Genomic DNA, 265,187 nt, shown 5'->3' with positions numbered 1-265,187 from the left:
CTGGAAAAATCCGCTATTCCACATTGCAGAATTTTCAGAAAACTTACTACTTTTCCTTCCTCTTTTGTGAACAAAATTAAAAAAAAAACACTAAACTATTTAGAATTAAAATATTTCTATGGCATTTCATATTTCTTTTTTCTTTTTTCTTTTTTTAGTGTTTATTTGTTTATTTTGAGAGACAGAGAGAGAGAGTGCAAGCAGAGGAGAGGCAGAGAGAGAGAGAAAGAGAGAGAGAGAGAGAGAGATGCGGGGCTCAAACGCACAAACCATGAGACCAGGACCTGAGTGGAAATCAAGAATTGGAAGCTTAAACAACTGAGCCAGGTGGCCCAAGGTATTTCCTATTTCTTATACCAAATATATTTTATTCTTTTCTTGATGACTCCAGGTATTATTAATTCAGATGATTCTAATTTCCTATAGCATATTGACACCCTTGGAGCCTAGCTAAGAGGTCTAGGACAATTTATTTCAATAGGTATGGCTAGAATGCTATGCTTTAAAACTATTTACATGAAAACCCATTATAGAGTTTATTGATTTTTTGTTTGTTTTCTGGTTTGTTTTGTTTTGTTTTTTGGTGTCTCCTTCACTTTTAGGAGACACCAAATTTTCAGATGTTCCTTCTCCCAGGTAAAATGTGTCTGTCTTTAGCAACCACAAAACTAAAAATTTATTATTTTTTATTTATTCTGAGCATAGTTATTAGGATAAACTTGGATGCGTTTAACATTTAGAACAAAACTAACAGTGGCTAAAACAAGATAGGTTCTCACGCATAAGAATTCCAGAGATGGGCCATCCAAGATGAGCATAGCACATCTTGAATTTCTTAGGGATTCAGTCTCCTTCTAGCTCTCCACTGCAACATCCTCAGGGCATAGCTCTCACTGTCACAGCTCCAGATGGCCCCTACAGCCATCATATCAGGGTTCCAGCCAGCAGACTGCAGGCAGGAAGTCAGAGAGCTGGGTCTCACCTTTATGGGATACTTCCTGGATGTCTTACAAAACATTTCCGCTTGTATTTCATTGGTCAAAGACTTGGCACACTTATAGTTGTAAGAAGACTGGGCAATATCGTCTTTATCTGGGTGCATGGCTTCCCTGAACAAACCTGAGGTTCAACTAAGTTGAAATGGAAGAAAGGATGTTGGGGCCAACCACTGGCAATCTTTGCCATGTTCCAATACCAAATATCCACACCTATTAGAAAATTGTGTAGAGACTTTGAGTAATGTGGGTTTCTCCTAGGAAGTAAAATGAATGGCATTTAATACATGGACCTATCTTAATCATTACAGGCCTTTGATCATTTTCCAGATTCTCAGCTGGGTTCTGAATACTGCATGTGCTACATAAATGGCATTTGCACAACTGAGGAGCCATTGTGGCTGAAGTGATACTTACATATAAAATCCAATTGTAGAATTCAAAAAGTTCTAGTTTGCCCTACCATATAGATGCATTCTAAATATAGGAGTTTCTTCTCAAAGTATGTGCTTCAAGTACATGGGAGAATTGTATGCTGCCTGAACAATTTGGATTGGAACCTTTTACATTCTGTTACATCTACTTCCCTTATCACTGTTTCTCAACTTACACAATTTATGCCAGGATTTACTAGAAATAATTTTTTCACATTACATAATTTCTAAAGTATAAACAAAGTCTTATATTTGGCTTATTCCTGCATTTTATCTCTCTAAATATGTTCCTTGTGATATTTGAAACGTTGGGTGAAGTACATGTGCAAATAGGATGCCAGTTGGTTTGTATAATATATTCGTGTTTGGCACAATACCTGTGGATATTATTTCTTTGGTTTCCTAACATTTGGTTTAAAGCAAAAACAACACTTGGGGCACCTGGATGGCTCAGTCAGTTAAGCGTCTGACTTCAGCTCAGGTCATGATCTCATGGTTCATGGGTTCAAGCCCTGCATCGGGCCCTGTGCTGACAGCTCAGATCCTGGATTCTGCTTCGGATTCCCTCTCTCTCTGCCCCTCCCCCACCTCTCTCAAAAAGAAATAAAAACATTAAAAAACTAAAGAATAAAATAAAAGCAACACTTGCATGAACTGGACACGTATCTGATTCAGACCTGGCTTCGCATCCCCAAGCCCCTGAGTGACTAAGTTCTCTGAGTAGCTCTTACGGCAGCACACATACTCTTCTGATGAATTGTACAGGCTGCTGTGATTTAGCTGTGACCACAAATGTGACTTTTGCCTGTGAAGCAAGTGTGGACAGTGGAATCAGCAGTTAGCTCACTCCAGGGCTGATGAGTAACGGCTCTGCTCTAATACAGTGGCTCTGGTTGTCTACAACTGATCTACCTGGTGTTAGATATTTTGAGTATCTCCCCTATTAAGGGTTAGATAGATCTTCCCAGTCCTATACCAAGGACTCACCAATGCAAGATTTCTAGCCGACCTAGGAGGAAGTTTACCCCCCACACCATCTTCTGTATCTCAGGCTGTCCATCGGGCAGGAGTCTGGCAAGTGCCAGCCAAGCCTGAGGAGACAGGTGCCTGAGCTGGGGCAATGATGCAGAATTCTTGTCTTCCACATTTGACATGGCCATTGTTCACTGTGTTTTCACTCCGGCAGCTCAGCCATCCCTGGCCTCAACACGTTCACATGAAGTTTTAGCAGTGGGAGTAAATGCCTTCTTGATCTACCATTAAAAGTAAAAGGTAAAATAACAAGATGGCATAGGCATTTGCCTTCTGCACCCTCTGCAGGCATCTGCCTCCACTGTGTGTTCTGCCTGGCCCTTCACACATTACTGCAGGAGAAGAATCTGCTAAATGCTAAACGCAGACAGCTGCCTTCTTGCTTCTCTTCACATGGCATTTGCTCGGTCTGTGCACCGGGGGGAACAGCCTGGCAAGCTGTCTGGTGTCTCTTACAGGAATACGAATCCTATCAGACCCTAATGAATTGATTTAACCTTCATTACGTTCTTACGCCAAATACAATCACACTTGGGGTTAGGGCTTCAACATAGAAATTTGGGGGAAGACACATTCAGTCTATAACACCCGGAGTTCATCAACCCGGAGGGGCAATGGTTCTGTCTCCCCAATTTCATTCTTGTTGTCTGGAAGATTTACTTGAAAACCAATGACTTCTTCCCTTGAATTGTTCCCATTTGCATGACCCCCTACCTCCTAGTTTAGACCCTTAGCCTTAGAAGCTACTTCCATTTGGGTGGATGATGGTAGAAGTCCCAGAAGAGACCCAACTAAATGCCTGAGTGGAGTGGAAGTGGTGATATCTTGATGATCCTCTGGGTGGAAGTTAAGAATGACCACATTTCTAGCACTAAAAGCAGGGCAGAGGTCCAGATTCATACAAAAATATTTAAAGTTGGAATTTCTCCAGATAATACAGAGTTTATGGTTGCTCTTGGGTGGGTGCAGGAGACAGCGGAGGAAATACAAGACTATGTAAAGGTAAAGAAGTGAAAGAGAAAGGAACTTAGCTGAGGAGCAAGGTCTAGCTTTTATCCATAGCTCTAAAAAGGACCTGAGGTTTACGTGTACATTCTTAGTCCCCGTATGTTCAAGATCTATATCTCACCCAGGATACTTCTTTCTGTGCCTTCCTGGCTTTTAAGACTGCTCTCAGGGTTCCCTCAACTAGATTTCCCATGTCTCAGTCTATGTATGTGAACAAATACTGTGGGAATTTTTTGTTCTTCTCCTCATCCTTTCCCTAGTTTGTTACTAGAAAGCAGGTGTGGTCAGGGAAAACCAGTGGACTGAACTTGGATCTCTGGGATGTGCATTGCAAAGCTTTCTAGGTCCCCGTTCCTGGGGATATTGCTCAGGTTTCTGTAACTCTAGAAAAGGTATAGACCTCTTCTAGTTTTGTGGTGTAGCACAACCCCAGAGGGTACAATTTGCACCAAAGTCTACATGAAAGGTGGCCTAGGGTTGTGCCGTGCCTAGGCTGCAAGTTCATCTGAAGTGACCCTGCCTCTACACAGTGATTCCCTAGTCCCGAAGAAATCAGTTTTTGTACCATCATCTCTGACAATAGCAGGAATGCAAACAGGACCAATAATGACCAGGCCAAAGTTTATTTGTGTGCTTGTGCAAAAAGTTTGATTTTCCCTACCATTTTTTCCCTAGTACATACCTTGCTGTTGGAAGTGACCTGTACTTTCCTGGATCTCCACTCATCAGATCTCTTCTAGCTTTGCAAGGGGCAATTTGCCTAAGAAACCTATTTATTTATTCTGGCTAAATGCTGCTTTCATTCCCTCATATATCTAAATCTCCTGTGGGGAAAAATAGGTTAATAGTTGTATTTACAAGCCTGACTTTGTGGTGGACCTAACGTATGCAAAATTATTTAAATTAGGACAGGAAAGTGCACGGTGTTTCTGAAGCTTTCAAAGCAGCCAAAAAGAGTTTTCCTTAATTATTTAAAATCTAGCAGTGATGCATGCTAATATCCAAGAAACTCTAAACCAGTGGTTCTCAAAACGTGGTCCCTGGAACAGCATCACGAGGGAACTTGTTAGACATGCAAAGTATCAGGTCTTACTCCAGACCTACTTAATCAGAAAAACTCAGTGTGTGGGGGGAGGAGCAGGCAGTAATCCGTGTTTTAACAAGCCCTCCACGTGAGTGTGATGCATGCTCATCTTTGAGACGCCGTGCTCCAGGTCTAGGAACATGGTCCTCAGTCTTGGGTAGATATCAGAATTCCCTGGGGAGCTCTTAAAAAATCTGATGGCCAGGCCCCACCCCAGATGAATCAGACTCTCCAGAGGGGGAACGGAGGCTTACGTTTTCCAGGCGATTACAATGTCTCTTTGAGGTTAAGAACCACCGCTCTAGGAGCAGCCCTTCTCAAACCTCAGCATGTATAAAAAACGACCTGGGGGACTCATTAAATACGCAGATTCACCCCCAGCGATTTTGAATTAGTGGACCAATGGTGAGGCCCAGGAAGTTATCATTTTAGCCAATAGCCCAGGTGACGTGGTTGCAGAAGGTCCATCAACCACTCCTTAAGGAACGCTACCTTAGGGCCGGGATTGCTTACAGAATCGTGAGGAAGGGCTGCGCTTGTGGGCGGGAGTGAAGAAGCCAGAGCTCTGAACACTTAAAGTGCAGGCTAAAAGAATTCAACAGATGACTGCATGGAGGAGATGGGAAATGAAACTGCAGAAAGGTGGTGAGGCTGCTTCATTACGATGTCCCGGTCAACCACTGCTTTTGCTGACCTGGGGCGCTAATGAGCTCTCATTGTGAGCAAAATAATGATACTGGGAGACTGACCCAAATAACCCATTAAGCCGCACAGACCTGTGCCTGGGTGGCTGCTGCATCCTAACAGAGTGAACACCCAAACCAGGAGCTGGGCAGCAGCATGGAAACAACAGGCTGCAGACCTGGATTTGAACGTGGAGGTCACCACTTGCTAGCTCTGTGACCTTGGCAAGTTCCTCATCTCTCTGACTCTGTGTTCTGACCTGTCGAATGAGGATGTGGCTATCTCCTTCACAGGGTCATTATGAAGATTAATACGAAAAGCACTTGGCACCCACCAGCCTCACAACAAAGGGTAGCTATTGTTACTCCGCTGACCGTTTATCTACCAGAGTCTGTTTTCTAATGTATTTGTACCAGATGCCGTCCAGTGGCTTTGACATCTCGAGAAGTTCCTCCAGGACCTCTGCGTAGACTCGTAGAATCCACAACGAGCAGAGACACGAAAAACTGCCATGGTCTTTAAAACCAAATAAAAGCAAGCAAGACTAGATAGTCTGGGGAATATTTTTTTCCAAGACTTGCACTTGCTCAAGTCCTCCAGACGATTCGCCTCCAGTCTGTTGAGCAAAGTATACCTTTAGCAATTTAACCGGTAAAAAAAACAAACTTGGGGAAAGAATCTTAAATACTTTCCCAGCTGTGTCCTAATTGTACGTTTAGGAAGAGTATATACAGTACATGCGTTTTTTGTTTTTTTTTTTAACTGTGGTAACATCAAGGCTAGCTGCTGCTACAGAGAATTTTACAGTGATTCATTCAGACTGTGTTTCCTTATTCAAGAAAGCTCTTTCGAACTTTCTTCTCATAAGCCCAAAGGAAATGAAAGAGAATATGGTAGAGAAAAGCAAGAAGAATTAAAGTTGGGATAGAATTCAAGGAGTCACCCAGCTTATTTCTTTGTTTCACACAGAAAAGTGTAGCCTGGCCCGCAGCAGACAGAGGCTTCTGTCAGCCTGAAGTAAAAAGTCAAAAGCTCCCTGTTGCTGGGCCGCATTCTTGCTGCCAGTGTAAACGAGGCGGGTGGGGAGGGTAGGGTGCGGTGGCTTTGGGAGGGAGAGCAGCTGGGTATGGTTCCCATCGTAATTACCGCTCAGATCCTTGAAGATGACAATTGAGTCATCCCCTTGTCCTTTCTTTTTCCAGGGAAAAAATCCAGTTCCTTAAAATTTGCCTCATAGGCTCTGTCTTCCAACCCTTTAATCACGCTGGCCTCTGCGAGCCCTGGCCACGCTCCCCGCTTGTCTTCTCCGCCTTGGCTGTCCCAACTGGCCCTGGTCCATGGACCAGCCGCGCTGGCAGGAACAGGAAAGCCCCTCTGTTTCCACAGGCGCTTGGAAGCCAAAAAAGATGCTACCAGGGGTCGCCCGGCACCTCCCAGGCGTTGCTCTGGGTGTAGAAAACTGTCGTCCACGCGGCCGAGCAGAGACGTAATGGGACGGGAGACGACGGTGCCAGGTGCGAGCGGGCGCATTCTGCCAGCCCACGGCGAGCAGCCCAGATGGCTCCGTAGCCTCTGGCCTTGAGGCCCGTTGTTGCCAGGTCTCCCTCTTATTAAAGATGTACCGCATTGTCACTCTTTTCCATTTGAGCTGTAATCGACGTAGAACATCATAGGAGCTTCAGGTGTAGAACATAAATGATTCATTATTTGGTTTTTTTTTAAACATTTATTTATTTTTGAGACAGAGAGGGACAGAACATGAGCAGGGGAGGGGCAGAGAGAGAGAGGGAGACACAGAATGTGAAACAGGTTCCAGGCTCTGAGCTGTCAGCACAGAGCCCAACGTGGGGCTTGAACTCACGGACCGCAAGATCATGACCTGAACCAAAGTCAGACGCCCAACCGACTGAGCCACCCAGGTGCCCCTAAATGATTCATTATTTGTATACCCCGCAAAATGATCGCGATAAGCCTACCGAACATCCCTCACCGTGGGGTTCCTTTTTTTTTCTTGTAATGAGAACTTTTATGATTTACTTTCTTAGCGACTTTCGAATATACACTACAGTAGTATTAAGTATAGTCATCAAGCTGAACAGTACATCCCTGTGACTTATTTCTTTTATAAGTGGAAGTTTGTACCTTTTGACCCCTTCACCCACTGCCACCCCCTGCCTCTGGCAACCACCAATCTGTTCTCTGCATCTATGAGCTTGGTTTTGTTTTTGTTTTTCATTCCACACAGGAGTGAAATCGAATGGTGTTTGTCTTTCTCTGTCTGACTTATTTCACTTAGCATAATGCCCTCAAGGTCCATCCACGCTGTTGCAAATGGCAAGATTTCATTCTTTTTATGGCTGAATAATATTCCGTGATATATTTTATGTATTTGTGTTTGTATGTGTGTGGGTTCTCCCCACTACTATCTTTTTCCATGAATGGTAGTATTTTATATTGCTGTTTATTCCTTGTTTTTCTTTTTAACTTAGGAATGTAATTTGTTCTTTTATAAATTTTTTAAATGTCTTTTAAGTTTATTTTTGAGAGACAGAGAGATAGAGCATGAGTAGGGGAGGGGCAGAGAGATAGGGAGTCCCAGAGTCCACAGCAGGCTCTAGGCTCTGAGCTGTCAGCACAGAGCCCAATGTGGGGCTCAAACTCGGGAACAGCGAGATCATGATCTAGGCCGAAGTTGGACGCATAACCGACTGAGACACCCAGGAGCCCCTTAAGAATGTATTTTGAATAACTGTAACATTCTTTTTAACCAGATCCCTACTGATGAATACATAGGTTGTTTCCAGTCTTTTATAAGTAACACTTCAGTGAAAACCCCGTGCATCATTTCACACATGCAGAAGGAAATCTATTGAATAAATATAAGTGGAATTGCTAAATCCAAGGGTGCGCACGTTTTTAATTTTTAAAGCTTGCCCAATTGCCCCCTGATAACACCCAATTTATACCCTCACAAACAATGTACAGAATGCTGTCATCCTATTTTGTAAAAATCTACTTTCTAGTTTATTCAACTACCTGCATGGTCACACTCCAGACAATCCAAAACCATTTCATTTCTGAAAGGCAACATTCGAACATGCATCACATCTCCGTTACCCCATAATGGCCATGTTTTAGAGTACAAAAAGTAACAATAGATTTCAGAGTACAAAAAAGTGCCTCAGAAATTCCATTACAAAACATTTATCATTATTAAAATCAGAGATGTACACAAAGATGTATTTACATATATATATATATATATATATATATATGTCCAACAATCTGTTGTTCTTAATGGCAAAACATTGAAAATAACCTACAACAGCAGGGTGGATCAGTTAAATAAATTATAGTATAGTAATATACTACAATACTATGCAGCCAATAAAATTTATGTTTTTGAAAATATTTAACAATTTGGAAAAATATCTACACTAGACCATTAAGTGAAGAAGCATGTGACAAAAGTTACACGTAAGCATGCTCCCTGTTTTAAAAATATGTATGCACAAAAAGGGGCGCCTGGGTGGCTCAGTCGGTTAAGTGGCCGACTTCGGCTCATGTCATGATCTCGAGGTCCGTGAGTTCAAGCTCCACATCGGGCTCTGTGCTGACAGCTCAGAGCCTGGAGCCTGTTTCAAATTCTGTGTCTCCCTCTCTCTCTGACCCTCCCCTGTTCATGCTGTCTCTCCCTGTCTCAAAAATAAATAAACGTTAAAAAAATTGTTTAAAAATATGTATGTACAAAGAAAAAGACTAAAAAGCACCCACTAATATTTTAATAGTTGTTATCTGGTTAGATCGTGTGTGATTTTCTTTTTTTAATGTTTTAATAAATTCTCAACAACAAATATGCACTTTAACAAGCTGTTAAAATGAATACTTAGAAAAAAGAAAAGAGAGTGGAAGGGAAGCAGGAAGAAACAGGAGAGAGAAGAGAGGAGAAAGAGAGTAAGAACAGGGCTTCGGGGTCAGGACAGCTGAGTTTGGATTCCAGCTCTATTAAGAGGCCGACCGTTTTAGGCCAACTCATTTCATCTTTGTGTCTCAGCTTCTCTCTCATCAAATGGGAATAACAGGACTTACCTTGCATCATAGAATTGTAAATATAAAGCAGTAGCGAAGGCGCTTGGGGAAGGTACCTGTATTTTGTAACAGAAGGTGGCATTATTGTTATTCATATGGAATATTGTTTAATCACAACTACCTTTTCTGTAACTTGCGTTTTTGGACAGATTTTTTTTTTTTATCTAAAATGGTTAAATCGAATGTACTATTTCCTGTGGGGCTTTCCAGGCATTTGAGAGACAGACTAAAAGGTTCAGTTGGTCAATAAAGGTATCTGTTTTATTGAAACAAAACATAAAAATTTGTTCCACTTTCCAAACTATCTGAAATCCCCATCTTCTTCATACCTTTGGGATGACGTACTAAAAGCTGCATGCCAAAGTCAAAAGTTATTTGAAAAGGAGAATATTCTGCGGAAAAAAACACGTGGTCAGTGGCTTGTGAAGAGAACAGGGAAGATGCGTCAAAGAGCTGAATCACGGATAACCGCTCTGGGGAAAGGTATTCCTCACTCCATCGAGAGGGTCTGAGTAGCCAGCAGATCCCCTACAGCCTCAGATACCTGCAATTAAACTACTTAGACTAGCATTTAATACTCTCCATGGGTTAGTTTCTAAGTGCCTTTGTAAGATTATTTGTAGTCCACACTCTACCCTTCAGCCAAACTAGGATATATTGGAGTCTTATTGTTTGAAATTTTAACCTTTTTTTTTTGGTATTTTTGCCAATCAAATAAGTATAAAATGGTATGTGATTTAGGTCTTTATCTGTACTTCTCTAATCACTAATAATATTGAACATTTCTTCCTATGTTTATTGGATTTCTGTGTTTCTGCTGTACTAATTTCTTTTGTTCTTTTTTCTAATTTTAGGTATTTTTCTTTTGTCTTTTTTTTTTAACGTTTATTTATTTTTGAGACAGAGAGAGAGACAGAGCATGAACGGGGGAGGAGCAGAGAGAGAGGGAGACACAGAATCGGAAGCAGGCTCCAGGCTCTGAGCCGTCAGCCCAGAGCCCGACGCGGGGCTCGAACTCACGGACCGCGAGATCGCGAGATCGCTACCTGAGCTGAAGTCGGACACTTAACCAACTGAGCCACCCAGGCGCCCCATTTTAGGTATTTTTCTTACCTGATGCAGGGCTCAAACTTGCAAACTGTGAGATCATGACCTGAGCCAAAATCAAGTCAGATGCTTAACTGACTGAGCCACCCAGGTGCCCCAAAATCTTAAGATTCTTAAGAAATCTCATGAAATTGCAAGGTCTTTTTTTCTTTTTTAGTGAGGTATTATTAACATGTAGTGTTGTATTTATTAGTTTCTGGTGTTCAATATAGTGATTCAATAATTCTATATGTCACTCACTCAGTGCTCATCAAGTCCTTATTACTTCATAATGGCCATGCCCTTCATTTTACAAAGATATTTTTGCTAGGTATAGAATTCCATGTTGGGGCTCTCTGTGGGGAGAAGGAGAGGATGGTCTCTCAGATCTGAGGATTCTATATTGGCAGCATTTTTGTTTTCAGCATGCTAAAGCATATTCTGCTTTACAGTGTGCTAGAAATGTTACTACCTGCTAGCTCATGTTAATTTTGACAAGAAATTGACTATTATTTTGTTCCCAATTACTTACTTTTCTCCTGGTTAAAAGTCACATTTCCCTGCCTCTTCTGTTTTTAGTATTGTATTATCTGTTATTATCTATATTATCCAAAATAATATTATCTGACTTTTTAATATTTTTTATTAGATGCTGGACATTACCCTTTTAACATTGTTGGGTGTCTAGATTTTGTCATTCTTCTGATTTCTGTCTCCCCACCTCAGTGAGTCCTCTGAACTCTGCTTGGGTTCCCCTGCTTGCTGCACAGTCTATAAAGTGCCTCCATGAGGAAAGCCAAAGTGGTCATAGATCAACTTTATTTGAGCCAATTTCCTCAGGGATCACTTCCCTGAACAACTCGTTTTCCAATATCTGAAATCTTAGTCTTTTCCTACACTTCATCCACTTTTCTAGTTGTTTACAGAGAAAGCATAAGTCCAGTACCAGTTACCCTGTCATTTTTTTTCCAAAAGCAGAAATTTTGTTACATTGTAAAAATAACTATCCAACTAATAAGCAAATAAAGGTATCCATGCATTAACCAAGGAAGAGTGTTATCATGAACCATGAACTATGACTAGTTCAGTCCCACGACCTTGAGGCCCTTTGCAAAATAAACTGAAAACACCAACTCCACATCTGTATTGTCTGTTAATTGCCTTCAATCCTGAAAACCCACTTCTTTTTGCAATATACAACTCTTGCTACAATGCATTACTGTGGTGCTGGCATAGGACTTTTATTTTTCTCTGTTGTAAGCCTAACTCTCCTAAGTATCATAAAGAAGTATGAAATGCTATAGGAGTATTTATTATTTGGGATAGACTCATAGGTTTCTGGATGAATTCTTCCAGAATAAAAAGCATGTACTATGCCCTAGATTTTCTGAATTCACTCCATGCTCACGTTATTCCTTCTCTCTTGCATATCTCATTGCATATGTCTGTAGCTATTAAATTCTGCACCTTCCTCAATACTCAGATGATATATTACCCCCTTTATTTATTCTTTCCTTGTCAATAGATTTAAAAGACTTTTTTTTATGTTTATTTATTTTTGATAGACAGAGAGACAGAGCACAAGTGGGGGAGGGGTGGAGAGAGAAGGAGACACAGAATCTGAAGCAGGCTCCAGGCTCCGAGCTGTCAGCACAGAACCCGACGTGGGGCTTGAACTCACAGACCGTGAGACCATGACCTGAGCCGAAGTCGGACTCTTAACCGATTGAGCCACCCAGGCGCCCCCCCCTTTTTTTTAAAGATTTTTTTTCCTTGTAATATATTTAAATTGAGACTTTGTTTTCTCCCCTCTATGTTTCCACTTCTTTTGATTTATACTTCACGAAGGATAATTATCAATTCTAACCTGTATCATCTTCGTACAGCTGTCACATTTGCCCACCCACGCCAGTTCATTAAAGGAAGGACCCGGGTGTAATAACCTTTGTGATTTCCTAGCACCTTGGCCCAGGCCTGTCAAATAGTAGTGCCCAGTAAATCATTGTTGAATGCACGATGTGAGTAAATGGAAGGGCCTCTAAGATGAGCTGCCCTTGATCCACTTTTTTTTTTTACCAGAATCCAGCTCTGTTCATTGTAGTCTCTGAATGCAGGCACCACTGATCTCTGGACGTGTGCTTCAAAGGTCAATGATCCTGTTGTGGTTATAGCTCATGCCAACTTCTCCTTACCCTGGGTTGCCATGGAGATAGCATGTTCAATGGAACTGGTGGTAAGACTTCATGTTTCTTCTCCTTTTCATCTGTTGTATTCCTCTGCCGATCCCCTGCCCCATTGTCAGTCTCCCTCAATCACTGAAGCTCTGGAAGCTTCTGTGAGCTAAGGATAACAGCGGTTTCTGTATGCGTACTTCCTCATGGAGAGGAGGTAGAGATGTGCTTAAATGATAGTTTCTCAGTCCCTCTCTGATGCAGTTTCCAACACTAAGGACACTCTTTGCTCAGGGCCCTTTTGCCTCTGTAACTTCTCCTCTCTTTAGTGTGTTGGCTTATTTGTCCCTGCCCACCGTGTGATTGCAGAATCAGTCTTCAAATTGCTGTATTCTTTGGGAGTCTAAGTGAGCTGGAGGTCACAGTGCTACTCAAACAGAGGAAGGTTTATTCATGTACTTTTGGATATTTGTTGTGAGCAGTCCGTCAGAGATTTCTTCATGCCATGCAATGCCCTCGGTACTGGAGGTGCAAAATTGAGTAAGTTTTGGTCTCACTAAATTTATCACTCAGATAGAAACGTTGACAAACAAAAAGTAACCATGCAATGCATGACTGCACTGGCAGAGGATGGGTAACAGGGTGTTCTGGAAACGTAAAGAGGAAATAACTCTGCCTAAGGAAAGTAGCATGGTATCTCAGTGTCCTTGGGAAGGGAACATCGAAGCTGGGTTTTCCAGAATGAATAAGAGTTCATTAAGTGGAGACAGTAGGGGACATATTTCAACAGGAGGAAATGACATGTGCAAGGGCACAGAAACATAAAAGATTATGATGTATAGTATGTTTGGGAGGGAGGCAGTGAGAGGAAATTGGTGGGAAAGTAAACACGACTAAGACTGTACTTCATGTTTCCTATATATTAGCCATTTTTTTACCACCTTCACATTATCACCATGTATACTGTAAAAAACCTGTACCAATGTTTACTTTTTTTTTTTTTAACAGGAAAATTGCTTTATTGATGACTATGGCTTACTATACCTGCTGAGATACAAGCAAAAAGTTCTAACTTTAATTTGGGTTGTAATCAATAATTCTCCTAATGTTTACTTAATACTTTCCTTTGAAGCAAACTTCACTCACCTTATTTAAAATCGTGTGTTCTGTAGCATTTGATTACCTTAAAAAGAATATCTATTGCATACATAAATTCTGAATCAGAATAGTAGAATGGATACTGGTGAACTCATTACTCAGTATAAGAAGTAAATATTGCTATCCAACTTAAGAACTAAAACATTTCCGGTTCCACTGCTCTAATTATATGCCTCTTCCCTGTGTCATCTCCTTGCCTCCCCTAAGAGATTACCACTCTTCTGTATTTTGTGTTCACTTTCTCTTGCTTTTTGAAGAATCTTATCTCCCACGAATAGATTCATAAACAGTATATTGTGGATGGAGCCGGAGAGTAGTATGCCAAGTGAAATAGAGAACGACAAATACCATATGATTTCACTCATACGTGGAACTTAAGAAACAAAACAGATGAACATATGGGAAGTGGGGGGGAAGGAGAAGAGAGGGAAGAGACTTTTAACAATAGAGAACAAACTGTGTGGGTTGTCAGAGGGAGGTAGGTGGGAGATGGGCTAGATGGTTGATGGATACTCAGGAGGGCACTTGTTGCGATGAGCACTGGGTATCGCATGTAAGTGATGAATCACTGAATTTTACTCCTGAAACTAATATTTCACTGTATGTTAACTAAAATTTAAATTAAAACAATTAAAAAGAGGGGCGCCTGGGTGACTCGGTCGGTTGGGCGTCCGACTTCGGCTCAGGTCATGATCTCACGGTCTGTGAGTTCGAGCCCCGTGGCGGGCTCTGTGCTGACAGCTCAGAGCCTGGAGCCCGTTTCGGATTCTGTGTCTCCCTCTCTCTCTGACCTTCCCCCATTCATGCTCTGTCTCTCTCTATCTCAAAAATGAATAAATGTTAAAAAAAATTTAAAAAAAATTAAAAAGAAAATAAACCTAAAGACTTAGTATGGAAAAAAGAATGTAAAATATCTCACCAATATATATTTTTTATTTATAAAAAAAAAACCCAACCAGGATGTTGTTTCTCTTTGTTTGGTTTTGAGCTTTAAGTTTTTGCCCTGTGACAGCCTTGTGGAAGAAAGATCAGCACAGGAGCAAGCTTGGAGGTGGATAGCCCATTTAGAAGTGATTGTCGTCATCTGGAAAAGAGGGGGAAAGGAGGGGAAAGGGTCAATATGAACCATGTCAAAGACAAGATTGCTGAAACCAAGGAATCATATAAAAAATATCTAGTATTGGCTTCTTTTTTAAAAGTTTATTTATTTATTTTTTGAGAGAGGGAGAGAGAGAATCCCAGGCAGGCTCCACACTGTCAGCACAGAGCCTGATGTGGGGCTCAAACTCACGAACCGGGATATCATGACCTGGGCAGAAATCAAGAGTTGGACGCTTAACCGACTGAGCCACCCTGGTGCCCCCTACAGTATTAGCTCTGTTAGATATCTGCCCTTTGTAATATTTCTGATACTAAAAATACAAAATTCTTTGTTTAACTTATTGATAAAAAGAATTTGTATTTAGACCCTTGATGTGCTAGTGGAACAGGCAAAAGCAAACCCATATGCCTCCTTCCTAGAAGGTCTGCTGTGTGACCTTTAAAGACAATTAAAGAAAAGCCATGTCCCTTTGAGTGGTGTTTAAGGTGTGGTACCTTACGATACTATAAGGTAGCTGAACCCCTACTCAGATTATTTTTTAACTCCACAGCAAGTCCTTCTCTCTAGGTCATAATTTCTTCAATTTGCTTCGTAATTCACCACACCCAGACTTTCCCATATCTGTTTCTAAACAAAAATCTCACCATCTTTTTGTAATTTGTCGATACAGCATTGCTATTGTTTTCAGAGTAACTTTGGAAAGACCCAACAGTTTGGGCAATAATTGCAAACTGTGGTAAATTTAAGGCTGTCTACACCACGGGAGATTTTTAACTTTAAAATGATAAGTTGAATTAGCCAGTCTTATTGAGACTAGAGCAATTAACTTGTAATTTGTGGTTGGCTCGAAACGACCACACACTGGAAGGGGAGTCTAGGTACTCCCCCAAGTCCTCACCGTGACCTGAATTGGGCGATTTGAGCAAAGCAGAGTGGCCTGGAAGAAGCTCTCTCTGGCCAGGAGGACATTCATGCTATACCAATTAGACTTGGAAACTGGTTCAACTCACTGGAACAACCACACAGCAGGAGTGTAAAAAATACAAAGTGATTACTTGTGAAAATACAGGCAGAATACAGTAATTGTCAGGTTAATTTAAGTCATCTTTGCAGAGTCAGTATCCCCTCCCATATCCACCATCATTTGATCAAGCAGTTTTCTTAGTTTGTGCCAGAATGGTTTTCAGCAAACTATTTGACGGACTAGGAAAGCCAGTTAATGGGAGAAAAACATCTTGGATAAATTAGCCATGTTCATCAGTGGTGGAATTCGGACAGTCTCTAGTGGTTCCTCATGCCTCCACATGGCTATGCCCTCTTAGACAACTCAATTCAATTACTCTAACATTTATTTAATGCCTATTATGTAGAAGTTCTGGTGCCCTGCTAATGCCATATTACTTTCCTAACGAACTGGGCAACTTGGGAAGATCTCCAACAGGTTATATAATAGGATCCTCTTTCTCATTCTGAGGAAGTGATATTATTTGTCTCAAAAAACAAAATAATTGGGCAGATTAGGGAAAGGAGGGAGGGTGTGGGCCACTGCGAATGGAGAAGTTGAGGAGAGCAGGTCTGTTGTTTCATCCTGCCCAGTGGAAATTCTGGCAACTTGAAGCATGAAGCCTAGTGCAGAAAGGAATTTGGTGGTTCGGGGCCTTAGGAGGTATGATCTACTGATGCTAGATAAAAAACCTGGGACTTAATTCTACCAGAATATGATACATTCAAGATTTTGTGGCCACCTTGATGGGTTGGCACACATCCCTTTTGAATCCCTGTTCACTCAGCCATTAATTTTATTTAATTATATACCTCTATTCTGGACTTTTCCTCTCTGAATGAGAGTTTAGCTTTGTTTTTATTTTTTATATCCTGGTGATTGATGGTGGGGAGGGGAAAGATGAGACAGGAAGCAGATAGATACGCTGACAAAAAATGACAAAATATGATTTTAATGTTTAAGTCAGAAGAACAAAAAGCTCTTTATGTGTTGTGATATTATTTGGTACTAAAGAGGAACACAAATATAATTAAGTCTTTCAACTCAATGTTTTATCCAGAGAGATCTTTTCAGAGAGTCAGGTAGTATTTATGTCATAAAAGCAGGCCTGTTTTATGGAGCTCATTTATGTGACAGCTGTTATAACCAGCATGTCTGGGCCTAGGAGCCAGAAATATGGTCCCAAATTGAACCTCTCAATATCCATGGCATAAGGGAGTAAGTTATACATACACAGGGGGAACAATATCTCACATCTGCACAGTGCTTTTTGCTTCTTTCAAAGCGCTTTCACATCCATTAGAACATGAAATTATGTTGTTTGCTAAAGTTCATTGTTAATTGTTTTTTTCTGATGGTCATTTGGCCACCATTTTCTAGACTGTGTGGTTTAACTGAGTTTAAGTAAGAATCATAAGGTTGGAAAAGACGTTTGGTGACATTTTGGTCTGGGTCTTGGACTGTGAGTAAATCTTCTATAGTTCTTCCCTGAGGAGCGTCTGGGTGGCTCAGGTTGAGCATCTGACTTTGGCTCAGGTCATGATCTCGCGGGCTTGGGAGTTTGAGCCCCACATTGGGCTCTCTGCTGTCAGTGCAGAGCCCGCTTCGGATTCTCTTTCCCCCTCTCTTTGCCCCTCCCCTGCTTGCACTCTCCCCAAAATAAGTAAATATAAAAAATTTTTTTCAAGTTCTTCCTTGGAATGCAAATGCCCCTTGGAAGGCTATGTGACTAGGCAACAGCTGAAGATGTGATTGTTCACATCTTAGCTTGGATTACTTGACAATGACCTGAAAAAGAAGAGAGAGAGAGGGAGTTGCAAGGTGGTAAAGAAAGTTGGCTAGAGGAAGAGGATACCTCTGGGAGGGGACGGAACACTCAGCAGGACTACCAGAGACAAAGTCTGTCTCTCCAGGGGCAAACTGCGGCAGGTGCTTCTCTGAACAGAGCGACGTCACACTCGAGTAGGTCGGCCTACTCATTCTGTCCCAAGACTCTAAGTTCTTTGCAGGCAGGGACGCTTGTCCCTCATCATTGCTTTTCTTCTCTCCTCAGCATATGGTGGAAACTCAGGAAATATCTACAGCATGAATGAAAACTTTAGCCCATAACTGCATGCCTAGTTGTAATAGTTAAGCTTCTCTCTTATGCCATCCTTGTTTTCAAAAGGAATGACTCCCAGGGTGCCCAGGTGGTCTTGAGCATCTGGATCTTGATTTTGGCTCAGGTCATGATCTGGGGGTCGTGAGATCTAGCCCTACGTCAGACTGTGCACTGAGCGTGGAGCCTGCTTGGGATTCTCTCTGTCCCTTTGCCCCTCCTCCCCGCTCATGTGCTCTCTCTAAATTGGAAAAAAAAAAAAGACTCTGGAGCATGCCAGACTTTGAAATGTTTCTTTGTCGTAATCCTCTGGAAAAAAAAGTATCCAATTTCCCTGTGGGATGATACAAGTAATGGACAGACGACATTTACTGAATGTTGATCAAGAGTCTGGCAAGACCCTCTCACTTCATACAGATTAATTTATTTCATTCTCGCCACAGCCCTGGGAGGTAAGTGCTACTATGATCACCATTAAAAAAAAAAAAAAAAAAAAAAAAGACACAAAATTTAAATCTAATTGCAAACAAATGTTGCCTTTCTTATGAAAAAAGAAAAAAGTGCTGAATGATAATGACAAAGGACTTTCTTCTGTTTGTTTTGTCAAACTTTAGTGGAGACTCAACAAAAATTAAATGTGATAAAAAAAAAAAAGACAAAAAGAGGTATTCATCCCTGAAGAGCCTAGCATAATGCCCAAGTATATCATTGCATAACAATCTATTAACAAGTTCCTAAAATCCACCTGAATGTGGAATTGCATTGGAGATAACAGTTAAGAAGTGGAGGAGCCTGGGGCAGCTGGGTAGCACAGTGGGTTAAACATCTGACTCTTGATTTTCGTTCAGGTCATGACTTTGTGGTTCGTGAGTTCGAGCCCCACGTCCGGCTCTGTGCTGACCATGTGGAGCCTGTTTGGGATTCTCTCTCTCTCTCTCTCTCTCTCTCTCTTTCTTTCTCTCCCCCCCCTGCCCTCCCCTCCCTCAAAATAAATAAATAAACAAACTTCAACAAAAAAAGTGGAGGATCCAAGCAAGATAGCACAACTATATCCACCAGGTGGCGCTAATGTCTCTATATGTGGGGCTTGTGAGAGCACACTTCCGTTGTTCTGTCAACGCCCTGGGCAAAAAGATTCAGGTTTCCCAGACCCTTGGCTTTGTATCCAGGGCTAATCTAGGAGATGCCAGACATCAGCGCACTCTGCCTACTGTGCTGTCAGAGGAGGAAAGTTCTCAGGTGCATAATCACCGTGGTGTAGTGGATAAAGGCAGGTCTGTTTCAAATGCAAATTCAAATGCAGGCTTTTTTCAAATCCAAGCCCTGCTAGTTGCTATTGTATGACCTTGGGCAAGTTACTTAACCTTTCTGTGACCCAAGATCCTCATCTGTGAAATGAGGACAATCGTGGTACCACCCTCATCCCACATCACCTGTTATAGGAGTGCTCTGCTCACAGAAGACCCAAATGCGTGTTCTATGAAATGGAATTGATAATATGACCTTTAGTAGCTGGACACTTAAATGTAATCAACATTCACTGGGCTCAGAATATACCATCAAGAAGAGGAGTTTTAGTCTGAAGTGCTAATGTAAAGCTGTGGCTATTTACCGGATGTAAGATGGTCACTAGAAGCAGAAATAGGGATTTAGCATTTGCAACGAGCTGGCCATTTCTCTGTGTCCTGCTGCAAAGATAAGCAAGGCAGGTATTACCCTCCCCCTCATGAAGCTTCCAACCTAGTACGGAAGATGCGTGTTAAACAAATACCGACACAAAAGCAAACAATTACAAATGTGCAAAGTACCAGGTCTTACAGGAACGTAAGACAGATGAACCTAACCTGGTCTTCAGCTCAGGAAAAGTGTCCAAGAGGAAATGATAGTACAAGGCGCTCAGGATAATTAGCCAAAAGGAGGGATATGCATTCCAGGCGAAAGAAATGATATTTGCTTAGGCCCGTAAGCAGGAAGTAGCGTGCTCAAGGCAAACAACTGAGAAGGTTCCAGGATATATAGCTCAAGGGGAGAAAAAGTGGGACAGAGAGGCCAGAAGTTGAAGAGGTTGCCTGCTGGGCAGTCAGTATTAAAGCATTTTAAATAGAAAAAAGACACGATCGTGCGCATTGTTTTTAAAGGATGTTATGACTGAAATGGGGAGGCTGGGTTGAATAGGTAAGACGGGTTGGGAAGGAACCAGTGCAAAAGCTTTTGTTTTACTTTAGCCAAATATTGATGATGGCAGCCTGAACCAGCATGGCAGGGTGAGAAGAAGGGAGGTGATTCATTCTCAGAAATCCCAAATAAAAGCTGTGCTAACTAACAATAGGTTTACAACCTATTGTTATGTACAAAATATGTACGAGCCCATCCCCCCCAGTGGAGTCCCAAACCCTTAGACACTTCACTTCCTGATTCTTCTTTCCCTCTCCGTTTCACGGGCTTCTTTTCACAGGCTTTGCATTGAGTATGAACCTCAGAACAAAGGGAGGAGAGACTGAAAATCTCCGTGTCACCTCAGGGAATGTACATTTGTTCCAGTTAGACTACTCTTTACCTTGTATGGGCATGGGCGACCTCCCAGTAAGGCTGTAGCTTCTGTAGTACTCAGCCAATGAGAAACTGGCGTGGGGGGCGGTGGGGGGGACTTGCATGCTAGGAGATAAATTGTCTGCTGTGACTGTCCAGGGTGTGCCTGTCTTTTGGACACCTGCTCTTGCAAGAACATTGATTAAAGCCTCACTTCACTGTGCTCTGGGTCGCCACGTCTCTCCTTTGATCGGGTTGATGGGCTTATTTCTAACAGCAGGAAGCGAGGGGCTCTGAGAGACACTGACAGCGTGGATTCATTGATGGGATGTGTAAGAGGGAGGAGTCAAGGTTTCCGGCTTGAACAAGAAGATTGATGACATTACCATTGCCAAGGTAGAAAATATTGGAGAGGTAGCAATTTTGGAGGAAAATTCTTGTGTTTATTTCAGGATATTTTGAGTCTGGGGCACTTAACACTCAAGAGGAGTTGTTAAGAAAGCACATATATATGTGTCCAGCTCAAAAGAAAGATTGTAACTGTTCATCCAGATTTAAGTCTTATCAATATACAGATATAATGGAAACTCTAAGGAGACCTTCTAAGGAGCAAGTCAAGTGGGACAAGGGAAGTTGTCCTGGGACAGTTCTTGAGGGAACGTCACCATTTTCCAAATTGGTAGCGATTATGAATCAATAATCAGTAATGAAAACAGAGGCTGAGCTCAGAGGTATAGAAGGAAAACTGGGAGGTCCAGTTCCCCTCCCACCGAAAAATGATTATCAAAGAGGAAAAAGTCAATGGTATTGACAGCTATGGAGAAGTCAGGGGAGCTAAGAACTAAAATGTGTTCTTCGGATTTGGGGACAAGGAGGTCACCGGTGAGCTCGGTGGGATCAGTTTCTATGGCACATTGAAGGCTGGGGCCAGAGTGCAGTGAGCTGAGAAGTTAAACGTGAGGTAAAGAAATGGTGATAATACATGCTAAAAACATTTTCTAGAACTTTGGCTAGGAAGGTGACGTAGAGGAGGGAGTATTTTTTTTCCCATGAGAGAAACACGAGCAATTTTAATGCTGATACAGCAAAGCTAGTAGTTTGAGAGAGAAAGAGAGAGAGAGAGAGAGAGAGAGACATTGAAAATGCAGGCAAGAGAAAGATTCATCAGAAGGCAGCAGGGGATTGGACCCAGGACCCAGGAAGAAGGACAACTTCCTCCTGAGAAGCACGAGAATGAGGTAAGCTCAAGAACGCCTAGAGCATCGGTAGCCGGAAGTTGGTGTGGTTGTCTATGTGGTCCTGGCGACTGGCTCTTAAACACAAAGGGTGTCATCAGCTGACAGTCAGCGAGGGTGGGGTGGGAGCAGAGGGAAGATCTGAAGCAGTCGACGTGCTAACTAAGCAAGATGAGCACCCAGGTGAAATTGCAGACCCCTGACGTGCAGCCACACGGATAGAAGGTGAGCGACGTCTGTGGCCCAGAGGTTACCCAGAGATGGTGAACTGTTGGGCGTGTTCACTCTCACATGTGCATCTGCTCCGCGCCAGCCCCTCTGCCGTGTGCCAGGTGCTGCCGGGCAGATGTCAACAGCACAGACGATGGCAAGGTAATGCTGGGTGTTAACAAAAGAGTGACTTCAGTCGGGAACCACAGAATCTGAGCCGTGTGGGGGAAGAAAGACTTTTCCTTTGGCCTCGAAGGTTCTGAGCCTGGGCCTGGGAATTAAAGTGACAAAAGACGAGCATTCGGGTCTTACTTGGTGTGCCTGCTTTCCCGTGGCACAGGAGCCTTCAGAGAAAAGACAGCCAGACCCGAAGGAGCTGAGAGTTCAGAGAGCTCACAAACCACTTCAACAATGAACCATATGTTGCAGAGATGTGACAAGACCAAGAAAAAAGGGTTTGGGGCAAGGGGCAGTACATTGTAAGACAGTGACAAGTACATATATGGGGGAGACTAATGAAAGATAAGGGTTTTTTTTTAGTGGTCTATTTATACAGATTCATCTCGTTTCCAGTGATAAGAATGTTCTCCTTTTCCTAGTACAGACGGCATCTCTCTCATGGGATATTTATGTCCTGCTTTTAGGTAGAAAGGGGGAGGGCAGAGAGCCCTTTCGGCACATGCTGTTTCTTCTGCTCAAAATAATCAGTATGCCAAAGTGGCGTATTTGGGGGTGGCAGGTTCTGATCCCCTTCTGCTAAACATGGGGAAAGTGAAGGAAAGAGAGAACCAATGAAAATGTAGACAGCAGAGTGAGAAGGCCACTGGAGGTCTCCATGAAATGAAAGAGAGGGTATCCTGGGGTATTTGTTATCACCACAGAAGAACAGCATTTTGTGGCCAGTGACTGAGGTTTCTGAGTGACTGACGTGAACTGTTAATATGGCTGTAGGAACTGGTGGCTGAGGTGAAGGAGGGATGACGTCCCAGCAAACAGAGTGATCATTAAAAAAAAATTTTTTTTAACATTTATGCATTTTTTGAGAGATAGAGAGAGAGCACAAGCAGGGGAGGGGCAGAGAGAGAGGGAGACACAGAACCGGAAGAAGCAGGCTCCAGGCTCTGAGCTGTCAGCACAGAGCCTGACGCGGGGCCCAAACTCACAAAACGCGAGATCGTGACCTGAGCCGAAGTCGGACGCTTAACCGACTGCGCCACCCAGGCGCCCCAGAGTGATCATTTTAACATACAAATGTGAACATGTCACACATAAAACTCTGGGTTGTTCTTAGGAAAACCAAACGGCAAACAAACAAAATTCTTAACACTTTCTGTAAAGTTATGCTTTCTGCTTCCAGCTTCACCTCGTGACACCTCTTCCCAACCATTCTGGTCTCTAACCTTTGAAAAATGCTGTTTCTTTGACGTGGGCTCCCACTCTCTCCTACCCCTCAAGTCCTGTCAAGTTAACCCCTACTCAACCTTCAATATTTAGGTAACCGCGTAATGTCCCAAAAAGAGCCTCCTTTGCCTTCAGGCTAGTTCCACGAACTTTTCCCTCATAGCAATGATGTATGTTATCACGTATTTGTGGGATCCTTAAAAAGTTATTTTTGAGGGGCGCCTGGGTGGCTCGGTAGGTTAAGTGTCAGATTCTTGATATCGGCTCAGGTCATGATCTCATAGTCATGAGACTGAGCCCCGTATCGAGCCCCATATCGGGCTCCATGTGCACTGTGGAGCCTGCTTGGGATTCTCTCTCCCTCTCTCTCTCCCTTTTTTTTAAAAGATTATTTTTGTGTCTCCCCCACCAAATCACAAGCCCCGTGAGAACAGCAAATATACATGCTTTACTTCTAATTGTATCCCAGTCATGAGTCCTGTGCCTAGTACATACTATGACCTCAATAACTATTTGTTATTTAGTAAGATTTAATTGGATAAAAGGTGAAGTTACCCAAAGCCATTGATTGGACTTGCTAAGAATAACAACATTAATGTTTATAAAATGTGCTCATTAAATTTTATACCCTTGTGACGTTTGCATGTATGTCACAACGGATGAATGACACCAACAGGCATGACCGATGGCAAAGAATACGAAAACTAAAGCAAACAAAAAGAATACAAAAACTCAGAGATAGTGATGTAACACGAGAGGTAACACAGCATGGAGGTTTGACACCCAGGAATCTTCCCCAGGATTTTGCCTGTAGAATGAGGGTTGCAACAGAGCAAAATGACCCCTTTTCCATAATCACAGGAGGCTGTATTCTATTCTGATCTTTCTTCCTGCCTGACCGTTGTGGAAATTCTAGCCACCAAATGCCTACCCACCAGGAGCAAGTAGCATGTGTGAGACAGCCAGTGCACATCCTTGAGACTCGACTGCCAGGCTGAGTGAGGAGGTCAGGTTCTCAGGGGTATCCCCCAGCAGGCTCCAGGCCTGTCTGAGGTCTAAACCTGCCCCCCTCCTCCCTTATTGTCTTAAGCATTCATTTAAACAATTGATAGCACGATAACTTTGACCCATTACTCAAGAATTGTGTTCATGTGTTTTCTTGCAACCCTATGGCACTTCTCCCATTTTGCAGCTAGAGCACAGGCCATCCACTGACTCAGAGAAAAAAAGAAATATTTTCCTGACTTGAGTTCAAATGTATAAACCCTACAGAGAACAAGGTGTTCTCAGGTGACGTTAATGGATTTGAGAGCATACACAATGATGCAGGAACAAGATTTTGTGCCCCAAAGGATTGTTTAATGAGTTAAGAGTGAGAAGTTTCCCTGAATATTGGAGGGGAAACAAAGAACATGAGCTACCAGCTTATTCCTAGAAAAAAGGCATCTCCCCCACCCTCGGTGTTGGGTGAGAGATAACAGAAATCCCAAGTAAATACAGGTAACTGCTGCTAGCTACAGACAGGGTTTGAAGAAGCTTCGAGATGTCAGAATAGAAATGGCTATGCAGTTTGTCAATGAAATGTGTCTCAATTCATCGGCCTGACACTGTCTCACAGAGGGCCTCCCAGCCCAGACTTGATGTGGCTTTGGGGAATGATTCCAGTTTGCTCATAAAGAGCACAGAACTTCTGGAGGACCTTGGACAGTCTTTCAGGCCACACCACCTGACATTCAGGCTTCAGGAAGGGCTCTGATAGCAAGGACAGTCCCCAACCACGAGGGGCCCTTTGGATAGGAGCGAGGTCCAGCCAAGCAGCCATCTGGCTGGCCAATCCCCAATGACCAGATGAGACAACAGACCTCAGTGGATGCCAGCTTGGGCACCTACCTATGCCCCCCTTCTTCCCCCATCATGTCAGCTTCCTCCAACTTACAGGGGTACCATGGACAAGGAAAAAGAAGGTCTTTGCATTGTCTAGGATTACATTTCTGCTCTTGGAAGAATCTGAACCTGATATCAACTGAAGAAATGTACCTTTTTTCTATTATTAAGGAATAAAACTTCTGTTTCTTGCACAAGTGAGTTTGTGAAAAGAGATGGCTTTTCTACACACATATTGCCGGTTATCTTTTCTTGCATTGATGTCTAGTCTCTACAGCTGGACTGCAAGACATCCAAGGCTGGAAAGTAGCCCTTTCCTGCCTTCTTTTTTTTCCTATTCAGCACCCTGTGCATGACAGGCCCTGTTTTTGAGAGAACCCCTACGCAATAGGATGTGCATAGCTGTTTCATTTACGCATTATTGGCCAGACCATCAGTTTAAGAGTCTCTTGGCTCTGACTTCATTTATAAGTTACCGCAGATATTCATTTGTCACATTAAGAGATAGCAAATATTTGTCAAGCCCTTACAACATACATACAAGGCCTTACTTCTACCTCTTCCTGGGGTGCAGTCCTTGTTGCTAAGTAGCTCATTATTGGAGGTGCAGACAAGATGTAGTTGCATAAATTGAACATGCATTGACTTTAGGAAAACACCTAGGAGGTTCGTTGCTCATTATTTTAAATCCATGTATAATTTGATTACAAAACTAACAAATGTTTATCTGAGAAAATTTGCAAAATTGAGAAGTAAACAAATTGCACCCAACGGCGCAGAACCTATAAAATTAGAAGTAGTCAATGTTAACATTTTGGTGTATATCACTAGGTATACATTGTAAAAATGTATCATTATCTATTGGAGTGTGTTTAAGAAATCCCCGATACACTAGGGTGTGTGTGTGTGTGCATGTGCGTGTGCGTGCGTGTGTGTGTGTGTGTGTGTGTGTGAGTGATTTTTGCTTCCTCCTCTTAAGAGAATGGTATTTAGGGGATGATGGTATTTGAGAGTTTCAGTGACTAAATGTATTCAGTGACCAAATACAGTAAATCAACAAAAGAAATTTGAAAATGTATTGCTGATTAGAAAAAGTTAAGGGGCACCTGGGTGGCTCAGTCGGTTAAGCATTTGACTCTTGATTTCAGCTCAGGTCATGATTTCATGGTTTGTGAGATCAAGCCCCACATTGGGTTCCTCACTGACAGTGAGGAGTCTGCTTGGGATTGTCTCACTCCCCCTCTCTCTGTCCCTCCCCTGATCGCTCTCTCTCTCCCTCTCTCTCTCTCTCTCTCTCTCAAAATAGATAAATAAACTTTAAAAAATCTTTACAACAAAAAAAGAAAAAGTTAAAAATTAGATTTCTGGTGACTGGGTGGTGGAAAACCAGATAAGGCATATATTTGAGTCTAATCTGTGATGTATCCATAAAAATAGCTCTGTGGGTTAACTGAAATGTCACCCCCTCCCTGAGGCTCTCCCATTTTTCCTCTAGCTGGGTTAGCCAACTGACCCCTCTATGCTCCCAAACATTTTCACTCTCTATGTTTTACCATATATTCATTATTTTAACACAAATAATAGATACTGCTATTTCTGTATTATATTTTAGGGAGGATGCATAGTGTTGTGATTAAGAACATAGATTTTGGATTTAAACAGCCCAAGTTCAAAGTCTAGCCTTATCATTTGTTAGCTATTTGGCCTTGAACAAGCTACTTAGCCTCTCTGAACCTGTGTCCCCATCTGTAAAATGGGAATAATAGCACTTACTTCATAGAACTGTTGTGAGAGACAACTAGGACAATATTTGCAACATGCTGACCCGCCCCCAAACACAGCCAATAAATAATAGGTATAATTATTTTTATTACAGAACTTGCCATGTTGCATTGCAATAACTGGCTTAGGAATGCTTTTGTCCCTTGACTGTGAGCATCCAGAGACCAGGCCCTGCATCCTGACCTCTCTCCTTCCCTGCAGAGTAGCTCATAAACAGCAAGCAAAAAGTAAGTAAATCTATATGTGTTTGCTGGAAGATAAGATAGTCATGGAAAGTGCCAGACCAAATGCTTTATCCTCCAGGGTACTGTACCCATACTGAGATTTTTAGAACAAGTTCTAACTACAAACCCTTGACTCTTAAAATCAATATTATACAGGGCCATTTCCACACTTAACATAAGCTAACACTTAATGAGTGCTTCCTGTGTGGCAGTTTTTATCCCAATGGTTTACACTGTATTTAAGCCATTCTGTGAGGTAGATATTGTTTCTTCTTTAACAAATGAGGAAATTGAGGCCGAGAAAGGGTGATGTGAGCTCTGCAATTTCTGAGATTTTGTTAGGGTCCTCAGGAAAGTCCTGGCTCTCTATCTTTCCACTTGAGCTCCTAGGAAGGCAGTGAGGAAAAGAAGCGCCCAGATGTTTTTCTTTCTCTTTAGTAAAACATTTTATTTATTTTGCATTCCCTTGTCTCTTCTGGAAAAACAAACAAAAGAAATTCTTGCTTCATTCATGATTTTACCCCTGCTGAGGTCCAGGGCAGAATTTCTTCCCTGCAGAGCCCCATTAGGGCACTAATGAAGGTGACAATACTCCGCTGAGTACCCCAAGCAGTAATTATTTTTTTAAGACCGGTTTGAAATAGACTTTCAATACATTAAAATAATAATAACAATAATTCATATCCCACCTATGTGTATAAAAACAAATCACCTGTGAAATCGTAAAACTACCAATAAGCTAAATGAAATTGAGGGTGGAGGGTATTAAGAATTTTTCAGAAAGCAACTTACTCTCACAGAGAATTTTTTTCCCCGCGTGGTGGTGCGGTTCCATTAATGAAATTTATCAGTCACTTGTTCGTGTTGCCTACACGAGTGAAAGATGTTTTAGAAATAAGAAAAACCTTGAATTTATTTTACTTCAAGGAAGCTGATTGGAACCTGTCCAGATTCCACATTTGTTCCTATTGACCAGAAGTCTTCTGACTTGGGAAAATATTTTTACTCCTCTCCCCCTTTTCCAAATGTCCGACAAAGACCTGCATTAGGATGGGAAACATTTTCTGAGTCCCTAAGGAGTCTTCCATTGCCTGAAAGAGACAGTGGAGCTGCGTGCTGTGAGGGGGCCCCTCAAGGACGAAGATGTCTCAGAATAACCTTTTCAAACATTCTATGCATATTTTCTTCATTCATACTAACATCTGCCGTACGACAGACAAAACGTGATTCTGGACAGCATTTACGGTTTCCTTCCACATACATATTAAAAGATGCCCCCCCCCCCCCCCACCGTTGTCACTTTTAAGACAATTGCATGGGGCCTGGCATATTTATTACTTAAAAAGTTGGTTTCAAGTTTACTTCTGGAATCAGAGAAATAGCAGAGGCCACTACATTAGAGAGAGCTCAACTTTTGTTCCTCTCTCAGGAAATAAATAAATTAAGAGGAATGAGGGAAAAGACCAACCAGTTCCCTGAAGTGGGAATTTTGCCTTAGTTTTACTAACATTCCCATAATAGTAATAAGCTAGAACACATTAAGTAGGAAACTGAATTCCATGTACTGAAACCATCTTTTGATGTACTAACAAGAATTCACACGTGAAATATGTAGTGAATTTTTAAATCAGTTGAATCATAACGGTAGCTGGTGTCATAAAGGTAGCAGTGTTTTCTGTAGTGAAACAGGTAGCCCTTCTTTGGAAAAATACTTCGAGAAATACTATCACTGTAGAATTTTGTCCTGAATTTGAGGATGGGGTTGCTTCTGGCTTTAACTCTTGGAGGGAGATGATGTTCTGAATGGATGAAATAAGAAGCGTTGTGTACTGAGTGGCAGATAATGTCTTCACTGAAGGTACTCATTAAATGTTTGGTAAATGAATGATGGAGAACGCTATTGGTTGTTTGGAGCATAAGGGTTGCCATTTGGGATACTCCAGAAGCAATGTGTCTCATTTACTTCCTTTAGGAATGGGTTTATTCTTCCTTTTTTCCTTCATTCATCTGTTGATGCCTGCTGTATGTCAGGATCTGTCCTTGGAACTGAAAATACAACTATCACTCTTAGAGACATTGCTCTTAGAAAGCTGACATCCTAAAAGGTGGAGAGCAAAACAAACAAACAAAACTTTAGTCAATAACCTCAGGTCGAACAAGCGTTCACGGCTCTGATCCTGTCTGTGTCAAAGTTAGGACGTGCCTGGTATGAGAAGCAGCAAAGATGGCCGGCCTCTCTTGGGAGCTCCTGTCTCTGGACCTTTCCTAGGGGGCTGATTGGCTCAAGCTTTATCATCTGAAGCTTGCAATTAAAACAATGGAATCAGAAGAGGGCACTGCACTGAGAAAAACCCAAAATTGTCAGGATAATAAATGAATCTCTTATGCCTCCTTTTTTGAAAAATGCTCATTTAGGAGTGTTAGGCTTTAGTTTACTTGGTTGTATCCACCATCAGAAAAATCAGTCATTTTAAAGTGAATGCATTTCCTTGAGGAGAATGGATATTTGACTGGGTCTATAGAACAGTGGTTATCATACAAGTTTCCTGTCTTCCCTGACTGCCCCTTCTCCCTACCCTTATCATCACCATCCTTCCTTGTTTTGCTTTATATACTATCATCAAGTAAAAAGGAGGGTTTGGAGTCTGCATTTACAATGAGGCTAGCCCACATCATCTTCTGAGACCAGACCATTTTCACTTCATTTGTGGCTCTGTAAAAAGGGTGCTATGTCCCTCTAGCTTTCCATGTTAAAGTAGTCATAATTTGCCTTTTTTAAAAAATAAATGTTTTATTTATTTTTGAGAGAGAGGAGAGAGAGTGGGTGTAAGCCAGGGAGGGGCAGAGAGAGAGGGGGACAGAAGATCCAAAGTGGGCTTTATGCTGACAGCAGCAAGCCTGATGTGGGGCTGGAACTCAGGAACCATAAGATCATGACCTGAGCCAAAGTCAGACACTTAACCAACTGAGCTACCCAGGTGCCCCACAATTTGCCTTTTATGACCAATATTTTTCTACTATGCAGAGAAGGAGGGAGTCAAAGTCTGGTTTCATTTGTTGCCAGTGGTTCTCGTTCAGGCAAGCCCTTCAAGTAGCTAGCTACAGATGGGGGAGGTCCCTAACCAAGAGATTGACTCTCAGTCTCAGATTTTAAATGTCTGGGCTGCTGAATTAGAATTCCTATGTATGACTCTAGTGCTTGGATGTTATTGCACAGCGAGTGTTTATTTTCCAAGTGGGTCCACGGTTGTCATGTGTGAGCCATTGTTACCTTTCCTATGAACCGGCGTGACTGGATCCTGAAGAACAAGGGCACGGAATGGAGCCAGTCCAGCAGCACCTGGGGACTGCTTATCCTCTTCTTAGTGCTCTGGGCAGGACCATACAGAGTCAGGGTTGCAGCAGGAAATCCAGGCTGCTGTAGGGGAGCAAGCGCTGGTGGCCCAATTTCAGGCCAAGCAGATGGAAGAAATGCCATCAGTCACCTGACGTACAATTCCGGGCCGTGTGGCATAGGTGTGGGAGGACTGGCAACACCAAGATCAGGACACTTCTTAATCAGAAGGGAGGTGGCCTTGGGGCAGTTGGGTGGCTTAGTCGGTTAAGTGTCCAACTTGGGCTCAGGTCATGATCTCGCAGTTTGTGGGTTCGAGCCCACGTCGGGCTGGGCTCTGTGCTGACAGCTCAGAGCCTGGAGCCTGCTTCAGATTCTGTGTCTCCCTCTCTCTCTTCCCCTCCCCCACCTCGTGCTCTATCTCTCTCTGTCCCTCAGAAATAAATAAACGTTAAAAAAATTTTTTTTAAAGAAAAAAATAAGTAAAATCAAGAGTTTGAATCCCAGCCCTCCAACTTAATAATTGTGTAACTCTTGGGAAAATTACTTAATATCTGTGAACTTGAACCTCCATTTTTTTAAAAATGGGCATGATTAATTTACATTCCACTTAGGGTTTCTGTGAGGAGCGGATGATGTAATTACAGTGCCTGGCTTGTAGGAGGTACTTGAAAACTTGTGGATATAATGATTACCTTTGTAAGGAGCTCTCCGGGGTGCAGAAGAGAAAAGAACCACTGACTGATAACTCAGGTTGGTCATTTAGCTGATCCTCATAAACTCGGAATAGTATCTCATGCTCTCTGCTCTATCAACATCTCTTATCCCTAGCATGGACCCATACGTTCATGAGTTTGAAAACTGTGTCCCGCAAATTACAACAGGAATGGCCAAGGTGATGTGTTTCAGAAATGGCATGTCTTTAACATTCGAAACGGTAGAACCAAAGCTACTATTTTAAGAAAACCCGTGGAAGAAGATCATTGGCCGTTTTAATGCTAGGAACTTATTAGTACCTTAGAAATGGTTGCCATGAACTACTTTCTATTAATAACTCGGTTGATTAGGCTGAATATTGAATGGGAACTTTCCCATAGCAATAGTCTCTTTGAGCGGCTCAAATCACAAAAAGCAAAAACTAACACTATTCCTGGATGAGGTCTCGATCCTGGCAAAATTATTTTATAAGACACTTTAGAGCTGCAGGCAGGCTTTCTGCTTCCTTTCTCATGCAGTTGAGCGTAGCCGGGTGAAGCGAACAGGGAGACGATGGAGTTTGTACAAACTCCACGCCCACAGTTCCGATGTGCCCTGCCTGACGCTCCTCCTACCCTGCTTTACAGGTTCTATTTCACACCAGCCAACTGGCCTCCTTCAAAAAACCTGTCACATGTTTCCACATGGCCATCTACTAGGCTCTTAACCAAAGTACATGGTTGGGCCCAGACGTCTTTGCGCATCTGACGGAACTCACATACATCATCCCACATAGTAGGGTCCATGGAGCCCAGGAATCCAGTACTGGGCTTTGAAGTCCTACTCAATGGTGCCCAAAGGAACAGACACAGGTTCCAGGGATGCCTTTCTTGCTTCTCCTAAAGATATAGTCTCATCAAAGGCCCGAGTAAGGAAAGACAAAGATAGCAGTTATTTATCTGCATGAGCAGATTAACAGGAGACGTTGAGAAAAATAATGCGGGCAGAATTCTTTGCACAGACACATTAGCATCACAAAATAAACAGGCCAGGTGTAAGTGTGAATAGACCTTTTTTCCCCACTTAAGCACGGGCAGTGCTGTGCTCTTAGCAAGAGTCTTCTCTTTCTCAAGGAACTTCTTTATTTATTCTCCATTCCAAAATTAGTTCCCTAATTTGAAACAGCAATAAACAAACATTACTGAAGAAATCCCTTGGGCTGCCTTCTCCCACACCCTCTCCCCCCACACACATTTTTTTTCTGCCGCTTTGTTTGTTCTCAGTTCTCTTTGCCTTTGTGCCCAACACAAGGGCCTGCAGTGGTTTGACTTTCCGAAATCTCTTTAGAAGAATCTCAAAAGATACTTAAATTCCATTTTGACGGGAGGGAATTAAATTCACATTAATTTCAATCAATTACGTATTAAATCCAAACAAATCTCGGTTCCATCAAAGTAAGGATTTTAGTACTCTACTGGTTTTTAGGGCTCTGTAATTCTTCTGTTGGTCCATTCTAGATACCGCTGTACAGGGATACAAATGGAGCCTCTGATCTAAGCAGTTGCTGGAGCAGACTTGGAGAGAGATCCTTCCCCTCCCTCCTATCTCTTCTCGACTTGCAATCTTTGCTCCCTCCTCTTTCTTTCCTACCTTTCTTCCTTTGACCTCCCCTCCTTCTATTCTCCCGACCAGCAAAGAATTCCATAGCCGTGTGGCTTTTCTCTTCAGGCTCGTCTGAGCACCGTCGTCATTAAAAGAACGCGCTGGTCACTTGCCTGGTTGCTCTGGCATTTCCCCTGCTCTGCTGTGTCACAGGGGACTACATTTTCTGGTTTCTTTGCCTTCTGTCTCCCACATAGGCTGAGCCAAAGGGAGGGATAGGTAGAAGATGGGGGGGTGGAAGGAGGGGAGAGCCAGGGAGTTTCTCCTCTTCTCTTTCTGTTTGGAGCCGTTTCTCTGGCAGTGGCTCCTTCTCCTCCATGCTTCCAACTGCTGTCGGACAGCCCCTCCCTTCGTGGTCTCAGCATCTGCCAGGAATCCTCCTCTGCGCTTCCGACTTCTCTCTGATGGTTCCATCTTCCAGTCTCTGATAGCACCACCTTCTCCCTCGGCTCCTCCAGCCCTAGGGGGTTAGCGCTTTCTGATTTTTGTTAAACTTTGGGTTACCCTCACCATCTCTGCTTAACTCTTTGGTTCTGGTTCTTCCATCACGTGTTTAACAAGTTCCCGTAATAAAATCCCTTTGCTTGAAACACCCACAGTAGTTTCCATCTTCTCACCTTGCTCCTGACTGAACAGAGGGCTAACGATGGTAACAGCAGCTAACGGCAGAACCTTCTAGATTGGTGCACACGTGGAAGTGCTTGGGAGAGGGGTGTGCTTGAAGAGAGTGTGAAGTTCTGCGCCCTTTTCCACATACTTGATCCTTTGTGTCTTTTCCACCTGGCTGTTCCTGAGTTATATCCTTTTATAATAAACCAGTAATTGGGGGGCACCTGGGTGGCTCAATCGGTTAAGCATCTGACTCTCGACTTCGGCTCAGGTCATGATCTCACAGTTCGTGGGGTCCAGCCCCGCATCAGGCTCTGTACTGGCAGTGTGGAGCCTGCTTGAGATCCTCTCTCTCCCTCTCTCTCTGCCTGTCCCCTCACCTCTCTAAATAAATAAATAAATAAATAAACGTGAAAAAAAATACAAACCAGTAATCTAAAATCAATTTAAGAGATTATGACCTTCTCTGAACCTCTCAGTTCTCAAGTCTTTTTTTTTTTAATTTTTTAACGTTTATTTATTTTTGAGACAGAGAGAGACAGAGCATGAACGGGGGAGGGGCAGAGAGAGAGGGAGACACAGAATCGGAAACAGGCTCCAGGCTCTGAGCCATCAGCCCAGAGCCTGACGCGGGGCTCGAACTCACGGACCGCGAGATCATGACCTGAGCCGAAGTCGGACGCTTAACCGACTGTGCCACCCAGGCGCCCCTCAGTTCTCAAGTCTTACAAAGTCTTCATGAACTGAATCCAGATGACAAGAAGTCAGAGAACGGCAGAGCCTTAAGATGGAATGAACCCTAAGTGACCACATGGAGGAGGGCAGCCTACCGAACTCACTCACCACCTCAAACTGGCCCGTGCACAAGAAAGAAGCTATTACTGCCTTTGTGCAGTTGTGTATTTGGATAGTTATTTGTTATAACTGCTTATTCAGCTCCACTAGAGGAGAAAGTGAGCTGTCTGTGGAGAAAAGATCATTCTGATAATTCTCAGACAACAGCTTAAATCTTGAGAGTATAATTTATAGGCGTGCCTGGGTGGCTCAGCGGGTTAAGCGTCTGACTTTGGCTCAAGTCATGATGTCGTGGTTGGTGAGTTCGAGCCCCATGTCAGGCTCTGTGCTGACAGCTCGGAGCCTGGACCCTACTTGGGATTCTGTGTCTCCCTCTCTCTGCCCCTCCCCTGCTCATGCTCTGTTTTTCTCTTTGTCTCTCAAAGATAAATAACATTTAAAAAGAGTAGTTTATATAAATAATCATAAAATACATATTCAACTGTTTACTGACTTTTGGACTAATGAGCTCATCAAATTTACATGTAGTAATGAAATTTTCCTTGTGTATAACTCAATCAGCTCGGCAAATGTGTTTGGACTAATGTGTTAGTAGGTCTGTCAATGTTGAAAAAGGAATACAAAATTCCCAGACACAAGGGGTTAATCATAATTTTGATGTAGTAAAACAACAAATGTGAAAAGAACAAATAGGGGTGCCTAGGTGGCTCAGTCGGTTGAGCATCCGACTTTGACTCAGGTCATGATCTCATGGTTCATGGGTTCAAGTCCCGCATCGAGCTCTGTGCTGACAGTTGAGAGCCTGGAGCCTGCTTTGGATTCTGTGCCTCCCTCTCTCTCTGCCCCTCTCCTGCTCACACTCTGTCTCTCTCTCTAAAAAACAAATGAACATCAAAAATAAAAATAAAAATGAATTAAAAAAAAAAAAAAGAATGGAACAACAGCAACAACAACAAAATAGCGACATCTCAGATCAATGGTTCTCCAGGATGGAATGCTGCTATGGAGGACCTTATTCCATGTCCCTTTGGGGGTTTTATACATGCAACAAACCTTATAAATTTTTTTTGATGTTTATCTATCTTTGAGAGAGAGAGGGAGAGAGAGCACGAGTGGTGGCGGGGCAGACAGCGAGGGATTCACAGAATCTGAAGCAGGCTCCAGGCTCTGAGCTGTCAGCACAGAGCCTGACGCACGGCTTGAACCCACAGACCCTGAGATCCTGACTTGAGCTGAAGTCAGACACTTAGCTGACTGAGCCACCCAGACGCCCCAGGCAGGAGACCTTATAAAACTAACAGCTGTCAAAGGTAGGTTGGGGTGCCTCTGAGGGGTGCCCTAGGGAAACAGGTGAAGCGTCTTTTCCTCTGTGTGCCTGGGGCACGTTGTTGCTTGCACTCTTCTAAACATGGAGAGGAAGATTTTCTGGCCTTACCTCGCTAATATTTGAGTTTCCAGCAAAATGTTATGTGGAGTTCGTGAGTGATTTTCTTTCTCATTCCCATCTGAGTGGGCAATCCCAGCTGCTCGGCACCACTGTCTCAAGACCCCAGTGATGTGGTTTTGTTCACCGCTGTGTTCCATAATCTTGAATCTCAGCTGACAGTAGCATATCTTTGTTTATGAACCTGGGAAATATTTGCCAAAGAACAGTGGTTGGTAACTCTTTGTGAGTCGAAAGTGTTTTGGGAGAATCTGAAGACTGGTCAGAATCCTCCCCCAGAGAAATATGCATATGTGCCATAATTATAAGCAAGCATGTGCACACACAGGGGCATGCACATGTGCACACATGCACACACACACACACACACACACACACACACACACACACTTTGACATAAATCCCAGTAGGCTATTGATTCCAGATTAAGAATCTCTCACTCCCCTACCCTGCCACATAGTCTTTGGTCATATATTGTTCTTCTATCTATAATCAAGATGCCCTGGGTATGGCCTATGTATGTAGCTGCAGTTTTATAAATTATTTTCTTCCCATTCATCCCCCTTTTTAAAAAAAAAATATAAAACCTGTTAGACACTATTTGGAGAGAGTCTTCCTTATTTTGGACTTATCCTAAGGCAGATAGTTCCATGTCTTACTTATGTTAAAAGATTTCTCTACAGCGATATTAAATGTTTCTGCACATGAAACAGTAATTTCTTCCTGCTGTTTTAAGATATCTGTCTTTCTTATTGGCACCACATGAGATAAAGTTCTGTAACTGGGACAGAGATTTATGGAGTGTTATTGTTGAATGTATGTTTATGTTGCTTTCCTGTGGTGAAAGACCCATAACACAAGACTTCCGTTTGGGGATTGATTTGGGGCCTAGTGTAACATGTAGGCTGTAATAAGTCACAGCAGATGCTGCTTATTCAGTCCCTGCTATCCCATGTGGTTTCCAGGGTGGATAATTTTGCTCATTCTTTTGGCCTTTGCTATGGCTTGTCAGGGACCGGACTCACGTTCATAACTCTGAGAAGTGCTCGGCTGTGAAATAAGTACTGAAAAGATGAAATGCAATTGATCCCGAGCCATTGTGATCTTTCAATCCCATGTAAGCAAGAAATAAGTATTTAAAGCGACCCAATGCATCTTTTTGAGTTTAAAAGTTCATAGATTAAAAATATTTATGAATTGACTTGGGCAAGAAGGCTGGGGAAAGCATACGTATTGGTCCTGCAAATAGATGGGAAGAAGGCAGTATGGAACATCGGTGATAAGCTGAATGAGGTCAGCCTACTGTATCTGTTTCTATCGAAATAAGACTGCTTTAGCATTAAAGTATTCTTTAATGTACATCAGAAGTATAGGAGATGGCAGTTCCAAGATGGATTAAAAATGAAAAATTGGCTTTACAAAAACATTTAGAGCTATTCGTTGTATTTGAGCTTATTAGAAGAGGATATGACACCAAACATCTTACTATAAGAGGAAAGTGGCAATCTTTCAAATTGAGCAATCAAAGCTGTGCAGGAGCCACAAAAGAAGATCCTGGAAAAACTTTGTATTCATTCGCTCATGTCACATCATCCTTTCTCAGAGGAGGTGATGTTTTCCAGAATGAGAAGGCGTTGGCCAGGAGAAGAGGGAGGGGGAGGCATCTCAGGCAGCAGAGACAGCATGTGCAAAAGGTAAGTGGTACTGAGAGGTCCGGAGCTGGGAGGACTTGGTGGGAGAAGCCTGGGCTGGGGGACTGGTGTAGCAGTCACAGGTATGCCAGTGGAATATCCTGAAGTCAAAGGCTTTAGGAGAAGAAGGCAGAGCAATGAGTATGGAGAAAAGAGCATGGATACTTGAGTCAACTGGGAGGTAGAAAAACAACAGAACTCCCAGAGAGGCAGAGTCAGACGGTAACTGAGAGAGCAATTTCGGATGACGTTTACTTCTGGCTTGGGTTACTGGATTGATGGAGGTGCCATTCACCATGACTGGGGATAAAGGACGAGGACTGGGGTTGGGATGGGTGGAGATGATGATTTCTCTTTTCATGTAGTTTCTCTTCTGAATATATTGAGCTTGAGGTAGGTGCTCAGTAGATACGCGAATATTTGGAACTTGAGCTGAAGAGATAACAGATTCAGGAGTCATCAGTAGTTGAAGCCTTGGGTGTGGGTGAAATTAGGGAGAAGGAGGGTTGACAATAGAATCTAAGATAACATCATATTCAAAGGAAAAAGGCAGGGAGAAAGGAAAGATAAATAATATTGAGAAAAAGCAGTGAGACATTAAGAGGACAAGAAAGGGAGGTAGCAAACAGAAGCCGATGAAAAGAGGGTCCAAGAAGGCGGTAGGGAGTCATGTGATACAAGGACCTAAAACTGCCTTTAAGATGTGACAACTGAAAGACTGCTGAGGACGTTGGTGAGATCAGTTTTACTGCAGTCATAGGAGCAAAGGATTGAGGAATGAAAGGGAGGTGAGTAAGCAGATGAAAACCTACTACACTTCTGTAAAACTTGACTGGTGGGAGAGAGAGCTTTTAAAACCCAGGCTCCTTTTTCAACAAACATAAGAATGCAACCTTATTACCTCAAAATTCTGATCAGGTAGAACTCCCTTCTTGCAGGGGATCATGGCTCAATCTTCTGGATATTTCAGTCAACGAAGCAGATTGTTTCTAACTTTACTTATAATAATTTATACTATAAAATAATATTTTTCCAATAAGATACTTACAGTATAGAACAAAATATCATCCACTCCCCAAGACTTTGATATGCCCTGCTACCCATCGAGGTTGCTAATGGAGACCTCACTTGGACAGCTCAGCACCGTGATAGGGGCTTGGGGGGTTGCTTACACTCTAAGTTTCAAGGTCAGTTACAAAAGCAAAGAGTCATGGATAAACTATTATTAAATGGAAACCACGTAGAACTACGGTGTCTTCAATCGCAACTAGCCTAGGAAACAGCTAATTGGGAATTTGAAGATTCCATATGTAAGTTCTCCCATGTCTGTAGTGAGCCAGCCACTTTTGAGGTTTCTAAGAGACACATGCCCTGATGCCCCATCTCTATCAGCTCTAGCTAAGATCTTGATTCCATTTTTTTTCCTTTGCATTAAGGCAAGGCCATCACACTGGCCCAGGGATTTTGGATGCATTGCCCTTGGCAGATGTGTCTCCACAGCCATCATTCTCCTTTGAGGTGACCATCATAGCCAACCACCAAGACCTTGATGGAGAGACTTCCCCGAGTGCTCCTTCTCACCTCTTATCCCTCCCACACGCTGCCCACTATCTGTGGGCACAAGACAGAGAGTGAAGCAGAAAGGACCTCTTCCACTGAAGAGTGTCCAATAAAGAAATCCAAGGACCTTGCATTTAGAGCAAATGCTGTGTGTCCTTAACACAAACCTTCACTCGGCAGGGGTTGGTTATCAGATTTGCCAGTTTCTGACATATCCTGATGGAAGAGATCACCAAGTACGGAAATACTGATGGGAAGGTATTTTTAGAAAGTGTGTGTGCAATATTTATTTGTTTGTTTACCTACTAAGGTCAATTCAGAAAACACCACCACCCCCCAAATTTATAGGCTACATATTTTGCCCAAGATAAAAATAGCTTTATTATATTTTTCTGATTATAAATTAATACATGCTTAATTACTACAAAAACTTGGACATCATTTGTATGAAGAAGTAAATGTAGTTTGAAATTCCAAAGCCCATAGGAAACCATAGTTTAAAAGACAATTCAAGTGATTTCTTAAATATTTTACTTTATGACTAGAAAAATGTCAATGAGTGCCTTTTAGCCCCTAAATTTTTGAATATTTGAAAATTTATATTTAAATGTATGAAATGGAGGAATGTAAAGGCAGCTTTCTAATCTTCCATTGAGAATGGAAATCCTGGACTGCACTGTAGCCATCGATCAGTTGCCTATCACTGATCAAAAAAATGCTTGGGGCAGCATATGAAGGGCTAGGTGGATGGTGAGGCCTGAGGATATGCAGGGGCAGTATCAGGACTCCCATTGCCTATAGGACTTGGAGGGCATTACAAAGGAAAAGGGAGTTATATCCATGGGATGAAGGTGCCAAAAACCTGGAAAGCTAGACCGTTCATTCCTGGAAGTTTCCAGACCCTGACCATCATGTTCACCATCCCATCCTAGTTATGGGCCAGCACAGGACTGAGCAGGCACTCAAATACTTCTTGATGTCGGTCAAGTTCCATCTTCTTCACTATTTGGCCCTGGGGTAATGATGGGAGTCCCCAATGATGGGGCAAGAATGGGAGTCCCCAAGGTTGAGCTTCTTCCATGGCTGATAATCTAGAGCAATTATGTAGCAATCAAAATCACTCAGTGGGACCAGACCATTTAGGCATGGAGAGCCCATGTGCCAAGAAGTAATGAGATTCTTTTTCCTATGCCCAAGCTAAATCTGGATGGTGACAACTGCTTTAGGCTGATAAAGACTCACAAAAAAAATTAAAAAGTTTTAAGCATGCTTTTGGATTCAGTGGAACTGTGGAAGCATGCTGGACCCTGCAGGACCCCTCCCGGAGTAGATGCTAGGGTTTTAATTTTTATTTTTAGCTTTTTAAAAAAAGTTTATTTATCTATTTTGAGAGACAGAGAGAGCACGCGTGCAGGGGAGGGGCAGAGAGAGAGAAAACTTCAAGCAGGCTCTGTACTGTCAGCACGGGTCATGGCCGGAACCCACAAACCACGAGATCACGACCTGAGCTGAATTCAAGAGTACTACGCTTGACCAACTGAGCCACCCAGGGGCCCCGATGCTAGTTTTGATACGAGTTGTAAGACGACTTCAGGAGGTTAGGAACTCTTGAAGCAATTTATAGGCCTAATGCACCAGAGAGGAAAAGGCATTTGAGACCCCTGAGCTGTGTCAGGGTCATTTTAGGTGCAGACTCAAGATTTGGGGAGAACTTGTCAAGCACCCACTTGCTGAAATGGGGGCTGGTGCAGGTGAGGCTGAGGCATGGCAAAAAGGCCCCAAGGGGGTGAAAGACATAGGCCTGTGCTCCCTTCCTTTAATCATATTGACACGTATGGATTTGGGGAGAAACAACCGCATTTTGGAATGTCTGATGGGAGAGGAGGGTATGCATCTTTTCAATAGAAGTTACACTTGTTTTAGAAGTTGAGTTACTTTCTAGTGTCCTGGCCCATGTGGTCTCCTTCTTCCTCTGTATAGGGTGGACTATGCCTTGGTGGTATTCTCTTTAAACTTTTTCCAGCTTTATTCAGAATTGAGGTAGATCATCACTGTGAAGCCATCATAGGACTTGTTTTGTTCTACCTTGCTGTGAAAGTCCTCGAAATTGCTCTGAGATCCATCTGGAAATAATTACTGAGATTATAGACCAGTTCAATTTACTTAAAATAAGAGTACACGAAATTCGTTTATCAGTTCAACAATATTTATTGAATATCTTGTATGTTCCCAGGCTCTGGGGCATACAACAGTGAACCAAAGAGACAAAAATTCTGCCTTCGTGGAGCCTCTCACACAGATGTCAAGATTGAGAACACTGCGGAAGCAATGAGTGAACGTGCTATGAAGCCTTGGTTTATATTTCCAAGTTACATTTCAGTTGATTAGTCAATAGTACTTCTGCCTGGATTATATCCCCTTGGTTGTTAATAAATTATTTTTTTTTTTGTTAAGCATTTTCATATGCTAACACTAGTGAGGAGTGTCTACACTGGACTCAAATAAATGGGCATCTAGTTTTGGGGACCTACAGCAGAAACAGAATATTTTTTCACGTTTGCTAAATTGCTCTTCATTTGGGATAGACAGCTAGTACTCTTTCCCTCTGCCCTAATATTTGCTTTTCCTTACGGTGCTCCTTGAGTCTCCTCAGCAACGAGATGACAGCTCCCTAGTTATCATCGGAAAAATGAAAGTACTTTTTCAAAAAGATTGGACAAAAGTCTGGCTGTTTTTCAGACAGATTTATTGTTTAACAGCAAGGTTTTGCCATAATGCTACAGCTTGAGAGGAATTTAAAAAGACAATTATTTTAGTAGTTAAAATGACAGAATGCCAAATTATAAAAATGCCAGGGGAAAAATGCAGGCAATTTAAATTTCCTGGCAATGGGTCTATAATTTATTTGTAGGATCAGAGTATTCTGAGCTATGGACAAATGCAGTTTGTGGAGAGAAAAATTACACCCAGAGTTTCACTGCCTGATTTTAGTGCTCAATTATACTGTTATATTTTTATAAAGAATAGTTGCTTTTAATCTTCACATAGGCTAATACCTATAAGGAACTCTATCTGTGAGACCTTTGAATTCTTCTTCTTCTTTTTTTTTTCATCTTCAAAAAGCTTTAGGGGCGCCTGGGTGTCTCAGTCGGTTAAGTGTCCGACTTCGGCTCAGGTCATGATCTTGCGTTTCATGAGTTCAAGTGCCGCATCGGGCTCTGTGCTGACAGCTCAGAGCCTGGAGCCTGCTTCAGATTCTGTGTCTCCTCCTCTCTCTACCCTTCCCCTGCTTGTGCTCTCTCGCTCTCTGTCTCTCAAAAAATGAATAAATGCTAAAAAAAAAAAAAAAAAAAAAAAATTAAAAAAAAAAAAAAGCTTTAGTGCATGTTCCTGCCCAGGAGAAATTCTATCAGTCATTTTACCCTCTAACATTCTTGTTGTCATTTATCTACAGTTTTTAATTTTTTAAATTAATCTTAGTTTTTATTGATGTATAATTGAAATTGGTATAACATTAAAGTAGTTTGAGGTATACAATGTAATAGTTTGATATTTGTATATATTGCAAAATGATCACCAGTTGACAGTCCAGTTACTGTTGTATTTTTTTCTTCTGATGAGAATTTTCAAGATCCACTCTCCTAGCCACTTTCTATATACAGCTTCTTAAATACTTAAAGTAAGAGCAGTGGTTTTTGTCCCGGAGGCTGAAAATGCCAACAGAAATATTTTTTACAATACCTAATGTGAATTTCAAATAATACTTTCAGTATTAAGCATTTATTTTCAAAGCACTCTTTAAATACATAGGAAAGATTTTCTTTCGCAGGAAACTACATAAGAAATACTAATTCAGTGTTTACTGTATTTAGAGCACTATTCTAAACTAAGAGATAAATACTAAAGAAATAAGACAGTACTTGTTTTTTGACATAAAAGAAACAAAGAGCTCACAGATTAAATGCTCACAAATGTGAGAGGAGGTATAGGGTCCTGAGGTGAAAGACTGTGCCCTGAAGCAAGACTGGCTAGATTGAAATCCTGGCTCTGATGTTACCATTGTGTAACCTCACACGAGTAACTTAATTTTCCTCTGCCTCAGTTTCATCATCTGTAAAATGGGATTAATAAAAATTAAAGTAATGATCGTATTTGCTGTAATTATTGTGTATAACAACAATTTATAATTAATAACCCACCTCCTTGGGCTGTCGTGAGGGTAAATAATGAATTAACATACATTCAGAGCACTGAGAACACTTTTGAAAACAGAGTAAGCTCTCTGAGATCATGCTTATTGTAATGGGCCTGGTGCTTTCAGACTGCATTGTTCTATTCATTCATTCATTCCTTCATTCATTCATTTTCATTTTACAAGAGGGAGAGAGTGCCTGAGGGAGGGACAGAGAGAGAGAGAATTCCAAGCAGGCTCTGTGCTGTTGGCCCAGACCCCGATGCAGGGCCTCGAACTCATGGACTGTGAGAGATTCTGACCTGAGCCGAAATCACGAGTCAGATGTTTAACTGACTAAGCCACCCAGGAGCCCCTGAATTATTTCTTTAATCTCGATATCCATCATCTCTAGTTGGAGAGGCCAAACATTCATAAGAGAAGAACTAGAAAGATGTTATAACCTGGAATAAAAGAATAGGTACCGAGAGTCTGTGGCATTAAGATGTTACCCTGGAAGAGAATGCAGGATGCATCTCAAGAAGATGGTGAGGGTAGAGGAGAACGGAGTTTGGTCCCAAAGGATAAGTAAAGCGGGTGAAAACGAAGTCTTTGGGTGGGCAGATGAAGAGAGAAAATATGGCAAAAACAAAGATGCTTAGGTTTTTTAGAACTGGAAATCCCTTAACACATTCAGGATGATGTAAAATAACGAAGGACAGAAAGCATGAAGTTTCTGGTTAAAATGCTAAAGCTGGCTGCAGAGAGGGCCAGTGAGAACATGTAAAATCATGACTTCCGGCCCAGTATTTCTTTTGCTACACCAAAGTGAGGTAGAAGCAGGTCATGTGGTTGTTTTGTTGTTCATTTCCCCACAATTGAATTAAAATAAATTTTTTTTAGAGGGCTCCAGTTAAAAACAACTAGGATAAAAGAAGAACAAGAAATCCTGCGCATTTCGTGGTAATTCTCTTCCTGGGACACACAAATGTGCTTTGTACATACATTTTCCCCACAAGGATGGCAGGATTTTCCCTTGTTTTAATTTAAATCACTGCATGTTTTCATTGAGGTGAAGTGCACCTCTTATAGTCACTTTACTCCTATAATTTGACAATTTATGTCTCTCACCCTAAAATCATAGTGAGTCCTTCTGCTTCTTCATACATTCTACTTCCTTTAAATAGACTGATGGGAAAGTAAAAAAAAATGCTTTTGTAGTTGGTGGATTTATTATCCATGCTTGACAGTTATTATACCTGTAGTCTGCTTCTTTTAAATTCGGAAGTTGTTGATTGATTGACTTTTGAGAAGAATGGCCAGGAAGGTGAAAGTATTTAAAAACCTCATGGTATGTCTTCAGCAGTTGGATTTTGAGATTTATGAAAACTACAGGTTAATGGTGTTTTTAAAAGACAGGCAGAACTTTGCTCTAGAAACCCTTTTGGCTTTCTAATAGCTTCTTGGTTCATTTTCTCAATGTTTATTGGGATGAGTTCAACAGTTGCTCATAATTTCTTGTCTCAGGTTGCTGAAAAAGAGGGAGAGAGCCTCAAGTGTCCCCACTATGATAGGTCCTTCCAGAGGCAGAAGTGTCCCAACGTAACCAAATTCCCAACCTTTACCTTGGGGCAGGAGCTCCGAAGTCTTCCTAAGAGCCCCTCTCTCAGTAGTCCTATTCAGCACATACTTGTCCCAAACCTACTTTTGAAGAAAACTTGGCCTTTTTCAAAGAAGAAAAGGTTATAGAGTTCCCCTACTCTTTCAAACCATTTGTTCACGTTTTGTGTTTGCAAACCTGCCACTTGAATTTCTGTTAATGTTTGAAAAGCTGGACTGGATAGAGAGGTCAGGGGCCTCCTCATTGCCAAACTGCTCTAAGCCGTCTGTTTGGAACCTGATATCAAATGAGCAAAATGGAAAAGTGAGTCTCAACGTGTCATCAGATGGCAGGCCCATACACTGTTGTGAACGCTGGTGTTCATCAGGCTGGGTTATCAAGGTCCGAGGCGGTAGGATTGTGGCGGAGACTGTGGAATCAGACTGCCTGGGTTCAAATCCCAGCTCCGCCACTATTTTCAGTTTCAGTTGCTAGGTAACGACCACTCCAAAGACAATCTCTTTTTATTGTCCTCTCTCCTGATTCTGAGCATGGACTAGATTTAGTTAGGTTTTCTAAGTCTCTCATGCAGTGTGGTCAATCAGTGAGTGAGGCTGGAGTCATCTCAAAGGCTCAGTAACTCACATACCTGACTGCAGGCTGGGTTCTCAGCTGGCACCATCAGCTGGAGCACCTGCACATGACCTTCCATGTACACCAGGCTTCCTCTTAGCATGGCAGCTGGGTTCCCAGGGTGAGTGTTCCAATAAAGGTCCAGGTGAAAACTGTAGCTCCTTTTATGATCTAAAATCAGATCACATAGCATCACTTCTGCTGTGTTCCTTTCATTAGAATCAAGTCACTAAGTACAGCCCACATTCAAGAGGAAGGCAATTAGACTCTTCAATGGGAAGGGTGCCCAAGAATCTGAGAACGTGTCTTCAAACCATCCTTGCCACTTATTAGTCGGAAGACCTCTCTGGTTTTGGCTTTCCCGGTCAGTAAAAGAACAATGAGAGTAACTTATCTCAGGATTTTGTGAAGATTAAACAAGAACAGAACAGTCCCCGGTATTCAATACGCCTTAACTTAGACCACTGTCATGCAGATCTGAATTGATGCGGATAGGGTCGTCAATGATGATATAGCTCCAAGCAGACAGAGTCTGGGCAATTGCCACCTTTCCAAAATCTACTGGTGACATTTGACAAATCCCAGTGCCTGTGTTCTTATGGCTCTGGGAACAGAGTTACTATATATGGTCTGAATTCTTTGGTTCACCTCATTTTAGTGACAGTTGCCAGATATAGGTCAGTCCATTTAAACCTGGCCCCATTTATGGCAATTTATTTCGTTATAGGATAAAGTAGTTAGAATCATGAGTAATAATTACTGTGCCTATATTGCTTTTCACACCTTAGCCAAGTAATCCTCACCTCACCCAGTGAGTAAGGTTGGAGGAGCACCCTTCCTTCCTCCAGGATGAGGAAACCAGGACCTCGGTTAAGTGGCTTGTTCTACATTCCACAAAGAGGCAAGAGGCAGGCTGGAGTGAGAAGCTGGAGGTCCTGACTCTCTGGCCCCTCCAACATGCCTAAATAATATGTAGACTAATACCCCATCTCTGATCATTACCCAATGGCAGTTAATATGCTATTTTCAGATATACGGGTATTTGAAATTCCTTTTAAACTATCTTTCATTTTTTTGTAGCAGAGAACTGGCCAGTGTCTACTTAGCATAATGTGAGATATTACAAATCCTGTAAGTAAAAGCATACTTGGCTACTCAATACACCTTTTTTTCCGTTTCGGTCAAATTAATCCTTTCTGATATTCTTGGGTATCCGAACTTTTTTATCTGGGGCAGAAGGAACTGTTGAGAACACTCCCAGTGTTTGCTGGTATGTGCCCCCAGGCTGGCTCCTAGTCGTCATCCCTCCTGCCCCAGTTATTACATTTCTAGTTTGATGTTAGTGAATTCAGGAGTAAAAAAAGGTACAAGGGCCGTGCTCTCCGTGGGCGCTGGGCGGGGACGCCTCCCTTTCCCTCTCCTCTCCTCCCCTCCCCTCCCGGCCCTATCTAGGCTTGCCCTCGGGTGCGGAGGCTGCCGCTCGCGCTCACCGGGGGGCGCTGTGCAGCCGGCACCGGGCGGCCGGAGGTGAGTCGGCTCGGAGGCGGCGGCTCCCGGTCCTGCAGGCGCGCGGAGGGGCGAATCCCAGGCGGCGAGGTCGCCGCCCCCGCCCCTCGGCCAGCCCCTCCGTCTGCCGGGGAGAGGGGAGTGGCCGCACGCCTCCCGCCGCAGCCCTGCTCTCCGCAGCCGCCGAGCTCTCTGCAGTCGGGCGCGCACCGGAGCCCAGCCTCGGCGCGTGGAGGCGGTGCGGGAGCGCGGGGCGCGCCAAGGGTCGGCAGCCGCGGGACAGCGTCCGCCCAGCAGCCTCCGCCGAGCAGCCGCCGCGGGAGCCCCGCAGCCTCGCAGTGGGCCCGCGCCCCGGAGCGCGAAGAGGACCAGGAGGCGGAGTGGCGCCCGGCGAGGTAGCGCGAGCGCTTTCCCCCTCTCCCTTGCCCTGCCCGCTCGCTCCAGCCGCGGCCCGCCAGGGGCGGTAGAGGGGGCGCCCCGCGCCTTTGTGCCCGAGGTCCCGGTGGCCCCGCCGCAGCCCGCGGGGCACGGGTCAGAGGGGGCTGCGGCGCTCTCGTCCCGGCGTGGCCGCGCTGCGGCGAGAACTCGCGCGTGCTGGAGGTCGCGCCCGGTGGTCGTGACTCCGCAGTCGTTTCGGGGGCGGGTGGGAGAGCAGGCTTGTGAACTAAGTTGCTCTTACTTTGCCCTATTCTCCTAGCACTGTGGGCAAAGTGGAATCCAGATCTTCCCCGTTCTCACCCACACCCCTCCATTTCCCTGGCCCACAGCTGTTTCCTGGCCCCCTGGTTCTTTGGAAGTGGCCTCCTCCGGGAAGGAAAACGGAGGGAGAACAATGGAGCGTCCTGGGGAGTGGGGTTCAGGTGCGGCGTGCCCCGGCGGCGGCGGCAGGGGAGAAGGGGGTCCAGGACCCGATGGGGCGTCCCGCGCGTGCAGCTGCGCCTCGCTCCTTTGTTCCGCCGCAGCGGAGGGGGCTGCCATGGGTCTCGTTTCCTGCCCGGGATGGGATTGATTCACGGTCGTTGAGAGGGAAGGGGAGGGAGCGGGGCCGGAATGAAAACCAGATTAGGTACGGGAGCCCTGGAGGGTGCTAGCGGGGGCCAGGAGGAGGGTTGGGGAGGCGTTGATGAGAGTGCACTGGAGAATGGATTGCAAACACACAACATTTTGTCTAGGGGCCGTGTGGGTTTCTGAAGCTTCTTTGTAATGCTTTGTTCAGGCTGTGGCCCGAGCGTTTATTGCCTCAACAAGTTGTGCACTTCCTTGAGTTCTAGGCGCTCCCGGTGTTAGTTTGCTGAAATCAAATCTTAGTTACGGTGGAGGAAGACTTTTTTTGTTATGGATCAGGGTGTTTGTGTGTATGTGTGTGCCTCTGGATCTGTGTGTGTGTAGCCAGTGGATATTGGCTTGAATGGGTATGAGGCAAACTTTATAGAATTGATTTTGACATAAAATAATTTTCTCTATTGTAATATAGTATATAACAATTTTCCAGGAATGTTTGAGGGGAAACCACTATAAAATTAGACATTGCTAAATAAATGAATCAGATTATGTAACACTTGAGTTGAAAAACCCTTTTGCAGGCTTTCCCAGAAAACACACCCCGCACACCAGTGTTTGGATTTTGAGTTGAAAAGCCACTGCTTCTGTGCTTTCACTCTCCCCATGTGGGCCACCTGGAATAAGAAAAAGAACTCTTACCATTATGGTGAATGGGAATTTTTTTTTTTTTTTTAAAGGGGAGGTAGAATTAAATGTAATATGTTGGCTATTTGTTGAGTGACCCTTTTCTAGATTGGAATCAAGAAACCCAGGAGGAAACAAGGTTGACCTGCTGAGGGAGCCAGGGGGCATTGAATGATGAGTGTTGTTTGAATGGGGTATTCCAAGCAAACCTGTTTTGGGAGGAGGCTGACATTTCCAGGCGTTCATGGGTTTGTGTCTATGGGACAGTAGTGGAAGGATCCCAAAGTGGGACTGAAGGTTAGAGTTACCGTGGTGATAATTTAGGAGACATTCAGGTATAGTAGTCTGGCTGCAGGCAGGGCCAGGAATGTAGTCTGGCTGCAGGCAGGGGCGGCAGATGACCCAGTGCTGTGTCTTTGACAGCTCTGAGGACCCACTGTGAAACCACCCCATTGGGCATTCATGTTAGGACAACCAAGTTTGAAAGCCTCTTAACCTTAGCATGGGAATTAGGAGCTTACTCCAGGGGGAAAATATGTTTCCTGCCCACTAAGTGGTAATGGAAAAGAGCTGTGCAAGCTGCTGCTGAGGGTTTGTCTTTTTCGTGGGGGGATGTGGTCACGTTTTCAGGCCAGGCTGAGAAGCAGTGGGACTTGTCCTCAGAAGCCATTATGATGTGAAGCTGAAGTGGGATGTAGTCCAACCATCAAGCTGTTTGTTGTTATAACTAACACATTGCCTGGCAAAACATTGTGCCACAGGCAGCAAACAGAGGGAACAGAGGGAGACTCCTTCCTTATTGTTGTGTTGCCATTTTGGACTCTTCATGTGTGCTGTGAATAACTCTGTAAAATGTAGCGCAGTTGGATTCCTCCCAAGTACTCCTTGGGATATACATTAACAACAAGCAAAGCATGAGACTGTGTTAACTGTTGCTGGGACACGGGGTGCGGGTAGGGGGTTTCTCTTCCATAGCTTGTCTCTGGCCAAGGGCTCTCCCCGTGGAGCTCCTGTTGTGCGTTGAGGCTGACTACTGGCTGCACCCCCTTCATGGGATGGGATGAATCATCACTTTGTCAAGCCTGGCGTTAAAGACTGACTCTCCGTGGTTGCCGCACAGTTATGCAAAGCAAGGAGGAGCTGTGGATGTCAGTGGGGAAGGAGTGGGGGTGGGAGTGGTTTGGCTAACAAGGGATCTTCAGAGTGTAAGATCCGTGTTTTTCACATTTGTCCTTCTTTTTGGTGAGACTCTCCTCTCCTCCCCTTCCCTTCTACTGTTTTCAGTAGCTGGATATTTGGATTTTAATTAAATAGCCTAAGAGTAATTGTCACTATCCTTCAGTAAGTGTTTACCATGTGTGACGGGTTTTGCATACGTAACTACGAATCCTTAGAGCTTGATGAAGTGGGTGTTATATCCATTTTATAGTTGAAATGAGGCCTAGGGAATTGAGTAGCTTGGCCTCTTACACCCTACTTGTGTAGGTAACTAGTAAGTGGTGGACGGGGAATTTGAACCCTGATCTCTGATTCCAAGGTCCCTAGTCTTTTGTGTAGACATTGTATGGTATGATATCTGTTAATAATAGGAATAACAACAGTTTGATCATTTGATTCGCCTTTTGCAAAGTTCGTATCACTTTCCCATATATTATCGTAACTGATCCTTTGAGGAACCTCTGTGAGATAGGTTTGGAAGGCACAGTTAGTGACATCACAACCCTTAAAACTGTGTTGTTAAAAAGCTTTATGCTGTGTGATGGCCTGTGTGACTAAGCTTTAAGTGAAGGAAACTTTATTTTTAAAAAGTTAGGCTGCCAACACTTAAAAAAAACTATTCTTTTTTGGAGACCTTTAAAAGTGGTGGAATAGAATAGATCTTACATAGTGTTTAAGCATTTTATATTTATTGAAATCCATTTTAGCTCCTTTTATCTTACAGCCTTTTCATAGAACAGCACACTTTGGAGACCCAGTGCCAGAGTGTCTTTTTAGAAGAGAAATAAGGAGGGAAGGAATGTGATTATGAAGAGGAAGTGGGGCATCAGAATTGGAAACATACGCAGCAGCAGGCCGTACATTTTCCCAGCACATGCTTTGGGTCCTGGCAGGCGCCTTTTACAGAAGACATCCCTCCTTAGGGAAGTGTCGAGGGCCCTTTTTTTACAATACCTCTGAGATCATCACATCTCTGTGCTCATGGGAACACATATTTCACGGGACTTCTGTGCTCATCCTTCCCCACAGGGGAAGCAAACGAGCTTAGTTGCCCGTGTGAGAAGGGAATGGGAGCTGTCTCCAGTCCTTGGGGTGGAATGGAGAGCGGTCGTGGGCAGGAGGCACCTGTCCTTGACCTGGCAGTAACCACCCAGTGTAGGAGCGGAATGGATTTTAACACTTGGCATCATCGTTTGTTTATGGCTTTCTCAGAATGCTCCTGGGCGAATGGGAAAGTCAATATTGGTTTTGTTTCTAAGACAAGACTGTGAAGACTGTAAGTTCTACTTACGTGTGTAATTGTTTCAAGCTAGGACCTCATTTGGGGTCTTCAGGGAGTATGGTGCAGGTGTGGTAACTTTTGTCTTCTCCTCTTCGCCAGCTATTTGGAGGGAGCCAGACACGAGGTCTGCTGAGCTCTATTGGGGAGCACCTTCCAACTTAGCAGCTGAGCAGGGTGAGGGATGCGTAGCAGCGTCTCGCCCCTGTCACCTTTCCTGGGTTTCTCTTCAGTTGTCAGTGCCTTCTTCATCCATTCGTATTTTATTAAGCATACGGGTGATGGGAGGCCATGCATTAAAAAGCAATAAAGGAAATCCATTGTGCCTCAAAGGACGCACAGCAGGGTGGGTCACTGTGCCCAGAGTGGATGTTGGTGACACGAAGAAAGTGACTGTGACAGCTGTGGTGACCAGGGCCACGCCAACACTTGCTGCCAAGACAAAAGCTGAAAACAAAAGCAAGAGAGTGAGGGGGACCCCGAGCACAGTGCCCGCTCCTTCTTTGTCAGAGGTTTCATTTCCTCCAGCCTTTGATGGTGCGCAAGGGCCCGGGGTCTCAACACCTGCCTCTGAAGGTTGGATTGGCTGCGATGTTAGGAAGCAGCATCCTGGAGGAGAGCGCGGGGGATCCTTTTGTGGATCCTGAGGATGTCTAAAGTGCCCTTCCATGGGGGAAGGTGCCGACCTGCGTGGTTGGCCCTGGCGTATGGTAGGACCTTGGTGCCTCCTGCTTTCTTTCCTTCACACCTGCCAGTGTCCTGTCCTCCTCCTGTGTTCAGCCTGGCTGGCGATTCAGTCCCGTTGAGGCTGTTCACAGACTTCGGCTGTATTTACCTTATGGACAAGAAATGCCAGGTCCCCAAAGAATGAAGCATTCATATTTTATATGACGGTCATTGCTCTTGTCAGTGAAGTGTTGGGTGCTTTCTTTGTGTCAGGCCTCATGCTGGGTGCTCTCTACAGCTGGTTTTGTTGAATCCTCCTTGCTCTCCTCCAGTAGGAGATATTTGTGGATGAGGGAACTGAGTAAGCCCAGGAACTGTGCTTTCCAGAACAACATGCTGCCTCCTGGTGCAGTGTTCTTTGAAGCTTTGGGCCACTTTTTTTTTTCTTTTAAGTTTATTTATTTACTTTGAGAGAGTGTGAGAGAGTGGGGGAGGGGAGAGAGAGAGAGAGAGAGAGAGAGAGAGAGAGAGAATCTCAAGCAGGCTCTACACCACCAGTGTGGAGCCGGATGCGGCCCTCAAACTCACGAACCAAGAGACTGTGACCTGAGCTGAGATGTCGTCTGACGCTTAACCTCCTGAGCCACCCAGGCGTCCTGCGTTGGGCCACTTGTAAGGAGTATATTTTAAGGAGTTGGAGGGAGGGCCTGCCCTTGACAGTCCCTCCCCGCTGCCTTCCTTGCTTCCTTTGTCAGCTGGAGTCAGGGTTCCCGTGGGTGTCCTTGGCCAGTCCAGAGCTGGGCGGTTTGGTTGAAATGCTTCTCAGTTTCTCCTTCTTTTCTGGGCCTCATGCTTGGCTCTCCCATCGTGCCTCAGTCTCCCCCAGATGAGGGCGACTTGGGGAACAGGATTTAGCCTGCTGGTGAAGACCCGTTCCTTGCCTGTGCTCTTTCTTACTCTCTCCTGGCACTTCTTTATCTGCAGGAATGAGACGGCCATCTGGGGCTTTGCAGGGGCCTTGTCTGGTCTCTGGTCTCTAGTCTGTCCGAAGGCAGACGGTGTGCTGCTGGTCATCCAGTTGGAGGTCAGGGCCCGACGTGGGTGAGTGGTATGGTGTGAGCACCGCTGTGGAGCTGGGGCTGAGGGACCAAGACGTCGGACAAGGCGGGGAAAAAGAGGGTTGGTGTAGAATTTATATTCTTCCAAGATAGGCAGTTTTAGAAGTTGAAGTCTGGAGAAAAGTGAAAATTGACATTCTTTCTTTTCTTATCAGATAAACAACACTGAGCTTCTAAAAATACCAGGTGCCTGGCTTTCCCTGATAGTTTGAGAGGCCAAGAGGAAACCAGGTCTGTGCCTTCCAGGGACTTTCCCACTGATCCTGGGTGGATCCAGGAAGCTTGGAAGTGCCCAGGTGTCTTCATTTTGCTGTGTTAAAAATGAAAATACAATTCAAAATTGTACCTTATGTATTTTTAAACTTGTTAAAGAGAAAAGAGAGGAATTCGACATCCTTAAAGAGGTTTTCAAAAATTGCATGGAAAAGACGATGGAACAGGTTGTTAACTACTGAGTTTTGTGAACGGGGTGTTCATGTCATTTCCCTGCTGATTTTCACGGGTTGCACGAAAGTAGTTTTTGTACGCTTCAGTCAAAACAAACAGCAACAACAACTCTTGGTTTTTTCAAAAACTTTTCAGCCTTGATGGAAAAATCCCTGCTAGCCTGCTGCATTTTCCATTGCACCTTCCTTCTTTCTTCTCCCTGAATGCTGCTTCCTTTTAAGTTCTTTGTTATTAGACCCTACAGGGCTACTTGCGGTTCTAAGCTGATCTTTTTTTTCCCCTTGAAAGTACTTCAGAAGGATCATCATGATTTTATTCATTTTAGAATCCCAGGCTAAATGCTTTTAGGAAAAGCTTCATTTAAAAAATTTTTTTTAAAGTCTATTTATTTTTGAGAGAGAGAGAGTGAGTGTGTGGCACCCAAGCAGAGGAGGGGCAGAGAGAGAGGGAGACAGAGAATCCAAAGGAGGCTCCATCCAGACTCTGAGCTGTCAGCACAGATCCCGATGTGAGGCTCGAACCCATGAACCGTGAGATCATGAACTGAGCCGAAGTTGCACGCTTAACCAACTGAGACACCCAGGCACCCCAGGAAAAGCTTAATTTTTATGAACCCTGGGCTTAGGTCAGTGTGCATGGCTAGTGTTTTGTAGGCACTCTGCTTAACAGTTGTAATAGGCTGACCACAGTTTTGATCTACCCCTGATGTGGTGAGCCATCTAGGAAGAAGTTCTCATTTGCCTGAAATCTTCAGGGTGTTGAGAGGTATTCATAAAAACATATGAATTGTCACATTGGGTGAGATTCAGACTTCTGCTTTGTGCAGCAGCAGAATATAAGTTAACACAGTATTCTGTGACATCGGGGCAGGGGGCTGGAGTTAGATTTCATAGCTTCGTAGGTTTCATGGATAACTTTAAATATCTCTAATTGCATGATCTCTTAAAAACTTCTCATTCATATATTTAAATTCATATATCCAGATTCTTGAATTGTTTATTTTTGTTCTATCTTCTATACATTTCACATCTTCAAAGGAACTTGATAGTATTGGTATTTTGACGATCTCAAGTGCCCAATTTTTGGAATAGTAGAGTATTAAAGTTGAAAGAGCCTAAAGGTCACTGCTGTAACCCCTTCATTGTATCTGAGACCTGCTTAGGTTCATGAAGTTGACCTGGGACAGATCTGGGAACTTGACCGTAGTCTTCTTTTCTTTTCTCACTGCCCCCCCGCCCCAAGAGTGAGCATGTGGGAGAGGGGCAGAGAGAGAGAGGGAGAATCGCAAGCAGGCTCTGCATTGTCAGTGCAGAGCCCTAGGTAGGGCTCGAACTCATGAACCGTGAGGTCATGATGTGAGCCGAAGTCAGATGCTTAATGACTGAGCCACCCAGGTGCTCCTTGACTGTAGTCTTTTAACTTCTTGCTCAGTTTTCCTTCTAGGGGAATATTTCACTGTCTCCCCAAGTCCATCTAAATTCAAGCTCAGTACCCAGTACCTAATAGTTGATCCTCTTTTGACTTGGCTGTTTGTGCTGATAGGATTCCCATCATCATCTGGACTTGGGATTCCAGAAGCATTCCCTCCTTCTCCACTTTCTGTGACCCATCCATTCAGTTGTTTTATTTGGTTGATTATTGCCTTTAATTTCCAAGTCCTTAAGCCTCTGCTCTGGCTCAGGCCTCTAAAATGCTGGGTTAGTAGAATGTAGCAATTACCAAAGTGGGTTGTTCCATAAAAAGTTAGGTTGAAAAAAAAAAAAATCCCATAAAGTGAGTAGATGTGTACTTCAAAAAGGGTTCCTTGGAGAAGTAGGTGTTGGTTCAATAACATTTTAAATAGGTTTCTTTGCAGAAAGACTTGTTATGGCCTTTCATTTGTGGTTGCGGACTATGACTATCCAAGAGAGAGATACAGTATGCACACGTCCCCATTGTGTGACCACTGAACCCCTTCTGGCAGGGGTCATTATTTGACAACACTGCTATAGTTACTTCATAGTACCATTTCTAGAGCCATTACCAGCTGACTTTGTAGGAGAATGTGTATTCGTTTGATGTGAGCCACCCACACTTGGTTCACTCTCAGATGTGTCTTAAGCTTTTTGACCTCATTATTCTCCTGGAGCTTTCCTTCACCCTGGAAGGCCCTCTCCACCCTGTTACACGTCTTTCACAACCAGGTTTGTTCTCATCTCAACCAGTTTCCCCCAGACTCTTGCTCTTCTGAACTTAGAGCATTTACTGTTTCACCGCTTAAAACAAAGAGAAAATATTTAAAACAGTCAAAATATTAGAAGGAATGTTGCACACCCCTAATAGTTAAATTACTGGAATTCACAAAAATGACACTTTCCCTATTTGTGTCTGTTGATGTGTCACACACACATTACACTCTTGCCTCTTTCTCCATACTGGGGAGCTTTTTCCCATTAGCTAGGCATGTGGCTTTTTTTTTTAAAAAAAATTGTGTTATTGTTATTACATTACATGTATATAGTATGCAGGGAGAATTGAGATCTTTAGGGCTTCATGGCTTACCATCTGTGACCTGATATACCTATTTATTTATGTCTTTTATGTCCTCTGATGAAATTTTACCATTTTGTGTCTGAAACGCTTACATCTTCTGTTAGATTTGTGCCAACGTGCCTCATGGTTTTTGTGGTCATTGTGAATGGATTTGTGTCTCATATCTCTGATTGGTGTTGCTGGTGTACAACAGTGGCATTGACTTTGTGTTTGTTTGTAGATTGGTCTTGACTGATCAAGTTTCCGCTTAAACTTGGGTTTGTGCTTGGAGCCTGAGGTTGGGTGGCTTACCTAATAGAGCACAAAATACACCCTGTGGTGGAAATGTCACCTTTCCCACTGGTAAGATTACTGCAGTACTTTTCGAAGTAAGGGGAGGTGACTTTTTAAAATTCTTCAGTGTATGCATTTATTCATTCATCAGATGTTTGGGTGCTTACTATGTGCCGGACCGTGGACTGGACCCTGTACTAGTCTTCAGTGGTGGTAGCACAGGCATGATTTCCACTCTCATGGCATATGAGGGGAGAGAGATGTTGCAGAAATGAACGCAAATATTTATGATTTATGAATTGTGATTGGTGCTGTGAAGGAAAAGGACAGGGGACTGTGAGCATAAGAAAGGCTAAGAGAGGTGATGTTAGATTGAGGCTCCAGGGAGGGCCTGAGGACGTGGACATTGGTGCAGTGGTCTTGAGAATGAGTCGGTGCTGGAGGAAGAGAAGCCCGAAGAGCTTTCCAGACCCTCAAAAACAAGCTCAGAAGCCCCAAGATGGGGCTCTGCTGTTAATGGTAGATTGCTGGAAATTTTAGTAATCAGTGACTGAAATCAAGTCACTGCCTCTTAGTAAATCATCATGATAGTGGTATTCAATAGTGTGTAAATTATGATGACATGGGAATATTTATTTTTGGTCAGTAATTTCCTCTTCCGCCCCTTCCTCCTCAAATGAAAATGCTCGAGGGGTGCCTGGGTGGCTCAGTCGGTTGAATGTCCGACTTCGGCTCAGGTCATGATCTCTCAGCTCATGAGTTCGAGCCCCATGTCGGGCTCTGGGATGACAGCTTGGAGCCTGGAGCCTGCTTCGGATTCTGTGTCTCCCTCTCTCTCTGCCCCTCCCCTGCTCATGCTCTGTTTCTTTCTGTCTCAAAAATAAATAAACATTAAAAACTTTTTTTTAAGAAGAAGAGAAAACGCTCGAGTTAAGAGAGTGCCTCCGTGGTGCGGCTTGAACTGGGCTGCTGCCCATCCTCCATCCCCAGTTCCCCATCTGAGTGCTGCCATTACCCCGTGTACTGGCACCTGCTGGGCACATCAGAATCCTGCTCAGACTGGGTCCTGCTCTGAGTCTGGACAAGCCCTCTTCCCTTCCCGGGAGGGTTTTGGAGCAGGGCCACCTTTGGCTCTTTCAGTGGCTAAGTCCTTACCCCCCACCCCCCACCCCCCTTTCTCCAAAGATACACTGAAGGCTTTGGGGTAGGTGGAGGGGTCCTGTGTGAGTTTCACTTAAGCCCACCTAGACTAACTGCTCTTTGGTCATTGAAGCTTTGCACCGGGGTAAGTGTGACTGAATCTGGTTCTTTCTTACATGCCTCAGTGGGAAGCAGTGTGGTGCAGTGGTGACAGGCTAGTTCTAGAGAAAGTATTGGTTTGGAGACTTGACTCTTCTGCTTAATAGTCCATGGCCTTGGGCAGGTAGCTTAATTTGTCTATGCCTCTGCTTTCTCATCTGCAAAATGCAGGTCACAATAGAGCCTTCTTTTGGGGCTTGTAGTAAGGATTCAACGTGTTAACACGTGTATGTGTCTAAAACAGCGTCAGGCACAGGCATCACTCTGTGTAAAGGTTAGTTACTACTCCTTGGTCTTTCCTGAAAATGGATTCCTGGGGTTCTCCCTCCTCCCTGCCAGACACCCAGACCTGTTTGAATCCGAGCAGTGCACATAATTTATGATTTGATACGGGACTCAAGTTACTCCTAAAAAATAATTAGGAATAAAGATGGCAAAGAAATAAACCAAAATGTTCATGGCGATTGTGTTGGTGTAATTGTGGTGACTTACTTTTACCCCTCTTATTTTACACGTTTCCCATAATCTGGTTATGTTACTTCTGTACAGATGATAATATAATAACATCTTATGGAAAAAGGCCAGGCTGGCACTTAACCCTAGTGGTTCTTTAAAGTGGGGCAGAAGAGGAGGGACGCCTGGGTCCTGCCTGCTCAGATTGCTTTGACACGTGGTGGAATACCTTCCGGTTTATGTCTCTCCGGGCAGAAGTACAACGGTATTTAAAAGTCTTTAGTAGAGATGGCCCCGAAAGTTAGAAGGTGGGGGATGTGGTTCCTAGTGAAAGGAAACTCTTCATTCTTTGTTTCTTCTTTTGTTTTTCCCTTTGTGTTCCTTCTTGCGCTCCCTGAGCAGGCCTCCAGCCATCTGTCACTCAGTCTCTTTTGGGCTCCCCATACTCCCCTCCCCCTCGAATATGTTCTTTTTCATCCCCCATCTTTCTCCTTTACTTGTTGTCGTGCAGTAAAGGAGATGCATACGTTCTACAATTTAAAGAGTATTTTTTTCTTTATTTTTAATCGTAAAACTAAATGTAACTTTTTGCCTTCAAAAATCTAAATTGAGTTGCCTTTTATTTACTCACACCTGTAATTAATTGATTGATTGACTTAGTTTCTAACTAAATCACTAAACTCTGGGGGCGGGGGGGAGGTGGGTCTGTGCCTCCTGATAGCTCCAGGAATCATGGGGGATTGGGAGCCTGGAAGAAGGGAAGATTGAGGGGATGAGGAAGTTAAATTTCTCCTCTTTCCCTGTTTTTCTTAGGATGATCTGTATTGTTACCATTTCATTATGTGTCAGAATTTTTAAACGTTTCCAAACTGGAAGAACAGAATTCTGGACAATTACCAAGGTGCATTTTTACAAAGAAAACCTTGCCAAATCTGACACATTTCCTCAAAAGTCCGTTGCTTTTAATTACTTTTTAAAAAGTTCGGCAAGCTTTTCAGCTCTCCTTTCATGCTCTCTTGTATAATTGTGAGTGGAGAAATGGTCTTTCCTGCTAAGTTTGTTTTATCTGCAGGAATTTATGCGTAAGCAGGGGTATTCTATGAGTATCTCAAAATAATACCGACACAGGTTTCAAGGAGGATATGACAGCCGTGGAGAGGAAGAGCTACTTCCTTGAGAAATATTGCTAATTTCAGTGAGATTTCACAGTTGAATGTGAAATCTAGTTGAGGGGATTTGAATGAGGTGATGCCTTCCCATCCCATATTTCACAATTTATAATGTTTTTCATCTCTCACCACAAATGCCCAATTTGAATGTGACATAAATATTTATGAGCATTCTTTCTGTGCTGTGAGGAAGTCTAGTACAATTACAGTAAAATCTAGACTTATAGAATGGGTATCACCAGGAGTTAGTATTTCTTTTTCAGAAGGATTCATGATTAGGAATCCTTTAAATTAGGAACAATACACATACGACTTTTGAGTAAGGCAGTGGTCGGAGAAGGTATGTATGTACATGTACCCGTGCGGCATGTACCCGTTTTCGCACGGACTCACCTAGGTATGCGCAGGACTTTGTACATGTTTGTGGCTGTTGCCTGTTTCATTTCATTTGCACCAAAACGTGGAGAAGGAGAAATTTGTTGGGTTTGTTGGTATGAAGTGTACCAGGAATAGGGCATGAGCATTGAAGAAATAATGGTAAAACTGTCAGCCCAGTCTTAAATCCTTGCCTTTTGTTGCTTATTTGGAAAACAAACAAAACGGTATGCGTAAAATGTTAAAGGAAACTTGTACCCGGTTACATCCTTGGAAGGGGCCAGTTTTCCGTCTCATGGATTCCAGGACGGAATAGTTGACAACTTGCGGGAGAAATGCCCCTCTTTACCTGGCACACAGGCTGGCGACATTGGCTAGGGAGGTGGCTTCACCTGTGATTTAGCTTCCAGCCCTACGCGTGCTCTCCTGGCCGCAGCTGTGCGTGATGATCTTTTCTTACTGGAACATTTAATTACCGTGGCAGATGTGGGGAGCTCAGTTCCGCAGCCGTACAGCTGTTTGTATGTTCAGTTGGATTTCTTGAGAGAATTAATCACTTTTTCGAGGATCTTATGCTGAGGTCTACAAGTATAATAGGATTTAAGGGGAAAGTTTATTGCATGGGAGTTTGCACTGGATGTTGTAACAGATGCAGCATGGAGGTGGAGTGACAGACAGCTGAGGGGGCTTCTGTAGTAAACTTCCCATTTACCCTGAGGCCAAGCCATTCACAAAGTCCAAGATTGCTAGAACTCTCACATGGACATTCTGTCCTAGAGAGTCATCTTAAGAACCTTACACAAAGTTTGGAAAATGGAGCTAAAAAAGACACCTCTTGAGCCGGCTACTCTAAAATATCAACTGTAGTCACTTCTGAATATTCCTTTCCAAGCTTTTGATGTCTGTGTTTAAGATCTATACTGTTGCCTAGTTTTTCAAATAGATTTTATAATTGTGTATTATTCCATTGAGTACCATAATGTCCCCAAACTTTTTTTTTTAAGTTTATATTTTGAGAGAGAGCTTGCAGGGGAGGGTCAGAGAGCGAGGGAGAGAGAGAGTCCCAAGCAGGCTCTGCACTGTCAGCGCAGAGCCCGAGGTAGGGCTCAAACTCATGAACCGTGAGATCACGACCTGAGCCAAAGTTGGACGCTTAACTGACTGAGCCACCCAGGCCCCCCACACCAAACATTTCTTACTGTTGGGCATTTGGGTTGCTTCCACATTTTGCCGTGGTAAATAATGCTGTGATAAACACTTTTGGACCTCTACCCTTTTCCATAGTTTGGATGCTTTTCTGACAGTAGACGCTGAGAACAAGATGATTGGATCAAACACTGTTGTGACCATTTCGATAGCTGGAGTGTGGGATGGCTCCCCGGATTCTGGCCTGTGAGACGTCGGGAATGGCTGGCACACACAGGCCCGAAGGGGGATGGGTTTGTTTGGGCTGCAGGGCCTCAGGGCGGTGTGTGTGGCTGAGCAGACCACTGAAGTCCAGGGCCTGGCACTCAGGGACAAGCCAGGGCCTGAGGTCCAGATGGAGGCATCACGGGTATCTGGTTGAAGATGTTAAGATTGCTGGAGGGTGGAATGAGAAGAGAAGAAGGCGGATGATAGAACTCTGGTGAACCTTATTTTGTGACAGGCAGAGGAAGGAGAGGCCATTAAGGAGAATAAGGAGTGAGGGGGGTGGGAAGTGGGCCGCCAGGGAGAAATGGCCAGTGGAAGCCAGGGCAGGAGTGAGTTTTGAGGAGAGAGTGAGGTGGGCAACAAACAGGTGGTGACATTTTTTCTGAGGCTGTTTCGGCGGCGTGTGCCAGGTAACGGGTAGCAAGTGTCAAAGGCAGGCCTCGTCAGAAACCTGAGGGGTGGAAGGAGAGACTGGAAGTAGGCAGTTGCCAGAAGGGATTGTAGGACGGTTTATTAGTCCGCTGGGGCTGCTGTAATAAAATACCACAGACTGGGTGGTATAAACAACAGAAATGTATTCTCTCACAGTTCTGGAGGCTGGAAGTCCAAGAACAGGGGGTCGGCGGGTCTGGTTTCTTCTGAGGCCTCTCCTGGGCTTGCCCCCTTCTCTGTGTCCTCATGTGGTTGCCCCTCCATCCGTGTCTTCTGTGTCTGAGTCTTCTCTTCTTATAAGGACACCTGTCATATTGGGTAAGGGCCCACACTAATGGCCTCATTAAAAAAATTTTTTTTAATGTTTATTTCTGAGAGAGAGAGAGAGAGACTGTGTGTGTGTGTGGGGGGGGGGGGCAGAGAGAGTGAGGGAGACTCAGAATCTGAAGCGGGCTCCAGGCCCCAAGCTGTCAGCACAGATACCGACACGGGGCTTGAACTCGTGAACTGCGAGATTGTGACCTGAGCCGAAGTTGGACGCCCAACCAACTGAGCCACCCAGGTGCCCCCAGTGGCCTCATTTTAACTTAATCGCTTCTTCAGAGACCCTGTTTCTAAATCTAGTCACATTCTGAGGTCCTGGGGGTTAGGGCTTCAATAGACGAATTTGGGAGACAGACACAATTCGGCCCCTAACACATGGGTTCAGGCCTGGTGATCCACAGGTCTCCCTCCGTGCTCCCCATCTTCCACACGGTTGATCATCTCCTTCTTGTCACACTCATCTCTTGGCTTTGGTGACCTGTGCTCCTCTGGTCTCACCCCTTAGCTCCTTCTGACCCTTTGCTGTCCAGGTCCCGCAGGGTTTGGGCCTTGGCCCTCTTCTCTTCCTGAAATGAAGTTCATCTGTCTGCAACTCCTTCTCAACTGCAGCTTTTCATCCTGTAGCAAAGTATTCATTCTTCCAGGTATCAGATTAACCCTTCTATTATTTTGATGATGTTTTATTTGATGAGAGACTAAATCATTTTGTGATCCTGTCCTTATGGTTGCTTATCTCACAGTTAAAAAAAAAAAATAGCTGGGGACGCCTGGGTGGTTCAGTCGGTCAAGTCAGACTCTTGATTTCGGCTCAGGTCATGATCTCCCAGTGATGAGGTTGAGCCCCGTGTTGGCCTCTGCACTAGGTGAGGAACCTGCTTAGGATTCTCTCTGTCCCTCTCTCTCTCTGCCCCTCTCTCCTTCTGAGGCAGAATTATTTTGGCAGCTATGGTATGACTGCCTTTTTTCTCCAGGTGTAGTATTTTTTTTTTTTTAATTAAAGCTGTAGAGGTTAAGATTATCATAGCTGATGCTGAGGAGGGAGCCTTCACATGCATATTGGTTAAGGGGCCGAGGTTGATTTGTGAGTAGGGTATTTAAACTATGTTTGGTTGTTTTGGGGTTTCTGGTATATGTGTGTTTACACAGTGTTTCTCTCAATAGCCTATTGAAATATATCAATAGGATTTCTACACAAAAGTTCATATTTTTATTGAAGAAGCCGAGTATCAGATTTCTAAAAGTATGTGAATTATGGAGAGATTTACTATTTGGCTACCTAAAATAGAAACACCCAGATTTTGCTGGGCAACCTTGAGAGGAACATTTATCTCTGTGGACAGTTTTAAAGAAGTATATAATTTTAAAGTATGAAACTCAAATTTAGTTTTTAATAGTAACTTACGTGTTTATTCTGTCTTTAAGAGCAAGGTTATGGAATGACATGTGACCTTGTACTCTTGACTCTATGTCTGGTTGTGGGTTTCAAGTGTTATTTTTGTGCTTTCTTACATGACTTAAGCACTTCTGACTACATTTGGGACAGAAAAAAATATGGCAGTTGGATATAGTTTTGAAACACCAGCCAAACTTTTAACCTGGTAATATGATAGTACCACTCATTCTTTTAATTTTCTAGGCTCACAGCTCTAGAAAACAGTATAAGGTCTTAGTGACCTCCTGACTTGCTGGATCAGTTGGTGTTCTTTTTCTCTGTAAAATATATCAACTGGTGGCCCATAACACGCTAAATGCTCAGAGTTAGAGGGCTGCCCTGTAGTATGTTCTTGAGTTTCTGTTCCTTGCAGTGGGGGTGTGTGCACATCCAGACTCAGCTGTGTTTTCTTTCCCCCAAACCTTATGCCAGTTGTACTTACTACTCTATAATACAATGGTTTGAAATTGATGTGCAAAAAGAATTGCTGTTTTTGTGAACGTTTATTTGAATTCATTTCAATGTTTTGGAGGCCACCCGATAAAAGTACGTTTCTGAAAAATGATTGCAGCTGATTTGAGAGTGGCTGCACTCTCAAAGGATTTGGGGAGACCTGAAAGAACAGTATTCCCGCTGGTATTGTCAGCCATTCAGGATAGGTGGGTTGAGTTGTGATCATGTAAACCCCGAGAATTTTGAGGTGCCTAGGTGGCTCTGTTGGTTAAGTGTCTGATTCTTGATCTCTTCTCAGGTCGTGATCTCACGGTTGGTGAGATCGAGCCCCCCGTTAGGATTCTCTCTTTCTGCCCTTTCTTGCTTGTGCTCTCCTTCTCTCTCTCTCAGGATAAATAAATAAACTTAAAAAAAAATAGGTAAAAAATAAAACCCGAAATCTTAGCGGCTCGGAGGAGTAATCCACACTCACAGGGTGCATCCACTGTAGGTGAGGTTGTGGCTGTGCTCCGTGTCACCCTCACTCGTCCTCTGTCCCCCAGGACAGAGTCTGACGGAGCAGCGCCCTCTGGAGCTTTGCTGATCCCTGGGCTGGAGGGAAAGACAGCTGTGAGGTACGCTTACATTCAGCGAGGTGGGGGTGTAAAATCTTCCCACAGGGAGGAGTGTCGAGCATTTGTCAAGAATAATGTGGTCTGCTCCCTGTTGTTTCTCTCGTGTCTTTACAGCCTCACCATTTCTTTACAGAGATTAGACCTGGAAGGTGGTGCCATGAGATGGCTTATCAAAGAAAGTACTGCTGTGTTACTATAGTCAGTGGACACAGACTCAAAGAAAAGGCCTCCGCTTTACAGCAGAAAGATGGGCAGATAAATGTATGATTATAGGGTTTGATTTAAAATAATATGTTTTGGTTTATCTTTTTTTTTTTTAATGTTTATTTATTTTTGAGACAGAGAGAGACAGAGCCTGAACGGGGGAGGAGCAGAGAGAGAGAGGGAGACACAGTATCCGAAGCAGGCTCCAGGCTCTGAGCTGTCAGCACAGAGCCTGACGCGGGGCTCGAACTCATGGACCGTGAGATCGTGACCTGAGCCGAAGTCGGACGCTTAACCGACTCAGCCACCCGGGCGCCCCAGGTTTATCTTTTTAAATGACTTCCAACTTTGACTGAATTTTTAAAATTTAAGCCCAGCAGCCAAACTGTCAATCCTTATGCATTTGGATGAGAGAGCCTACTTTAGTCTCAAACCCTCCTGTCCCCCTTGCCCCCTCCATCAGAATTCCACCTTTTGTGATAGATTCATCTGTTATTTCTCTTGCACTTATTCTCTTATTTCATTTCCATTAGTTCTACCCTAGTTCTTATTCCTGAACTGCTAGATTTGTGCCCCTCGCTGGTTTCCCTGCTGCTAGCTCGTAAAGCGCCTTTACACAGTTAGACAAAGGTACCCTTCAGGAGTGCTTGGGTGGCTCATTTGGTTAAGCATCTGACTCTTGATTTCGGCTCAGCAGGTCATGATGTCATGGTTCGAGAGTTTGAGCCCCGGGTCAGGCTCTGTGCTGACAATGTGGAGCCTGCATGGGATTCTCTCTCCCCCCTCTCTCTTCCCTTCCCCAACTCATGCTCTCCCTCTCCCTCTTTCTCTCTAAATAAATAAATAAACATTTAGAAAAAAAGAAAATAAAAAGGTACCCTTCAAAGCAAACACTATCCCACAGGAGCTTGACTTGATGTCAGTGTCCATTTCCCCCCTTGGCCCGGCCCACTTGTATGCAGTGCACAAACTGAACAACTGCACAGAGCAATCTTGCTTCCTGCTTCTAGCTCTCTCCCAACTAATTTCGACTATCCACTGATAAAACCTCCTTTAGATTTTTTGTTGTCTGTCGCTGCTCAAGGCATTTTTGATGGCTCTCTATCATCTATAATGGCTGTCTTTGATTTTATTTTCTATTGTACTATCACCAGTGACCCTCAGTCACACTTATTGCCCTCTGGATGTGCTGACTGCCACATGGACACCGTAGATACTCTTCCCTCTCCTCTCTCACCCCTTCCCACATTTCCAACTATAAGCTCCTTAGCTTGGACTCTCAGTCTTGTCTCAGTGTACCTTTCCTCGCAGTGTCATGGCCCGCCAGGGCCTCGCACCTGCTGTCTTCTGCCATTCCACCTAGTCACTATCTTCTGAATGTTTTGTACTTCGTGCTTCAAAGTTCTTTTCTGCTTGATCACATACTGCTCATCCTCAGAAAGCCAAGGTCAAGTTTCATGCCTTCAGCCATCCTCCTCTGATTCTCCTACACTGTAATAGCCCCACCTCTAAACATAAACCCTCGTCTCTATATTGCTCCTTTGGAGGCGAATCATCTGCCCTAGGTGAGCGCTTACTTTATTAGTTATATTGCTCTGAAGTATTTTGTTTTCTCAGATTTCCAGTGACTGGGAAGTAGTAGATGCATGTCTCATTCTTTTCTCCCAGAGTCTGTGTATACCAGCTACACGGGTCAGAGCAGTAGCCTGGAGAGAAGAGAGTCCAGTCTGGTTAATCATATAATATAGTCCTGGATGGAAGCTCAGGCTGCTTCTTCCTGGCCACAGGATATTGACCTACTTTTCCCTTCTTATCTCTGTGCAAAATATTTGTTGTACTCAGTGTGTTCTCCCTGTCACAACGAATGTTTGTCTCTTCCTTTCATATGAACCGAATGCTAAAGTGCTAGTTAAATCAGTGGAAAAAACAATGGAGAACAAGAGTTGGTAAGCAGTTTTAATTCCTAAACGAGGGGATCTTATAATTATGTCATTTAAAAAGAACTCTATAGTTTTCCTTTAATCTATCTGTCTGCCTGCCTATTGAGAGACATGATTAAGGGTGGATTGTGAATTTTAAGTTTTTATGCCTTTTGATTTGATGACTTACAATATAATAATGTGTTATTTTGAAAATCTTTTATTTTGATAAATTACTTGTAGAAGGAAATCAACTTTTCTTAATCAGGCATATACAGCGCAGTTCACTATTGAATATTTTATTTCTTACTAAAATTTCTTTTGCAAAAATTTATTGAAAAATTATTTTGTACATGGCCAAGCAGATTAACTTTAAAAACTGTATTTTGTGTAGCTTTACAGGTTAAGTGTGCCCTTCTGTTCAAGGGGAAAAAAAGTATGTGTATGGCAGCAAGGGGGGAGATTTGCATGTTTGTGTCTGTATATAAATATTTGAAATAATTGCTATATTGTACAGAACTTTTGGAAATTAGAACTATTCAAACTTTGTTAAAATTTATAAATTTAAATTTAGTAAACAAATTTTAGTAAAAAACATTTTAATTTGTGACTTAAAAAGAGTTACGAGTTATGGCATGCCTTATAGGTTGATTTGTTGTATGTTTGTTTTTCATAAATACTTTAGAATGTACTTGAGGCAATCTAACATATTATGTTATGATACATTTGATTTTAAATTTAGTAATGCTTCCAACATGAGAAAAATTAGAAAAACACTGGCCCAGAAAATACTTCCAAATTCTGATTGTTGATTTTAATCTAAACTTAGGTGAAGTAACCCACTGCAATTTAGCTATTTTCTTTAAAAATTCTTTTTTAATGACAAAGTAGTTTTGCCTTCTGAATTTACATCATCAGTGTCTTTTTTGGAAGCATCTTAGCTATTTTTGTTTGATCAATTCTCAACTAATAAACACTCATGAAATCCTAATGTAAATGTATAAACATCTCTTCCTTTGATGACATAGTTTATTTATTAGACTTTGTTTTAGCGGGTAACTGCTTGAGGAAGTTTCTGAGTTTTTATTCTAAAAACTTTTTTCTGTTTTTTTTTTTAATCTTTTATTCTTTTTTAATTTTAGAGAGAGAAAGAGCAGCAGCAAGGGAGGGGTAGAGGGAGAGAAAGAGAGAGAGAGAATCTTAAGCAGGCTCCGTGCTCAGCATGGAGCCCCATGTGGGGCTTGATCCCACGACCCTGGGATCTTGACCTGAGCCAAAATCAAGAGTCAAACGCTTAACCGACTGAGCCACTCAGGCGCCCCTACAATTTTTTTCTTAAGCACAAGTACAAAGATACTACCGAAGACATACTATTGAGTAATACATATTTTTTTCTCTCTTTTTTACTAGTATATAGGTTCCTTAGTTTGTAATCTTTAGACCCCTTTTTGCTTTCATGACTGGATTAACTTTTTAAAATAGTCTGTGCCATTCTGTAGCTTGCCATATAGGTGTAAACAGAGAATGCATTCACACCTGCCTTGATGCCTGCAGTTATGAAGATCCTGTTGACTCCATCCATTTCTTTCTGTGCTATGTATGATTAGACCCTTAATACATTTTTTTTTTTTTTTTTTTTTTTGCTGATGAGGTCAGAATAAAGAGCTAATTTCCTTAACCTCTGAGTAAATGTCATTGAGAAAGATTCTTGTGGACTGGCATTCTTGGTTTTCAACATTCTTTATAACCAGACACAGGATGCATGTTCACCCCAAAATTAAGAAACTCAGTCTTTCCAGATTTGAGCATTTTTTGCTGACTCAGTAATGACGGACTAGGACCGGGCTGGGAGATGATGTGTTCCCCCTTTGTGGGTAAACTGAGGCTCAGCGTTGGCAGTGTGCCCAAGGTCTCGCTCTCAGCTAGCTGCAGAGCTGAGTCTGCGACTTGGATATTCTGGGTGTTTTTTTCCTGGAGCAGCTTTGGTAGTCATGTTAACCTCTGTGGTCTGTTGCAGAATGCAACAGCTGCTGTTTCCCTGCGAGATAACTTGCTTCCTTCCCCCAAAGAACAAGTGCACTAAATTCAGTACATTTCCCTCCATTGTCACTTAAAAGAGCCTGAATGATAGGAAGGTACCTTTTAAAATAAGGTAGGTCTGCTCTGACATACCCTGGGCTGTTTTATTGTGAGTGGCTTTGTTCAGCCAGGTGTCTTCAAAATCTGATCCACGTACGGGATCCGACAGGGACGGGAAACCCTGTGTGAGTGCGTACCAGGTGCAACAAACACACTGTACTTCTAATTGTAAGGGAGTAACTTGATGGGATGATGTGATCAGGTATCAAGAGAAGAGAAAGGAAGAATCTACAAGCATCGTAAGCACATGAAGGGGGCAAGGGACAGGATGACTTGGTCGGGATATGAGCCTGTGGGATGAGATCTGGACTCTCAGATTAACAAGCCAATTAATTCATTTGGAAGGAAAGTTGGTTTTCCCCTGGGGGCTGTATTCAGTTTAATAACCACTGGTCGCACTTGGTGTCTGTGCACCGGCCAGGAACGAATCAGAGCTGTCTGGTGTGCCAATTAAATTTGAGCCGTTTTACATTTACCTAGGGGTCCTAGGGTCTCAGGTTTGCCAATCTAAACATAGTCAGCTTCTTGGAATTTTTTTTTTTTTATCTACCTTGAGGGAACACATCGAGAAGTCTGTGGCTTGTAATTAGCACATCCCATGTGCAGCTGAGTTTGTGTTTCTGGCCATAACAGAGGTTTATGGGTCTTGGCTACCTTGTTCCATAGGAACTCATAGGACTTTTCAGACGTTAGCTCATTAATTCTCCTAATACCCGGTGGGAGTAAGAGAGTGTGACCATCATTTCCCCCTAAAGCCACACGGTTTACTGTCCATTCTAGATCTTCTAGGGTTTTGGCTGGTGAGGGGTGCCAGGGTGGGTGCTGGCTGGAGAGGGAGGGTTTGGGAGGGGCTTTCAGACCCAGTTTTGGTGGGGTGGTGGATGGCATTCTCCGATGTTGCCTGCCCTTTGGCAGTTGTCCCTGCCATGACTGTGTAGAGTTTCCTCTGGGAAATGATGGTGGGACAGTGATGTTGGCTGCATTTCCTCCTCAGGGCACCGAACCCCATGGAATGCCTAGTGCAAATGAGGCAGCTCTCTAGGTTTTTTTTTTTTTTTTTTCACCTTGGAGACACCTGCCAGAAGGTAGCACAAGAAGAGTACGTGAGCTCCTCAGGGCCAGAAGAAGTGGGCATTGGGAAGGGAGGGGTCTAGCATCCAATGAGACCCTGCTCTCTTCGGGGCTTTGCTTCCTCAGCAGCCTGCGTAATCACCCTGTGGAATCGATGTTGTCATCCCTGAGGTTTTAGATCAGAAGTTCAAATTCCAGAGATGAATTCCCTTGGATTTGAGCCCGGGTCTGTGATCCAAAGCCTGTGTTGTTCCGTGTTGGGGCACATCAAAAGGGAATTCTCAGTCATGGCAAACTCTTGCCCCAAAACTTCTGTAGAAAATGACGATTCCCAGTGTGGAGGTGAAGCTTCTCTGTAAAAAACTGGGTGTGTTGTGAAGAGTTTGCTGATTCGGGAATCAGATTGATGAGTGTATGTAATATAAGATGGGTGAAAGACCACTCAGACCAGTCAGAAAAGCTTCCTCCTCACCTTGCCTCTTCCAGAAACCAGCTGTGCAACAGCTTCTGGGTCCATTTCTCTCTTCACAGAAGGGTTTGCCTGAGATCTAAAGACGTTTTGCTCAGACATCAGAAGAGATAGTTGGTAGCTTGTAATCCAAAACCTTCAATGTTGTCATAGCAGCCACTGTTATTTTTGACTCAAAAATCCTTCTAATTAGTCTAGGTAATATACTCACCATTTTCACAGTTGGAAAAAAACCTTTCTTTTAACCTGTCACGTTACGAATTGTAAAGTTCTGTGCCGTCGTTTAAATCCTTAATAAGCAGCCTGTTCCTGGGATGGAGGGTAGCTGAGCTCCTGGTTGAAGGTGTTTGTTTGTAGGCCAGCCTTTTTATACCCAGACTGAAACAAACCTTAGCATTAAGGCTGGGTGGTTCCTGGCCCCCATCTGCCTGTGGGGAGATACCCCATGGAGTGTTAACTCCTAGACCACCAGAATGTTGACTTAATTGCCCCTCCATTAGACAGAGCTTTTTAGGATTGGAGTCTGGCTTCCTAGCTTATAGGCTTCCGAATGCTTTTAGCTATTTGTTTTAAGTCCCTGTCCAAATCTATTCTACCTTATTATTGATAATTTAATGTTCTCTGTATTATCCAGTGTTTGAACACATGAGAACAACTTACTGTATAGAAGTTGCCCAGTAGCTGGGCCTATTTCTTCCCTAATCCAAGATTCTAACAAAAGCCAACCTGTAAGAATCCATTAAATATTAGTAACAAAAAGCTATAGAGAAGGGAGGACCTTCAATACGTAGTGGTTTTAATGATGGAATAAAGAATTGGGAAGTCACATAATTTTGTGAAGTAAATGCCGTGAATTGACATGCCTTATGTCAGTTTCCCTAAGGAAGTATGTTGATGGGAGTGAGAATCAGTCACCGAGCCCTTTCACAGATGCATGCCGGTGCCCACTTTCTCATGTGCTCTGAGGAGCCCTCCAGAGCACCCTGTGTGGTTCTGTGTGGCCCTCCAACTCTCTTCTCCTTTGAAAACCATGCTGCTGGGGTCAACTGTCCTACCGCTTTGCCTGCCCTTTTGGCTGGTAAATACTGCGAAACCGTCTTGCCCATTGGTTTCTGTCCCAAGTCTTTCCATTCTTGGGGGTTCTCTGATTGTCCTGTGCCTGTTGTGGCCTGTATGGGAGGGGTAGAGGTGATGGATACAGTCTTGGAAGGAAAAATGGCTTGTGTCTCTCTTACATGCATTCACTCATTTGCTCTCCACCCTGGAGCTGTGGGCGTCAGCTGCTGGGCCGGGCAGTGGGGCATCAGCACCTGGAGAACTCAAGCCTTCTCCAGGGAGGATGGGATCAGCGGCTGCACCGTTGTGCAGGAGGTCTACTGGCTTGCTTGGAACTTGCTGCCTGTGAGGAGTGGCTACTCACTCTAGCCCAGGTCAGGGGGTTTATGAAGCTTAGCTGAACCTCTTGAGAGCCTTCTACTAGAACTACTACTAGAAGTAGCTACTACAGGAGCTAAAGCATTGCACGAGGTTCCGTGCTGCTTCTCTCTGCAATGAAGCGCTCATTCCTCTCCTCAGATGTGCTTCCTCTGCAGGAGTCCGGCAGATGCTCCCCTGAACGACACATCCCATCCCCTGGATCTATGCTGCTTGCCCATAGCCTCCTGACTGTAGTCTCTGTCCTACGTGCCGATCCTTGGAAGCCGGCATTGTTCGGGCTGCTGTCTACCCATCAGCAATGGCCTGGGCCAAGGAACTGTTGAAGGCCTTGGCATCTTTGCGTGTTGTGCGTGTTGCCATGGGTGGTGGGCTCAACAGGGAGAGAAGAGCCTGAGGAGGAGGGCTGGGGTCAGGTTGTGAAGTCTCGATCCCTGAGGAGGAATTTTTTTTTTTTTTATTTAAAAAAAATTTTTTTTTAACGTTTATTTATTTTTGAGATAGAGAGAGAGAGACAGAGCATGAACGGGGGAGGAGCAGAGAGAGAGGGAGACACAGAATCGGAAGCAGGCTCCAGGCTCTGAGCTATCAGCCCAGAGCCCGACGCAGGGCTCGAACTCACGGACCGCGAGATCGCGAGATCGTGACCTGAGCTGAAGTCAGACGCTCAACCGACTGAGCCACCCAGGCGCCCCCCTGAGGAGGAATTTTTATGTGGGCGGTGAAAGAGATACAGCAAAAAACTTGCCACGTTCACCTTTTTAAGTGTACAGTTCAGTGGCATTAAGTGCACTCACGTTGTTTTGCAACCCTCACCGCCATCCGTCTCCAGAACTTTTTCTGAAACGCTGTGCTCATGAGACAACTTCCCATCCTGGCCAGTAACCGAAATTCCACTTTGTTTCTAGGAATTTGACTACTCTAGTTCTTCACGTAAGTGGAATCATGCAGTGTTTGCCCTTTTGGGACTGGCTTATTTCGCTTAGCGCAACGTCCTCAGGTTTGCTCCATTTTGTGGTATGTGTCAGAATTTCCTCAGGTTTTAAGACTGAATACTCTTCCATTGTAGGCACATACCACATTTTGTTTATCCATTCATCCGTTGGTGGGCCCTTGGGCTGCTTCCACCTTTTGACCATTGTGAATAGTATTGCTTCGAACGTGGGTGTGCACGTTTCTTTTTTGAGTCCCTGTTTTTATACCCCAAAGAGGAATTGCTGGGTCATATCGAGGTGATTCTGTGTTTCTTCCTTCCTTCCTTCCTTTCTTTCTTTCTTTCTTTCTTTCTTTCTTTCTTTCTTTCTCTTCTTTCTTTCTTTCTTTCTTTTCTTTTTTGATGGTCTGCTAAGGAATTTAAATACTGGCTTAAAGGGACTGGAGAGTTATTGAAGGCTTTAAAGCACGGCTTACCTGATCAGGCTGTTTTCGAAAGGCAACTTGGGAAATGTGACCCATGCATGGGGGAAGCAGAGGGATGGCAGAGGCTGTGGCAGCAAAACAAGGCAGAGAGAGAGAGACCAGTGAGAAGGCTGTTGTCTTCCAGGTGAGAAAGGATGAAGGCTGAGCTAGGGCAGTCACAGTGAGGAAGAACGCGGAAGGGATGAGAAGGGAGGGGGAGAGACAGGTTGGCTGGGGGGTGGGGGTCGGGGGAGAAGTAAGAGACAGGGAGTGGCCAAGGATGAGAAACTGGGTCTGTTGAGACTTTACGGGATTTGGGGGTGGGAATAGGAAGGTTCTGTTTTTGTTTGGGGGGTATTTTGGTATAGGATGGTAGGAGATAGAAGTTGTGGACATGTGTTGAGATGTTAGACTCAGCCAAGTGAGCTAGATGGTTGATGGGCCGGCTATTGACAATATGGGTTGCTAATTTGCAGGGAGGGGAAAAGGTGAAGAATAAAGGGGCAGATGGCCAGGCAATGTGGCTGAATTGGAAAGCGGTGGGGTCGTTATTGGCGGAGCTTAAGAGTTTCACAGCTCCTATAGATCTGCTTCACATTCCTACCTCGAGGCAAAAATATATCAAAATTTATAAATTTATCAAAATTTATGTCAAAATGTGTAAAACCAGAAATGATGGCCAATTCATTGGTTATAAAAATCGGGTTTCATAAGGGTTCTAATGAATTCAAAAGGATTCAGACTAAAATGTGAGACTGTTGACTTTGGCTTGTGTTTTGCTCATCTGTATTTTCTGATTTTTTTTCCTATAGTGAATATGTTTTGTGTTTAATCATTAAAAAGGTTATCTGCAATTTCAAAAGTGGTTTATTTTCTTTTCTTGCCTCATACTGGACCGTGAGCTTCTGGAGGGGATACCGTGGGGAGGAGGAAGTGCCAGATTATTCTCAGTGTGCCCTTCGCACTGAACACAGTGCCGGAGACCAAAGGGGCTCAATCCTGTAAATGGTGGTTGAGCTCAATTGCGTGGAAATTTAATCTAACCGCTCTCAGAGAGGAGATTCGTGCTGTTTTAAAAGATCTAGGAAGGAAATTCCAGTTTTTCTCAGTCACTTAGCTCATCGTATTAGGTACTGAACCACGTCCTATAGACTTGGCCCCTCTTTTGCCTTTGTTTTGCCATCAGGATTTGTTGAGATTTATTTTGTTCATGAAATCTTGCCACACTGGCCCAGTTTTGTTGCTTAAATATATTTCTCATGTTATTCTTAAAAGCTTTAGTAATCTCTTTGGGAGTGAAGTGGCTCAATTCTGTTTCCTGTCCTTTGTTGATGATATTATGTTTTCAGAGGAATGGATCAAAGTGGCTTGAAGCAACAGTCATTTTTTGCCTTCTGGTCAGACCAACCATGGCAGCTGCGAGAGACCGTGCATTACTAGACGATGCAGTTGTCAATCGTAAATTTGCATACTTGTTTTCCCTTTGTATTTGTCTGAATGCCTACCATGTGCAAAGGCAGTGCACTATGCCTTTGAGGAAATAAAGATGAATAAGCTGTGACTCCTGACACCAAAGAGCTGATTCTCCAGCAGAGGGGCTATCATGCGTACTTGACCACCCTGCAGGGAGGTCAAGAGTGGAACCAGAGTCAGATGGGAACAATTGTGTTCTTATGCTAAGAAGACTCCCCGAAGGTGTTCCCTCTGACTATACTGCTAATGACATTATAATAGATGTGTTTCAAATGTCCTCATTTACAGTTGCCAGTGCAATAGATGTCTGCTTTCATTAAGTTTTCCAGCAAGTGGTTTTTATGGCTTGGTATTAAAAGTTCCCTCAAATTTAGGGGCACCTGGATGGGTCATTCGGTGAAGCATCCCACTCTTGATTTTGGCTCAGAACATGCTCTCAGGAGCCCTGTGTCAGGGTCCACATTGAGCATGGAACCTACTTGGGATTCATTCTCTCTCTCTCTGTCTCTCTGCCTCCTCTCCCTTTGCCCCGCCCCCATGCACACATATTCTCTTTCTCTCTCAAAATAAATAAACATAAAAAATAAAAATTCCCCTCATATTTAAAATTATGCTAATGACTCAATCTTAATCTTTGTTAATTATGGCAACCTCAGCTCAGTTTTGTGAATGTCCTTTCAAATTTTACGATAAAACCAGTTCAACTTAAAAATATATGTTTGGGGGCGCCTGGATGGCGCAGTCGGTTAAGCATCCGACTTCAGCCAGGTCACGATCTCGCGGTCCGTGAGTTCGAGCCCCGCGTCAGGCTCTGGGCTGATGGCTCGGAGCCTGGAGCCTGTTTCCGATTCTGTGTCTCCCTCTCTCTCTGCCCCTCCCCCGTTCATGCTCTGTCTCTCTCTGTCCCAAAAATAAATAAAAAACGTTGAAAAAAAAAAAATATATATATATGTTTGTTCTCATCTGTGTTAACTCTGAGAACTCTGGATAACATGGGAGACCACCAGATGTTGTATTTTAGTTTATCCTTCATCTTTTCTTAGTTGTTGTTAAATTGTTAGCAAATTAATTATTAATTTGGAATAACTTTTCGCTGTTGCTGTTTTGCTATTGAATGGAATGACCATGCATTTCACGGGGGAAGTGCCCCCTGGTCTGGCTGTCTCTGTGGGGCTTTTGGCTTGGAGAATGCTGGTCTTGACTCCCAGGCACGGATGACATTAACGTGGTAGGTGGCTTGTAATTTAAGGGTGGTGACAAGGGTAGACTACTTATATTTAAATATTAGGCTACAAGTGGCCATTTTAAGATGCTATAGGATGTTTATGCTGTATTCTTTTGGATTTTGAGGAATTTTTGAAATGCTTTCAGTGTTTTAAATGGCATTTTTACACTGAGAAAGATGCCAGTAAATGAATTGGTATACATCGAAATATAGGTAGTAATTTTGGAAGTTTATGAGATTATAGTAGGTTGGGAAAATAATGGTTGCAATCATGTATTCTGCTCTTCTTGGATGAATAAACAGGTGGAAAGCTGGGGCACCCATGGAATCATCTGTCATCAGTAGATGGGCTGGTGCCTGGGCTAAATCAACACTTTTAGATAAAGAGACCCTGCCTCCAAGCTCCTCTGTCGTTCCTCCAAAGGCTACCCCAGTGATTGTATTTTGTAGATTGCTTTCACCAATGTAGGGAGAAAAAGGTTAGGTTTTACATAATAATGAAGCTGTAACAGTGGTATCGTACTGTATTTGGGTACTGTACATAGTGTTCCTGTCAGTTAGGGATCTTGGTTGCTTGCAATGCAGGAAAGATGTAGACACTCACAGAATTGCAGAGAGGTTGGAAGCCCAGGAAGGATACAGTCTTGGAAGATAGGCAGGAACCAAAGAAAGGCTAGAGGGCTGGGCAACAAGATCCATAGCAGAAGCCATGCTGCAGGAACCTTCTGGTCTTCATGCTGCTACTATTGCTGCTGAGTGAGGAGTATTACCTCCAGCTGTCACCCCCAGCTTTCATCATCACCTAGGACTCAAAGTCCCAGGAGGATGAGATCGACCTGTGCATAAGCCATTTTCCTTGGGGTGGAGAGCAGATCTATCTCCTTTGAAAGAATTCTGAAGTGGTGATTGGGCCCTGCTTCTCACTAGGTTACTTGTCAGCACAAGGTAACTGGGGACTTCCTGCAAGGGAGATTAGGAGCAAATAGGAACAGGACTGTGTACTGGATAGTGACCCTTTAAAAAGAAAGACAAAAGTCTACAATGGCTCTCCCCTTTAGCTGCCCAACAATCACATACACCTTTCTTACCATGCTTATGCAAGTAACATGCCCCAGCCAACATGATGCAACTCTCCCCTGTATGGCCGAAAGCTTAGCCACTTCCTCTTCAGAGGTGCTCCTCTTCAAGATCTTCTTTGTCCATGGCCTTCCATGGCCACATTTAAGATGAGCATTGAGGAAGATTGCTTTGGCAGGGACTGCAGTGCTTTAGCGTTTTATTGTTGTTGTTCCTGAGTTGGAGGTCTTGGGGTTGATTGTTTTAAGGATCAAGTAATTGTTTTTTTTTTTTTTTTATTTTATTTTATTTTTTTTTATTTTTTTTTGGGACAGAGAGAGACAGAGCATGAACGGGGGAGGGTCAGAGAGAGAGGGAGACACAGAATCGGAAACAGGCTCCAGGCTCCGAGCCATCAGCCCAGAGCCTGACGCGGGGCTCGAACTCACAGACCGCGAGATCGTGGCCTGGCTGAAGTCGTACGCTTAACCGACTGCGCCACCCAGGCGCCCCAAGGATCAAGTAATTGTTAAGCCCTGTCAGCCAGACTTCTTTGGCAGCATGGAACCTTGAACGTGTTTTAGCAGGGACGGCTGGGTGGCTCGCTCAGTTGAGTACCCGACTCTTGATTTTGATTCTGGTCGTGATCCCAAGGTTGTGGGTTTGAGCCCTGTGTTGGGCTCCACACTGAACGTAGAGGCTGCTTGGCATTCTCTCTCTCTCCCTCTGCCCTTCTCCCCCACTTGTGCTCTCTCTTTCTCTCTCTCTCTCTTAAACTTGAAAAAAAGAGTGTTTTTAAGATTTGTTGCCTTCCATGGATTAGTAACCAGAATCAGAGATCTGCCAATTGCCAGTGTTTTGAACCTAGGATGTGGTCTGAGAACTTGCCTCCTGGCAGTGGGACCTAGCCGTGGATGCTGTGCAGAGTGTCTTAGCTCTTGGTTAATAGAAACCACTTGGGAACAGTTAAGAAGCATAAGAAGCAACAGAACAGGTGATGCCTCTCTTGTGCTACATCTTCAAGGTGGGAGTACTGTCCCTTCCTCAGGCCATAGAGGCAAAACGGTGGGCAGGTCACATCCCCTCATCATCTCCCACCTCCAGCCAAAGTGACTCCTTTAGCAGCAGCATATATTCTCCGCTCTGGCTTTCCAACAGGCCACTTTCACAGCAAGCTTGTCTTTTTCTTGAAGATCCTTAAGAAGTAGCCAACACATACTCCAGCATCTGAATTTTCCTTGAATTCGCTAAAGTTGGAGGCACAAGGTCCAAGTCATAAGGTGTGATAAGCCACGGTTTAATCAGTTGTTTGCTATCACATATCAAAGACGATCATCTTTCCGGTCCAAGATGGTAGTTCCTCACGCCCCCCCCCCCCCCCCCCCTCGTAGTCTTGGCTCAGCCAGTCCATGCTCTTTGGCGTGTTACTTAGAACACTCTACTTCCTTGTACCAGCTTCTTCTATTAGGTAAGATGCTTACTGTTGCAAATAATAGGAAAATCCAACTCAGACAGCTTAAACAATAAGGAGAATTAATTGGCCTCCGTGTGTGTAAACTTAAGAGCTGTGGAGCAGGTTTCTATTGTAATTTGATCCAGAGGTCTGTGATGTTATCAGGGCTCCTGCATTAATTCTCAGCTATTTATTTAGTTATTTTTGCCTTGCTTCCCTCCACGTGATGCCATTCTCCTCGGACTACACACACTCCCAATGTGAAAGCAGGCGTGACATGGCCATGGCAGTTTCAAGTATCACATCTGTAAATTGTGCCATCCAGAGGTAGATAGAACCCTTGTCCTAATATACCAAGCCAAAGCTTGAGGCTCAGTTAAATGACGAGCCCCGAATCAATGACAGTCGCTGGGAGATGGGAATGTGTTGGTTGCCTTAGTCTAGATCATGTGCTACATTCCTGGCACAAGGGATAAAATTGGCTTCCTTAGAACAACACGGGTTTCTGCGGGGGGTCTTGGGAAGGGTGGGAGTGGGTATGTATGTGTCGAATAAGAAGTATCCTCGGTGCTCTATATATGTGCCCATTGAATTCTCCCATGTGACTTCTGATAGTTTATTGAAATCTTGAGTTTTAGCAGGTGATTCTGAAGCAAACCAAGGCTGGATATAGTAGTCACAGCAAGGGGACTCAGTCCATGTGTAGGAAACTAGGGAAGTGCCTCTATGCCATTTCCCCAGTGTCCATTTTTACCATGAGAATGAGGGAGAGGGTGTCACTGTTTCTTCTCCCAAAGTACTTAGATGCTAAAAAAGACAAAACAAAACAAAACAAAACAAACTGGAATGGAACAAAACTGTGCTTAAATAACTAAATGAATATTGGTATCTCCTTATCAGCTGGTTTATTGTTGTATTTTGGTTTGCAAAGGTTGTGTTTTCAGAATTTTTTTTTGTTTGCAACTCAGCGTTTGATGTGTCTTCTCCCCCACTTTGGATTTTGAAGTTGAGGTAGAAATGTAAAAATCGGAACCCCTGCAAACGTGCTTGAAACTTGTATTTGAAAAGATGGTAAAGCAGGCTTAATTACAGAGAAAGATTACTTAATTATTGTTACCTGCAGCGAAGTCCTTGTCTTTCTGCCTCTGTTTCCATAAATAGACTTTATATACAGCCTGGAGCAAAGAGTTCCCATTCAGCCTCTTTGCTTAATTTAAATTGCTGGTTTGAGGTGGTTATTTTTGAAACCATTCTCAGGTTGACTTCCCCCTTAATCCCTAAACCTTCTTCCCTCATCTGCCAAATTATATGTAATGCATCGCAGCTAGAGTGCTTTTGGCATTTCATGAGTCTGAGAACTGGAGATTTGATTTAAATGTTAATTTATTGCGACAAAGGTTGAGCACTCATGTTCCTGTTCCTGTGCAAGTCTTTCTATGGGCTTGGCATGAGACCAGCTGCTCTCCCTGGCTTCTGCTACATCTCCAGAGACTGGCAGGTGCCCCTCCCCCGCCTCCCACCCATATTGTTTTAAAACAGAATCTGGCCTAGTTCTAAGCACATGAAACCATTCTATTGTTGGGCTTTAGTGATACCTAGGGCCATTTATTCTAGCTGTAGTTGGCATGAAATTAAAAAAAAAAAATATATATATATATATATATATATATATATATATATATATGTAAATAAAAAAGTTTGATTTTTCCTCTTTTGATTATTAAATACTTCCTTGGTGGGTTGTTTTTGTTTATGAGAGACCTTTCCTCTCTGCTTCTTTTAGTCTCTATATCTTTGGCTTTTCAGTGCACACATAAAAGATTTTTTTTTCTTAAAAGGGTCAGAAATAAAGGATTTGTTTGTGGATTCATATAAAGCATTGGTAATTAATAATAAAGAATTATATAATTCTCACCCCTTCCCAGTTCTCTTGAAAATAGCCCAACTAAATATAGTTTCTGTTACCTCTAGGAGATCTGCTAGATGTTCTAGACTAGAGTGGGAAGACATTTGTTTAAATTGTTATCTCAAGGAAGCAGACCAACCTTTGTATAAGATGTAATGTGCCTGAGTGACACCTTAATGAGAAGAATTAAATGTACTTCCCCTCAGTGTTAGGGACATGAAGATATATGAATATTGTTAGTATTCATACTAACAATTGTTAGTATCTTGAGGTATTGTTTAGGATTCGTATACTGAAGGTATACAAAATTGACTTCTGCATTGGAAGCATTTAGAGGGAATGTCTCAGATGAATGCACTTGTATATCCTGGTAATATTAGAAAGAGTAACACAAAACACATGTACTCTACTTTCCCGTGTTCATATATTTGAAAGAATTTTAGTACTTTTGACGGCGATCAGATCTGAAGGCATGGGGATTTACCATTCTACTTTTGGGTGCATTCATTCATATTAGTGGTGAGGGTAGAATGCTACCTTTGTATTGTGCCTCTGTTTCTACTTGGTAGGGTTTCTTACTGAGCTAGATAGAAACTGTAATATTTCTGGTCTGTTCATTGCATGTTCATTTGATTTTGCTTTTGTAGTGGTGTGTCTGTTGGGATGAGAATTAAGAACATTGAGGTCACTCTTGGCAAATTATCTAAGCAACCTTTGATTTACAACAGGGTTGTGTTCCTTTCTTTATGATGCAGTGTTGATGCCTGGAATGAAATTTCCCCCCATAAGTGCAGTATTATAAGTGGTGATTGAGTTCTTCAACATGAAATGTAATACTCTCTTAAGTAATCATAAGCGAAATTTCTTACCTCTGTACTTCCTTATCTTAAAATGGGGATAATGCTAACAGTATCTACCTCATAGAGTTTTTGTGAGGATTAAATGAATTAATGCATGTTAAGTTCTTGGTATAGTGTCTGATAGGTAGCTCAATGGTGGTATCATTTTAAAAACATTATTTCCTACTCTTGAAATCATTGTTGCACTATATGATAACTAACTTGGATGTAAATTTAAAAAATAAATAAAAAAAAGCAAAAACAAAAAAACATTATTTCCTGGTGCCTGGGTGACTCAGTTGGTTGAGCATCCAACTCTTGGTTTCAGCTTGGATCATGATCTCACGGTTCATGGAATAGAGCCCTGCATCAGTCCTGTGCTGTCGGCAGGGAGCCTGCTTGGGACTCTCTCTCCCTCTCTCCCTCTCTTCTTCTTTCCCTCTGTCCCTCCCTCCCTCTCTCTCCCTTTCTCTCCACCCCTCCCCAACTTGCTCTCTCTCTCTCTCTCTCTCAAAATAAATAAATTAAAAAAACATTTCCTGGGGAAATGCATTCTGAATTTCATCATGGAATACTGAGGGATGCCATCTTGGGGGAAGCAGGTTCATATGGGTTCAAATCTGACATTGGTATGCAAGGGCTGGTGGAATGGTGTGGGTTGGGTTCTCTTTTAGAGTTTTGCAACCTCTGGCCAGGGAGAGAGGATGGTCTAAAGAGGTATAAACTTCTGCTTCTAAAAAGTCACAGAGATGAAAAATACAGCATAGGAAATAAAATCAATAATACTATTATAACTTTAAAATAATACTGTAATAACACTGTGGTGAGCATTTTGTAATATATATACCTGTTGAATCACTGTGTTGTACACCTGAAACTAATACAACATTGTATGTCAGCTATACTTCAATGAAAATAAAAAAGAAAATGGAGATTCCAGTTTCTTAGTAGCTCCTTCTGTAGATGGAGTGAGCTTGGAATGGTGGACTGGTAGGGAGGTTCAAGCAACTGGGGCTTCTGGCGGCTTGGCAGGGATTGCGGCTAGCTCAGAGGCTCCTGATTGTAGGTTGTAGGGAGGGGACGTTACGGCATTTGAGAGGCGGACGAGGGCCATTTGAAACTACTGATGTTTCATTTCTCCAGTGGTGCTAAGAACCCATCTGAAATAATTTTGCCCATTTAAATTTTCCCTTTTCCCTCTCTTTCCTACAGCAAGAGACAATGGCCAAAATGGAGGTGAAAACGTCACTTCTGGACAATATGATTGGGGTTGGAGATATGGTTCTTTTAGAGCCTCTCAATGAGGAGACCTTCATCAACAACCTCAAGAAGCGCTTTGATCATAATGAAATTTATGTGAGTATACACACCAAAGGTCATCTGTGGGGTTTGGACTTTGTATTTTGTGGCACAGAGCTGGCTTCTTTTCTCCAGACTCTTCTTTTTTCTGTTTGTTTATTAGAGTCCAGAGGTATGTGTTTAATCTCTCAGAAAGAGTTTTATGGGGGCGCCTGGGTGGCGCAGTCGGTTAAGCGACCGACTTCAGCCAGGTCACGATCTCACGATCTCGCGGTCTGTGAGTTCGAGCCCCGCGTCAGGCTCTGGGCTGATGGCTCGGAGCCTGGAGCCTGTTTCCGATTCTGTGTCTCCCTCTCTCTCTGCCCCTCCCCCGTTCATGCTCTGTCTCTCTCTGTCCCAAAAATAAATAAATAAATAAATTAAAAAAAAAAAAAAAAAAAAAAAAAAAAAAAAAAAAAGAAAGAGTTTTATGTTTGCTCATTTGGCACATGAGTAATATCGATTAGAGTCAAGGGAGTGTGTTTTCCATGTGGTATTTATAGAGTGCCAACCCTGTGCAGAGGATTGTACCGGGTGTTGGAGGCATCCTAAAGCAAGTAGAATGTTGAGTTCCTATCCTCTGAGGAACATATATTCAGGAGGAGTTTTAAAATCTATAGGTATCTTCTTGGGTGCCTTCATAAAATTAGCATTCTAACCTTTGAGAAGCCACCGATTAATATGCAAGGCAGTGAACTGTCAAAAAAGACATGAACCTTGTTGATATTTGTAGTTAATAGAGACAGGGACAGATTATCAGTTAAGAATATATGTTTGGTTCCTGGAGATTTGGGAATAGTCCTGTCCTGCTACAGAGAAGCGTATCGTCATGTAAAAAAAATGAAAACATATGAAGATACACGATAAAAGGAGAAAGTTTATGTTGTAAGAATTCTTTATAAAGGATTTTACAATGTTACTTTACCTATCTGTTCCTTAAATATATTTAAAACATGAGTAAGTGGTGCCTGGGTGGCTCAGTTGGTTAAGTGTTCGACTCTTGATTCTGTCTTGGGTCCTGATCTCATGGTTCGTTGGTTCGAGCCCTGCGTTGGGCTTTGTGCTGACAGTGCAGTGCCTGCTTGGGATTCTCTCTCTCCCTCTCTCTCTCTGCCCTTCCCTTGCTTTCACTCTTCTTCTCTCTCAAAAATAAATAAATAAAAATAGTAACAAAAAAATAAAACATGAGTAAAAAATACATTCATATACAGCTTTTCAGGAATTTGCATAAAGCACAAAAGTTTGTATCTCTTCAGGTACAGGTGCATTGTTAACTAATCCAAGAAAATGGGGCACCGATTCCTTGTCCCAGCAGTTGAGAAAGAAACAGCATGCTTTGGATGGAATTGGGTTTTTTTTTTTTTCCAATTTTTAATGTTTATTTTTGAGAGAGAGACAGAGTGTGAGTGGGGGAGGGGTAGAAAGAGAGGGAAACACAGAATTTGAAGCAGGCTCCAGGTTCTGAGCTGTCAGCCCAGAGCCCGATGTGGGGCTCGAACTCATAAACTGTGAGATCATGACCTGAGCTGAAGTAGGGCGCTCAACCGACTGAGCCACCCAGGTGCCCCGAGGTGGAAGTAATTTTGTTAGATTCTGCCTTGCTCCTGAGTTCTTTCCCACTCTTTTTATATCATAACTGTGTTTGCAGATGAATTGGATTATTGGGTTATGCTGCATATTTTCCTATCACTGTGGGAACAGTAGGAAGAAATATAAATAAATAAGTGGAGAGATCATATAAGTATGATCACTTATTACTTTTGTGGAATGAATATATGAAAAAAATTATCTGTAAAGCTATATAATTTTATGCCACATGTAGCTTTCCTTTCCAGTTAGCCAGTCATGTTTCAAGGATAACTTTGTATAATTAATTTCCTAAGGAAGTGGTGGTTATCTTCTGGGAACTGAACTTTCTTATCTTCCTTGATTGGCGTTGCTGCAAGTAGGGAGGTTGACAGTCACTTGAGATATGTGGATACTTCATTTGGAATATTAATTTGACTGCTATGTATGAAGTTCAGAGAGAGATGCAGTTATGTAAAATGTTGATTCAAATGGAAAAGGTATAAAACAGCGCTGCAGAGGAGGGAGGGAGGAGGTGTCTTTTGGTTTGGCTGTGAGGCCCAGGGTGTCACCTTCCCTCAGAGCGTAGTGGCTCAGCTTTCAGGTGGGAAAACCTTACGATTCTGCAGCTTTAACTGAAAGTATGGTCTGATATCGAATGAAAGACCGACTTTAAACATCGGTCTTTGAGATGGAGATAGGAGGAATCCATTCTATCGTTAAGTAACGTTGCTGATCATTTTTCTTTCTGGCTCTAAGAAACACAGTTCACTTTTCGAGGACTTGAAAATAGGAGGGAGACTGGAACATTGCATGCATTCAAATACCTGATTGTTTTTGTGCCCACTAAAATAAAGCAGTCCCCTTTTTAACAAAATGCCAAATGTTAATGTTCATGAGTCTTCAGCAGACGAAATGTCTGGGTTTCAGCCCTACGTAATTTTATTTTCTAACCATTTGAGGAATGCCCTTTCTGGTATAACAAAAACAAAAGCAGAAAATTGCTTTCTGCTTCTAGATGGTCATATCAATTAATGTTTTCCATGGTACGTTAGGACTATCGTTTCCATGAGATGTGTGCCTTCATTTTTTGTAACTAAACATGCGTCATATTGGAGGGTTGGGCATTCTCTATTTTAAGCCAAAAAAAAAAAAAAAAAGGGTGGAGGGGGGTTATAGAGCAATATGTAGAGTATGATCCTGTTTTTTTTAATGGGGGGTTTATGGATGTGCACATAGGTCTGTATACTTGTTTGCACATAGAGAAAGGCAGGCTAACTTTGGGCATCACAGTGGAGTGAGCTGAGATACGGGGACAGGGAAGGGTTACTGTTTTAGACCTCTGTATTATAGAACTCATTAAGTCAAGCATGTATTGTTTTTGTAATTAAAAAAAAAATACTCTACACTAAATTTGATGACCACAGCTTTGGAACCCCAAATGTCAGGTATACCACCCTTGAGAACTCTGTTTCTGGCTCTTATTCTAATAATATTCCTCCTCTGCTTTTGTTCATGGGTTGTTGCAGAATTGATTAGCCTGATGCCAAAGGCCGAGTTAATATGACATGTAGAATTTTACTATCTTGTACTTTGCTTGTTTTTAAATTCTTTCCCAGAAAGTGAAGGTGCAGTGTTTTTTGTTTTGTTTTGTTTTGTTTTTAGTCTGTTTTGTGGTCTCATAGTTTAATACTATAAAAGTGGGTGGAGGTCTATGATGATCCATCACGTGAGCAAATTGAGCAGTCATTTGTATGTTCAGAAGCCATGGTTGATAAAGGAGCCAATGAGTAGAAAGGCCTTGGCTCAGACTTTTGAACTCTGGCTGTACCCACAGACTTAGTAGCCTCTTTTGTGAACCAGCTCAAGGTCAGAGGACCCTCTTTTTCCATTCTGCCTATCTATCCACTTGCCCTTACACCCCCAATATCTATTTCTTAAAATAGTCTCTGCCTTCACACAGCTCTCACAAGGGACTGGTTTGTCTCTAGATATGAGTTATCAACTCTCAAGAGCATTTATAATACTTAGTGATTTTCAGGATGCCCAGCCAGCTGACTCTGGAAGTAGAGTTCCTTGTGATCCTGTCATAATAAACCAGAATCTCTGGGTAGACCACTTGATTCACACACCTACTGCTTGGACCACTGATTGTGGCCTGCTGACCAGAATGAACTGAGTGGCTTAAGAAAATGATGTCCTCTCCTAAGATTGGGTAGGGCCAACTTTTTCCAAAGGAGGTGGGATGTGTGTAAGTATGTGAATACCCAACCAAATATATTGATTAACATGTTAAGAAGAGGAAAGGGGGAATGAATGCTCATGAGGTCACTGCTGTAAACCCATCACATGTTGGGTTGGGAGTTTGTAATGAAGTAGCTTTGTGGGTGTTGATATGAAAAGGATATGCCCCGTGAGAAGGATTTGTCATTTGCGTTCCAGGCTTCAGGTATACCCAAAGGCATGCTTCTCAGACTTTCTATTGGAGAACTCCTAATGGCAAAGAAGAGTAAATAGTTGCCTCCAGGGACTCCGGGGCCATAGTTGAAGTCCATCCACTTCAGAGAAGTTTTGTCGAAATACTTGCTTCCAAACTAATTCAGTTGTATTCTATTCTGTAATGCATATGGGTTTGTTTTTATCTAATATGCTCCTTGCAACCCTTTGAGTAATAAGGTTTTTTTTGGTGCTGATAAGTACATTTAGTTTGTTTTCTGTCTGAATTGTCAGATCGGGGATCATGTAGATACAGAGGTGTGAATTCGTCCATTTTAGGATTTTAAGTTAAACTAATTGTAATTGCGAGTAACTGCTTTGACAATCTAGTAAAAATTGTCTTAATTTTTAGAAGTTAGTACTACAGTTGGGATCCCCGTAGAGATGGAATCAGATACTTTTCCGAAGGATACTTAACATGCACGCTCTAGGAACACCCATCATTTGCTTTGAGGTGGGTTCATGCACTGAAGCACTGGGTTGGTTCATCATCCGGTGTGTGGCCAGGCAGCGTCTCTAAATCTGGGACGGTTCTGGACGTTGATGTGAGCTTTGCAGTAAGAGCTGTTCAGCTGGACATAGTGGAGGATCAGGTGAGAAAAGAGAGAGGCGATGTTGGCCTGATGGGGTAACATGCAGGGTCAGAGACTCTGTTTGCTTTTATTCCTCACTCTTGGCTGAGTGCAGTTCCGGCTGGGACAAGCTGCAGGATGTGATGTGCCTTTTGGTCTCCCAGTCTGTGTGGGGCCAGTGTTGGGAAATGTCGGTCGTGACATAACTGAGCATTGCTCTTCTGTATTCTTTCTGCTGCCTTGGTCAGACCTTCTTCCGGCCTCCCCACCCCCACCCCCACCAGACAGAATGGTGGCAGGATTTCATGTGGACTTGTAATGTAGGAGACCCACCCAGACATGATTCTGTTTTTAGGGTGACTGGTCAGGACTGTGGTTCTGTTCAGGAACAGGAAGGCTGCAATTTAGGCAAGAACAAGGCCCAGGGCAAATTTGGAAACTAAAGAACCGAGGTGTCTGTTCTCCGACAAGAAGTATTTTTGGTGCTGACAAGTCGATGTAGTGTGTTTTCTATCTGAATTGTTAGTTTGGGGATCATCCAGGTATAGAGGGCTGAATTAGTATAGTTTTAGGATCTTAAGTTAAACTAATTGTGGATGTAAAAATGACTGCTTTGCAAGTCTAGTAAGAATTGTCTTAATTTTTAAAAGTTGGTGCTAGAATTAGGATCCCCATACGGATGGAATCAGATGCTTTTATCAAAGATACACAACTGTAAGTGCACAATCTGTTTGGTTTAAAAGAGTGCAAAGTAAATGGGGTTAACATTTATATGCTTATTTGAAGTTCCAAACACTTCTCATTTACACACATGAAAATTCCTACCTACTGGCTGTAGATCTAATTTGTAGATCAAATTATGGAATTTGGCATAATGATGTATTAGTTTTCTATTGCTGCATAACAGATTTCCCCCAAACTTTGCAACTTGTAATAACATACATTCCTTATCTCAGTATTTCTGGGGCCAGGAGTTTGGGCGTGGCTTACCTGGGTTCTCTGCTCTGGGTTTTACCAGCCTGTCATTGAGGTTTTGGCCAGGACTATAGTCTGATGGGAGGCTTGGTCCTTTTCTAAGCTCATGGGATGTTGGTGGAGAGCTAGAGTTTAGACATCCGTTTTAGTGTTATTCTTCCTTTACTCGGACATTCTCCAATCTTTTTTTCTCTTAAAATTTCCTTTAAAAATTCTTTTTTTTGGGGGGCGGGGAGTGGGGGTGTGTTTGGGTGGCTCAGTTGGTTAAGCATCCGACTTTGGCCCAGGTCATGATCTTGCAGTTTGTGGGTTCGAGACCCGCACAGGCCTCTGTGCTGACAGCTCAGAGCCTGGAGCCTGCTTTGGATTCTGTGTCTCCCTCTCTCTCTTCCTCTACCCCACTCGTACTCTGTCTGTCTCTCTCTCAAATAAAAACATTAAAAATTTTTTTCTATTTCTATTTTTTTCATTATAGAATTAACAACTACTTTTAGAAAAAAAAAATCAGATGGTAAAGGGATGCATAACATAAAAATGTAATTTTCTCACCTCAGTGTCCCAGTCTCATTTCTAGAAGTAATAGTAGTTAAGAGAGTAGTAGGGAATTTTCCAGATTATGTTATCAGCTTGATTAAAAATTAAAATTTTTTTGTTCTAGAATTGGAAGTAGGAAGAGGTTCTTTTTCACTGAGATGAATGGCTCTTTACCCAGAGAACCCAGACCCAAAAATATTTGAGTGAAAAAAGAACCATTTTTACTGCCCCCTCCCCTCCCATCTAGACCAAGCAGGGAAAGGAGGAGGGATTCCCTGACCTGGTGAAAGGAAGTGCCTTGATTTGATCATGTATGAACGGTTCACCATGACTAGACTCTGCCTGCGTGGCTCATTGAAAAGGTAGATCTTTCAAGAGACATGAAGAGCAAATTGTGTGTGTTTTCAAGGGTATAGCTTTGATGTTTGGAATGGAGACAGCGTTAGAAGGCTGGATAAAGCTGGTGAAAAATAGCAAATCACAAGGCTGAAGAGAAATGTTGTGTCTAATTTCTGAGCATAGTCTATCTCTTGGACAGTTTTATGTTTTTCCAGAAAATCATTTTTGGTGATAACTTGCCAGTTTCAACCTGTGTAAGCTCTCTTAGCCTTTGGTGATTGGAAAATTTCTTCCTTCTTAGAACTTGCAAAATGGACACATCTTTATCTGTTATTTACCAAGCTTAAGAGAGTTGTTTCATCATACAGGCCCTATACAGTACTTGAAATGTTTGTGTGATATTTATAATATATAATTTAAATGTTCTGCTCAAGGCCATATTTGAAGTTTATTTGGAGGAAATTAAGGCCCAACCTCGGGCCTGCAGAAGTGTCGTCTTTTGATGGCAATATGGTGGGTACTAGAAGCAAAGACCTGAGCCCCGGTCCTGGCATGACCACTTATTTGTTCATTTAATTTTCACTGGAGTCCTATGCATTGTAGGTTTTTTTTTTTTATGTTTTTATTTATTTTTGAGACAGAGAGAGACAGAGCATGAGTAGGGGAGGGGCAGAGAGAGGGAGACACAGAATCCGAAGCAGGCTCCAGGCTCTGAGCTGGCAGCACAGAGCCCGACACGGGGCTCAAACTCACGGACTGTGAGATCATGACCTGAGCTGAAGTCGAATGCTTAACCAACTGAGCCACCCAGGCACCCCCGTAGGTTTTTAAATTATCTTCATTTTACCATGAGGAAGCCGAGGCTCAGAAAGACTAAATAACTTGTCCAAGGTCACATAGCAAGTAGGTGATAAAGCTGGGATTCGCACCCAGGAAATCTGGCTCTAGAGTTCGTGCTTTTAATAGTCCTGTTGACCGTATATGGTTGCTATGAGCATTCAGTGATACCATTAATATGCAGGTATTCGCATTCTATAATGTGCTATTCAAAATAATTATGATATGTATAGATTACGTATATGAACATGTATATGTATATGAATGTATAGATTTGAAACAAGGCAGTCTCACCAATCCAGATGAAGAATTCAAATGATAATCAACATTCCTGCCACATGTTGAGTTAGCATTTAACAATGCAGTAACATGAACTGGCGTGACATGGAACGAGTGTGTTCAGTTCTAAAGTTGCAGGTGCCCACTAGTCAAGGAAAAGCGATAGCAACCGTTAGGATGATGTTTTTCCTTCTGGAGGGTGGGACAAGATCTTGAAAGGAAATTGATTTTCATCACGTTCACTGGATGGCAGGAGATTGACAGCTGCACGTGGCCCGTCACTTTCATGAGCAGGAAGTAGAGGAGGAGGAGCAAATCACAGGGGACATGTGGCTGATTCATGTGACCAAGTCAGCTCCCCCTGTGCATCTGTTTCTGCTGTTAGATCTGTAGCACAGATATATATTAATGGGAATTGTAATTTCTAAAGAGACACTGTTTTGTTTCTCATACTCTGTTTTGGAGGGTTGGAGGCTGAGATACGAGGTGGCATGTTGGAAAAGGCATATAGAGCTAAGGTTGAATCTCGGCCACTTGCAACCACCGTGAGCACTGTGAGTAATTTAGAGTCAGTTTTCTCATCCACACGTTAGGTATCATGATGTTTATGTTGTTGAGATGTGATGGAGATTAGGGAGCATCTTAGCGTGGTGCTTGGCACATAGTAGGTGTGGAGTACCTGGTAGGTGCCATGACCATCTGAAAAACTTGGAAACCAGAATGACTTTTCTCTAAGGGCTCAGACACTGCGATTTCCTTGTAATTACAGTCTTTCTCTTTCTCCCCTCCCCCGACTCTCTCTTTCCCTCCCTGTCTCCCACTCTCTTCCTCCCTCTTTTCCCTGCCCCCCCCTTTGGTATTCATTGAACAGATTTCATTTTTGTTGTATTACTATTTCAATTGTCCACAAATATTATTTTCAGATAGTAATAGACTTCTAACACAGGACTGCTCGGTACCTTAGTTAAGAGTTTTATTAGGTCTGGAGAATGGTACATTTTTGGAAAATACTTTTCTCATTACAGAGTTTATCTCAACAAAGATATTATAGTATTGTGTTACTTTGCTCTAAAATAAAGGCTGCCCGCGGTGATATTTTTAGCCAGTATTTCAGCGTGGCATAGAACTCATATATAGTTCTGTAATTCATAGTCTGAAATGACTGGCAGCCCAGGAAGAAAGGGTTGTAATATGATGGTAGTTAAGTCAAGCCTCGGACTGCTCTAACAGTGGCCATGGCTGACAAGCCTGCTTGCCTTCCTTGGCAGCCATGATTTGTACGACCCCCGGACTACGTGTGGGCTCCCGCTCTAAGACCGGTCGTTTGTGGGACAGCAGAGACAAGAAGGTGAACAGCGCTTGATTCTTTCCTCAAACTGTGAATTGAGAAATCCTGGAAAAATAAAACTATCAATGAAAGCAGATGCTGGCGGTCATGAGGTTGTAGGGCCATGGTGGGCCATGCTACAAGCAGGCACTATGAGTAAGCCTCTTTGAAGTAGACCGGCTATAGAGTAGAAAGTGAGAAAACCAGTTAGGAACAGGCCCAGAGAAAAGCAGAAACAGGAGCAGGGGATGAGCACACCGAGAGTGGAATTGGACGGGAAGTTACCACCAACTTGTGTTGCCTTAGTATGATGCCCTGCACTCATACTTATTCTTGGGTCACAGGCTGCTCAGGGGTTCCTGGGTGTGTTCCTTCGTTCAAGAACTTGGTACTTGAGGTACAGGAACTCAGGACTTGATGTAACATGACAGCATCACTGTGCTGAGTGGCTGAAACAGTCTGACCGAATCCCACTTCTCTGTTCTAATGTCACAGACTTTGGCGTAGAGCTTTGGCATAAAACCGTCTCTTCCACTCATGGGGAGACCTTGGGCGATTTTTTTTAAAACCTTCGAATGCCTCAGTTTCTTCTTCAGTAAAAATAGGCCGTTATTCATGAGTTCTCTCTATATATTTTGCATACGTATCACAAATATGTTCTTAGACCGGGTATGTGTGACGTACACACTGGATGACATTGTGTTGGATATAAGACCCAGAGAGAAGGCTACATCGGTATTGACCTTGCATTTGTAATTTTTTCACTCAGGCAGCTTTTCACAGTTTTGGACTGTGTCTAAAAAAACCCAAAGTGTTGGCTAGACCAAACTGTGTTTTTCAAAAACCAAATAAGACAAAAGTCCTCTTTGGGGGAATCTGGGAAATCTTACGGATGTCTAATGAAAAACACTGTGGCACGTAATGTCTTCATGTCTTGTGATCAGATTCCCAGGATCTGGGACTCAAGAAGAGGATAAATTCCTCCTCATGAAGTGAGTCGCGTGTTGTCATTTCTGAAGATCCCATCAGCTTATCCTGTATCATCATTTTCTCAGGATCCTAGGCGTTTAACATTAGCTTCATTAAGACATACCTCACGTGCTCATCTGATAACTCTTCAGTGCTCTGTATACAAAGACCATTTTGTAAGACTTTGGCATCATAGGATGCCTCGAATTTAGCTGAGTTACTAACGTATGTTATAGGCTTTCAAGTCCTGGCTCTCTACAGTGGCCAGCAGATTCCAATAGAGTGAAACTGTGAGGTTCTGTAATCACAACAGGTAATATTTATGGGACACTTGATGTATCTCAGGTGCTGTGTTTCATGCTTTAACACAGAATCTCATTTAATCCTCAGATGAGGGAGGAACCAATATTCTCCTCCTTGTTCAGATGAGGAAACTGGGGCTTGGAGAAGTTAAGTAGATTACCCAGGAAACCAGAAAACTGCCAGATAACTTGGAACCATAGTTAAACAATATTTCAAAGGCATTTGAAGCAAATTAAATTCTGTATGACATAGAATCTGAGCAAAGAGCTCAAAAACACTTAAGTCACTCTGATTCAGCATCTGACTCCCCCCCACCCCCAAACACACACACACACACACACACACACACACACACACACACACACACACTGACTGCTCTCAGACTGGATGGAGCTCAGGCCCCTCACTTTGATGTTTGAGGCTCTCTGCAATTTGATCCCAGTCTTATTGTCTAGGCGATTACTCACAGGAGGTCTTTGCTCTAGGCAAGCTGTCTCATTCCTGTCTTTGAAATATGGGTGGGTGGGCCTTTGTACCTCTGTCCATGTTTAATCCATGTTGGAGCATGCGTCAGAATTAACTTCCTTTTTAAGGCTGGATATCTTCCACTGTATCTGTATACTTCATGTTATTTATCCATTCCTCCACCAGCAGATGCTTGGGTTGCTTCACCTTTTGGCTGTGGGGAACATTGCCACAGTGAACCTGGATGTACAGATAACTGTTTTGAGTCTCTGGCAATTCACACTTAAAAAAATTTTTTTTTGAAGGATGCAACTATCTTAGTAAAATTTTAGAAAAAGAGAGAGGGGTTCAATCATTACCTAAAACCTGAATTCTCCTATGCCACTCTTTGGGGGAACATTACTTTATGTGAATCACGCCCATCCTTTTAGACCTGCTCAAATCTTCTGACTTCCTGGATCATTCTTGGACCTCTGCAGTTCACAGTGACCATTCCCTCAAGCAGACCCGACCCAAAGCACTCACCTAGGCAGTAAGAAGACTAATGACTCGGGGCGGCTGTTGGGTGGCTCAGTTGGTTAAGCATCTGACTCTTGGTTTCAGCTCAGGTCATGATCTCGTGGGATTCTCTCTTCCCCTCTCGCTTTGCCCCTCCCTTGCTCGCTCTCTATCCCTCTCTCTCTCTCAATATAAATAAATGAACATCAAAAAAAAAAAAGATGACTAATGACTCATTTAGCCAAGAATCACTTAGATCTTATCTTTTTTTGTGGCCAGACTAGTTAACTCTTAAATTTTATGTTTTATGATGTAAAAGTCTCACCTCCTGAGCTCTATTATAAGCTCCTTGGGAGCACAGACCATAGGAGCGTCTTTTATTTCCCACTCTGCCAAACACGATGTTGTGCGTAAAGAAGGCTCTTAGTAAATGTGTTGCTTGCTTGTTCAGTGGCTGTACCTAAATTCTGTCCAGGCAGTGCAGCCATGTGAAGGTTTATTTTTCCTTGGGTCCAACCCATCCTGGATTTGAACTGTTATCACTGTACAGGTGAAAGTGGCTTGGAGGAACATGGCTTGGAGATGGATTTGGAGGAATCCTACACATGCTTTTAATACTTCCTTGGTGCCATTTTAGGCCAAATCATTAGCATCAAGTAAGATACTTCATTAAATATTACCTGTGGCATTGCCACTCTCCTGGTTTATTTCTCTAAAGTTAAGGAATGATTATTATACATTGTTTTGCATTTCTTCACGATGGAGGCACAACTTTGTGTGCTGGGATAAACATTAAAAAAAGTTTTTATTGGGGCGCCTGGGTGGCTTCGTCAGTTAAGCCTCCAACTTCGGCTCAGGTCATGATCTCACGGCTTGTGGGTTTGAGCCTCACATCTGGCTCTGTGCTGGCAACTCAGAGCCCACCGCCTGCTTGGGAGTCTGTGTGTGTCTCTCTCTCTGCCCCTCCCCTTCTTGCTCTCTCTTTCTCTCTCAAAAGTAAATAAACACTAAAAAAAAAAAAAATCTTTTTTTTTTTTTTTTTAAGATGAAAAATTTTCTCTGTAACTAGGTCTTTTCCTCCCCCTCCTCTTTTTTTGTTTATCCCTGGTGGCATAAGGATTTCAGCATTCCTCAGGTGATCAAATAAGAAGCTTCTGCCCAACAGATGGTTCTCTGTTACACAAAGGTGAAGATGTTGCCGAAAGGCATTGCACGGCGCAAGTTTTTCTGATTAGGCATTGTTCTTGGCCACTTTCCTCGAAGCTTCGGAGGCCTAACTGATAGCATGGATCGAGTGCTCTGATGAGACGAAAGTGGACTCCTTGTCCTGACTGCACTTTTGTTAGATAGTGTGCTGATACCGCTTAACTTCTTTGTGCTCCATCGTTATGGACCTTAAGGTGCAGACTTCATATCCATCTCATGGGGACTGAAGAAGAGTTTAGAAAAAAGGTGTTTAGGGGCGCCTGGGTGGCTCAGTAGGTTGAGCGTCCGACTTCGGCTCAGGTCATGATCTCACAGTCTGTGAGTTCGAGCCCTGCATCGGGCTCTGTGCTGATGGCTCAGAGCCTGGAGCCTGCTTCACATTCTGTGTCTCCCTCTCTCTCTGCCCCTTCCCTGCTCATGCTCTGTCTCTCTCTGTCTTAAAAATAAATAAAAACATTAAGAAAAAAAATTAAAAAAAAAAAAGAAAAAAGGTGTTTAAGTGCGTATTTTATACCAGCACTTTAAGGTTTGGGGATGAGTTTTTAAGGAGCTGCAGAGATGGTAAACAACTAACTGAAAATCATCCTGAAGAAAATAAGGACACTGGTAGATAGGCAGATGGGATGCCTAGTTAGAGCCTCAGCAAAGCAGGGGCTTTAAAAATATATTTTGGAAAAAACTGGTATTGAAAAGAGGTGCCAAAGTAGTCATCATGGTGAAAACAAGTCATCGTGGGGTTTCCATTACACGTATTTTATGGTTTAGTTACAATTTTATTTTCAATTTCATGTGGGGAATTGAAATGTAAACTTCTAGGGGCGCCTCGGTGGCTCAGTTGGTTCAGCGTCCGACTTTGGCGCAGGTCATGATCTTGTGGTTCGTGAGTTCAAGCCTTGCGTTGGGCTCTGTGCTGACAGCTCAGAGCCTGGAGCCTGCTTCGGAGTCTGTGTCTCCCTCTCTTCTCTCTCTGTGCCCCTCCTGTCCCCTCCACTCTCTCTCTCAAAAATAAATATTAAAAAATTAAAAAAGAAATGTAAACTTTTAGAATTTTAGGTGTCTAAAGATCTTCATGTTGCCCCGGGAAGAGCTGTGGTACGAAGGACGTGAAACTGTTCTGACTTTCCTGTGTCTGTCTACTAATGTTTCGTTCACCTAGCATTGCAGGCTTCCACGCAATGGAGACTTGGAAAATATTCAAACTACGCTTCAATGTTTAACTTGAAAAAAGTTTTTTTTTTTAGTTGGATATGTTTCCAAAATGTGTATATCCTTGTCCTCAAAATCATAATACTCTGTCTCATTTCAGCCTTTCGTCATCCTTCTTTGTTCTGACAAGATGCACTCAGGGCCAGCGGATCTGAGATGCAGGCTCTTACTCTAAACAGCTCTTCATATTTATGCTCTTAAAATTATTTTGATCCCTTCTTACTCCTTTCCTTTCTTTCTTTCTTTCTTTCTTTCTTTCTTTCTTTCTTTCTTTGCTTCTCTTTCTCTGTCTCTTTTTCTTTTTTCCATTAGTGGCCATTGTGTCTTCCCTTAGGGTAGGAGTTCTTAACCTGGCATATCAACTGTATGCAAACTTTTTTTTTTTTTAATTGTTAAAGTTTATTTTATTTATTTATTTTGAGAGAGAGAGAGGAGAGAGGCAGCGTGCGTTAGCTGGGGAAGGGCGGAGAGAAGGAGAGAGAGAAACCCGAGCAGGATTCACGCTGTCAGCATAGAGCACCAACACAGGGCTCGAACTCAGGGACCATGAGATCACGACTTGAGCCGAGATCAAGATCCAGCACTTAACCACCTGCACCCTGCAGGCACCCAGCTGTATGCACATTTTTGTTTTTTTTCTGGGGAGAAGTGTCATAGCTTTCATTGACGTTTCAAAGGGACCTACAACTAAAAAAAGGTTAAGAAGTGCTCTGTAGCAGTATTTTTCCAACTGTAAGTTTCAACCTATTAATGGGTGATAAAAACCATTTAATGGGTTAGGGCCCACAGTTTTTTTAAAAAAAATTGTAATGAATAGAGTTGAACAAATAATATCAGTGCATGACATGGTAAGAGTATTTAGGGTTTTGTGAGAGTTTGGTTTCATATATGTGTGTACGTGTGTGTAAATATCTACTCAAATACACACACTTTGTCGTGATGAAAATTTATTTCTCACAATGAGTCGTAGTCAATCATTTGAAACACGCTGTGACAGAATGGCCCCAATTTAGAGATGTTGTTGCTGTTTCTCTGTAGTGTGCTGAGAGACCGTATGCCAAGTTCATTAGAAATGTGGCTAAAATAAAAGGACATGAAGCTAGAAGGACTTTCTTTCCTTTTTGAAATATTTACAGAATTAATTACATAGGAATAAGAGAGGAAAGTAAGATAGAAGATAGGTCAACAGTGACACTATCCCAGTGCTGCCACTGGGAGTAAAACACAGTCGTGTGGGTCCTGAAGGTAAACACCACAAGCAGTGGTTTTCACCTCTGGTTTTCACCTCTGGCCTTCTCTGGGGACACGTTAAAAGATGTGAGAGCCTGTCTGCTCCCAGACCATTGAAATTGAATCTCTGAGGATGGGGTTCTGGAAGAACTCTCTTCTAGAATAAAATGCATGGTCTTTGGGGGGGGTGTATATGTATCAGGGGTCTTTCTTCTGGGTTCTGAATTGCTGGATGCACATCCTCCAGAAAATACCTCAGTTTTCACTGTGATCACAATAGGAATACACAAGTATTATTTGGTTATTCACAAGGCATCTGTTCTGGAATGCTACAGATATCTGAAGTATGAAGACGGAGATTGTTTTGACCTGGGAATGTTTGAACATTCTTGATTTAATGTCTGCCCTTGAGAAGTGAAAGATAAAAGTTGCTAATTGTGCCCTTTGTAAGAAGGTAGAGCCTTTCCTCTTTCTCTTCCCTTTTCTTTCCAACTTACTCCTTCTCCTCCCCTCCCCTCCCCTCCCTTCCTCTCCTTCTCTTCCCTTTTCCCTCCTGGATGTCAGAGACTGGTCCCATAGGGCGGTGGGAATAAAGGGAACTTTCCAGTGTTGTGGTGATGGAGTGCACATGCTTGAGTTCTTGGAGGTGCCAAGGGGTGGGAACATGGAGGTGGTGAGCTAGGTAGTGGCTGAGATGGTTAGGTTGGTTATACTGAATAAACAAGTACATACATACGTACATATGAGGCTAATGAGAGCCAGGCTTGTCTCTGTTGGAGGAGGTCGATAGAACGTAATTGGTAGGTGATCTTGGCCATTATGTGAAAGGAATCCCTTTCAGTGTAATTAGCCTAATGGAAGAACATCCTCTGGATTCCAGTAGGAGTTTCTCTGTGCAAGTCCTTTGGGGCACAGGGACAAGGCTGAAGTGTGAGCCCAGCCATAGAAGTGGCCTGCTGGGAAATGAAGTAGGCTGTGAGACACCTTTCTGTGGGCTCCCTTGGTGCTGGCACCATCTGAGCTCTGTAGTAGTAGTTTGTTGATGGACACGGGATCTATGCACCTCTTATTTCCAGTCAAGTAAGTAAGTGGAGCTCTAGGGGGCAAGGGATGGATCCTTGTTGCTGCTCCCTTTTGTAAGATTTGTAAGTATTTCTGTGTTTCCTTTTTTTTCTCCTTGGCATATTCAGAATAAAAAGGACACACCCAGCCCTTTTATGTACTTGTCTTTTTTTTAAATTTTAAGATTAAAAATTTTTTTTTTAATTTATTTTTGAGAGACAGAGCATGAACTGGAGAGGGGCAGAGAGAGAGGGAGACAGAATTGAAGGCAGGCTCATGCTGTCAGCTCAGAGCCCGACATGGGGCTCGAACCCACGAACCCTAAGATCGTGACCTGGGCTGAAGTTGGACGCTCAACCCAGGTGCCCCTTTACGTACTTGACTTTAAGAAACTCTGTGTCTTATCTGCAACCTCTTGATGCCGGTGATTACTTAATGAGTTCGTTTGTAGTTCTTTCTAGACCATGGTGCAATAAGAAGATACTAACTTTAAATAGTATACAGTTGCTTGTTAAAAAAAAAAAAAAATGTCTGTCAATGGTAAGTCCAGGTGTTAATTGATGTAAACATGAACTATCTGGTCCCTGTTGTTCTGATCCCCAAAAGGGAGTTTTAATCTGGTATTGCAGTTACCTGAATGGAGAATGGAAAGCTGCCTAAAACCAGAGTAGATCTGTAAACTCCACCCAGCCAATCAGCTGCTGCTGGGGATTCTTTCCTGTCTCAGACAAAGGAGGACTGTGACTGAACATTTGAGTTATTCTCTTGGTACGTGTGGGAATATTTAAATCTTCGATTAATGCACAAAGACCCTTCAAGGAAAAAACCCTTATAAACAGTAAGGGCAGGTGTCATGGTAGAGGACAAACCTAGTAGGAATTCACGATTAGAGGATACATATCTGAAACATATACATAAAGTAGAATGGAGAGATAGCACAGTTACTTTTACTGTTTCCTTATTGAGATTGATAAAACTTGCCCTTCACTGATTTGTTGAGCTCTGTTGGTCTATCAGTAATTGTTGCTGGGTTAACAAACCAGCTCCCCAAATGAGTGGCCTAAAACAACAACCATTTATTTGTGCACAGTTCTCTGGGATCGCAGTTTGGGCTGATGTCAGCTTGGTGTATTTTCTCCTGGTCTCACCTGGAATCACACATCTGACCTTAGGCATCTGGTGGCCTAACTGGGACTGGATGGCTTAGAATGGCCTCAGTCATATGTCTGATGCTTAGTTGTCAGACTGTGCAATTCAGGGCACCTTGGCCATCTACGTGGCTCAAGTTCATTCACATCCTGGCTTCCAGCCATAGCCATAAAAAAGGGGTTCATCCTATACAGGTACTATTCAAGCCTCTGCTTGTGTCTCATCTTATTTTTAAAAAAATTTTTTTAACATTTATTCATTTTTTGATAGAGACACAGTGTGAGTGAGGGAGGGGCAGATAGAGGGAGACACAGAATCTGAAGCAGGCTCCAGGCTCTGAGCTGTAAGCACAGAGCCTGACGCGGGGCTCAAACTCACGAACCGTGAGATCATGACCTGAGCCGGAGTCGGACGCTTAACCGATTGAGCCACCCAGGTGCCCCTTGTGTCTCATCTTATAATGTCCCATTGGACATTTGACAGTCAAGTCACATAGACAAGTCCAAACTGAAAAGCTGGAGGAGTAAACTGTATCTCTTGATAGAAAGAGTGGCAAAGTCACATTTCAAGGGGGTCTGCCTGCAGGGGTGGAAGGAATTGTTCTCGCCATCTTTGCAAACAACATCCCACAGTAGGAGCCTGAGGGAAAAGGGTATACTTTAAAGATTTGCAACACGTGGCATAAAGGTTTAATAAAATATTAGGCACTGTATACGTACTTGCTATTATATTTCAACAAAAGAACAGTTACACATGAGTCACTTTCTTAGATGAACTGGCCCTGTCTGCATTGGTCATTCAGTTAACCAGTATTTATGGGACATCATTAAAAGGTCAGGCACTTTCTAGGTGGTAGGGAAAGAGCTGGGGAAAAAAAAGCACACGATTCAGTTACGTATAAAAGTCACAAGTAACAAAGAGAAATGTGTTAACTCAGTAGTGTGGCTTTTGATTTTGAGGTTGAGGTAGCAGAGTTTGCTCTTTCTGTAAGAATGCCATAGAGGCAGATTTTTATCAAGAGGTTAGCCACCGTGAAGTGTGGTTTTAGGGAGCACCTTGATCATTGGTTTCTCTGCCAACAGCAAATACGTATTTCAATTATTGTGTTCAAGAAATTACCTAAAAAAGGAGAGTCATGTACTTTTCTACTGAAGAAGGACGATCTTTTAATCAACAGATACTAAAAGAAGAACCAGTCATTATATTTTCATATCTACCAGTGTAGCTAGTGTTAGTTCGAAGCTAGTGAGACAGTATTTCCATCTCTAGCATCCGCTGGCCCAGGTAGGTTGGAGTGTGAAGAAACCTTCTTGAAAAAGTCCTGTCCAAATGGGGTAAGTGAGGAAACTTGGAGTCATCTCTTGTCAGGCCAGATTAATTGGTCCTTGTGATAGAATGTCAGAAATGAATGCCAGAAATAAATGGAGAAGCTTGCGTGGGAACAGAGTTTTCTTTCATAACTGTGGTCTTGTCTGTGCTTGATAGGATGAAAAAGTATGTGTAGAAATGACCTGTTCAGTTTTCCAGGTTGGGGGAGAAGTCTTTTGTAATTAAAATAATTGTGACCCATGTTACAAAGAAATCATAATGTTAAAGAATGTTAAAATGTTCGTACTGCTTTCTATTCTGTTCAATTTTCTGGAAAGATCTTGACAGTCTTGAATCCAGTAATGGAAATACTGGACAAATTTGTTGCTCTAAAAATGCCACCTTTTGTTGCATGCACTGGAAAGGTGGGAAAGTTAGAGCTGACTTTTTTTTCCCCTTCTTTTTTTTCTTTCACCTTTTTCTTAAAGCAGTTTTTATCACTTAACGTATTTTTGTTAGTGTCCCCTGTAATGTTGAAACTGAAAGGAAAAATGAAGCCACTAAAATGAGTTCCAGTTACGTGACTTTGGCTTGTGGCATTGTGCTAGTCTTTGTACAAAATGAACTGAACCAGACTACTCTTGCTTGCCAGGAATTCCAGATCAAAATGGAAGGGAAGATTAATAGTGTTCCAGTTTGTAGTGTGAGAGGGTTAATGTGTGCTAAAATAAAGTATTGGTCCCTCCAGAAGTACATTTAAATTCTACCTTAAATTTAAATTCGACATTAAATGTACCCTCCTTTACAAAGTGCATTTAAATTCTGATATTACAGTACATATAATATGAAATTATGTTGTTTGAAGGCCCAAGGGATAACTGTGGCTCTCAAATGGAGTTGGGCGCTGTCTCAGCCCTTTGGAGAGATTGACAGGCTGGGGTAAGAGCAGTGCCAAAGTAGAGGCCTGTTTGATAGGTGTGGATGTGGTTCAGGAGGAGGGAGGCCCTGGGTTCCAGTGGGCTCAAACAGGAGGCTAAAGATGAGAGAAGGAAACACCAGTTCTAATGAGTAAGAGAGAGCCTAGCTGTTGCTCAAAATTAGCTGTGGCTGGTGACGAAATTTTTGGCAAGCGTCACAGGATTTTGGAGAACTCTTATCCAAGATCATAAATTAATCTGGAGATTTATTTTGAAAGGTATTTTCAATGTGCAAATCTATGCCTTCCACTTATCAACAAAATGAATGAACGCTATTGGCCATCTGTCTTCAGAGATATTAAATGTTCTTGAAAAGTGTGAATGGTCAAGGAGTAGAGATAGTTTTGTGTTTCAAGAGGGTGAAACCATGAGATACTGACCTAAGTTGTTAAAATACATCCTGTGTAATCATGGGGGATATTTTCTTCTTGCTTTTGCAGACGTATATTGGAAGTGTGGTTATATCCGTTAACCCATACCGGTCCTTGCCCATTTATTCACCAGAGAAAGTGGAAGATTACAGGAATAGAAATTTTTATGAGCTGAGCCCTCACATGTAAGTACGGTATTAAAGCATTAAGTTTCTCTTTCACTCCAGAGATGTGTAGTTGACAGATGTGTCCAGCTGTTTCCTTTGAGTCTCAGGAAAATGTTTTCGTCATTTTTTAAAATTAGATAAAGGAATGTGGAAGTTAATTGTTATTGCCTTATTTTAAAGAAAAAAAGACAGAATACTTCATTGGGCGTCAGGCCCTTTAAGTTCTGAAATATTTGGGTTCAGTATGTAAAATATGTTCTGTTAAAAATTTTGTGTAAGTAGCAGCTGCTGCTAATTATTTCTGCAAATAAAACAAGAATGTGCGTTGTTTATTCTTTTAAAGAGCCCAAGCAGCATTTTCATAAAGTTGGATCCAGAAAGATCCCAAGTGTTGAGTTGTGTAATGGTTTTTGAGCAAGAGGAAGAAATAGTACCTTCAGTTTATAATCTTCACAGACATTTTTCACCAGATGTGTATATCAGACCAATGATTTCACCTTCCCTGAAGCTGGACACTTGTTTGATTTTTCTGAAGGTCACTTGTTAGTGTAAAGAATTTTTGTAAATAATAATCTACAATAATCACATAGTGCCAAGGTTGAAAAACCCTGCACTAAAGTGAAAGAGCCTGCAGAGTTTCAGTTGTGTTCTAGCAGAAAAGAATTTTCTCTCTGTGATTGAAGATGAGCTATGGGCTCTGTTGACTTTGATAGAAAGTAAAAGCTAATAATTAAAAGATATACATACCCCTGTCTTAGATGTTTCCCTTGTTGATAGAGCGCATAGTGACATTTTTGGACTGTTTGGAACTAAAGATTTAAATAATTCCTTAAAATGGTTGTTCAAAGCTAAATGTTATCTATTTTACCAGTCAAGTGGATTCTGATTATTCTGTTTTCTTCCAGAAGTAGATTTTGCAAGTACATCTTGTTTCATTTTGCTTTGAAATTTGTTTTTTAAAGTTATCCCTGAGGTTAAGTCCGTGTCGTGAAATATTTTATTTGATGCCTGAATATTTATTTTAAATCCTCGGCCTTGAAGCCATGCTTCCCAAAATAAGATGCTTGGATAAGCTGTGTGAGAATCCCCTAGAAGCTTATGAAATATCTAGCTTCCTAGGTCTTACCTCTAACAAACCAGGAATGTACATTTTTCACAAGCTTTCTAGGTGATTCTTAAGTACATGCACATTTGAGAACATGTTGTCCTAGATGTGTATTTACAGATGTTTTCCTTTCCTTAACTGCTTATTGCAAATCGTGATCTTTACTGCAAATATAGTCTTAATGATATAACAATGGCTTGTATTCATTGAGCACTTACCATGTGCAAGCACTGCTCTAAATACTTTACGTGTATGATAACTCATTTTATTCTCAAAATAATTCTGTAAGGCACATACTGTTACAAACGGGGAAGTTTTACCAAAGCCACACAGCTCATGGATGGGGAGCCAGGCTGTGAAAACAGTCATCTGCTGTGCCTCTCAGCCAGAAATGGATTCTGCCCTTTTCATGGTAGGGACTCTTGCTGTGCACTTCTGTCCACACACGAGGCCCTCCAGGGTAACCTTAGCTATGCCTCCGTTTATCTCCAGAGACCATCCTTCTTCCATTTGCAGCTTTAATTTCCAGTTTGGGGATATTTAGATATATAATAGATGTCTATTCTGAACGAAGAGGTTCATGCCCTGTTATATCCATGTTTATCCCTGCCCTTGAAAGATTTCTAAGAGTCTGTGTGGCACTGCTATCCCTGGTTTACCCCTTTTACTCCTCAAGGAAAACAACTACGATCAGCTATAAAATAAATATCCAATGTGCTTAGAATAAAAACAAAATCTTTTTTTTTTTTTTTAACTCAAGAAATGTTTATTAGATTGAGTTAGGTGACAAAAACTTTTTTCCATGGTCTATAAAACACTGCATGGGGTGACTGTGCAAGGTCCAAGTTTACCTATGAATCTGAATTTGCGAGATATCTATCACACCCCTTTCCCATCTCCCTTTGTTCTTTCACTCCTTCCTACCTGTGTCATCTTTGCATATTCTGTGCCTTGGCCTGGAATGCTTTTCCCTCCCTTTTCCCCCAGGCAACTCCTGTTCTTCCTTTAGATCTCAGATTGCATTAGACCTCCTCGGGGAAGAACCTGCCCTCACCCTCTCTGGCCAAGGTCAGATCTATTATTGCCCTTGTCACAGTTACAATTTAACAGTGCTTTATGAGATTATTTGATTCCTGTCAGCCTCACCTGCCATGCCAGCTCACCATAATATTCTCAGCATCCGAAAGTAAGTTCGGTGCTGAAAACATGCTGAACACTTCCTTCCTCCACTTACTTGCGAACTATGTAATCTTGAGCAAATGGAAAAAAAACTTCAACTCAGAAATTAAGCAGTTTGATCTGTTGAATGGGAAAATAATTATTAACTCCTAGGCTTTTTGTGAGGGATAACTGTCTGGTAGATATTTAGGTAATTATCTGGCATACGGAGAGTGCTTAGTATGGAATGGGTCACTGTAGTGAATTGTATGCAATGGGCCCTGTAGTGAATTGATAGTGGCTGCTATTCACAGTGATTACAATTGTGTGTGGGACCCATTTCAAACCTCTAACACGCTCTTTCTTCCCAGTTTCTCCTCCATGGTGGGACATTTTCCTCTCCTTTAAGGCATTTTCCTGCATTATTCTTTGTGAATGTCCATCTCTGACAGTGTCTGAAATAGGGTCAGTGATACCTAGATTACCTACTAAAACCTAATCTGACATTCTCAGGTAGTAGTTGTTACAGTAATAGGAGACAAAACGAGAGGCCTCTGGGTGGCTCAGTGGGTTAAGTGTCTGACTTCAGCTCAGGTCACGACCTCATGGTTTGTGGGTTCGAGCCCTGCACTGGGCTGACAGTGCAGAGCCTGCCTGGGAGTCTCTCTCTCCCTCTTTCTGTCCCCCCTCCCCCACTTGTGGGCATGCTTTCTCTCTCACTCTTTCAAAAGTAAATAGAAATACACTTTAAAAAAAAAAGATAAGATTAGTTTAGGCTTTTGATGCATTCTAGCCATAACTATTTCAAGAATTTGGTCCCAGTTTGAAGAAAAATCTTAAATAGCTGGTCAGACCACATATACTTTGAGAATTTTGCCAATTAATTTACCTCAGATTACATTTGGAAATTAACTTGACCTGTTGTTTGCCGTGAGCCATCAGAACCTCCAGATATTTCCCTTACAACTCACGTTTTTAAAGGTGTCCAGAAATTATCTTTCTTTATTTTTTTTAACAAAATTTTTTAATGTTTATTTATTTTTGAGAGAAGAATGTGTGTGTGGGCAGGAGAGGGGCAGAGAGAGAGGGGGTGGAGAGATAGAATCCTAAGCAGGCTCCACACTGTCAGCACAGAGCCCAAGCGAGGCTCGAACCCATGAACCAAGAGATCGTGACCTGAACCAAAACCAAGTGTTGGATGCTTAACTGACTGAGCCACCCAGGCGCCTCTTATCTTTCTTTAAATGCCAGACAACTGAACAATATTTACATTTCATGTAAGTATGGGACTTTGAGATAGCGGACATGTATAAATGAGTAAAATGAAACTAAATAGTGGCTTCTTACCTACACTCCTTTTCAAAGGTAGTTTTATGTTGTCATACCCCTTCTCCTCTCTTCTCTGAACTCCTATCCCCTTTATGTTTGGAGTCACCCCTTGAGCAGGCTATCCTTGGGGGGCATGCCCAGAGAAATGAGGGCTCCACGGGGCAGCATAGATGACACCGTGCCTTTCTCTTTGTGTAAGGAGTGTCTTTCCCACGTGATTTTCAAATTCTTTTCACATAAGGAATTTTTTTACCACGTCCCGGTGAGGACTTAGTACGTTTCAGGTAACTCACAAACTGCATTCATGGAGAACTGCCTCAGACCACAGAACCTCATAGATGGGAAAGAATGGCAGGAGCAATGAGACTAATCGACCTACTTAATCTCTTCCCATTCAGAGTAGCACCAGGACAATACACCTTCTGAGATTTTATTTACCAAATCCACTTCCTTTTGGTGGATGATTGCTTTGTGATCTTGCAGCCCTAGATACCACTTTATTACCATTCTGTGGATCCTCCTAAAATCAGCACACGCTACTTCCCTTCCCAGAAGCCTTCCTGGGCTCCCTAGTTGAGTGAACTCCCAAGTTCCGTGGCTTAGTATTCAAGCTCTGCACCGTCTAGCCTCAGTTAGCGCTCTTCTCCAGGCCCCCACACACCAGCAACCTCCTTCATGCAACCTCCTTCTGAGTCCCAGCCTTTTATGTCTCCTCCTTTCCTCTCCTCCTGCTGCATACCCATCTCTGTTGTTAAAACCTCGCCAGTCTCCTCGGGTCTGTCTGAAAGCCCAAACCACAAGTGACTTCTCCTGCCTCTGAGTTACCGGAACCACCTGTGATCCCACACCCCACTTTTCTTACTGCGGTTTGTTGTGTTTCTGTGTCATCCTCTTTAATGAGATGGAAGTTACTGTAGATGAGGAACCTTGTCCTGCATATCTCTGTGGCTCTCTCAGTGCTTTTTCTCTTAAGAGTTCAGTGACAATAGAGCAAAAGAGCTTTTATAATTTTTCATTACATTTTACTTGTGTTATCTCATCTCTGGCAATTCAATGAAATTAAACTATTGTTAGTAGGATATTTACAGTGTTCAAAATTTCGTGGAGTATAATGGGAACTTCTTCACATTCTTATAAAAGAAGTAAGCTAAAATAGTATTTTTATGGTGCCCTTCAACCCTGGGTGTTCAGACCCAATTTATTCATGATACAGAGCACTTTCCTGACGTGTCTAGCCAAGGGACATGGTGACATAGAAGGAAGAGAGTGTGTTGTAGCCCCAGCCAGCAACCCCTTCAGGTGGTCACAACCCAAGAGAAAGCTGAAATGTGTCTGTAGCTTAGGATATAATGTGGTAGCCATATTACTCGGGGCATTACAAGCACTGTTTGGAGCAAGCAGTCTTTCCCTTTTAGTAAATGAAAAAAAACCCTGCAACAAGTTTTAAAAACGGAGAAAACTGGCTTAAGGCTTTGAAAAATTTTGTTATTCTCACCTAAAAATGAGAAAGTAATGGAGGATTTGGACAGTGCTCATGTCAGTGGTCCAGACATGAGCCCTCTGTCACTAGGGAGCTTTTGACCCCTAATTCAGTGCCAGATTGATTTTATAGGACCACATGCCATCACCCGTAGAATGACATTGCTGGAAGGCTTGTGTATTTTGAGTCTTTGTTTCTTCTGTTATCCTTTTACTCAAGGTAAACCAGATAAATGTTATAAAGAACATTTCTGGCTATATTTCAAAATATACTAGTGCTGTGAGTGTCCAAAGCTTAGGATAAAGGTCCAGGACAGAAGATCCAGATGTCCCTTTTAGGATATCAGTATTTTTTCTCTGCAGCCGACTTGACATTCTGTGAATAAAATTGTATTTATTTTGAGAACTCTTATGACAGTTCGATCCTGAATTTTCATAGAGGTTGCTTGTGTATCAGAGTGTGAAAGTGCTTTCTTAAGGAGAGACAGAGAGAGAAAGTTAGTTGATGCGATACCATGTTGCTGAGGCTTTTGTATTATTTCTCTCATCTTACTTTTGGAGTAACTGAGCCTCTGATTGGTTCTGTACCTCTCCAAAAACCACTTGCAGAAACAGATGTGGGGCTTTCCCATTTAGCATTCTTTCCACTTACTGCTTTAGGAAAGTTACTCATTTACTGAGCAAATATTTATCGAGCGCTCCCCCTGTGCCAGGCTCTCTGTCCGGCCCTGGATGCAGTTGTGAGCAAAGCAGATAAAATTCCTGTCTCCTTGATGGGGAGACAGTCTTCTGACTTAAGTATATAGAAACCCAGATTGTTGCAGCCATCAGTTAGGAGGGAAACCGACAGAGCAAAGGCAAGGAAGCTTTTGTGGAAGACAAAGTGAATGTAGATAGTTTTCTTAGAAAGCACGGTTGGTTCCCGTTCTCTCAGGTGGTTTGCGTCAGGAGCGATAGGTTGTCGTCTGGAAGATTTTGCATCTGTGCGGACCTGTGACCAGCGTGAGTGGCTTGACAGAGTCCGCACTCCATCTTGAGTTCTGGTGTAGGCTCCTTAAGCTGACATTTCCGTGGAAGGACACCGTCATGAAAATAGTTGGAATTGCCTTGTACCTTTCTGCACGACTCTCATGGCTCACGATGAGCAGAAGGCAGTCACCGTGCTCGCTTTTAGTCTTGCCAGACATTTGTTTGATTCTGGACAGCCATGGATTAGAAAACTTGATTTGGAGAGACTGTGGAGTTTCATATTAGCCGTACAGCTGTGCCGTGGAGGTGAGTGAAGGACAGCCGTTCAGCTGAAGGCTTCCTGAGTTTGTGGTGAGAAGGACCATTTCTGGGCCTAGCCCAAACTCAGTTTTTACAAAGCTCCGTGTACTGACTTCCAACCTTTGATGCCCAAGCCTTTATTCTCAGTTTATCTTATTTTTAAGTTTATTTATTTGAGAGAGAGAGAGAACACGTCTACAAGTGAGAGGGAGAGGGGCAGAGAGAGAGGAGGGAGAGAATCCCCAACAGGCTCCATGCTGTCAGTGCAGAGCCCGACACAGGGTTCAAACTCACAGACTGTGAGATCGTGGCCCGAGCGGAAATCAGGAGTCCAGTCAGACACGTAACCGACTGAGCCACCCAGGTGCCCCTCAGTTTATTGTTTTATTGGGTATATATTCCTGGCAGAAAGACACCTCAACTAATTTCTCTTTCAGATTAAGAACGTTTCTAAACTAAAGTTGGAAGGTTGGATCTATGCCACCAGAATGAGTTTATCATGAAAATTATTGTTTCTGTATGTCTGAGAAGTCTCAGAGTCCTAATTTCTAGATCCCTAATGAGAATTTATATCACTTCTCACAAAGTGCACATCTGAGACTTGGAAGTTTATTTTGAGAAGTCTGTTGGCAATGCCTAGCACACATGCTACCCAGCATGCATGGTTATGTCACTGATACCCTCTTAAAGGGAAAAGTTTGGTTCTTTTTTTTTTTTTTTTTAATTAAAAAAAAATTTTTTTTTAATGTTTATTTTTGAGACAGAGGGAGACAGAGCATGAATGGGGGAGGGTCAGAGAGAGGGAGACACAGAATCTGAAACAGGCTCCAGGCTCTGAGCTGGCAGCACAGACCCCGACGCAGGGCTCGAACTCACGGAACGCGAGATCATGACCTGAGCCGAAGTCGGACACTTAACCGACTGAGCCACCCAGGCACCCCGGAAAAGCTTGGTTCTTAGCAAAATAGGTTTCTTCCTGCTGGAGTGTTACAGGTCTTTGACAGGCCCTGAGAAATTCTCCAACATTCTAGAAAAGATCTGTTTCATCCAAAGGAGTGGCACTGAGGCCTCAGCCCTGAAAATGATTAATCTAACATTTTACTCCCAAAAGAGAACTATAGTTAGAGCCCGTGTGGGGAGCCCTGTCTAGAGAGAGTGTGTTTAGGGTAGGTGGCCGGGGGCACCCCCTTTGTTGTCGAAATGAGAAGCATGGCCATATCTGTTGCTGGGGCTTATGTGGCAGCAGGACAGGGTAGGTAGGGCAAAGGGAGCTGTGTCGAGTTTGTCTAAACAGGGGTCAGCCAATACTAGTCCTGATCCAGTCTGGGGCAGTTAGCAAAGCCAGAGATAATGGAAACAGAGTTTAGTGAAGCGTGTCGGGTCCCACACTTTGGAGACTGGAGAGGCAGGGGTGCGTCCTGGGGCTGTCCTGGGATAGACAGCCCTAGTGTACCAGCCCCAGCAGGGGTCTTCTTGCCGCTGCACTGTCCAAAATGTGCTTCCTTCCCAGCCCCAGCCCGTCTCAGGGATCCCACGTCCCCACGTGGAAGTGGGGACACCAACCGGGTGTCTAACCATCCACTTCAATTCTGACACGACTCAGATTTGGGGCGGGTTTCCCAGGCCAGGGCCTCACATCCCTGCTTTGGATGCCTGCTGCGAGTGGAGTGCCCCGGGCCACCCACACTTCTGCTCAGCTGATCACAAATTTGGGGGTTTCCACAACCTTCCTTAGGTTCAGTAATTTGCTAGGGTGACGCCTAGAACTCGGAAAACACTTTACATCTGTTGGTTTATTACAAAGGAGAGAACTCAGGGACAACCAAAAGGAAGAGATGCATAGGACCAAGTATGGGGGAGGAGGGGTGCACCGTTTCCATGCCCTCTCTGGACATGCCAGCTTGCCAACACATCACTGCTTCCACCAGCCCGGAAGCTCCCTGAATCTCCTTCTTCGGAAGTCTTTATAACCCAATCTGCTGCTCCTCCTTCTCTTCCCCGAGGTGGGGAGATGGGACTGTAAGTTCCCACTGTTTCATCTTGCATTTGGTCTTTCTGGTTAGCAGCCTTCATCCTGGAGCCACCCGGGGGTCCACCTTGAGTCACCTCAGTAGCATAAACTCAGGTGTGGGTGAAAGGCACTTGTTGTGAATAACAAAGAACATTCCTATCGCTCAGGAAATTCCAAGGGTTTTAAGAGCTCTGTGCTAGGAGACCAAATACGTTTCTTACACCACAGATGTGGACATGTGCATGCATCATTCTTGAGGGTTAGCTTCCTGAAACCAAGTTGCTGCTGGAGTTTCTGTATGATGCCCTGGAAACCGGAATCAGTGCGCCTCCTTTTTCCAAGAAATATCTTAAGGGTAGTTCACCAGTTCAACTCAATAAACACTGAATGTCATAAAGACCCAACTGTCAGCTCCCCGCTTAGGCGCCCCCCTCCACATGGGGCCTGGATCCCATCCAGCCCTTCTTGTAGTCCTGAAGGACATCACTCGAGGATTTTCTCTCCACTGTATCCTCAACTCTTCCTTCTCCCTGTTCTCTTCCTACTGACCCACATGCTCTAATGGTTCTTATGATTCTACGACTCTTAGCTATAGCAGTTTCCTTCTGTCATAAAACTCTTTGAAGAAGTTGCACATACTTGTTGGGTTGGACTTTTATCTCCCCACTCACCTATGGCTATTCTTTTCAAGATCACTTGGGACCTCCGTGTTGCCAAATCCAGCTGTCAATTTTGAACCCTTATCTCCCTTTAAATATCAGTAACATTTGACAATATGACCAATTCCTTCCTGAAATCCTCTTTTAAAAATTTGGCTTTCTGGCCTCCACACTTTCCTGTTTTCCCCGAGCCCACTGGCTGCTCCATGTCCAGCCTCCCCTGGATGTGCCTCTTCCTCGTGCTCTGAAAGTGAGCACGTCTGAGGGCCTGATTTTGGACCTTTCCTTTTCTCTTCTGTAGGCATTGGTTACATGAGCCTCTGTGGGCTTTAAATGCCCTCTACGTGCTGATGCACCCAGAATTAGGCGTCTAGTTTGGACTTCTCCCCTGAGCTCCTGGCGATTCAACATATTCAACTCTTCAGTATCTCCTTGGGTGTCCAAGAGGCATCTCCTCAGACTGTTTTACTTTTCTTCATTAATCATTATCTGACATTTCACTAGTGTTCATTCATTGATGACTTTATTGTTTGGTGGGTTTTTTTAGTGCTTATTTATTTTTGAGAGCGAGAGACCTAGCATGAGTGGGGGAGGGGCAGAGAGAGAGGGAGACACAGAATCCGAAGCAGGCTCCAGGCTCTGAGCTGGCAGCACAGAGCCTGACACGGGGCTCAAACTCACGGACTGTGAGATCATGACCTGAGCTGAAGTCGGACGCTTAACCGACTGAGCCACCCAGGTGCCGTGATGTCTTTATTGTTTGTCTCCTGGGCTGGAATGCCCTCTCCACGAGAGCAGGGGCTTTGTTTACTTCTCACATCCACGTATCCACAGCAGTTGGAATAACACCTGACAAAGAGCGGGCACTCCATAAAATATTCGTTGGGTGAGCGGATGAATGAATGAATCTGGGGGTCTACTATTTGTTAGAAACTGTGTGTAAAAGGCACACGTGGTCGTTGTCTTCAAGAAATTTCCAGTCTAGTTGGAGGGAGTGGGGAATGGCTACGTAAATGGGTCATTTTATTATAATAGCATACTTGCAATGACAAGGAACAAGTGGGAAGTACAGAAAAATTAGTGGCTTCAGGGATTCTGAAGACATCATCTGTGTTGAGTCTTGCAGAAGGAATTCTAGAAATAGGTGGCCACTATAGTGTAGTAACTAGCTATGTAGAAGATAAAGCAATAGGCCAGTTTGGGCTACAGCACAGTGAACCAGGAATCTTAGGAAGGCAAAAGGTGTTTGAGTTGAGATGATAGCTACATATAGAACTTTTTTTTTTTTTAATAAAACATTCAGATACCAGTCTACTTGAATCCTTGGGAGTATTGAAGGGTTACGAAGGTCACTCCTAAGTAATAGGAGGAGAATTTGAGATGAGGGCAGTACTTAAAATTACAGGCTTATATGTCTGGAAAAATTGTCATCTTGCATTTTCAGTCACCAACTGGAAAAAATGTTCAGACTTGTTAAATATGCCTAAATATGTATTTGTACAAATGCAGTGTTTTAATGAATGAGTGGTGAGTGGCTGAATGTTGAAATGACTTATAAGTGGAAACAAATGTTAATTCATTATGTTTTATGACAGAACCTCTAGTTGCTATTGGTGATCAATCATATTATTCAGGAGGAGGAACATGTGATACAGACCATCAAAATCAATATACTGAATTTCAGCCATTATTGACTTCCATAAAGGGTGCACACTCCTTTGGCTATGAAGCCATTCCCTTGAGGTAGTGTTTGCTGTCTAGCTGCGTGGGTGTTCAGCTGGTGGTCTGAAAATCATATTCTCAGTTACATTAGGAACATTCTAAGCCTTATAGATGGCTTGGCCTAATGTAAAAAGATTAGCAATAGAGGAATAAATTAGAACGCATACACTTTCTATTAATCTTGTTCCTTCAGTCCACCTCAACAGCAAAAAATTAGAAAGCACCTGGAGGGAGGGAGGATTTGGCTGGTTTGCACCATGGATCTCTCTACCTTTGGGAAATGCATGCAGGCATATGTTTAGGTTGCCTCCTTTTTAAGACTTTAGATTGCCATTAGAGGGATTCATTCCCACTTTCATATTCTATAGTTTCATGAAGATCTCTAAGATCTCTAAGAGCTCTTGGATATTTCTTTAGAATTGCTAATTTTTAAGCTATTGCTTTGATTGCTTTCAAAAGATGTACTCTCCTCTTCATAGGCCCTACCTCACATTCAGTCCTTTAGTGTTGCTGTTGCTTCTGTGTTTATAACTGTCTTGTCCATTATTAAGAATGGAGGCTTATATATAACTTGCCCATGTGAATAACATTATGGATAAAAACAAGGACATTGAAAATGGCAGAATCCCATTGAGGTCACAGAAAAACTCATTAAAAATGTTACTGAAGTATAAAGATGTTAAGTCATAGATTTATCAAATGAACACATGTGGCTGTTTAAGATAACATGATATGGATGAGTCATTGCCATCTGATTACTCATTACCTGGAATGTGGGTATAAGAAAGGAGGAAGTGTCGACATGTGTATGGGTGTTTGTTGGGCGTTGTTCCTAAAACAAATAGAAATGGCATATAATGCTTTGCATATTTGCTTCCTTTTCATAATGTAACATAATTTTCACTATAATAATATTGTGTCTATGATTGGGAATCACTCTTTGTCTTGCAGGCACAGTTAAGGTAGCATAACTGTTGTCTTAAAACTTGAAAATCTGTCATTTTTTTATATTTAGGGACTTCAACTCTTCTTTGGTGTTCATATCTGGCATTGATTGTGACCAGAACTTTGACGATGAAAATCAGTCTTAAGTGAAGATTTTGGCTGTGGAACTAGAGAAGTTGAGTTTGCATGAAGTTGTGGCTGGTGATCAGTTGGTTGTGAGCCCTCCTTTACTTGGCCTCTTCCCACCTGCCCCACTGTTGCTTTCGTTTCTCCTCCTTTCCCGTCCCGTCCCCCTGGCCTTGTATTTTGTTACTCTCGCTCCACACTTCTCCATATCCTCACATGCTCCTCCTCTTTCAACATGTATCAGGAACACAGCTGCATTTTCTTAGGAGTACACCTGCATTTTGCAGCTTCTTTCTAAAAGGCCACTTCATGGCCCTAACACCTATTTTCCACAGCATGCGTCGATTATATGGCACATTATTGTGTGCTGTCTTATATATTTCATTAATTGTTTCCTATTTGTGTATTGGACTTGAGCAAGAGGAAGCATCTTTTGAGCAGGGACTATGCACTATGCTTATTTTGTTGCCTTAAGATCGTGGTCTTAAGATCCATTCAGTGTGGATATTTATATACGGTTGAGCACATAATTAACTATTCAAGTAAATACCATGGAAATGTACTGTGTGCATTATAAAACGTACACATGTATAGGGGGGAAAAGATGAATAAAGACATTAAAATAGAAGTTCTAATATTTTATATCCATACTCCTGTGTCTCATCTTGGTCAGGTCCTGGACCCAAACCTCACTTTGGAGGCCTAGTGTTAGGTACACGTTAGGGTCTCAGCACCTATTTATTTATTTATTTATTTATTTTTAACGTTTATTTATTTTTGAGATAGAGAGAGACAGAGCATGAATGGGGGAGGGTCACAGAGAGAGGGAGACACAGAATCTGAAACAGGCTCCAGGCTCTGAGCTGTCAGCACAGAGCCCGACGCGGGGCTCGAACCCACGGACTGTGAGATCATGACCTGAGCCGAAGTCGGACACTTAACTGACCGAGCCACCCAGGCACCCCCGCACCTATTTATTTTTAACCTTTAGCGATTCTGTGCTGGTTGCTAACAAAATTTTTGACTGTCCTAGTGAAAATCAGGGTTATAGGCTAAATAAGGCAGGTTACGCTTGGGTAACAAACCTTCACATCTCAAGATGGAACACGTGAAAGTTTGTGTCTCACTAATAGCCCCCGTCTGATGAGGGGATTTCCTCAGAGGCTCTCCTGCAAGTGGTCACACAAATCCAAGCTGCTTTTAGCTTAGAGTTGTTAATAGCCGCAACACATGACTCTTAACTTTGCTGTGGAAGATGAAGAGAGAGCACAGTCAGGCCTCGTTCTCTGGCCCAGGGCACTTGGTGTGAGGTCACATGGCTCAGCCTAACTGCAAAGGTAGCTGGGAGGTACTTTCTCCCACGTACCCAGGAAGGGGAATAAGTGATGGGATTTGGTAAATGTGTTGCAGGGCCCCCTGTTTGCTGGGATCATCTGTTCATTTCAGTAGGGTTATTACTATTTCATAATTGAACTCACAGGTATTGTGTAAAGCAAACTTCTGTGTGAATTTAAATAGGAGTTCAGTAATAGAATTTAGAAAGAAAACAGATCCTCTTTCATGTAATTTTTCCTTGTAAGGACTGTAATTAGGGTGCATTTTCACGTTTCCACTTTAATCTTATTTGGATGCAGTTTATCTTATTTTTAGGATTTTATCTTTTTTTTACAGTTGTTAGTTTTTATTTATTTTGTAAGTAATCTCTATACCCAACCTGGGGTGAATGCATTTAAACTACAGAAGTAAAACCGTTCACTCATTTTTCATGTTTCTGTTGTCATTCCTTTTCTTTCACATTGCTGTTCAGCATAGAGGCTAGTGGCATATTGGTTTATTATGAACAAGGGTTTTTAATAGTGTCACATTTCATTGTTCTTGTTTACAGGAGTAGTTAATATGCGAATATTTGAAGATGCGTTTACATGCTTTGATAGTTTATGGCAATATATCTGTCTTTGGTGCAACTCCCATATTTTTGATTTTCTTAGAACCAACATGTTTACCGGGAGTCTTAGAAAATTTGATGCTGACCTTGTCTGTATTAATTACATATTCATCTATTGGGAATTGTGGCAGAATAGTTCTAACAAGCTTTGAAATTTAAGCCAGTGCAGTGTTAATTTTTTTGGATTCAAGTCTTTTTCAGATGGGTGGTGAATAAATAAAACTCAGTTTCCCCTGTACTGGGGAGTTTAAGCTGTGCTTACAGGATAACTTTAGTTAAATTCTCTTTTGCAAATACGGATGTAGCCAAAGATGGAAGGTGAAGAAGTATTAACATTTTAGAAATGATTACAGAACTATAATTCTTATTTTTAACGCAATTATCTTGATTTTCATGGTAGGCAAACCAAAACCCATCTCTTCAACCCCCAATATAATGTCCCTTTGTATTTTCATATTATACAATGTAGATAATATGTTACTTCTGAATTTTACTTACAAATTTGTATGATTCTCTTGTTAATTTTGGTCATGATCCAAGTACTTGCAAAAATACTTGAAGTATATCCTTTATATACTTTTCTTGTATCCTCTTAATCTGGACAAGTATACTTTTTTTTTTTTTTTTACAGTTTTATTGAATATAAAAAGCAATTTCCAGTTTATGTATCTAAGCATTTATTAAAAAGCAAATCAATGTTCTTATGTCTATATATCTTGTTTTACCTACAACACAGTATCGCCTTTTGGGAACAGGGTAAACTTTCTGTTTTCTTTGAATGATTCAAGGGTACCAAATTCAGTATCTTGCTCATTGTCAATATTTGTAAGTCAGTGTATCCAAAGATATGGTTAAAATTCAATGTCAACCAACTCTTTGAAGGCATTAAATAGGGTATTAAAGCAGGATGGATAATTAGAATAAGATTCCAATTAACTGTTAACACACTTGGGTGTTGGGAGCTTTGTACTTGCTGTTCTTCCTGCTTACAATGCCCTAGCCCCTCAACCTGTGTGTGTGTCTGTGTATGTGTCTGCCTATCTGTCTATCATCTACCTACCTACATACCTATGTATGCCTGTGTGTCTCTGTATGCCTCTGTCTATCTATCCATCCATCATCCATCCATCCATCCGTCTTCTTCACATGTCCTTCTCCCTCATCTCCTTCAAGTCTTTGCTCAACTGCCACCTTAGTGGGTCCTTCCATTGTATCCTCTCTAACAGTCGCAGCCTGCTCCCCTTTTCTGCTCTGTCAACACTCAGTATTCCTCTTGCCTGCTTTATTTCTCTTCTCACCACCTTCCAGCAAACTGTACTTTGCTTCCTTTATTATTGCCTACCTTCCGTGTCCATCTCATCCCATAGAATGTGTAGTGTATCCCCAGTGCCCAGAACAGTGGCTGGTACAGGTTAGACAGTCTGTAATATCATTTCAGTAGATTCAATAAGCCTTAATCACATCATTCAAAAATGTCCCGTGTTCCAGGAATTCCAGGATACATTGTAAAGACTTTATCTTAGCTTGATATTTAGCAACTGCCACAAAAGGAAAGAAAGAAAGAAAGAAAGGGAAGGGAATTTCAAATGATATAATTTTCAGTTATATAGGAAACAACTCTAAATATTCATAATAGAGAACAGAAAATAATAAAGTTACTCAAGTATGAGTTTTGAATGAATCTTGAGGTTACAGCTAAATATTTACAGATTAACTTGCACCGTTCGTACAATCATTTGTGGTGTTTAAGAATTAATGATTTTTGAATGGGAAATATTCAACAAAGAATCTATGAATGGGAAATACTTAATTTTAAGGTTCCTTTCTAATGTAAAATTCTGTGGGTATATGATTTTCCTTTTTGAGAAATGTATGGCATATTTTAGGAAAAATCATTAGAAATTTTTTTTTATGTTAATGAGGAAAAGATTTGCATCAGTTCTCTAGAGTAGTTAATGGGGCATATGTGGGGCAGTTTCATTCTGTGGAGTTTCTAAACTAGAGGTCATGATCTAAAGTGGAGTAATCCAGGTGAGTTAACAAATCTAGATTTGAAGCTTGGTTTTGCCCTTTTTCAGCTTCATTGTCAACTGGACGTTGTGACAGAACCTCTTCTGTCAACTTGGAGATGTGACTGAGGGGTGTTATTTATATTAAAATGTAGGCAAATATTTTCCAATTCTCTTTTTAGAGATGCCTCTCAAGAAATACATGTTAATTGTTTTTGAGTTATTGGTGGCCAAGGGTTGGTTTATTTATATTGGGGATTTCAGTGAATGGAACAATACATTCTCATAAGCATATTTTTCCTTTGTAGTGTTTCCACAAAAGCATGTAAGGAAAGAATCCTCTAGGAATTAGCAAGAAAGAATAATAATGTTGGATTTTTGCAGAAGAATTGAGGAGGTTTGCGGTGGTTGGGTGATGGATTAGGGGATAAAGCACAGAATTAGGAATGCACAATTTGAATAGATACAGAATCCATGTGAACAGTCATGCATTTAGAATTCCTGTTTCCATAACATGTGGCAGGGAAATAGCCCTATGAAGTTTCTCTTGACTCAGTGTTGGTATCACTTATTCTGCTTGATACTGATGACTGGAGAACAGTTTTTGAATGTTATAGTTGTAAGTGAATAAAAGAAAAATTTCTGATCAATTGCCTTTCTTAGCCATGCTTATAAAGGAGCTCCTATATTTTGAAGCAGATTTATCTACTTACCTACCTGCCTACCTACCTAACCTGTCTGTATATCCATCAATGTATCATCTCCCCCACCAAACAAACAAACGAAACCCAAAGAAGAGTTGTTACTGTTTACATGGATTTTAGTCACATTAGTCGCATTATTGGCTTTTTATAGTTCAAAAGTGTGTGAGGAATGTGAATGAGAGCTAATTATTATATCTCCCCACATCGAAAATTGACTGGAGGCAGCTTACTATTTTACAGTCAATATTATAAAGTGACTAGCTTTTTAAAAGTCAGAGCAAAGGAAACAGAGAATGAATGAGGCCCAAACAAAAGTTAATGCCATGATGTCCTGCATGTTTATTGAACTGGGATTTTCGTTTGCTGGTGGTCAAAACAAAAAGGGAAATATGATCCGTTACAAAATAATTTTTGCACATAAGATCAAAGTACTTGAGTTGCTCAAGAGAGGTAGAGTTTTCCTTACCAGTTAGATTTAAAGAAATTTCTCTTATGGGACTTAGGATGTGAAGAATATCATCTTGAACAACACCTCAAAATTTCCCTGCAGAAAATAGAGTCGTGAATTTTATATAGCTACTTCTTTTTTTTTTTTTTTAAAGAAAGGCATTTTTTTTTTTGTTTTTAATGTTTATTCATTTTTGGGAGAGAGAAATAGAGCATGAGTTGGGGAGGGACAAAGAGAGAGAGAGAGAGACAGAATTTGAAGCAAGGCTCCAGGCTCCAGGCTCCACACTGTCAGCACAGAGCCCAACACAGGACCTGAACTCACAAACCGTGAGATCACGACCTGAGCCGAAGTCAGACTCTTAACCGACTGAGCCACCTAGGAGCCCCTATATAGCTACTTCTTAGGCCACTTCACTATGTGGAAGCTAACCGAAGCTATGCCACTAGAGAGGATGTAACACCCAAAGCACAGGTTAGGAAGAGGAAGTCCATAAGACACATAAGTCAGTGGTTGTCATCCTGGGCTGCTTAGAACCGTTGCAGAATTTGATCAGGATCTGTGGAATGTGGAGGAACCGAGGAGCAAGGCATCAGCACCTACAGTGATTCCAATGTGCATCCAAAGTTACGAACCACCAGTACAAATACCTAGCTTATTGATGGTTTGAGTTGATTCAGGAATGCAAGGAACAGAGAGATTGCATTTCCTCCTTCCAGCGATACGTCTGTGACAGTTTCGTATGTTCCCGTATTTGTTTTCTGTTTCCTCATAACTGGGTTTTGGATTAAAGGTCTTCTGCAGACATTTAGAAATTGTATTTTCTGGAAAAGTCCCAGAGTACACAGTCTCTGTTGTCCGTAAAAGAGCCTCAATTTTAAACCCACCAAGTAATAGGTTGGGCTGTCATCATTTTATGAAAATTGATGGCGCAAACTGAGACTTGTTTGAATAGGTGGCCCCCTCCTCTCTGTAGAGAGGTGGACCGTAACACATGATAAATAGAAAATTCCCTAGACTAGAACTAGTTTATGATGGTTATGAGGCAACTGTGTAAGATATAGACATGGTTCCAGTCTTCAGGCCTGGAGAGTGATTGCAGACATTGGTATTTTCTCAGTCAGTAGGTTTTTGAAGTACATATACGAGGGGAGAGCAGTTACATATGTGCGTGTGCATGTGGGTGTGCATGTGTGTGTTTTCTTTTTTTTAAACCTTAGCCGTAAGGTTAGGTACATTAAATATCTTTAGGAATCGGGATTCCCTATTTGAATGACTGTTTATACAAATTGTAGAGAAGTCATCCTCCACTATGTTTGCAGTTCTGAAACCTGAGGGGGTGTGCCTTTGTTCCACATATTGTAGATTTTCTTTTCTGTCCTAAGCCTGCTATAGGCATATAGAAAGCTCCAGCAAGGGTTATTTGCCATCATTCTAGGACCTGTCACTAAATTGGTTGGATTCAGGGTGCTTGGGTGGCTCAGTGGGTTAAGTGTTGGACTCTTGATTTTGGCTCAGATCATGACCTCAGGGTCGTTTAGAGCTCTGCACTGACCGGGTGGAGCCTGCTTTAGATTCTCTCTCTCTCTCTCTCTCTCTCTCTCTCTCTCTCTCCCTCCCCCACTCCCTTCCCCTTCCCCCTTCCCTCACTTGTGTGTGCATGCTCATGCTCCCTCTCAAATGAATGAATGAATGAATGAATGAATGAATGAGTTGGATTCACTATTATGCCAGATCTCAGTGGCGAGAAAGATACATGGAGAGGAGCAGAAGGATATTATCACAGGTTTTCCAGGCATTGTTTCTACTCGTTTGAGTTATGAAGATTTAATATGAGGAGTTTTTGAAGATTTGTTGGTTTATTAATCTAACAGAAATGTTGAGTGCCTCACCTCTGCAAGTCCCAGTGATTTTTTTCTTGGTGCAGAAAATCTGTCCTGAAGAACATAAATTTCAGGACGTTAACTGTGTGCCTTCTTCCAGGGAGGAGATGAACTTGTTTGGGGGCCAGAAGGGGTCTGTGATGCGTGCGACTCTCAAGAGGCCATGGTGGAGGGAGAGGCTTGAACTTGAGAGTCTGGAGAGCAGAGACAGCTCCATTTTCATTTTTATACCCTGTGATGCTGGGTCAGTTCCTGGCCGGTTGTAGGCACTAGGTAGCTAGTGGCTATCAAACTCGGGAAGGAAGTTAGGATAAACATGATAATTTGCTCAGCAGGGACCTAGAGAAGCGACTGTACATACTTTAGAGAAGAGAGGTCATATCAGGTGGGTCTCTAGGAAGGGTAGGAGCAAGATATTCTCACAGCTAGCCCTAGAGATGACTGATTTTGCCTGTTAGTTTAGGAACTGGCAAGATTCTGGAGTGCAAATATAATCACACTTTGCCTTTCTAAAGCAGAAGATTTTAGGTGATCGTTTTGCCTGTGCCTTCAAACAGAACCTGCACAAACAAGCATCAGAGAGAAGTGCCGAATACTAAAACATAACCTAAACGAAGAATTTCAGCTGGCAAGCATGAAGTTTCCCTTTAACTTTCTTTTTCTTCTTTGAGTATTTTAAATCCATAGAGTTCTTTCTTGTAAAGATATGAATGTGCACTTACATATGCATACTCGAGTAACAGTTCTCTTGATTTCTCCCTTATTAGGTTTTTTTTTTTTATAAATAGTTGGTAAGCAAACACAGACTCTGAAAATGCCATAAATTAATTTTTGTCCATTTTTTTTTTTTTTTTTTTTGCGTGACTAGGAGAAAGGACTGTTAGGATTCATTATGCAAATTTATTCTGAGCATATATGTCAGGCACTGAGATGGTGAGTCATAATTCCTGCTCTCAAGGGAGAGAAACTGTAATAAAAAAAAAGTCCAAAAATTAAAACACGCTGGGGGTATAATACATGTATAAATGGGATTTTGCAGGTATAGAGTCAGGGAGCTCCTGGAACAAGGGGAATCATCCAGGGTTTCCAGGGAAGAGGGTATTTGGTGGGGGCAGTTGGGCAGATGAGGAGCCAAGAAGGAAAGGAACCATTTGGAAAGAGAGCTAGACTAGCTCCTGGGAAGGATCTTGCTTGCTTTTTCATGCATCACACACCCATGAAAACCAAAGCTCCTAGAGACTAGATCCTGTGTGAGAAACTGCTTTACCTCTCTGGGTAACCAGAAACCAGTCGAGACACCCATGAAGGAAGTTTTTAAGTTCAAGATTTTGTGTTGAAGATAGAAGCTTGTCTTGAGCTTATATTCTGTAACAAAAACATCCAGCAGCACTATGCATAGCTCTCAAGGACCCAGTATTTGTATCCAGAATGCCTTAGGCACAGTCTGTTCTCATCTAGGGTCTCTCGCCCCTCCCTAGCTGATAGGGGATGGTTGCTGCTGGCTTTCAGGACTTTATTCTTAGTTTTTCCAAGGTTGGTCTCTAATGACAACGCCTTTATCAGATAGCTACCCCCCCTCCCCAGACACGTGGCAATAAATGCTGCCTGCTTGCAGATTGCAGTGTTTCTCAAATAAATATGTGATCTGTGTATGTGACATGTCATTTTCTTGCGGCCACTCTGCAGACAGTGTGACATGGCTTAAAGTACTTGAAAGCAGATGTTTGAGGGCTCTGTATTTGAGTTCACTTTGGAGCTGTGCTTTTGTGGGATGGAATAATACAGGAGTTGTATTCGATCCTTTTGGGAGTGTTAGGGCACTTCTTCTGGATCAACGTTAAATCTTCCCCCAGCAGAAGCTCAAAGCATTGCTGTTGCATCATTTCCTGCGAGAGTTCTGGACCCCTCTCTGCCAGAGTGGTGGAGAGCCAGGGGAGTGCATCCAGGAGGGAGTGACCCGTTAGCATTTTAGAAGGAGGAGGATTGCAGGGAAGCCAGCCTGCAGGCGGAGTGGCGTGTGGTATTTTTGATTTACCCATTCTTATGTGGCCACTTTGAAGCCATTTTAAAGTGACAAACGTTTCAGCGTTAAAAGAAAAATGCAACATGTAAGAAACAGTAACTGCTGTGTAGAACAGATCTTCTGGCATCTTGAGCCTTTCTTTCTTACCTTATCATGGAAGTCCCTTCCTCCTGGGTGAGGACCAAAACTGGGGTAAGGGAGGGAGAGGGGGAGTGAGAACCGTCTGGAAGACATACCCAATGAGCAGTAGTCATCCCTTGGTTCCCCACCCTGGGACCTTTTTTGGAGAGGGCCATCAGTCATCCCAGGGGTAAAGCCTGTGTGGGACTGTGGGGGTGGGGGGGTCGTGGAGTGGGGGAGTTCTTCATGGTCTGATTTGTGGTCCTCTGATTTCCCTCTTTCAATCACTCAGTTTCTTTTTTTTTTTTTTAATTTGAGACGTGGATTTGACTGTGTAATAATGGACTCATTTGTTTTCCATATGGAAGCCCGGAGGAAAGGTTCCTGCATTTTGTTTATGTGCTGAATTTGCAAAGATTGGAGTAGATTTTAAACCCCATATTAAAACATTGGGGGTGTGGGAGGGAAGGGAATCTCTGGGCCACAAGGATCACTTGAGTACAGATTCCTAGGAAATCCTCCAACATGTATCTAACACTTCTCTCTGATGCCTAAACAATGTAAGTGGGTGATACTTAAAATGGAGAATACTCCATAGAATCATAGTTTTAGAAGACAGCAATGATACAATTTTGCTTTACAGAAGCAAGCTTTAACAAACCTGGTTACAGAAACACCTAAAAGCAAGTAGTCAAACCTGGCTGCAGTGAGGACAGGATTAGGAATAAAGAAAGTCATGGTAATAAAAATGACATTATATTTTAACAGTATCGTATCAGGATGGCTTGTGAAAATATCTTGCCTGGTTATAGAAGGCCCCTTTAGGAGTTACTGATGCTCAGGCCAGAAGTGAGGAACTTGTCTGAGGCAATAAAAACTGGTGATGGGGAGGAAAGGAAGGGGTGGATTTGAAAGGTGTTGGATATCTGGATGAGTCAAGCAAAATTTTAGTTCAAAAAATGTTTTTCCTGGTACCAGTATCCCTCATGCTTTAGAGAAAGGTTTTGTTGCTGTTTTTAGGTAAGCCACAGACCAAATGACCTGTCCTCAAATGATTAGATTATTATTTAGTTAGATAGTAGATGATTTCTCTACCTGGAGTGTGCAAGGGTAGGGATGATGTCACATGTATTCCTCTGCCTGCACACAGAATGCTTATTGAATAAATGAATACTGAATTCTCTTAAAATTATTTCCAAAATGTTTCCTCCTTCATGGTATCATGAAGTGAATTTAGCTAATAACCGTAGTAATATAATAATAATTATTATTATCATTATTATTATTTTACGTATTTACTTCCTTTTCTCTGTAATAACGTGTGCAAACCCAGATGTTTCATTGCATATGCACAGTGGTCTGTGTGTGTGTGTGTGTGTGTGTGTGTATACATGTGTCTATTTATTATCAGGCATCTTGGTAATATTTGTTGATTTCATTGAATTTTGCATTCACTCTATGAAATGGTGGCAGATCTCGCTTTCCAAAATGTGAATTGATTTGTGACCTCGATTCTTTAAACATGCAAACTTGGCCCCAGCTGGCCCTCCAGTCCTTTCCTGAGTGCCTGCTCCATTTCAGACACTGTTCAGGGTGCTTTACAAACATCATCTGCGCAGCTCCGTGGGCTGGAAGCACAGACCAACGCTTGAAGAAATTGGTAACCTCCCACTACTGCTCACTCCCTCTCCTCTGTGCATTTTTAAAGAAATAAAGCAGTGTGTACTTGGGGTTCCCATTCAGATGCCATCTCCATCCAGTCCTTCTGTGGTGGCCACAGCCAGATTTCGCTACGCTTCTTCATTCAGTGCACGGCGCCACGAAAGGCCCCCAGCATAGTGTCTTCTACTGTAGACAAGTATCCCTATGTTTCCCGCTTCTCTTGGAGGAAAGCTGAGACTCTGCCTCATTGCATCCTGTGTCCGTAACAGGCACTGAGGGGCCATCCAAGTTAAACGATACAGGTTTATATTTGAATGTTGTAAACCTGAAAGGTTCACTTCACTGAATTGACTTAACTATTTGGGATGGTGTCGTGAGGTACCTTAGATCACAGTATCTGTTCCAAGTTAGACAAAGACACACAGAAGGTGCACATTTTTAGGCCTTAAATCAGTAAGGAACATCTATCTGGAAAATCAGTTAGCATCTTAAGAATGTGAAGTCATTCTGTTTACTTTAATGAGTAAAACATTGAGTCCTATGGGTGATTAGGAAGGTCTTTGGAGTAACTTCTCTTGGGATAACTTTTTGCAGGATTTAGTTGCCTGTAATAAAGTCATAAAAGCTGACTATGAGATTAGTTGAAATAATCCATTTTTCCAAAAGGCTTGGGAACAGTTGTGTTGGGAATTTGTTTAAATTGTGTTTACCTTGAGCAGGAAAGGCTGTTTTTATAGATTATAACTGTGTAATTATTTTTATGAGAATTGGGTGATTGTTAGTATTCTTTTGTTAAAACGGATACTAAAAATACTTGCAGGGCTTACTGAATTTGAATTAAGAGTCTAATTGTCTCTTTGTTCTTTCCTCTAAATCAGGTGTGTTTTGTTAATTTCTGGACAGGGGAAATAACATAATTTCCTCCTTGGTGTCTGTGTTCTCCCAGCCTCTGTCCTTGCATATTGCCTTGGGGTTCAGATATTGCAGCTTTCCGTGATATACCCTTCTCAGTAAAAGTCATTTCTCCCCTTTATGAATATCTTTAGGAGATTGCTGATGTGCTTATTACCTTCTCCCACCTCCATTTTGGGGGACTTTAGTGTCTTTCTTGTTAGATTTTAAGCCTCTAGAGGACAGATTTTCTTCACCATTGTCCTCAGAATTTGCCTGGTGAGTACAATGCCTCCTTTCTCATGGGTGCCCATGAACTCCCTGGGAACCCCTTCCTCCACACACTCTTCCATTTTACTTATTAGGGCATTGATCCATTCTTGAATAGTAGGAACCATTCGCCCTTCGCTAATTTGAGGGATAAGGCCCTGCAGCAGTGAACACTGATGAAGGGGAATCAGCCTCTTTGCTTCCGGATGCTTGCCAAACCCAAAGCAGGATGCTACCCCAGTGAGGGCTTTCCCCCTGTGGCATCTCATGCTCAGGGCATCATTTTCAGAAGGAAGTCCTGAGCAGCACAAGGGATTAGTACTAAATTCCAAACAGCAGCTTCCAGACCCTGAAAGCAGATGTTTCCTCCTCACTGCTTGCATATCTTAAGTCCAGTCCTTTTCCTTCCTGGCATAATTTAGTCTCTCTAAACCCCTTGTCTCTTCCTAATGCATGTCTCCAGTACCTGGGTTTTGCAATCCACCTTTGAAAAAGTATTAGCCCTTGGCCCAGTCCACCTTTGTATCAGTCTCCAGAAGAAGTGACTTATGGCTGGCTGACCCCAGATGGGGGAACACATGAGGATCTCCATGGTGATTTTGATAATGGTTAGGCACATAGGGTCAGAAGACTGTGTGTATACCTCAAAGCTTCTTCATCACAGGAGGATTATAAATAAAATTTCTAAAATCTTGAAAGCAATCTTTGCTGTTTGTTTTAGATTATATTCCATAATTGGCATGTTGAACCTTTGAAATAAAGAGCTGTGCTTGTAAATTCTAAGAAGAGTTTCTTCTCCAATTACGCAGGGATTTCTGCTGTTACTTAAAACATTATAATACAAGTGACTCATTTTATATATACAAGACATTCAGATACCGTGATTTTTGTCACCTTGGTGATTACCTTTGATTGTTAAAGATTAAAAAATATTTTTGACCCATTAAGAAATGGTGAGAGACCAGGTGTACATTGAGGTTGACTCAGCAATCTATGGAATTTCACAAAAATCCTGTGGGAGTCTATTTTTCAAGAACCAATGTAATTCTAAAGGAAGAAGAAACTTTTTTGTGCCTATTTGTCATATCCTATTTTAAAGCCTGACTTTTGAGCTTTATTTGATGCTTTACTTTTGTCACTTTAGAACAGATGTCATCTTAAAATGATTCATCCCTGATGAGATTATTTCTGTTTGGTAGCTAATAGAAACAGGCCCTTTCCAATTGTGTAGCGAAAGAAAGCTGTGTGGCTACTTAAGTTGAGGATATACAAATGTCTATGAATTTGGAAAATTAAGTATTGATTAAAAAAAAAGTGTTCTTACAAAAATGATTGTAGCTCATATTTTTAAGATAATTAAGTCTCACCTGCTCTCTGCCATATGCTGTGCCATTGCATAGCATCCCTCTTAGGTGACAACTAAGGACTTCTTTGAGTTTAAATATATGAAAAAAAGTACAATATTGTATTTTTAAGCAATTGCTTATTTTAAATCTTATTTCCTTTCAGCCTATCTATGTCTTCCTATTTTAAATGTGGCTCCTATGGGCAACATATAGGTGGATTTTGCTTTTGTATCTGTTCTAACATTCTCTGCCCTTTAATTGGAGTATTTTTGTCCATTAACATTTAATGTAGTTACTAATATGGTTGAATTTAGGTCTACCTTTTAATAATTTATTTTCTGTTTGTCTCCTCTGTGTTTATTCCTCTTTTCCTGCCTTTTTTTGGATTATTTGAATTTTTTTTTAGAATTCCATTTTAATTTTTTAGTTGCTTTGCAGCTCTTGTGTTATTACTTTAGTTGTTGTTCTAGGCATTATAATATACCTTTCAGGACTGTTATTGAATTAATACTGTATCACTTTATGTAAAATAAAGGAACTTTGCAGCCATTTGAGTCCATTTACCATCCATCTCCCCTGAACCTATTCTTTATGTTTGTTTTCATCTTCTGTCCTTTTTTACTTATAGTGTACATTTTGCCCATTGGTATTTATTTTGAAGAGAGACTCATTTTTGTTCTCTATCTTCTGTTGTTCTGAGGCTTGAGTTATGAGGAATGCTCACTGATGACATGGCTATGGAGGATAACTGTACTGTGAAAAATATGTTAAGTTACCATGTCTGGCATAGGACAAGAATGCAATAAAGCTTTCCAGGATAAAAAGTTATAGTAACTTGTAATAAATAACTACAAACACTTATTTTCCCTGAAATTCTTTCTTCAGATGTGATATGATGAATGTGTGGTGGTAGAGCATTACACTAACTTAACAAGGTGATATTTTTCAAGTGGGTGAACATTTTCTGAATTACAAACAGGAGGGGGGCGCCCAGGGGGGTTCAGTTGGTTGGGCGTCTGACGTCGGCTCAGGTCATGATCTCACGGCTTGTAAGTTCGAGCCCTGCATCAGGCTCTGTACTGAGAGCTCAGAGCCTGGAGCCTGATTTAGATTCTGTGTCTGCCTCTCTCTCTGCCTCTCCCCTGCTTGCTCTCTGTCTATCTCTCCTTCAAAAATAAATAAACATTAAAAAAAAAGAATAAGAGGCAATGATTGATGTCTGCAATAATGTTTTACATGGAAGGCCAACACTGAGGAGGGCACTTGGTTGGGATGAGCACTGGGTGTTGTATGTAAGCCAATTTGACAATAAATTATATTAAAAAAATAATAAGCCAACAAATCAACAAGCCTCAACGTTTCCATGTAATACACTCCACACATAATTCCCTTTCTCCTTTTCCTTTTCTCCCCTGTTCTTCTCATGGACTGTCTCAGCCCTTGAATGGAGTTCGGTATGAAGTTAGAAATTGGTGGAACACTTGAAGGTTAGGAATTTTTAAAAAAACACTTATTAATTTTTTTTTGTTATGTAATTTTAGAAGAACGTACGGCTGAGCCAGAGCTAGAAAGAGAAGAAATAGTTGAGATTTGTAGATCTAAATTGTAGATGAGAATTTTGAGACAGGTGATTTTAAGAGGGTTAAAATCAGAAGCAGAATTTCCCTAGTATGATTCTAAAATATTCTAGAATTCAGGATTAGGTGAAAGGGAATACCATCTTGAGAGCTTTTGAAGAAAATGACATGAAACAAATAGATAGTAACAGTTTTGTACATTCAGTAGAGTTTTCTTAGACAAATTTTGTTCTGCTGAACTTTGGCTAATGGAGATAACAAACTAACGAAATGGATCAGACTGTTTTGGGGAAAAGATCTCAAGCGGCTCATTATGAGGGAGCCAGAGACAGTGAAAAATAGAGATCTGCTTGGAAGAACATTGGCTTTAGGTAGTGGTGGTGATGTATTTTGTGTGACATCTTTCCTGCTTTGCATTGTAGATGAAATAAACTTAGAATGCAGGTGGCAGGGTGGAGAGCCTAGAGTTTTGGGGAAAAAAGCCCTGCTGTCCCATTTGATGACCATAAAAGCAGAACTGCTGTGGAGATGGACATTCTGAGCAGAAATAAGATGGAGGAGAAGCATACGTACCGGCTACTTAATTTTTCAACGTGCAACCCAACATTGCGCCCCGACAGAAAATAACAGATGACCCAAACCAAACATCTAAAACCGAAAAGCAAGAGATACATACAGCTCAGCTGTTTGGAAATGTGCCGTGAGCATGCGTGGTGGTGTTCGGGAAAGTTTGGCTCTCAGCTAACAGCTGTGCAGCTGACCTGGAAATGAAGGGGGGACTTGCTTTCAAGCGTCAGGCTGTCTCTATTCTTAGAGCTCAACTAGAAGACAGAAGAAGTGGGTGAAACCCACGCTCTTGATGTGGTGGCATCAAACCCATGCTTGCCCCTGACGTTATCGTCACTGCGTTATAATAAACCATTCATTTCTGCGTGTGGTAAATAACAATGCTGACATGCTCACAAAATAATGTGAAGCATATGGGTCACAAGTGTTTTGAAGGAAAAACTTTTCTAAAGATTTATTTAGGTTCCTTAATTACAGAGTGGTTTGGAAGACTGGCATGTGGTTTCAGTTTATAGTTATAAATGTTGGCCGTGGTGATGGGTACCTGCTAATGTTGCCGGAGAGGAAGAGAACAAGGCGGGGGGCAGGGCTTATGTCCTTCATGGCCTGCCCTTCGGTCATTTTTTTAAATAAGTGAAGTCAAGGTCTGAGTTCATACGAAGTACATATACGATCACATTTATAGTGTGCCTGGGCTGGGTGTGCCGACAGTCCCAGCCCATTGTTCCAGTGCTTGAGTACTTCAGTTGATAAATTTTCATGGCCGTCTAAAGTCTTGAAAGAATAACTCTCCCTTTTAGCCTTTATATTAAAATATACTCCATTGTAAATCAAACCCAGTTTTGGGGGACAGCAGTTAACTATTTCTGTCTGGACAGACAAGAAAAAAACTAAGCATTCAGCATAAGTGTTTTGATGTGACATAAACCCATGGCAGGGTCATTTGGTGATCTTCTAAAGCCTTGTGTATGTGTGTTTATGTGTGTTGTGTGCACACACACAGTCATATATTGTTATTCATGTTAGAAATAATTTTGAATCATTGATGGTGTAATATTTAAACCTAACTTGCAGTCTTAGGAGCATAGGAAAGGCTTGTGTTGAACAACCCATGAGGAAGTCAGTGAATATGTACAGTGAATATATATGTGTGTGTGTGTGTGTGTGTGTGTGTGTGTATGTATATGTATGTGTATGTATATATGTATATGTATATGTATATATATGTGTGTGTATATATATATATATATATATATACACACACCATATACGTATATATAGTAGGAAAAGTTCATTTGTATTTGCCATAATGTGTTTTCCTGCATTTCTTGCCAGTGATGATAATGATAGTGGCATCTCTGAACTGTTGTCTGGAGGTGAGAAGAATGGCAGGGAGAGTGAAGCTAGTAAGAAATCTAAGCTCTGCTTTTCTTTCCTGCATGAAGGTCATAAGAAGAAATGACTTTCCTGTTTACCATTCTGTGGGGCTCACTCCAATAGTGACTTACTTTGTTGATATTTGGAGAGAATTCACTCATCTATTCTTTCCTATTTGCGTATTTTTGGCGTCTTATGCTTGTAACTCTGCCGGACGGCACAAAGATTAACTAGAAAAAAGGCGGTGCCCTAGAGGAGCTTACCTCCTGGTAGGGGTTGGGAAGATGTGTACATAACTGATTGTAACACAGAAAGAATTCACACATTTATTTAGGGCTTTATAACACTTCCAGAGCTTTTATACACCTTTCTTTAACCTTCTAAGCTGAAGTATGTGGTATGTGGCTCTGTTCTCCAATTGGTACGTGAAGAGACTGCCATGCAGCCAGGGTGAGGGACTGGCCTCACGGTCATGTAGGTGGGGAATTGTGGATCCCGGGCCTAGAGAATCCTACCCAGGGTGTCTTCTGTTCCCACAGTCATTGTATTTTTCACTGTCCTTACTGTGCATTGGTGTGCGCAGGGACATGCTTGTTTTTACCTGAGGACATCAGAGAACACAAGAGAAGGAGGAGCCCCGCTGAGTGGTCTAAGGGGGTGAGCAAGGTGCTGGTTAGATAGGGAATAGCTGAGAGGGATTTGAGGAGAGGGTAAGACCTGCTGGGCAGAAGATCACCCCGTGCACTGGTCATATAAATGAGTTAAAGCCACCTGCTACTCAAAAAAGTCCCTTGTGCCAGATAGTTCCATTATTTTTTCCTTTCTCTTTTCATATTCATACGTTCATTCAACAAATGCTTTCAAGAATATACTTATTGTGGGCAAGGGATTGGATTCATTGAAATGATGGTGACAGAATAAGGCTCATGGTGGCTCTTTGAGGTCCCACAGTAGCTCTGCCAGAAGATGAGATCACAGATAGCCCTAAGAGGATGTGACAAGAAGGGAAGAATGTGGTACACAGTATTTCCAGGTTCAAGTTATGACTGTTCTGGGAAAGGGGTCACGGACACATTGTGTCGTTTCTCGGTCTGAGTTGGATCATTTATCCTCAAGGAGGCCAGCGTTTACTTCATAGAGCTGTTTTAAGGATCAAATCTGATTATGAATATGAGCACTTCATCCTGCTCAGTAAATTGTCAGTATTAATGATGCTCCTACTCACCGTTTCAAGAAAAGCCGGTCGTTGACTGAAAGGCTTTCTGTGGTCTGGTCAGTGAAATGTAAACTCTCCCCGTATCGCCAGCCCTTCACTGGTGTTCCTTACTCCAGATTGGTCTCCTATGCACTCTTGTGGCCCTGCTGACCATGAAGCGCCAGGCTGTCCCAGTGGTCAGGAGCAGGGATCAGTTCTGGCTCTACTGTATCCCATCGGCAGTGGAACCTTGGCAAATTAGGTCTTTATTTTGTGCCACAGTTTTATCATCGGGAAGTGGGATTAATAATAACTTGCCCTTAGTAGTTTGAGTTAAAATGATTAAATATGAAGGGCTTGGAGACAGTGCTGGTAAGGTTGCCATTTTTAGCTCTAATTACTACCTGAATCCTACCTGATCCTGCCACTCTCCTGCTTACAGTCCCGGAGTGTGGCAACCTTATCATCTCTGCTCCAATTTGGAGTCTGCCCATCTATCTCCCTGGCTCATTGCTCACCCCTTCTTTATGTTCTGCCTTCCAGCAAGAAGGCACATCCACACTCTCGATTATTTTGTTTTTTGCTTTTTTGCCTAAAAGCCCTTAGCCTTGTTAATGTACTCCTTAGGACTGGTTTTCCTACTTCTGAAGAATCTGCAGCTCCCTTCCCCATCCCCTTGGGCCCCTGTCTTGTTCTGCAATGTTGTGCACATATCTTTCTCATTGCTCTTAACTTGTTGGGTTGCTGTTTTCTATTTGTATCTCTCTCCCCTGCTTTTGACTGAGAATTCCTGGAAAAGGGCTGAGTCTAGCTTACCTTTATATTTCCAGCATGTTCTTTATACAAGGTAGACTCTTGATAAATACTTGTTGATAAATGATAAATGAATAGGGCTTTACCTTTTTTTTTTTTTTTTCAGTTTGAGAGAGAGAGACAGAGACAGAGAGAAAGGATCTTAAGCAGGCTACACACACAGTGAGGAGTCCCTGCTCAGGGCTCGATCACACAACCCTGGGATCAGGAGCTGAGCTGAAATCAAGAGTCAGAAGCTCAACCAACTGAGCCACCCAGGAGCCCCTGTTTTAAATACAGTATCATATTGTCAAAATTATTTCTCAGTTAAGGGCGGCTGGGTGGCTCAGTCAGATGAGCGTCTGACTCTTGGTATCAGCTCAGGTCATGGTCTCACTTGATCGTGAGATCAAGCCCCGCATCGGGCTCTGCACTGACAGTGTGAAGCCTGCTTGGGCTTCTCTCTGCCCCTCCCCTGCTCATGCTCTCTCTCAGAATAAAAAAGTAAACATTAAAAAAAAAAGAAACCCAAACAATTATTTTTCATTTAGCTGGAGGGGGCAAATTTTACCTTATTTATAAATTTTGAGGCAAGGAAGATCAACCTGGGGACTGGCCTGGTCTTGATAGGGGGCCCTGTTGTCAGCACAGGGCTCTGTGAGGAGCTTGAGGGCCTAGGACTGGAGCAGACCCCTGGCCGACCCATGGTCCTCCTTGCCTCTGGTGGGCATTATAGTTTGTTATCTGTTTGTGAAGGCAGTAGTTCTGTATTTAGCTCAATGATGGTAATATCAGCCATTTGGCATTTGATAGAACTTTTTCTAACATTCAAAAAAATTTTTTTGAAATTCCAGTGTATTGTCCTGAAAACCACTGCATCATCCAGTGTTGGGCATGTGATGCGACATTTTCTTCTTGGTTCTCTGAATTGCCAAGATTTTAATAAAATGAACCATAAGTATCACATGTGGGTTAAATAAAGCATATCTTTAGAGGACGGTAAGTCAGTACCACTTTGTTTACTAGAGGATGTGAAGGAAAAGGGACCATGGGCCACAAGGATGGATGGGTTTATTTATTTCCTTTAAGAATTTGAAGGAAATAAAATCTGACGTCTCGGCTTTCTATCTGCAGCATATCAGTGTCCTTTAAAGAGCCTCTAGTTACATCTCATAAACACATGAATAATGAGCTGAATTTTAAGGACTTCTCTCCCATTCTCCCCTACAGCTTTGCCCTGTCAGATGAAGCATACAGGTCCCTAAGAGATCAAGATAAAGACCAATGTATTCTCATTACCGGGGAAAGCGGAGCAGGAAAAACAGGTAAGGCCAGCCCCAGCCTACCTTCCTTTCTCCTCTGTAGAAGGTCAGTGCTGCACAGATGATGGTATAGCAAAGAGGGCGGGGGCCTCATTAGCATGAAGCTGCACCGCGCCACTGTGACCGCTCCTTTGTGGGAGGCTGCTGATTCGGATCATGGAATGTTCTCTGGGAAGGACTTACCCCATCTCTCACATGACGAAACAGGTACCTGTCAAAGGGATTTCAACCAATATGGGAGTCTGTTTCTGGATTCTGGATCTTCTGGTGCAGTCTGAGCGCTTCAGGGTCTCTTACCTTTCCCGTAAGACACCAGACCTGTGAAGTCTTACCACTTCTGAGGAATGACAAATTGTTTGGGCTTTGGGAGACCACAGGCATATCTTATCTCTGCTAAAGAGTGAGGAGGGAAGGCACCAGAAAGATGCTTAATTTCACTCTAGAATAAAGTCTTTGAAGCCTAACGAATTGAGTATTTCTATATATTTTTACATTTATTTCTTTATTTAAGTGTTTGTTTATTTTTGAGAGAGAGAGAGAGCATCAGCTGGGGAGGGGCAGAGAGAGGGAGACAGAGAATCCAAAGCAGGCTCTGCATTATCAGTACAAAGCCCAGTGTGGGGCTTGAACTCATGAACCGTGATATCATGCCCTGTGCCGAAGTCAGATGCTCAACCCTACTGAGCCCCAAGATTTTTCTATATATTGTTAGATGGATTGGCACCTTTCCATAAAACAAACCCTCGAGTGGAGAGATTGTGCTGTTTTTCATGTGCTTTTAATAAAAACAATTTGTATGATTGATGTTCTCGAGTGAAAAGTGATTTCACACATGATGCCCAGCCACCTGGAAAAGGTCCGAAAGAGCTGTGCTCTCTGAGTCCAGACTGGGACAGGTTGAAACTGCTGTTGTCAGTGAGCTTCTCTGATGGAAGTGCTAAGCCCTGAAGAAGGAGAATGGTGAGGGAGATGGTATTTTCACGATTTTATCTGTAAAATGTTCTTGTTTTATACACAAGATTCTGATGATTCTACTAGTTTGCCAGATTGGGATTTAAATGTTTGTACTTTGCTTGGCTATGAAGTGATTAGATTAGCATACTTTGAGTCTCTGATTATTAAGAAAGTTGCCCATGGATATTTCAGTCAACTGACTGAAATGAGCCCCTCCTAAGATGTGCGCCTTTAAAATCTCACTATCGGCTCTGAGAGGGCTTTCCCTTCTGCACCTGTTCCTTCCTCCGCTCTCTTTAGGAATATTCCCTCCCTGCCCCCAGTGTAGATAAGTGTATCCAACTACCTAGAGTACTTTAGAGAGATAGCAAGTACACACTTCCTTTGCGAGGTTCTAGGCCCTGGATGGGCAGAAATAGGAAAAGACTGGCATGTAAGAAGGTAAAGTAACAGAAGACCCAGTCTTGTATGGTTAGAAAGGATTGTAGGTGTAGACTACCTACTGTAGGGTCCTTCCCATAGAACTGCCAAGCTCCTTGTTTTATTTTCTTTTTTTGTTTTTTAAGTTTTTTAAATGTTTATTTAATTTTGAAGGGGAGGGAGAGAGAGAGCACATGCACACAAGCAAAGGAGGGGCAGAGAGAGAGAGAGAGAGAGAAACAGAGGATCTGAAGCAGGCTCTGCATTGGCAGCAGAAAGCCCCATGCAGGGCTTGAACTCATGAACCGTGAGATTATGACCTGAGCCCAAGTCAGATGCTTAACCAACTGAGCCACCCAGGTTCCCCCAAACTCCCTTGTTTTGTGGTGATGGAGGGATCACTGCTTTGTTTTGTTTTCAATTTTTTTAATTGTTTGTTTATTTTAGAGAGAGAGAGCATGAGCAGGGGATGGGCAGATAGAGAGGGAGACAGAGAATCTGAAGCAGGCTCCAGGCTGAGCTGTCCGCACAGAGCCCGATGCAGAGCTCGAACCCACTAACCATGAGATCATGACCTGAGCCGAAGTTGGATGCTTAACTGACTGAGCCACCTCGAGGACTCACTGCTTTGTAAAGCAACCTGCTAAATTTGTCATACAGATTCAGCTATCACAAGTTCTTTCTTACCTAGATTTGAATTCTGCCTCTACCTAGTGGCCTTAACTCTGCAGTCTGGAACCTTCCCAAATTAGTGTACTTTCTTTTCTATAGGACAGTCATTCGGTTATTTGAAGTCATCCATCATAGCTTGCTAGGTCTAAACATCCTTGGCCTTCAAAAATTTCCTGTGTGATGCACATTCATTTACTCATTCATCCAGGAAGTAATTTTTGAGTACCTTAAAGGAATACTAATAAGGTGAAAGTACTGTACTAAGTACTAGTGACACGTTGGTGAGCCAGACACCATCCTTGTCCTTACTGAATTTGTAATCTAGTGCAGGAGATAGACAATAGCACTCTGTTACATGTGCATGTACACAAGTATGGGTACTGTATATACACATATACCTATGTCGCATGTATACATGTAGTTTATATAGAAAAGGAAAAGTACGGGGTACTTATAAGAGCATATAATACGATCAGATCTCATTCTCAAAACCCTCACTATCATGGTCATATTATTCTGGAATGATCCCTGTTTGTCAGTATGCCTCATAAAATTACATCCCAAGGAGAGAAATAAACCGAATAAATACTTCAAGTTTGGTCTTGGTTATGGGGGAAACTGTTAGCTCTCTTAATATGGATACCAGGCTTCTGTTAATATAATATAGCGTATGTATTGAGTCTTACCAGTCTTCCCATCAGGCAAGATACTGTAGGTTTCTTGTATGTCAGCTTCTGGTAGGTCAGATGTGCTCAATCTAGTGTTGTCCAACAAAGTTATTTTAAGCTTACTGATGGAATCTTTATTTTTATAAATTTAGACCATTGTTAATAGCCTCTTGTGAAACTGACAAATTCTGATTCTGTTCCTTCCCGTAGAACCACTGCCATGCCACTGGGTAATAAGGGTGGCTGTCCTACATAAGTATTTCCATTGTGCTGGGCATTGTGCTTTAGTGTGTTACACATAGAAGTATTCTTCTTACCCCCATTTTTATCATGGGGAAATTGAGCCACACAAAGGTTAACCAAGTTGCCCAAACTTCCCAGTGAGTAAATGGCAGAGATGAGATTTTGAGCACAAGTAGTATATATAGCTCTAGAGTCCCCACTTTTCTTAGCCAGTTCAGCCTGCTTTAACAGCATACCATAGACAGGGCGGCCTAAACAACAGATATTTCATTTTCTTTCTTTCCTTCTTTTTTAATGTTTATTTAGTTTTGAGAGAGTGAGAGAGCAGGGAAGGGGCAGAGAGAGAGGGAGCTATAGAATCTGAAGCAGCTCCACGCGCCGAGTCGTCAGCAGAGTCTGATGCAGGGCTTGAACCCACGGACTGCCAGATCATGACCTGAGCCGAAGTCAAGACACTTAACCTACTGAGCCACCCAGGAGCCCCCAGACATTTATTTTTAAGTCGTGGAGGCTGGGATATCCAAGATCAAGGTTCCTGCTGATTTGGTTCCTGGTGAGAACCTTCTATCTGTTTCCTCACATGGGAGATGGAGATGGTGGGAGAGGGGGAGGGAGAAAGGGAGGGAAGGGGGGGGGAGGGAGGAAGGGAGGGAGGGAGGGTGAGAGAGAGAGAGAGAGAGAGAGAGAGAGAGAGAGGAACACTAATCCCAGAGCACCTGGATGACTCAGTTGGTTGAGCGTCTAACTCTTGGTTTCGGCTCAGGTCATGGTCTTGCAGTTTGTGGGATGGAGCCCTGCGTTGGGCTGTACTCTGGCAGCAAGGAGTCTGCTTGGGATTCTCTCTCTCTTTCTCCCTTTCTCTCTCTCTCTCTCTCTCTCTCTCTCTCTCTCCCTGTCTCTCTCTCCATCCCTCCCTTCCTTCCTCCCTCTCTCCCTCTCCTTCTCCCTCCCCTCTCTCTCTGACCCCTCTCCTGCTCTCCCACACACGTGTGCTGTCTCTCAAAATAAATAAATAAACTTACAAAAAAAAAAAAAAAAAAGAACACTAGTCCCATCATTGGGAGTTTTTGAGCTTTTGAGGAACCTCTGTACTGTTCTCCATAGTGGTTGTACCAATTTACATCCCCTCCAAGGGTGCAAGGGTTTCCTTTTCATCACATTTTCTCCAACGCTTGTTGTCTCTTGCTTTTCTTCATTTTGGCCATTCTAACAAGTGCGAGGTGATAATTTTGTAACTCTGAATTGGAATTTTGAATTACATTCTTGAATTGGAATTTTGAATTACATTGCCCTGATAATTAGTGATGTTGACTACATCCTCAGGTCCTTGGTAGCCATTTGAATATCTTATGTGGGAAAATATCTATTCAAGTCCTTTCCCTATTTTTAATCAGATCATGATTATTATTTATTGCTATTGAGTTGTAGGAGTTAGTTACATATTTTAGATACATGATCAGATACATGATTTGCCAAGTATTTCATGCATTTTGTAGATTGCCTTTTCTCATCGATTGTTTCTTTGGCTCTGTAGAAGCTTTTTTGTTTGACGTAGTCCCACTTGTGTGGTTTTGTTTTTGCTGTCTGTGCTTTGCATGTCATAGCCAAGACAATATCAAAGGGCTAAGACCAATATCAAAGGGCTTTTTCCGTATGTTTTCTTGTAGGATTTTTATGGCTTAAGATCTTACATTTAAGTTTAGTCCATTTTGAGTTACTTTTTGTGAGTGGTATAAGATAAGGGTTCAGTTTTATTCTTTTGCGTGTGAATATCCAATTTTGCTGGCACCATTTATTGAAAAGACTATCTTTTCCCCATTGAGTATTCTTGGCTCCCTTGTTAAATATTAGTTGACTGAACATACATGGCTTCGTTTCTGGGCTCTCTATTCTGTTTCTTTGGTTTATGTGTCTTCAAAAAAAATTTTTTTTAATGTTTATTTATTTTTGAGAGAGAGAGAGAGAGAGACAGAGTATGAGGGAGGGAGGGGCAGAGAGAGGGAGACACAGAATCTGAAGCAGGCTCCAGGCTCTGAGCTGTCAGCACAGGGCCTGACGCGGGGCTCAAACTCACAAACCATGAGATCATGACCTGAGTTGAAGTCAGACGTTCAACGAACTGAGCCACCCTGACGACTCTTTGTGTCTGTTTTTATGCAAGTACCATACTATTTTGATTACTATAGCTTTGTAGTGTGGTTTGAAATCAGGAATTGTAATGCCTCCAGGTTTGTTCTTCTTTCTGAAGATTGCTTTTGCTATTTGTGGTCTCTTGTGTAGTTCCATATGAATTTCAGGATTGCTTTTTCTTTTTCTGTGAAAAATGCTATTGGAATTTTGATAGGGATTATGTTGAATCTATAGATTACTTTGGGTAGTATGGGCATTTTAATACTATTAATTCTTCCAGTGCACGAACACAGGATATTTTTCCATTTATTGTGTCTTCTTTAATTTTCTTTTACCAATGTCTTATGTTTTCAGTGAAGAGATCATTCACCTCTTTGGTTAAATTTTTCCTAAGTATTCTGTTGTTTTTGATGCTCTTGGGAATGGGATTGTTTTATTTCTTTTTCAGATACTTTGTTGTTAGCATAAAGAAACACAACTGATTTTTGTATGTTTATCTTATATCCTACAACTTCACTGACTTAGTTTATTATAACCTTTTTTTTATGGCATCTTTAGAGTTTTCCATATATAAATCATGTCATCTACAAAGAGACAATTCTACCTCTTTCTTTCTGATTCTGGTGTCTTTGATTTCTTTTCCTTGCCTAATTCCCCTGGCTAGGACTTCTACTGCTATGTTGAATAGGAGTGGTGAGGGTGGGCAGCCTTGTCTTGGGCCTCATCTCAGAGGAAAAGCTTTCAACCTGTCACCATTGAGTAGGATATTAGCTGTGTGCATGTCATTTACGGCCTTTATTATGTTGAGGTACATTCCTTCTATACCCAGTTAGTTGAGAGTTTTTATCATGAAAGGATATTGAATTTCGTCAAATGCTTTTATGCGTCTCTTGAGATGATCGGATGATTTTTATCTTCTTATTCTATTAATGTGATGTATCACATTTATTGATTTGCATATGTTTGAACCATTCTTGCATCTCAGGGATGAATACCACTTGATGATGGTGTGTGATCCTTTTCACAAGCTGTTGAATTCAGTTTGGTAGTATTTTGCTGAGAATTTCGGCATCTGTATTCATCAGGGATATTGATCTGCAGTTTCCTTGTAGTATCTGGCTTTGGTATCAGGGTAATGCTGTCCTTGTCAAATGAGTTTGGAAGTTATCTCTTCTTGAGTGTGTTGGAAGACTGAGAGGGACTGGTGTTAATTCTCCCCTAAACGTTTAGTAGAATTCACTAGTGAAACCATCTGATTTGGGGTTTTTCTTTTGGGGGGGGGGTTTTGATTATTGATTCAATCTTATTTGATATTAATCTGTTTACATTTTCTATTTTTTATGATTCAGTCTTGGTAGTTTGCATGTTTCTAGGACTTATCCTTTTCTTCTAGGTTGTCCAGTTTGTTGGCATGTAACTGTTCAGAGTACTGTCTCTTCAGGTTCTTTGTATTTACATGATATTTGTTGAATGTCTCCTCTTTCATTTATAATTTTATTTATTTGAGTCCTCTCTCTTTTTTCTTGGTTAATGTAGCTAAAGGTTTGTCAGTTTGCTTTATCTTTTCAAAGAACCAGCTCTTAGTTTTATTAATCTTTTGTGATTTTCCAATTCTGTGTTTCATTTATTTCTGTTCTAGTCTGTATTATTTCCTTCCTTCTGCTAACTTTGAGCTTAGTTTGTTCTTTTTCTGCTTCCTTGAGGTATAATATTAGGTTTATTTGAGGTCTTTATTCTTGTATGCACTTGTGACTATAAACTTTCCTCTTAAAAGTTGCTTCTCAAAAGTTTTGGTATATTGTTTTTCTGTTTTCATTTGTCTCAAGGTATTTTTTATATAAAAATTTTTAATGGTTTCTGTTGCACTAAAATAAATGTCAAATCCAGTGTGCTTGTTAAGGTTCTGTGTGATCTTGTCCCTACCTACTTCTGCACCTTTCTCTCATGCTTTTCTCCTTTTTGGTAATTGCACCTTGTGCTACTTTTTGTTAAAAATTTTGCTCTGTATTATATATAGATAGTATTATGGGGCACCTGGGTGGCTCAGTCTGTTAAGCATCTGACTTCAGCTCAGGTCATGATCTTGCGGTTCGTGGGTTTGAGCCCCGCATTGGGCTCTGTGCTGGCAGCTCAGAGCCTGGGGCCTGCTTTAGATTCTGTGTCTCCCTCTCTCTCTGCCCCTCCCCTACTCATGCTCTGTCTCTCAAAAATGAATAAATGTTAAAAGAAGTTTTTTATATATACACAGTATTTCATTATTTAATGTCCCATCCGTTTTTGGATCATTCATCTGAATCTCTGGGTATGGGCTCTTAAACCTCTATTTGCTCAGAAGTTTGTGAGGTCTTTGTTCAGAACTCTTTCTTTACAGTAGGTACTTTAGGTAGTACAGTAGGTACTGGTGTCTTGGGAGAAAGTGTTTGCCTCTTTTCTATCACTAAGCAGTTCTTTCTTATGAAACAATTTAATTCTTAGAAGCAGTACAGCTTCTTGTTTGTTTCCAAGTTGACCAATGAAAATGGTAGCAAGGCAAGTTAAAAACTATGCCTCTTGACAGAAAGCATTTGTATCGGTGGTGTATCTCATGCCGCCTGCCCCTTCCCCCAGTCCTTTTGACTGTATCTACAAGCCTACTCACTTCACACCTTTCTTTTTATTTAAGTGTGAAGGAGGAAGAGATGAAAATATTCCTAAGCCTATTAATTTTTTTTAAGTTTTTACTCATTCTTCATCGTGACTAAAGATACATTTTTTGAGGGTCTGATTGTATCACTTTGTTCCTAAGTGAGTCATCAGAAGTGGGTTGTGGTCATTGGTTTGATTGGTGTTGGCCACATCTTCATCTCCGCTGGAACATACATTCCATGAAGACAGCGCATCTGCTAATTAGCCATGTCAGCGTATGACCTTCTCCTCCTCAGAGTGTCGTAAACTGCACTGCTCCCTCCTGGAGAAAGATTCTATCGCCTGGTGGGCTCTTGTGTCTTCCTTATTGAAAAACAAAGTGAAGGTTGCTGGTACTATTTGAGAGGATTGGTGTTCATCCTTTTCTGAGAAAAACAAAAATGCCTCATTCCTCTGGGGGAAATCTAGTGGCGTGGAGTTCATTCTTCTTTTCTGTAGTTTTCTCTTCTCTTGATATTTTTTTAAATTAATAACTTGTCCTTTTGGTTTCAATATCGCATTCGCCACTTGGAATCCTTTTCTCCCAACTGTCTTCCCTAGATTTAGTCCTTCCTTGGATCCCTTTGTTCTCTGTCATAAGAATAGACAGCTGCTTGTCAGGGCCTTTGCTTTTCCCCTCCAGTGGGGCCATTCTGTTTATAATAGAATAAAGCATTCTGGGTACTGCTTTGAGTGGGAATCTGGAGGAGGGTACCATACACATGCTAGGACAGCGCTTCTCAAACCCTCTACCGTGGAACACCAGTCTCTCTCCTTCCCAAATCTCTTCCTGACTGATGCCAGAAAAAGGAAATAAAGGTATGGAAGAACCAATCTCTAATTTTTTTTTTTTTTTTTAGCTTAAACAGGCAAAATGAATCACCAAATTGCTGTAAAAACTTATGAGAGCCTACTCTCATGTGCAGACTGGTAACAGTCCATGGAACAACCAACTTTCAGTAGCACGGGGTTTTGGATCATTCTTTGGGTAGTACTGCCTAGAGGTCGTTTGATGCATTTGTCTCCATTTTGATCCGCTGTGATTCCTGGACCCTGTGATGCTTTGGTTTTCCATTATCACTAAACCTCCTAGTGCCAGGAGGTAGACCCTACTCCTGAGAGTTGCTGTTTTTCTTTTCTTTTCTTTTCTTAAAGTTTGTTTATTTTGAGAAAGACGGAAACAGCATGAGTGGGGGAGGGGCAGAGAGAGAGGGACAGCGAGAGAACCCCAAGCAGGCTCCACACTGTCAGCATAGAGCCTGATGCCGGCTTGAACCCACGAAGCTGTGAGATTGTGACGGAGCTGAAACCAAGAGTTGGACGCCTAACCAACTGAGCCACCCAGGCATCCCAAGAGTTGCTGTTTTTAAATATCCACTCAACTATGCTCTTTGGTAGCTGCTAACAAGTTCTTCCTTTTCGTTTCTAGATCCCAGCAGCATCTCCTACCTCTGTCCCCAGGGACACATCGTGCTTTGCTTACTTATTCCATTTTTTCCTACTTTTCTTTCATTTTGAAAGCAGTGATACAAAAATTGCTTCAAATTTTATCTAGGTTTTAGTTGTCATTAGACTATACGTTCCAGTAAAGTATAGAATTTATGTATTAATTAATGTCTGTTTCATGGAGATTACTTCCGGGAAAATGAAATGATGGAAAATAATACAGAGATTGCAGCATGGTAATGTGAGGAATTTGGAGAGGGGGTTTAGTTATGTGGCGAAGAGGGATGCCAGGCTGTTTTTGAAATGTCACGTCATCTTATCCACTAAAATTGTTTCTGAGTACACAGTCACTAAAAATTTTGTTACTAATTAAATGAAAGAAGAAGAGAACTAATATTTATTGAGGGCCCAGAGTGTGCTATGTGCTTTATACGTAGTGTCTGTTTTCAGTAAGAATCTTTACTTGACAGCTTATACAGAAGTACCCTGCAGTATCAGAGGGCTTAGTTTATAAGAAGTAATTAATTTAACGAGGTTATAAACCCCCTTGGCAGATGATGATGTTATTGGGCTTAAGCATCGGGCACACTCTTATGCTGCATGATTATATAATGTGGGCACTCAGGGAGAGGCGTGAACTCTGAGTCCTTTGGGGCCCTATTTAATTCATTACTGCTGTGCTAAATAAAAAATTCATCATGCCTCATAAAAGTGCCCAAGTATTTCTAGGCAGTGAACTCAGAATTCACTACCGTGAATACAGATAGTTTATGGAGAATCATTCAAGCCCTGATGGGGGGGCAGGGGGGCAGAACATGAAGGAATCATCGTAACTACATTTTTCAAAGACATCAAAATGAATCTGTGGGCCTAAGAAGATGATCCTGACGTGAGAAAACATTATGAATTATTTGGTTTCTAATTTTACAGTTACATTGGTTTCTAGGAACTCTCTAGCCGTCTGCTAAAAGAGTTATGGAGCCTGCCTTGCTCATTAAGACCTTTGGTTCTGAACCCCAAATGACCTTGTACTACTTTGCATCTCTTTACAGAGATATCACATCGAAACAGAATAGCTAAGCAAACAGAAACCCCAAATACAGTGAGCTTTTGTTTTGTTTCTTCCCCATGTGAGAAAGGCCTCTCTCGATCCACGTTTTATATGAATTATCAGAGACCTTGTGGCCAACTCTCAGAAGCAAAGCCACTTGTATACATAGTTGTATTTCAATAAAACGTGGCCTGTCATGACTCCTCTTAGAGTAAAGGCTGCGTTTCTCATTGCAAGACCCATGCGTTGTGTCCCATGCTTGGAACAGTTTGCGGTTGCCTGTCCGGTTAGTTTGGATATGCTGCAGCTGGGTCATTTGACAGCATTGCAGACAGATGACTGCCAAGAAGGGTGTTCCTCTGTGTTGCAGCATCCTTGTTTCATTGTGCACAAGGGTGGCCTCGTTGACTTGGGGAGTCTTACTGTTGAAGTCCCTGGGCCAACAGACCTATGTAAGCTCAGTCCCTAGAAAAACTTGGGTATCCTAGCCAAGGAGATAGAGAGGTATAGGAGCAGATGAATCTGTCAGGTTTTTTTTGTGTGTGAATGTGTGGCTCTCTCTGTTTGCTGTATGTGTACGTGTTATATGATCTATATGTGACACCGATGGTGTTGCGTGTGCAATGAACAGATACACGGATACCTGTTAATTCCTGGATGAATTTAGGAGAAATTCTGGGAAGAAAACCCAGAATAAGCCTTGCTTATATTCATACCTTAGAAAAAATAGTTTTTAATGTTTATTTATTTTTGAGAGAGAGAGACAGAGCGTGAATGGGGGAGGGTAGAGAGAGAGGGGGACACAGAATCTGAAACAGGCTCCAGGCTCTGAGCTTTCGGCACAGAGCCTGACACGGGGGTCGAACTCACAAGCCGTGAGATCATGACCTGAGCCGAAGTCAGATGCTTAGCCAACTGAGCCACCCAGGTGCCCCATAATCTTTATTTATTTTTGAGAGAGAGAGAGAGAGAGAGAGAGAGAGAGAGAGAGAGAGACACGGAGTGCAAGTGGGGGAGGAACAGAGAGAGAGACACACACACAGAATCCAAAGCAGACTTCAGACTCTGAGCTGTCAGCACAGAGCGCAACGTGGGGCTTGAACTCACAAGCCGTGAGATCATGACCTGAGCTGAAGTCAGAGGCTTAACCGACTGAGCCAACCAGGTGCCCCCATACTTTTTTTTTTCATGATACAGTGACTAAGTCCACGGGAGCTTGCTGTGAACATGCCCCGGTTTTGATGTTTTGGTGCAAATGTCTTTCATTGAAATGTTTGTGTTTCCCTTCTCATTCACCTACTGCTACTTCACGATGCTTTTGTTCATAAAAATATTACTATATAATTATTATGTAATAATTGCCTAATAACATATAATATATATTGTTCACAACCTTTTGCAAGGTACCAGAGAATACCGAGGTAAATTAGTTATCATGTGTTTCTTATCAGGAATTTAAAATGCCCAGAATCATAAACTGTCTTCTGTAACCCCTTTACATTGTTTGTCGAAATGAATTTTGATCTGGATCAAAATGTTGTAGGCCATTTTCCCATTAGTGCAGAGTGTCTATTAAGCCCTAGATGTTCTACCATTTTCTGGTGAGAAGAAATTTTTACTTTGAAGACTCAGTATTTTGTTTGTCTGACTGTTGATGAATTTTAGGGTTCAAGTTACATTCAAACATATATATGTACATAAATTTATATATGAGTGAAAGAAAATGATGAGCTGAGAATTGATTCTAAGCAAATGCTGTTATGTTTTGCCAGTTTTAAATGCCAGTGTACTCAGGGCTAAAATAGCAGTGCTTTTAGAATTTTGAGTACACGTGAAGAATATACCTTTGTGTCTCAAATAGAATCATTTTATATTTTTACAGTATACATGAAAGGCATTGTTGTTAGTATGATTACTGGATTAAAGTATCCACAGTCTGTGTTTCTTTGGAAAATGCTTATAATTTTATGCTGTGATTGCCAAGGTCATGGTTAGTTGGTTTCCGTTAACAGTCAACGTAACTCAAAAACTAGACTTTGAAATGCAGAAGATGATAATTCTTGATTCTTAGAAATCTATTTCATTCATAGAGGCTATTGCAGCAAGTTTTGATTTGGATAAATATCTATGTGAATGAAGATATAAATTTATTTGAACTTCAGCACAGAGGGGCCAAAGGGAAATGAAGCAGAAAGCTTCATGAGATGACTCTTATTTCCTGTTTCCAGCATGGTGAAATATTATGAGAACAGTCTTCTAAATGATGTTGGAGCTTGCAACTTCTCCTTACTGTTCTACTTAATTCTCTAAAGTAGTGAGTAGCTCATGAACTACTTAAGTTAAAGAGCAAGTATTATGTCAGGAAAAGAAATTATAAGTGTTGTCTCTGTGAGATCATGATACTGTTTAAAGAAAACTACTCTTAATCCTGGCTTCCAGAAATGAATTATTAAAATAAGCCCAGTATTAGATTTCCTGAAGATAGTGAAGAATTGAATGTACAAACTTTTTTTTAACAATTTAGGAATAAGTATCCTTGAACAGTATTTAAAAATTGTATTTGAATTACTTACATAGAGTCAGTAAAGGTAATTCCTAATTTCAGTGAAGTTAACTCATCTTTGTATCTCAGTAGATATTGTGAGTTTATATGCAATTCAACAGCTAGGTAATGTAAGTCCAATTCAGATTCCGAAAGATCTACATCTTGTACCGTTTTTTAACAGATTTGACTCTGAGAAAACTTGATTCTGTTTCATACTAGCCGTTAAAAATTCTCTGAGAGGCCAAGTCAATTACAACAGCCACCAGACAGATTTGATTCTTGGTTGATTCCCACCCTCCCCTCCCCATCCAGCATTTTGTTCCTTAGAGTCCATCCTGGACCAGAACAGGATTTCTAGAGAATTTGGTGTGGTCATGTATCTGAAGTTTGAGGTTTGGCTGCAGTGAGGTCCATAATCATTGGAATAAGCAAAACAGCTTAGCCTGACTTCTGATATTTATTGTCAGTTTACCTAAAAGGAAACTTACCTTTTCACCTAAAATATGTTTATGTATGTGTGTGTGTCTAAGTGTAGTTGCCACTATCTGAGACAGGTTTTGTGCCTGTGAATGTTTTTAGTCTTCTAATAGTATACTAAGTTGAAAGGCCAGAAATTCTTGCCAAGAAAGAATATAGTAACCTATGTGAGGGTGTAGGTGAGTATGGGGAATGAAGGTAACACTGAGAAAGCAGAATGATGAGAAAGCAAGCCTGGAGGTGAGTTGCTTCAGAGGCCGGTACAGAGCTGGGACACGTGGGCAATTCAGGAGAGGTGGCCCCGAGTTGGAGACCTGTCGGCACCGGATGTCAGGAATATATTGGGAGGGCAGTGTCACTTGAACTTGAAAGCCAGAGAGTCTAGAAAGAAAATCCCCTGATGGGACCAGAAAAAGAGTTCTAGTTTGGACTGATGGGCGGAGGGAATTGTGGCACCAGAAGTCAGAGGACATGTGATAACATATAAACCCATTGTCCATGTATAATTCCCCAGCTTTTAGAGACTTAAACCCCGAGAACAGTGGGAAATGTGGTTTGGGAACTTTACACAGTGGACAGTGTGTGAAGGAAGGGACCCTGCCCTTTGGAGGAAGGTAATCGCAAAGATGAAAAGACTGGCGTTTCTTGGTTACAGTCCCTAAAAGGAGACAATAGAAATCAGTCATCACAGACTACTGGAGAATCTATTTGGACCTATTTTCTTTACCCAGCAAGCAAATTGGAGGAAGACTTAACTCCGACCATCGCAGAAGTCCGCAGCCTCCCATGTCATTTCTCAGGGCTCCACGAGATCCTTTAACTTTCCTACAACCCTACTTGCTCGTACTCCGTGAGCAGTCACCTTAGGCCTTGAGAGCTTCGTGTGATCTGCGTAGATTCTTCGTGCTCAGTGGCTCTGTTAGTCAGTGCTTTTGGGTTGCTCTGAAACCCTAAAGCAAGTGTTGGCAATGTGCCCAACGTGGCATTCCACTTGTTCATTTATTACCTCGTGGTGGGGAGTGGGACTGGAAGCCACCTGCCTGTCATAGTGTGAGAAATGACAGTGTTGACATTTGCCCCCTTACACACCTGAGGGCACAGGTATCGTCACTCACACCTGAGGAAGGCTTCCTGCTCTTGGACAGTGGCACCAGTGCACAGACTTCAGAGAAAGCAAGATTTGGGCGACTGGTCTTCTAACCTCAACTGCCCAAATGAGGGTGTGTGTTGAATTCTGCTGACAATTAATAGTTGAGCTGTTCCCAGACCTTGGTATGGAAAATCAGAATGAGGACAGCTCAGTGAGAAACAGATTCCATGGTAAACCAGTTTGGAAAACGTAGCATTCAAGATCCTTCTCCAGAATTCCACAATGCACATGATCCTCTGATAAACCCTTTAAAAAGAAACCCATTTCACTTCCTCTAATTCACTGTGACTCTAAATTCAGTTGACTTTGGACCTCATTTCCCCTGAATATCTATTAATGTTCCTTGGCACACAGTATTAAAAGATCAGGTTCTGGGAGGCAGATGCTGGGAGGGCCCACAGGCTGATAGGTAGACACCAAAGAATAAAATCACTGAAAACAAATCTTGTCCTCCTTTGAGCTAAGAAACCTTCATGTGCCTCAGGTAGCCAGCTTCTTTTAGCGGTTTACCTTTCAGAGTTACGAGTGAAATCTATGAATACAACTGTGCCCTGAAAAAGCTATCTTTCTTGTTATCAAATCCTTACATTAGCTGCTTAGGGTTTTTGTTTTTTAATGCTTATTTATTTATTTTTAAGGGAGAGAGGGAGCATGAATGGGAGAGGGGCAGAGAGAGAATCCTAAGTAGTCTCCACACTGTCAGTGCAGAGCCTGACACGGGGCTTGATCCCATGAACTGCGAGGTCCTGACCTGAGCTGAAACCAAGAGTCGGACTCTTAATGAACTGAGCCATCCAGGCGCCCCTAGCTGGTTAGTGTTTTAACCGAGTTGAAGAGTCATTAATTTAGTCTAGTTGTGAGCAGACCAGTCGGATTTGGAAATATTTTGGGGGAGAACAGTTCTTTTAAACTTTGAAAATACTTTTGTGGGTCGCCTGGGTGGCTCAGTTGGTTGAGCGTCCGACTTCAGCTCAGGTCGTGATCTCACAGCTCATGAATTTGAGCCCCACATCGGGCTTTGTGCTGACACCTCAGAGCCTGGAGCCTGCTTCTGATTCTGTGTCTCCCTCTCTCTCTGTCCCTCTCCCCCTCATGCTCTCTTTCTCTCAAAAATAAATAAACGTTAAAAAAAAATACTTTTGTAAAGCTACCAAGTTATTTTTGAGTTGAATTACTGTGTAAGATAGAGTCATCGTGTATAAATGATTGCTTTGAGAAGATAGTTCTGACATGTTGTTGGCTGTATTACTCAGCAAAATTTTCTTCTTCCTGGTGATAACCTTTAAGCACAGTTCCTATTATATCTGAATCAATGACATGTCATTGAATAGAAAGCACAAATGTTTTATTATTTTTTAGTTTTTACATTTTTTGTTTTTATTTAAAATCAGTGTTAACATACAGTGTAATGTTAGTTTCAGGAGTACAGTACAAGGATTCAGCATTTCCATACAACACCCTGTGCTCATCACAGCATGTGCCCTCCTTAATCCCCATCACCCATTTTACCCATCCCCCAGCCTCCCCTCTGGTAACCAACATTTTTTTATCTATAGTTAAAAGTCTGTTTCTTGGTTTTCCTCTCTCTTATTCCCCCCTATGATCATTTGCTTTGTTTCTTAAATTCCACATATGAGTGAAATCATGTGGTGTTTGTCATTCTCTGACTTATTTCACTTAGCATTATACTCTCTAGCTCCATCCATGTTGTTGCAGATGGCAAGATCTCATTCTTTTTTATAGCTGAATGTATATTCATTCATCAGTTAATGGACATTTGGGCTCTTTCCATAATTTGGCTCTTGTTGATATTTGCTATAAACGTCAGGGTTCCTGTATCCCTCTGAATCAATATTTTTATATCCTTTGCGTAAATTCCTAGTAGTGCAGTTGGATCATAGGATAGTTCTATTTTTATCTTTTTGAGGAACCTCCATACTGTTTTCCAGAGTGGCTGCACCAGTTTGCATTCCCACCGACAGTGTAAGAGGGTTCCTTTCTCCGCATCCTCGCCAGCACCTGTTGTTTCCTGTGTTATTAATTTTAGTCCTTCTGACCGGTGAAAAGCACCCATATTTTAAAATATTTCCAAAACATTATTTACTTCCAGGTATAAAGACATTCTGACACATTATTAGTGGGTCTTCTACCCCCAATTTCCTTCCTCCAAAAATTTTTTTTACAGATTTCTGCTTAATTTACAAATATGGTTTGTTTCATTCGCAGAGGCCAGCAAGCTTGTTATGTCCTACGTAGCAGCAGTTTGTGGAAAAGGAGCAGAAGTGAACCAAGTCAAAGAACAGCTTTTACAGTCCAATCCAGTCCTGGAAGGTAGGATTTCCTGTGTACACTGGGTCAGTGTGACTTGAACAGTAGATCCAGCCTGCAGGGCCCTTCAGGTACCTGGTGGGCTGGGAGGTGGGCTGCAGGGGAAGAGGAAGGAAGAGATTCAGGCCCTGACCTGCCAAGCAAGTGAGCTGTGTCCTAAGAACTCTTGCCTTCAGGTGCTTCCAGGAGGAAACCGTTCACTCATCCCAAAGGAGCTTTTCCACTTACAGTCACTTTTTTCCGTTTCAATTTTTATTTGACTCACTTTGACTTTGCCTAAAAATAATCAACTGATGTTTGCATTTGATTTGATGGCTAGGAAAAACTTGGTGAAAAAGAGCAGCGTGAGCACAGTGCTATTTTATCATTCAGGATAGCATACATGAATGCTTGTTTCTTTTGTTAGAAAGACTGTGCCAGAGAAACAGCTAAAGAATAGTTTTTTTTGAGGGTCACAGAAAGTCTAAACCTGACTTTAGAGTTCAGATTCTATGGTTGGCCATCTGTGTTAGTCAGGTTGGGCTGCCATAACAAAATACCAAAGGCTGGGTGGCTTAAATGACAGGAATTTATTTCTGGACTTCAGGAAGCTCAGAAGTCCAAGATCAAGGTGCTGGCAAAGTAGGCCGCTTGGCTTACAGGTGGCCACCATCTTGTTCTGTGCTCACATAACCTTTTCCTTGCGTGTGGCGGTTGGGGGCAGGGACCCTGGCTGGCTCTTGACCTCATCTAACCCTAAATACTTTCCAAAGGCCCCAGCTCCAAATACATTCACATTGAGGGTTAGGGCTTCAACATAAAAATATACATACATTTAGCTCATGCAACCATCAGAAAAAGCCAGAGGTGAGCCCCTAATGCCATGGAAGTTGGCATAAAACATAGGTATAAACCATTCTTTGCTTTGGAAACAATAAATCAGTCTTTCCCTATTGATGGCAAGCCCTTAATGTTGCTTTATATTGTAAGCATGTCTTTGTTATCACTTAATACAGTTTTTGGGATAGAATGGGTTGTTTCTCAACCTCATTTGGGACTGGATCAGTCTCTACTACGGAATGCTGTCCTGTGCATTCACTGGAAGACATTTAGCCGCATCCCTGGCCTCTACCCACTAGGTGCCAGGATCACCTCTGCCCCCAGTCATTGCCATTGAAAATGTCTCCAGACATTACCAAATGTCACCTGGCAGGGAAGGGTCAGAACCATGCCTGGTTAAAATCTTTGGTCTAGAAGAGTAGGTTGGCTCGACTCTTTGTTCAAAGTCATGGAGGGTCAAGGCTTAACAGGGATTAAAGCAGAGCTGCTTTGGGGTGAGTCGGATACCCCCTCCCCAGAGTGGAGGGACAGAACCTTGCCTGTTGTCTTTATTTCCTAGACCCAGCCTCTCCTTCCTGCTTTATTCCAAGGAGATACCAGGCATCTTTATCCCTGCAGAAAGTGAAATAAGACTACTGAAAATGCTTTAGCCTGTGAAAAGCAAAGGCTGAAATATCTATTCCATTGTCACTGACCTTTCTTCCTCGTCAGTACCTTAATGAATAAAGAAGCTATTATAGAAAGTGCTGTTATCTTCATTTTATTTGGCTTTCTGTTTACTTTGTCTTTTGCTTTTAAGTGAGAGTGATATACATGTATTTCTGTATTTGTTTACTTTAAGAATGCTGTGATATAAAGGAGAAGCACTGTGGAATGCTCTAGCTTGCATCTGTGATTAGAATCTGACTCTTTATTTGATGGTATTTGGAACTAGGCCCCAGCGCAGGAAATGGAAGAAATGTCTGCTGTGGGCATGTATTATCTTTTATGGGAATGCTTTACTTTTTAACTGGAACTGCTACTGTAAATGAACATTTCAAACAATGAACTTAAAAAAACAATTGAGGAATGTGTCTCAAGTGTTCTATAATGAAACACTTGTTTTTGATCCTGTGGCTCACAATAAAAGACCTTAGTGTTTAGCGCTGTGTGTGCAGCTCAGATTTGTTTGATGAAAAGATGGTTTTATGGTGTGCAAATGGCGCCCTGAATAAAGTTTTTTTGAAGCAATTCCTTCACTTGCCCTTGACCTTCAGACCACAATAAACTGTCCTTTATACATCAGCATCTCAAGTTGGACTTTGGGCTATGCAAGTTAGTTAAGTTGGCAGGCCTACATGTTCACACTCACCAGGAAGACCAGCCTGTGCAAACATGAACGATGTCATGGTCTTCATGACAACTAGAGCAGCGCTCTGCATTTTCAAGGTTGCATTTATGAATGCCTCTCAGCTGGTGGTAGACATGGATAATGATCCGATTCTCTTCAGTTAGCATCCTCTTTGGAGTATTTCCTGTGTGCAGGTTTCCCCGCTCAGTAGAGCATCTCAGCTTATTTTCTACTGAAGAGAGAACTTGGCATCTGGGACCTGCCAGGCGGTTCCCGCCCCAAGCAGAATCTCTGATACAAAGAACTTTCCCTGTGTTGACTTTGTACATTTTGTCTTAAGTGAGCAGGAACCAACTATTTTTAAAAAATCAAAAACCTGAAAAAGCCAGCTAACATGAAATAGAACTCATCAGGTTTGGTTACTGAATATCCCAAGTGAACTTCGACTTTATTATTTTTCTAAATGTTTATTTTTGAGAGAGAGAGAGAGAGAGAGAGAGCCAGAATGAGTGGGGGAGGGGCAGAGAGAGAGAGAGAGAGGGAGACAAAGAATCCGAAGCAGTCTCCGGGCTGTCAACATAGAGCTGATGCAGAGCTCGAACTTGTGAATCGTGAGATCATGATCCAAGCTGAAGTCGGACGCTTAACTGACTGAGCCACCCAGGCGCCCCCAAATGAACTTCAACCTTAAACACAGGTCTGCACCTAGATCATGTGACTGCTTTCAAAACTTGGATCAGCTTTTAACTCTTAGTAATCATTTGAGCTCTTGTTACTCTTTTCTTCCCTCCCTTTAATTTAATGCACTTATGGGGGCGTTTCCAGGGATTTGATGCCTGGCCTCTTAATCCAAAGATTTGTTTCGGGTTGCCATCTCACTGTGTGCTCTTCAGTCCTTGCTAGCTGCAGTGGGCCCATGGATCCTAGTAATAGCCTGGGGGTGGGGGTGGGAGCGGGGGTAGTAATGGTAGAAATGCAGAATTTCATGCCTACCTCCAGGCCCACTTAACAGGATCCGCAGGTGCCTGTTTGCACGTTGAGGTTTGAGGTATACTGCTGGGCTTCCAGAGCATCAAAGTGGGATCCCTCTGCTCTTACACCTTATATTTATCCCATGTCATCCTCAGATTAATTTGCCCCTCCCTTGTGCGAAAGCTTGGTGAAACACCCCTTTCTCCTTATGACACTATGAGCCAGAGGTATTGAACAGGATCATTCTGTGCCTGAGTGGCATCAGCCTGTGGTTCTTACACTTATGTGCCTTCATTTTCTTAAAAGGGACCCCTATGGGAGGTTGGGCTCCACACAGCAGCTAATGTTGGAACAGACTTGGATTCTGCGTTATGGGCCAGTTTGGTGTTTTTTCTTTTCTGGAAAGTTTTACTTAGGTCTGATGGATGTGGACTAATGAAACTATGTAGCATTTTTAGCCTATTGGAAATGATGTTAGTTTCCAAATCTCTTACTCTTTCTGTGTTTCACAGTTATATATGTAATCACATTGAAATAGATTTGTTTTAAAATTAATGAAAATTCAAGTTTATTGTGCTTTTTTTCCATCTGGGAACCTCATCAAGTTCCCCAGAACCTTTGATAATATTACGTAGATGTCTCTGAAATAACCTTATTCACCGATGAAAATAGTGGAAGAGAATATAAGCCATTTTTGCCAGCCACTCAATTGACTGCTCTCAAAGCGGTAAAGGTATTGAATTATACAGGATTACGGTTATAGTAATATTTGAAAAAATTCCATGAATCAGAGAAATGACTCTCTTTTTTCTGTGAACTTATGATAAGAGATGGTAGATATAACAACTTTTTTTTGAATCTTTTTTTTTTTTTTTTTTTTTTGACGCGTTAGCAACTTCTTAAGACTTCTGTTAAGTATGTTTCTATGGGAAGTTTGGACGGAAATGTCATGGCTACAAGTTGTATTTTCTAGGATTTATAGCTGTCAAATATTCCATTCGCTTTAAACTGCTGCTTGAAATTATTTTTCTGTCAATTTTACCCACGCATCTGTTTCTTTCTTACTAGCTTTTGGAAATGCCAAGACTGTAAGGAATGACAACTCCTCTAGATTTGTAAGTATTTGTATAAGCATAAGTGTTAACACTAATATTTAGGTCATGTATGTTTAAACAACCAGTAGATGTTTAGTGTTTCTTCTTATACACATTTGAAAAATGAGAACACCATTGCTATTGAGACATAGAAAGCTCTATAAGGCCTATTTTTGCCTTCTGGGGTTTTTCTTTTTAAATCTTCTTGGATGACAGCTATTTCTTTCATATTTTCTTTGTCTTCTATCATACAACCCCGTGGGCAATTTAAATGAGGCTATTTATTTATTTTAAGGAGGCTCTGTGCCAATGTGGGGCTCGAACTCACGACCCTAAGATCAAGAGTCGCACGGTCTACTGACTGAGCCAGCCAGGCGCCCCTAAATGAGGCTATTGAGAATAACTCTTTACTTACCTGAATTTTGGTATTTAGAAATCACCATTAAGAATCAGATTAAATGAAGTAGAAGGAAGGATAAACTGGGTGTCAAGCTTGTATACTCTACAGCTTTTGTCCTTTATTCAAGGGACTGAAGAGGATGGAAGGGCGTACTAGAACTTTATAGAAGGAAGGTCATTAGGTTTGACGACCAACGGCAGGGGATGGGGAGGGGGACTGGATGGTCAAAACTGCCGCTAATGGATGTTTTGGCTTTGGCTGAGGCGGGAAATGCTAATTCCAGGAATACAAGCCTTCCTGGCCTCACGCCCCAGCACTCTGCAGCACGTACTATGCACCGCGGCCCGCTGGGGTCTCTCCAGCTGTACACGTGCTGTCCTGTGTTTGGTCGTTATGGGGACACAGGCACTGCCTGGTGGCAGCTGGGAGATACATGTTGAGTGTGATGGTGACATTTTTAAATTGGCCCCCTTTTTCTATAGTTTAGCCAACCGTATCCATTTTATAATAAAAGGTCATCTACTTTATAAGCTCTCTTCTCATATACATGGGACCATTTGGGGTGGTTTTTGTGCCTCTCTGTCGGAGACTCTTCCTGCCCTTTCTCCCCCACTACTTTTAGCCTCCTTTTTGCTTTTTTCTGGTTCCCCAGTGCTTAAGGCAAGACAGTGACCTCAGGCAGAGGTAGTTTTGATAGTTCGGAAAGTGGAAGGCTGTGGTTCCCAATTCTAGTGCCGAGAATTTTTTCCGTTGGATTAGCCCCCTTACGTTGCTAAAACTGATTGGAGCTGGGCCTTCTCCTGTTGTGGTAACATGGCTAATCTCTTTATATAAATAGAATTAGAAGCAAAGTGTGGGCAGATAGAAGTAATTCCAATAAATCAAGCTCCCTTATGGAGGCTTTATTTTTGCTGTTTGCAAATTACACATATACATTTTTAAAAGATTTCTAAACATATTTAGTTTCAGACCATAAAAATGCAGAAAACTATATTGCTTAAAGTGTCATTACTACTTTGTGATGTTTGAAATCGAGCGAAAGGCTTGGCAGGTGATTTGGCTTAATAAGTAACTTCAGAAAAATCCTATTATAATATGGGTATTAGGATATGAGATTAATACTTGATTATAGGCTAAATCATTTCATGCCCAGTTTTTAGTAATTTCTCTGCTTTGTAGCCTGTGACTTGACCAGTAATATACTGAACTCCATGTTATGATTGGATAGTAGGACTCTGCTATATTTCAAGTCCCTACTCTATATAACTGTGGCTTATGTATTATACATTTATACTCCAAGGGAATTGCGTTTCCTTTGACCGTGTTTAATGGGTCAACCTAGAATGAACTTCTTGCTCTCTTCCCTGAGCAGTGTGATAGAAGCCGAGGTCGTGTACTTATGCATGCTTGTCGTAGCTGCCATAGTGGAGTGCTTCTCAGTGCGCCCCACCCAAGTGCCTCTAGTTGGATAGATTGAACTTCTACTAAGAAAGTGACCCAGCGTTTTTGAAAAGAGAATCACTCTTCCCAACCAAGGATTTCAGAGGAGGGAAGAGGAGTAATAGTTGAGTGTCTACTATCTGTAGAGAGCCAAGCTGGGCACTAAGAGGAGAGAATCCACAGGGTCAGGAAAATTCCATTACCAAACCTCTCATTCCGTAAGGATAGAAAAACCCATGCAACATATCCATTTGTTTGAAACCTCTGTTGTTTTTTTAAACACAGTTAAGCATAGGTCTCCCTGTATCTCCTCTTGGAGCCTTCAGACCTTTCCCTGTTGGCATCCAGAGTGACCTTTATAAACTTAAGCCTCATCACTTCCCTGCTGAAAGACCTCAGTGGCTTCCTCTTGGACCCGGAATGCAGTACAGGCTCCTCCAGGAGCTTCCCATGGCTGCCTACATCAGCCAGGGCTTGCTCCACCCTGCCCTTGCATGCCCAGCCTCGGTGGCACAGGCCCTTGTGACTGTCTGGAGTGCTGAGCGCCTTCTTGCTTAGATCTTTGCACTTGCTGGTCCGTCTGCATGATGTGCTTGTACCCAGATCATTACACAGCTGCCATCTTGTATCATTTCGATCTCACCTCAAGTGTCACTTCCATGATGCTTTTTATAGATTCTGACTTCATCCTGTTTTTGTTTTTTTCGGGCATTCATTAGTCTCTGGAATTATTTTTTTTTTAACGCTTATTTATTATTGAGAGACAGAGAGAGACAGAGCATGAGCAGGGGAGGGGCAGAGAGAGAGGGAGACACAGAATTTGAGCTGTCAGCACAGAGCCCGATGCGGGGCTTGAACTCACAAACCGCGAGATCATGACCTGAGCCAAAGTCAGATGCTTAACCGACTGAGCCACCCAGGCGCCCCGTCTCTGGAATTACTGTATTCACTTTCTCGGTTTCTCTCTGATCATGGACCTTAGAGAGTAGGGGCCATGGGAGCAAGTACTCCAGCCTTCGTATTCACGGTGGTGGCCCCACAGTGCCTGGCGCCATAGTAGACACTCAGAAATCATTGATGAATAAATACCTATTTTTAAGAAGCTTATAGACTTAGTCCGAAAGAATGAACATGTCTAAACGTGTTGTGTTTATAACACAACACATAAAATAGTAAGTTTCCCATGAAAGGTACAGGTTGCATTTTATGGAAGTTCAGAATTGAGAAGCTGGAGGAGTCTGGGGCAGGGGACAGTTCTTAGTGGGCCCGTAAGATTGAAATGTGCCAAAACTGAGTAGAAAGCAGGAAGAGCTGGCGGCACAGTATGGGGAAGCTGAGGGGAGAGACCAGAGAGGATCTGCACTTGTCCGAGTTAGTGGCTGGATGAGGGGATCGGTGAAGGGAGCTGGGGGCCAAAGGCCTGGAAGGATGGGTCGGGGCCTCAATTGGAGGGCTTGGAGTTTCAGGTTCAGGTCTTGGACTTTATTTTCTAGGCAGTGGGAAGTAATTGGTTTTCTCTGAGTAGACTCATGACATGCTCATGGGAAGAATGCCATTCCAAGATCATCTGAATTCTCTGTGCTGCCCATTAGTTTATTCCTGGTCAGCTTCCTTTTCCATGCTCTGCAGTGTTTAGTCTACTGTCTTCAAACCTCCTATCCTTTACTCTGATGGTGTTATGCTTACTTCATGGAAATCATTATCATCATCGTCTTCCTCTTCCTCCTCATCCAAGTCCTCAGCTTTGGTGCCTCATCTGGCCCTGTATCTACATAGATACCCTCCTGTCACACTGGGAGATTCTCAACTCCTGTCTTGCACTAATCCCTCCACCTGTGCTCTAGATCTGGTCACTTCCTGTGTCTAGGAACCACCCTCCATCAAAATCACCCCCTCTCATATGGTCAGCCTCTGACTCTCCTATGAAGTTATGGTTTCTCCCTTCCTTTGTGTCTGCTGCCATCATGGAGGGCATAACTGATCACTAAGTTGCCTGGGCCACATTCCTGGACTTTTTAATCATTGCCCCTGTCTTGTGTTAACCTCGTATGTCCAACCGGGATCCGTCATTGTGACTCTCAACTCTATTTAATCTTCCCTTTATCGCTACTGCTGCTGAAAGTCACCAACATTTCTCCCATGACTACTGTAACTTCCTATCAGCTCTGTCTGGTTTTGTTCCTTTCAGTCCATTCCACATTATCTAGGGTGATCTTGCAAATAGGCAGGTCTGATCATGACTTCCCTGTTTAGGAATGTTTATTGACAGGACTTTGCTGTCAGGTGAATGTTCTGATGCCATGATATGCTCCAGCGTCCCTCACCATCATCATGGATGCCGATTCTTTTTTTTTTTTTTTTTTTTAATGTTTATTTATTTTTGAGAGAGAGAGATAGAGCACGAGTGAGATGGGGTCAGAGAGAAGGGGAGACATAGAATCCATAGCAGACTCCAGGCTCAGAGCTGTCAGCACAGAGCCCGATGCAGGACTCAAACTCACTAGCTGTGAGATCATGACCTGAGCCGAAGTCAGATGCTTAACCAACTGAGCCACCCAGGTGTCCATGGATACTGATTCTTATGCCTGCTCCTTCCTGCTCTCTCGCCTCCTTGCTGCCTTACTTAACCCTGATACTTAGCATTTAAGCTAGGGTCGACTTCACCATTCATCCCCCTTTCTTTGTGTCCCTGACCCACCGTAGGATCTATCTCCAGACACAGAAATCTCCTCGTTACCTACCTCAATTCCCCTCAGGCTGTAAGTTCCTTGAGGGTGGGAACTGTGCTCACTTTTTTCCTTGTGTCTATGTTAGTATCTAGGAAATGCTTAATAGGCATTTGCTTAATGAATAAGAGAAGACTTAGGACAGGTGACCCTTGACAATGAAGAAAGAAAAGGGCGAGGGAGCATATATAAGCTAATAAAAAGTCACAGATTGCATTGTTGACTGAGTGCCATGTGATCATGTTTCTTCCCCCTTACTATGATTTTGAAAACAGAAGGAGTTAAAGTGGTAATTCTTTGGGAGAATTATTTACAAGCCATCTATGTGACTATTACTAAAGTAGAACATGAAACAAAAGGACCACTTATTAGATCAACAATCCCTTTTCCAAACAAAAAACAGCTGTCCGGGTTACTCTGTTATACTTGTTACTCTTTAACTAGATAGTTATAGACCAGTTCTTTAAAAATCATAGTATGAAACTCCATGTGTGTTTCTGTGTGTTTAAAATACCATCTATAAAATGTAATAGGAACCTGGGATATATATATTGCTGTATAATCTAGATCAAAAACCAAAGAGAGTAATAATGATCAGTCTTTGATTCTGGATTGGCCACACCATATAATCATGCATTTCATTTGAGTAGATATAAAAACAGTATTTTATGTGTTCCATTTTATCCACTATCCAGTATGCTTGGGAGTTTCTTAGCCATAGCTTAAAACCATTTTGCTTATAAAAGTGAAATAATTTATATTCCCGACTAGTGCATATACAAGGAGTACTGCCTTTCCCCAGTTTTTATTCTTGAATTGAATATACACACACACTTCAGAGATTTGAAACACGTATCTGAAATGGAAAAGTCACATGTTGCCTAAGAAGATCTATTCTTAAATTAGCAACATGATATGTTAGCTTTGAGCTAATGGGGTATTTAGTATGAATTATTTATGGAGGCATATTGTTAGCCTCATGGTTACATAAATTGTCTGTTAATTACATTTAAACAAATGTATAAAGGGCTTAGTATGCTATTTTCTGAGAAGATGTGCTGACTGAATATTTTGAGGTCAACTTGAAACTCACAAAGTCTTTCTTTGGCAGGGCAAATATATGGACATTGAATTTGATTTTAAAGGCGATCCACTGGGAGGAGTGATAAGTAACTGTGAGTATTTTACTTGAATCCTTTCAAAGAAGTTCAGAATAGCAAAACATATATTAGAATATTTTAGATACTTGAGTCTTTAAGAGATAGATATAAGAATACGATTTCTTTTTCTTAGACAATGTGTTTCAGACTATGTGTTATGTTAGACTGTGATTTCAGATTGTTTTAGCATGTCTAAATCTTTTTTAAAGACCACTTAAAGTCTTTGTCTTTGAAAATCTTTAAAAGTTTGCTAAAGAAATAAGAATTAGTCCAACCGTATTTTAGATTCTTTAGGTCTTTAAGTTAATTATTTAACAAAAAGGATCCTGCGATGGTTCATTTCTTTAACAAAATTATTTCATGATTAAAAATAGAATATAAATATGCGGCACCTGGGTGGCTCAGTCAGCTAAGCATCTGATTCTTGATTTCAGCTCAGGTCAAGATCTCACAGTTAGTGAGTTCAAGCCCCTTGTCAGGCTCTGTGCTGTGTGCCTGGAGCCTGCTTGGGATTCTCTCCCCCACCCCCACCCCCCGCCCCTCTCCCACTAGCATTCTCTCTCTTTCTCTGCTCTCAAAATAAATAAATAAACAGTTAAAAAAAATAAAATACAGTTTTTTTAATTTAATAACTTTTTAGTAACTTTTTGGGTAACATTTCTTCAATAAAATGAGTGGACCTGTACTTCAGATTTTATTGTGGGAAATTTTGTTTGTCTTGGTGTAATTAGATAATTAACATGTAATAAACCTGGTAGGAAAAACTACAGATTTATTAGCCTCCCTTAGTCATGATTAGTGATTATGGAAGTGAAATGTCCTTGTCAAAGGTGAAAAAATGAACAGCCCCAGGTCCAGAGTTTTCTAAAGTGGGCGTGATTGTTGTAAATATGGCCCCTTCTCCAGTGACTTTGAACCTGCAGTACGTACAGCACTGCCCTCATATTTCTGCTCGTATTGATTTAGTAGTTGCTTCATTTGGAAAATAGGAAATGACAACTTAGGGTTTGTGCACTTCCTCCCGGAACCACAGCCTGGTTATCCTCTTGAATCCTTCTATGTTTTTGAGGCCGCACCACTGAACCTCCCATCACCGCTGGCCTCCTCACCACCTATTGGGATTGAAAAAATCTAAGTTTGCACTAGAAAAAAAGGTAATAAATTGACTCAGGTGTCCAAAACAATGCCCTTTAGATTTGTTATAGCAGTGGCATTCTTCCTTCAAATGAGATTGTATGCCGAGCCCCAAATAGGAAATAGAGGAAACAAGATCTGATCTGGTAAAGAAGATGAGTAGCCAGAACCCCAGAACGCCTCTGGGGGCCCCTGAGATCTTTGCTGGTGAACTCGAACCAGAGGAATGCCATTTGAAAATTAACATTTTAAGTGATTTGAGGAAAATGTGTAGCTGATTTTTTGTTTTTAAGTTTTTAAATCACATTTCAGAGAGAAACCTAGGGGTAGGGTTTCCTTATCTTTGTGTGTGTGTGTGTGTGTGTGTGGTTTTTTTTTTTTTTTTTTTAATGTGGCAGAGGGATATGTTTTTTAAATGTTTATTTTTGAGAGACAGAGCACAAGCTGTGAAGGGGCAGAGAGAGGGAGGAGACACAGAATCCGAAGCAGGCTCCAGGCTCTGAGCTGTCAGCACAGAGCCCGATGTGGGGCTCAAACTCACGAACGGTGAGATCATGACCTGAGCTGAAGTCGGACGCTTAACTGACTGAGCCACCCAGCCTCCTCTAGAGCTTCCTCTCTTTGAAACAGTGGGATTGAAGTGGAGGAATTCTATGGTTCTTCCCGTTCCCACTGTTCTGTAGTTTTTACATAGTTTGATTTTCTATTTTAGTTTCCCCTTTGTGTGCCATACATTGGGATTAAGCCATATTTTTAAAAATATATACTTGTCAGAGAAACGTTTGAAGAGAATCTTTAATGTGAAATGAAACTGGCTGCTTAGGTTAAATGGCTTTATGTCAAATATGGAAACAAAAAGTATTCATGCAAACCATATATGATGTAACCAGAAGCACTGATGACCACCCTTGTAAGCTTTCCGCACAACGTCTGGTGGCTCATGATAGCTGTGAAGGAAAAAGGATTTGACCCGGTTTGAAGACCACCATTTCAAGGAATGCTTAATTTTTATTCTGAAAGATATTTATATATCTTTAGCACTTTTTACAAGACAGATGAACTCTAGTTATTAATTTAACAATACCCTATTTTTAAAATGAGGGTAATAATCTAAACATTGTGGAATGACTGAATCAAAATTGCTTTTGAGGACTCTAGGAAAATATTTAAGGATTATTGTGTTGTAAGTATTAGAAAGTAACTTAGGTTTTACATTTTGAAGAGTATGTTCCAAACAGAAATGTCTTCCTGCCCCTGATTCTTGCAGTATCCATGGAGAATAAATATTAAACACTCATTTCATCTCCAGTTAAGATTAATATATCCTCATGAATGGATTTTTTATGGTGTTCGTTACCATTTGTTCCCACAATGAAATTAGATGGAAATTTGTGGTAGTGGGAACACCCTGTATTTTAGAGTACCCTTTGCTTCAGAAAGGAAAGGACTACATGCGTGTTAAGAGCAGGAAATTTCACCCTATGTACATAGAGCACTGACTCATAGGTGGTCAGTGGGAGTTGCTGTCTCCTGGCTTCAGGGGTGTAAAGCAATGGGCAAACTCATTCTTGTTCTCTCTAAACTGCCAAAAGTTAGCTTCTTGTAGTCCAGAAGAGAGGAAAAAATTTGCCATTTTGTGGGAAGTCTGTTTTGCCTCACCTTCCAGCAGCCGTGTAGTAACGGTGTAGATCATCGTTGGTTGTACTTAATACCTGGAGGAAGACACGTGATCAGCCAAGCTAGTTGGGCTCCCTGTGAGTGGAAGAGAAAGCCCCATGACTTACTCTCTCTTTCTAGAAGAGGGATGCTTGAAAACCTGAGTCTTGAACTCGCCTGACAACTGTATCTCTAAGGTTACTATTGTTAGGCAAGGGGCATAATGGAAATAGAAAATGGCACCCATGCTTCAGTAGGGAAGATAAAATGTGGAAGCAGAGTTAGCACATCTTATTTTATGAGGTAGTATTTCTGCTACTTTGTTAATGCTTGTAGGTGTCATACGATTTATACATTTGTGTTTGAAGATTTTGGACCTAGTGTTATGAACTAGAAACTTCTGGCAACCTGTTGCTTTAATTAATAGTCTAGGTACTTTCTTATAGCTGTGGCACTTGATGGCAGTTTTCACTGTGAAGAAAATGTGAGAAAAGTCTGGAGGGATTTTATCTCCTAAAAGAAGAATAGCACTGATAGATATGCTGTAAAAAAGCCTTATGTTTCAGGTGTGCATATATACTTGTCCTTATAGTTTAAGGACAGGAGGTATGGCTTTCCTGTTCACAGGAGTGTATGAAGAGCTCGTGTAATATCTGACACACAGCAGGTGCTCAGTAAATCCAGAACTGAAGATGGAATTGGTTAAATATAGGCAGGTCCTACCTTTCCCTACTTCATTATTTGGGGCATATCTATGAGGCTACTTGAGCAACTCTTATCATGTGGTTTCTCATGTCTAAACAACGAGACAGTAAGTTACTTATTTCTCTGTGTCTCCCAGTTTTTCATCTTTGAAATGTGGTAGTAAGAGTCCCGATCTCATAGTGTTGTGAAAAGGTGTAAATTTTTTAACATCTGAACTCTTTTAACAATGCCTGGCACCTAGTAAACATTCAGTAAATGTTTACTTTTTCTCGTTATTACATACTTACTTTCTTGTTGTCTTTAGCCCCTAGCCAAATATATGTCCTATACGGACAGAGACTTAGTTTGTGTGGTTCATTGCTGAATGACACCAACCAAAATAGCGTCTGACACCTAACATATATTTCTTGAATTAATTAATAAACGCAAGCACACAGGAAATAACAGGTGATATCGCTGTGACATAGACAGATTTATCAAGAAATAAAGCTCCTGCTTTATTGGGTAATTTTATCTGGAATATTTAAGACAATTTTTTATTGAGATATAATTGACGTACAGCATTATGTGAGTTTCAGTGTACAACATAGTGATTTCAAATAAGTATTGCTAAATGATCACCACAATAAGTCTAGTTAGCATCTGGCCACCGTACATCGTTACAGATACTTTTCTTTCCTGGTGATGAGAACTCTTAAGGTCTGCTCTCCTAGCAACTTGCAAATATGCGGTACAGGATAATTAGCTATAATTGATATGCTGTGCAGTACATCCCTATGGCTGACTTATTTTATATATCTGAATATTCTATGCTATTCATTTTTAAAGGCTTTTTCTAAATCCCAGAAAGGCAACAAAATTATTGGTATTCAAACTTCATCTGTCACTGCCTTCTCTTTTTGGCTTGAGAGAAATACTATCCTGTGAATTATGAAGGAAGGCAAATACTGAAATTAGTTTGTTGCCCACTTATTAATCCACCCCAAACTTAGTAGGGTGTGAAACAATGGCCCTGTCATAGGCCGTTGGACTCTGGGGATCGAGAATTCAGGTAGGGCACAGTAGGGTTGGCCTGTCTCCCTGATACGTGGGACTTCAGCTGGGAAGACAACTGGTTGGGTGTGACTTGCATGAGTGGATGTGGAGTGGATGTTGGAGTCTTCTAGCAGCTTGATCATATGTCACATGTCAGGCTCCTGGGCTAGGATGATTCAAAGCATGTGCTGAACTGGGACTGTTGACTGGAGCCACCTACATGTGGCCTTGTGTGGTGTGGGCTCTCACAGGTGGCTAGGTTCTGAGAGAGAGTGTCCCAAGAAGAAACATCCTGCAGTAGTCTGAGAGATCATACAGTGTTACTTCCACTGTACTTTATTAGGTCAAAGTAGGCACAAGCTTGCCCAGAGTCAGAGGTGAGGCACGTAGGTCCCACTTCTCAATTGGAAGAATGTCAAATGATTTGTCACCGTTTTGTTTTAATAAGCTCCAATCTGATAGATTTTTTTCAGGAATGGTTACAATAATTTCTCACCTTGTGTCTACACCCTTGAGCAGTCCCCTGTCTCGGTGACTCAGGGTTTGGCCATGAGTGTTGTTTTGGTCAATGGAACAATAGTAGACGTGGCACAACCAGAGACTTGAAAGTTGGTTCCTTACTGGAGTGTGTCCTCCCATGCTCCTCTTGGGAACCCTCTCATTACCACCATGTGGGTGAACCTGGGCTAGTTTGCTGGATGGTGAGAGACCACGTGGAATGTACCACCAGACATATGAGTGAGGGCACCTTAGATCAACCAGCTGCCTGCAGACCACCAGCCTATGAGCAAGCCCAGGAGGGATCAGCCAAGCTGGCTCAGACCAGAACTGCGAAGGTGATGCTCAGACTCATGAACTGATAAATGGTATTATTAGTTCAAGCTGCTAAGTTTGGGGAAAATTTGTTATGTAGCAAAAACTAACTGATGTAGTGGTCTAATAGACAATCTACTTTCCCCCACCCAGTTTGGAATCCTGAGAAATAGGCACAGGAATCACTTTGGAGAGGATGCAGCTTTCTTACTGTTAGAGGCAAGGTTGAAGAAAGTGGCTTTTGGTTTCTCACCCAAGCAGGTGTGCTAGTAGTCCTCTGGCAGCCTGGCAAGACTTAGGCATCACAGCGTTAAGCAACCCCTGGCCTCTCCTTGTGTGCATTGCCCCATTTATCTTCGAGCGCTGGTAAGTAGAGCTTACTTACTTACCAGAGTAAGCTGAATGGGAACACAGTGGGGAGAACCAGAAGGCTGAAGTGTGTGTGCATGCTCACATCCCTCTCCACACCTCACTGCTCAGAGAAGTCCCTCCTCCTGCCTGGGTGAAGAGTGAGGAAGAGGCTGAGAGAGGCTAGGGAGTTAGTCTAAGGAGATCCTTCCACAAGGCATCCTTAGAGCAGGAAGGAACAAGGACCCCACTCACAGGGGAGAGGGGGGACGGAGCCAGTCTCTGAACTCCTGTTCTTTATATTTTTTTGAATTTATGATACAATTGGCTTACACTTTTATGTGCTGTCTACGTGTTTATATATATCCACATCCATGCCATTTGTAGGAAATGGAATATAGTTTTACTCTTTTAGATGGTTTGGGATTTATAACTTTCTTTTTCCTTTTGGATCATACCTTTGCTATTATTGATGACAAGGTGCTGACTAGGAGCAAAGCTGCCTGTTGGAATACTTCCTAAAGGAAACTCTGCTCTGCCTTGTTTTCTGAGAATATGTAAATATTGATGCGGAGGTGGAGATTACCTGTACATGAGTCTGTTCTCAACAGCGAGTGAATATTCATCAATAAACAGTGTCTTTTTAACCTGTCTTCTTTAGGATCGAAATTTGCCAGAAACTAAGACACACCTTGTCTGGTTTATAATACAAGGCTGGGCATTTTTTAGTGCTTCAATATTCAGAGCTTCCAAAGAAGACAGAAATAATCAATCATTGGTTGTGAAGTATCCGTAGCAATAAGACAAATTTCCAAGAGCAATTCTTTTACCCTGTAATGGATGGCTTTGTATAAAAATCCATGCTTTTCTTTTTCTCGGTTTTACTGTGGCGGTTTTTCTTTTACAAAAATATTTTTACCGGAGCATTTCGGTGGCTCAGTCGGTTGAGCACCCGACTCTTGATTTCAGCTCAGGTCATTCTCTCACGGTTCATGAGATTGAGCCCTGCGTTGGGCTCTGTGCTGACAGTGTAGAGCCTACCTGGGATTCTCTCTCTTTCTCTCTTTCTCTGCCCCTCCCCTATTCTCTCTCAAAGTAAATAAATGAAACCTTAAAAAAATTTAAAAAAATATGTTTACTCTGAAGAAAGACTGTATGTTTGCCATGAAACAAGATTATATACAAATATAGAAGAAGCCAGGTGTTTGTTCAAATATATCTAAATTAATTAGGATAGTATATCTAATAATAAGATATCATGGGCTGTATCTCATTAATTTTATTTCAGAGTTGGGTATGGAGTTTTAGATTCAGGTATATACCTATGTGAGTAAATTTTTAATCAATAGATAAACATTAAATTTATATTAGAAAAAATCAGTTGTGAAAATACACATGTGCTATATGTATGTAAACAGATGCTATAATAAAAAACAGTAGTTGATTAGAGAGATAATAAGCCAAGTTTGCCTGGTGTTTTAAAGCCCAGTTTGCACATGCAGACACAGAAACCCTTGCATAGCTTCTCATACACTGGGTCCAGCTACCTATAGTGTTGACTTAATAATTCCAGGACACTGATTTTTGAGAAAACTTTAAGCTGATTTCTTAAAAATTACAATGCCGCAGTGGACGTGGGGGTCAGGGTAAAATTGTCATGCTGTGGCGTGCCACGTGGTTCATGTGTGTCAAGACCTGTGGCCTGCGGGTGGATGGAGATTCCTGTGATCCCCAGGCTGAGAGAGAGCCCCATGGCGAGCGTTCTCATTTGCTCTCCCTATAACACGCATGCACGGTGCAATTTGTAAGAAGACCTTTGTCCCGTCTTTTTGACTTTAAAATTTGTTACTAGTGAAACTTCCTGATTGTCATCCTTGAAGGCTTTGTTGTCTATTTCCAGGAAAAGTACAAGGTTGACTTTAGAATGTACACCCTAATCCATGAGCACACTTAAGCTCGTAGAGTTTTCCGCTGAAACTACCATCAGTCATGCTCCGTAACTCACTGGTTACTTAGAGCGCAGGCCCATCGGTATTGCTAAATGCATCAGTGAAGGGGCATAAATGGATTCAAAAAACCTGAATGCCACTCAGACACTAGATCCATAATATTTATCTCTGAGCAATTGGAGAGGAGCACAGGATCTCTGGGGGTGGGTCGGTGTTGTGCATCATGGACTTTCATTGTCATTCTAGCCTTCCTAGCAAAAAAGCTGATGATTCCTTAAGCCTTGGACTTGGACCATTTCTTTTTTTTCAGGAAGGTAGACTATACATAAAATACATTTAATCTTGCCATCTCATCCTTCATCTGTTATGTTCTAAAGTAATGTGATGTTCTTTTCTTCCAAACCACTACTTATCCTGCTATTCCTTTGCCAATTAAAAGACTTCCTTCTCCAGCAGGTGCAAAAAACACGGACATTTTACTTCTTTCATGTCTTGTACTGAGGGGAGGCTGGCCTGTGCTGTGCACAGGCACATGTCCCTGCCGTAGACTAGCTGGTAATTAGTCAGGACTCGGAAAGCCCCTGAATGACAGGCTCATTCTGGTAATAGTCAGGTGGCAATACCATGCTGGGGTAGGTGGGGAAGTTCTGCTTCCAGAGCCTGTGTCCCTGTCTGTTGGTTTTCTCCTTTAGAATGGCTTGATAGATTTATTTATTCCCTTAAAGTGTAAGTTTGTATCAGATTTAATGGGAACTTAAGTTTGTATTTGGAGAAAGAAATGCATCTGCATTCGAATACATGGAGACTCCTACTGTCTTCTCCACTAGATATCTCCACTAGATATTGGCATATCCTGTACTGTTCTTTACTAAATCTTCTGAGCAGAGGCTCAATCAGTGGTGGCAGGAGCATGTGAGGCCAAAAGGAAGGCTTAGCCGGTGTTTGCTTTGACTTAATTCAGGGGAACATTCAGTAAATTAATTTGGTCGGGTAGCAAGTCTTTATAGCAAATTTAATTTATGTTCTGTGCTTTGAGTAATTATTTGATATGGCTTCATACTCTTAGATTATGTTGGTGCATGCGCCTTTAAAAAGGTAGAATAGGGGGGTGCCTGGGTGGCTCAGTCGGTTAAGCATCCGACTTCGGCTCAGGTCATGATCTCGCGGTCCGTGAGTTCGAGCCCCGCGTCGGGCTCTGTGCTGACAGCTCAGAGCCTGGAGCCTGTTTCGGATTCTGTGTCTCCCTCTCTCTCTGCCCCTCCCCCATTCATGCTCTTGTCTCTCTTCTGTCTCAAAAATAAATAAACATTAAAAAAAATTAAAAAAAAAAAGTAGAATAGGGAGTGGTTTTACGCATCAGCAAATTATTTGGGGCAAACCTTTTCCCTGATTACTTTTCTACCGAGAAGCTTGTAACTTAGGAGAAAAGTCATAAAGAAATAGGAAGCTCTGGAGTAATACACTAAGCATTTTAGGTGATAAAACCTTCAACTGCTTTGTAATAAAAGGTTTTTTATTTTGTGACTGAGTTGCTTAGGTGAAGTCATGTATTTTATGTAAAGTATGGCCTTTCCTAGTGTTTATGAATTTTGCATTCTTTTTGCTGGAAAATTACAAACAGCAGAAATGTGATATCTTAGTCACCTGAAGCTTTCAATTCTGGCTGTGTCACTTAGTAACAGTGTGATGTGAGCCTCATTTTCTTCTATATAAAATAAGGATTATAAAGCCAACTCAGGGGAGGTGTTTGGGGTTGAATAGGATTACGAATGAGAAGCACGAATGCAGAGCAGGTCAGTGAAAGTTCCCTTCCTATTCCCCTTTGTACCTTTCCTTTTAAACACACATTGTAGTATGTTTCATATTTGAAAATGATAGTAATCACTGATCGTATCAGCACGTGTGGTTCAAGAAGTACATAGACCAACATTCCTTTCCACGCTGTGCACATTGTTCTTGAACTTGGTGGCTATTCTCTGCTAAATCTTCTAGCTGTCGCCGTTTTATACTCTTCATTTCCTGTCAGCATTTGTGCAAAGAACGCCAAGCATTAGGCTGGCAATGCGTTGCCATTGTACAGTGTGGCCCTGTCTTGCTTTGAGGGTATTATTTCATGTCTTGAAGTACCACAATTTGCTTGTTAGAATGTGACCAGATAAATGACATCAAACAGCTGTCATCCTTAGTAAGGTGCGCCTATGAAATGAGAGGGAAGCAGGCTGCCAGTACTCTCAAGGTATATGGCAGTATTCTTAACGCTATGGGAAGAGCCTGGGGGTTGTGGGCTTTGACCCACATGGTCATTCTGCCTTCCCCACCCCCACCTCCTGCTCTTTCTTAAGGGCCTTGCCATCCCACCTTGGAAAGAGTTGCTGCTGTTGGCTTGGGTGCTGGGAGAAATCGGGAGCAGGTGTGGCTCTCGAACGTCTTCATATTTGCAGTCGGTGCTGGGTGCATTCCCAGTCCTGGCGCGTAGTGGGTGAGCAGTAAGTGAGCTGATTTGAAGGAAATGTGTGTGAACAGATGAAGTGAACCGTAGCATTTGTTTATATTTTTCATGCAGTTGAGTTACTTTCTTCGAGGCTCGAGGAGTTTCCTATGAGGATTAGCTTCTCCATGAAGAATCTGCTCATGCTCTGTAGATTCTTTCTTCTGAAACTGTGCCTGTATTCTTAGAACCCCATAGGAGCTTGGTCACATGATCGGTACAAGCAAACTGCATTTTTATCTTATCTGCTTGTTCTGGCTTCTGCTTTGTGCGTCAGTATTTACTCCTTAACTGAAACAGTCAGTCCTTAGAGATGATGAGTAGTACACAACCCCTTCTTTTCTAAATTTTGTCTCACTGATGCTTTTCAATTTTCAATTTTCTTTCGTTTTGCTTAATATAAAGTCTTCATTATCCTCCATGTATGATTTGAGGGAGGGTGTTGGCAGTCATCCAAGTCAAATGGGCGCTGGAGATGAAAATGAAAACTCCGGAGCATCCCGTTACTATAATTTTGAATTTACATATTTTTGTTCTTGTTTTAGTCAATTTAATTTTATGTGTCCTTGTAACCCATCTCTTCATTCTTTTTTTTTTTATTTATTTTTTATTTTTTATTTTATTATTTTTTTTTTTTATTTTTTTTTATTTTTTAATATATGAAATTTACTGTCAAATTGGTTTCCATACAACACCCAGTGCTCATCCCAAAAAGTGCCCTCCTCAATACCCATCACCCACCCTGCCCTCCCTCCCACCCTGCCCTCCCTCCCACCCCCCATCAACCCTCAGTTTGTTCTCAGTTTTTAACAGTCTCTAATGCTTTGGCTCTCTCCCACTCTAACCTCTTTTTTTTTTTTTTTTCCTTCCCCTCCCCCATGGGTTTCTGTTATGTTTCTCAGGATCCACATAAGAGTGAAACCATATGGTATCTGTTCTCTTCATTCTTATAAATGACCCTGTGTCTGGGAAACACCCTAGGACTTCTCATTTACCAGATCCACAATCTTTCATTCTACCTAGGCTCCTTTTTCCGTGCTCATATGGATTCCAGAGATACAAATTGAGAAGTTCAATGACCATGCCCAGAGAACTTGCGCGTTTTTTCTCTCTCACTCATTTGTTGATAATGTTTAGATTTCAGCCTGACTGGAAATCAAATGTGTGTGTTCTCTAAATTAATAATGGGATCACTGATTCAGAATTTTGAAACTCAATTTGGCTTGTGCCTACAGAATCCAGAGCCCCTGTTATATCACTGGTCGGTGGTACGCAAGACTTCAGACAGGAATCCCTTCTGCCATTGTACTTACTTTGCCACCTCTTGTGTACTGCCACAATGTCTTTTTTGTGGTTGGTTGGCTTTTTTTCCGTCTCTCCCTCCTTCCTCCCTCCTTCTTTCCTTCCTTCCTTCATTCCTTCCTTCCTTCCTTCCTTCCTTCCTTCCTTCATTTTTGCATGAAAGTTTGAAAACTTGGTAAGACATCTCATCACTGGATAAAAGTATCTGGAATCAAAGAAAGTATCACATATAACACCAAAAGAATATTAATATGGAAAATGTTTTGTCTTTAATCAGCTTGTTGAATGTATTGTTGAACTTATTTTGCATATTTACTATTGTTTGAAAAGAACCTGGTTTGTTTAATTTGGTAATTTTAGTTATAGTGAGGCTTCTTCCTGAAAGAACTGAAAATGTAGTTTCTGTTATTATTTCATTAAACACAGAAAATGAAAAAGAAAGTGGGGGGGGGGTGGGGAAGAAGAACCATGCTAGATTTGAAAGCAAATTAATAATATAGTATGATTTGACTCTTTTCTCTTTAGATCTTTTAGAGAAGTCTCGAGTTGTTAAGCAACCGAGAGGTGAAAGAAACTTCCACGTGTTCTATCAGCTGCTCTCTGGTGCCTCTGAAGAGCTCCTCAGTAAGTCCCTTTTTCTGTGTTTTAATTTAATTTTTAGTGTCAAAGCATTTTCCAAAGCATTCTTTTTAATTTTCTTCAAAATTTTCTATGACTGTGGTTGAAGTGAAGAACGTGGTATGTTTGCTTCTGTCATCCTACCCCAGAATTTGCTTGCTGTATGTCCCTATGTCTCACCAGATGCTGTGCATAGGTCTCAGATGGTTTACTCAAAGAGCTAACTGAATATTGGAGGAGGTGGATCATAATTTTGTTTTGATGTTTTATTTATTTTGGAGAGAGAGAGAGACAGCGCAAACAGGGGAGGGGCAGAGAGAGGGTGAGACACAGAATCTGAAGCAGGCTCCAGGCTCCAAGCTGTTAGCACAGAGCCTGATGCCAGGCTTGAACTCCTAAATCACAAGATCATGACCTGAGCAGAAGTTGGATGGTTCACTGACTGAGCCACACAGGCACCCCAATCATAAATTTAAACAATAAAATGGAAGAATATAATTGTTTCACTGAGGAAGAAGAAATTAGCAGGAGCCAGGAGAGGAGAACAATTATTTAAAAAAAAAAAAATTGCTCAGTGAAAACTTAAAAATAGTGGGAAAACATTTGTAATTGATAAAAGAGTTAAAAATCTGACCTCTGGCTATTTTAGAGAACTAATATAAGTCTATCAGAATAGTATCCAATAATGAATAGCTAAGTGATAAAAGTTTTGAGCAAACAGTTCAAATTGTAAGTATGGAAAGTAAATGACATTTGGGGAAGAATCATTCTCACTAATAATCAACAAGTGTAAGCTAAAACAGCACTGAAGTGTTCACTATTTACATGTATTAGCAAAAGTGATTAAAAAGGACAAAGCTGGCAGAATTGTCAGGCCCTGGTCGGCTTAGAGCTTGTGGGTGTCACTTCAAAGTGAGGACTTCTTCCTGGGGGCTAATTAGCAATCCAAAATAAGTCGTAAAATGATCAGAGCCAGGCGCACCATTTTTTAGAATATATCCCAATGAAGTAATTCAAAAGAATCCAAAGAACATTTTATATGAAGGCCTTTATCGCTGCCCTAATGTTCAATGGCACGGGAATCACTAGGCAGACATCATGTTACAATGAAATAGTATATTGAAGATGTTTTGTATTATAAAAATACGGAAGGGGGCTCACTACAAATAAATGTAAAAAAGTAGTTTGAAATATGTACAACAGTGGTAAAGGTAGATTTTAGAAAAATGCTGTTGGTATTTGGGTATCAATTTTTGTTCTGTTGATTCAGTATCTAATATATGAAAGTCACTTTCATCTGGAGGTTTTAAGGAATGAGATATTAAAGGCGGTTGGACTTACTGAGTAACTTACCAACACGTATGTGTGATTCAATAGATAAGCTTACACTCGAGCGAGATTTCAGCAGATATAACTACCTGAGTTTGGACTCTGCCAAAGTTAATGGAGTGGATGATGCAGCAAATTTCAGAACTGTTAGGGTAAGTAAGATACAGTCCTTTCATTACTGTTTAACAAGGTGCTGCCTTCACCTTATTCTGTGACTGAACATAATCAAGGTAAGCAGCATTCCTTTTCTTTTTTCTTTTTCTTTTTTTTTTTTTTAACATGTATTTATTTCTGAGAGACAGAGAGAGACAGAGTATGAGCAGGGGAGGGGCAGAGAGAGAGGGAGACACAGAATTCGAAGCAGGCTGCAGGCTCCGAGCTGTCAGCACAGAGCCTGACGTGAGGCTCAAACTCACAAACCATGAGATCATGACCTGAGCTGAAGTCGGAAGCTTAACCTACTGAGCCACCCAGGCGCCCTCCTTTCATTACTCTTTAAAATGGGTGACACTCTTTTGCTCATTTGGAACTGGTAACAATTCTGAGTTTTCTTAAAACCATAACTCATGCCCCCTAAGGTTTTAGAATTATACAACAATTTATTGTATTCTTACTAAAATCCTACAATATTGTAAAGGCCCATGCTTTACTGGAGCATGCGATTTTGCTATTTATCAAAAGGAGCTTTCTCATTATATTATCCTGACTCTTTTAATGCCGTCTTTAAATTCCAAATATTTTTGTAGCCATAGCTTAGTAGTTAATTTCCAACTGTAAGAACTGTCCCAGGAAAGCATTAAATCAATACTGCTTTTGAGAGAAAACTTCCAAAAATCACATGTAAGCCAGAATGAGTAGCATTTCACGTTCATTAGAAAATAAATTGTTTTATTTTTATTTTTTTAACGTTTATTCATCTGTTTTGAGAGAGAGTGCAAGTGGGGGAGGGGCAGAGAGAGAGGGTGAGAGAATGCCATGGAATCCAACGTGGGGCTCGATCCCACGAACCCTGCGCTCATGACCTGAGCTAAAATCAAGAGTCGGATGCTCAACCAAAAGAGCCACCCAGGCGCTCCTGAAAATAAATTATTTTAAACAATATCCTATCTCCTATGTTTATGTGCGCTTCAAAAATTACTCCTTTATGACATGATATGGTAACTGTACTTTAGCTGTGGTGGTGGGGAGGCAGGAAGTAGGTCAGATTAGCAGAAATAAGACTGGCATCAGTTGATCTTCAAGGCTGAGTGAAAATAACTTGGAGTTCTTTTCCTGCTCTCTCTACTGTTGTGTATGTTTGAAATTTTCCATGACAAAAAAATTATATTACTCCCATTGCTAGGCTGGGTAGTCTCATCACAAACAAACAAATAAAACAAAAAAGCTGTTGGCATTTATTCTCAAAAAGAGTATTTCTCTGAGTACGTCATTTGTTAAAAACTCTGTAAGCATCCTCATACAGCAAGCTTCTCGCTTCCTGGACATGAATTAAGAGTTGAGTTCAAGTCCAGTTCTATAACTGCCTTGCCTGGCAAATCATTGGCACTTAATAAAAGCTTATGACTGAAGGAATGTTCCCTGTTACCTGTAATGTCTTGGGTCGGGCACTTCACCTTTGCAGACCAGTTTTTCTCTTGTAAAATAAACGAGGAGGTTTTTATATAGGAGTCATAAAAGCTTTTTGTTCGGATTTATTTCTAGCAGCAGAACCCGGTATAAAAAAACAACACGTACTCAACGCATACACGCATTGTGCACACGTGCACACAGACACACACAGACACAGAGATATACACACCGAGCTGCTGCGGATGAAGCGGGGGTTGGAACCCAAGGCTTGGCTCTTAGCCTCCTCTTCTTCCAAATTCCTCTTTGCTCCCCTCCACCTCTTTGCCCCAGCATGCAGAATGCCCCAGGGACCCTTGAATCACAGCTTGAAACCATTAAACAAGCTACAGCCCCAACTGGTGCTGTCAGGTCTGTTCTTAGGTTTCCTCTTGGAGGGCTTATTCTGGGGCGCTTTGTCTTTTTTGTTGTTGTGTGTTTAGAAACAAATCTGTTGCATGATTCATTAAAAAAATAATATAAAGAGTGACAGAAAGAAAACAGCTGCTTTTCTCCCCCCACTCCCAGAATGCCATGCAGATTGTGGGTTTTATGGATCACGAAGCTGAGTCTGTCCTGGAGGTGGTGGCAGCCGTGTTGAAACTGGGGAACATCGAGTTCAAGCCCGAATCTCGAGTGAACGGTTTAGATGAAAGCAAAATCAAAGATAAAAATGGTAAGTCAGCGGAGAGTCAACCTTATATAGCAAACTTGCTTTTGAGCATCTGCCCACTTCTTAATCTAGAAAGAAAACTTCTGTTCACTGGAAAACTTCACTGGAAAATGCTTTCCAGCGAAACTGAACAGAAGCATAATTAGAGCTGAGTTTTAAGTCTTCTGAGTTCTACATTTTATACTATTTGATTTGAATGTGCTTTAGGAAGAACATCCTAAGCCCTGACAAGGATTTTTAGCAGCACATGTGTAGTCACTTTTTGTGTCCGTCCCCCAACAGAGTTAAAAGAAATTTGTGAGTTGACCGGCATTGATCAATCAGTTCTAGAACGAGCTTTCAGTTTCCGAACGGTTGAGGCCAAGCAGGAGAAGGTTTCAACTACACTGAACGTGGCTCAGGTGGGTGAAACATCGTGGCCAGAAAGTGAGTTTTTAAAAAGTCTGTGATAGTTTTTACATAAGTGGACACAAAAATTTCATTTTGCAGGTTGTTATCTTAACTGTCCATACTGTATTGCAGACATCATTCTAAGCACTGGGAGCACAGCAGTAAACTAAACAGATAAGGATCCCTGCCCTCGCAGAGGTTAAAATTTTGGTAGGAGGAGTGGCCATAGCTAGTAGGCCTCGTATATAAATGAATTTATACGGCAAGCTAGCAGCAGACAAGGAGAAAAACGAGAGCAGAGTAAGGGAGACCCACTGTGCTGGGGCAGGGAAGTTGCATCTGAGTGAGCTGGGAAATGATACCACTGGCATGATCTGCCTTGTATTTCAAAGGGTCATTCTGGCTGCAATGTGGAGAGCAGAGTGCAGGGGGAGAATGGGTAAAAGCAAGGTGTCTTAGTTGGGCTACTATAACAGACTACCATAGTCTAGGTGGCTTAAACAAACAAAAAGAACCATTTATTCCTCAAAGTTCTGGAGGCTGGGAGTCTGAGATCAGGGGACCAGCATGGTTGCATTCTTGGTGAGGGCCATCTTCCTGGTTGACAGATGGCCACTTTCTTGCTGTATCCTCTTCATAGGGCAAGGGGTGGGGGAGGGGACGGTGTGCTCTGGTGTCCTCGTCCCCCTATAAGGACCCCAGTTCCATCATGGGAGCTCTGCCCTCATGACCTCATCTAAATCTATCTCCTAAGGCTCCCACCTTCACATACCATCACATTGGGGATTAGGGCTTCAACATATGGATTTGGGGCTGGGAGGTGATACAGACGTTCCGTTCATGGCACCAGGAAGCTGCAAGGAATTGTGTGCTAACCTAGAATTGATGGTGTTTGAACCAGGTGGTAGCAGTAGAGTGAGAAGCGGTTACACCTGGGTACATTTTGATGCTGTTAGCTTAAGATGTGGCATGAGAGAAAGAGAAGAGTCAAGGATGGCTCCCAACATGTTTCACTCAAGCAACTGGAAAAGTAGGATTGCCATTCACTAATTTGGAGAACACAGTGGGAGAAGCCAGTTTGGAGAGGCCAGATTGGCTTTCCTGCCTTCCTTTTCGTATACTGTCCATCTGAAGACAATGAAATCTTTCTAAGACTCAAGTCTGATTTGCTTACTTCTTCTGTCCTTTGGTTCAAGTTCAGTGGATGGATGAATGGATGGATGCACGTGTGGATGTTACACCAAGGAAGCTTCTGAAGCCCCTTTCAATGTAAAGCCTTTGTTCTACAGCTTAGACATTTTCCCACCCGTCTGTGCTGATCTGCACTGGAATTCAATGACTGATTCGGCACTTTTGGCCTACTTTATTCTCAGCCTATAGTCCAACTGTATTCTCCTCCTCTTTGTAAGTGGCCTTAAGCATCTGTAAGGCAGTAGGTGGATTTAGTCTTTCTCTTTGCCTCTCTGAACTGGTCTTTGCTACTAACCCAAGGATGCCTATGTGTCTGTAGCTTTCAGTGTTGATTTCGTATTTCAGGTGAGGTGCTTTGACTATGAAAAATACTATAACTTCGGTTATATGTAAATTTGATTTGTAACGATCCTCTTCTGGTTAGAACTGTTGTGTGTCCTTCTTCCTAAATTACTGCTTCTGCTGTCATGTCTGTCCAGGTCAGTCTCACTCATGCAAAGTCAGGTGGTGAGTCACTGACTTAATCAAGAAAAATTCGTTGAGAGCCTGCTCAGCACAGGCCCCCATGTAGACCATTAGCAGGGACATAAGGGATGAAGGAAGACGCCATGGAGAAGATAATTTCTGAGCCAGCCTTGAAGGATTTAGATGAATAAAGAATGGGCAGTAGGAGGTTTCAAAAAGAAAACTGAGAAAAGCCAAGTTTGGAGTCCACATCAGGGGGAGGGGTGGTCTAGCTTGGCCGTAGCTTTAGACACGCGAAGGGGATTCAGAGCAACGTGGCTGGGAAGGTTCAGTGTGGAGGTGGTTCTCAAACTTTAAAACTTGAGTGTACCTCAGTGCCACCTGAAGGGTTTGTCCAACACGATTTGCAGGCTGTGCCCCTAGGCTGCTGTATTCAGTAGGCCTGAGGTAGGAGTGAAGAATTTGCATGTCTAACAAGTTCAGTGCTGCTGCTGCCGGTGGTCCAGGGACCACATTTTGAGAACCACTGTACTAAGGTCACGCTGAGTTTAGACGTTTTCAATAGGCAGAGTGGGGATCGTTAAGTAAAAAGTATTGCGATGAGAAAATGCCTCCTGTTTAAGAAGGTCCTTTAAGAATATCCACATGTACGTGGGTATATATGGAATATATATGTGGGTAAATGTTGGTCTGTTTTTACTGTGTGTTTTACTCTCGCTTTTTAATCATCCTCTCTGGAAACCGGGCCCAGGTGCGTCTTACTTTATAAGCTTGAGTCACCTTACATCACTGGGTTAAACTTTTCCACATTGTTTTAACCTTTAGCATAAAAGAATTTGGCTTGAGGTCCTCGATTTTTCAGTTCCTTATTCAAGTTCTTTTTTTTTTTTTTTTTTTTTTTTTTTAATGTAGGGTTTAGGTTTCTACCAGTCTTACTGCCTAAAAGGTTTTGATTCCAGCAAGAACTAATTTGTTTTATTAATGTTTCCTCATAGCTTCAGTTCTTGGACCCCATCATCATCCGTATTGCCCCATTCCTCATTTTGCCCAAGGCATTTAGATCTTTCCTCAGATACAGTGACTCATGATGAAATGATAGGAACTCAAGACAGAGTTGTAGTTCAGCTTTTGCCACATCCTCTCTCCTTGGCTTCCAAGCCCTCAGTAATCTGACCCTGCACCCTTTCTTTATCTCAGTTTATTCCCTGCTACTTCTATAAATGCCATGCTTATTTTTACCCAGTGCCTTCGCTCTTCCTTATCCCTTCCCCACATGGCGTGGCTAATTCTTCCTGCCTGTCTGAATGGTCCATCTAATTACCCCTCATCCAGGAAGATCACATAGTCCCCCTCTTCTCCCTTCTGGGAATTCGTTTTTCCCCTGCTGTTGGACACTCGTTCTCTGATTGTTTCACTCATGGATTTGGTCTCCACCACTCCACTGTAAGCTGCTACAGGGTAGGCCCCCCCATGGCCATGCATCTCTTGTGTTTCCACCTGGGCCACACCTAATACCAGTCATCGCTGAAGCACATTTCACTTGGGATTTTTTCAGTGCGCTTCAATGCCGCTGTAGAAGTGCAGTCTCTTCATGTTGTGCTTAGAATCTGAGATGGTGAATCCATGCTGTCAGTGTCGTCCTTCATTTCTGTACACCTTGTTAGTGATCCTTAAATGAGAATAAACATTCCTTCCCGTACTGTGGAGGATGTTATTATGGAGATTCGGTGGCATGAATCAGACTCTAGAAATCAGGGCTGGCAGATTGGCAGCCCCTGGTACCAGATATAGCTCAATAGGCATATTTTATTTGATGAAAGGGTAGTTTTGTTGTCTTGTTGTTCTGTTTTGTTTTGTGTGCTTGCTTTTTAAATTTTGAATTTGAGTGCCTTTAATGTGGAATGCGTCTACAGATCATACTATTTCCCATTCATTTCTGTCATGTAGTCCCTGGAAACATTTGAGTTTGAGACTTCTGGAATAAGTATTTGTTCGAAAGAAATAAAGAAGATGAACATGGGCTGTGAATACATTTTAAAAAATATAAAGGAGTTTGCCAGAATGAGTTGTCACTATTAGTTCGGTTGCATATTGAAATGGTGGTTTGTTGGAATCAGCACATAGCTAAAAAAAACTGGATGCCATTATGATGACATTTCTGTTTATAAATAGGTAATGTTTTGAGGTTATGCGGTGTTTTGAGATAACTAGAATTTACGAAAAGAAAGGGGAAAGGATTAAGAAAGAATTCTATAGGCTCACAGGTGGGATAGGAAAAGGATACTTCAGAAATCGTAATATAAATACATGTATAGGCTTACTCTGTGCCAGGTGCTGTTCTAGGCACTTATATGGCCTATGTGAAGAAAGTAAAAGCTAGAAGGAGGGTAGAGAAAAGGCATTCATCTAAACCCAGGCTTCTTTCCCCATTTCAGCATATATATGCATTTAATGCAGTGGAATCATTAACCACTGTTCCCCTCCAAGATGACATTGTGTGCTTGGGTTTTATTTTTTTTGTGCCAATTTATTGATGGATTTTCTAGGGAGAGGTTCAGGATTAGCATGGAAGTGTCAGATGAACTGGAAAGGTACTCTAAAGCTACGATTTGTTGCCAACGAAGGGCCTATGTTATTAAAGCTGTTACACTTCATTTAGAAAGAAATGTGGGAAAAGAATTTCTGTATAATCTAATAAGTTGTGTTCTTTATAACATAAAAATGTAAAGCTTTAATAGTAATGCTCAAATTTTTGCTTATAAGCAGTGAAATGCATGCATGTGGCCAGAGTGTTAAACACAGCAGCAAACTGGAGCGACTAGGTGGCTCACTCAGTTGAGCATTCAACTCTTTTTTTTTTATGTTTATTTATTTTTGAAAGAGGGAGAGAGAGCACAGGAGAGGGGCAGAGAGAGGGGGAGAGAGAGAATCCCAAGCAGGCTCTGCACTGTGAGTGCAGAGCCCAACTCAGGGCTTGATCTCATGAACTGTGAGATCGTGACCTGAGCCAGAATCAAGAGAAGCATCTGACTCTTGATTTCAGCTCAGGTCATGATATCAGGGTTGTGGGATCAAGCCCCAGTCGGGCTCCGTGCTGAGTGTGGAGCCTACTTAAGGTTCTCTCCCTTTGTCCCTTTCCTCCACTCATGCTCTTGCTTGCTCTCTCGCTCTCTTTGTAAAACAAAACAAAACAAAACAAAACAAAACAAAACAAAACAAAACAAAACCCAAAATCCCAGCAGCAGACCATCTTGCTTTCCTCCCCGGAAGCTGCTGGCGCTCGGGCCTCCCCAAGAGCACTGCATCACATTGTTGGTGTGCACTAGCTAAATGCTCGTGGCACCCGATATGTGCAGGGACTCTTAGGTGCTTCCTGGCAAGGCTGACTTTCTCCAGGGTGTGCCTTCTAAGTCAGGGGTGGAGAGACTATGTCCTCTGCCTCTTCTTTGGCAAGTAGCTCTGAAGAGCTTCAAATAAATGAATAAGCAAATAAAACCATTTATTTGTATTATATAGTATATTGCCCACAGTGTATCGTGACTCTAGCCTCTAGATGTTATGGAATATCTTTTTTAAAATGTTCGGAAGGGGTGCACCTGGGTGGGTCAGTAGGTTAAGCATCCGACTTTGGCTCAGGACATGATCTTGCGGTTCATGGGTTTGAGCCCCGCAGTAGGCTCTATGCTGACAGTGCAGAGTCTGCTTGGGATTTTCTTTCTCTCTTTCTGTCTCTGCCCTTCCCCTGTTCGTGTTCTATGTCTCTCTCTCTCTCTCTCTCTCTCTCTCTCTCTCTCTTTCTCTTTCTCTCTTTCTCTCTTTCTCTTTCTCAAAAATAAATAAACATTAAAATTTTTTTTTAATGTTGAGAAAGTTGAATGAAGGAAAACATTTCTGAATCACATCAGTCAAAACCATTTTAATGTTTTTCCGTTGAGTTTCCTTTCCTACGTGTAGGGGTTAAAAAGATATAGTCACTGTATTAAATAGACAGATTTTTATTTTCACAAAACCTAAGCATTTTCCATTTTATTACCTAATGTTCCTAATGATCATTCTGTGATAACTGTGTAACTTCCCTTTCAGTAGGCTTTCATTTATTTTTCTTACTATTCCCCCTGTTGTTGGACTTCTAAAGTGCCTCTGATTTTTCTCTGTTCTGTAATACAGAGATGAGTATCTTTATGGAGAAAGTGCTTGCAATATTTAGAATTAGTTTCCTGGGATGCAAAAAAGTATAATGATTGAGGATAAATAATTTGCTCAATTCTCTTAACGGTTTAATTGTTCATCCAGAGTATAGTAAAAACTGGCTCTGAAAATAACTTGAAATACAAGAACTTTAAATATTTAAAAAATACCTTTATTATTTTATTGAAATTAAGCATTGTGACAATCGTGGGTATTGAGTTTTTCTTGTCTTTTCTTTTCTTTTTCAATAGGCATATTATGCCCGTGATGCTCTGGCTAAAAACCTCTATAGCAGGTTATTTTCATGGTTGGTAAATCGAATCAATGAAAGCATTAAGGTACTGAATCTCTGCAACCAGATAAATCAGCTGTAATAGATGTGTTCAGATTATAAACGTTAAGTTAAAGATATTTTAATTTTATAATCAGATAAGACTGTTCCTTGAAAATAATTTGCCTTGCATAGAATTGAAGTTTGTCAGGACTCTGTTTTGTTTTGCATAGATGTTTTTGTGAGAAATCTCACCTGTCAGTGGCCTCATGGGTTTTGCAGAGTTAACTCTGAGAGTCTGCATCCCAGGTCCTGGTCACGGCTCATCTAACTAGTTGTACACACTTGGCTGAAAAGGTCACTTGACCTCTCAACCTACTGATATGTTTGTCAATAAAATGAGGGTATTGGAGTATTGGGAGTTTGAAAGGCCCGACCTATTGTAAGATTCAGTGATTGTTTATTATAATTAGGCATCACTAATGCCTTCTTTAAATAAGTCATCTATCATTAAAATTTCTGGAAAATTCTATATCAATATCCTATGTCATAGATTAAAAAACAACAACTAAATTATAGTTATTCTAGTTGTGAAACACAGTTAACTTGTAACATAGTGTTATATTTCAGGCCTAAATTCAACTCATTATTTTAAAACTTTTTTTAAGGCACAGACAAAAGTGAGAAAGAAGGTCATGGGTGTTTTGGACATTTATGGTTTTGAAATTTTTGAGGTAAGCTTTTTTCTGTTCTTTGTATTGTTTCTATTCATGCATAATAGTTGGAAATTAAATCATATATTCTATAGACAGCATTTAATATATAGTTAATATAACTTTGAATCTACAAAAAACCTCTGTGCTGATGTAACAAAACGTGTGTGTGTGTGTGTGTGTGTGTGTGTGTGTGTGTATTATATGTGTGTGTGTTTAAGTGCTGAGAGCCAGCATTTTGGAGACAATGCTGTTTAGGAAGAACTTCTTGTATCAGTATTTGACTTTTGTAATTGCAGATTCAAAATTCTTACTGGGCAATTTCCAACAAGGTTTATGGACGTTGTGCCTGTAGTCATTCAGTCATTTGTAGGAAAGTGAGACAGGATGATGCCATGAAAAAGCCAGGGACGGGAGAGCCAGATGCCAGTCTGGCCTGGCCAGTGCTGGCATTTCATCCTGATGGGCTCAGGCTCAGGGTCTGGATTGGGTGATTTGTTGGGTCTCATCCAACATCAATCTTACAGTGTGAGTTCTGTTGCAAAGATTGAAAGAATTTCTGGTAAACTTCATAATGAATTTTTTAAAAAGACTGCATGCTTATTACAAATTAAATATTTAAAAATTATATACTTATATTGGAATTTCCTATTTATCCTTTTGCTTTGACATTTAGAAGGTGTTTTAAGAATTTTTGTTTCGCTTTGCTTTATTTTTTTGTTTTTTTTGTTTTTTTGTTTTTTGCTCCTTTCCCCATTGTAAGGATCTTTTAAAACTCTTACTCTTATTTCTCGGGAGTGGTATTTTAGTTTGGTTCAGGAAAATAACAAGTAGATCAGGCTCCTCCTCTCTTCATTCTCCCCATAAGTAATGATTTGTGAATTCCTTTAAATAACCAGGCCCTGCCCAGAATGACCACCAAAAGTGTTTATGTGTTCCAAATTATCAGGTTCACAGAACAGAAAAAAAAAACATCAGCCCCCTCCCTGCAGCTAAGCCAGGACTTTCCAACAAATATCTTTTTCTTACATTTATTTTTGTAATAAATTTTTGTAAATCAAGATCCCTGCTTGATTTTGTAAATCAAGATCCCTGCTTGATCATGTTCTGTATTTAGTAGCCAGGGGTAAATCATTCTTGAGGGCTGACTGTATGCAAGCATTGCGGGAAGTGTTACATATATTGTCTGATTTAATTTTCACAAACACTTCATGAAATAGTTACTACTATTCCTGTTTTACAGGTGAGTAGGTGAGGCTCTGAAGGTCAAGTCACTATGCTGGAGTTACATGGCTACAAAATGGCAGACTCAGGACCTAAATCCTAGGCCCCCTTCATAAATAATAAAAAACCTCTGATAGGGCCTTTTTGTTACTTTTCTCCCCAAACTCACAGGGTCCCCAGTACCTGGAAATAAAGGAGAAAACCCAAACATGATAAGTTTCTCAATCCCTATTTCTGTACCATTGTTCTCATTCCAAACTGACCAGCATGGGGAACACCCCTGGAGTTCTTCTGCGTGCTGGGGGCCAAGCGTGGGACACCTGTGCTGTGTCCTGCCTGCTGCCCCCTGTCCTGCCGACCATTGAAAACTGTTCTTCAGCACAATGTCCACTTGTATTGATGCCTCTTTAGCAGACTACGCAAAAGAAAGTTTCTGGTCTCGTGGCAATAGGGAAGAATTTGAGGTTTGTGTGTGAGGAGAACTGCTTGAGTATACTCAGAACTCGTGGTGATGAAATTAGTTTCTTTCTAGCAAGTCCTCAGGTTACTGTTACCAAAGGGCAGCCTGTCAAAATCATTGTTTATAGTTGGCAGGGAAAATGATTTCTTACCTAGCACACTGCTGATCTATATTTAGATGGTTTCATGAACAGGACAAAAGTAGAGATCTTACTAGAAAGTTAGAAGGAAACACACACACACACACACACACACACACACACACACACACACACACATTTAATGATGTATCTAAAATCAAAGAAACTGGTTTTATTTTATTTTTATGTTGCCATAAGAAGATTTATTGATCTATTAGGCCAGGTGCCTAATGTCATGTCACAATACATGAAAACTTTTTTTAATAGGATAATGGGGTCATGAGGGGACATCAGCTTGTCTTCACATTCTGGTCTGTCCTAAGATCTAATCAGCCATGTGGTAAGTGACCACACAGCACTCAGGGAGCTGAGTTATACCCCATGAGCAGTTTAACCATGCCTAAGTGAGGAAGTCATTTGTCATTATTTATTTACTGCCTAATAGGAATCATATTCCTGCGGTAAACAAGACAGCTGTTCCTTCCCTGCATGGAGCCTACAGTGATATTAGCCAACCCTAAGATGGAGGGTCTGTTCCTGGCTGAGGGCACATCCTATCTGGTAGGAAGGTCTAATCAAGAAACTAGGTTACTTTTTAAAAATGCGTTTGCTACAGATCTAATCCAAACAGAAGTTAGAGGGGCGCCTGGGTGGTTCATTCAGTTCAGCTTCGGACTCTTGGTTTCGGCTCAGGTCATGATCTTGTGGTTCGTGAGTTTGAGCCCCGTGTTGGGTTCCATTCTGTCAGTGTAGAGCCTGCTTGATACTCTCTCTCTTCTTCTCTTTCTGCCCTTCCCCTTCCCTCCCTCCCTTCCCCCCACCAAATAAATAAACTTAAAAACAACAACAACAACGAAGTTAGGTGTTCTGAGTGGACACAACCTGTAACTTGGGATGGGGTAAAACATCCTGTAGCAATGTGGGAATATTTTTTACTTAATGGCCAATTCAGGTTTCTCTCCAAGCCCATCTTTATGCCTGTGCTTCACTTCTGCAAGTTATATCCTGATTTTTCTCAACACTGTTACAACTATGGACTTCAGTTATGAAAATGCCTGCATTATATTTGAAAATGCCCTTCTTTCTTCTTCAGAAGAATGTTCCAGCTCAGTAGTTCCTAAACTTAGCAGCATATTGGAATCACTTGGGGAGCTTTACCCAAAAGCAAACAGGTTATATTTTTATTCTTTTTAAACAGAACTTTCGGGAGAGCCTGGGTGGCTCAGTTGGTTAAGCGTCCTGCTCTTGGTTTTGGCTCAGGTCATAGTCTCAGGGTTTGAGAGTGCAAGCTTGGGATTCTCTGTCTCCTCTCTCTGCCCCTCCCCCACTCGTGTTCTCTGTCTCTCTCTAAATACATAAACTTAAAAAATAATAAATAGAACTTATGGCACGGCATAAGGAATATAGTCGCCAATATGGTAATGGCATCCTATGGTATATGTGCTGCCGAAGCGAGCACTAATGGCATCCTATGGTATATGTGCTGCCGAAGCGAGCACTAATGGCATCCTATGGTGACAGACGGTAGCTACCCTGGTGGTGAAAATAGCACAAAGTATAGACTTTTCGAGTCACTATGTTGCACACCTGAAACTAATGTAATGTGTGTCAACTGTACTCAAAAAAACCAGAAATTTCAGTCAAGGCCAAATTAACCAGTCATGTCTACAGCAGATCTTATGATGGCCCTAAAATCATGAGAAGTTATTTTTCCTTCTCCATGCAATAGATGCTTTGATTTTTTTTCCGTTTCCTTGAGAGAATTAAGACTTGTCTTTCATCATAACTAATTGTTCTCTGCATTTTCCTGTGTAAACTTTCTCAGGTTAATCTTCCAAACATCTTGATTCTTAGTAATCTGCTTCATTATTTATTTTACAATTAAATTTATTTGGGGGAGCACAGAAGAGAGATTTGGGTGTGTGCTTTTAGATACTTTTACCTGCTCTTTGATACAGAATTAGAAATGGTTTTTTTGCTTGTGATTTATTCACATGCGCACCCCAGATGCCATCCCATAGTTTTCCTGGATTCTCAGCAAAATTAGAAAACATGGAAACATCAGGAAGTTCATACTGTTGAACATAAGGAAGCCAGATAATTAAGGACTTAAAAGTACCACAAGCTGAAATATAAGGGCTCAAGGTCTGACTTAGGGAGAAGTATTCAGAATCCTCATCAGTGCATAAATGAAGATTTCTGTGATACTGTCTACCCCAGCGAAAATAAACTGATAGAATATAATGAAAATTCTGCCTTTACTTTCCTTGAAATTGACTGCAAGAATTAAGGGTTCTGCCTTGTAGAACACCCTGGGCATCACTTTAAAAATTGGACAGTAAAGGTCCAGAGAAGAAAAAAATTTTAATGTCTCTAATTCTGCCTCATGACCCCATTGACAGTTCCCATGAAAACACTTTTCAGCTGAGCTGGTGGAAACCTTTCATCCATTTTGGTCCGTCTCTAAACGGAAGAGGGAAACTGATGCATTAAACCATGGGATGATGACACATGGATTTGACTGCAAAGCATTCCAGGGCCAGCTGTGTGAATAGCCCTGCCTTGCTGGCCGCATGTGATCTGATGTCAGTTTGGAAAACAGATTAGTGGAACACTGATACCAAAAAGAAGGGGAAGTGAGTTAAAATCCACAGAGAGGAAAAATCTAGCCAGGAATCCTTATTTAACGTCAGTCCGACTTTGTAAGGGAAGAGAGTTACGTAATCCAGACACTCCAATTCCACACAATCAAGTTTGGATGTTCTTATAGCTGATCTCTGAGAGACGTTCGTAGCATCACCATAAAAGAACAACAGCTATTCTTTTTAAAAAATTAAATTCAAGACTAAGTTGAGCCATCTGAATCGATTTAGCTTCTTGCTAAGTGCTTATCTGGGAAGTACTACAATTGGCAGGTAGTTTACTGGGAAAATTAATAAATTATTAGTGTGCCATAGGCCAAAACAGAACAGCAGGCTGGATATTTCACTTTTCATACAATGGAGCTAGTTTCGTGCAGGCAAAGGGCTAGTTGTTTTGAAGGGCTAGCTCTTTATTCATGTTGCCCTTTTGAGCCTCATATACATATATGAACCTCATATACATATATTGTATATGAACCATATACAGTAAAGATATGATAGGCTAGATGCAATGATTGTTCCAAATCAAATGACCTGATAGTTGGGTAAGAGTCAGTATAGCTTGGTAAGTGTGCCTCGTGGTTATGAGATTTGTTTTCTAAATTGTTTTTAGAAGAAAATTGATCCTGGTTATAGGCAATCCCTTCTGTTCCAGCTTTTTTCCTCTGATTTCATTCTCCGTGTGAATGAGAGAATCAATGAAATCCAAGAGAACTTGAAGAGGAAGGAGAAGATTTAAAGTACCCCTTAGAGTGAAAATGGAGGGAAATAATATGGTTCATAATAGTATGGACGTCATTACTCTTGCTTTAACCTTTTAAATCAACGCTTAAAGTATTTAAGAAGAGCACTATCATGCTGTTTTTCTTAAAACTTACCATGTTTGTGTACTGGGAAGAAAAATGTTACGTATTTAAAGAATACAAGACTGAAATGTCTCCCTGTCTTATAGTGTGTGAGATATCATTAGCCTCCTCTGTTGCCAAGAAAACACAAAGAAATTAATAACAGGCCAGTATTTTTGATCCATCTTTCAGAATCCTTCCAAGCAGAAAGTTCATAGTTGATACTTAAGAGCATAAACTAGTTGTGAACTTCATTGAGGGGTATGGTTTGCTGTTTCTTTGATGTTGAAAAGGTGGACTCAAACTCAGGAATTCTTGACAGAAACCCTAGACTTTAAAGTTTTGGTATATTACATACTTCTAAACCTACCAAGTTCTTCCTATCCCGGTATACTCTTGGTGACTACAGTGTAAACCAGTATCAAACGTAGACACCTTGCTGTTTACCTGTTTTTCCTAGAGCAGTCCAATGGGGGTGGGATGGTTCTGGGCTCCATTCAGGGAGATGGTATAATGGAAAATTCTGGATGTGCGTATTTGAAGATGTTCCCCAAAGTTTTAGTTTTCTCCCTTAGCATTTAGGGATAAATGTGACTTAGACAGTGGAGACACATTCCATGCATGGGGCATGGGTAGAAAACTGGAGACGGGAGGGGAGATGAGTCATTCAAGTTCCTGCCCACTTCCTCCTTAGGAGACTTTGATTCATGAGACTGACATGTGGGAGACAGCGCCCAGCTCAGGGATCTCTGGCCACCCACGGTTCTCGACACACAAAAAGCATCCAAATATCAAATTGCTTCGGGGCCTTTGTATTCATGTGATGGTTCCTAGATCCAGTTTAGCTGTTTTCTAAAGGGAAGAAGGACCCGAGTGGAAAACCCAGCGGTGTTTAGTGCCTGTGTACACGAAGTCACGTTCAGAGCCTGTGCAAGGTGCAGCTATAGGAACTGCTACCAGGCTGCTCCTTAATTTTTTTTTTTTTTTTTTTTTTTTTGCAAATTATAAACTTTTGCATGTTATTTTTAATGATTCGTGAAGTCCCATTTCCCAAAACATTTGGACAATGTCAACAACTCAAACACAGATCATAAGAAATGCGATGGCCTTCATTTTTGGCAATAATGATTGCTCTGGTGATTTGCACGTTTTGCAGGCTGTGAGGTATGTTTGCAATAAATGCTCAGATATTTCTGTGGGGAAGTAAGCTGGTTTCTGCCTTGGTGATTGTGCTGTTCTATTTTGTTTTTGTTCTTTAAGCAACAGGATAAGGTAGGAGAGACCAGTTTTTTTCTTAGGCTGTCTCCAGAACGCTCTCTCCTTACCACATTGTTTATGTTTGAAGGAGAGACATAGCAGGGACAGCACGGGGGGGGGGGGGGGAGGGGGGGGTGAGGGGGAGTGCGGTGGTGAGAAAGAGGAGCTGCTTCTGGATCTTGCTGGATCTCTTCACTCTTGTGGTGACCTGCTAATTGCCTCTGTCTCTGACTCCCTGGGGCGATGGGTTATACATACACGTTTTTCCTGATAATTCAGAATTAGACGCATTAAATCCTGAAGACTTGGGACTTCAAGCAAGTCACATGAGGTATTGTCTGAGTCAGACTTTTTATCCTGCGTAGCTCACGCCTCGCAGAACCACAGTTCAGACACCACCTGTAGGTATTGTAGACCTGTGGTTTGAACTGGTTGGACGTGTGCCTTGATTTCGGAGTTTTATGCCAATCAGAAACATAGCCCAAATGGTAAAATCTGTCATTTGCACCAATGAATAACTGTCGATAAGTGTTTACTGTTAGAAGTTTATGGCAAATTAAGAACTGATTGCATTTTGTATAATCTGTCCCTTTTTGCACCAGAATGCAGTAAGTATGAACTGTTTGCAGTGACAGTCTGTTGCATGCTCCTGTGTTAATGGCTTCTCCAGCTGTGTGGATTTTGCAGTAAATGGCCATTGATTAACTGTGTGCAGATATGAAATAGAGAATTCATACAGGAATCTTTAAATGTTGAAGGGAAATCTAGTTGAGTTCTAACTTACTCCTTGAGTGGCGTTGTAATTGTGAAGCTTTGCCTCTGATTTCTAACCTGCTTGTGTGTATTTCATAGTCCTGTTGCAGAGCGTACTTCAAGCTGTTCATGGTCATGTGATGTGTCCAAGGACACTACTTATTCTCCACTTCCTTTTCCTCATTAATTACCATATGAAGTTCAGCATCATTTTGCTTAAATGGCTCCATGAGCATAGACTTATTAAATTAACAGGAAGGATTTACTCCATGAATTTCATGGAAACCCATTAAAACTTTAATTTTATTTGTAAGTTTAATTTGGGGTAGTGGTATTATATAAGGATATATTTTACCAAACTAAGAAACCTAGACTTCCTCATTGAGAAATGACCTTATCCTGACCATAATCATAATAAGGCGTCTATCCCAGATGGGCTTGTGCTTCTGACAAAAATTGTTAAGTTCCAAAGATTAGAACACATAGCTTTTAAAATTTTATGTGAAAATGAGTATTGGGGAAGGCCCTTTGTACCTAAGACTGTGTTAGTCTTGAAAATCAGCGTGTGCCCTTTAGCAAGAACCTGCAACATTAAAATCAAAAAACAAAATAGCTTTTATCCTTGACCAGATTTAGCATTAAAAGATTAGTCAGTGATAGTGTTTATGTGTCATTTAAGGTTTAGAGTTAGAAGTTTTCCCTGATTAATTAGTTCATCACTGGTGATAGGAAACCCTTAGCTGACTTCCGGCAAAGAATGTGGTCAGATACTGCGTGACTTTTTTGCTTTCGTCACTCACGGAGAGATTCGAAGGCCAGTTGCTCTGTGTTTTCACAGGAAGCGACGAGCTTCAGTTTCACGCCTGGACACTCCTAGCTCATTAGGCCAGGAATAGCCACCTCAGTGGGACAGGAGTCAGGTTTATCAGTGGTGAGGTCATACCATCCCTTGCTCCCATGGCTGCCATCTCCTGTCTGCAAAGACATATGATAGAGGTGAAGAGAACATGTTTTCTTACCAGATCTACCTCTTCCGGAATGGTGTGGTTCTTGGCGAATTGTATTCATTCCACAGGCATGCATTTTGTGCCCTCAGTATATATGTCAGTACATTAAACCCTGTGGATTGTTCAGAGATGATTTAGGTGTGGATCTTGCATCGGAGTTCATAGGAGGTAACTCTAACATGAAGAGAAACTGCTGAGGGGCCGAAGGGTGATAAATATGTGAGCCTTCTGAGAGAAGAGAGATTGTTTCTCGCTGGGGAGATGATTTTGATGTGCTGATTCCCTTGGGTCTCTTATTTTTTAGGCACTTCACTCATTCATTCACTCATCAAGTACGTGTGGAGAACTTGCTAGGTGCAAAGTCCTGTGCAAGGCATGGGCTTACTTTGGTCAGCAAGAGAGACACGTGGTCAGCCCTTGCCCTTAAGGAACATACAGTCTAATGAGACAGATGAGGCTGAAACTGATCAATACATGTGTACACATATGCACATGCACACACGTATATACACACAGCATGATTTTTTAAAAAGTGCTGGTATCTAAGAGTTTGAATGAGGGAGCTGACCTCAGAAGGGGGCAATAAGTGGTCAGGTCAGGAAGACTTTCTTGGGCTCTAGAGTTTCACCTGAGAATGGAAGATTGAGAACTTAGGTGACAGAGATTCTAAAGCTCACTGTTCCTTTTCTGATCCTTTAGGAGAAACTTTTTTTTTTTTTAACCACATGTAGAGTGCTTCTCTGTCAACTAAAAGTCTTCATCTTTCAAATACTGCATAACGTGTGTATACCTCATTCATTCACTTGACTCGTGAGCCATTTCTTGAGTGCCTGCGGTGTGCAAACCCTCTGTGTGCTGGGCCTCGGTGTCCCAGGAGCTGTGTGCTGGGCTGCAGTTAAATCTGCGAGATGGCGTGTGATGTCTCTTATGGATTGAGCTGTTGGAGCATCGCTGCTGTGGGACAGCTAGTGCATGGTTCATAAGGCCGTTTTCATTTTTCTCCATATAGGACAACAGCTTTGAGCAGTTCATTATTAATTATTGTAATGAAAAGCTACAACAGATCTTCATTGAACTTACTCTTAAAGAGGAGCAAGAAGAGTATATACGGGAGGTAATGTTGAAATATATGTTTTTTAAATGTTCCTTTTATACTCATAATACAAATTGTGGATTTCGAAGCCTATCTAAACATGATCCTAAAATCAGATTTATCTGAGTGTAGCCATGTTGTGTCTCTTAAAAACCCATTTGTTATGACATCTAAGCTACCTGGGATTATCTTTGCTGCTCTGCTGCTAGTGCCTCCAACGATGCCTGGCACATAGTAGATGCTCAGTAAACAGTTGACTGACTTGAGTCCTGGTGGATTCTAGTGCAATGATGTAAAATAATAGTGTGTTTAAAAAAAAAGAGTCTGAGATGAATGGACCAACAACTGTGACATCCATACAAGGAAACACTACTCAGCAATTAAAAAGGAACAAACACGGGACGCCTGGGTGGCTCAGTCGGTTGAGCGTCCAATCATGATCTTGCGTTCATGGGTTCGAGCCCCGTGTCGGGCTCTGTGCTGACAGCTCAGAGCCTGAAGCCTGCTTCGGATTCTGTGTCTCCCTCTCTCTCTGCCCCTCCCCCACTCGTGCTCTGTGTCTCTCTCAAAAATAAATAAACATTAAAAAAAATTTTTAAAAAAGGAAGAAACGCCATTTGCAACACCAGGGATGGACCTGGAGAGTATTATGCTGAGTGAAATAAGTGAGACTGAGAAACACAGACACCGTATGATTTCCCTCCTGTGGAATCTAAAAAACAAAACAAATGAATAAACAAAAAGCAGTCTGATAAACACAGAGAGCAAACTGATGCTTGCCAGAGGGAAGGCGGTGGGGGATGAGCAAAGTGGGTGAAAGGGAGTGGGACATACAGGTTTCCAGTTATGGAATGGATAAGTCACAGAAATAAAAGGCCCAGCGTGGGATAGTCCATGGTCTTGAAGTAGTGTTGCATGGTGACAGATGGCAGCCACACTTGTGTTGGGCATAGACTAAGGTATAGACAAGTTGGGGCATGAGGTTGTACACCTGAAACTAATGTAACAGTGTGTCACCTCTACTGAAAAAAAATTTTTTTAAGCCAACAAATACTTGATCATGTGCTCATCTGAAGAATTTTAATCATGGCTTTTCCAGAGTAAAACATACTAAACATGAAAGGAAAAAAATAATAAAATAAAAATGGCGTTCCATTGTCCAAAAAAAAAAAAAGGAAAGAAAAAGGAACAAACAATTGATAAACACCATAAAATGAAGGATTCTCAAATGCACTAATGCCAAATGAAGGAAGCCAGACTCAAAAGTCTGCATACTGTATGATTCCATGATATGTTGTTCCAGAAAAGGCAAAGTGACAGAGACAGAAGAGTTGGTCATTGCCAGAGGACGGGAGTCGTGAGAGTGTGACTACCAAGGGGAAAAACAAGGGAATTTTGGTGGTGGTTACATTACACCATGCATTTGCCAAAACTTATGAGAACTATATACCCAAAAAGTCAGTATCACTCTATAAATTTGAAAATATTTTGAGGCTTTGTTCAATCTTGAAAAGCACTGATTTCCTAAAATTTTATAATAAAAACAGGTAATATTTATTGAGCTCTTACTGTATTGCCAGGTGTTGTACAGGTGCTGTGTATTGATTATCTCAATGTAATTTGAAAGTAATCAGAAGTAGTGTTTACAAAGTCCTTGTATCCTTAATTGTAAAACCATACTTGGTTTTCATCCTTTCATTTCTTAAATAGTTAATGTTTTTGGAAGTATAAAATTATTTCAGACAAAAGGAGAAATCATCATATTCTGCATATGTTGTATTATATTTTTGTTTCCTTTTCATTTATTTGCTTTAATATGTGAATAATGATACTACCTATTTTTCTTCATTTTCTATAGCATAGTTGTAAATCATTAAAGACACTGAATCCTTTTTTTTTTTGCCTCAATATAGATTTTTCTAATGTGATTGTTATCCCCAGTGACTTAGTAAAATGACCCATCTACTTGAAAGCTACATCATAAATATTTCATCTTTCTTTCAGAATGATCATCATGCTTTAGAAACGTTTTATACTTTTCTGGCACTTTTTTAACGTAAACTTCCTAAAAGCCAGATTCGTTCCCTTCCTGTCTTCTCACCATAAAGAGATTGCCCCAACTTTGATGTGTAACTTAAAAGTTTGTACAGATTGTCTGAGACACGTCTAAGAATATATAGGAAGATCCCTAGCTTGCTGTATGAATTAAATTTCTTCCCCTTAGAGGAAAAATAAATGTTTACACTTATGGGCAGAGTATAAACAGATCCAGAACGATTACATTTAGCCTCACAGATTTGGCTTTGTAGCTAGCATTAGAACCAGTGGGTTGGTTTTTGTGTCTTTCCTTATGTTGAAAATATTTTGTCTTAGCACTGGGATATTTTTACATTTGAAATAGTCAACTGCCCTACAACATGGGATTGACTCTAAAATTAATTTTTTCCTTGTGATTACAAATCAAGAACAGAAAAATGTAGGCCCTAGATTCCTGGGATCAAGTTCTGACTTATTTCCTTATAAACATTGTAAATATACACAGAGTAATATTGACCCAAGGGCCTGTTGAGTCCGTGTTTGGCACAGAGCCAGGGGAGTGCATGGGAAATTGTCACAGATGGCAGAGTGGAATGAGGGGCAGTCTCAGAACAGGTCAAGGGTGTTCCTTCAGTCACATCGTGTCAATGGCGGACTGCTACAATTAGGGAAGTTTTGGGAACCGGAAGATGACATTTGCTGCATTATTGTGTAAAGGAAATATTCAGAGAGGAAGTGAAATATATTAAGATGGCAGAGTCTGTTTTATAGATGGTAGTGTTGTAGTATCATCATCGTATGGAATCTGATTTTGTTCTGCTTTCTTTCTCAGGGCATAGAATGGACACACATTGACTACTTCAATAATGCTATCATTTGTGACCTGATAGAAAATGTGAGTATTAGGTATAATTTTCTAAAAAATTCTCAGTAATAATTTACTGCTTACAGAAGACCTCACTGCCTTGATTTTGACACTTCTGAGAGCTGTGGAGTTCTAGAGACTTTATTGTAGCCATGAGAAATCATACACAGTTCTTGAACACACATATAGACAGCTGGACATTTTGATCCTTGGCTAGGATTTCCTGTGCTCATCTTGTGGCCGCATCACAGAGCCCTTTAGGGCATTAATATGCCTTAGATGCATCATTCTTTTCTGTATACTGGTAACCCAGGTCCGGTCCGCGGCTCCTGGGAATATGAGCACTGGTCAGAGGAGGCTCTGAAAAAAAGGTTTTCGCCAAATCAAATATCCATTTCATTTCTAAAACTCTAGTAGCTTCTTCATATCCCGTTCAATGGTTATTACCAAAAAGATAATTATTGGTGAGGATGTGAAGTAAAAGGAACCTCTGTGCACTCCCGGTGGGAATGTAAATTAGTGCAGCCATAACAGAAGATAGTATGAAGGTTCGTCAAAAAATTAAAAATAGAACTACCATATGATGGTAGCAATTCCACTTTGGGAATATATCCAAGGGAAACGGAATCAGGATCTTGGAGAGAGATATTTACTCCCATGTTAATTACAGGGTTGTTCACAATAGCCAAGATATGGAAACAGCCTAAGTGTCCGTCTATAGATGAATGGATAAAGAAGATGTGTGTATATACAATGGCATGTTATTCAGCCACGAGAAAGAAGGAAATCCTGTCATTTGTGACAACGCAGATGGACCTTGAGGGCATTACACTAAGTGAAATAAGTTAGTCGGAGAAAGACAAATGCATGACATCATTTATATGTAGAATCTAAAAAAGCCAAAGAAACAGAAGAGAATGGCCGTTGCTAGGGGCTGGGAGTAGGGGAAATGGGGAGATGTCAGTCAAAGGGTACAGACTTTCTAGTTGCAAGATGAATAAGTTCTAGAGATGTAATGTGTAGCATGGTGATTACAGTTAACAGTGCTATATTATGTATTTGAAAATAGTTAAGAGGGTAATTTTTAAATGTCCTCATCACGAAAAAGAAATGGTAATTATGTGATGTGATAGAGCTGTTAACTAAGGTTATGGTGGTAATCATTTTGCAATATTGAAAGGGTACCAAATTATCGCCTCGTATACCTCAAACTTACACAGTGTTACATGTCAATTATATCTCAGTACAGCTGGGAAAAAATTTTAAGTAAATAAAGAACAGGGGCGCCTGGGTGGCTTAGTCAGTTGAGCGTCCGAGTTCGGCTCAGGTCATGATCTCACGGTCTGTGAGTTCAAACCCCACGTTGGGCTCTGTGCTGACAGCTCAGAGCCTGGAGCCTGCTTTGGATTCTGTGTCTCCCTCTCTCTCCGCCCCTCCTCCATTCATGCTCTGTCTCTGTCTCTGTCTCTGTCTCTCTCTCTCTGTCAAAAATAAATAAACATTTAAAAAAAATTTAAAGTAAATAAAGAACAACAAAAAAACATGCCCTTCAAGTTAAGATAAAGGAAGATGAAGGGACAGTCATGGGAGCTGAGTTAAGTAGGACCCCAGGAGTGGCTCAAGTATTGACCTAGCCTTGGTTCAGAGAACCTATGCGGGGGATGTCTTGTGTGTGACTTTGCAGGTGGCCAAGAGCCATAGGATTTTTCAGGTGACCACATTTGTCTGTATATATGTGAAAAGGCTTTTGAAGTCTAAAAAATTACTAGATATGTCTTAGATTCCAAAAGGTTACTAAATATTTTATTTTTATATCATTGTCTGTAGTTTATTATAAATGAATTGACTGCAGGAAGATTGATTTGTATGTGAAAACCTGGAAAAACTTATTTTATGCTTAGGATTACTCTCACTCCTGGCTTTGATAACAAAGTTATTTGAAACAATGCATAACCTTTATTGTCCTACAGTGGTTTTAGTTGTCAGTGGTAGGTGAGTGCTGTGTTTTAGGAATAGAATCACAGGCACTACATGTCCCAACAAGTGCCTTTCACAAGACCTTTTGGAAATTATATAATTAGCCAGTTACCTCTTCTCTCAGTTTTCAAGATATTCCTGAAAGCTGCACCTTTAATTAAATTGAATATGCTGAAGCGTTACTGTTTTTCTATTAATAAGTAAACTTCGTTTTGAAAAATCTGAACAGTGTTGGAGTGTGAACACTAATGTTCCATGTAAGCAGTTCAGAACTCTAATATCTAGGAAATCAGTAGACTGACTGGAAAGTTTTCCTGGTAAATTTTGTGGAACCCAAATTGTGGGAACTTGACTTCCAGAAGTCATGACTAGCACATTTTCCTTCATAAATAATAACCTTGAACTTAATTATTTCCCTTCAAGAAGGAAAAAAAGAGAAAACAGTGTTCATACACTTAGTTTAATTAGATTATCTCAGCCCTAAGCACCCTTGCACATATGTTTGAAGAAACTCGTGTTCACATAGGAGCCTGGGCACATAAAGGAAATGTTTTCTTCCAGCGTTACCTAAAAGTAATGTTTACTCTGGGGTTGTTATGAACATACTTGATTCCTGAGAGTCCACACTTCCCCTGGGTTTTGTGTGGAATCAACAAATCCTGGTCAGAGGATGTCCCGGCCTTGTGAGGAGAAGGAGAGAGGAACCCGGGACTCTTGCCTGGTGGATGTGGGTGGGGCTGATGGTCAGTAGAGTGGATTATTCTCTTGGGAATGGAGACATATGAGCCTGTAGGGGCAATCCAAGGAACAACGGCCTTTATTTAGCAAAGTAGAAGATTCCTGATTTTTTACTCCTTTTAACTGGGCTGGCTGCTCTTGGGATAAATACAATCATAGGGTCTGAATACATAACAAATTCTCACTCATGTTCAACACCCGTTTTGAAATTTTATGTGGAATACGAATTTTATTCTAAACAGATACTCTTGAAATACAGCTTGATTGCATTGATCCCAAATCACATCTTTTTTTTTTTTTACTACACTACAAAATAAACCGTATTTTGAACACATGAACAATTTGAAAACATCTGAAACCAATTTCCTTCTCAAGCTATGAATCAAATAATGGCCTTAGAAAAGACTGTGCTTTGTGATTTATGACCACATGTTGTAGAGACAGCATTGTCACATTAGTTTCTGACGTTTAGATTTGTGTTTGAATGTGTTTTGAATATGAGGTCTGACTTGCCTTTTTCGAACAATGTGAGTTGCAGTCATCAGCCCGCTGAGGTGGCTGAGGTGACTCCATAGGTCCTGTTCTGAGGGCGGAAGGGAATGGGGAGGGCAACTGATACAGACCCCTCCTCCCCAACATCACACACACACCTGGGACACTGTGGAAGGGGACCGACTTCTGTGGCTTTTTGTTACTTGTTTTGATTGTCTGCTTTTCGTTGTAACTGAACGGAATTTTCTCGTGACTAAGTTTTTTAATTGTGTTTGACGGTGTAATTAGGAATCATTATGAAAACAATACAGTGAGGAAGGAAGGAAACCTTTTTACTTCCTTTCTCGCAGAACACAAATGGAATCCTGGCCATGCTGGATGAGGAGTGCCTGAGGCCTGGCACGGTTACCGACGAGACCTTCTTGGAGAAGCTCAACCAAGTGTGTGCCACCCACCAGCACTTCGAGAGCCGGATGAGCAAGAGCTCTCGGTTTCTCAATGACACATCCCTGCCTCATAGCTGTTTCAGAATTCAGCACTATGCCGGCAAGGTATGGGGGAGCCATGAGCGCTCAGCGGGCCTGCGGCTGTTCCCCCGAGGAAGCTGTGCCTCAGAGGTAGCGTTCTGACCAGTGCCAACTCGTGAGGAGAAGCTGAGTTGCTAGAAGAGTAGAATCAGTAAATGTTCAGTAGAAGTAGAATCTGGGTCATGTTGAGCAAAATCTTACTAATACTCAGAGCTGAGAGGAAAGCCAGTGGACTTCATGAGAGAGTTGGAATGTATTTTAAAAGTCGATTTTGTTGTTTCTCAGCTCTGAGATATCCTATAAAAATAGATCTGTCAACATGAATAAAAGGAGACGTGGTGGTAAAAATTAGGAGACACTAAAGACTTACAATAAGGTTTTACAAGCACACAAATATTATGAGTTATTAGATTGAGATTTTGAAACAACAGTGGGGAAATACTGACTTTTTAAAAACATTATTCATTTGCTTTTGTGAGGGAATTTTATACCATCTAAGATACATAAAAATGTTAAAAACAAATTTGACCGTAGCTTGATTTTCAGAGTCCTGAGAAAGTATTGATTGACATTAATACCTCCTTTCTTCTAAATAAGATTACAAACTTCAAAGAGGAAAACATTCTCAATTATGTAGCTAGTAAAAATTAAGTATATAGTATCTGAATTACTGTTAATTTCAAAAAGTTGGAACTTGGTACTTATTCCCACCCCCCCAGCTTATGTTACTAAAAGATACTTTTCTGTTCAATTTCTCTGCTCACCTAGGATGTCTGAAAATATCAGTGCTATCTCTATTTTCTCCTATCTACTTAAGACTAGAATTGGCATATGTGAACTTAAAAAAAAAAAAAAAAAGTAAAACCTCAAAAATGTGCTCAAACACCAAAAAAGCCTAAAATCCTTTGAAAATGTTATGAGAGCATTTTTGGAGTTTATTCTTGCAAATCCTGAAGGGTAATAGAATTTATTTTGAACTCTTCTGTGATTTAGACAGATGGAATTTAAACTTGGAGGCTAATTCGGTATTAGGAGTGTGACTAATGTGTCGGGGGTTTTTTGATGGAGAAAGAGGAGACGGCAATAGATAGTCCTGGAATATTTTTAACGGTTATATGACGTTCTGGAGTACAGTTTATCAGCTGCGGAGTCTCTTGTGCTACTCGTAGGTGCTGTACCAGGTGGAAGGATTTGTTGACAAAAACAATGACCTTCTGTATCGAGACCTGTCCCAAGCCATGTGGAAGGCCAGCCACACCCTCATCAAGTCTTTGTTCCCGGAAGGGAACCCAGCCAAGATCAACCTGAAAAGGCCTCCTACAGCAGGCTCTCAGTTCAAGGCATCCGTGGCCACGCTGATGAAAAACCTGCAGACCAAGAATCCAAACTACATTAGGTATTTTTGGCACATAAAATTCTCTGACAAGTTCATCATGAAGGCACTTTCAAGGAAGATCATTTTCCTGTTTGCCTTAATCTGAATTAGCCCCAGCAGAGGATAACTGAAGCTCTTACACGTCGAATAATGTGGTATCTTGGGTTTACTTAAAAAATACTCCAGTGCCCTTTACCTGCCTTCAAGTAAGGAATTTCAGAATGGGGGAAAAAAGTGTGGTGCGGGATGGGAATAGATATTTAATGAAATCGCATTGTTGGGTCCTAGGGTTCTTAACTTTCTGTATCTCTTTTTTGTTTAATGACAAATTCAGAAATGTATACTTTCTTTCTGGTAAGGGTTTTGCATAATACTCTTTATTGGATTCGTTTTGGATTCTTGTTACATTAACTTAGAATGCAGCATTAAAGCAAGTGGGGCTTTAGTTAGAACTTTGGTGTTAGAAAATATGTGCCTCTTTCTTTTCTAGGAGACTTGTAGATTTGAAGAAAGGAATGACTCCCCAATCTTACATTTTTCAAAGCAACAGAAAGAATTCCTTAAGAAGCATCTGGTCTCTTTTTTCTTTTTCTGGGCATCTTAGATCTCAAGATTCAGTAAAGACCAATTAGGATTAGAGTTTTACATGTGTGTATTTGGTGAACTAGATAATAGGAGATGTGTGTCTAACAGGTCAGATTTCATATAATGCATACATACCCACACATACCTTCCATAATTGCCTTTGCAAATACAGTTGCGAGGAAACTAGCGTGAAGAACATTTTTGTGTCTGGCTTGTTTACCAAATATTGATATTAGTAACAAATATAAAGAGTCAGAATCCCCTGGTTTGATTGCAGTCAGTCAGGTTGGAGCATATATTGGGTAAAGATCCTAGTTTCAAAAAAGAAAGAAAAAAAAGGAAATTTTCTGTGGTCAGTTGCTTTTGTTATTCTCAATTAAGTGGACTTTAAAAAAATCATTACTTAATAATAATTTACATGACATGGTATGCACAGATCCTAGGTGAACAGCTCAGTTATTTTTTTCACCAGTGTATATATACACTTTGGCAACCACCACCCTGGTCCAGATATGGAACACTCTGTTACCCCAGAATTGTTCCTTCATTCCCCTTCCCTTTTAGTGGTTTTAATGTATTTCTAAGAAGTCTTAATGAACTACAAGTTTGTGAATATTATCATATTTTTTCCTAGAGTCTTTGTAGTTTCAAATTTCATATTAAGGTCCATATTTTTCCATATAGATAACCTGTTGCTCTGGCATCATATATTGAAAAGAAAAAAAACTCTTATTTTTTATTCAGTTATCTTGATGTCTTTATTGAAATTCAGTTGAAAGCACATGTAAGAGTCTAAGTCTAAACACACTAGTCTGTTCCACTGATCTGGTTGTCTATTTTTTTTTTTTTTTTAATGTTTATTTACTTTTGAGTGGAAGACACAGAATCTGAAGTAGGCTCCAGGCTCTGGGCTGTCAGCACAGAGCCAGACATGGGCTTGAACCCACAAACCATGAGATCATGACCTGAGCTGAAGTCGGACGTTTAACAGACTGAGCCACTTAGGCACCCCCTGGTTGTCTATTTTTAAGCCAAAGAGTGGACATTATTTTTATAAATGTTAAAGGAGAAGCATAAAAACACTGAGGTCATAAGATTTAATTGTTCACCTATTACATATGTGTGTAGAATTTATTTAGCAGTTGTAGGTAGGCAAATGTAACCATAAATGTTTAGCAGCAGTGTTAATGAAGATACAGAGGTTGCTTCCATAAGATCCAAACATAACAATGGCTTAAACAAGATTGTCATTTATTTCTTATGTAACTTCTGAGTATAAGGACTCCAGGGCTAATACGACATCTTTGTTTTGTGGCTCTGTGATTCCCAGGGTGTTTCTCTCATCCATATTGTCAAAGATGGCTCTCCACCATGGCTACATTCCCAACGAGCAGTTAGCAGAAGAACAAAGGGAATGCAAGCCCCTTCCTTTTAAAGACACTTTCAGAAGTGCCATATATTAATTCTGCTATGATCCTAGTGGCCACAGTTTTAATCACATGGCCACACCTGCTTGCAAAGGAGGCTGGGAAATGTTGTCTTTCTTTGAGCAGCAAAATGCCCTGTTAAAAAGGAGGGAGAGGGGCACCTGGGTGGCTCAGTCAGTTAGGCATCTGACCTCAGCTCGGGTCATGATCTCACAGTTCGTGGTTTTGAGCCCCCATCAGGCTCTGTGCTGACAGCTAAGAGCCTGGAACCCGCTTCGGATTCTGTGTCTCCCTTTCTCTCTGCCCCTCCCCTGCTCACTCTCTGTCTCTCTCTCTCTCTTTCTCAAAAATAAATAAACATTAAAAAAAATTTTTTTTTGAAAAGGAGGGAGATATGGGGTTATAGGGAGACAACAGTGTTTTTAATAATGTCACTGAAGTATCTAATACACATACAATACAGTAAAGTGTATGACTCTTCATTGTACAGCTTGTTTAAGTTTTAACCCCATCTGGACCAAGATATAAAACATTTCCATCATCCCATAAGATTCCTTTATGCCCCTTCCCTGTTGATCTGTACCCCTAATTCTCCCCAGAGGTAACAGCAAACTGGTTTCTAGCCATAGATTTATTTTTCTCGAATTTCACATAAAAAGTGTACTCTTTTATGTCAAACTTATTTCAGTCAACGAAATGTCAGTGATACTCATCCATTTTACTGTATGGGTTGGCATTATATTCTTTTTTAACTCACATGTATGTCACGTATTTTCTGTAAAATGATTTGAAATAATTTCAAAAGAAATGACTAGGTTACCCAAGAATAATAAATAATTATCCCAAGCAGTAAATAACTATATACTATATTTTATAAAACACAGACAGATATATCCATAAGAGACAGAGTTTAAAACCTAAAATCTTTGTGATCTTTTAGGTGCATCAAACCAAATGATAAAAAAGCGGCACACATCTTCAACGAGGCTCTTGTGTGTCATCAGATCAGGTACCTGGGACTTTTGGAGAATGTCCGAGTCAGGAGGGCAGGCTATGCCTTCAGGCAGGCCTATGAACCTTGCCTAGAAAGATACAAAATGCTTTGTAAACAAACATGGCCTCATTGGAAAGGACCAGCAAGGTAAGAAATTCATTGGTTACATTTAATAATGAAGTTATAAAGGATACAAATAACATGCTGTTTTCTTCACGTGCTGTTAGTATACAGAATTTGATGGAAAGTTGGATGTAACCTCTGTATTGGACCATCTTCCATCAGGATACCATTTTGTATTAATTATTGATTGATTATAGAGGTCTCGATTGTAAAGTTTGGATGGGGCTTATCCAATCCACAAATTTTAAAAATACGCTGTGGCAAGTTAGTAGGAAGGGATCTGTAATTGCTAAGTATATTTGTGTAGAATCATAAAAGGGTGGAGTTAGAGGTATCTTGGATCAGTGCTCTCACCCTTTTGGTTTTTTTCTGTAGGGAATTAACCCCAGAGACAGACAGTAGGTGGGGGTGAGGGTCTTTCTCTTTGCACGAGGTCCGCACCCATGGAGAAATAGATATAGGAGCAGATTGGACTCAGAGAGTCAGTGTTATTGCTGATAAAGCGGGATTGAAGAATATGGCAGAATCTGGGCCATGCAGCTTTCAGTTTATCTTCCCTGAATTGTACTTAGCCCTCCAGTCCCAGACAGAGCACTGGACCACTACAGGCCCATCCCATGGAGCAGCCCCTGTGAGCTCTCCACATGCAGAGAGAATGTGTGTGATGGTTGGGGGGGGGGGGGGGTGCTGCTGCAGAAGAGAAAGTGGGCTTTGCCTGTCTGGTGGTCTTTCTTCTGCTCTCACCAGTCAGAGGAGTTGCCCCTTCTCTGTAGGTTGTAGAAGCTCTCCCAACTGCCACAAGAAGGCCAACATGCCTCTTTTACGGGCCCGTGCAGAGACTAGGGATTTGATTTCACTGTACTGGTATTGCGTCCACATTCTCGCTGGACTGGCCTTTAATAGGGACATCAATAGTATTAGACACTCACCCTTTACTACAAGGAGATGAACTCCAGACATATGATGGGGTCTCTGCTACAAAATTCAATACACAGATGATATAGAATGTGGGTACTGTTTGTTCCCACTGCTAATTTCCAGGTCAGAACATGTATTCACTCCCTGCCTGGCACCTAGGCCATAGGTTGATGGGATAAAGTTTAGTTAGAAATTGCTGTTGAAACCGGGGTCCAGGATGGAGAAGTGAGAGCCAAGTTCAGGCAGGCCTCGCTCCTACCCCATAAGGCCTATGCTTCATGACACCCCATTGGTCTGGCACTTAGCACTCTCTTCTTGGGTCCTGCCCACACTGTGAGACACGGAGGCGCAATATTCAAAATATTTTGGAGAATTAACCATGTGCATTCAAAATAGATGTGAATTTCTTACACACCCTCCGGGTTCTGGTTGGTGCTTTGTGATGGGTATATCTGATTCAAAGATTACCTCTGCTAATGAAATCAAGATACGGTTTTAATACCCTATTGTCTTAGACTACATAGTTCTGAACCCAAATTTACTTTTTTAGTGTTAACTGGATTTGGTTTAATTCGTGGAATTCAGTCTGAAGATTCTTTGATAGAAGGCTGCTTACTAAAAGACCAATTATACTTGGAAATAAAGCTATTATTTTATACCACTGAGAACCTGATACTGTGATTTCAGAGAAGATAACCTCTTTTTGTAACTCAGAAAACTATTTTTATTTATTTTTATAGGGCTGGCGTGGAGGTTCTCTTTAATGAGTTAGAGATTCCTGTGGAAGAGTACTCCTTTGGTAGATCAAAGATATTCATCCGGAACCCAAGAACAGTATGTAACCCAAGCCTTTACAGACTGAACTTATGTTATAATCATATAGGCAAGTTCTTAAAGGATATTTAACTTCATAACATTACCCAAGATGCTGCCGATAGTGCCTCATTCAGTTTTTTCTGCAAATGTCCGAGAGGATGGGCAAGTAGGGGGCATTAAAGGAACATGTGTATTTGTTTATGAAACATCAAAATCTTAGATTGCACAACACTTCATAAATCATAAAGGAACTGTTGTTACAACAATAAAACCTTCTTAACTCATAGGAATTGGAGGTAAATTCAGTCTGTATTTATAATACCTGAATTATGCAATAATTTTAGGAAAGACAGCCCTATTATTTTGAGGTACATGAAAGCACTCATGTTTAAAAAAATTTTAAGCTGAAAATTTTAAGCTTAAAATTCTACTTAGGAACATCCAAGGGAGCATTTTTTTATAAATGAATTAGCATGAAGTATAACTAGTACAACAGTGTTTTTGGTAATTTGGAAATTTGGAGAATCTGGAAGAATGTTTGAATTGTTAAACAGAGACCTTATCAGCACTTCCCTGCCATAACAGTTGCATTCTCCTGGGTAGAGTAAAGGTAAATCTAAGTGCCCAGTTCGGCCCTTCTCTGATTTGTCATAAATTCTATATCACCTAAGATAAATAGTGATCTTGTATGAATTCATGAAAAGAGTTTTCTCATGGGTTATTATCCATATCATCTATAATCAAGACAGTTATTCATTTTTTTCCTCAAATGGGGTTGACCTTAACATCATGACATTTTTCCACCTGGGGATGTCTTTCATGTATGTCATAAGGTTTTGGTAGAGTTTTGATAAATCCAGCTATCTTTTCTTATTAGTTATTCAAGCTAGAAGACCTGAGGAAGCAGCGTCTTGAGGACTTGGCCACTCTCATTCAGAAGATTTATCGGGGGTGGAAATGTCGTACCCACTTCCTACTAATGAGAAAAAGCCAAATCGTGATAGCTGCCTGGTACAGGAGATACGCGGTAAGAGCCTCCACCCTTTTACTCTGTAAGAATGATGCTCATTGGCTAGTATTTGTTATGTACTTTGCGTGTAAGTTTTACGTATTCAGTTCTCCCAGCAACCTCATAAATTGAGTGCTTTTGTGGTACCTTTGTTAAAGGTGGGAAAACTAAGGCATGAGCCGTTGAGTAACTTGCCCGTGGTCACGCAGCTGCTAAAAGTGGCAAAGATGAGGTTTGAATCCAGGACTATTTCATAGCTCAAGTTGAGTATATCACACTGCCTTCCAGTGATATAGGTCCACATAGAGGGAAATCTAAATCTTGAATTTGCTCATCGGATTGGAAGAGATGGTGTCATTTAACCCTTTTCATGGGGTAGGCTCAGTTTTCCAAAATAATTGGCTGTTTTCCATGTATTGTAGCAGCACTGAAAGTGGCTTAATTCCAGAAAACTGATGCTACATTTTAGTAGAATTCTGGATTTGGTGAAAGGATTGGATTTCCTTTAGTCCTCAGATTGCTGGCCCTATTATCTATGGGAAAAGACTTACAAATAAAGTATGTTTAGTTAATTGACATGGAATTTCTTTTGGGAATTTTGTTCCTTACTTGATTATAGATATTTCATTGGAGGCATAACAAGTTTGAGGGAAATCTGAAGGTTTGCCTTTAGGCTGGCTTAAACTTAGGCTGTGTTCTCACAAGTGAATTTTGTGATAAGAACACTACTTCTGAATGCTTTTTCATTCTGTGCTTTTTCTCTAAAGAATCGGAAGATGAATTGAATTTGCAATCACATCTCCTTTAGGATACTCTCTTTTTCTGCTCTGGAAGAGTTTTGCTATGAAGCAGTATATAATCAGGACACAGTTTTGCTGACCTATTCCCATGTAATACATTTTAGTGTAGTATGTCCACGTTTGAGAAATTAATGAGATATTTAAATGATGAAGCCAAAGGAAAAAAACTGCTTCAGCTTTAAGAGAGTATCCTTAAAATGGTTTGAAAGGGTACAGCCAATGGTACTACAGCTGTTCATGTATGAACCTATCCAGCCACGATGGGAGATTTATTCATACGTATTCTGCAGAGGCACAGAGGACTGTTGTCACTAACCTGTCTGTGATGGATGCTCTTCTGTGTACACAGTAATGGCACTTGGCTCTTCTGCAGATTCATAATGCTCTGTTTTATATTTGCCTGAGAAAGGAAGGACCAACACATAGCCAGTGGTCAGGGAACCCTTTTCGTCATTTTTTGTTTGCAGATCATTAAGAAAATCCAAGTTGGAAAGTGTAGTGAATTCATCTGTCTTGAATTCAACAAATGCTTTCGGAATACCTACTCTGCCAGGCTCTGGGGATAGCTACATGAACAAAACTGATGCCTGACCTCATAGAGTTCATACCTAGTGAGGGGCAATATGCATGCAAGCAAGTAAATAATCAGAACAATTATAGACTATAGTCAGCTGGGAAGGAAACAGATTACTGAGATAAAGAATAGTGAGGAGATAGGATATAAATTTGGATAGTATGGTCAAGGAATACCCTCTGGAAGGGGGCATTTCATTAGAGGGATGAGAATAAACAAAGCAATGAACGAAGAGAGCAGGTGCTATTTTACCTTCCCTCCCTATATAGAACTTTTATATCTCCAAGTGAAAAAAGGAGCCACCATATAATGTATCATTAGCTCATGATGGTGAGTTATAACTAGTATTAATTGGGAGAATAGAAACAAATAATAAGCCCAACTTTTAGAGAAGGTATTAATTTCGCTCTAGTGTTAGTTACATCTGTTTTAGAATTTGAACTAAATATCTCAACCAGTTAACTACATGTTATCCAAGCTAGTGATTAAACTCAACCTTTTTTCTCAATCGAATAACTCAAAGATTTTCTGAATGTCCATTTTCAGTTGCTGATTATTTTAAAATCCATATTCTTTTATATTTTATAGCTCTATGAGACGAATTTTTTTAAGGTTTGTTTTTGAGAGAGAGCACGAGCGAGCATGAGTGGGGGAAGGACGGGGAGATAGGGGGTAGAAGATCCAAAGCAGGCTCTGTGCTGACAGCCACAAGCCTGACGTGAGCCTTGATCTCACAAACCGTGAGACCATGACCTGAACCAAAGCTGGTCGCTCAGCTGACTGAGCCACCCGGGTGAGATGAATTTTAAAGTAAGATAGAGTTGTTTTCAAGCCATTTAGGAACTTCAGAAGAAAACATCAAGGTATCAGATGCATGTCAGAAGTGATGGTCAGATATCATAGATATAGTTTGTTCTATAGCCACGGAATATTACTCTGTGAGGAATCTTGCCGAGTTTCTAGCTCCTCATTTGACCGATGAGGAAACCGAAGTCCAGAGGAGGCAGTGATTTGTCCAAAGTCCTAGGGTTCTCTTTGTCTTTCTGTCTGGCATTCTCTTTTTGTTCTGCTGCTCATGTGTTGATAACATCACTCTGTGTCCTCTGAGCTTCCCAAATCTAGCCTAGAGGGCTGGAAGGCATGTGTCCCACCTCAGAAAAGGGAGCTGAGCAATCCAGCATTTCCAAAGTGAGAGAGGCACAGCATGACTTCATGGCTTGGTTAGAAAAGCTGTGAAATTTCATCACAGATGCCGACATGCCGGTGAATATTCCACATTAAATACAATACGAGCTCACTTTTCTAGGGATGGTATTCCAGTGGCCTCCACTCTTCCGAGTAGAAGTAAAAAGGGCCTTTGGGCATTGATCTTGCCGTGCCCACATGCATGGCCTGCCGCACTGGGTTTTCTTTAACCTTCCCCGCCTAGAAGTAACTTTGGCTGTATCTCAACCTACTTGGTGCTCGCTTGACCCTCCCAGGATGTGGTTTCTATTTTACATTGCTGATTGATACCCAGTGCAAGTCCTTGAGTGCAGGAATGGAGTTGGAGTCACTTGTATAACCTCATAGTTCAATTAAAGTGATACTCATTTAATTATATTTAGCACCCTTGAAACATACTCCGGATTAACTGTAATAATTTTGGATTGTTTGATATTTTGGTTTCTTTACATATTGGTTCCCAGGAGGAATATGGGAGATTAAGGGTTAATTGCACTAAGTGAGCAAGTACTCTGTCTGAATCCTTGCGGTACAGGTATTATAGATGTGTAAACAGAACTGGTAACAATCTCCCCCTTTTGTCCCACAGCAACAAAAGAGGTATCAACAGATAAAGAGTTCTGCCTTGGTAATTCAGTCTTATATCCGGGGTTGGAAGGTGAGTTTAAAAGAAGTGAGCCTTATTTATTGGGGGTTTTTAGGTTCTTCACAAAGGAGGATGATGTCTTTAAGGTCACCCTGCAGGGGGGAGCTCCTCATCTCCTGCCTACCCTGTAAACAGTCAGATGGAAAGAATAAATATTATGGGCTACACTGGGGCCCTTGTGACCATGTCTTGGCCGCATCCTTCTAACTGGCTCTCTTCTCAAGAGCTTTGTTCTCGAAGCAGGAAGTCTTGAAATAATACCGTACATGATTTCAATATCCTCTTGCCCCCCGTTTGCAAGGGAAGTGGTAGTCCAGAAGGCTGTCTGTCAACACTGTTGCCTCCGCACCTGTGCGTCCTGCCCAGCCCAACTCCTTCCATAACTTCCTGGTGACCATCTTGTGGGCTGCCCTGTCATGATCAAAACATCCTGAGCTCTGGCCATTCTAGTCGGGATCACAGTGTACCCATCACCTAGTTCCAGATCCTGGCTGCAAGTCTTGGTTCAGGGGTCAGCAGTCCATAGCCTATGCCTGTTTTTGTACAACCCCAGAAGGAAGAATGGCTTTTATGTTCTTAAAGCATTGTTTAAAATAACAGCGAGAACTTTTCATGACATGTAAAAATTATATGGAATACAACTTTCATATGAATATATATACAAATATAAAATGTATATAAATATGTGTACAAATAGAAGTACAAAGTTCATATAAATAAAGTTTTATTGGTACAGACCCTTGCTTATTTATTTACATCTTGTGTGTAAATACATCTTGTGCTTTAGCGCTCTGACAGCAGAGTTGAGTAACTGTGATAGAGACCTATAAACGGGAAAGCCAAAAATACCATCTGGCCTTCTGCAGAAAGTTTACTGTCCCTGCTCTAAGTCAAAGAACCTTCAGAGCCTATTCTGACCACTTTCCTACTGGGAGATTTCTGCAGAGTGGGCTAATCCAGAGGAGCTACTTCAAGACAATTCCCAGGCCCAGAACCCCTTCAGAGGGTACAACATTGGGCCGGGAGTGCAGTAGCATCGATCGACCTTTGTCTAGGCCATGGGTCAATTTGGCGGCTGTGCGATAGTAAATGCCAGAATATAAATGCAAGCACATAGAGTAAGTGAAATCACTGCCTGCAAGTCCTTCTTTGACCTTATCACTGAATCATGGGTCCGTGTCTCCAGTCTAGAGCCTTCAGACATTCCGAGCCCACCTCCCAACCAACATGTCCTCCGGGCCCCCATAAAATCAGTTTCTGGTAACTGCCCGGGAGAAGCCACTGGTTTTGGACTAATGAGATTTTCTTTAGCAAGTTTTTAAACATCTCTTTTGCATAAAAAGTACAGCTGAGGTGACGTCGTGTACAACAATGATGAAGGTGGTAAATGGGTTTTGGAGCACTGGAGATCCTCCAACCGCATCCCGAGAGCTATTCCTTCCATCTGACGTGCACCAGCTTCTATGGCTCGTGCTCACATTTCTCCATGTCCCACGTTAGGGCCCAGGAGGCCGCTGTCTCGGTCTGAATGGGGGCCACACTGTTTTGCTTAGTGACCTCTTTATTTGCTGCCTTCTCATAGTCCCTTTAGGCCGAATAAGCAATGTCCCCTTTTCCTTTCAACGATAGATCTTTCGCTTGAGAGTGGATGTTATGACTGTCTCTGCAAGTATGTTTTTCAACCAGTATGGCATCTCACTTTTTGTTAACTTCCTACTTTCTCTGGGTGATTCTTCACCTTAGGCCCGAAAAATCCTGCGGGAACTGAAGCACCAAAAGCGCTGTGAGGAGGCAGCCACCACCATCGCGGCCTATTGGCATGGTACCCAGGTAGGCCAGACACTGCCCCCTGGAAGGCAGCGGGGGCGGGTGTCAGAAATTGTTTCACTGGCTTAAGCTACTGAGCACGCATTTACCTGTCTCTCTCTCTCTGACGTTTTGGTGTGGGGTGGTGGCACACGCTTTCGCGTTTGCTGTGTGATGGTGACCGGTGTCTTTCTTCTCTCTCCTTTGGGAACCAGCAGTAACCTTTCCTGCCTTAAACTTTTCTGTAACTCCTTTTCAAATGCATCACAGGCGCGAAGGGAACTGAGCCGGCTGAAGGAGGAGGCTAGGAATAAACATGCTATTGCAGTTATTTGGGCTTACTGGCTCGGATCTAAGGTACTTGATTCGCACATCCCGTTACTCCGTCCCGGAATCGGCAATAACCAGTTTGTATCTTTAGCCTGTCAGGGGGTGAATGCCTACAGTTAACAGGGCCTCACCCCGGTGCATGTCCTAGCCGCCGGATCGAATAAACCTGGATGTGGTAGTGTAGTAGTGCACGTTAGTAGGGGCCCTAAGCATGTGTAGGCCAAAAAGACTAATTGCTTATTAATGAGGCACTGGTCCAGTTGCTCTTTAACAAAACAAAACAAAAACAAAAAAAAACCCCTCAAGTAACATGCATGTTTCGTTGTTTTTTTTTTTTTCTTCCCTTTTCTCTCCCTTCGCCCCCCAGCATATACCAGCAGTTTTCTAGAGATATTTTTGTTGGGTGGGGGGTTGGAGGGGCATGTTGGGAATGTTAAGATTTGGGCTTCAGTTGGTCTTCTGCAACATGGTGACAGGAAGAACACCTTTAACGCATGCCTTAAAAAATATTAATCCACGAATGAAATTGTTTTTTAGGCTCACTGTGGCCGCCATTGATTATTATAAGCAAAATATTGTATGCGAAAAGAATGATCATTTGTGATTGAACAGAAAGCTGTGTTCATGCAAAGCTAGCTATCATTGCCGCTGAAGAATCCCAAGAATTTCAGCTTCAGCTGTTTGTGTTCAGAAACAAAGGCCTCCTGAAATACTCTCACTAATCCCCAGGCAGAGTCGTGGGCTCTGTGAACATTTCACATACCCCAAGGGACGAGACTTTTAGATGTTTTTGTTACTTAGAAAATCAAAGGTCATCTCTGCTAAAAATGTGTATTCCAGTTAGAAACATAAATATCAATATAATCCTATGTTTTTAAGTTTACCTTGTCAGCATTATAAGTCCATCTTGTGAGAAAAATGAGAAAAGTCAACATTTGCCTGTATAAGGATCTTAATTTGCCAAAAAAACTTACCAGAGCTGTTCATTTGTGTCCCCCCCCCCTTGAAAAATCTGTGACGAACAGGCTAGTTCCTTTAGTAATCAGAGGGAAATGTCCTAGCTGAGGCAGAAGGACTCTTAGACAGTTATCCCTGGGGTTTCCCCACTGAAGTAGCCCATTTCCTAGTCTGAGTACCAAAAGTGGTGAAAGATCACTGCATGTTTCATCTTTCAAAGTAGCATGCTTCAGATTGACTGTTCCCTAAGATTAATTTTTAAACCATAAGTCGTTTCACTTTTTATCTTGCTTCAGTGTATTTCACTGTCCAGGGCCTTAGCTCACACTGAATTTTGATATGTGCTACTTCTAATTTGCTAATGGGAAAGAAACAACTTTATTCTTTCCATGTTCTAAATGGTTGTTCGCAAGAGTTGTCTTTTTGTACGTGCAAATGAATGAACACAGGAATTCCTAGACTCTCTAGTCCTGGGTACTGGCAGCAAAGGGAAGTCTGCTGAAGTCACTAGGTGCCACTCACAGCTCTAAGGCTTGGATAAGGGAGAGAGTGTGGAGAATAGAAGAAGGAGAGAGAATGAGGAGGGAGGAAAAAGGGAAAACTGGAAGTAGGGGGGCAGAGGCGTGGCTTACCTCCAGTACCACATAGATTGCCTTCCTCTGGAACAGAGGCTCAGTGCACTAAACATACAAAGGACTGCACCAGACTTATGCGGATTCTTTGGGTTTAAGTGATTATGCCCTATTCTTCTATCATTCTGAAATCCTTATTCATAAGTTGGCTCTTCTGTTTGGTGGGGTATCTTCTTCTGGTCATTTGTGCTGTCTGCATTGGGCCGTCTCTTTTATTTACTATCTAAAACGTTCTAGGCTCGAAGGGAATTGAAACGCTTGAAGGAGGAGGCTAGGCGTAAGCATGCAGTCGCTGTCATTTGGGCTTACTGGCTTGGACTGAAGGTACTTCCCCACCCCTTCTTTCTGTCCACGGTGAACTCAATGAAGCCTAGCACTTACTAACCCGGAGAAAATGATTGATGATGCTTGCTTATGGTCTGCACAGTCTTTTACAGTGTCACCTTGCCTAATTCCATTTCTTTTTGAGAACAAACCTGTACACTAATATTTTCTGATGTTGTTGTGTATTTCTTTAAATAATAGGTTTAAAGTATCTAAAGCATCTAATAAGACATTTTGTTATCCAAGTCCTATTTTGTATTATCTTTTTGAAGATGAAGTTTGTGTTTTGTTTTTTGTTTTTAATTCATGAGACAGAGTTACAGTAGTTGAGCTAAAAGCTGACCCATGGTCTACAGTGGCCAGCCAGGGGATATCTGGCTTTTGTTCCCCTTTGTCTGCCTATTCTGCTCCAACGATGGCTCCTGGAGCAGAGTGTTCTACAAAGTGACTGCCATTCTAATTGTTCAGCTTAGAAACCAAAGGGTTTTGCATTAAAAGTACAGATTTTGGCAATTAAGACCAGCAGTGGCTCATTCGGGTTAAAGAGAACTTTAGATTCAAATGCCTTTTAATGTAGGGCAGGGTTTATTTCAAAGTGGTGCTTACTGCTTCAGGCAAGATATGCGTAAGTAAACATGACTGAGCCCCAGAAACAACTTTTTGCCATTGAGAACAACTTTCGGGCAGTGTAAAGATTGTGTCTTCCTGTTATTCAATAACTCATCACCTTAGGGTACCATCCATATTGTCTTTTAGGAATAATTAGGCCCCTATTTGACACTATTCCTCTTTATTATTTTTGTTATAACCATTCATCTTCTTCTAAATATTTACCATCCAGGAAGCCACTGACTCTGAATCTAAACAGCATCAGCAGTATCTGTATGTTCTGCTTTTGAGTAATCTGCATTTTCCCCCGAAAATTTAGCCTGTAAACTTTTAGTGAATTAACCTTTTTGATTATACTGAATATTCATCAAGTAATTTTTGAAGTACTTAAGAAGTAATTTAAGTATGAATTTAAGATGTTCTATTTCAAGAATTCTAAACAAGTTCTAGAACTACTTTTTTAAAAGGATTTTATTTCCCATTTTACTCACTTGTTCTCATTTGCATCCTGATTTTCATAAAAGGAAGGAACCAAACATTGAGTCAGGATTTTTACCCTGTATAATATCTACCAGCAGAATCACATTTGTCTTCAGTTTCTGGGTTTAACTAACTGCATATGATTTCAGAAAATCTTTCCATCTTAGGGGTGTATGCTAGTAACCTATAAATCAAATTCAGTTTGTAGGTGAATGGTGTTGTAGCTGAAGTTAACTGGCCCTACTCTAGATGTAACTGCCCCCCCCCCCCAGTTTCCAATAAAACAGAAGTATTTTAATATGTCACCATTATCATTGTTCTGAAATAAGATTAAACTTCTCTGAAGTCCAAGAATGTAATAATTTTGTGCTTGTGTTTTTAAAGAATGATGTTGATAAGAGCAGTAGTTTTGCCCTTTTATGTGATTAGGTTCTTGTGGAATTGATTACAAAGTTCAGTGGATCATTTTTGGACTGCCAGGGCCCGTGAGGGGAGCCCATTTTATATGTCAACGTGTCACCAGCCTTTTCTATTTATAGCTGTATTTCTGGAGAATATTTCAGGGGAAATATTCCTGTGAATATCAAAAAGCATGTTGCAGTGAACTCACTTACAATGACATTCAACTACATATGGTAGGACTTCCAGTATATTTCTATGGATATGTTCACATGAAACCTTACTCTAACTTCTCTGCTTCCCTATGCTATTAAAATTCCAGGAGCCAATTAAAAGGTACCATTTTTCTTCCCTTTGTCCCTTCTAACTTTATTAGTTTGAGATTTGAATCTAGCAACTCCTTGGCTAAAGGAGAAAGGATAATCAGTACCATAGAATATGAACAAAAGGAGGAACTTCCTGTGTGGTATCTGGGGGAAAAAATTTTTTTTTTTAATTTATTTTTTTAATGTTTATTTATTTTTGAGACAGAGAGAGACAGAGCATGAATGGGGGAGGGGCAGAGAGAGAGGGAGACACAGAATTGGAAGCAGGCTCCAGGCTCCGAGCCATCAGCCCAGAGCCTGACACAGGGCTCGAACTCACGAACCGTGAGATCGTGACCTGAGCTGAAGTCGGACGCTCAACCGACTGAGCCACCCAGGCGCCCCGGAAAAATTTTTTTTTAAATCTATTTTTGAGAGAGGGAGGGGCAGAGACAGAGAGAGGGAGAGAGAGAAAGAGAGAGAGACAGAGAAACCAAACAGGCTCCACACTGTCAGCTCAGAGCCTGATGGCAGGACTCGAACTCATGAACTGTGAGACCATAACTGAGCCGAAACCAAGAATCGGATGCTTAATTAATGACTGAGCCACCCAGGTGCCCCTGGAAAAAATTTTAAACCTTAATAATCCGTAAGCGTAGAGAATGGGTCTGGCACTTACATGCCCCATGGGACCAGGGAGGTCACAAGGATGAGGGAAGTAGCAGATGGAAGGTGGATCAGGAAGGATGGGGCCCTGAGCAGTGTGGAGCATCCTGTCCCATAAAGGCAGCCACAGCTCCTGTGGTCTCGTCTTTGTCATGTGGGAATGGGGCTCACCGTTGCTAGATCTTAGAAAACTTGAAGAGAAACGTGTAGCCTGAATTTTCCCTGCGAAGTGCTTCATTTAAAAATAGGCGTATAAAACATTTTTCTACAAACTGAATTTGGCTAGCAGGTTGTGAGCTTGGATTTTGAACATGTGCAGTTAAACCCAGAAAAGTAAAGACAAAAGAAAAAGGCAAAGCATGTCTGAATTATTCAAATAGGCTGGTGTTTTGCTAAAATCTAACGTTCTCATTGACAGCCGAGTGACAATCGGTATTTTTAGTAGTGTTTAGTTTTCTTTTCTCAGTTTCAAAACTTAACTGTATCATTCATTCATTCGTTTGGTAAGTACCTCACCTAGTGAATTGATTTGTTGAACACTAGTGTGCAAAGTGCATAGGACAGTGTAGCAAGGAAGAAATAGGGAAACTAAAACTGTAACATGTCCTGAGTGTTGTGATAGTGTTAGTAGAAACTCGGACAGGAGTAGAGATGAGAGAAAAATTAATGCAGTTAAAATGGGAGATTTCTAATGGGAGACCACAAGCTTCTTTTTAAGTTCTTATTTTTAGGCACAATGAGCTCCCAGCGCACGGCACTGAAGTCCTGTCTTCGTATGCAGGGCTTTGGAAGCTGTGCTGGAGTTCGTCAGGCATTTTCTTTTTATCTTTTAAGAACAATTTGCAGTGAAAATTACCTATGTAATTTTTTTTCTGATATGTATTTTGATTTGTGATGAGTTTGTAGCCATGCCTGTAGAGTGTTTCTTGTCAAATCTTCAGGCACTTTAAAAACGAATTGAGAGGATTGAAAACATTAGAACATTCTGGTATTACCACTTTGCAGCTCTCGTTTCTTATTCTCTGATTTAAAATCCACTGTCTCAGTGTGCTTCAATCATTTTACTATATCCAGAAAGTCACTTATAAATTTGACTTGTTCCACCTTTTTTTCCTTTTTTGATAGAAGTGTATCATGTGGGCACCTGCCGGCCACACGTTAACCTCTGTGTTCTGCTGCTTCTATTTAAAGGTCCGTCGGGAGTACAGGAAATTCTTCAGAGCCAATGCTGGAAAGAAAATTTATGAATTTACGCTTCAGAGAATTGTAAGTCTATACTTTCTATGCGGCTAATTAGCATTATAGGACTAACTAGTGAATAGCACCACCTCAATCATAAATGGCTTGTTTGGTAACTATTAAACCCTAGCCGTGACACTGAGAGATTGTGACCTTCTATCATTTCCCCTCAAATTCAGGTAGAATTGTGTCAGGTTAGCGGCCCACATGTGATCAATGAAATGTTCTTTGACAGAGAGAACGTTCTCTGGGGAAGGGGAACCCAAGAAAGCCTGGTGTGTTGGTTCAGGCTACTATAATGAAAATACCATAGACTGTGTGGCTTAATAAACATTTATTTCTCATAGTCCTGGAGACTGGGCAGCCCAAGATCAGAGTGCCAGCATGGTCTGGTTCTGGTGAGGGCTTTTTCCTAGTTTCCTCACAGGAGAAGAGAAAGAGAAGCAAGCTCTTTCCCGTGTCTTCTTATAAGAGCAGTAATCCTGGGAGCACCACCCCTTGTGACCTTACTCACCTAATTGCCTCCCCAAGGCCCCGTTTCCTAACACTATCCCATTGGGGGTTAGGATTTCAACATAGGAATCTGAGGGGAACACCAAGATCTTGCCCTGCTGAACTGCCACAAGCTGCTGCAGGGCGAGGTTGGTCAACGAGGAGAGCAGGGCTGTGCCACGATTCCAGGATGGATTCTAACATTTCCCTCTGGCTTCCAGAGAAGTATATGTAGTGGTAACGTGCAAACTCTGGAGCCAGCTCACTCTGCCATGTACAGATTTACGGCTTGAGCAAATCACTTAACTTCTGTGAGCCTCATTCTTGTCGCCTGTAAAATGGAGTGATAATTGAAAGCTCTTACAGTTCCTGGCTCATATTCAGTACTCTAGAGCAGTGCTGTCCGATAGGACTTTCTGCAGCAGTGAAAATGTTCTAGATCTTTGTGGCATAGTAAAGTCTAGCCACATGTGGCTGTTGAGCACTTGAAATGTAACTAATGTGATTGATGAACTGGATTTTTAACTTTTTTTTTAATTACTAAAGATTTAAATAGAAATAGTCACAGGTGGCAAGTGGCTGCCTATTAAACAATGCAGCTTTCTAGTGTTAGCTGGTGTAAGTATTAATTTTAATTTTAAAATTAGTATTCTTCTTTTCTCTTAACCACTTAGTGGAGCTTAGATTTTCCCAACCAATACAGAGAGTTAAAAAGAGATTTTCCAGAGGAGTTGCAACATTTTATAAACTAAAACTTGCTAAATTCTACCAAGTAGTTTGCTTGATCCTGGTTTATGTAAAACAATGACTTTTCTGGTATATTTTACTTATCTAGCATTTTTTGTCAAACTCAACACAGGTGCAAAAATACTTCTTGGAAATGAAAAATAAGATGCCTTCCTTATCTCCAATAGACAAGAACTGGCCATCAAGACCTTACCTATTTTTGGATTCTACTCACAAAGAACTAAAAAGGATTTTCCACTTGTGGAGGGTAAAAAAATGCCTTGTTAGGTTTTTTTTTCAGAGACTTCCTAACATATATTTTGAGCGTTTGAAAAATGTTATGTAAAAGCAGATTTTTAACCATGCTCTTCCTGTAACCTCAAAGAGACGTATCTGAGGACCTTGGTATTTTTGAACCATGCACTGTACTTGGCTTTGTGTGAGAATTTCTAGAGCAGCCAGGTGTTCCCATGACTGTAACCTGTCATCCTTGTCTGGAAAGGAGAGTGTGCATGGCTCCAGTGTCTTTCCCTTCCAGATTCCAGTTGCTTTAAAGTAGTTCAGGTTTTTGTTTTGTTTTGATGTGTTTCTGTTATTCATCTTTACCTGAAGGAATACTGCCAGAGATAGAAATAATAAAATTTGAACATCTTCACAAGATATAGTTAAATCTTGAAGATTGTAGGAGTTTACTTTCTAAGATGTATTGAGTACGTGCATAAACGTACGCGAGAACACTACATGTTTTGATGGACTGGGGAAAAAAACGGCTTTAGAGTGCCTCACAAGACATCAAAGAGATTAAGTTTCCCTCAACCTGAATTAAATGGAAGCTAAAAATCTATTTGACATTGCCTTATATTTTTAGCTTCCTTAATTTTATGAGAGCATAACGTGTTATTTAGGTGTTGCCCAGAATTACGTGGGTTACTTATATAGATGTTGACTTTATTTTAGTAGTTCAGTTGATATATGGAATGATAAATATGTACAAGTGTCAGATACGATATAATCATTAATATGACAATCATATAATCCTACGATATAATCATTGAAAGGCTTATTATATTTGGTAAGTGAATGACTGATGAGTATCACTTCCAGGAAACTCTTTCCTGCTGGGCACTGTAGGCTTGTCCCTTTCCAGAATTACATATGTAGAGTGACATTATCACTGAATAGTGTAATATTGGTGACACAGCATGTGGAACTGGATTCTCCCTTCTGTTCCCTAACTTAGTGAGTCAGTTTGGTGAAATTCACCAGTGTCTCAGTGCTCATCTCCCTCTTTGAGTCTGACAGTGAGACTATTTTCAGAAATAACGATGGGGAGCTTCTAATGCCAAGAGTCTGCTCTGCCTCTGCTCTCCCCTGGCCCCTGGCCCTTACCTCCCTTGCATTTGGGGATAGAGAATGAGAGGGATGTGTTTATTCCTGAAAGGGTGGGCAGCAATGCTAACATTCCCTTATACAATTATATCAGTGGGTCTCAACTACATTTGTAACTGAATGTCTTAGAGTTCATCTGAAACACCTGGCCTAGGGGCACCTGGGTGGTCGGTCGGTTGAACGTCCGACTTTGACTCAGGTCATGATCTTGGAGTTTATGAGTTTGAGCCCAAGGTCGGGCTCCGTGCTGACAGCTGAGCCTGGAACCTGCTTTGGATTCTGTGTCTTCCCTTCTCTGCCCCTTCCTTGCTCACGCTCTGTCTCTCTCTCTCAAAAATAAATAAACATAATAAAAAATAAAAATAAAACAACCTGTCCCTGCCCCTCCAGCCACCCCCTGTGTCCCTTCAGTACCATCTCAGAATCCAGCCAAAGGAGAGATTTCTCAGGTCAGGTGTCCATACCGTAAAATGCAATAGGGGATTCAGAGTAGTATTTTTCAAACCAAGGGTTGTAGCATATTTGTGAGTTGTGAAATCAATTTAATAGATTACTGACCAGCGTTTTAAAATGAAGTACAGTAGGATAGAAGACGTCCACATGGCCAACCGACACATGAAAAAATGCTCAATATCACTCATCATCAGGGAAACACAAATCAAAACCACAATGAGATACCACCTTACACCTGTCAGAATGGCTAACATTAACAGCTCAGGCAACAACAGATGTTGGCGAGGATGCAGAGAAAGAGGATCTCTTTTGCATTGTTGGTGGGAATGCAAGCTGGTGCAGCCACTCTGGAAAACAGTATGGAGGTTCCTCAAAAAATTAAAAATAGAACTACCCTACGACCCAGCAATTGCACTACTAGGTATTTATCCAAGGGATATAGGTGTGCTGTTTTGAAGGGATACATGCACCCACATGTTTCTAGCAGCACTATCAACAATAGCCAAAGTATGGAAAGAGCCCAAATGTCCATCAATGGATGAATGGATAAAGAAAATGTGGTGTGTGTGTGTATATATCTATCTATGTATACACACACACACACACACACACACACACACACACACACACACACAATGGAGTATTACTCAGCAATCAAAAAGAATGAAATCTTGCCATTTGCGACTACGTGGATGGAACTGGAGGGTGTTATGCTAAGTGAAACTAGTCAGTCAGAGAAAGACAATCATATGACTTCACTCATATGAGGACTTTAAGAGACAAAACAGATGAACCTAAGGGAAGGGAAACAAAAATAATATAAAAACAGGGAGGGGGACAAAACAGAAGAGACTCATAAATATGGAGAACAAACTGAGGGTTGCTGGAGGGGTTGTGGGGGGGGGGGATGGGCTAAATGGGTAAGGGGCATTAAGGAATCTACTCCTGAAATCATTGCTTCACTATATGCTAACTAATTTGGATGTAAATTTAAAAGAATAAAAACTAAAGTTTAAAAAAAAATAATAGAGTACAGGGCATGTTGAAGGAATTGTTTTGTGAAGCTTTTGTGTCAGTTGTCTATGTGTGTGCATGTAAATCAATGTGTGCAATGAGTTGTGATGTACAATGTCATTCTTAGGCTAAGTCTTTGTGAGAAGAGTGTGACAGCCTGAGGCCTAAAGGATGTCAGGGGTGGGGGCGGGGGCTGATGTCATAGTGGGAGGGTCAGTACTCCCAGTAGGGCCCTTGCTAGCAAGGCCCTTGTGTGTTCTGAAGAAGCATCCCAAGTTCCACAATACAGACCGTAGTTTTTATGGCATTTTCTAAGACCAACCTTTTAAAACCCAAAAAGGAAAAATGCTCTTGGTTTTTTTAAATGGATATTTTGTACACATTTACTCTTACTCTTCATGTTACTAAATTGGCTTAGCATATTTAAGAATGAGTAATGACTTATGTAAGTGATATCTTTTTTTTTCTCCTTTTCATTTTTCACAGTGTAAAAAATACAGAGACCAATTCACAGACCAGCAAAAGCTGATTTACGAAGAAAAATTAGAAGCCAGTGAACTCTTCAAAGACAAGAAGGCTTTATACCCTTCTAGGTATTATGGCTTTGCTTTACCCATAAAAGTCAGTATTTTAAAAGCTCCTCAAATATATTTGTAGGTCGCTTCTAGTGGAGTTTGATTTCAGTGATACATGAGAGATTTTTAATTCTATGAATTATTTTATGATCAGCCTAACTCTTCCAGACAAAAGCAAATGGCATGTATGGGTTTGCTTAGGTCACTAGATTTCCAGTTGACATCAGTTAATCACTCTCAATTCATACTATGATGAAATATTTGTATTTTAAATAGAAGATAGGAGTTCCGTGTTAAGACTATTTGTACTCTGTACTTAAAGTCAAGTGGTTTTAATCCCTTATTTCCTTTCTTAAAATTAATTGTTAGTGAAAAATATTTTATAATGAAATTCATCTTGGAAAACTAGAAAGAGAAAAATGGCAAGGTAATTATTGTTCTGTTTTCCATAATTTAGAATTGAAGACCTAAAATGAGTATTTTGTAGTTTTATATTCCTTTTTAACCCATTCAGTGGAGAACGTCCAGCTTTTCTCCCAAGTTGTATGCTGATTCTAATATGTATTCGACATCAAAGATAAACATGGAAATAAAGTTCAGCTCTGTTGAAAAAAGTACACTTAAACACTTTTGAGCAATGGCTCTCATGGCATACTGTAACGAAATGAGATTACATTTGTTGGTTTTATTTCATTGGCATTAGCCTAAACACTTCTCTAAATAATTAGAAGTCATCGTTTAAAATACAAATTGCATAGGCTATTAAGGTAAATCTTCATTGTAAATTCTTGTTCATTTTCCATAGTTTTCAGAGGCCGGCCCAATTTCTGCTGGTAATATACTGTAATCCCCATGCCAGTCTTCTTCCTTGAACCAGCTGGGTCAGGCTCATTTGCATTGTAAAGAAGAGTGAGCTGGTCTGTCACTCTAAGAGTGTTGCGGGAGCACTGCTCTGTGATGGCATTTGGTCTGCTAACTCCTTGGGCATGACGTTAGTGGCCTGTGCAGTCAGATCGGTCCCTTTATTGTAGGCACCAAGCACTCAATAAAAGAAGCAATATCAGTTGTAAGTTTGCCAAGTGAAACCCTTGGTAAAGACCGCTTATCTGAATATTCTTCTATCTCCCAAGTTCATCATTTCTCCCCAGAATCCCTATCCCTTTCTCATCTGTTTTTAAATAAAAAAGTAGGTTGTACGATTTCAAGCGAAATCTTTAACAACTTTTAGCTTCTTCCAAAGGATGGCCCGGAAATAAAAAGTATTATCTGCTGAGTATATTCACATGTACTCCATGTGCTGTGCTTGTATTCTCTGTGTCTTTAGGGACACAGCCTCCTGGGTCAGCTGACCTGGTGACTTGAGATGGTACATACTCCCCATGAATCCCACGTAGCATCTTCATCCGAAGTTGTCCAAAGTGCCTGCTAAAGAAAGCACATTCGAACACGAAAATGGTCCCTGTGCTCTCTCCAGCAACTAATTGATTTAACTTTTTCTTTATATCTTTTTCACTTGTAATCATCTTAATTAACATTCCCTGTGGGTGACGCTTCAGAAACTGAAAGGAGAAAAATGCATTTTTGAAGAAACAAATTCAGAGACTCTTAGCACTTTTTAATTATTAAAAACACATTTGTTGATTCTTCCTTTAAAAACATTAAATGAATAAAGACACACTTGACTATGAACAGCAAGAAAAAAATATTAACATCAAGCCAGGTCCTCTTTGGGTAATGTTCTCTGTGCATGCTCCCCCCGCAGCAGTCAGAGGGGTGGGATAATTTAGCCTCCCACCACTGTGGGAAGCAGCGGCCCTTCTGGGTGCCAGCCTGTTATGTGCTGGGAGCTGTGAAACACTGACCACCTACGTGGATTTTTCTTCCCTATTCCTCCACCCACAACACAAGCATTTAAAGTTGTATTTGCAAATTGCCAGAACTTTACAGCTCAGAGTGAAACCACAGTTTGTTGTTGTTATTGTTGTTGTTGTTGTTGTGGGGTTTTTTTTTGGTGTCTTTGAAGAAGCTGTCCTGCAGGTGTCACCCCACAAACCTTTAAGGGAAATCGACATCCTAGCACATGATTGTGCGACTGGTAAGATACAGTTTGTTTGAAAGAAAACTGCTCTGCTTCTGAATGGTGACCTTGGCCCCTTCTGTCCGAGTAGGGGCATATCCTAGGAGGAAAGGCCTGTTTCTTCTTTCATACATTGCCTATTTAGAGCCAGAGTTATATGGTAATATTAAGTGCTCTGTAGCTTTCTTCTAAAGCGGTTGCTCTGGATCTGTTCTTCCCAGGCGGCCTATTGATTTTCTGATTCTCTGCAGGAAAATGAAGTTTTTCTTTGAAGCAGCTGATGGTAATGATCTGTGCTCTTTTTTCCCGTTGCCACATGTTGTTTAAAGGCATTAGAAGCCCTTTGTGGGTAGCTGTTAACTTTATATTAACAGATTAGAAGGATTTGCCTTTTCCTTGAGACCATGCACTTGGGCCTTGGCTGTCTTTCTTGTGACAGGTTTCTATCTTGATTGTTCCATGTGATAAGATTTTTATCAAAGTCCTACCTACAAAATGCCATGATGACATCAAAAATGTATTTGAAGTAGGTTTCAGGTTTCATTTCCAACTATTTAGGACATGTGTAAAATGCATAAAATTAACTCTGATGAAGTATCGCTCTTCAGAATCAGCTAACGTGTTACCTTTCTCCCATAATACTTCCATCTGGAACTGTTTCTAATGGGAGGGGAATTTTTTTTTCCCTCCAGTGTTGGGCAACCATTCCAAGGAGCTTACCTGGAAATCAACAAGAATCCCAAGTATAAGAAACTCAAAGATGCTATTGAAGAAAAGATTATCATTGCTGAAGTGGTGAACAAAATTAACCGTGCCAATGGGAAGGTAAAATGCTATCCCTGAAGACTTGTAAGAAGTGTTTATCAATTGGGACAGTCATCTTTAGTTTTCTGAATATTCAAATTTGCATTTCATTTTCTCAGCAGAATTCTTATAAAGGAAGATGTTCCCCCTTTAAGCTTAGGTGGAATTTTGCTTGTTCTCTGAAACTTTCATGATTTAAGATACGTTATTTGTGTTTTTAGTGTGTTCTCAGTTTACATAGGTATGCATGCTGAAAGATATAGAATAAATGGGCATTTCTGCAAATAACTAATACTTTAAACTCAAGGACCACTTGGGGTGTTTTTCATCATTGGTTTTACATCCTTATTTGTTTTGTTTTGTTTTGTTTTGTTTTAGAGCACATCCCGGATTTTCCTCTTAACAAATAATAATCTCCTTCTTGCCGATCAAAAGTCCGGGCAGATCAAGTCAGAGGTTCCTTTGGTGGATGTGACCAAAGTATCGATGAGCTCACAGAATGATGGCTTCTTTGCTATCCATCTCAAAGAGGTAAAGGTCCAACTATTGATTTGTTTGAAAGATTTCTGCATTTGTCCAATTTCCGAGGCACTGGTTTAAAATTTTCTACATCTGGGGCGCCTGGGTGGCTCAGTCAGTTAGGCATCAAACTTCGGCTAAGGTCATGATCTCATGGCTTGTGAGTTCAAGCCCCACGTCAGGCTGTGTGCTGACAACTCAGAGCCTGGAGCCTGCTTCAGATACTGTGTCTCCTTCTCTCTCTGCCCCTCCCACTGCTCGCACTCTGTCTCTGTCTCTCTCTCAAAAATAAAAAAAATAAAAAACAAAAACATTAAAATTTTCTACATGTTATTGATTTGCAGATTTGGGCTATATTCACTCCTATGTAAAATCTCAAGCTTGGCTTTTCAGTGATTGAAATTGACTAGTTGAAATTGAACTGATTAATCACATTTATTGTTCATTGAATTCTGATTTCCCTGAGCAGCTTTTGTTTGCACTCACAGTGATGTGCTTTATTTTGAGAATAATACATGGAAATACCAGGATGTTCATTGCTTCCTCCTGTGGTTTTTTCTGTATACCGCTTGATAAATGTTCATCCCCTTATTCATCTTTAATTTGTGGTTTTTTAATTAAAGAAGGCAACCACAATGAAACAACTGCCTCATAACTTTGACCTAAAGACTTTTTAACATTCAGTGCTTTTTTAGCTTAACTAGGACTTCCTGATTTTTTTTTTTAATTTTATTTATTTTTGAGAGAGAGAGCACAGGTGGGGGAGAGGGAGAGAAAATCCCAAGCAGGCTTCATGCTTAGCGTGAGCCCAGTGTGGGGCTTGATCTCACAACTGTGAGATCAGGACCTGAGCTGAAATGAAGAGTCAGATACTTAACTGACTGAGCCACCTAGGTGCCTTGAGGACTTCCTGATTTGAAAGAAGTAGTTAAGAATGTAGGCTCTGGAGTTGGTCTCACCAATTTTACAGTGACCTTGGCCGAGTCATTTAACTTCTGTGTGCCTACCTAATTTTTCTCCTCTTTATGTTTTATTGTATTTATTTTTTTAATGTTTATTTTGAGAGAGAGCACATGTGCACACATGTGTGTGCACACGCGTGAGTGGGGAAGGGACAGAGAGAGAGGGAGAGAGAGAATTCCAAGCAGGCTCCTCTCTGTCAGTGCAAAGCCAAATGCAGGGCTCGATCTCACAAGTCGTGAGATCATGACCTGAGTCGAAATCAAGAGTCCAACTGGGGCACCTGGGTGGCTCAGAGCCCAGAGCCTGCTTCGGATTCTGTGTCTCCTTCTCTCTCTGCCCCTCCCCAGCTCGTGCTGTCTCTCTCTCAAAAATAAACATTAAAAAGACTTTTTTTAGAGAGTCGGATACTTAACCAACGGAACCACCCAGGCACCCTTTTCTCTTTAAAATGGAGAAAATAATGGCACTAGTTCATAACGTTGTTATAAGGATTCAGTGAGACACTGTGTAAAGTGCTCAGCATAGTGCCTTTCATATAACAAATAGTCACTGAATAAGCAGATGTCGGCGAATATTAATCATATTTAGGGACCTGCATGTATCTGGTAGTGCATGTAGCTTGCTGTTTCTATACTTAGGAAAGTCCCGTATGCTTCATTCTGCCTCTTTTCCCCCCTGTGGATCCTAACTTAAAGGGAGCATGTCCAGTCCTAACACAGGGATTCTGAACCTTGATTACACATAATGCTGGTGCCCAGGCCATGCCCCCAGTCCCCTTAAACCAGAGTTTCTTGGAATGGGGCACAACCATCCTATTTTGTGTAGCTTAGCTGGAGAGCCACTGCCTTAGCATATTTGTTGGGAGTGTTGTTCTTCTGCTTATGTTTTTAACCAAACCACTGAAGAATTTTTTAAACAGCCCTTTCAGATTGAGTTGTAGGTTAGGTCAGTGCTTCTCAAGCCTGAATGTGCAAACAGATCACTCAGGGATCCTGGTCAGTGGGCCTGCGCTAGGGCCTGAGGTTCTCCTCGTCTAACAAGCTCCCAGGTGATGTGCAAGGTGCCTGTGGTCTACCTACCAACTTTGGGTAGCGTCAGGTTAGGTAACCTTACTAAAAGTGCCCCAAGCAAGTTGGAAGAAATACAGCTTTCATCGTTATTGTTTATTTGGAAGAATGGACTCCAGTAACTAATGTTTTTTTAAAGAGCCAGTAAATACGTTTTCAGCCAAGCCTGTAAACATTTACCTCCTAAGCTGTCTTTAATTATGATGGTCTGACTCTTGCTTTGTCCTTTTAGGGCTCTGAAGCAGCTAGTAAAGGAGACTTTCTCTTCAGCAGCGATCACCTTATTGAAATGGCCACAAAGCTGTATCGGACGACTCTCAGCCAAACCAAACAGAAGCTCAGCATCGAAATTTCTGATGAGTATGTTCATAACTGTTTGAATGTGGTGTTTCACTTTCTGCTTTCTTGCTTTAGCCGAGCACTCTAGTCTTACTCATTAATGCAACCACTACCTTTAAGTGGCGAGTGTGCGTCTGGTATTTATTCTAGATGGTGGACGGGCAGTGAATGGTACTGATCAAGTTCTTACCTTCATGTCCCTGACATCCCGGTGGAAGAGACAAATATGCATACATAATAAATAAGTGATATGACTTTGGTTAATGACAAATGCTTGTGGAGAGGGAAAAAAGGCAGGATAAGGCCCAGAGTGTGCTATTTTTGATAGGGAGGTCAGGGAGGCTTGTTTGATACAGTGACATTTGAGTCGAGGCTGAAATCAGTGGAGCAAGCCAGGCAACCATCTTGGGAGGTGCCTTCCAGGGCAGGGAGGCAGCAGGAGCAAAGGCCCTGAGATGGGAATGAACTTAATGGCAGAGTGAAATGGTAGGAAAAGACCCTGAAGAGATAGACAGAGACCCGGCCATGTGCAGCTTGGTAGCTAAGGTAAGAAGTTGAGATTTTACTGAGGTCGATGGAATGCTATTATAAGTTTCAAGCAAGGATGTGGCATGATCTGATTTGTGATTTTCAAAGATTCCTCTGGCTGCAGTGTGGAAAATAGATAGCTCTAGGGAGGCAAAAATGGAAGTGGAGAAAAATTGGGAGCTTCTCTGAGCTGTCTAGGATGATGTGGCTTAGGCTAGGGTGGGAGTGGGAGGTAGTGAGAAGTAGATTCCAAATGTAATTTGAGGGAAAACAAGAGGACTTATTAACAGATTGGACGGTAGGTCTGGGGCCCGAGCCCAAATGGTGGTACCATTTACTGCCACAGATGATGCTTAAGAAAGAAGGGTTTGGGGGTGGCTGGGCTGAAATCAAGAGTGCTGTTTTGGATGTATTATATTTGCTATGCCTTTTTCTGACATAGATAGAGAATAAGCATTCCATGTTGACAAGGTTGACTGGTGTGCTAAGACTGCTATATATAAATTTGAAATTTTGCTCTTTTTACTTCACAGTAGGGCTCTAAGGATAGAGACTGATTATTTATATGCAGGTTGGAGCATTCCCCCCACTTACGAAATCTATCGATATGAGCTCATTTGAATGAATTTGAGTTACTGTGCCGATTGATACCTGATTGGTTACTTTACTTTTCAATAGAGTGTTTACTACCTGTTTATATACTTCTTTGCATGTACAGTAAGAAGTCACGGAACCAGATTGCTCAAGAAATGGTTTTATTTCCTAATTAAGATTTTTGCCAGCCTATTCTATTTCAACTCTTTCTAAAAGTCTTTCTAAAATAAACTCATACCTATTCTTGGGGTGCCTGGGTGGCTCAGTCGGTTAAGTGTCTGACTTTTGATTTCATCTCAGGACATAATCTCACGGTTCGTGAGTTTGAGCCCCGTGTCGGGGCAGAGCCCCGATAGTACAGAGCTTGCTTGGGATTCTCTCTCTCTCTGCCCTTCCCCTGCTCCTGTTCTTTCTCTCTCTCTCTCTCTCTCTCTCTCTCTCTCTCTCTCTCTCAACATAAACTTAATAAAATAAAATAAAAAGCAAAATAAATTCATACCCATTCTTATCCCTCTGTAGGCCAAGCTAACTCTCCTTGATGTTTGAGGATGTACAGAACCTTGGGTTCATCATCTGTCCTCATTGTACACCAACAGTGGTATTTAGATTTGGTGGGAGATTGACCTTTATGTATACTCTACATAGGAAATTGCAGTTTGTAGTAAATAGCTTTTCTTGTCATTAGGTCCTTTCTCATTAAACAAAGAATACGTATCAGGAAAAAATATAATGGCTACTTGGGTTCTAGTCAATTAAGATTTTAACCTGTTAGGACCTATTCTAACTTTAAACTCCCTTTAGTTGAAATGTTTTATAACTTGGGATGCAGGGCTTCTGTTTCGGTGGAACTGGTAATTCCCACTCATCCCGGGAAGATTCTGTGTATTCCAGATGCAGGAGCTCCTTGGAATACGGATGAAGCAGCCTTATGGTTGACTCACTACATTAATGAGGTTGTCTTTACAGAGAAAGTCACATCAGCACCCAGGCCACAAAGGATTGCTACTCTTAAGCATTTCCCAAGCTTGTATTGTAGGAACACAGCCTCTGCTGTGAAGAAAGTAGTGGCTCGTGGAAATGTACAATCTTTCTTTACTACAGGTCTCCCCAGATGTGCTATGTTGTCACACATCATGAGTCTCCAGAGGGGCTGGGCAGGATAGCGTGTGCTGTTTCTCATACGTCATCAACCACAGAACCCTCCCGTGGTTCTCACATTGTGTGTGAGGCACACAGTTGTGCAACACTGATGGGGATGGTTTGCTTGTGGGTGGCAGGGACCCTGCCTTGTCAGAGAGAGGGGTATGATGTTCTGGATGCATAAGCTTTCAGTAAACCATGCTTGTGGGAGTGAAGGTTTACAGGGTGGCCATGTGAAGAAAACAAAACATTTAGTCGCATCGTAAACCAGTCCAAAACACCTTTCCTTTTCCAATCGCTAATCGTTGTTTGGTTTCATAAAAACAAAACAGCTGATGGCATCCCGCAGAGCACCCGTGGTCCCCTGCCCAGGCTTCAGGGAGCCACATGGCAGAGCAACGGTCAATGTGGCCTGTTTCACAACCTCTAGAGCTCTTAAGCAAGGATCATACACCTCCTTGGAGCGTATTTTAAATTTTAAAAAAATTTTACAAAGTCATGGGCAGGGGTGCCCATGATGTATTTTTTTTGCAGTCCTAAGTGGCTTTAATCCATTTCACTGCCAGCTCTACAGATTAGTAATTTTTTTTTTTAAGTTTATTTATTTTGAGAGAGAAAGAAAGCACACACACAAGTGCAGGAGAGGGAGAGAGAGAGAGAGAGTCCCAAACAGGCTCCGCACCATCATTACAGAGCCTGATGCGGGGCTTGAACTCATGAACCGTGAAATCATGACCTGAGCCACAATCAAGAGTTGGACGCTCAACCGATTGAGCCACCCAGGCGCCCCTCGGCAGATTAGTATTATATCCAGTGTGCAGTTCAATGACCGAAACCTTCCTCAGTGTGTCCTTTTCAGAAGCAGAAGTAATATTTTAATACACCCAGTCTCCCTAGGCATTATGGATAAACTGGCTGTCAGTTTACAAGAGGAGAGTCAGAGTCCTATTTACTCCTTAGAGCAGTTTTAACCTGCTTTGTAATTCCCAGTTCTTATTCCCAAATGGTTCAGTCCATAAATAGATTGCATTTTAAGGAGAACCTTAAATAAAATGTGTAATATTTCTAAACAGTTTCTAGAAACAAAGTCCTAAAAGTATTGAAAAAACCGAAGTGAATTTGTTCTATTAAACATTTTAAATATGTGTGTGTGTATGTACATGGGTACACACACATAATATATAAACATGTAAATCATTCAACATATGCAGTTGTTTGTCTGAATATTTTAAATCAGAACAAATCATGTAAATTCTTTTTGCTGTGATGTTCGAACTGGTATTGATGCTGTGAAAGAATGCATTCAACATTATTGTTTGCTGGAGGGTGATTCTCTGATTACCATGCCCTCACTGTGGGCCATGCTCCAGTTTTCTCTTTTATGAGGTGGAGAGGAATAACATTACTTGCCTATGGGGCACTTGGGTGGCTCAGTCGGTTAAGCGTCTGACTTCAGCTCAAGTCATGATCTCACAGTTCATGAGTTCAAGCCCCACGTCGGGCTCTGTGCTGACAGAGCCTGCTTCAGACTCTGTGTCTCCCTCTCTCTCTGCCCCTCCCCCAGTCGTGCATGTCTATCTCTCTCAAGAGTAAATAAGCATTAAAAAAAATTAATAATATTACTTGCCTCATAGGATTATTTTAAAGTTGAGTTAATATATGTAACTTACTAAGAAAAGTATGGCCCATGGTGAACATTCAATAAATCTTGCAATCATGCATTGTGAACATGAAGACAGCCAATGCTAAAGTTATTGGGGAAGAGAACTCCCTATACTTTCATTACACTATAAGTGGTCTTTGAAAATTAAAATGTCAAAATATTTGATTTTTTTAAATGTGTGTATTGGCATTAAATTCGAAAGGTGCTTTCTTTCTTTGAGGCACGTAGATACAAGTATATATGCTGGAGAGATGCGATTTTGGAGCCGTAATTCTTTTTGTCAGTACTTTCAAGGTAAAAAGAAATAGACCATTCCAAAGCAGGGAAGTACTATCCTGTTAAAACAATTGATAAATCAGGAGCGTATGTGTCACATTTCACTCCTGTAGGCAATGTTTGCAAAACACGGACGGGGCCTGTAGACCTTGACGCTGAGACTAATGTGCATGGAACAGAGCTGTTTTGATGTTTGCCGTTGTCGTGGATCCAGTGAGCATGCGATCTGTCACACGGTTGTTAGAGTGACTCAGCTATATGCCAGCAACTCAGAAAACTGTTCCCTGAGAAACATATTGCAAATATGGCCACATTGTACTGACTCTTACGCTGGAGTGACGAGCACTGGCTTTGAGATGGGAAAGCCCGGGTTCTGGTCCAGTCATGCCGCTCTCCTTCCTCCACAGGGATGCCATCCTTGAGGGCAGGGACCTCATTTTGTATGGCCAGGTGTCCCTTGCAGCCCTGAGCCCAGCAGGAATGCAGTACATTTGTGGTAGGAAGGTGTGACGAATCATCCTGTGGACGAGCACTTGACCCCTGACAGTCTATGAAAGGACAGATTGGAACTAGAATACGGTTTCACATGTTGTACCACATGTGCTACTACTGTAGGATAAGAAGTGGCTTTGGGTGTGCACTGACAGAGTGTGTAAGTGTTATGATTATATGTATATGCTATATATGTATATAGTATATATGTAGTTTGTATTAGTAATATATAGTGTATATATATATATATACACTATATATATATGCTATTATATACATACTATATGTACTATACTATATGTAGTATATAGTATATATATTTTAATGGACATTAAAAAATACAAAGGGAATATCAAACTTGCAATTTTATTATTATTCCATAGGTCACAGCTATTTTGAAATCTACTTATTTAGGGTTAGAAACAACTATTAGCATAGTCTGTGGATATGACAAAAATTGTTGAGGAAATAATGTCAGTAACCAGTGTTTGGAAATCATAGTCTGGAGTGTCTCTAGACCTCTTTAATGATATTTTTTCATTTAATTTTCTCAATCTGTTGGTAATTCAATAGGAACCTCGCCCACCCCCTGCCAGTTTATGGTCTTACTATGCAAAAATGGAGAAAAATGGGAAAAGAGCAGGTTGGTCTTCATTTGAAACATGGAAATAATTCTTCTTAGCCCTTCTTACCTTACTGGAGTGTGATGAGTTAATGAACTTCACTTTCCTTAGGGGCTAAGTGATGGCTGTTGCAAGTGCTGATGGAAAGAGGCAATACTTGTCAAGGTCAATATCCATTAGGAAACAAAAGCTAGTTGGGGGCACCTGCGTGGCTCAGCCGGTTAAGCATCTGACTTGATTTTGGCTCAGGTCATGAGCTCAAGGTTCGTGGGATCGAGCCCCATATCAAACTCTGCGCTGACAGCTTGTGTTCTGTCTCTGCCCCTCCCTACCCCTCTCTTTCTCTCTTTCAAAATACATACATAAACTTAAAAAAAAAAAAAAGAAACAAACAAAAGCTAGTGTTAGTGTCATCATCAGCTGTTGTGTGTGTACTTTTCTTTAATCTGCCCTATTCTTTTCTTCCAGGTTCCTGGTTCAGTTCAGACAGGATAAAGTATGTGTGAAGTTTATTCAGGGCAACCAGAAAAATGGGAGCGTCCCAACGTGCAAACGAAAAAACAACCGTCTCCTTGAAGTTGCTGTTCCTTAACTGGCTCCTCCTCTCTGCTTTCACGGACTTGTTTCCCTGTAATAGTGCAATTTTGTTTTGTTTCGTTTCGTTTTGTTTGGGGTTCATTGTATGTTTGGGAATTGCCAAAGGCTAATACTGTTAAGAGTCCCTTGGCAAAATAAAAATATTCGACTAATCAATTTTTAGTATGGGAATAGTTTTAACCCTTAAAATACACAGCGTGTCCTGGCCTGTAACATGTCACACGTGTTTTCTGTTTAGTCATTGTGTTAGATCTGTGTACCTTAAATCAGCATATTACTCATGAATCAGTAATTACGTATAGGAAATGGTCCCAGAAGATAGTGCATTCATTCATCAGATATTTATTGCGTGCCTGCTCTTTGCAAGGCACTGTGCTGGATGCAATGAAAACTTATTGGGAACCCTTTTTTGGTTTTCAGGCCATGACAGGCTGGCTGCTTTGTGCTAACTTTACTAGGGCTGAGAGAGGTTGAGATGTTGAAACCAAAACAGTAACTGTTGCTGACGAACAGCATTGTTCTGAATCCTGTAGTGTGATCTTTAACAAATATACTTCAAGAAGGGCTGGTCCTAGAAAGTAGAAATATATGACTGGGTAAAAAAATGCCTCTCCACGTGGTTTCTATTTGAAAAGAGAAAACTGACATTTGAACAGGACTTTAACGTGTCCGGATCTTGTCATTGCTTTTAACACTAAAAAACAGAGTCATTCTTATTTCAGAAAAAGTGCAGAAGCAGTCCAAATAAGTCTACAAATAAGATTGTATTTTCCTGTTTCTGGTAAACAGCATATATGATCCTATATAGGCTCATATTTGCAGAGTGTTTTCACCCAAGTTTGAGGAAATCCTTTAAACAGATTATACAGTAAAGAGCTGAAAAGCCTTTCAGATAGTGGCAAGCATTCTGTACAACGTGCAATAAACATCCAAGATCTTTTTTGAAAGTTTTATTTATAATATACCTTTTGTATGCGAGGTGATTGGTACAGGGTGCATATTTTAGTCAAGAGTCAAAATTGTGTTAATTTGCAGGACTTTTTTTTTTTTCAAATTTACAATAAGGATTCATTTTGGAAACTACATTTTAAACTTTGGAATCAAATTGTTTCTTATTTGGGAGGATAATGTATATACATTGGTATGTTAAATAATAAAACTGTTCTAATTTGGTGCCATTTCCTGAATCACAACTGTATTTTTGTATCTCGGGCTCTTTTTTCATGTTGTGTGTCAATGTAATATCACATAGAAAGGCTTTACAATTCAAACAGTGTATGTTTTCTGTGTAATTGAATTTCACTTAGCCTTTTATAAACCAGAAACATTCATTGAAAGTATTTGGGTGGGGGAGGACTTTCTTTTTAATTTTTGTACTTAAAATGATTGCTCCCATAAAGAAATTCTCAGAAGCCTTTATGTTTATTGGTGCAGGTAGAGGATATCATTATTTTCTCTTAGTCTTCTCCAGCATGTACCTAAAAGTGGTAGATTCTGAAATAGTTCCTGAAGTAAGTGAGTAGAAATTTGGAACTAGAGGGGTGCTTGGGTGGCTCAGTTGGTTAGGCGTCTGACTTCAGCTCAAGTCATGATCTTTCAGTTCATGGGTTCAAGCCCCACTTTAGGCTCTGTGCTGACAGCTCAGAGCCTGGAGCCTGCTTCAGATTCTGTGTCTCCCTTCCTCTCTGTCCCTCCCCAACTTGCGCTCTGTCTCTGTCTCTCTCAAAAATAAATAAACATTTAAAAAAATTTTTTTTAAATAAAAAAAAAATTGGAACTAGAGAGGGTTTTTTAAAAAATGTTTAAAAAATATGTAATACATTCATACTGTTCAACATACAAATAAATGTAAGCAGATATACAATGCAAATTCTCCATCCTGTCATTCAGCCATGTGTTCAGTTACCATCCCCCCCGCCAAGTTAACCATTGTTTTTACTTGCTTTTGCCCTGCTGTATGCATATGCTTCCAAAACAAAATAAAAATACAGATTTTTACCTCTTGCTTTAGTAGACAAAAGCTAATATGCTAGATAGACTTTGTTCTTTACTCTGCCTTTTTTGTTCAGTATTCTTTTTTACTGTGGTACCATTTTCCATTGTATGGATGCATTTCTCCAGTCCCCTCCAGATCACTGTTGGGTTGTTTTCCTGAATGGAAATTTAAGTCTGGGATGGAGAGGGCGAATATTCCATGGGTCTTACTTGTTAACTTTTCCCAAATACCTTATCTGCAGATTGTTCATTATGAAGATTAGCAATAATAGCAGTTAGCAATAATATATTTTCCAAAGTTCATTTCCAAAAGAGAAGCCATTTGATCTCAAACTTTGTTGTAGGTGTTCTGCAAGGATTTAAAAATATCTCTACAAGGTAGTTTTAAATGAGAGTGTTTTTGCATACACATCCATCAGTTCTAGTCTTGTCATCGCAATAATAAGTTTTGGTCATGAAATTCATTCTAGGTGGGTTGTGACTTGACTTGGAGAAGTTTTTCTGAACTTTAGCAAGAAAGCCTCCTGATGTACCAGGGTGAACTATGCATCCTTGGAGTTTCCTAAACTAAGCTTGCCAGCTGGGGAGAGCATCCTTGAAAGGTACAAATTGGAAGCAAGAGTTCTGAATGTTTTCAGTGTATGTAGTGGTGCCTCCTTCCCCCCCCCCCCCCCCGATAGGGAGCAAGTGCTAGTGATTATTTCCATAGGGAGATAATTGGTGAGAGCAATTATTTAGAGCTTTTCAGCTCAGCAATAGAGTCTTAAACCCTGGTTTTCAAACGTGAGGTTAGAGTTGGGTCAAAATCACGAGGAAAGCTTGTTTTTAAAACACAACCAAAACAACCATGCAGATTCCTGGGCCATACCCCTTCCCAACTGAATTGGGAATCTCCAGAACAGAGTTTGAAAATAGGCACTTAAAATCTCCAGGCGATTAAGCACATTCAAGTTTGAGAACCACCAAGAAAAACCCTCGAGTTTCTCTGTAGCCGCCCAGCCATCTGTCTTAACAAGTCCTCCGGGAGGTGGTTCCGACATGTGCCCACGTGTATCAGAACGTTACTGACAAACTGTGGCATTGTTCTAATGGGTGAGCAACCACTGTTTCTTTATCTTTGAATTTCTGTCGCTATCCTGCAATGGCGGATTAAAGTATTACTGGCACTCCGGATTTCCTCAGTGCTCTGGCCTGGCCACACAGCCCTAACTTGTTTCCAGCCACCACTTACTTGCCCAGCCCCTGGAGTGACTTGTAGGTCTAGACTAAAAGAGGTGCTTGCAAAAGGTAACCAGGTAGTGAGCACCAAAAATCAGACCATGGCAGTTGCCGAGTATTCTTGACCTTGACTTCCACGCACCACGGGGCAAGAAAGGAACATAGGTAGGAAAGTCACTCTCTAACCGATTGGTTACAGTTTTGTATTTCCCACTCTTGGAATAATAACTTGGACCCAGCACTCAGACGTAAAGCCTTCAGCTCAAGTTTGAATAGCTTTTCTCCTACCCCAGGGGTTCCGAGGTGTGTCTGTGATCCTAAGGCACCATGGTCGAGAGTTCTGAGAATCATAGGTGCCCCCTCAGGTTTGAGGCTTTGGCAGAAATCTAAGAGGATAAATGGTTTTATTAGGCCATTTCAATTAGTATGCAGAGTGAGAACTCTCAAATTCACGTAATTAAGTATAATTACGGTAATTAGGATATGGTTCAAAATTCTTAGTCTAGTAGACAACAGCATCTTTTTTGTGTGCTATTTTTCATGTAATAAGTGAGGTGTTTAGGTTCTAATGTATTCAGATAACGAGCACCCTTTAAAATGGTGTATGTTGCTGGAGAAGGATTTTGAAAACTCCTAATGTGTTTATTAAGTCTTATATAAGCCTTTGTTTTTAAGCTGGGCGTTCTCTGCTAACGACCTTAGCATTCAAATTCACTGTTAGGTGCAGGGGATAAAAAGGAAGAGAAGGTAGGACAGTAGTTTTGCACTTCTTTTCCTCCTGGTGGGAAAACACAGCTGTAAGTTTTCATTGTCCATTTGAAGATTTAATGTTGAGGATTAATGTTTCATCACTGGAGGGGCTCTTTCTTTGCATCTCCTTGTAACGAACACTCCACTCCATGCCCTTCACTCTCAGCTTCTGGTCAGCTAACCCTCAGAAAGCCACCGCCTGGACGAGCTGGCACTTTGCTTTCTGCTCTCACCGGCTTCTATTCCAATAGGCACTCAGTAGAAAATTAATTGTTTTTGAGTTGGTTTCCTGCAAATCTTGGAATTGTTTGCCTCATTCTCTTTGGTTTGAAGATCATTTTCAAAATCTGGAGTTAATCACAGCACAGCGTAAACCACAGCCTCTTTCTCATTAGCTTTTTTTGCCGCCATGGTGGCCAGATCTCCTCTGCTCCGTTCCGTAAAATTCAACAAAAATCTGACTTTGTAACCAAGGAAAATAGTGTCGGCTTCTCAGCATTTAAGGAGGAAACTGGGAACAGGATTTAATTCCGTATTCACCCAATGGCCTGGCGATACTGAGAGAAAGAAACAGATCAGCCAGCCACCTTATTTCACGTACCTAAAAACATTTTTGCGGGTCTAGTTTTGATATCTAATGGATATACTATATGTATTAATTTTAGACGGATAACAATGATTTGATATATGTGTATATTGTGAAATGATTACTACAATATTCCGTGAATGTCTGTCCCCTCATGTAGTTATTTTTTTCTTTTTCTGGTGATGAGAACTTTTAAGGTTATTCTCTTTATTTTTTTTAAATTTTTTTAATGTTTTTATTTATTTTTGAAACAGAGAGCATGAGCAGGGGAGGGGCAGAGAGAGAGGGAGACACAGAATCCGAAGCAGGCTCCAGGCTCTGAGCTGTCAGCACAGAGCCCAATGTGGGGCTCAAATTCACAAACCGTGAGATCATGACCTGAGCCGAAGTCGGACGCTTAACCGACTGAGCCACCCAGGAGCCCCAAGGTTATTCTCTTTAGATTATTTCACTTAGTTTATACTCCCTCCAACATTCCTTTTCTCATTTTCCCTTTCCTTTCATCCCTTCTCTCACTAATGAGTGGATCTCGCATATTCTCTGCAAATACATATATATACATTTAATGACCTATACATCAGAAATGTTCACATACTAGAAAAACTGAACACATCCATGTAGTAGCACCCAAAACAAGAAGCCCCTTTGTCCGCCCTAGTCACAGTCCCCCGCAGAAGTAACTTTCTCTTGTATTCTAGTATCATATATTAGTTTTGCCCTTTTTGTTTGTTTGGTTTGGGTTTGGTGGTTTTTTTTTTCTCCATATAGATGGAATCCTACAGTACATACTCTTCCTTCTGACCTCTTTCATTCAGTATTATAACTGGAATTCATTCACATTGTTGCTTGTAGCTAAAATTTGCTTGGCCTGTGTAATACCTCAGTGTGGGTAGGCTGCAATTTTGTAATCGATCTTACTGTTGATGGGCATTTGGCTATGACGGGTAGTGCTCCTGCAGACGTTCTTGTACACATCTTGGCGAGTATCCGCCCTCCTGTCTGCGGGGTGGATACCTAGGAATAGAGCTGTGGGGTCACGGGGTAAGCTTACGTTCACCTTGAGTAGATTGCATCAAACTGACTTTCAAAGGAACTGTAGCAGTTAAGGCTCCCACCAGCAGTGAGGGGACAGGGGGGCGTGCATTTTCTCTATATCCTTTCCCCACCTAATGTCGTCAGTCTTCTTAATTTTGGTCCCGCTGGTGGATCTTAACTTTAATTCACATTTTCCTAACGACTCATGAACTCAAATACCTTTTCAATATAGGCAATTTGCACGTCATCTTTTGTGAAATACCTATTCAAGTAGTTTGCCTTTTTTTTTTTTTTTTTTTTTTTCCTGTTGGGCTTGTCTTTTTGATTTGTAGCTATATTTTGGATAGGAGACCTCAGGTGTGGGGGTGGCAGGCATCTTTCACAGTCTGTGGTTACCTTTTTACTCTCCTACTAGTATCTTTGGATGAACAGACATTGCATTTTAGTGAAGGCTGGTTTACCAGTTCTTTCCTTTAGGGTCCATACTCTTTCCTGTTGAAGAGATATTTGTTTGCTCAAGGTTATGAGGATACTTGTGGTTTCTTTCAGAAGCTTTATTGTTCTGCCTTTCACATTTAGCTCTTTAGTCTACTGGAATTGATTTTTTTTTTTTTATGATGTAAAGTAGGGAGTGAGGATTCATTTTTTTTTCCCCCATATGGATAGCCTTAAAAAGACTGCACTGTTTCTAGATTCTCTCTTCCGTTAAGTTGATTATCTGTCTCTGTGTTAATCCCAAACCGTGTCAATCATTACAGCTTTGGAACAAGTTGGCATGGTCATTTGGAAGTAAAATTCATAACTCGGAGGTCCTACACTCTTGTGAAAGCAGGGAGTAAAGCATTGAAATAAATAAATACACATTCATGTATTTGGAGTAATGATCGTTCATCAGAGTCCTGGAAATGTGAACATAAAATCAGCCCTTTTCTCTAGCCACAGGGATTTGGGCATGGGAGTCCCTTAATGGGATCATATGGCGAGAATATTAAGTGTTTCCTTGAGGTCAGTTAATGTCTAATTTTACATGATATTTTGGTTTTCCATTGACGTAGCAGTTTCTATCCATATTACTAATTATCCCCACTTTAAGTTTTCCCTAAAATCTTCATAAAATTACTATCTTATATAAATGAACGTATTTCTTTTTGTTTTCAGGTAAAATTGTCTGTTTTCCTCAAATGTGCTTCCTTTGGTGGTGAGAGAACTCCGATGGTTTTTCTAATTCTTTAACTATCTTTTACAACTGTTTTTACAGTCTTTACAATGGATTATCTCGTCCAGTGATGACAGTTTATAGATGAAGCCAGATGGAACTAGAAGTCCCCTAGGACCCTCAAACTTTTATTTTTAATTTAAAAAATGTTTCTAAATAATTTCCTAGCAGTCACCTAAGCTCTTCTCTAGTGTGCTGTTTGGAGCTAAATTCAGAATGGCCTTTTCTAAAATGATTGCTACAAATTCAGTTTCCTGAAATGAACGTTCTAATTGACAGAGAGGAACACCACTGAAAAGGCATGTAGTAGCATTTTTTTTTCAGTAGCATTTAAGGTACATGCATCTTCTTAAAAAAATATATATTTACTTATCTATTTAGGAGCATGCATGCATGTAAGTTGGCGAGGGGCATAGAGCCAGGGAGAGAGGGAATCCCAAGAAGGCTCCACACTGTCAGCGCTGAGCTCGATGCAGGGCTCGAACCCACAAACAGTTTGATCGTGACCTGAGCCGAAACCAAAAGTTGGATGCTTAACCAACAGCCACCCAGGTGCCCCCCGTGTGTGTGTGTGTGTGTGTGTGTGTGTGTGTGTGTGTGTGTTTCCACGAGGGGCCAACTGTAGACAAAGGAAAACGTGTACTTTTCATGTTATATGCAACAATAATAATTGCCTCGAGAAGGTACAAGTGTGTATAAGTCAAATAGGAAATAATATATACTGAAGGGACATCACAGAGTTGTTGAGGCATTGTATAGTAGAAAATAAAAATGTTTCTTCATTTAAAAACCTGAAAGTAGTCCTTCAGCTATAAATTCAACCTTCCTTGTGTATCCAGTAATGTAACATGTGGTGAGACTGCCATTCTAGTGTCTTCTTTTTGTTTTTTTTACTTTCAGAAACTATTTCCAGCATGACTATTTATTAAAACTACATATACAGCATATTTATTTGTGATTGAATATGAATGTTATATTTTAAAGATAATGGTCTTTCCCAAGTATACGTTCTTTTTTTTTTTTTTTTTTTTAGTGTTTATTTAAACTCCAGTTAGTTAACATATAGTGTATTATTAGTTTTAGGTGAGCAATATAGTGAGATTCCACACTTCCATACAATGCCTGGTGTTCATCACATCAGGTGCCCTCCTTAAATCCTAACTTCTAATAAGGGGCAATGTCATCTTTAAGCAGAGTAATCAAAACTTACTCTCCTTGTTTTAGCCCCTAAAAATGACCTGAAGGTTGAAAACAGCTTTTAGAATAGAAGTTCATAGAATATAACTGTATCTGTTAGATTTGACTCAACACGGTTTTATTCAAATGAAGCTACCTAATACTTTCTGATGGAGGAAAATCAGTACATTTCTATTGAGATGACCAACCTGACCATTTTTTTAAATGTTTGTTCATTTTTGAGAGTGTGCAAGTGGGGGAAGGGCGGAGAGAGGGAGCAGAGGATCTGAAGTGGGCACTGTGCTGACAGCGGTGAGCCCAATGCAGGGCTCGAACTCACGGACTGCAAGAATGTAACCTGAGCCAAAGTCTGATACTCAACCGACTGAGCCACCCAGGTGACCCCCAACCTGACCATTTTTAAGAATCAAATTCAAAAAGGATTTTACAAGTTAATGTTGCCCAACATACCATGCACACAGGAGAGGAGAGAAGTTATTCGTATTTTGAGCATTATTTTGTAGAATTTGAGTGACTGTAAACAAAAATGTAGGGGCGCCTGGGTGGCTCACTTATGCGTCCGACTTTAGCTCAGGTCATGATCTCACTGTTCATGGGTTGGAGCCCCCCTCGGGCTCTGTGCTGACAGCTCGGAGCCTGGAGCCTGCTTCGGATTCTGTGTCTCCCTCTCTCCCCCTATCCCGCTCGTGCTCTGTCTCTGTCTCAAAAATAAATAAATGTTTAAAAAAAATTTTTTTTAATGTAAAGGAAGATATTCTTAGCTATTTTGGCATTTGTTTCTGTTGGAAAACACCCTCACTTTACTGTAGTTTTGAAAAGGAACGGGCAAAAAGTTCTTATGTCTGGGTATTGTTATGGACAGACTTGGCACGAGTTAAGGTAGAGATCCAGAAAACAGCAATAGTTGGAATTTAGTCTTTCTGATGATCATGGGTTGTTTGGTAACAGCTGTCTTTACTTCCTCGCACAATTTGGACTTGGATCTGAAAAAGAAATAGGATCTAGTAACATTAAATGAAAAGCATTTGGGAGCTGTAGCTGAAACATTATAAAATGGGAAGGAAATCCACCCACCAATTTGTTCTTTCCACTAGAAAAGAAACCCACAGATGAAGATGCCCTGGGTGGTGTCTTGAACTGCCCCCAAACCATACCAGACACACGGTTTATTCGAGTTTATTTCATGAGTGTGGTTTGATACATACAGATGTAGACACTCCATTCGTAAAAACAGAACAACAGCCATTTGTGATGAGTCCACGAGACTAATTAGGAAAATTGGTACAGATCTGCTCAGAAGTCATCTTTAGTCAAAAAAAAAAAAAAAAAAAATTCATCATCAGTCACATAGTTGCCACTTACCTCCCAAACAAACCTATCTTTGAATACTTCATCTTTGAGGCTCCCTCTGCATCATTTTTTAAAAAGTTTATTTGTTTATTTAGAGAGATCTCTTGGGGCACGTGGATGGCTCAGTCAGTTAAGCGTCTGACTTCAGCTCAGGTCATGATCTCATGGTTCGTGAGTTTGAGCCCCACATCGGGCTCTATGCTGACAGGAGCTGCTTCGGATTCTGTGTCTCCCTCTCTCTGTGCCCCTCCCTTGATATTACTCTGCCTCTCTCTCTCTCTCTCTCTCTCTCTCTCTCAAAATTAAATAAAACATGAAAACAAGGGAAAGCTCGAGTGGGGGTGGGGCAGAGAGAGAAAGGGAGCGGGAATCCCAAGCAGGCTCTGCACTATCAGCACCGAGCCCAACTCGAGGCTCAAACTCAGGCACTGAGTTTGGCACAGGTTGAGTCGGGACACAACCAACTGAGCCACCCAGGCACCCCTGCAGCATTTTTTAAAATATGTTCTGCTGAGACATGGTACATTTTAGTAATAGGAACTGCTTTATGTTGAGGGTGGAGATTTTAATTCTTCCAGTTTTGCGATCAAGTCCAATTTTGATGTGGTCAAGTCCCTTATTTTTCAATAACTGCATCACCATTTGTTCTTTTCAATATATTCGATATTCAATTATTGGGACACCTGGGTGGCTCAGTCGGTTGAGCATGACTTCGGCTCAGGTCATGACCTCACAGCTTGTGAGTTCGAGCCCCACGTCAGGCTCTGTGCTGACGGCTCAGAGCCTGGAGCCTGCTTTGGATTCTGTGTCTCCCTCTCTCTCTGCCCCTGACCCACTCGCATTCTGTCTCTGTCTCTCTAAAAAATAAATAAACATTACAAAAAAATTTTTTTAAATATTCAAGTATAAAACACTTTTTAAACCAAGATCAGATCCCCTAATGGGCCGTTTTGCTCTATCTCAGGCTTCACCTCAAGTTTTGCCAAATGTGTATCATCGGACAAAACTGCCAGTCGGCACAGTAGAAACTCTACGCTGACCTTCAAATGAAGGTACATAGGGGCGCCTGGGTGGCGCAGTCGGTTAAGCGTCCGACTTCAGCCAGGTCACGATCTCGCGGTCCGTGAGTTCGAGCCCCGCGTCAGGCTCTGGGCTGATGGCTCGGAGCCTGGAGCCTGTTTCCGATTCTGTGTCTCCCTCTCTCTCTGCCCCTCCCCCGTTCATGCTCTGTGTCTCTCTGTCCCAAAAATAAATAAAAAACGTTGAAAAAAAAAAAAATTCAAATGAAGGTACATATAAAGTGTCTGAAAGGCTGCCATCTTGATTTAGAACATGGATGCTGAGATTAAATGTGTCAGTGAAGGAAAAACACTTCCAACTCTTACCTAAAAAGAATTTTCCCTTTACACATGGAATTTCAAGAATATCCGTGAAATAATATTAAGAAATTATCTCTGTCATCTAGGGTGGTTCCCAACTTTTTCTAGTAAGAAGATCCTTCTTAATTTATTCATGAACACTTGCATGTGATGATCATGCTTTTGGCATCTTCTGATTCAATAAATAACATGATTTTTATAAATGCATTACTGAAGTAAATTCACATTTTCTTAATCATAGCACCTCTCACCACATTTGCAAAATGGGATTACATGTGTCTGCAAGTCTTATTAATACAGTCTACAGCCTTGGTTCATGTGGATTCATAAATCCCTTGCAAAACCTCCAAAGTTTGTGAATTGCCCGTCCATATCCTCTAATCCCTTTGCTTTACAAATAAGAAATATCAGGGCGCAGAGAGATTCAATGATTGGTCTAACTTTTTTTTTTAAGGTTATTTATTTTTGAGAGAGAGAGAAAGACCACACATGCAAGGGGGGAAGGGGCAGAGAGAGAGGGAGAGAGAATCCCAAGCCAACTCCATGCTGTCAGCACAGAGCCCCACACGGGGCTCAATCTCACAAACGGTGAGATCATGACCTGAGCTGAAATCAAGAGTCAGACACTTAACCCACGGAGCCACTCAGACGCCGCTGGTCTAACATTTTATGATCACTGGCAGCACTAGACTGTAATCCATGTCTTCTGGTTTTTCCACTCACCACCACAGGCTCCCTTAGGAGGATAAGGAAAAGATACCCAAACTCCTGTGTTTTCTTTTATGAATTTACAGTGGTGGATATTAATGGAAGATGCCACAATACAAAAAATATGCAGGAAAGGTGAGATCCCAATGTAGAAGCCAAAACTGGCAGTGTCTGGCACCTAGTAGTTGTTCAATAAATGGAGCAGATGGAAACCCGACTTCTTTTCCATAACTAGCACTCTGCCCTCCCTGAGTGTTCTGGTTCCCTCAGGCTTGAAGCTCTCATTGTCCTTGTTCATGCTAGTTATACAGTTGACGTTAAACTTGCTTTTTCCCAAAGATACTTATCAACAATAACTCAGATCCCACCCCCGTCCACTCTCCCCACCACCCATAATAACTGTTTAAGGGACTCACCTTCCATGCCTGTGGACCATCCCTCCGGCGGGATCAGGACGTAGACACAAGCAAATGGATTGTTCTCATTTCCCAGGCAAATGTTTCATGAAGAAACTTGATCTCTTGAGGGTCTAAGGAGAGCAACATTGAGATAAACAGTAAGTTTTCTCTTAGTCTTCATTCATTCTTTCCAACATAGGAGTTATCTCTAAGCTAATGAAGATGGTGAATAGTCCAAAATCAAATGACATCTTTCATACTGTAAGTAAAACTACCCTGCAGCAGGAACACCTACTCCGGAAGCACATTTGCATCTTCCTCACGTCCGTGATATTGTTATTTGAATCCCCGTGCACTTGTTTTTTGGTTTTTGGTTTTTGGGTTTTTTTCTTTTGTGCAAGAGCCAGTAGAGATGTCCAAGGAAGAGTGCTTTCTGTTAGGCAGAGCCAGGCATTAATTCAGACGGCCCTGTGCAGGACTCAGCGCTCCTCCAGACAGACTGAGCTCCTACTCCATTGATTCCTCCCAAAGGGAAGAGGAGAGAACAGACATCTTCCTCCTGAAAAGACGTGGGGAATTTAGACATTTTGTCTCTTAAAGAAAATCGTTATTTTAAGCTTATTTCGTATTGACCATGTGTGAAGTAACAGTATTTAAGTCTGTATGAGACTTGGCACTTTGTTTTTTTGGTTTTTTCTTTTTTTAAGAACAATTGTCAGGGCGCCTGGGTGGTTCAGTCTGTTAAGCGTCCGACTTCGGTTCAGGTCATGATCTCACAGTCCGTGAGTTCGAGCCCCACGTCGGGCTCTGCGCTGACCGCTCAGAGCCTGGAGCCTGTTTTGGATTCTGTGTCTCCTCTCTCTCTGACCCTCCCCCGTTCATGCTCTGTCTCTCTCTGTCTCAAAAATAAATTAACACGTTAAAAAAAAAAGAACAATTGTGGCTGCTAGCAACGTGCCATTTATTTCACAAGAAGGATCAGGGAAACTGACAGCATTTCAAGAGCCTGAAATAAACCAGTGCCTGCTACCTCTGATAAGCAAAGTAGTGATGGGTATTTGTACAGATTTGCCCTGCTTAGACTCGGAGGCTCTAACATTGTTTTATCTTTTAGGAAGAGCATCTTAGAGCTGTTTAGAAGCTCCTGCTACCGTCGGTCGGCTCCATTAGGTCTTCACCTTGGTTTATAAACACACACACAGCCCAGGGCTTCGGTAGCACACACTGACCCACGTTTGTTTTTTAAGGACAAACCTTCGCTAATGCTCACCGTGCTCTGTTAGTCCCCTCGCTTGTGTCAACCTCTCTAATCCCTCCATCTCGCACCTTCCTCAGGACGGGTGCAAAGCAGGAGCCCAAATTATCCCCACTGGAGTTTGCCCCTGAAGCAGTCCTGAGATACGTAAGGAGGATTGCTCACAATTTTCTCACAAGAAATTAGAAATTCAAAATTCATAATTTGGGGAAATTGAGAATAAATTGATGAAGATTCAAAGGGCACACAGTAACACGTGCTTCAGATGCAAGTTTGGCTGGAGAGCTACTGTGAAAACTGCCACCGTAAATTCCACCTGGGCTCTCGTCTAAAGCAACTCTGGGGAAGCCTGTCTTCAAACTGCAACAACATCGTGTTCTTGTTTTAGAAGTAGAGGTTTCATAGTCCCTCTTCCTTCACCCAAATATGGTATGAATCCTGGCCCTAGGGTCCCCTCATGCAAGGCAGTCAGCCGCCTTCTGAACACGCAGCCCCAGACCTACCCACAGTGCTCTTGAATGTGACAACCCAGGGTTCTGCAGCCCTGGAAGAGCTGACGTGTTTGAAGCCACTTCCAGTTAGAGAAAAATCACAAAAGCCATCAAAAAGAAATTTAAAAAGTACAATGATGAGAGGTGATTGGCTGGCTCAGTGAGTGGAGTTTGAGCCCCATGTTGGGCGTAGAGATTACTTAAAAATAAAATCTTAGGGGCACCCGGGTGGCTCAGTTGGTTAAGTGTCTGATTCTTGATTCCGGCTCATGTCATGATCTCACAGTGATGGGGTCGAGCCCCGTGTCAGGCTCTGCGTTGTCAGTGTGGAGCCTGCTTGGGATTCTCTCTCTCTCTCTCTCTCTCTCTCTCTGCCTGCCCTCTCTTCTGTCTCTCTCTCTCAAAAATAAATAAACATTTAAAAATAAATAAACTCTCAAAGAATAATATAATAAAATGAGAAATAAAATCGGCAAAAATGCTGAACTTTCCAGAACATGCCTAAGAAGGACATGTTTGTATTATCCTCCTGGGGATAGATTTTGTCATTGATGATTATATTCTGCATAGCACACGGGTTTTGTGTGTTTTTTTTAACAAAAAAGAAGTAAGGCATGATTCTCTTTGTCGGATCCCTTTCATTTTCGAGACCCCCACAATAAAATGACTCTGCAGCAGCAGAAAATTGGAATAGTATGATCAGATTTGTGTTCTATAAGCTAAAATAGCCACAGCTTTGAAAATATTTTTTTCAACTCCTCAAGCATGAAGTAGGACAACAGTGGTTGTAGCATCTTGAGCATGTCCTTCGGCACTTGGTGTGAACGACAGCTCACAGAGGACACAGAATGGCAAACTGTTGCCTGAGCACCAAATGGCCCTTGAACCCACCCAGCTGGTGCTTTGGACCATAAAGAGAAATAACTGCATCTGCAGAGCTTAATTTATGCTTCACTTAAGATTTGTAGGGAATAGCTTGCTACCACTGTTCCCCTTTAAAGCCTTGGGGCTCAGACGTTAAAGAAGCTAACTGCATAGACTCTTACTGCTTCTATTTCTGGCCCTTATTCAACAGGGAAGCCTTATTTGCATTTAAATTTTAAATATGGGGCCTTTCTTGACTTAGCAGCATTGTTCATAAGAGTTCCATGTGCTTGTGACTGACAGACGGATATTTAAAACAATCAAATGTAGATTATTCCTTGAAACCATACGACTCCGTCTCTCTTGTGGATAACTTGCTTTCCAAAATAGTAAGTATCTAGAATCCTCTGTTCTGAATGGGTGTGTGTGTACACCCTCGTGCATATGCACATGGGTTTACATTAAAACACACACATGCGTGCGCACCCACACACACACACACACACACACACACACACACAAAACCTTTGCTTCATGCTTGCTTCTTTGAACTTTAACCTCATCTTGCAAACAGGCAGATCTCATCTGTGATGCATCTAATCAGGAAGTACTGGAGATATTTTTGTAACTGTTTTGCAACATAAAGCTGCATCTTTCTGCTTCCCTTGAAAACAACACGTCCTGTTCCTCAAAGATCATAACACTTGGGTTAAAATTTTAAAAAGCAAAAGAACAAAATAGAATTCCATGATTCTGGCTTGGACTATATCCACTACCTTCGACCAAAGTCCCAGATGCCAGGCCCCTAGAGGTCACTGTTAATTCCTTCCCTGCTACTGGAAAAAATGCAGCTTCCTTTCATGCCATCAGAAAGATGTCCCATCATGGGGCACCTGGGTGGCTCAGACGATTAAACATCCGACTCTTGGTTTGACTCTTGGTTTCAGCTCAAGTCATGATCTTATGGTTCATGGGTTCGAACCCCGTATCAAACTTGGGATTCTCTCTCTCTCTCTCTCTCTCTCTCTCCCCCATTCTGCCCCTCCCCTTCTCACACTGTCTCTGTCTCTCTCAAAATAAATACATAAACTTAAAAAAAAGAGAGATAAAGGGGCGCCTGGGTGGCTCAGTCGGTTGAGCGTCCGACTTCAGCTCAGGTCATGATCTCGCGGTCTGTGAGTTCAAGCCCCGCGTCAGGATCTGTGCCGACAGCTCAGAGTCTGGAGCCTGTTTCAGATTCTGTGTCTCCCTCTCTCTCTGACCCTCCCCTGTTCATGCTCTGTCTCTGTCTCAAAAAAATAAATAAACGTTAAAAAAGAAAAAAGAAAACAGTGATGCTCCATCCAGTCTCCACAGGGTGGACCAGTGTGTTGGCCTGTGTGGCTCTAGGGCATTCTGACAAAGCAATGGAGGAAAGGGTAAGATAGATGGGAGAAGCAACGATGACATCATGGAGATAGCGACATGACGTGGTCAAGCTGTGTGAAGAGAGCGGCAGGCAAGGTAGGGCTACCTGGGATAAGACTGCCGGTTTGGACTGGTGACAAGCGGGAGGAAACCTTGCTGTGACGACAGAGGCGATTCGAGTTGGATGCCATGCTCTCTAATTAATATAGTGTCAGCTATGTCCTTATATTTCTCCTTCCAATTAGCCTTCCAGAATTCAATTATAGAAATAATTTTATTAAATCAGAAATAATTTGTCTGAATCATTAAATTAACTTTTCAGAAAGACAACGTGGGAACCTTTAAAAAAAATTTTTTTAATGTTTTATTTTATTTTTGAGAGACAGAGAGAGACGGAGCATGAGTGGGGGAGGAGCAGAGAGAGAGGGAGATACAGAATCCGAAGCAGGCTCCAGGCTCTGAGCTGTCAGCACAGAGCCTGACACGGGGCTGGAACCCACAAACCGTGAGATCATGACCTGAGCCAAAGTCAGATGCCTAGCCGACTGAGCCACCCTGGCGCCCCAATGTGGGAACCTTCTAAGGGACAAAACATCCTGTATAATGGAATAAAGTTGCATTCTGTCTCCGTCATCCCCCACCAGTGTGCTCCCACTGACCCATGCTGGGCAATGCTGCTTGGCACTGCGGAGGACGTACCCTCCTCTCACCTGCTTCTCTCACCTACTGCCCCCTAGTGGTGTCATTCCGCTGCGTGGGCCATTTCTCTTGCCTTTCCATTGCTCAGCTTCCATTGCTCAGTTCACTGCAACCCGGAGAAGTTTATTCTCTTCTGCTTACACACACTCTTATACTTTCCTTCCTTCTTGCCCCTTAGCGTCTCAGTTTTTCTTGGAAGAATTTTGTTGTTCCTTCATCTTTATGACATTTTTTTAAAAATTTCTTTTTAATGTTTATTTATTTTTGAGACAGAGACAGAGCATGAGCAGGGTAGGGGCAGAGAGAGAGGGAGACACAGAATCTGAAACAGGCTCCAGGCTCTGAGCTGTCAGCACAGAGCCCGACGCGGGGCTTGAACTCACAAACTGTGAGATCATGACCTGAGCCGAAGTCGGCCGCTTAACCGACTGAGCCACCCAGGCGCCCCCATCTTTATGACATTTATGAGCAAAAATGTGTGCTAATAATGGCAAAGTAACTCTTTCCTTTAAGAGTGCTTAGCTGTCTTTAAATGTTTATATTACATTCATTAGTGAGATTCTTTTGTGAGTTTCTCTCTCCCCTAGAAGAGACTGATTTTTCTCACTCCTTTTTAAAAAATACTCCCAGCTTCTATATAGTCGCCGGCGCATGGTGGCTACTCAATAACATTTGCTGAATCAGTGAATGGATGAATGTTTGTAATATTTACTGAGCACCTACTATATGTCAAATACTGACCTAGGTGCTGGGGATATGATGACCAATAAAATAGACAAATAAAAGCTCCTGAAGCTTATATTCTAAATGAAAAATGCATCAAATTATCTTCATTTAAGAGAAAGAAAAAGCAACTAAAAGTAGACATCATAAAAAACCAGTATGGTCAAGATCTAAAATCCTTGAAAAATAAACATTCTATCGCCTCATCTTTTTCCAGTTAAATCTCTCTTAAGTGCCAGTTTCAAGTGTAAATAGTTCCTTTTTTACTTCATTATTTTTCCTCTTAATGACTAATATTGCATACTATTATTTTCAACTCGGCATTATTACAAATGTGGTGGTGTCAGCCACATTATAATATGAATAAGCTTTGGCTATGAGCATAGGAACCCAACTATCATTTAGAACAACCTTTATAAGAAAATATATTCAGGTGTCTCATAATGAACTTAACTCCTGAAATATAGTCAATGCATGATTAGATGGGATTTCAGCATGGGCCAAACCCAATGAAATGTTGAAAGAAACATTGCAGAGTGTTAATAACCTGGCTTTTTTTTTAATGTTAATTTATTTTTGAGAGAGAAAGAGAGAGACAGAACATGAGTGGGGTGGGGGGCAGAGAACGAGGGAAACACAGAATCCAAAGCAGGCTCCAGGCTCTGAGCTGTCAGCACAGAGCCCAGCATGGGGCTCGAACCCACGAACAGTGAGAGCATGGCCTGAGCCAAAGTCACTCAACTGACTGAGCCCCCCAGGCGCCCCTAGTAACCTGGCTTTTTAAAAAATAGATGCAAGTATTTTATCTACTCATTGCCCCAATAATATTACTATTAAGAGGAAGAACTTGGCAGTGACTCTGCAACACAGGTGTTTGTTAGTCCTATGTCTCCTTCCCCGATTCCTGGCTATCCGTGACCCGGACTTGTACTCTTCCAAAGGCAAAAACCAACACAAACACCACTTCTGTCACCTCTGTTGATGTGGAATACCATTCATCAACTAGAAGAGGTGGCGAACCTTTCCAACAAATCACATGAATTCTTGTCAGGTATTAAAATTTAAAGGCATATTGTGAACAGTGTCTCCCAATGAAAATGCTGTATTGATTTTGCAGAATTTCTTGTTTCTTTATTTGCCTGCATTATTGCTTCCTTTTAGTTGATTCATTCATTTGTTTTTCAAAAACTCAGGAATATTATGAAGACTATGTAACAGCATAAAAGGTGGTATAATACTCCCCATAAAAGTCAGAAAATAAAAATTGTGCTCTGTGCACAAACTATATACATATGCTGCATATTCCATTGTCATTAAAGTTACAAGACTGAATTTAAAAGCTACGGTAGCAATGATCTTAAATTGAGCCTAACTCAGGTTGAAGCTTTCGCTATCTTCTGATTTATTGCATACAATTTTGAGTGTGGCAAAAGGCAACACGTATGTCTATATTTAAGATAATGAAGGAATGGCATATATTCATTCAAATGTATTTAATTCTATAGTACGTTTCTTATGCATAGGAATTCTGCGTAAGTATTTTCTCAAATTCTTTGATAAAGACCCTGTTGAAAACAAAATCTGTTTTCCTGCTCCGGCAAACACTTTTTGAGTCTTGCTAACATTGCTGAAAACACCTAAGTGTATATATGCTCACATGAATTATGGTGTAGTGAGTGGCATAGTGTGAATACGGGTAAGCCTATGTGTCAAAACATTTACTTGTAAGTATGTGCTATTCTGAACAATCTTCTCTTCTATGAACTGGAACCTTCTATATGCACACCTCACTTAAAGAAAAACTGGTATGGGGACGCCTGGGTGGTTCAGTCGGTTGAGCGACCGACTTCGGCTCAGGTCATGATCTCACGGTTTGTGAGTTCAAGCCCCTCGTCGGGCTCTGTGCTGACAGCTCAGAGCCTGGAGCCTGCTTCCGATTCTGTGTCTCCCTCTCTCTCTCTCTGCCCCTCCCCCACTCATGCTCTGTCTCTCTCTGTCTCAGAAATAATTAAACATTAAAAAAAAAATTAAAAAAAAAAAAAGAGAGAAAAACTGGTATGGATACCTGTACTTGGAAAATATAATTTAGGGATAGTTTTGCTTCCTTAAGGATTCCTTCCTATGGGACTTTTTTTAGATGGCCAACAACATCAGTGAATTTTTAATAGTGAGTTTCCAACTTTCAGAAAGACTGATACTGCTTAAAAGGGAGATAAGACTCCTACGTTCCCTTTCCATAATTCTTCCATCCACCTAGAACACCCTGTTTTGCTGTCTTTCATTGCTTTAGCGCCCCTGACTCAGTGAGCACATTTTCTTTCTTCCTTTTTCCTGTCATGAGCCTTTTCGTCATTCCTTGGAAGTATAGTCAACACAGCAGCCCTGTACCTCTTAAGAATTTTTACCTCCTGCCTCAAGCATTCTGCTCAGCGCAGGTATTATAATCCAGCTAGGAGGTGCTGTCTAAAGTTCTTCTAAAAAAAAAGCTTTCTCTCAGCCCGTTAGGGAAAAGGCCACATAGATTACTGCTTCGTGATATCGCTGGAACGCAGTGCGTGCCTCCCTCGGAAAGGGCCTGCGGTCATCAGTGAGGGGAAACACAAGCCTGGCACTCAGACTTGCTTCGGGCTGGCCCCTTGAAGATGGTTTCACCCTACCTCATTCCCAGTGTGGGAAGTGGGACAAAGGGTTTCAGGAGCCTAAGAATCAAAGTCAGACCGGCACTCGCCTGATATAGATGGGGACTTGAGCAGGCCAGATGTTCCAAGTCACATGTGGAGAAGTGTTTGTGGTTGGATTCTGTTTGAAACTGATTGTTGATACTCTCATGAGACAGCCTGTGACAAATTGTATAATAAAAATGTTAAAAATAGCATATTTATTCCCTGGAAAAGCCGAGTTCCCACAATTCAGTTAGCTGGGAAAATTGTTAAACTTTTTGGACAGAAAGTGCTGATTTTCTGTTATAAACCTTTCATTACACATAGGATTTTTCATTATAATTCTTATTCTTCTGAACTTTGAACAATGCTACAGCTACCCATTAAAAAAAATAAAACAAGTCAATTTATATTTTTAAATAAAATTTTAAATCCAAATAAAATGTACATACAATATTGATAAGTTAATAAGTGAATTTTCCAGAAAATCCTTTTATGTATATATGCCAGCCCTGGGGCACCTGGCTGGCTCAGTTGTTTAGGCGTCCAAGTTCAGCTCAGGTTATGATCTTGTGGTCTGTGAGTTCAAGCCCTGTTTCGGGCTCTATGTTGACAGCTCGGAGCCTGGAGCCTGCTTCAGATTCTTTGTTTCCATCTCTGCCCCTCCCCTGCTCACGCTCTGTCTCTGTCTCTCTCAAAAAGAAATAAATATTAAAAAAAAAAAAGAATTTATATATACCAGCCCTGCCCAATGGAAATATGATGTGAGCCACAAATGTAATTTGCATATGTAGTTTAAAATTTTTTAGTAGCCACATTAAATAGGTAAAAAGAATCAAGTGAAATTAATTTTAACAATGTATTTAATACATTTTATTTGACCCCCATATCCAAAATCTTACAATTCCAATATGAAATCAGTGTAAAAAATTAGATATATTTCACATTTTTTTCTTGAATTAAAGTTTCAAAATTCAATATGTATTTTACACTTATAGCATATCTCAGTTCAAACTACCTATATTTAATTTTTTTTAATCTTCATTTCTTTTGAGAGAGAGAGACAGAGTGTGAGCAGGGGAGGAACAGAGAGAGAGGGAGACACAGAATTTGAAGCAGGCTCCAGGCTCTGAGCTGTCAGCACAGAGCCTGACATAGGGCTTGAACTCATGAACTATGAGATCATGACCTGAGCCGAAGTCGGACACTTAGCTGACTGAGCCACCCAGGCGCCCCTAAACTACCCATATTTTAAATGCTCACTTCCTATAAATAGCTAGTGGTTACTGTATCAGAGGCCTATGCATTACCACAGTCTTAATATTTGAACAAAAGTGAGAAAAAAATTAATCCTCTGTCTAAAAATATGGAGATACTTACCAGTGTTTCTTAAGGCCTTTGATACACAGTGGAGTGGTAGGATTCTCAGAGGCACAGATCTTGGTCGAGACTGTAGGAGGTTGAAGAATAAGTAAAGACAGAGCAGGGAAATAATTTGTGTGGTTGGGACTGGGGTTAACTAGGATGAGAAATGTTTGAATACCTAAGTCATTTTAGAGATTTCAAATAGCACTATTATCAGGAATGCCACAAATAACACAAATTTGAATTATAGTGATTGTGTTGGTTAAATCATTTTATGTGTCAACTTGACCAGGTCATGCTATCCAGATATTTGGTCCAATATTATTCTGTATGTTCCTGTGGGGGTGTTTTTGGATGAGATCAACATTTAAATTGGTAGACTTTGAGTGAAGCAGATTGCCCTCCATAATGGAGTGGGCTTTATCCAATCAATTGAAGGACTTGACAGAGCAAAGATTGACCTCGTCCTCCGAGCAAGAGGGAATTCTACCAGCAGATGGCCTTGGGACTTGAGCCACAGCATCAGCATTGCCCTGGGTCTGGCCATCCTGCAGATTTTGGACTTGCCAGCCTCTATAATCGTGTGAACCAGTTTCTTCAAAATAAGCCTCTTTCTATATACATACACATCCTATTGGTTCTGTTTCTCTGTTTGGTAAAATAGATCAAGAAAGGTATATTTTCAAAAACAAAAACCAAAAACACACAAGGGTTTATTTTCTCACAGATGTCTGGAGACAGGTAGGTGCTGATTTGGGTTCACTGGTGATGTCACAGCAGTGTGTCTGGGATTTTCTGGGCCTTTCCCTCATGCTTACTGCCATGTGGTTGCAAAGTAGATGCTGTGTCTCCAGATATCATGCATGTATTCAAGACAGAAAGGAAAAAAAAATTGGGACGATATTAAGAAAACAAAGACTTCCAAAATCCTTCCTATAATCTTTTTTTTTTTTAACATAATTTATTGTCAAGTTGACTAACATACAGTGTATACAGTGTGCTCTTGGTTTGGGGGGTAGATTCCTGTGGTTCATCACATATACAATACCCAGTGCTCATCCCAACAAGTGCCCTTCTCAATGCCTATCACCCATTTCCCACCCCCCTCCCCCATCAACTCTCAGTTTGTTTTCTGTATTTAAGAGTCTCTTATGGTTTGCCTCCCTCTCTCTCTATTTGTAGCTATTTTTTCCCCTTCCCTTCCCCCATGGTCTTCTGTTAAGTTTCTCAACTTCCACATATGAGTGAAAACATACGATATCTGTCTTTCTCTGACTGACTTATTTCACTTAGCATAATACCCTCCAGTTCCATACACGTTCCTGCAAATGGCAGGATTTCATTCTTTCTCATTGCCAAATTCTTTTAAAAATTTTTTTTAACTTTTATTCATTTTTGAGAGATAGAGAGAGACGGCGCATGAGTGGGGAAGGGGCAGAGAGAGGGAGACAGAGAATCTGAAGCAGGCTCTGAGCTATCAGCACAGAGCCCGATGCGGGGCTTGAACTCACGAACTGCGAGATCATGACCTGAGCCAAAGTCGGACGCTCAACCAACTGAGCCACCCAGGTGCCCCGGGAGTATTCCATTCTATGTATAAACCACATCTTTATTTACATCACAAACTGTATCTCAAAGTCACTACTGTAGCACTAGAAAAATCAAATGCTTTGTTCTTCCAGCCTTTATAACAGAAAGTAGCAAGAGAGGAAGAGGTTGAAAATTACTGTTGGATCAACCAGTTTATGGCATCAAACACTAAGTGCAAGTTGGTATAATCCTTTGGGAAGGGAGTGTGTGTATATATATATATATATATATATACTTATACAATATGCCATACCAATTCCAAAAATTCTGTAAGCAATAAGCATTGAGCTATTGCTTTCATTGTTATCTACAATTTCAGTTTATGAACTTGTCATTTTAGCTGCCCAGCCTCCAAACACATTTCTATTTAGAGGGAAATACAAGAAAGTAGTAAGGCAGGACCCACCACCGAAGGTAAAAAGCAGCAGATATTTTTTTCCTCTCTGAAAGCTATATCGTGGTCAGAGGACCTTCACAGTGACCCGGACACTCATGGAATTTGGGGCCTTTGGGGGACCAGTGCAAGGTTCAAGGCCCATTAGAGATTATTTGAATCTCCTGCTGCAGGGAGTCTAAAACCCAGGGTGCCAGGGCAAACATCTGAGGTGGCTGTGCTTGGCGAGGCTGCTGATCATACTGAATTCACAGGTTTCTTGGAAGAACAGGTGAGATGCTGTTTAGCAGAGCACCTGGTGCACAGCGAGACCTCCACGTGCATTTCCTCTGGGTGTTATGTGATATCACAGACCTCTCTTCATTGCACCTAAGCAATGCAGCACCTCCCTTCTCTCAAAACAACCCCCTCTCTCTGTGCTCACTCCGCTTGCTAGAGTGTGGTTGCCTTCTCTCAGCGCCATGTTTTCTGGTCTGCAGACCAGATCAACTGGCTTTTGACATTAAAAAAAAAAAAAAAAAAAAGAAGACTCTCATCACCTTCACCGACTGAACAAAGTCCAAACCTCAGAGCCTGGCAGCAGGACAGCTGCAGAATGCCCACATGGAAGAGACTGGAGACAGCAATCAAGGGAGGGGATTGAGAAATCGCCTTTTCTTTTTCTTGGGTTACATTTTAGACATCAATAAACTTAGTTAAGTTTTTAAAAAAGTCAACTTCTGGGGCTCCCAGTGGCCATATTAGGGACAATTTGAGCAATAAAATGCGTGAGGATGGTAACAAATTACCAATAAGAATAAGCATAGATGAAGAAATAAATGGAGGAAAAGGGAAACACTTTCTTAAAGTGGCAGTATAAGTAGTAACTGTAGAAGGAAATGTTGGCAAAAACTATGGTAGTAATTGTTTCAGGCAAAAATCATCAATGGATGCCAAAATTAGTAGGTGAAAGTATCATGAGAAACACTATATATCTATGATCTTACATGACACATATTATTTTTATAAAGGGTAAAATATTAAATTTACAGTGGAGAATTCTGACAGAACCACCTTAATGAAGTGATCAAGAGTTAACATCACCAGTAATGGAACAAAGCGTGCCTCCTGATGCGATGTTATGAGAACACCTATCGCTTGTGTGGTATCCTTGCCCCAAATACGTAACTTATATTAGTGGCTCTCAGCTGAAATTGATTCCTTCTCACACTCAGGGGGCTTTTGAAAATGTCTGGAAATATTTTTTTTTAATATATGAAATTTATTGTCAAATTGGTTTCCATACAACACCCAGTGCTCATCCCAACAGGTGCCCTCCTCAATACCCGTCACCCACCCTCCCCTCCCTCCCACCCCACCCTCCCCTCCCTCCCACCTGTCTGGAAATATTTTTGATTGTCAAGACTGGAAGAGTGTTCCTGGCATCAAGCGGGTCAAGGTGAAGGGGGCCCTTAAACATACAACAGATACAACGCAGAGAACAGGCTCCTTTGATAAAGAATTTTATGGCCCCAAATGTCAATAGTGCCAAAACTGAGCTATCCTGAAGTAAATTTAACTGTGAGGAACCATCAGATAAGCCCAAACTGAGTACAGTCTAGAAAATAAGTGGCCCACATTCTTCAAAAATACTAAAGATAATGAAAGATGGAGGGATTGTTCAAAGGTAAAGGAGACTAAAGAGACAAACATCCAAATGCAATGTGTGATGCTGGACTGAATCTCAAGGAGGAGAAAGGATATTAGCAGAACAACTCATGAAATTTAAGCGAGGTCTGTAGATTAGATAACAGAGTTACATCACTGTTAATTTCCTGATTTTGAGACTTGTACTATTAATATGCAAGATGTTAACATTTAGGGAAACTAGGTGAACAGTAGTCAGACATTCTTTGCATAATTTTTACAACTTTTTCTTGTCAGTCTAAAATTGCTCTAAAGTAAAAAAAAATTGCATGAAAAATACTTTAAAATATTTTAAAGAATGTCTTTAATGTTTATTTATTTTTGAGATACAGTGGGGGAGGGGCCGAGACAGGGGGACAGAGAATCCAAAGCAGGCTCCGCACTGTCAGTGCAGAGCCCGGTGAGGGGCTCAGACTCACGAACCATGAGATCATGACCTGAGCCGAAGGCAGACCCTTAATCGAGCAAGCCACCCAGGCACACCTAAAACATTTTAAATTTTTAAAAATAGGAGATAAAAAGGAAATGAAAGACATAAAAGAATTTGAGGAAATACAATCAATATTGAAGATAGGCAAAGAAGATAGAACATATGGATAGTATGAGAATCTTCCTGAGATTAAAAAAAAAAAGACTTGAAACTGAATATTGAAAGCATACACCATCTACCCTGAGAATATTGACCCATATTGACCAACACCAAGATATATTCTAGTAAAATCACTCAACTTTAAAGAAAAGGAAGCTATCCCTTGAGTATCTTTAAAAAAAAAAAAAGAGTAGGTAATTTATAAGAAAGAGAAAAATTAGGGGCATCTGAGTGGCTCAGTTAGTTAAGCAGCTGACTCTTAATTTCAGCTTAGGTCATGATCCCACAGTTCCAGATCGAGCCCCACTTTGGGCTCTGTGTTGACAGTGTGGACCCTGCTTGGGATTCTCTCTCACTCTCTCTCTCTCTTCCCTTCCCCAACTTGCCGTCTCTCTTTCTGTCTCAAAATAAATAAACTTTATGAAAAAAGTGTAAAAAAGAAAATTAGATCATTACACTTTTTGACACAAATGTTCTATGTGAGAAAAATATGCACTAACAAATGTAAGATCTTCAAGGAAGTGTGAAATCAAAAAGACTTTCTAAATGTATTTTATTTATTTATTTATTTATTTATTTTAGAGAGAGAAAGTGTGCGAATGGGAGAGAGGGGCAAGGGAAAGGCGGGGAGAGAGAGAATCTTAAGCAGGCTCCGTGCTGAGAGTGGAGCCTCTCATTCCCAGGGCTCATTCCCACGACCCTGGAATCCTGACCTGGGCCAAGATCAAGAGCTGGATGAGCAAGACTGAACCACCCAGGCGCCCCCAAAGATTTTTTCTTTTCTTGATCAAGCATAACCTTCAAGTATAATGGGCACAGATAGAACTCAAAATACCGTTTTCATGGGCTCTTCCTGTGAAATCTTCTAGAAAATAAGCCTCAAACAACAAAATAACTAGACAGACGTAGACTGATATAAGAACTGTTGGTGAGCATTAGGTACAGAGATTCCTGGAACCAAGATGACTAACTGATCGCTGAGAGAGCACGTGCAGAGCTATATCTTCTGATAGCATAGATGTCCTACAAATGTTTCAAAATAGAGGGCAAGATATTTTTAGTCATCACATTGACTTTAGTCTTATAACTGCTATCCTGAGACTGTTATGTGTATGACATAGGCTAAAACAAAAGAGTACTTATGAGATCTTCAATCCTATCATCTCCTTTGTTCCTGAGAATAGTTCTATCATCTCATTTGTCCCTGGTTCCTTGAGAACCAGGATTCTTGATATGGATGAAAGAAGATGCTAAAGTAGTAGAGAAGATGTTAAGTAAAAACTCTGTGGTCTCAAAACTGAATTGGAACTATCAAGACAAACCCATGAAGTACTTGATCTTATTTTACTTCCCAATATGTCCACTGAAAAGACCTAGAAACAACAAGCTACACAATAGCCATGAGCATCTCCAGCATGCAGATCGTGGCCTTGCAACACCACTTTTCACTACAAGGGACCAGGTCTCTTTGGAGAAATGATGGATTCCAGGTCTAGGGCAGGAAATTAGCAAGATGACCCTGGGACATCTTGTCACACCAGATGGCACAGAAGCTATCAAAGACTACGAGGGTCATGTCTAAAGGACTCTGGAGTCAACTTTAAGAGGCTCCCACAGGCCAAAGATGGAAAATTTTGAGTTTATAATGATAATTGCAGTGGATTGAAATTCATCAAATATGTTTAAATCCACAATTTCATAAAACTATGGTAAGTAATTATTACTTTTTGGAGGATGATAGGAAGCCAAATTATTATCTTGAAATCTGGCAAACAGAGCTGCAGAACTAAGCATTTATCCTCCCTTCTCTATATGAACTGTGTTACCATGTAACCAAACATTGGAAGAGGGGAACTGTCTCTTTATGAAAGTATTCTAACTAATAAATGAAAGAAATAGATACCTCGAATATTATCATTTTTGCAGCTTATGGGGAAAGGAGGGGCATGTTGAAGGGCTTCTGGGGTGACTGATGAAATTCTGTTTCATGACCTTAGAAGTGTTGGCCTTCTAATGATTCACAAAGCCATACATTTGCTGTGTGTGGTTTTCTGTATTAGTGTCTTATTTTACAATAAAATTGAAAAGGAGGGGCGTCTGGGTGGCTCAGTCGGTTAAGCGGCCGACTTCGGCTCAGGTCATGATCTCGCGGTCAGTGAGTTCAAGCCCCGCGTCGGGCTCTGTGCTGACGGCTCAGAGCCTGGAGCCTGTTTCAGATTCTGTGTCTCCCTCTCTCTGACCCTCCCCCGTTCATGCTCTGTCTCTCTCTGTCTCAAAAATGAATAAACGTTAAAAAAAAAATTAAAAAAAAAATTGAAAAGGAGATGAAAAAGAAAGAAGCCAAAATAACCAAAAGACCGAGCGAATTTTTCCATAACTGTTAGTTTGGCAAGGCGATGCCTTACAGAGGTCAAGGGTTGATCTGACATAGAAAACTTGCTTCTAGGGGACTTTGGGTTAAGTTTCCTCCAATTTATTGTAACCTTTCATGAGCAATAGGTTTATTTTTAAAAACAAGTAAACAAAACAGTGATAAGCTTTGTCCCTTGCTCTCCCAGAAGCGGTGAGAAAATAGAGTTATGTGTTTTCTCTTGCAGATGCATTGCTTAATATTACCTAAAACATCTTTGTAATTTATCAGGGCAATAAATTTCTGTGAACCAATTAGGCCACCTGACAAGATACATGACTCTGGATTGTTTATTTATGTTCAGTGCCTACTAATTCATATTACCTAGGTGGACCCTTTTAAACACGTTGGTACTTGCACTAGAGGTATATGGAGACAGTGCCTTGCATACTGAAGAAACTCAACAAATGTTTTATAAAGTTTAAGTGAATAAATTAGACAAAAGAACATATTAAACTGCACCATGAGTATGCACATAGTTAAACACAGACTGTGGACTTATGTGCTGTTTGTAGCTTTAGGGCAGGAAGGTCTTCAGCCAGAGTTTCTCAGAAGTCAGTCTTCTATGTTAATCCCCTGCATCATCTCTTGGCTTTAATTAAACTGATGACTATCACATTTATATCTGCAGCCCAGACCTCTCCCCTGATGTCCACATAGAAATTCGAATAGCCTACTGAATAGCTCTACTTGGAGGCCTAATAGGCATCTCAAACTTATTACGTCCCAGACCAAAACCCCGATTTCCAACTCTACAAACTGTCTCCACCCACAGTTTTCCCATCTCAACATACAGCTGCTTCTTCCCTCCAACTGCCTTAATCCCAAATCTTGGGGTCATTCTTGACACCTCTCTGTCTCTCACACCCCATAGCCAATCTATCATCAAAATATCATCAAGTACTATTTTCAAAATATACTCAGAAATCTGGGGCACCTGGGTGGCTCCATTGGTGAAGTGTGTGATTCTTGATTTTGGCTCAGGTCATAATCTCATGGTTGTGGCACTGAGACCCGCACAGGTCTCTGTGCTGAGCATGGAGCCTGTTTAAGATTCTCTCTTTCCTTCTCCATCTCCCTCTGCCCCTCTTCTTCTCTCTCTCTCTCAAAAAAAAAAAAAAAAAAAAAAAAAAAATATATATATATATATATATATATATATATATATATATTCAGAAATCTGATGATTTCTTATGCATGCCTACCACTGTGGTTTAAGCTGCCATCATTTCCTTTTATTTCAATATAATTTCAAACATATAAAACAGTTGCCAAAACTGTATAAAGAACTCCCATATACCCATTGCCCAGAGTCATTAATGTTTTACATTTTTCAATGACTTTATCATTCACTTATCTTTCTTTTCTTCCCTCTCTCAAACACACAAACATCACACACACACACACACACACACACACACACACACACACACACAAATACATATACATAAATTTTATTCTGAACCTTGATTAAAGTGGTATCTACCTGTTTTTTCAGTGTTAAGTTACAATTAAGTTTATAATTAATAGGTAAATTTTCCCTTTATAATTAATAAATCATCTGGAGGGAGATGTTTAAGACAATATATGATGACGCTGTTCTCATCAAACTTTCACCACTCGTTTGGGCTTCTGTTGATGATTTTCAAAATGCGCCATCTCTACATTTATTAGTTGCCAACATTCTGTGCAGAAGAAATTCCCTATCTTCCCATTTGTTTTTGTATTATGTGTTTGTTTAAGTCAGTAGGAACTTGTGGACATATCCATTGTGTTCCATTTTGTTACTTTCATGATATATTTTGATGCTTAATTGGATTATCGCCTCGTTTTATATCTACATATGTTATAAATCCTATAATACAATAATGCAACATACTCTTTGCTTGAAAAAGTGAGCAGTCTTTAAAATAAATTGAGAAAAAAAAGATGGCCTTTTATTTTGAACCCACGTATTTACCATTTCAGTGCTTTTTATTTCTTCCTGCAAATCTGTTTTCATCTGCTGTCCTTTCTCTCCATTTTGGAAAAATAAAAATTTTTCTCTTCTCCTTCTGAAGCTCCAAGTACACAGATATTAGACCACTTGATACTGTCCCGCAGGTCATTTAAACTCTATTTTTTTAAAGCTTTATTCTTTCTGTTTCTTAGATTAGATAATTTCTATTAATTTCTTTCTGCTCTATGGATTGTTGTAATTTCTATCTGAAAGTCAGAGACTCTTCCTTCTGCTCTCTTGTCTACCGTTAAGCCCATTCAGTGAATTTTTCTTTTGAGATATTATACTTTTCAGTTCTGGAACCTCTTCCCTCCTTTAACAAGTTTCCATTTTTCTGTGGAGGTTCACCAATAATTATGACCACATTTTCCTTCAAGGGCTTGAGCACAGTGAGAATAGCTGTAATGAGTTTGTTTTTTGTTAATTCCAGTATCTGGTCAGAGCTGGTTTCCACTGATAGCTTTTTGTCTTGGCCACGAGTCACATTTTCATCTTTTTTTTTTTTTTTCACATCTACTAATTTGGATTTCCAGCTAGACGTTGTGGATGATATATCTCACACTCTTTGGTTCTGTTATCCAGTTATTCTAGTAAACAATTCGCTTGGCTGAACTTAAACTTTAAGCTTGCCTCCCCTTCTGTGAGCGGTAGTTAACATCTCTGGTTGGTTGTTACGGTCTTCTTCCTTTGTTTTCCCCTGGGCTTTTTCACCCCGTATGTTTACAGTTCAGGGGTCACTCGGGGAGTGGAGTGGAATTTATATATAGATTTCTGGGCTCCCCACTCTGTGGATTTTTCTGCGATTTTTCTGCTCAAGTTCCAGCTGCTCTTGCAGTCCCCAAGTTCTGTCCTCTGACTCTTCAAGCCAGTGAGACTGTGCTTTCTGAGGGGGTTCTAGCTGCCCCAATTATACAGACTGGAGCCTGTTGTGCAGTGAAAAGCCACAATCTCACTCATCATGATTCTTTTCTTTCAAGGGTTTTGTTCTCTCCAGTTTCTTCTGTCTGTTTCTGATCACTTGACAGTGTCTTAGATTTTTAAAAAATATTTTGTCTGGAGTTTTACACTTGTGATCTGTGACAACTTGAGTCTGATACATGTTACCCTGCCACTCCTGGAACCAGAAACTGCCATCGTTTCTTCCCTAGAGTAGAGCAACGGCCACCTAATTGGTCTCCTCACTCGTACTCTTGCCCCTTCAGTCTGTTTTCTACCTGGGAGCCCAATGTTGCCTTTTACTAGTTATGTT

The 265,187-nt window shown here is 41.5% G+C and overlaps 1 protein-coding gene and 1 long non-coding RNA gene across 5 annotated transcripts; both read left to right on the top strand.

Moving 5' to 3' along the window:
* The first annotated feature begins 10,219 nt into the window (after nucleotides 1–10,219).
* On the top strand, nucleotides 10,220–13,118 carry LOC132671203 (uncharacterized). Its single transcript, XR_009607000.3, has 3 exons — nucleotides 10,220–10,426; nucleotides 12,492–12,645; nucleotides 12,953–13,118. It is a non-coding gene; the product is annotated as an uncharacterized LOC132671203 (long non-coding RNA).
* Nucleotides 13,119–46,922: 33,804 nt separating this feature from the next.
* MYO1B (myosin IB) lies at nucleotides 46,923–235,172 on the top strand. Of its 4 annotated transcripts, none has more exons than XM_060622446.3 (31): nucleotides 46,923–47,305; nucleotides 81,892–82,035; nucleotides 101,756–101,871; nucleotides 133,696–133,790; nucleotides 150,434–150,538; nucleotides 154,725–154,771; nucleotides 160,428–160,491; nucleotides 172,432–172,530; nucleotides 173,902–174,005; nucleotides 175,987–176,134; nucleotides 176,414–176,532; nucleotides 182,617–182,703; nucleotides 183,305–183,370; nucleotides 192,686–192,790; nucleotides 195,639–195,701; nucleotides 199,229–199,429; nucleotides 200,575–200,801; nucleotides 203,733–203,933; nucleotides 205,568–205,661; nucleotides 206,521–206,670; nucleotides 209,840–209,908; nucleotides 211,640–211,726; nucleotides 211,973–212,059; nucleotides 213,859–213,945; nucleotides 217,596–217,670; nucleotides 218,995–219,129; nucleotides 222,204–222,310; nucleotides 225,062–225,194; nucleotides 225,552–225,704; nucleotides 227,955–228,082; nucleotides 233,846–235,172. In XM_060622446.3, the coding sequence occupies exons 2-31, from the start codon at nucleotides 81,901–81,903 to the stop codon at nucleotides 233,967–233,969; spliced, it is 3,411 nt and encodes a 1,136-aa protein (XP_060478429.1). In that variant the 5' UTR covers nucleotides 46,923–47,305; nucleotides 81,892–81,900; the 3' UTR covers nucleotides 233,970–235,172. The 4 variants fall into 4 exon arrangements, with proteins under 4 accessions (XP_060478429.1, XP_060478431.1, XP_060478432.1 ...); XM_060622447.3 differs by lacking the exon at nucleotides 46,923–47,305 and adding an exon at nucleotides 66,126–66,243; XM_060622448.3 differs by lacking the exon at nucleotides 211,973–212,059 and having other exon boundaries at nucleotides 46,924–47,305.
* The last annotated feature ends 30,015 nt before the right edge of the window (nucleotides 235,173–265,187 follow it).

This window comes from Panthera onca, chromosome C1, assembly GCF_046562875.1.
Source record: "Panthera onca isolate mPanOnc1 chromosome C1, mPanOnc1 haplotype 2, whole genome shotgun sequence".
NCBI lineage: Eukaryota > Metazoa > Chordata > Mammalia > Carnivora > Felidae > Panthera > Panthera onca.
The sequence above is the reverse complement of the archived record's forward strand: the minus strand, read 5'-3'. Positions and strand labels throughout refer to the sequence as shown.

What these genes read in the sequence shown, in the direction of transcription:
- MYO1B (XM_060622446.3), top strand. Translation starts at nt 81,901, where the DNA reads ATGGCCAAAATGGAGGTGAAAACGTCACTTCTGGACAATATGATTGGG. An exon ending in TTGATCATAATGAAATTTAT is followed by an intron (nt 82,036 to 101,755) that starts GTGAGTATACAC and finishes TTGCTTTTGCAG; the next exon opens with ACGTATATTGGAAGTGTGGT. An exon ending in CAAATTTCAGAACTGTTAGG is followed by an intron (nt 174,006 to 175,986) that starts GTAAGTAAGATA and finishes CCCCACTCCCAG; the next exon opens with AATGCCATGCAGATTGTGGG.